The 219,965-nt window shown below is 43.0% G+C and overlaps 9 protein-coding genes and 1 non-coding gene across 21 annotated transcripts; 4 read left to right on the forward strand and 6 right to left on the reverse strand.

Moving 5' to 3' along the window:
- Positions 1–547: 547 nt before the first annotated feature.
- egf (epidermal growth factor) lies at positions 548–18,144 on the reverse strand. 6 transcript variants are annotated; one of them, XM_028959814.1, is made up of 25 exons: positions 17,899–18,144; positions 17,261–17,484; positions 15,594–15,793; positions 15,280–15,461; positions 14,145–14,372; positions 13,585–13,790; positions 13,172–13,285; positions 12,956–13,078; positions 11,577–11,699; positions 11,341–11,466; positions 11,067–11,203; positions 10,263–10,411; positions 10,051–10,155; positions 8,812–9,035; positions 8,202–8,369; positions 7,801–7,950; positions 6,457–6,585; positions 6,171–6,287; positions 5,740–5,865; positions 5,193–5,315; positions 4,884–5,049; positions 4,022–4,186; positions 2,082–2,184; positions 1,756–1,858; positions 548–1,566 (listed from the first exon to the last, which is right to left on the reverse strand). In XM_028959814.1, exons 2-25 carry the CDS (start codon positions 17,382–17,384, stop codon positions 1,421–1,423), a joined length of 3,537 nt encoding a protein of 1,178 aa, XP_028815647.1. In that variant the 5' UTR covers positions 17,385–17,484; positions 17,899–18,144; the 3' UTR covers positions 548–1,420. The 6 variants fall into 6 exon arrangements, with proteins under 6 accessions (XP_028815647.1, XP_028815645.1, XP_028815648.1 ...); XM_028959812.1 differs by having other exon boundaries at positions 17,261–17,612; XM_028959815.1 differs by lacking the exon at positions 17,899–18,144 and having other exon boundaries at positions 8,202–8,340; positions 8,816–9,035; positions 17,261–17,850.
- A 1,261-nt stretch (positions 18,145–19,405) lies between these two features.
- On the reverse strand, positions 19,406–24,695 carry lrit3a (info leucine-rich repeat, immunoglobulin-like and transmembrane domains 3a). Its single transcript, XM_028959819.1, has 4 exons — positions 24,323–24,695; positions 23,344–23,810; positions 21,552–21,857; positions 19,406–20,919 (listed from the first exon to the last, which is right to left on the reverse strand). Exons 1-4 carry the CDS (start codon positions 24,436–24,438, stop codon positions 19,877–19,879), a joined length of 1,932 nt encoding a protein of 643 aa, XP_028815652.1. The 5' UTR covers positions 24,439–24,695; the 3' UTR covers positions 19,406–19,876.
- Positions 24,696–28,085: 3,390 nt separating this feature from the next.
- gpm6aa (glycoprotein M6Aa) lies at positions 28,086–40,205 on the reverse strand. The gene is made up of 7 exons (XM_028960638.1): positions 39,875–40,205; positions 31,338–31,530; positions 30,992–31,148; positions 30,753–30,906; positions 30,585–30,661; positions 30,257–30,322; positions 28,086–29,254 (listed from the first exon to the last, which is right to left on the reverse strand). Exons 1-7 carry the CDS (start codon positions 39,909–39,911, stop codon positions 29,102–29,104), a joined length of 837 nt encoding a protein of 278 aa, XP_028816471.1. The 5' UTR covers positions 39,912–40,205; the 3' UTR covers positions 28,086–29,101.
- Positions 40,206–45,484: 5,279 nt separating this feature from the next.
- spata4 (spermatogenesis associated 4) lies at positions 45,485–48,127 on the reverse strand. Its single transcript, XM_028960664.1, has 6 exons — positions 47,985–48,127; positions 46,787–46,916; positions 46,564–46,682; positions 46,124–46,344; positions 45,866–45,970; positions 45,485–45,588 (listed from the first exon to the last, which is right to left on the reverse strand). Exons 1-6 carry the CDS (start codon positions 48,095–48,097, stop codon positions 45,530–45,532), a joined length of 747 nt encoding a protein of 248 aa, XP_028816497.1. The 5' UTR covers positions 48,098–48,127; the 3' UTR covers positions 45,485–45,529.
- A 6,677-nt stretch (positions 48,128–54,804) lies between these two features.
- Positions 54,805–64,491, forward strand: neil3 (nei-like DNA glycosylase 3). Its single transcript, XM_028960313.1, has 10 exons — positions 54,805–54,951; positions 55,496–55,602; positions 56,025–56,150; positions 56,365–56,578; positions 57,347–57,421; positions 59,096–59,262; positions 61,172–61,341; positions 63,007–63,376; positions 63,689–63,863; positions 64,021–64,491. Exons 1-10 carry the CDS (start codon positions 54,847–54,849, stop codon positions 64,201–64,203), a joined length of 1,692 nt encoding a protein of 563 aa, XP_028816146.1. The 5' UTR covers positions 54,805–54,846; the 3' UTR covers positions 64,204–64,491.
- On the reverse strand, positions 64,250–71,296 carry aga (aspartylglucosaminidase). Its single transcript, XM_028960314.1, has 9 exons — positions 71,128–71,296; positions 69,853–70,006; positions 69,128–69,240; positions 68,446–68,558; positions 66,077–66,191; positions 65,821–65,896; positions 65,585–65,692; positions 65,368–65,501; positions 64,250–64,695 (listed from the first exon to the last, which is right to left on the reverse strand). The coding sequence occupies exons 1-9, from the start codon at positions 71,243–71,245 to the stop codon at positions 64,595–64,597; spliced, it is 1,032 nt and encodes a 343-aa protein (XP_028816147.1). The 5' UTR covers positions 71,246–71,296; the 3' UTR covers positions 64,250–64,594.
- A 20,760-nt stretch (positions 71,297–92,056) lies between these two features.
- On the forward strand, positions 92,057–188,356 carry LOC114767867 (teneurin-3). 7 transcript variants are annotated; one of them, XM_028959704.1, is made up of 32 exons: positions 92,057–92,115; positions 92,931–93,111; positions 104,503–104,836; positions 105,277–105,543; positions 140,610–140,787; positions 146,528–146,766; positions 147,575–147,697; positions 149,517–149,731; positions 154,697–154,907; positions 156,599–156,700; positions 157,542–157,736; positions 157,945–158,145; positions 160,579–160,764; positions 160,974–161,000; positions 162,208–162,228; positions 162,807–162,953; positions 163,071–163,281; positions 166,054–166,173; positions 169,187–169,448; positions 171,324–171,591; positions 172,718–172,861; positions 178,013–178,262; positions 178,542–178,562; positions 179,188–179,420; positions 182,005–182,159; positions 182,612–183,492; positions 183,778–183,953; positions 184,102–184,337; positions 184,634–184,930; positions 185,083–186,694; positions 186,843–186,985; positions 187,083–188,356. In XM_028959704.1, the coding sequence occupies exons 3-32, from the start codon at positions 104,563–104,565 to the stop codon at positions 187,833–187,835; spliced, it is 8,148 nt and encodes a 2,715-aa protein (XP_028815537.1). In that variant the 5' UTR covers positions 92,057–92,115; positions 92,931–93,111; positions 104,503–104,562; the 3' UTR covers positions 187,836–188,356. The 7 variants fall into 7 exon arrangements, with proteins under 7 accessions (XP_028815537.1, XP_028815542.1, XP_028815541.1 ...); XM_028959707.1 differs by having other exon boundaries at positions 92,058–92,115; positions 186,843–186,973; XM_028959709.1 differs by lacking the exon at positions 178,542–178,562.
- Positions 188,357–188,801: 445 nt separating this feature from the next.
- tdo2a (tryptophan 2,3-dioxygenase a) lies at positions 188,802–194,531 on the forward strand. Its single transcript, XM_028960888.1, has 12 exons — positions 188,802–190,456; positions 190,553–190,661; positions 190,753–190,843; positions 190,935–191,005; positions 191,085–191,212; positions 191,395–191,581; positions 191,671–191,778; positions 192,186–192,297; positions 192,528–192,585; positions 192,670–192,749; positions 193,598–193,688; positions 193,860–194,531. Exons 1-12 carry the CDS (start codon positions 190,422–190,424, stop codon positions 194,011–194,013), a joined length of 1,224 nt encoding a protein of 407 aa, XP_028816721.1. The 5' UTR covers positions 188,802–190,421; the 3' UTR covers positions 194,014–194,531.
- Positions 194,292–200,556, reverse strand: ctso (cathepsin O). The gene is made up of 8 exons (XM_028960889.1): positions 200,324–200,556; positions 199,998–200,109; positions 197,162–197,301; positions 196,862–197,029; positions 196,493–196,614; positions 195,362–195,525; positions 194,958–195,050; positions 194,292–194,765 (listed from the first exon to the last, which is right to left on the reverse strand). Exons 1-8 carry the CDS (start codon positions 200,459–200,461, stop codon positions 194,731–194,733), a joined length of 972 nt encoding a protein of 323 aa, XP_028816722.1. The 5' UTR covers positions 200,462–200,556; the 3' UTR covers positions 194,292–194,730.
- trnag-ucc (transfer RNA glycine (anticodon UCC)) lies at positions 198,404–198,475 on the forward strand. Its single transcript has one exon. It is a non-coding gene; the product is annotated as a tRNA-Gly (tRNA).
- Positions 200,557–219,965: the final 19,409 nt, after the last annotated feature.

Genomic DNA, 219,965 nt, shown 5'->3' on the forward strand with positions numbered 1-219,965 from the left:
TCAATTCGTCCATGTTTGGAGTGCAGCCGCGCCTCAATTGTCGGCTATAATGGAAGGCAATATATAGATAAGTGTGCCTCCTCCAGGGAGAAAAAAATCAATATCGATGTGTGTGTGTGTGTGTGTGTGTGTGTGTGTATGAGGGAGAGGTATATTGATGTCGGCCTCGGTGATGGTCTGGAAATCGATGGCCCCTATAGTTTCCCCCTCTTCATTCGAGCTGAGGGGCGGAATTTGGGACGTTGACGCCGCTGCGTGCTGTAGCGGCTGCTGGCTCATCACGGGGACGGGGGCGCAGGCCTGGAGCGAGGATCCGGCCTACGGCCCACCTGCGCCCGCTCCTCCTACCGCCGCAGGCCGCGCAGCGTGGCGGGCGTCGCCTCTCTGAGCCGATCGGATGGGATCAGGCTAATCTCGCGCCCCCGGGGCTCGCGGCCCGCTCCCGCTCAACAGGCAGATCACTCACTCCCTGCTGCCGCTTTGGCAAAACTTTTTTTAAAGTTAAATTTGACTTTGCACGCATCCTCAACCAAAGATGCCTTGAGGCTTTTAAAATAAACAGATGGTTTTTAATTATCTGCATAAAGACAAGCGCTGATTCAAATGTGAAGTTTTAACACTGCTAATCTGTGAAAGCAAATGAACAAAACAGATAAATGAAGCAGAAGTCAGTAGCATTGCATCTCCTGGGTCTGGTACAAAACATTTTCTAACATTTCTTACGTCTACGCTGCTCTTTTAACATTTCATTTACAAGAAAACACTAGAAATACAATTTTTACTGACTGATGATATAACAACAGACACATTTTGAAGCATGCAGAGTCGAACGTATTTAAACGCACACCAGGCACATTCGATAACAACCAGTACTCTAATCCTTCACTGATAAATAATGTATCAGTACAGACTGTAGCGTATTGAAAATCGGTTGCATTTAAGTATTTTTAATGATGTCTTGTACTAACATTTAGAAAAAAGCAGCGTTTTTTTGTTTTTCGATCAGAGGGCAGTATGAAAAATATGATTTCACCATATTCTAACCTGCATTTTTACAGTTAGCGCAATTTCTGGCTTTTAGTGATGGCGTATTTCAGAGTAAAAATTTTTTTGTTCTATGGTTCTACTTCTTATGCATTTTTAATAGAAAAAAAAACAAACAACAGAACTTGCTGCCCCCCCTCCGCCGTTTCTCTATGTCACCATTGCATTATACCAGGGCAGAGCAGCATGTGCACTCACAGCAATGACAAGGACCATAAAGAAATGTACAACCTACACACACCTTGGGCAAACCTAAAATCCAAGTCCATTTGGAACCCAGAAAAGTGGGATCTGTATTTGACAAATTTGTTCAAATAAATGTTCCTTTTTGCCATTATTCTTTTCAACTTTGTTCCTGATTTGAGACACAGGAGCTTCACATGATTTGGGGAGCGGACGGTCGAGGCTCGTCCAGGAATATTAGGTTGTCTGGAGGGTTCAGGACGCCTGCCCTGCTCTCGCCCTCAAACCCTCGATTGGTCCTTGGCAGCGTTCCGATCTCTTCAGACACCACACTTTCACCTAGAGATCAGTACAAGCAGGATTAATACTTCATTCTTACTCACTACATAGCTGTCAGGTTTTGACAAACACAAATCTGAAATGTTGGAGACTTTGGACCAAAGTACAGAAATAACAGCAGAAAAAAAAACGATCCATCGGAGTGATCAACGAAGTGCAGCGTGTAATAATAATGTGATGGGCCTTGACCTGTTTCAGAAGAGAAGGATGGACAAACTTGTCTTTTCTGACAGCCCAAGACGTGGAGGACCTTCTTGTCTGCACAGCCGCCATGTTCCAGAACTACATAAAACTACAGGAAACACTGTCACCAAACATCTTCCTCTTCCGGATTTTGAAATTAAATAATTAGCATAATGAAATGAGATGGATATTGCCCCGGAACAAGCATTTGGTTGTATTTCTATACTACTATGCTTCAGTAATTCCAGAAGAGGTTACTTTTCCATGTTTTGTGAATGCTGAAGAGTTCCACAAATTCTAACTGCAAATGGGGCGCCATTGTGACGTGTTACCTGTTGTGTGCTGGTGATGATGGTCTCTGTGATGCTGTCCTCGACCACACTTGTGTCACTCACGTTGTCTGCTGGAGGCTCCTTGCTTTTGAATCTCCTTGACCTGCAGCACAGCAAAGATTTATAGAGAGTGCTTGTGAGCAGTCACTTTTAATGAATCTAAATTGCGAATGAAAATTATATATGACTTGGCCTACAGTCATATCTCAACACTTATAGGAGTGACTGCATCTCTACCATGACCCACACCAAATGCAGAATATATTATCAGGTAATGGTGTCCAATCCTCCAGCAGTTGAAATAAAACTGGAGAATTTGTTATCAGCAACACCACAGTAGCTCTGAGCAACTTTATTCCGTTTTTTACTTTGTACCATTTCGACCATAAAATCGGACAACCCCTCTTTTGCAAGTCACAGACAAAATAATTTTTTTTTTAGATAATGATCAGGTAAATCAGTTTCATTCATTTTATATAAATTTTCACATTACAATTGATTAACATACATGAATGCATTTTATTTATACTGATAAGAAGCACAACGAATAAACATATCCACCATCTATTAACATTACCTTTATTCTAGACCCCAAATGTAAGATGACACCCATATTTCAGACGTATGAAATGAAAAGCAAAAGAAAAATCTCACGTGTGGAATTTGGTATTCGATATGTGCCATGATGCACATTCTGAAAAGATCTGCATGTTATGAGGTCACTACTCGACATCACTGATTTCAGGACAGGATATAATTCCATGAATATTTGTTCCGGTAACGCGCAATATTTGTACACAGCTGTGTCACTAGGACGGCCAATATGGACTCTCAGACGTATGCTGTGCTGTAAAATACAGGCCTTCATATCTATGTAAATGAAGCTATGACCCCTCTGGATTCCCGCTGGAATTTCATTTAGGCTGTCACTCGTAGGGCGGCAGATCCCATATTTGCCGCCTGTTCTCCTGACACGGTGCTGCATTTGGTTTAACACAGCCACAGCATAAGTGGCTTCATTATTCCTGTGTGTTAGAAATGATATGGCCTGACCTTCAACCCGTGGCCGGTTCAGTACACATAAGTATATAGATATATATACTTATGCAATAAACCTAAAGGCAATTGCCCAAACTGGGCAGGACTGTGACCGTGTGTGTGTATGTGTTGGACCAAGTGCGGATGGCAATTTGAGACCGAAATATTGCCGCCCGTGTAGCGTTTAAATAAGGTTATAGATCAGTGGGTCCACTTTGGGGCACAGAAATGACCTATTTTGCTGTGTAATTGCTGTAGTACAAGACAAGCCAAGCATGTAATTGAAAGCGTGCTGAAAGCATGGTGAGGCTCAGGGGCCTTAAGAGTAAAAAAAAAAAAAGGAGAACAAAAGAAAAAAAGCCCGAGCTGGAACTGTTTTGTGAGTCAAAACAGACGCAACACGTGCGGGGCGTGTCACCGATCCACCCACAAACAGCCGTGAAGACAATAAGCCACGCAAGGGCATGATGGGAGATAACAAGGAAATAGATGGTCTTGACCCCTGAACATATCACTACATCAGACGGGGTGCACGCAGGGTCCGACTCTTGCCGCTGCCCATGGCTCGTGTTTTCATGCTGCGTTCACCTTTCGGACCGTGGTAATGAAGCCTGACAAATTGTTCCGTGTTGCAAATGGCGTGAGGGGAGCATGAAGAGTTTGTTTGTGTGGTTTTTGTCAAGTCTCTGGGTGTTCTTGCCTATACAAGCACTAAGGCAAAGCACTAAGCTTGGTGTCTGTCTCAATGAAAAGTGGGTATCGTTGTCTGGTAGAATAAAGTAAACAATAAAGCACAATATTGGAACAATATGAACATTACAATCAAGTTAACAAAATAGCAAAACACAGTTTTTATGCTTCTAATGCAAGCCTGACCACAATTTTTTTTTTCTCTTTCTCACCCATAGCAGTATGTGAGGCAGGCGGCGATGGAGAGCAGTGCGATGAGTAGCACCAGGCACACAGCGATGGCCACGTTTCTCCTCTTCTGCTGCTCGGCCTGCTGGAGCTCCCACCATTCCAGATCACTGAACTGGCATCGCTCCCCCATGTAGCCAGGAACGCAGCTACACAGTGAACACACACAGTGAAATGAATACTCCACGCAACACCATGCGTGCATGCTTTATTCATCATGTGCATGTACAATTAAGTAATGAACATGCTCATTAGCACACACACACACACAAACAGACACGCACACACAAAAAGTTATACTTGTGACAAGTGAATCCATGAAGCAACACTGCCATCTACAGTTCACAAGGCGATACAGCAAATCAAAGCAGCCAGAATCAGATTTGTGCCAATATTTTGAAGAAAAATTTTGGTGAGATTTGGCCGCACGATAAACAGCACAATCGTAAGTATCGATAAAATGTTGATTATGCTGATCTATATCCGGTCGCTAATTTCTGTTGCTGCTGTGCACATGCATCGCGCAGTGATGGAGTTCCAGGGAACGGACTTGTCACTCAAATGCTTGCTGGCAAATGAGGCGAAGCCCCACCCATTTTGTGAGAGATTTGTGCCAGAAGTGCAGCCAAATCCTGTGTAAACGCATGTGAATAGTCAGCAGGGACACTGAAAAAATAGTCTCACACTTGAGAATGGTTTGGTTTCAAATTGCTGGCTCAAATCTGATTCCATATCAGACAACCAACAGTTCAGAAAATTAAATGATATTACATGCATTCTCAGAATAGAAATGTGAGGGTAAGAGTGTGAAGAGCCTGGGCTCTTTGGAAGGCTCCGGGTACTTGCTTGCACGCATAAGACTCCATTTCGGTGAAGTAAAAGCACATGCTGCCATGAAGACAGTAGGATTCGTGGGAGGACGGGCAGCTCTCCACACTGTTCCTGTTCCTCCAAGCTGTGGTTTGCCTAGGAGGCCTGGCAGTGCTCCACCCGGGGGGACCAGTATTCAGTTCTGTAGCGAAATAAGCATTGAAGACATCACCGTTGCAAGTTGAAGTGCTTGTCCTGGCGCCATGTATATTTGTTTTTGGTGCCTGTTCGTGCTGATGCAATTACAAGGATGTGTACACACACACACAAACACAAACAGCCAACCTTGGCATGTGAATCCATTGCCAGTATATCCTACAGGGCAACGACATTGGTACGACCCCTCTATGTTCAAACACTGAGCCATTCGATCGCAGTCATGCAGAGACAATCTGCACTCATCTATATCTGCACACACACAAACACACAAAATCAACCAAACAAACAAATATCTACCCTTGTATCTCTGGCGACTTACATTTACATTTACAGCATTTATCAGACGCCCTTATCCTGAGTTACTTACAATCAGTGTTACAGGGACAGTCCCCCCCCCGGAGACACTCAGGGTTGTGTCTTGCTCAGGGACATAATGGTAGTAAGTGGGATTTGAACCTGGGTCTTCTGGTTTATAGGCGAGTGTGTTACCCACTAGGCTACTAATACCCACCTGTGCAAATCTGAAATTGTAAACTACAATGTGGGTATGAGGACATATTCAGGTCTTACTGCATCTATCCATGTTAACGGTTTCAACAAAAAGCTGTGCATGTATGAATTTGTGTGTGTGTGTGTGTGTGTGTGTGTGTGTGTGAGATTGTGCTCCCCTCACCAGAGCAATGCTGGCTGTCTCCACTGAAGCCCGGTCTACACTGACAGAAGTAGCCTCCGGCTGTGTTCATACACTCCGAGCCTGGGTTCACACAGTCCGCCAGGCCTGCAGTGCACTCGTCAATATCTACACACACCCAAGCCAGACAAGATACATCGATATCTATATTTATCTTTACTCACACAAATAAAAGACATCGATATCTACTGTACACACACACACACTAACTAAACAAGATAAACCAATATCAACTGTATATGTGTACACACACCAAATAAGATGAATCAATATCCACTCCACACATCACTGTTAACATGTGGCACATAATGTCCACTTCTAAAACATAAGCAGTTATTATTATACACATGCAAGCAGGCATTGTCCAGTTTCCGTTCATTTTTTTTTTTTTTTTTCACACAGGACACACTGACCGACGCAGAGCTCTCCATCCCCACGGAAGCCCTGCAGGCACCGGCAGGCTACGTCCCCCTGCTCCACAAGACACTGGGCATTCACGTCACACCTCAGTGAGTAGCAGTCATCCTGATCTGAGAGAAACAGAAATGTTTCATATGGCTGACTCATGGTGATTTAGTTCAATATTTATTCAGAAATGTGTGACGTTCCGTTTGGTCTCAACCCATTTGTTTCATGAACAAAGGTAAAATTATTGTGGCCTAAATCTACTATCCACAAGACTTGGCTGTCAGGATGTACCTGAGACCATTTTTTCGGTGAAGAGGGTGTGATCCTCTGCCGACTGAGGCGTTTCTCGTACACTCTCAGGGGAACTGTGATTGCTCAGAGTTTTCTCCAGCCGATCGTCAGACTCCCCACCTCCTGATTCTGTAACAGAGAGATGTCTTAATAAATCACATGCAGCATGAAAAAGTCTAACGTTCCTTTCTGCAGTGCATCCCATGCACACTCACACACACCCTTCTCTTGGGCATGACTCAGGGTTAAGTGTCTTGCTCAGGGCCACAATGCTAATGAGTGGGGTTTGAACCCGGGTCTGAATGTTATATGTGGTTATGGAGAAATGTTAGTTCATTTCATCATTTCTAACCTGTACGCAGCTGAAATGACAATAAAGCTGGCATGAACTTGAACTTGAGTTCACTAGAGCTTTATAGGTGGCCACTGGAATTCCCTTCCACTCTTTCATGACAGCATCATGGAGCTGGTGGCTGTTAGAAACCTTGCGCTCCTCCACCTTACATTTGAGGAAGCTGGCCCAAAGACGCTTCATACGGACGAGGTCTATAGACATGCTTGGCCAGTCCAGCACCTTGACCCTCAGTTTCTTTAGCAAGGCTGTGGTTGTCTGGGTTGTGTCGTGTTTGGGGTCATTGCCATTTTGGAGTACTACCCCGTGGCTCTTCTTCAGAGCTACCTCATGCTCTTCTTCAGTATGTCACACGATGTTGACATTCACATGCAGCCCCAACCATGACTATTACCATGATTGACTGTAGGAGTGAAGTTTGTTCTCCTCACCTGGTTGTCTGAACCAATTAAGTTTATCTTGGTCTCATCAGACCAGTCTCGGCCTTTTATACATGGTCTTTAGAAGAGGCTTCCTTCTGGGATGACGGCCATGTTGACCAATTTGGTGCAGTGTCAAGTAAACCTTCAAATCTAAACCTGACAAATGACACCAGGAAGGGAAAATTGCTAATTGGTCACAATTTGGACATTTTCACTTTGGGGTGTACAGTTGTCACCAGTAGTTTAGACACCAATGGAGTTATTTTGAGGGGACAGCCAATTTACAGCAAAAAGCCTTACAGAGACAACTTAAAATTGTATCAAAGTGTTATAAACTTTTGAAAACTTTTGAAAACTTTTGTTTTTATTTGTTTTATTGATTATAAAATCTAATGTTTTTTCATCTGCAACTGCATCCTATTCCATTGTGCAACATCACGGTATTATACATCTACTGTGCATTTATTATCCTTCACTAACAATACATTGAAGGGACTCTACAAAATTAGAAAAGGTTTAAGGTTGTAGCTTATCTTTGTATGTTTGCAGTAGCATCTGGGTAACACTAACCTGTCTTTGGCATGGATGCATTGGCGGAAATACATTCTCTGTCGTCAGCTGACAGGACGTAGTGAGCGTAACAGGAGCAGCGAGCCGATCCGTACCGGCTCTCACACACCTGGGCGCAGCCTCCGTTCTTATAGAGACACAGATCAGCACCTGGGTGGGGCACATGGTGGTTTATTTTTTTACACTTGACATTTTTCTGTAGGGCTAAACACTGTCAACACAGAAAGTGCATTTGTTTCTGGCAGATTGAGGGCATTATGGGTATTGTAGTATTGTGAACATGTGACTTTCTGGATCTTCCTTAAAGTAAATTATTTGTTTCACGTCAACATATGTTTGACACACTTTCTCTGTAAACTGCAACAGACAACAGACAGGGAAAAAAAAGAACTAGTTTTTACCTGGCTTTGAAAGTGGATGAACAACAGCCAGGCCTGCTGGTTGGAATGAATTGGTATGGAGAAGTTGTGGTGTTTGTCCAGATGTCTTGTGGAGCTTGAACAGCAGGTGCCCCTCCATATCAGACACCCATAGCAGGTCCTCAAAAACAGTCAGATCAAACGGGTGACCTGCAGACCACAACAAAATACAATGTATTGCAGAGCAGGCACTTGAATACCTTAACCTTTGAAGTTTAATTGACATTAAACTGTAATTTCCATTGCCTGGAAGAAAAATATCCAACTAGTACCTCTGACCCCTGATCTAACTAGCAATCCATTACAAACTCCAAAAATTAGAAACAAGGTACATTTACAGTCACACACATATTACAATACATTACATTATAAATTACCTTTATGTTAGTATTACCACTTTAAAAGGGTAATTTGGTAAAAAAATATATATATATATTCCACGTCAGAATTAGTTATTAGTCAGAATTTACTGATATCAGACTGAAAACATTTTTTTGCTATTCATTATGTGGGGGAGTATAATATAATTAAACAAATTTGTTTGGTGAATAAGGATATATGTGTCTTGGTCATTAGGATACAGAAGCCTCACCTACTTGGTTCTCAGTCAATTTGCGGCGGTCAGTTCCGTCAAGGTTGGTGGACTCCAGCGTCCCACGCCGCTGATCACACCAGTACACCCTTCCGGGGCTGTAATCAAGAGCCAGGCCACTAGGGGCCAGCAGTCCATCACGGGCCAGCACCCTACGATGACCTCCAGCCAGGTCTGCACTCGCCACCACAGGACTACCACCCATGTCTGTCCAGAACAGCTTCCTCAAACACAATGGAAGGGAAATGAAAAAAGCTTCTAAATATCACATATACATAGATTCATCTGATTTCTATTTTTTAATTTTTTACAATTATTGAGGTAATAAAAAGGATTAAAATCCAAGCCTTGATTTTACTAAAAAATGTGACTCATTATCCATTACTGCACATTGATTCCTCACTGCAATATGTGCAGTGAGGAGAGTACAAAGAGTGCAAAAGTGAGAAAGAGTACAAAAATACATATTCATAAGAGTAGTCAAGTACTGAGTAACTTTTTGATTTTAATATATCATTTATTTATTGGAAGCAATGTATTCAGACAGAACAAATATCAGTGTGATAATTCTGGTATTTTCTAATAATAATAATAATAACAACAATTTGTAGCAAATAAGCTTACAAATGATCATATATATGCTAACTTTATGTGTTAGCATTGCTATATTAAATAAAACAGCAAAACAATAATTCCTTTAAATGAACATGTATAGTGGTCTAGTTAGCTTATGGCACCATTTAAAGGGTCAATATGGAAGACTGGGATTCAGTATTCTTGCTGGTTTTAGAACCGGAGACTGTCGCATCTGCCGTTTTTCATTCTGTGTCGGCACCATGTGTGACGAGTTTGTGCCGCTATACCGCCACGGTTTGTGTGTGGTCATATGACTGCATGGCTACATCTGATTGGTGAAAGGTTGGTATGTGATTATTGTTGCTACGTCTGAACGGTGAAACATAGTCATGGGTTAGATCTACTAGAGGCATCTGTCAGGCAAAAACAAAGCATATCTAAGTAATGAGTCGAGTTTTGCCCAATGTAGCAAACTAAGAGTAGAGTTTCTAATATACAAATGTACTCAAATGTAATCAAGTATGGCATTGTAAACCTATTCTTAGAAGTCAAGTAAATGTGCCTGATTTTTACCCACCACTGGTTATATGTTCACATTATTTATTACCTGATGTGTTAATCGCAGTATGAAGTGTAGTGCTGGAACTACTGCACCAGACATACTGTGCCTGAGGGTGGATGACAATTCCTCTTGGCTTCCGAATATCCTTATTCATGATGACTTCTCGGTTCTGACCATTTAAGCTGCTGCGTTCAATGGTGGACAGCCTAAAAGAACAAGTAACTTACAGCATTTTATGAAAGCCGCATAACACAATATAGCCCAAAGACCTTGCTTGTTAGTAATTGCCCATTTGATGCAAGTGAAGGCTGACCCTCTGTCTGTCCAGTACAGTTTTCGGCTGACCCAGTCCACAGCCAGTCCTTCGGGAGATTCCAGGCCTGCTGAGACCAAGAGCTCTCTAGATCCACCATCTAAATCAACCCTTTCAACCCGCCCAGGTGCTGTACTGGAAAAATAAACCTGTGGAAATACACAAACACATGCACTGTACATCAGTCATCTATCAACCCACTGTATTCTCACCTGTCACCACCAGATGGCAGCAGACCAGCTCCAATCTGGGGATCAGGGTTGTGACGTGAATAAATGGATAGGTGTGCAAAGCCCATCTAGAACCTCTGGTAACCTGTCTCACAAAAATAAGTGTTAATACAAATCTGGACCAAAATGAAAAATTCAAGCCTGACTTTCAGTCCTCAAGTAATCTCACCAATATTTACAGAAGCTGGAAAAACAGCATCATTCAGACCGTAATTCAAGACCTTGAGAACTGTAATTTGATGAATCCCTGTTAAAATGATTAGAATAAATGTATTTATTCTTTATAATTACATTTTCTTTCAAATTTTCCTAATCCATGCTTTCCTAAGCAAGTGTAGGTTCACTGCTTTCAGTAGCTTATGATGTCCAAAAAAATGATAATGCAGGATAATAAACTAACAAGCCATCATAAACAACAATTCTCACTAATTCTTAAAAAGGTTCCACTAATTTCTTTTATCCCCATTTGTTTTCTTTCTTCCCCATGTATATCATAAATTAGCAGATTGTGAATATGTTTTTATGTTTTTGTATTTGGGTTTGTGTATAAAGCATCCCAGTGAGAACTGTTTACTTTGTTTTCTACAGGATCATAGTCCAGGGCTACGATCTTTCCTCTTGACTCCTCCAGCAGCTTCCTGCTTCCTGTCCCATCTGTGTTCATAAGTCTGATGTCCACGACATTTGCAAGCAGCAGGTATGCAGGAGGCCCTGAAACAGTTATTAAAACCATACTACAAGAAATGACTAGTTGCATGCAAACACAGGGGCCTGAATTATGTGTGACAACGATGCATTTGAGTGTCCGCGAGTGTGTGTGTGTATGGGTGTGGGTATATGTATGTTACCTGTGGCAGTGCAGTTTTTCCCATCAGGCTGAAGCTGGTATCCAGAGCTACACTCACATTCCCATTTGCCAGGCCCAAGCGTTATACACTTATGACTGCAGCCCCCCCTGTCTGCAGAGGAGCATCCTGAAGAAAAAAAATCAGAAACATAAGCACCAGCGCGTCAAACATGGACCAACAGCCTGCAAACACACAGGAGTGATATGTGTAAAAGTTGAATGCCGATGCATACTGACCGATACACAAGCGTTCATCTGAGTGCAGGACGGACCCTTCTGGACATAAACACACATCTCCCTGTTGAGTGTGGACACACGTGTGCTCACACAGCGTCCCGTTCTCTATGCAAGGCCTTGCCTCTGCCACAGGGAGACAGAACAAACCTCGGCATTCATTTTCTGACCTATGCGGAATTATCTTTTTTTGTCTTTCTAATGATATATATATATGCATTTCAAAGTAAACATCACCATTGCAACAATTGACATTACTTCTGCCAGCCTCTCTCTTCATTATCCAAATGGACCTGATAGCACACGGACAAGATTGAGGCCTTCCCTAGACTGAACTTTCTATCCTCGACCCAGACTTAGGGGAATTACACTGCGTCCAGATCAGATGAGTCCAATTCGTAATTCTGTGATTGACTTTAACCGTTTTCCTCCTATGAACCCAACAATGCGCTTTGGTGCTGCGTTCTTATAGCACTTAGCACTTAATACCATACACATCATGGAAACATAAAAAAAATAGAATTGTTACGATAATACATGTTCAAATATATGTACTTCATTGAACAAGTTCAAAAGTGTGTCAGATGACCTTTATAGTGTTGTGCATGTTCCTCGTGTTCAAGCTGTTAATCAAACAAAGCCCTGTTCTACCAAAGGCCTAATTACCAGAATATTGTTTGTCAAAATTGTACGATTTTTGTCATCAAACTTTGATATTACTGTCTTAGGTTCATGACTTTGACAAAGCCAGATGGTTGGAGGAAAACAAGCTTCTTATGCTGAACCTGGGCGAAATCCCTTTATGATGTCAGGCTTTAATCCGCTGGAGAGAGGTGAAAGTGTAATGGTGAGTGAGGAAGAGATGGATGATGTGATGGCCTTTTGTTGTCCATGGAACGCTCAGAGGCCCTCAAATATAACCAATCTTTATATGATATTGACATAGTTAATCATAATCATAGTTATGATCTGTGAGTTGATATGAGAGAAATAAATGTTTGAAAAAATGTCTCTGTTGTCATGGTAACTGCTCATAGTGCTGCATCGGTGCATGCGAAATGCATTGCCATGTATTAATATGTTGGCCCTTGGCGTTTTACCTGCAGTTAAACCAGCTTACTGCTGCAAAGCTGCTGACTAAATATGTTCCCAGTTATTAGTGTCACTTCATCATCTAATCTCACTGCCCCGCCCTTCTCTGTTTGCATTTCATAAAGTAGCTGTTGGTTAGTTATAAATAGGTATGACAACCTCATCCACGTACATGCCATTGAACAACAAAACAACAGTTTTTTTTTAGACACATTTGATTGTTAAGTAATTATATAAATGTAAAATGTAAATGTACAATCACTTTTGAACATTTTGTGGTTCACTATTACCTTGGCAGGTCTTCATGTCAGGCATCAGCAGGTAGCCATGTGGGCAGGTGCAGAAGTAGGAACCGGGGATGTTCTCACACCCCAGAGAGCAGCCGTGGTTCCACAGAGCACACTCGTTGACATCTGAAATACATGGAGGCATTTGGACTTAAAAATCCCCAGTGATAGGTATCATAGGACACGCACGTGGCGAAAGTGGCACATGTCGAGTTCTACCTTCACAGATGTTGCCATGTTTACTGAGGGTAAAGCCATCTCTGCACTGACATTGTCCCTTCACGTTATGGTCAGAACACACCCTCACACACCCACCAGAACTCTGATTACAGCCTGTGTAGAGACACACTGTTAAACAATAGAACTTGAATTCTATATAACTGATAACACTAAAGAGATGAACATGATGCAGATAGGGAATCTGTTTATTCTTATTATTATTCAAATTTATTGCACTGCAGGAGTTCTGAAAGGAACAATGAAGGAAAAGTAGGCACAGTTCACCAGAATGCATTCATTCGCACCCAGCTCAGTCACAATCATACCGATTGCATCTTGGTGACATTTAGGTATGCAGACGTCAGGAAAACTCAAGGCAAGCACATTACACTGACGGAGCAGAGGTCAATGACCTGCAGAAGATGGGACTGAGATTTTAACCACGGGCTGATTGAAGGGATGCACCACTCGGATTTCTCTGGGGCGTCGTGACATGGGATTGTGGTTCATCTTCTCTGCAGGACCCCCTGTGTACTTGTTTACCCGTACTATGCCTCGTGGTGCAGTTTCCGTTATGTACACAAAGTCCAAGAACACTGACATCTTTAGAGTTTGAGATCTATGGGGAAAGAGAACACCAAAACTGTATGAAATAAGGATAAGATATTATTATTTCAAAATGACATTTTAAAAGAACCAATTATGGACAACACAAGTAGCTGATAAGTCCTCCCTTTAAACTTCCACCTGAGGAAAAGTACAAACGTTTTTGCCTCGAAAAGTGCTTCAAAAACTGTACTGTCTCTCTCTCTCTCTCTTGTCCATAATTTATTCTAAAGATTTATTCTAAACTATAACTGACATTCAGTAATAGGTTTTATAATAATTTAACAGATATTTAACATTTCTTCAGTACTGTGCCTGTTGTACCATGGTCATGACATATATGCAGGTAGATTTTCATCGTGGTTACCGCAGTGGCTGACTGAAGACGTTGATGACGTTGCCGTTGTAGTCACACGATCCTACTGCCGTGTGCTGATCAGCAGCCCGCTGAATCCAGAACAGTCTCTTATCAGAGAAGTCAATGGACAGTGTCTCCAGCCTGTCTGGAACCTTCAGCAACGTGGTGGTCATCTCACCGTTCTCATCCGAGCGTTGTATACTCGGGGTTATCCCATCCGAGAGCCAAAAAAGAAATCTAATATCAAAAGAGGATAATGTGGTACTCCATACTACATTTTTATCCAGCCATGTACATTTGAATACAATTTTTGCGCATTCTTCAGAATCTCCTAGACAACATTTTAAATTAATTTAACCTACATCTGTTAGCTGGCCACCCACACCAGTATATGAATATTATTTCTAATAATAGTATATCAATATCAAATTTCAATGTCAGAACTGACACAGTGACACCCCACAATTTCCCCCTCATGATTTTCTTGAATTAAAAACAAAAATTCTTTATTTATCTGTAGAATCTAATCGTTGTGAAGTTTTGTTTTTACAGTAAAGCCTTGATAAGATAACATTGGTAAAAAGCATTGGGGTGGTGATTAGCCATGATTAAAGTTGGCATGTTAGCTTGAAACAATAGCATGACACATGCTAGCTATTCATCTTAGCAGCTAGGAAAACACTGATTAAAATGACTTTTTGAATTAGCTTTTTGTCCCCCTTTTATTGCATGAAGAATTGTCCCATGTGGTAGTTTTCTTCCAAGAAGGAAGAGGAACTAATCAAGTACATGTAATATTAATATCATCACTGTTGCTAGTTACTAGATTCAAAAGAATAAGCCATATTGCAACTGACCCTTGTTTCTTACATTACTAACATTTACTTGTGTGAATAAAGAGCGCTGTTACGATTATCAGGTGAAAACACATTGTTTGGCACGACACCAAAAATGGATAAATGGAAAGCTTGTGATTTCAGATGCTGTTCTGCTGTAGCGTATGTTATACGTTGTGAGTCAAGCAGCACTTATGTACCATCCACTTTTGAAAGAATGTGACCCGTCCCAATGAGCCAACATTTGTCGTAATGGGCAAACAAGAGAGCAAAAAAAAAAAAACGAAAGGGATAAAAGTGACATTTACCGATGATTCGGATCTATCGTTATGCAGCTTGGCTTCGACAACTGCTTCGAAATTATCCTCTCGTTTTTGCCAGTAATATCAATCCTGTAGATTGTTCCCTTTTCCCGATTTGTCCAGTAGAGTGCATTGTGAGTCCAGTCCACGGCCAAACCTGAGATACCTTTCTCTGATGACAGAAGCTTCTAGAAATTTTGACAGAAGAGAATATCTCTGTCAAACCTGCCAAACCTTACCAATTTTTATCTGAAAACAGCTCCAAGATTTATGAATGGAATGCTACATTGCAATTTTCATGTGAAGGAAGCAAACAGCACCTGTCTCTGGGTTCCGTTCATGGACACTTTGCTTATGAGGCCCGTGTGGCCCTCAGCCCAGTAGATGCTTCCATCCTTGAAGTGAAAGTCCAGCAGTATTGAGGTTCCTGTTCCAGTCACAACTCTTCTTGGGTTTTTCCCATCCATGTCCATCCGGAATATTGCATTACCATATCCAACGATAAAAAATGGGTCTGGAGCTTAAGAAAATTAAATACGTTTAGAAAATGTTCACACTCTGTATAAAAAGTTCTGCACTGACTAACAACCTTTGTCATACAACCTTTGAACACATGACCCCGCATAATGAATAAAAATGTAAAACCGAAAAAGAACATTAGGTTTGGCAAAGCAAAAGAGGATGTGCAGCATTGTGTCTTCGTAATACTCTGACACTTTCACACACTGAAATCCACAATGCCCTTTGGCTGCTTTGTTCATGGTTGTAAAGTGCCCAAGCTGGTAAATTAATGATGTTCTAGCTGCTCCATTTATCCCATTACCAAGACCTTGGAGATCAATTTTAGGGTATCTTAGCAACATCAGCAATAATGAAAGCCCTTCTGGTACGGACAAAGAATGGTCTGTGTGAGAATGCAGCATGATTTTGAAATGTTGCTGGGATATGTGACGAGAGGGCTGAAGAAATGCTGCGAGGGAACCTAACTGAAAACAAATGACCAAAATGATTATAAAAAGAGTGATAATCACAGCTTGGTTTTATAGGTTGAGCCAGAAGGATCCATGTCATGGGCTGAAACAGAACAATAACCAAGTAGCATAATAGGTAACTCACTGACTGATTCATTCCTCTCGGGTTCATAACCAGTGAAACCAAATCAAATGATGTGCAGGGCAATGAATCACCTGAGCGTCTATCACTAATAAGTAAATTAAGAAGAATGATATAAATTGCCTTTCCTTGGTTCTTGCGGTGAAATCTAATATGACTGAATCCAACTTGGACGCTAAAACAGGGCCGCTCTGTTCTCTGTGCCATGGGTACAGCTGGCCTTCAAGATATCACACACACACTCTCACAACAGCATGGTGTCCAATGCAACACTTCCGAGAGAGTGATTAAAAATTCTAAATAAAGGGATTCATGAGCATGCACATGTAATACTGAAACAAACGTCTTTCTAAAAGCGAGCTACACACCATGTGTTATTAAAGCATCTGAGGGCATTGACAATTTGTATTAATTTAACTGAAGGATGTAAATTAAATGCACCTAGCTGCAGCGTCCAGTGCAAAATTCTAGAATGCATGTTTTTGCCATACAGCATTGCATTGTAATATATCCATTCAATATATACATGCAATAAATCTAAATTTATACTGAACTAAATCTAAGCGAATATAATAAGTAAATATACTGGATTTCCTGAAGTAATGTGTGTGCAAATCATTATGCATGAAATATATGTGTTTGCATTTAGTATTTGGGGACCATATGAACAGTGTCACTGTCACTCCTGTGTCCCCTAAATACACATACACAAACACACACCTGCCCAGAGGGATAATGAGAAAGAATGTGTTTTTGTGGGCTTTCACTGCAACTGATAATGGAACAGACCTCCTGAAAACCTGACATGCTCACAAATGAGCCAATGGTAATCCCAAAAGGCCTTCTCTACCCTGGTCTAAATATGTCTACTCACCCACGCAGCTCCAGTTGCCTGTTGCCCACAGGTGTCCACCCCAGCATGACTTCTGTTGGGCCGGGCCTCCCTGTGCCCCCGCAAAACATGCCAGCAGTGCCACTGCAAACGTCCCCAAGATCATAATCCTGCCCTCCGTCTGGCTCCCTACAGGCAGTGCTCATGCATCCCTGCTCCTCTGCCACCGCGTTTGCCTGCAGATGGCCCTCATCGTCCCCGAGGCCCTGTAGACCGAGACAGAGCTCAAGTCGTCCCGGCACAGTTTACATCCCAGAGGGGGTGAGAGTAGACGAGTCCTCTTCAGTCAGAGCAGGTGAAAAGTGAGCAAGGCAGCCTAGACCTGTTCAAAGTCCTGGAATGCACACACACACCCACACACACACAGTCTGAGCAGGGCTTTCTCTGGTCCCTTAGTTGTTTTGGAAGCAAAGTATGAAATTCCTGACACTCCCCTGGTAAATTTAACACATCCCAGTGTGTGGGCTAGCCCAGGCCCAACAAGAGTTTTCCTAGCGGTGCAATCACGGAGCCACAGACGCAGAATGCTGAAAATGCAGTCTGGGAGACAGGAGCACTTGCTGCAGCTGCACACGCACACACATACACACACAGAATCACAGGAGCCACCCTGTACCTACCCACGCCCCTCCAGCTCCACTACATTCGTGGTTTCTGAGGGAGGAGTCGTCAGACTGGACCTGTGCCTTTTCTGTGCTCCCACATTGGTGACCGGCCTACTGAAAATTTTGCCTTGACTTCAGTTGTCTTCACTTGCATCTGCTCGTCTAACATTAGAGTCCGAATCGAAACGGCTACCAGAGAGACACAGTGTGTCTGACGGGCTTGAGCGCAGAGCGTTGCAGAAGTCATCTCACGTCTGTGCCTTCTTTGTCCGGTCAACTGTTTAGAAAAGACTATTCATGCCGTCTCTGTGACTACGGCATTGTTACCGTCTGCCCTGCTGGCTCATTAGGGAGCAACTGGAGCAGGTTTATGAGGACCAGAACGTTATCTTTGTCTCCGTCCGTGAGGCAGGAACTTTACCACAATACTTTTATTTTCTGACCACGTCAACTTTGGAGCACGCAGACTCGACTCTAATGACGTCATGTGCAGATGAATATGACTGAGCTGCCTGCTGGTCACACAAAAATGCTTACAAATACTGCACAGGAACGTGGAGATAGATAGACAGATAGATGGATAGATAGATAGTGGGTAACACACTCGCCTATGAACCAGAAGACCCAGGTTCAAATCCCGCTTACTACCATTGTGTCCCTGAGCAAGACACTTAACCCTAAAATTGCTCCAGGGGGGACTGTCCCTGTAACTACTGATTGTAAGTCGCTCTGGATAAGGGCATCTGATAAATGCCTTAAATGTAAATGTGACAGATAGATATAGATAGTGTCCACATAAGTGCAGCTGTATTTGTGTTTTATGTGTGTGTGTGTGTGTGTGTGTGTGTGTGTTCATGGGAATGTTCTCACTTCCTGCGATTATCACCAGAATGCTGTGACATCAATTATATGGAAACGATATCTCTTTCCCAGAGCCGAGCCATATGCACCTGGCACAAAAACACACCTGCTACCATAGCCTGTTCACCTCTGTGTTGTGAGCAGAGCCAAGATGGTTTCAACAACTGGCACGCTCTCAGTTGCTATTCATGTTCACGTCCAGTGAACACGTATAATAAAATTCTCTCTGTTTAAGGTCGTAGTCACGCTTCTGAGGTGCTTCTGAGAAAGCCAGAGAAAAATGCAGCTGGACTTGCGGCCGTAAAACACTCTACAAATTTTACCTTTACTGTCCCAAACAAAGCAGCTATGTTTATGTCTTCCCAGAATCCTCACTGTACAATGTATAGCTTGTCTCCAATGATGGAACTGCATGCAAATGGTTCCTATGTGTGTGCACGTGTGCTTTTCCATCCAGGCTCATGGTAAAATAATTGTAAAATAAAAATACAGAAAAAAAATGATAGTGACAGTTGCTAAAAAGAAGACAACATTTTATTGCATGTGAACTGACTGTGAAGTGCATTTCCAAATTTGACACAGCTGCCCGTTTTTTTTCCAGTCCCAGCCCTGAACTGACTGACACCAGCTCCACAATTTAGAAAACAAATAAGAAACATCCTTGAAATAGAAACACATTTAATGAAAAGTCTTGACACATGAAAATTATTGCTACGTTTCTGCCATGGCTAATTATGTTACACTCTTACGTTCGTCACCTACACATGAACTGTACAAATACGTATGTCCCTCATTCGGGGGATTAGTGTACCAGATCAAAATACAAACGTATCAAATAAGGCAACAATTCTTTGAGAATTACCCAAAATGTTTGCAATCCTTAATATTCTGTCTACAGTTTGCAGAGGCTTAGAAGTGAAGTTGGAATTGCAAACACAAATAAATCTGCTGGCCTGCTGAATGCAATGTTGAGATACAATCAAATCCCAGATCCTGGGGGGGTGGGTTACAAATGCGTGTCACATGACAACACATATTAAGGCTTCGACATGTGTAATGTGGAACAAGTGTAGCTCTTTCCCTTAGAGTCTTCTCTTTTCTCTAAAGTCTGACTTTGAGCAGCTCGAGGACATCAGCAGAGGTACTCGGATCTGGAACTGTCACTCTTATATGTCAGCTGAGAGTCGATGCTGGACCGAGAGCATAACAGCATCCTCTCCGATTCATGGGTCTGCCTGCGGGCCCATAGGTCATTGCCCTGGCCGTTCATTGTCCTCTGCTTCATTGTCAGCGTCTCGAACTTCACGTAGGTCTCCTTGGAGAGCTCCTCGTCATTCGCATCTCCACTGGAACTGGGCCTTCTGCAGTAGAGCGAGAGAATCTTGTAAATTAGCAGGACGATGAGGGGCACGGCCAGAACGCAGGCAATGGCGCTGGCGATCACCAGCACTTTGGTTTGTCTGTCTGTGTTTGCAGAGTTCAGGGTGGCAAACTCGGTGCACTGCTCCTTCCCTAAAGCAATGGCCTTTGTGGCCAGACAGACCTTGTAGACCTGGTTTGGCTTTAAATCGTCCAGAAGCAACTTCCCTTTGCCAGCTTCCGTCTTCAGGGTCACCTTAGCGTCCTCTTCCTCTGCCGGGAATAAGACAACAGATAGCGGGGCACCGCTGGCCAACCCCTCAGCTTTCCAGATCAGCACTGCACTGTCCGTCATCTCCTCTACCACCTGAAGGTCCTTCAGAGATGGCTTGGATGCCTTCTTCCTGCTTTTATCATCCACAGCATTGTTGTCTGCTGCGCCCTGTTGCATTTTCGAGTCGGGCGGAGACCTTTGAATGCCCTCCCCTGGACCAAGGTCCTTTTGCGTGGGGAAGGTTGTAGTGGTGGTCAGCGGTGCCCTGGTGGTAAATGTGGAAGCAATGGGTGTAGAGACAGACGAGACCCTTGTCAAAGGAATCGGGGATCCTTCCCCGGTGTCTCCCTCAGGCCTCTTGGCAACGTTGTTCGGGGCGGCAGTGGTGGGGTCCACCCCGTCCACGGAGAGAGTGATGGATGCCTCTGCATTGCCAGCCACGTTCTTGGCCTTGCAACGATACTCGCCGGCATCCTTGTAGAGAATCCCATTCAAACTGAGGATGGACCAGCGAATTCCTTCACTCGGTGACTCCTGAACAACTAGGGGCAGAAACAACAGCAAAACAAGATTTGTAGACAAGTTTGATGATACTGAAGAAGTTGAAAGGCTAAGTCATTGCAACAAGCATATTTGTATAATTCCAAAAGCAGTGTCATGATTATGCAGGATGGATGCTAAAATCATTAAAAAAAAAAAAGATTTATTAGAGACAACAAAAGTATGTGATTATCACACCAAAAGGTTTAATTTTTGATTTTTTTAAAAGAGAAAATTAAATAAATATCAAAGCAAATAATAATTTAATTATGGTGGTTTACAAGTTCAGGTGAATTAAACATTAATTTAATGTGTATATTATGTAAAAAAAAAAAAAGGAAAAACAAAATTAATAGTTTATGATACAGCAGGAATTTGAATCTCTGTGTCACAGGACACACCAATTGTAATGTTTTTTAATTAGTCTATGTTTTGGTAATAGTTTTTATAATTAATTTTTTGTAATTTAGTCATTATTTAATTAAAATTTAGCCTAAACATTTTTTTTTACAACAAACACAAACTAATTCAAAAGATTTTTTAAAAAATGCAAATTTTTCCACTTTTGATGCAAACTATCAAGGTTTAGGTTATGGATTTGAAGAATGTGAAATTAATCAGAGAATCAGCACACCTGTATTGTTGACCTGAGTGCCGTCCGATCTGGTCCAGAACAAGTTGGGTGTTGGATGTCCGGTGGCGTCACAGCGCAGCAACACATTGCTGCCCAGAGGAGACGTGATCTTCGTGGCAGAGGTCATGACAGAGGGCTTGAGGCACTGGTCGAGCTCAGCCCGCTGAAACAGCACCCCCGACAGGTTCTCCGGTCCATTGCATGACAGGAAATAATCCATCATGATCACAGGGGTGTCGGCCATTTTAGAAAGCTCAATGAGTTTGGAAATTTTGCAGTCACAGAACCAAGGATTGTCCTGAAGACCTGTAGCACATCGGGGAAAGCCATTGTTAAAACAGTTCCTATACCGGCCTCTAGAATTACAGAGTTGCTGTCAGCACACAGAGCAAAAAATGCCTGTGATAGGGCCGGACAGCTGGTGCGAACCTTGCTGTCAATGGGCAGAAGTGTCAGAGAAGGGGAAATATGGCTTGGTGGTGTGAACATCTTCACTGCGTCCTGTGGGAATTCCTAGATCTGGAATAACACGTTCCAGGATCTTTTTTTGTTGTTTTTTTTTAACTCTTACTCTTTACGTCAGGGTGCACACAGAGGATGGCATAAAGAGTTCAAATTGATAATAGTGACATTTTTCTGCACGCACGTTATGTGTGTGCTGTTGCACGTTTGAGCACGGAGGATACACACACTCAACAGACATGCACTCACATTCACGAACTGTTTACGGAAACACCATTAACAGATTAGCCAGTACTTATGCGAGGGAAGCCTGGTCTATACTGTACTTAATTTGGTCCAGGCACCGGTTCAAAGTGTTATCATGTTGGGCTTTCTGGGATACCCTACGCAGGTTAATGTTCAGTCAAACTATGCCATATTACAAATATTCAATTGGTACTGGTAAATATGATGGATTTCACCAAGTGTGTTTTCAGAATATTTTAGAATCCTGCCAAATCTTGCATTATATATATTTTTTAGATCATATGCAAATTACTTGCCAATGTTTAAAAAACATCAATATTTTTCTTCTTTTTTTAAACTTTTATCTATTTTCCTAAACAGGTGTTCAGTACTTTCATAAACAATAAAGTGGAAATCATAATTATCATCAAAAGCCAGTTTCTGCAGTTCTAATCAGGCTTTGCCTTGAACTGCAGCAGCGTACCTAACTAGTTCTTTCTACCAGGATTAGTGAGTCGACCTCGGACACGCCATCATCATCGCCTTACTGGCGTCCAACATGTGCCAACAGCACGGATGTTCTGAATCATGTTCTGTTACTGGCCATAGCACCAGATCAGCCCAAAGTGACTCAGAAGAAAACTATTTTGGCATGCTTCAAAAGATAAAATAATATAACATAATAAATGTTTAATGAGCAACTATATTTTAAAATGTGTTATACCATTTTAAAAGAAAACAATTATTAATGTGCTTTGCAGTGATTTAATTGTTAAAATATAGAGAAAATAATTAAGAAATAAGGTAAAATAATTTTACATTTATCTTGTTTTAGCAATTTTATCAATTCTGTCACAATTTCATTTGAAAAGCAGGTCAATTGTATTATGCATGTTATGTTTTTAATGCATTTTCAGAGAAAATTATTTAATAGTGCAAGAGTGTAAATTGACTCATTTCCAGTAATTACTGGAGTAGGGGCTAAATAATGGGCCTGTGGCCATTCATTACAGACCCGGACGTGACTTTGAGAACCATTGATCTAGATATTGATCTTTTAATGAAATGTCTGTTGTTGATTAATTAGTAAAAAAAAGCGACTTACCCAGAATCACTTTCTGCGAGCTGTTGGCACTGAGTGGCACGCCTGAGAAGGGAGGCCAGATGTCCATCAGGTCAGAGGGTAGGGAGGTCAGTTTGTTGCTGGAAATGTCCAGGTATGTGATGTTGACCAGGTAGGGCACTGCTTCTGTGGGTAAACTGGTTATTCGGTTGTTGTGCAGGTCCAGGGTGCGAAGGCTGGGCATCTCCCTGAGAGACTCCCAGGGGAACGTAGCGATCATGTTTCCATCCAGACGCAGCTCATGGAGCGCCTTCAGGTTGTAGAAACTTCCGGCGTCCACGGAAGTGATGGCATTGTACGTGACCCACAGGTAGCGCAGATCAGTCAGGTAGTAGAAGGCCTCGGTGGGGATGCGCCGCACAGCGGTCTTCTCCACGCGCAGCTTCACTGTGTCCACAGGCACATTAACAGGAATGTTGGACATGTCGGGGTCATTGCAGAGCACCGATCTGAGGAAAGAAATACGTTTTACTATTCAAACAATTCAATTCACTTCATCATACTACAGAACAAATCTACCAAGATGATTTATTCAGAGGAACATTCAGAAAACTGAATCAATGCATGAACATAACCAAAGCCACTTGGATCCATGCGCCATGATGAAAATGCACAGGTCACCTCAAAGTCCCAGACGTGATTTTGGCAGAGGTGCGTCTGACTTTAATTGGGTCATCAGACTGTTTTCAGGCTGGTCAAAAGACTCATTACCAAATAGGGTTAGCCCACTCGTTATCATTGGCTAATCCAGAGGTCATAGATGGGATTATAAAGTTTGCCCTTCAGCAATAATACAATGTAAATACACAAGGAAAGTAGTTTTCACTTGTAGATGGATTTCATGGAGACAGGAAACTTATATTTACTGTGAAATTGTATCGAACTGGCATGATTTATTCAGAATCCTTGTTCGTCATCACATAAAATCCTTTAAAAGAAACAAAAAAAGAAATCATTTTACCTGGTGCCTGTGCCATCGCTGCGTCCGTGGTACACACAGGTGCACTGGGAAGGGCAGAAAGGTTGGACCACTCCAGCAAGGCAAAGGAAGACATGGGCGACGAAGAGAAAACGCATCGTTCACTCCGCCAGGCGCAGCCAGTCACGCCAGAAGGTCTTCAGATTGGATGAAGCAGGCGAGGGAGCATTCGAATTCATCAGCCTACAAGTTGTCCACCTCAATTTCGAAAGAGCAACTGAAAGAAAATGGGAAGAAATGGGGCGTCGAATAATAGACGTGGACCTCCAGGCCGGACTTCACGGTGCTGAAGTCTCACAGGTGAGCGGTGGACTGGTGCCGGATTACCGGACGGATTTCCCAGCAGTGAGTAGCGGGGTCACAGCAGCCGGGCGGGGAGGGATGAGCCTGTTAATCAGCTAGCACACCTCTGGCACAGAAGGTCTGTGGTCACATGACCAGCCCTGCCTCTCTCTCTCTCTCTCTCTCTCTCTCTCTTCCTCCCTCACCTGCTCAAGCTCAGAGTGACACACGACAGTGCATCCATACGCTGAAAAAAGCGAATGCCGGCTAAACTGTCTACGTTACATTACGTCAATGCCAAAATATCAGATGTGACAGATTACTTCAGTTTTTTGCCAGTGTTTGCTTTTTAAAGTGTATGGATGCACTAAAAAAATCTGTTGTTTGCTTAATGTGTTTTTTCCTCATTCTGGTAGTTAAAAAATATTAGTTTGCTCTTTTTTTTTTTTAAACTAAGCTATATATAAACAAGAAATATATTAAATCACCGCGAAATGCATCCATCTGTCCTTAAAACCTCCAGGTTAATTAAGGATTGATTTAAGACCAGAGTTGCTCGGACGTGGCAGCCACGTTCATAGGGGACCTTGCTGAACTTCCGTTTGACTGGACTACAGCGGATGTCTGTCCCCGTCTCACTGGCTGACACAGATCGTGTGATAGTCGGCCCAATGATTGAGATGTGACCGCAGACACTCTGGATGAGCTTCTTTTTTTTTTTCTTCAGAGAGCTAATATGGTCGTCTAGGTCAGTCTAAGGAAAATTTCTTAAGCAACTCCTCAATTGCTTCGGTTTGAAAAGCTGTGAACTGTTCAGAAAGGTTCTTGAATCTTCATTTTCACTATATTTTTAGGCAACCAGGTACATTTGCACTTAAAATATTTATCAGACGGCCTTATCCACAGTGACCACAGTGACAGGGCCACTGAAGACACTCAGGGTTAAGTGTCTTGCTCAGGGACACAATGGTAAGTAAGTTTTTGAACCTGTGACTTTGTGGTTTAAAGACTACTACCAACCTTAATTTTATTTTTGTGTATGTTTATCTCAAGCTTTATGATTTCAGACAGATATAATTACACAGGTATTGAAAAACAAACTTACTGCAAAAAATTATTTAAAATGTTATTAGATTTGTTTTAATTTAGAAAATAAAAAATATGTCTTTGCATGTGAAAACATTAAAGGTAAACCTAAACCTATAACACGAAAAGCTAAATATGTTTGACTGATTATTAAGGTCGGATGATGAGTAATATCATAATATTACTTATATTAAGTAATTTACAGTTCTTTTGTTTAGCATTCTTTAATAAAAAACACATTTTAACTCACAACTGACATCATTATTTCATTATTTTGCTCTGGTCTTGGCTTCATCTCTTGGAGATTTGGTGGAATCCAACTCTTTCTGTCACTGCTTTGCTTGTGCATAGTTTGATCAAGTTTCTCAAGTTCCTCTGCAGGGAAGGGGTGTTATTCTGCTAGTCTCTCTTGGAAACGCACCATTTCCCAGCCATAGACATCATTCCAGCTCACAGTGCCACTGAAAAGTCCTTTGTTTTAAGTGAAAAGTGGAAGTGAAGTGATTGTCATTGTGAAGCACAGCAAGCACAGCAGATTTAGAGTTTTTAAAGGTTTAGGGGACAAATAATATTCCACTGTGTATTGAATACAAAGTGTATATAATACAGATGCTCTTGTTTTATGTTGGTCTCACTATCTTTATCAAAGGCACAAATTGGCTGTAGGTAGTGTAGAGATGATGCAATGAAGCCCAATGATACAGCAATGTCATTCTCCTTTCTCTGAAAGACTGCTGCTGCGTGTGACCCATCCCTCATCTGTCAGGCGGTCATGCTTCCTTTGTGTTTCATGTGCTCTTACACGTTGAGCAACAATTGTGTCTCCCAGCAGGCTCCTTACACAATAGAAGGCACCTCACTCAGCACCTCACCCTCCGCAAGCTCCGTATAACAGTTCCCGTCCAGTTTATACACTACTGGTAATGTCCATTTATATGCTCTGTGGTGTTTGTGGTGATGCTTGTGGCGATTTCCTGAGAGCTGTTACAAGCAATATGGAACTGTGCAGTTGTATAGCGATTTCTTAAAATTAGATACATTTTTAATTCCACAACATTTTCAGTAGAGTTTAATAAAAAAATACTATACAACATTGTTTCTATTAATAGTGATATTTATTATTACATCATATTTTTGGTTGTGCTAAATTTGTCTCTGAACTGCCCTCTACTGGATGGAATTTTCATTGTTCATGAAAACTGCAGTGACGTTATAAATATAATTACTAAGGGAATGGAATTTAACTTTTACATGGGTCAGTTCTTTAAATGTGCAATTAAACAAGAAACAACTTTAATGCAACACTAAGTAATAAAAAAAAAACACACACACACACAACCATGTTTTTTTTTTTAAACAAGTACACCAGTGTATTTATTTACGCAAGCAATTTGATCCTACAGTTCAGAAAAGCCACTGTCAAGCGGTTGGCACATGTATGTACAAAACAGACTGCTACTAAGCATTCTTGGTGAAAGTACAAAAGACTACTATGTGGAAGGAGCGGAAAGCATTGTCAGGGTCATTACTGAAAAAAAAAGGAAAAGCAACAGTATTACAGTAGTCAGATCAGGACATGGTTCAGAGCTCACCACGAAACTAAACATACACAAATCAAACACTACAGTCTAACAGCAGGAGGAGACTTTTAGCGTAATGCAGTCAGCATAGGAGTTGAATTACTGCACATATGACAAAATAAAAAGGGTTTGACCCGAGCAAGACAGTCAACCTGGAAATAAAATATATATATATATATATATATATATATATATATATATATATATATATATATATATATATATATATATATAGATATATATATATATATAATATATATATATATATATATATATATATATATATATATATATATATATATATATATATATATATATATATATATATATATATAAAGAAACAAACTGTTTAAAGTGAAATGAAAATTATTATTAATTTTTTTATTATTATAATTTTTGTTTCCAGTAAAACAATTACCATTGAATGCATGACCATGCCACAAATAACACCTAGATTCACAGTCGTTACCTAACAGTGTGGTGACTCAACCTGGGGCTGAATACCACTGCACTTATACCTAGAAAGAGCTCACAAATGGTCAAATAAGTGCACAAAACTAGCTCTTTGAAACACTGACAAAACATGACTTGCCAGGCAGTAAGAGAATGATGAGACACCTCACGCCTCTGTAGTCCAATAGACAACCAGTGAGTTTTACTGTCATCAAGAAAATTATCTCACCCAGTTTTTAGATTTCAGCCATATATGATCTTTTCTGATCTCTTTTTATTTTCTCCCCCAGCAATACGCGACATACCGCATCGCAATATAATTTCCATTTTGGACTCACTGGAGCATCTCCCACTTTTAACCACACGTGGAATGTGTTTTTTTTTTTTTTCTTTTCTTTTTGTTCTCGTAAGAATCGTTACATGAAACCGAAGTGCTTCCATACATGTATACATTTACACATGACTATTTACAATAGCAGAAACCTGCAAAGTTCTGTCTACTTACCTGTATCTTTTAAACTGTAAGAAAATAAAAGGTGGGGCTCTTAAATGGCTGGGGTGCGAATGGCCCCCACAGATTCAAAATGCGGTGCGACCTCTCTAACAGTGCCAAGGCATTGTCACTAGTGTCCACCTTGTAACCGTGGTTGTGATGCCACCCCATACTGATGTTAAAGTCAACTGCCTGCGGTAACTGGCTTGGCACAACAAGCAAAGAATAGCCTTTTCTTTTGTTTTTTTTTTCTTTTCTTCTTTTTTTTTATAGAATTTTGGCTAGACTCTTGAAAAGTAACTGTAAAAAAACATATTATGGTACATTTGTAACTACTTTGACAAAAAAATAATACAGAATTTGCAAGCAATCTGCTGGTACGGATCTCAGAAGAGTTTCCTCTCATCGCCGCTGATTAAAAAAAAGAAACTTTTGGTCTTCTGAAGTGGCAGCCCACTCATGTGTGATGTTCTTTAAGATTAATTTTTTTTTCTTTTAAAGACGCAGTCACACATGAGAAATGTGCTTTAAACTCTTTATAGCCCAGAACTTACCCCCCCCAAAAAATAGAAATGCCTGAATGAATTTGACATTTAGAACAAGAATGGAAAAGAAAAGAAAATGCTTTTTTTTTTTAAATCATGATAAACGAAAAAAAGAAAATATTATTAATTTTAAATCAGCACGGAAAAAATAGTAACTCTAACCATGCATGGTACTACTAATAATAAAAATGTATGAGAGGTAATGGGTTGGTAATGGGGCTGTATAGTGACACCAGTGAGATCATCTCAGCGCAGACACCTCCGCTGTAACAGGAAGTGAGAACGCTGGACGTCCTCCCCCTCCTCCCTGGAACTCTGTGTCTTATGTGTAGGCATTGAGCCGCTCCTTGGAGCGTGTGGAGTGGATGTCGTGCAGCTCCTGCTCCTCCTTAGACTTGATGTCCTCGTATTTCTGCAGCTTACAGGCATCCTTCACGTAGGCCCAGTTCGCCGAGAGGACCATAAGGTAGTGAATCTGCACAAACACAGCACAGCGTGTGTACAGAATGTTAAAACAACGGAAATGCACCATGCTCTTCACTGTCCCACCACCAGGTGGCAGGCTCGATAAGACTAGAGCTACTGTCCTTGTTTCCATGGCAGCCAAATCCTAATCCAAACATTCTACCGCTGAAAAGACAAGAATCACTGACCACGTGTTTAAAATATGTTAACACATTTTTTAATAGAATACTGTTTATATTAGACATTTTTACATACGAAATAGAATTAGTATGTAGCTGTCTTCACAAAATGTATTGCATTCATTATGCATATACAATCTGACCACTTTAAACCGCAAAGTTTAAGACATAGAAAGCCCAGAATTATTTGACGAATGGGACACCGCTTGAGCCAAATGGAGATCTAATGTGTGTGTTTCATGCACGTTTTCATCCAAACGTGACGTGCGGCGCTACACTCTATCAGCGTGGACTAATGATGGCATTCTCTTTCTAGAAAATGGCTCCTCACAAATTACTGAGCGATGTTTGCAACAAGCTCCAGGCCCTTTTCTTCCCCCAGTTTCCATGGCAACCATATGACATGCCCAGCGTCTCTCTGAGAGGGAAAAAAAACTCTGTCTCTCCAGTGCGCCACAATGCCTCCTCCCCAGACACACCATTAACACTCACTGACTCAACGCACAAAGCAAAAAAAAAAAGGAAAAGAAAACGCCGATTGTTTCTATTCCTATACAAAGACACACTTAAGACATGTGACAGAGAATATGCACTCCTCAAACTGACTCATTTACCGCCCAGGAGGGAAGCGGTGACTGTACTCGCTCATACGTGTGTTCATTCTTGACGACATGATTCTGAAATCATGTTGGGGCTTTTTATAAAACATAGATGACTAAGCTGACCGCCAAAGGTGCCAGTGTGGTGAAAAAAATGAGCGATGATGGAAATAAAAAAATTAGTACAAGATAATTAATGCATGCAAATGTCTACATAAAAAAAGGGGGTCCCACCATCGCAATGACTGCAGCTCCAGCTCCGGCCAGCGCGCATACGAACAGATGGAAAGTCATGTCCAGCTGTATTAAACACAGAAGAGAGACTTGTAGAAAGTAAAGTAGGAGGGGGAAAAAGTTCTGCTTATGATTTTTAGTGGTTTGTCTAAGATATATCTATCATATCTACCATGCACGTTTTATGTTTATGTCATTACTATGCTAGATATTCAGGGTATTAAGACATCAGGTGATATGTGCTTTTTTTTGGAAATGAGAACAAGCACTAGGTTCATCTAAATGTCTAGGTTCATCTAAGATGTCTAAGTGTTTAATACCAGCTCACCTCATTTGATTCACACATCTTGAAGAACTTCTCAGATCCTGCGCACAGTGTCCTCTCCTCACCAATAGGCACGATACCTGAAACCATGACGCAGCGCCAGTTAAGCCACATCAGCACTGAACAACACGTTGCTCGTGGCTGAGCTCCTTCTGGGATTTTCCTCCTTACCAAACTGGCGCGGGTCCAGGCATAAACTGGCTCCCTCCAGGAGAGTGGCATTTTGGCAGATGGTCCAGATGTTGAAGTACATGAAGACGGGCAGGGAGGTGAAGGCCGTCACACCCAGCCAGGCCAACATGAATATATAGGTCAGCATGATGAACTGCGAAACGTCAAAAGCGGAGAGAGGAGTAAACCGACTGAGCCAAACCCACCCCATCAAATACGAGTAGTTTTCCTGCAGTTACCCAGGCACTGACGCAGCGGCCACAGGTGGTGATCTTGAAGTCTCCATACAGGTCCCTAATGGCCCCGCTGGTGAAGAAACCCTCCACCATCAGCAGAATGCCATACACGAAGAACGCAGAGGCGATGCCATAGATGACGTACTTGATGATATCAATCCTGGATGAGTGAAACAATAATTTTTTCAAAAAAACTAAATACACTGAACGCTAAAAAAGCATGCAGTATCAAATGCTTGAACATCTGTGATCCATTTATAAATGCCTCTAAGGAGCATCAAATTTGAATGCAGCTTTTGTGTTTGACTCCTCACAGAAGCCAAAAGTACTGAATGACCGGTTCACTCACATGTTGAAGACGTCCAGGCCGTCCCCGGGGCCCCTCACCACCTCAAAGTAGTTCTGCAGGATGGTGACAGTGCCCGAGAGAGCTTCGTGACCACAGCCACAGAACAGCGCCACCCCGGCGTACAGCAGGATGGTGGCAATGAGAGACGGGTATGGGATGCCACGCAAGCATTTCAGACAGCACTCCATACATCCTGTTGAGAGAAAGAGAGAAAGAATCTGTATTTTTTTTTACAGAAGATTCCACTGGACCATCATCACGTGAGCATAATTAACATCCACAGAAATTCTTCTGAGCATTTGTAGAACATTAATCTTCCTTATTCTGTGTGCTGTCACATCCAGTGGTACATATCTTGGTTCAAAATATTGAGAATGAAATGCAAAGTAGTTTGTAATGTGAGTTCCGCCTGGACACCAAACGCTCTCTGTCCACATCTTGGCACAATCCGTTTCCCCCGCCGCCCGTTGCCCGACTGGAATTACAAACGTCCGATCAGAGGGCCGAAAAGCACCATGTGGCCCCATCCAATGCCAGCCAAGCATCACCCACCCAGGGCCAGCAGCAGGGTCATTCCTCCGCGTGTCACTTCCTCCGCTGATTTTGAGAAATAACACCGGCACATCTTTTTAAAAGCTCCCTGGTGACTCATGCGCTTTTTTTTTTTTTGAGAATGCAGGCGATGAACAAATCAAGGGGCCAAGGCTCACTCCGCTGCACCTGCGTCTTTCTTCAGGACCGAGGACAATTCCTTCTCTCTGCTGCACTACGCACACGCTGCAAGCTGTAGATTGTGATCTCATTTAAACGTTTATTGATTTTGTGCGATCAACTGGGTCTCATAAACTGTAAATTACGGCCCATGTATCTAATAAGCGCGACTGTGAAACAGATGCGGTTTCAGAACAGCAATGGCACATAAAATCCACAGAACCCAGAGTGATACAATTACTACACTTAACTGTGTATTCAAATGAAATATGAGAATTGAAAAAGTATATATGCTTCCCCACGCTATCAGCAGTGGAGCACCAAAGACATTACAGACATTACAGACCAGGCACCACATGGTTCATAGGATTCTCTCCCACTGGAATATTATTGTTTGTCTCAAATGATTGTCAATCTTTTTTTTTTTTTCTTTGTATCATTTGTAGTCTTTGTAAATCCAGTTAATGGGTGCTTTAATGGGTGCGGTTTGGGTGCTGTTTGCTGTCTCCGGCAAGCCTTGTGACACTTTAAGAACCACTGAAGTAACTGACTGGTCCGTGCAACACTACCCAGCAACACTACCTATGTAGTTTTGACCAAAAGTTCAAAAACAAAGCATACTGAAAACTGGCTATTGTTACGTCCCTAGTCCTAGGGCTGTAGTGGTTTGTGTTCTCTGCTGTGTACTTGACAGGCTGGGTGATTGGAGACTCTGCCCATGGCAGCAGGTGACGTCCACAAGATGCATTTAAGGACTCCTCCTTGATAAAGATAGCGGCCTAGTGCTCGTGGAGGAGTGGAGATTATTGTGATGTTGTGGAGAGGTTTGGAGTGGTTTGGAGTTCTGTTCTGTGCGGTATTATTTTGTTGCCTATACGTTGTGTGTTGTTTGTGTAGCGTTCCTCCTGTTAGCTGTTGTTTAGTACTGGTCTTGTTTGTTGGTTTGCTTCACTTGCCTGCATTGCAATTAAACACACTATTATTGCACTTTGGTTGTGTTTGCGTGTGTTCCAGCCACCTATTCCCATTTCTCTACCCTTAGAGGGGGACGTGACAAGTGGGGGCTCGTCTGGGATTTCGTTCGGAAGTACTTCGTTATGTGTGCTCTAGCTTGGACTCGCCTCTCGGACTGCTGCCTATCCAGAGGGCTTGCCACTGGGAGATGTGGGCAAGACTTCCCCCTGCTCCTCTGAGTTCACCGCATCTGGCGCCCTGTGTGACTGTTCCTCAGGAACAGGGTTTTGATGTCGGTCGACGTATTCGGATGCTTCTGCCTTTCAACGGAAGGGAGGTGGAAAAATATTTTTGCCAAAACACGTTGCGTTCACAATTAATTGGCCGGCAGAAACGGAAGAAAACGAAAGAGCAACAACAAGAGTTCATTTTGTTTTATAATTTCATCACCACCTACTTAAATAACCACATTTTGACCACTTTAGCTCAAGCTGCTGTTTGTACCGATGAATATGTGCTCACGCATAAGAATGTGTTTGCTTCAGGTCACAGTGACCCAGCAACCACTGATAACACCAAGAAAAAGCTCCACCCACGACCCACAGTCGTCACTGAATGAAGCACTGTTGCGGTTCTTTACAACGCTTGGACCGCCAAAGGGGAACACATTTCATGTCCTGTTAATTTAAACAGGTATTGGATCAGTTGGGGATTAAGCCTGTGGTGTCAGGCACGGATCACCCTGAGTCACAAGATGCTCTGGAGAGGTTTCACCAGATGTTAAAATCCAAAATGTTCCAAAGGTACGGTCAGGATCCAGCAAAGGGTTAGGATGAGGGTCTCCACCCTTTTACTGTTTGCAGCTTGAGAAATTACTAAGGAATCCTTAGGATTTAGTGTTCGGGACACACTGTTTGCAGGCCTTTGAGGGTGCTGCATGAGCAGTGGGATTCAGGACATTCAATCTGTGAGTTCATTTCACCAGCACTTGCACCAAGTATGCAGTGTGGCTAAAGATGCTCTCAGACTTGATGCCAAGACGCCAACGGACTTGATCAACCGCGACGCTCGATTTACGCGCAATGAGTGGGCGTGTCCCCACCGGTCAACCAACCCTGCCACTCTTGTTATTAGCACTACAACATTTTGAAGTGTGTATGCGTTTTTTTCCCTTTTAGGTACTTGACAGGCTTGGTGATTGGAGACTGCGCCCATGCTTTTTTTCTTTGTTGGTTTGTTTCACTTGCCTGGATTGTAATTAAACACACTATTATTCTCTACCCCTAGACCGGGACGTGACACTATGCACTGAAATCGTAGTCTTGTTACCTGCTATGAATAGGGAAGAAACATATTCAATTTGAGGGATGATCCAGAGAGATTAATATTTACTCTTTAGTATAGTCCTGAGCTGACTGAATTTCACGGTAATAAAGTCTCATTTTAAGGAGTGTGTTAATGTCAACGTGACATAATTTTGTTTCTCATATTCATCTGGTGGCAAAAAAAATCTTGAACTGAGTGAAAGGAGGTTAATGTATAATTCATCACATGACCATTGCACCCCTGGCTGGGGTCATGCATTATTAAATCAAGTGGTTAAATTACGTGTGATGACAGAGTCTTTAACCATGTTTTAAGGAGCAAATAACATATTTTAAATTCTTCACCGCTGACCTTTGGGTCACCGCTGTGAAGCAGAACTAAATTTCGTTTCACCTCCTGGGTGAGCTATGTTACTTCAGTTGATGCAAAGCAGGTGTGTCTCTTAATATTCCATTTATTCCACTTATTCTTTCTAATCGTATCCTAACCCAAATCTTCAAGCATCAGACACTCCCCCCCACCCTTAACACATAAATACCCCTCCAGTCAGACTGACAGCTCCCAAACCCTCTCCCATCTGTCAGTCTGACGGCCACGGGGAACTCTCCTCCCCTCCCCCAGCTTCCCCCTCCCAAATCCCCACCACCCAGCAGTCCCCCGTTCCACAGGGGCACGCCCACCGTGGCCTAGAGAGCAGGGCAAAGACAAAGGGTCCCCCCCACTTGCTGTATTTAAAGCTCCGAGCTCCTGTAAGGTTCACCAGCGAGCCGGGGGTGGGCGGGGGAGGGGCATGCAGGGACAGATGGAAAAAGGGAAGAGTGAAGGAGGAGGGGAAGGCTGAGCTGCACGGCTGAGGCCAGATGGAGAGAGTATGAGAGGGAAAGACTGCAAAAGAGAGTGAGGAGGGAAGCGGCAGTATAGTGCAAAGGATGCCGAGAGATGGTCAAAACAGACAAATACCAGTACATGGCACCAGTAGATGGCACCAAATAAGATCCATTTTTATCAGGTGTTTAATTAGATTTGAAAGTTGGTTATATGGGGTGCAGGGGATATAAATGAAGCAGCTGTCTGAAAAGCTCTGCATGAATAATGAAACTAATTCTCTGCGGCAGAGCTGGAATGGGAACAGCGACATTTTGGAAGGTGTGAGGTGAGCGTCGGCCGCGGTCAGCGTCCCTCCCCATCGACGAGCAGGTTTGCAGCTCCGCACGCCTCCCGACTCCTCTGCGCATGTTTAATCAACCAGCATGGTTGCCATGCCAACCGTGGCACACGTTCTGAGAATAGACGGGGCACTTTCAGAGCTGTGACCCACTTACAGCGCTGTATGTCAACAAATTCAGCAGGAAAAACTGGTGAATGCGCCGCATTACAGAGATTACGCTCTGGGCTAAACCAAAGCGCGGGCCAGCGCTGAAAGCTCCGGAAAACACAGGCCTCTACGTCTCCACGCAGGGCAAAGGATTTCCTCTCAACGACTCGAGGGCGCAGTCCAAACGACACCCCGGCCACACATTCTGATGATATTCTATTGCTCGTTCTCTGTCGGTGTGCCAGTGAGGTCAAAAACAATGAAGTGCTAATATGCACTCGAGGCTCAATAATAAAAGTGACCTGTAACTGAGGAACAATGATGGAAAGGAACTAACGGATCTTTCTGGGATGTAGATTAGAACAGGAGAACAACAGAGTCTTTCAACCATGTCAGACTGTAAGAAGAAAAGAAAAATGGGAGTGTCAGTGTAAGCAGTATGCCCTGGATGGAGACAGATGTATTAAAACACATCTGTAAAGGAGTTTTTCTTACATTCATGGCCAAATACAGTGCTTAGAATTGAGTTTTAAATACTTTTTGAAAACTGAAAAATTAAAGTCAGTCTGAGAAAGTCATGCTGTGCTCATAATAATTTGGCTATATATTTGCCACATCACTGTGGTCACTTGAACTGCCATTGGCCTGTTCAGCTACCACTGCAGACTGTTTCACTCTGTTTTAGTTCTGATTATGGCACCCGTTCTGGCAGCTTTATATGAATGAGAGTGTGTGTATATGTGCGTGTGTGTGTGTGTGTGTGTGTGTGTGTGTGTGTGTGTGTGTGTGTGTGTGTGTGTCTTTATGCTTCTCGGGCTCCCTCAAATGTCCCTGCATTTTGCAAAAAGGTGCATTGTGCAGATTCAATGCACTTTAAAATGTACTAAAATGGTCTTGAATGTTTTTTTTACTCTCACAACACTATTATACAGTTGAAGATTTTATTATCAATATTAATTTTGGAGATAAAAATAAACAAAGTCCAGTCTATGTTAAAGTGACTGTTGTTAATTTCCACATTTGTGTCATTATGCCAAATCCACAATGAAAGTCTCACTGTCACAGTAGGAGCTCCAAGTTCTAAAGACAAAAAGGAAGACAGACTGGCTTAGTGGGATAATGAAAAGGGAGCATATTGATGCTGGCGTCATCTTACGATCATCTGTTGTGATATTGATTGATAAATGGCACACATGACCTCTTCCAATTATGTTGTTCTAAAACGTCATTACGTATGCTGACATTCGAAGGCTAATTAAGAGCCAGTCAGATTAAATGGAGTATTAGTGTCGTTCTGATAGATCAGATAGCTGCGCAGACCTAGTGCATCCAAACATATAGAAATGATAGAACAATCCAAAAGTAATTACATAAAGCTGATTTTTTGCTCCTGTATAGCATCCATAGCATTTTGGTATTGGCCCAAGCTATTGAATGTTTTTAAGATATTGCTTCATCCATTGCCTCACTATAAATAATGAAGTGCTTGCACATTTTACAATCAATCTTCTTAATGCATGGCACTGGTGGGGATTTGTTTTTGAATATCCTAAAAAAAAAAAAATTTTTACTAATTACCCAATTAAACACCTTTCTGAAATCAGGCCACGCACAAGCCCAGCTGCTGTATTATAATATCCCATTATGAATGACACTTCAAGACACCAGAATGCTAATGATTATTTCACTCGCTTTGCCATCGAGACCCATAACCAACACATCAAACATAATTTCATAAACTCTGATACGTGTCATGTGGCTGAAGCCAGTGTCCAAACAGCCCACAAGTCCCAAGAGCCTCTTTATCCACACACACACAGGGAGGGAGAGATGAAGGTTTTTGACTTCTGACACTGTGGAAATTACTGGCGGAAATGTTTTCGCGCTGCATAGAGCAAGCCCTTTGTTTTAGAGTGGTAAGTGTCCATTACGAAAGAGTCCCGTGACCGTATTTAAACCATACATAGGCCTACAGCAATATGAATAGAAAATAGAAAAAATCACAAATATATGTGTCCCTGTCACAGTTGAATACTGGATTCATGCAGTATTAAGCCCCGCCCTAATATTTCTGTGCACATCAACAGTTGACCATTGTAAGCTAACTAAACTACATAATAAAAAAAATCTATTTTCAAGAGTCAATAATCAACACAGATCAAACGTAGGCTTAAAGATGTACTGCCAGGGCTTCTGGACCTTTCAAAAACAGTTGTCAGTCACTCCACCCCTTCACCCTCTAGGAATCAGAACCACAACCAGCTCCCACTTACTATTCAGTAACTACATGCTAGTAAGGCAGTAATTACATGGAATTGATGGCTCCTGTGAGTCATATTATGCAGGCCCCCTTTGATATAGCTTCCAATCCAATGAAAATGTCTCAAAATGTCAAATCGCGACCTAGAAAATGACATCTGACCCACTGACTTCAAATCAGCTTACTGATCTACACACTCAGACCACATGCAGAGGGATATGCAGTGAGACACTGCTTGTTTCTTTCCACAAAATATTGATGCAATTTCTGTTGAAAATGAACACAGATTCATGCAACGTTAAATATTTAGACATAAAATATTGATTTGGTCTAACAGAGTTGACTCTCGGAGACTTGAGCAGCGCTATTTCTGCTGCGAATGCACACAAGTGTAGTGTATTGTGGACTTTTCTGCTGTTTGCTTGCCAGTCTGAGGGGAGTCAGGTGGTTTTGCTCTGAAACTGAGCGCCGGCGGGTTTGAAGAGCCTCTTTCTTCGCGCTAGCCCTGAGCCGTGATGTAACCGGGACTGTCTCACACGCAGCATGCGACCATACCAACGACGGATTAAATGCAGGCGGCACTGTTTATCCATAGTGAAAACAGCATATTACATGAGCATATGCAAAGCAATAAAGATTATGGGCACGGGCAATATATATATATATATATATATATATATATTTTTTTTTTTTTGTGAATCAACCAATGTGAGCATTCCAGCAGTGAGCCGTCACACACTCGAAGATCAGAGCCATTGTGCCGCTGCCTAGTGCTCTGTGCATGACATTTTCCTCAACACATTTCATAAAGCCATAGGCACGCAATCTGGCATATGTGCGTCTGACACAGAAGCCTCCCGAAAAAATCTATGCTGCCTATTTCCTCGGAAGCACAAAAACATAAAAAAAAAAAAAAAAAAAAAAAAAAAAAAAAAAAAACGGCATTTATAGGAATAAGTTTGATAAGGGAATGTTGTGAAAGCAGAGCAGTGGAGAGCTGACACGTACACTGCCATGGTAACCACTCTGGCGCATGCCTGTCAAGGACTGCCTTTAAATGAAAGGGAAAGGGGGAAGAGAGAGAGAGAGAGAGAAAAAAAAACAGAACATACATGAAGCAAGGGACGGGGGGGGGCGGCTGAAAAGGGAGGGACGTCTGATGAAGCCAAGCATCGCCTCACTTATCTTTCATTCGCCCTGCATTTTTTATGCATCAAAAATCTCCACACACACACACACACACACACACATGTATATATTTCAAGTCTTTTACATTCTGTGCTTATTGCCCTCTAGTGAAGACAGAAAAAAAAGCCTCTACATATGGAGTGCTTATAAATAGAAATCCCCTTCTTCACACAAAAGCAGTCGCCCACATCACAATCACTCCCCTGAACAACAAGACGCAAACCCCCCTTCCACACCATTTAATAAAAAAAAGGGAGAATGCTCCATTTTGGAAACAATGGGTGCGTTGGGCGTACAATTCGGGCATCCCGCTCTCCCATACACTTTACAGAAAGCAGACAAAGACAACCGCTCCGCTCACAACACCATCTCCTCACCCAGCACACACCCCTCTGTTTGTGTGCGGTGTGTGCCTGTGCATCGACCATCCCCGTGCAAAATTAATAAATAAATAAGCGAACAAATGCCTTGTACACGATCTCAATCTCATTCATAATCTCACATTTCATTTTCAAATAAGCATTTTCTGAAGATGCATCTGGAAAAAAACGGAAGATGCTTGTGTGGAGCACAGAAAGGGAGGGAAAACATGTCTACGTGTATATATGTGATTTAAATATACATGTATATATTTTTTTTTGAACATGACCTATTTTCTCACAACTGTAATCCACTTGATCTCAGACAAAAGAAAAGGGATTATGCACAGACGTACATAAGACAAAGGCAGGACATTTTTAAAAACGGGGAGAAAACCAAACACACACACACAGATATCTTTACCTTTCTGGGTCTGTCCCTCATCCATGTCTTCCTCCATGATGTTTTGCTGGTATGGGGCTACTCTACAGAAAAACCCAGTGTCGTCTCGCTGAATCGGACTCCAAAAGGTTTCTTATCTGTGTTCCCCCCCTGCCTAGCACTGACAATAGAGTCTGGGGCTGCTCCTCTGAGCACAGCTCTCTCTCTCCCTCTCTCCCTCTCTCGCTCTCTCACTCCTCCTCCTCCTCCCTACTCGGCTACTAACCCTATTCCGCGCGGAGATCACCCGTCAACACAGATTTGGTCCAGCTGACTTCTCTTCAGCATGAGTGGGATTGGGGTGTCGTCTTGGCGATGCCCACCGCGAATCAATGTGTGTGTGTGTGTGTGTGTGTATGTGTGTGTTTGGCGACAAATCCAGCACAGGTGCTGAAACGCACACAGGCGCGTAACTGTGCTTCAAGCACAGGCGCCGTAAAGGGGGATGCTTCTTTTTTTTTTCATAAAGAACACACATACACACAGACACACAGACACACACACTTCTCCTCCTAGGCACAATAAGCTTAGATATCTGTTGTCATTCTTATTACAGTGACAGTATTTTATGAGGTACTTCTGCCTGAGGGTGCATGGCGAATGAAATATGAATGCATATGATGAATAGAACATGCAGAAGTGTGTGTGTGTGTGTCTGCTTTTTCCTTGTATAATGTGTCCATACATAAGATATAAGGGAAACGCTGAAACCCGGGTAGTTCTTATTATTAGGTAGCGCTGAGCAGGACAATGTACACTGGGACCAAATGGTAACAAATGGGATGCGTAATGGTCCGAGCACTGGCTTTAAAAACTGTTTACCTCTACTTACTTTTGAAATACTTGCAATGCCTCAATATTTAGTTCAGTACAGAATTATTATTATTTTTTAAATAATTTTTTTAGGATGGGTGAGTGGAATCCATGCATGAGACCTTGACTTTTTGTGGTGCTCTGGTGGATTGATGGATTTGGTGGTCATTCAGTAAATTCTGGAAGTCCACAGACCTTATTACCACTCAATGTTGGTGATCTCAGACCTGACAAATTGAAACAAATTGAAACAAATTGTGAATAGCTTGTAAATATATATATTTTCTTGACCATTGACATTGGTAGATGACTGTGGAGACCTGGCCTCCACAGTCACCGGACCTGAACCCAATCAAGATGGTTTGGTGTGAGCTGGACCGCAGAGTGAAGACAAAGGGGCCAACAAGTGCTAAACACCTCTGGGAACTCCTTGAAGACTGTTGGAAAAGCATTTCAGGTGACGACCTCTTGAAGCTCTTTCTTCACCTCTTTTTGTTAAGTACATAACTCCACATGTGTTCATTCATAGTTTTGATTCCTTTCAGTCAGAATCTACCAACGTAAATGGTCATGAAAATAAAGAAAACACATTGAATGAGAAGGTGTGTCCAAAAGTTTGGCCTGTACTGTATATGAAAAGAATGTTTTGTTCTCAGATCCTTAAGGCTGGTTGTTTGCAGTAAAGTTTGCTATGTAGATTATTTGGAGGTCAGCCAGTTGAAATGTAGACCAATTGTTGGTCAGCCAGTGGAAAGTGTATACTCTGCTTTTAACCATCACCCTTGGTGAGCGGTTTGCAGCCATGCAGACACTCAGGGAGTAGTGTGTGGGAAAGGGTGCTTTGGGATTTGAACCAGCAACCTTCTGATTACGGGTCCACTTCTTTACCCGCTAGGCCTCCACTGCCCCACCACTGGACCTAGTAGAACAATTTATTCCATAATGAAAAGAATAAACTCACTGTTTCACTCAGGCTCATTCCATTACACAGGCGGTTGTACATCTGAAACCAGTCAATGAGATAATCTGATCAACATTGTCAGTCCCTCAATGCCTGTAGGTCTGGAATAAGCCTCCCTCTATGAAGCTAATGGTTACAAGATCTGAAAACCAAGTCATTTGATGACCATATAGCCATATAGCATTGCGATTGTGACAGATGCAATCATCGGTAATGTGTTAATCTGTGAATAAAAGTAAAAGTGAAGTGATTGTCACATGTAATACACAGCAGCACAGCACACGGTGCACACAGTGAAATTTGTCCTCTGCATTTAACCCATCACCCTGAGTGAGAAGTGGGCAGCCATGACCAGCGCCCGGGGAGCAGTGTGTGGGGACGGTGCTTTGCTCAGTGGCACCTCAGTGGTACCTTGGCGGATCGGGATTCGAACCGGCAACCTTCTGATTACGGGGCCGCTTCCTTAACCGCTAGGCCACCACTGCCCCACTGAATAGCATGTCTCAAAATGTATATGGTTCTAAATTGACTCCTTTGTTTGCCCTCCTTGGCTTCTAGGGTGTTAAAAGTTCTCCTATTGGCTGAGAAATCGATCCTGTGTGGTGCCTTAATGAGAACCATAATGGTGCAGAATGTGTGATGTGGTACTCTGAGGAGCACTTATATGAATCTAGAGGGATAGGGTGGTCATTATAAAGTGTCCTATCAACTGTTCTTACAAAATTAGGCTCCGGGTGGATGCAGTATACTGTACAGTACACTGAATGGGATACAGTGCCATTTAGGCTTCTCTCATGCCCGGATGTATCTATCCACTTCCATATGTCACTCCACGTTAACATACAGAGCTGTGTGGTATTCATTCATTTGTAGAATCAGGAGGCGGTCTACAGTAATTCGATTTTTTTTCCGGGTGAATCCCCACAATGTTTTTTTTTGCTAAAGCATAAACCACAGGCAGCGCTATATTTTTGCTAATTTAAAATGGGCCGTTTGTTGGCCAATTAAACTAAAATATGCAAACACCAGGTCATTAGCAGTATTTGAAATCTCCCATATTATAATGAAGGTCACGAGGACTGATAGTTCTATACTAGTTGCAATGGTTTAACTGGATAATGATCTTGTGTCAGAAAAGCTCTGTGTCACCAAAACCTTGGTTTTAATTTAAGAATCCACCAATTTAACCCAAAAATTCAAATATAACATGAATCGTAGCTCTACAGATCTCATTAGCTGCCTGACTTAGGCGTCAAATTAGTCAAATTAGATTTTAGTCGGCCTGCTATAAATGGCTTTGACGACTTTTAAAATGATCATGGCGGATTTAGCCAAGGACGCTGCGTACAAGGTCCACATGCCCCACCTCTGATGAGACACACTCAGTGTTTTCTGTGAGGATACACCCCCCTCGGGTCAGCACCATGGGCGCAGACAAAAAAAACCTCACAGCAGATGGCTGGGCAGCCTCTACAATGGCATCGACGTGCCGATAGCAGTGGGCATCGGAAAATATTACACGGGGTACAGCGGACACCGAAAGTGTGTGTTAGTGGGGGTTTTTTTTAGGGGGGGGGGGGGGGGTAAAAGCTTTGTTTTACAATATAAAACATACCAAAATAGAACATGTACCAAAAGCAGCCAAATTAAGCAAAAATGATATTTCTTTACAGGAACAGCAGCGGCCTGGTTGAGTAGGTGAGCACGCAGCGTGAAGCACATCCACCGTGTGACTACATGTGCCAAGCTCATCCTGGGCAGTTACAGCATTTTTAGTAGGTTCTGGATTGGACTGTGCCTTTAAAACGTACAGGTTCTAGATGCCTAGATGAAGTCTGAATGCTTTACGTCCTTAATTAAGCAGAGAGATTATTTAAAAAAAAAAAAGGTTCGAATCATACTGTGTTTCAGCTCAGGGTTAAATTACTGTTAAATGAGAAAAACCTTGATTCCTGCTGCTCAAAAGCTACGCACAGAACAAAGCAGCGCACAGAAAGGCTCGCAGTATGTTTCTCACAGGAGGCCTGTGGTATGGGCTCCCGTGGTTGCCATGGCAACGGGCTGCCGATGCTACCTAGCGGAGACTGGAAATAAAAAGCTAATCATCTCATGCCACACCCATCTCTTCCCCGTTTCCAAAGCCAAACGGGAGGCACAGCGCTCCTTCCATTCCTCAATTGCTCTGATATCTGAGGATTTACGAAACCTCCTTTAATTCTGTTGTTTTATTCAAATCCACATAACATATAAAATATATTTTACTGGATTTGTAATACAACGTGGCACACAACAGGACCAGCAAAAATGGCCACAGGTCTAATCCAATAAACCCACTTTAGAAAAATAGTAGCTATAAAACAGTAGGTTGTGGGATACACCACAGATTTACGGTCTCTGCTTAATAAAGGCTGAAGGGGGTTCTGTTCTGAGAATCTCCAGAGGTTCTAAATGTCCTCACTTCGTCCCTGATCATTTCTCATAGGGTAAAATGTCATCACCTCTCCTGGGTTGTGCAGTCCTCACGGTTTATCACTCTGACATGGTTTGCTTTGGAGGCGGCGTAACAGATGGAGTTACAGTAGAATGGTGTGGGTCCATCATGACTGAGGCTGGTGAGTCCCTGCACCGTGTTGAGAGGACGAAATCAACAAACTATGGGCGAGGTCAATTTTTTAAGACCTGCTGGTAGTCTCCCTTTGCATGATGTAGTAATCGATAGATGGTAACAAGGCACACAGTAGTGTGAATTTATGACAAATTATCTAAAAATATTAAATTAGACATATGAATATTAATATGAAAATACATTTCAAATAGTATTCATATAAAAATTAAGCAAAGGAAACAGTAGAAGTCGTAATAACTTCTTAGATCAAAGCTGAATTAAGTTATGGCTTGGTTTTTTGTCTCTGAGAGGCCTGAGACCCTTACGTCATTTTATGCAAATTCAGATCCATAAACATAACAAGATGTACGTTACATCCTTTTGAATTAATTATGGGAGAAACAAAGAGCACAATGTGCTCTTACTGCCCCCCTTTAGTGGCATGCACTAAATACAAGAACTAAATAATTGCAGCCACATGATCATTAACATAATCGGGGGCTCACGTTTAGTAAATAAAAGACCACCATTAATGACTCTGCAGCCCTCTGCCAGAACACTGTAATAAAAAGCCTCGTAAAAGTCTCTATTATCCTTTCTCTACTCTGCAAGACGTAGTTCTGGGGTTCAACCTAAATATCTTCAAAATAAAATTCCCCTCCCCCACCAGAATACAATGCATGCAAGTCTATGGATACTGTGACACTGGGTTCTACCACAGCATCTATAAAAATATTTCTAGGGCAAATAATACACAGACAATATGTTTGTTTATAAATGATTAATTTAAATTAGGGTTATAGTGGCAATGTTAATAATGTGCTTTTTTTTTCTTGTAAAACGCACTGCTCGGACTGCTTGCAACCAAGACACAGTTTAATAGGTTCACTTGCAGCTAAAATATTACGATCCGATTTGCTGAAGGGAGAATGATAGGTGGGAAGTTCGAGACTGAAAAGGTGCAAAAATGAAACAGATGGCATTTCAGTCACCGCCCTTCCTGACACAGAAGATCGAAGTTCTGACACCTGCTGGTTAAAAGGAGGATCTGCAATTTTGTTTGTTCTGACATGTTTGTTTGAATACATTGAAACAAAAAAAAACATTGAAAGAAAAAAATAACATAAGAACAGATTAATGTAATTACTTATATATAGTGAACAGAAATATGACAAGTGTCCACTGTAAATCATATTTTAATCAAGTAAATCCCCCAAATAACAAACTGACGATTAGCACACAGGCCTTCATCCGGTCCTTAATATAATACCACTGTCCTGCGGTCTGGCTGACAAGCATCATTCTCTTCTGCTGATTCTGGGCAAAGCAAAATGAAGGAAATACAACCACAGAAAACTAATAAGACAGCCATTCTAATATCACTGTCAACATCAACACAATACGACACTTGGCCATGTGCCTGTTATTAAAAAACACATTAACATTTAAATATAACTGTTTATCGCAAACTCAAAATCTGACCAGAATAATGATTGAAATGATTTATAATATAATCATACTTAATAATAACAATAACATATTATATTATTATATTATATATTACTATTATTAATATTAATATATAAGTGCTTACTAGTAGGCATGAGTGGATCTGTGTGTGGATTCTGCTCTGTCAGGAAGGAGGAGGGCAGATGTCTGATGGCCAGTTCTCCAATGGTGGGCTTCACGTTAAAACGCTCTGTTGAACACAACCAACCAGATACAATTTTTTAAAGACATACAGCGCATGATTTTACTTTTTTTTTAATCAGTGTGTGTTCCACACTGCAGTGGTAAACTGTACCACTGCAAAATGGCCATATGAAAATTTGTGTGCATGGACATTGCTCACTGGGATCCTGGACGCGCTCCTCACGCCGGTGCTGCAGGTGGCGCTGGATGATGCCCAGCACTTTCTGCTGGTTGGCCTCTATGTTGGGCTCCGCCAACACCTCGGTCAGACGCAGGTTGTTCTTGATGGCAACTGAGGCCGTGGAGCGTGCCACCATGGGCAGCCGTTGCTGGTAATCGCGGTCGGTAAAGTCCACATCCTGCGTAAAAGTGCTTTTGATCCTGTGGGTGTAATGCCACAAATGCCATATGAAGGCTAATGTTATATGTGTTGGAAAAGACTGTGGTATTAAGAAGGACCTAAGAAGAAGCTTATGGATCCATATCATAATTCCACTATGTCTGCCCGTGCGTCCCCGAACTCGGCTGCTGACAGCTAGGCTACTTAATTGGTTAATTGCTATGTCATGGTTCATGTCAGAAAATTAGGATGCGACCCACCTCCTGTGAGTTAAGGTGGTGTATATCTCCTCCACTAGTAACTCGGCAGCTCCTGGCTTGCAGTGCATGGTTCCATCGATCGCTTCCTTCAGCAAATGAACGTTGTGCCTCAAAAGGAACTGTAAGGTTGCATTACCAAGACCAGTCTTTCCCCCCCGTTGACATGATCTAGACTGTCGACGTCATACTGACAGAACGTCGTAGAAATTTGAAAGCTCCTCACCGTCTTTATTTGAACCCAGTTGCTCTGCTTGGTTGCCAGTGAGGTCCCATTGCCATAAGAGTGCATGCTGAAACATTCTGGATAGTACCAGGAAAATATCTCCGCCACAAGGTAACCATTGGAGAAATCTCTAAAAATATAAATACATATTTTACAGGTGTATGACCAGTGTCAAAGTACTTGTTTGATTAATACTTTAGCTCCCCCTTGTGGTACTGGCCAGGAGTCTCTGAGGTCATTGTTGAAATTACCAGCTGCTAATATGCAGTGTAATTATTCCTGTCAGTTTCCTCAGTGTTGAACAATTAATGCAGTAATGACAGATATTGACAGTCAATAATAAATAATATTGCCTCCCGTATTAACTTTTGTTTTAATCGCAGCCATAATTGCAGCACTTGGAGAGCAAATATATTTTGAGGTGGTACTCAGTCAAAAATTTGATAAGCACTGTTCTAGTGAATTATACCTGAAAGTATTTAGAATTTTGCTGGCTAATGTAAATATGAACTTATGTATATGTACAATACAGACCAAAAGTTTGAACACATCTTCTCATTCAATGTGTTTTCTTTATTTTCATGACCATTTACGTTGGTAGATTCTCACTGAAGGCATCAGAACTATGAATGAACACATGTGGAGTTATGTACTGAAAACATGTTTTATATTCTAGTTTCTTCAAAATAGCCACCCTTTGCTCTGATTACTGCTTTGAACACTTGGCATTCTCTCGATGAGCTTCAAGAGGTCGTCACCTGAAATGCTTTTCCAACAGTCTTGAAGGAGTTCCCAGAGGTGTTTAGCACTTGTTGGCCCCTTTGCCTTCACTCTGCGGTCCAGCTCACCCCAAACATCTCAATTGGGTTCAGGTCCGGTGACTGTGGAGGCCAGGTCTCCACTTTTTGTTAAGTACATAACTCCACATGTGTTCATTCATAGTTTTGATGCCTTCAGTGAGAATCTACCAACGTAAATGGTCATGAAAATAAAGGAAACACATTGAATGAGAAGGTGTGTCCAAACTTTTGGCCTGTACTGTATATGTAATATAAATATGAACTTATGTTTTGTGCTTATTGTATATTATTATTAAAAACTGCCTCAGCTAGTTAGTGAGATAGCTATCTGTTCCCCTGCACTAGCTTCATAGCTAACAATCTATTTAACAATTTATTTGTGTGGTCGTGCAACTCACCGGCGGACGTTCTTTGGAAAAAAAGACAAATCAAGGCTTTGTAGCCATTTCAAAACCTCTCGAGCCAGTCCTGTCTGTTTGGGAGGTGGAGAATAAGACTTTTTTTTTTCCATGTTGTCATTAAGCGTTACGCCTCCATGCTGGTCTCCTGCTAGCGTTTCCGTCTCCATGGCAGCCGCTGCGGGGTTTCTGCTGCCCCCTACTGCCCGGCTGCGGCGTTGCTCCTGCACTTGACTGATAAAGAAAATATATCTGCACCCGTTTGCCTTTTGGCATGGAGTCATGGACGGAACAAATGAAATACATTTGTAAAATTGTTTTTAAAAACAGAAACAATTATTAAAACTATGACATATGTATCAACATTCGAAATCTTAATCTACGTCTGTTGCTGTGTACGGTTGCTCTCTGTGCAACATAGAGCACAGCAATTATCTAAATTGCAGGAAGTTCTTCACATCTTCAGGAAGTTCCAAGAAGGTGGGGGCTGGGACAGATGAGGCCGTCTCTGATTCGCTGGTGGCACAAGTGAGTGAACGATCCCGACCACATAGTGCAGCAAAGGCAAATGAAAGATTGAACTTTTCAATTATACATGAGCAATGAGGACAGAATAAGAACAAAACAAAATGAGAAAATAAACTCATAATTAATACACAAACATAAACTGAGATTCAATATTTAAGATTTTTATTTGTCACATGCACGGTAATACCAGTGCAACATGCAGTGTATATGAAGTTTATTATGAAATAAATACAATAGGGAACAAGGCTAGTGAAGGTAATACACAAGCTAAAAATACAAGGAAATATAGCATAAGCCACAGACATCACTGGTAGTGGCTGTGGATACTGCACTGACACAGTATGAAGCAGAATGTGGATGTTAAGTAAAAATCTAATAAAATGCAGAGTTGCATTTGCATTTGCATTGATTGTGCAGTGACCAGACAAAAGACATTGAACATTCAGGTGGTCGGGTGTAAGGTGTGGTAACGTGTCCAGGTTCAGCATCCTCTCTCAGACCAGGCCATGATGAGTCTTGTTGCCTTATTTTGGATGTTGTTTGGTTAGTCATTTTGGTCATTAATAAATGACCCGTATGACTTAATAATAACTAAAGCTTGGTGAATCATGAGCGAACCTTTGTAGACTAAGCTGAATCCTTTGCTCCGGCTCCCCCCGGCCACCTGTACTGCAGGGCTCTGGCATTCCTGTCTGCCTGAACCCCACCAGCAGCTTTACAATCTTGGTGCGGTCCCTCTCGTCCACGTTGTGCACGGGGTGCTGAAAGACGATCTTTTCAGCAAGTTCGTTCCTGGAAAGCGCTGACTTAATCGAGACTCATTATCATGCCAGAGCACTGATCTCGTGCTGCACTGAGATGGACGTTTTTGGACAAAAGCCCTACAAATTCGTCTGAAATCAATGTGCATGGGGTTTTTGGGGTAGGGGTTGGCCTAGCTGGTAAGGAAACAAACCTGTAATTGCAATGTTGCTGGTTCAAATCCCGAAACGCAAAGGTGCCACTGAGCAAGGTAGCATCCCCACACACTGCTCCCCGGGCGCATGTCATGGCGGCCCACTGCTCACCAAGGGTGATGGGTAAAAAGCAGAAGACACATTTTGCTGTGTCACCGTGTGCTGTGCTGCAGTGTTAGTTAGTTAACATTTTAATGATTAGTAGGAAAGTGGTGTGGCCCTGAGGCCTTATTATTAAAGAACGGGTGAACCAGGCCGCATTGTGGGTATTTCTTTAAAACAAACACAGCCACGTGGTGGCGCTGTTTCCTCGTTTTCGTTCTTTCGTACGCCGCAGCTCTGCACTGCACCTTTTTGTCTCATCTGGCAAGAGGAGGGAATTCTGGGACAGACTGCACCTTTGTCCAGGAGCTTCCTGGCACAGGAAGCGCAGGGGGGCGTCCCGACGTGAGGGGATGCTGAAGGCCGCATCTGCTCCCCACGTGACCAGCGCTTCCACACGCTTGCTGTGACCTGCGGCGAGGCGCCACCGTCATTAAGCAGAGCGACATCAGCTTATCGATCTCGGCGTAGCACAGAGGCCTAATCAAGCTCTGCTTAAAGCAGCATGCGCACGGCAAGAACCAGTAAAACACCACGTCAGGGTTAGCGGAAGGTTTATGCTCGCTATTACGCTTGTAATTACTCAATTAATCATTATTACTGCCTTTCAGCTGCTAATTATTTAGCAGATTGAGTGCCTGAATGTGTCTTGAACCAGAAAGCATGAACACCTTATTGCCCATGCTCGACTAAATGAACATTTTACTGAATGTTTCATTGCATCGGGGGTTAGACGCTGGTAAATGCCAGTGGCTATCTTAGCTCAAATGATGTGAGATTGGCCTCTGTCTCTCCATTTGTGTTAATGAACGTCTCGAGTGGTGCTTTCAAGATAAGTACTTTTTTATTATTCTTTTATCTAACCTTTCTTTCAAATTACGTCTTGGTTAAAGTTCTTTTTTTTATAAAGCTGGAGAGATGCATGTATTTACAGTGCCTAGAGAACTGGAAAAGTTGTTAATTTTGTTGCTGAAAGTGCCTCTGAAACAGCAGAATAGTTTTTCTTCAACTCAACAAGGAGCCTCGTGGACTGAAGAATGCCAGCGGGGGACATGTTTACCTGCACAAAAAATGTTCCATGACCAATCAATTGTACCCTGCAAGTAATTATTTGATTATAAGCAGAGAAAAAATGACATTTGATGAATCACATAACTATAATTTAAGAAATAATGAGTTTAAGAATAACAATTTGCATATTGTGCCTTGATGTTTGGGTCTAGCTGTTCACCTTTGAAAAACATTAAAACACCTGAATATTGATCATCATCATCATCACGTCATCATCGTCATCCTCCTTTCATGTCGAAAAACCACAGAAGCAGCCTTCTTATAAAGCAGAGAGGTGACTTTCTTTTAGAAAGCCATCCTAATGTCTCTGGATCTGACTGGTGCATCAGTCATCATTAGCGGCCGAGCACGACCCGGTTGTTCATCAAAAGTCTTATAAACAAAGAGATTAATAGCTGGGCCTGTAAAAGAGGTCACACTCCTTAATATGACAATTAGGACAAAATGACAGTGATGCACAATGCTGAACCTTAAATCCCCACCATGACACATGAGCCTTTAGATCTGGTTCCAGGATTTAAGGGTTTTCCTCTTGCATTAGGCAAGACTCCCATATAGAGAACAGATGGAGGAGCAATCTAGCCAGTGTGTAAGTCTGTAATTGAAATTGGTCCCAAACCTTGTACGAATGAAAAGGATTGAACAAAGAACAAACAGGAAACATGACATCCATTAAATCAGATAGACGAACCACAGACTTCTCTTTGGCCGGGAAGACCCTTGCAGCCCTGTTAAGGATCCTTCTGGGGATCTTTCTGGGTCACTGTTTGCATGGCTGCAGATGTGTCATTGCTTCCTGTCATGCTTCTAGTGCCACTTTATAAGAAGCGAAACTGTTGAACCACAAAATGGAGACAGAAGCTGCGATTGGCCAGAGCTGACCTTGCGTGATGCAGTCTTTTTAGTCTAAAAGAACAAGACAAAATGCTGCTGGGTGATGCACCTGAATTGCCAGTTCCTGTCTGGTGCTGTAGAGAGCTCGACTGCTGGCTGAAGACAACATTCACATCAATAGACGGATGCGACTGGACCACCGTACGTCAGACGATTAAAATCAAGCCAATAAAACTTATCTGTTCAGGGTGTAAGCTAATGAAAAGAGGGGTGGTAGTAGCCTTGTGGGTTAGACAATCGCCTATGAACCAGAAGACCCAGGTTCAAATCCCACTTAATACCAAGACACTTAACCCTAAGTTGCTCCAGGGGTGGACTGTCCCTGTAACTACTGACTGTAAGTCGCTCTGGATAAGGCCGTCTGATAAATTCTGTAAATGTAAAAGAGCCAGAATTGAACCAGCTCGAGTGGTTGTGGCCATCACAGTCTTCAGGATTTCTGTCTGCTGAAACCCCTCAAACATTATTTCCACCTACACCCATCTGGAGCTGTTTTGCTAAAGGCAATGTGCTAATAATGGCTCTGGAATTAGGTACGAAAGTACTTCTGTATCAAAACCCCAACCTTGACTCGTTAAGTACCCCAGCAAGACTCCCGCTTTGATGGAAATAAAGCGAGTCTCTGCTACAAAGTCGTCCCTTTTCTCCTCAGTTTCCTCCTTTCTTCTTGACTCTGCAGCTGACAGGCATCAGACTTGCTCGCTGTTTTTCGCCGGAATCTCTCTTGTTGTGTGGCGTCTCCTCGTGTGCGAAGGCGTGTCGTGGGGCCCTGCACGGCTCTCTGCTCCCTTCACCCGGCGGGCCCCAGATTGGGCTGCGTGCTGCGGAAGCTTCGTTTGGCTCCGGTCTATTAATATCACTCTGCCGTGACCCACCTGGCATCATGAATTCTTTCTTCATGCCAATTTTCCCTGCAAACTGGCAGCAACCATGAGCTTCATGTCCCATGTTTAGGTGTGTCATGGGGGGGGGTCTTGTTTAATATGAGACACATACCTCACATATAGCTTTACATAAATAAACCGATTCATTTTTTTACTGGAAAGCAGACTGTCGGCGCTATATTTAACACGGAGAGGAAAATGCACCGTCTGGCATTACCTTACTGCTTGCTCAACAGCTTCTTCAGCACAACCTTCTCTGAAAAATTTACATCAGAGGTGTGCTCATGTATATTGAGAAAGTAGAAAAGAAGCCCAGCGTACTCACTCTGTCCTTGACCACAGTCGCAGACTGTCGCAGTCGCAGAACTCCGGAGATGATGTCCCCTGATGATGTAGACTCGTGTGTAAGAAGATGGCGAGGGTGATCTTGACAGAGAGCTTGAAGCAGAACAAGGCCAGCATGGCGAGGTAAACATTGGACATCTGCGCCGCGAAGGGGTGATACTCAACGCTCTCAGTCATGGTTCTGTGAATATCACTCTGGGAAGGTTGCAGGATGGGGGAGGAAGGTCAAGTGGCATCACTGCACCTCACTGTCAACACTGGGTTTACGTGGAGGAGTAAAATGATTTGTGCATCTTAGCCTCTGGACTGTGAGCGGCCATGTCAAATAAAGTGAATTTCTTGTGCATAATGCACTTGAATTATACACCAAAAGGAAAAGCAGTTTTGGTACACGGATGGCCAAACATGAATATGCAACTGTGCAATCGATTTTAAAACAAAAATTCTAAATGTAAAAAATATATATATATATTTGTGCTGACCAGCTATTCTTGGTCTGGTCTGTGATGGGTACACGACACAACTTTGTAAAGGAGTGTGCCATAAAACTGTTTACATAACATCAACATATACGTGAGATCGAAAACGAAAATTTCTGTTCCACTTATCTGCCTTTATTCACCCTGCTTTAGGTGTATTTAATATGCTAAAAAGGCTTAAGTTATAAAATTGAAGATATGGAATGCCTGTTCATTGAATTAACTTCATAATCATAGCTGAATATACAGCAAATACGATTGGGGGGGGGGGGGGGGGGGGGGGGGGGGTCAGAGTGGCATAGTGTCTGGTTAAATACAGAACTAATCCACTGATTAAATTACACAACTATTGTTCGGTGTCAAATATTTATTGAGTTGAGAAAAAGTATCAAAATCCCCCGTACAGCTCTTTCTAATGCCAAGTGATTTAAAGCATCCGATTCTCATCCCAGAATCCTTAAATAGGTGCAAGTATCCTTTTAATGCATTACATTGACAGCAGAGGACAGTATTTGGCTAAAATAATAACCATCAGGCCGCAGGCCTGACGAGACAAGTTTATTTATTCCACCCCGCACGTTTCACGTGCTGTGACGGTTCACAGAGCTTCACTAATATGTGAAATTCTCACAAATTGCAGCATTGTTCATTGCTTGTCATGCGCAATTATTGATGCTTCGAGCCCGGTTCCAAACACTGCGTCACCATGTTTAGTCCAAGTTCGGGGCACAATTAGCAAGCTGCTCCCCTCAGACCTCAGAGATGCATGGTGTGAACACCCCCTCGAGGTTCTGCAGTCATATTCCATTTCTAGATTCATAAGCCAGCATCAACACCTTAAATCAATTCCATAACTGACTGCAAGCTAATTGTGTTCCCGGTTCTTTTAGAACCCCGGCAAAAATTCGAGCTTTTATCTGTCTTAGTGAGCCCTGAAAGAACATTGGTGAAGCACGATTCTTCATCTCTTTTCTTCTGTTTTCTTTTTCCTTTTTTGTATACTCTTATACAATCGAAATTTAAATTTTAGGTCCCACATTCGCAAAAGAGCGATAAGAACCAATGCTTCTTTACAAGAATTTAAGCGCAGGAAACTGTACTGCTTAAATGCACTGCTCTTTCAAGACATTATTACAAGAAAGGCTCAGAAATATTAAAAAAAAAATGTTACTGACAGGTTGTGGAAGAGTAAAATACAACTGATGCAGCTGAAATAACCAATTCTTGCCTTTGTCACAGCGGCACAGATTCACTGGCTCCTATTCAGACAGACTTTTGGAAATCATTTCATGCAGCGTACCAAACACACACCTGAAATGTCTTGATGTGAATATTATATTATATTATATTAAATTATATTATATTGCAGTCTGTTACATTTGTTTTATGTATTTCTAAAACTCTTTCGTAACAAAATGTGTAAAGACACGCGTCAGTCAGACATGAAGGTAGCAAGTCCTGCAAAATAGTAGCAACTTACTTCATGAAGGCGCGCGCGTTCAACGGCGGACGCGCATGCGCGAGTTCGAATCCGAGCGCCGTGGCGCGTTTTTCACTTCCTGGTGTGAACAGGGTGCGACGCCGCGCTCCGGGTCTCCTGAAAATGGTCGAGGGTCCGGGCTGCGCGCTGAACGGAGAGAAGCTGCGAGCCAGGGTTCGGAAAGGACAAACTGTCGTAGATGTACGAGAGGCGGGACCGGCGACTCCTGTAAGTGGAAGAAAGAAAGTGAAGGGATTGTCGTTGTGAAACGCTGCAGCACACCACACTGTGACACAACGTAATGTTTCCTCTGCTTTAACTATAACACCTGGTTGAGCAGTGGGCAACCATGACAGGCGCCCGGGGAGCTTTACTCAGTGGCACCTCGGCTGATCGGGATTCGAACCCACAACCTTCTGATTACGGGGCCGCTTCATTAACCGCTAGGCCACCACTGCACCAAAGGGGTGTTTCTGCCCGGTTTTCGTCACGAGCTATGAAGCAAAAGTCTAAAAAGGTTTTTTTTTCTTCCAGATTTCTAGATTCATATCTTGCACCCAAACCACGAAATTTGACCAAGAAATTTCCATAAGCAAAGATCGACAAAGATCGATGCCGCCCGAATGGTCAATATTGTCTCTGATACTGAGTCATCATATCTGTGTTCACATCTGTGGCACATTCTGTGTTTGTTTATATATATATATATATATATATATATATATATATATATATATATATATTTTTTTTTATTCTCATATTGCATGTCCAGACTAATAACAACAGAGGGTCCTTCCAGATCTTCAGTGGGTGCAGCTTCACAGGAGTGGAGACTCTGGGAAAAGAGCTGTTCTTGTACTTTGGGCAGAGAGCACTGAGGTAAGTTTGTGGGTCCAAAATATCGATGCCAAGTTGGTATTAGTATCAGATTGATACTAACACGATGGTATCTATATTTTTGCTATTCTACTTTCAGTACCACGTTTCAGTACCTCACACATTATTGTGACCCAGCGGTATCACAGAAAGGGGCATCCCCAGCCTGTTTGGTGCTCCGTTCTAGATCAATATCGCCGATATCTCGCTGGTATCTCACATCGCTAGTTGTGGGTTCATGGACCTCTCGGGCCATGGGCAGCCATGGAGGTGCCCAGGGAGCAGTGTGTGGGGATGGTGCTTTTGCTAAGTGGCACCTCAGTGGCACCTTGGATCAGAATTCGCCACACCCCCCACGCTGCGTGTGGCCGTTATGCGCTTCAGCATCTCACCCCTTCAGTAAGTTTGAACTTGTTCTTCGACAGGATTCACTTCGGAATGAACGGGTCCATGCGGATCAACCCCACAGACCAGACGGGCAGTCCGCCATCGCTCGTGGTCCAGCTCGCTGACGACACTGTCTACTTTTATGACTCCACTGTGGAAATCAGGTTAGAAGCACATTACAGATTCGGCACCCATTCATTTGTGCTTTTAATAATCGTAGATGGAGGCAATTTGCAGCCGAAGGCGCGGTGCGGGAGCGAGTCCCGAGCCTCGCCTGTAATCATTGCACATAAAAGGCACACGTCCATTTAGCTCGCAAGGCGGGAAGGGGGGGGGTGCGTCTTGTTGAATGTCACGCCGCGCTGTGTCAAACCGCAGGGTGACGGAGGACTGCGAGCAGAGAGCGAGAGAAATGCGGGGCCTTGATGTTTGCTCTGCCAAGTTCAGCTTCCCCCGAGCAGAGGAGGCGGTGAGCAGGCAGGGCGGACGTATGCTGTGTGATGTGCTGCTGGACCAGGCCGTGCTCCCCGGCGTCGGCAACATCATCAAGAACGAGGCTCTCTTCGACAGCGGCCTGCATCCAGCCGTCAAAGTAATGGCCACCGTCTTCTCGTAATTTTATTTTATTTTTTATCATTTTGCACTAAAAAAAGGAGGCTGATACACACAGAATTCCATAATAAGCATATTTACAGATTCTGCTTACAAAGAGCTTTTAAACATTAGAACCTAAACACAAGAAAAACATGAGATTCTGGGGCTTTATGGCCTAGTAATATAGCAAAAAAAAATTCACCATATGTCCGTGCAGCTATAGAACATTCATTCACTGTCAATTACTTCATCATAAAGCTGCGAGGCAGTTGTGAATACTCACTCTCACTCACTGTCCTTAACCCTTTAGTACTGTAACTCAGGGTCGGAGTCTGTGCGGGGGTGGGGGGGGGGCACACACACACACCATTCTTTCACACACTCACACCTACAGACAATTCAGAGTTTCCAAACTACTTGGTGTTCATGCCTTTGGATGGTGGGAGGAGACCTGAGGACGGGAAAGAGCATCGATCTCGGATGCGTGAGGCCACGGCACCAACCAGCTCGCCACCCGACTGGCCCCCTGCGGTGAATAATGTCGGTCTTCATCGTACGGCTTATAGTTGATAGAATCGGACACGATTAATCCACAATATATTTCCTCGAACTAAAAGAGGCTCCGTGCTACAGCGCAGGCGGCGCCACAATTTAGGGACAGCGTGGCTTCTCGGTGGACGTTTACCTGACAGCGTACTTCTGCATCAGTGCCTGACTAGGCTGATATCTAAAAAAAAAAAATCTGCTCTGAATTTGTTCCCCGCAGGTTGAATGGCTCACCGCAGAACAGGTCCGCCATCTGGTAAAAATGACACGGGATTTCACGCTGCTGTTTTATAAGGTACGGGCTTTACTTCCCCAAATCCGTCGCAGCAGAATTCCTGCCGGAGACGGGAGGCAGATGGAGGTCCCATTTGCACCTGCTGTTGAAGTCTGTGCTCGATCGGTTGTCAGACAGGTGTAGAACACGCATTAAAACCTGGTCGCGAGCGGGCATTAAGGCGCACAAACCGACGGAGACTGTTTGCATCCTCTGAGGCCGTTTTCCTTTTCCTTGAACAATAATCCAGGAACAAACTCTTTAAAAATTGGAGAGAGTTGATACGTGCCGAAAAAAAAAAAGCCAAACCTTGTATTGTGATATATTAACACTGTCAAAAATACATTTGCATTTGAAGGCACGTGATAGACCTAATTTCTAATGTGATGAATATCACTTGAATAATAATTTTAGGGATCTTCAGTGAAAAGTTTGCAAATGTTTCTTAATTCTGCAAGTAAATTATATGTGGTATAGCTCCACATATACTGGATCAATAGAAAGAAAGGTATGACACACACATCCGTGAAGGGGCAGTGGTGGCCCAGCGTATAAGGAAGCGGACCCGTAATCGGTGGGTTGCGGGTTCGAATCCTCTACCGCCAAGGCGCCACTGATGGGTTAAAAGAAAGGGACACATTTCGCTGCGTGCACTGTATGCTGTGTATCACAATGACAATCGTTTCACTTTTTAAAGTATTATGATTGGCAAAATCTCATTGATCTAAAATATGAATATCATGCTTGAACCGACCCTTGCTGTCTTTCATTTATTATGGTGTGTGTAATAGACTTACCTGGGACCTGAAATCAAGTAACTTTTACTTTATACAGTACAGGCCAATAGTTTGGACACACCTTCTCTTTCAGTGTACTTTCTTTATTTTCATGACCATTTACGTTGGTAGATTCTCACTGAAGGCATCAAAACTATGAATGAACACATGTGGAGTTATGTACTTAACAAAAAGTGGAGACCTGGCCTCCACAGTCACTGGACCTGAACCCAATCCAGATGGTTTGGGGTGAGCTGGACCGCAGAGTGAAGAAAAACGGGCCAACAAGTGCTAAACACCTCTGGGAACTCCTTCAAGACTGTTGGAAAAGCATTTCAGGTGACGACCTCTTGAAGCTCATTGAGAGAATGCCAAGAGTGTGCAAAGCAGCAATCAGAGCAAAGGAACTAGAATATAAAACATGTTTTCAGTTATTTCACCTTTTTTTTGTTAAGTACATAACTCCACATGTGTTCATTCATAGTTTTGATGCCTTCAGTGAGAATCTACCAACGTAAATGGTCATAAAAATAAAGAAAACACATTGAATGAGAAGGTGTGTCTAAACTTTTGGCCTGAACTATATGTACTGTATTACCTTGCTAAATTACCAATAACCTTATGAGTTACTGTCATTACGCTGACTCAGTAAGTTATTATGAGTATGAATGAGTTGAGGACAGGCAGGCTGCTGCTGCTGGAATCGCTTCAGGCTTTAATGGCAGATGCGAACATGTGGGCAGAGCAGGGCTTACTGTCTCTTCAGATGGGGAGAAAGGCTCTCTGCGGCAGCAGCAAATGGGATCTCCCTGCTTCAGAGCAGGAGGGCGGCCTGAACCGGCCTGTTGCAGTAGGCTTAGTGAGGATGATTCCGAACGTCCTGACGCCCTCCCCGGCTTTTTTCTGTTTCGTTCCGCAGTGCCGTAAAAGCGGCGCCGCCTTGCACAAACATTATAAGGTCTACAGGCGTCCTCGGTGCGGGCAATGTGGCGGGAACATCACAGCGTGCCGCCTCGGAGTCAACAGCCGGATGACGTACTTCTGCCGGCACTGCCAGAGCGGGGACCCGAGCCAGGTCAACATCGGGTAACGGAAGCGCACACAAGCCGACGCGCGTTTCCTTTCCCCCGGTTTATTAACCAGTGAATCCACCAGATTCAGAAGTATAAAACAATTAAAAATACACCATATACGAAGAAAAGCAAATAGTACATTGTTAGATAATAACGTGTCTCGGCGGGTGAGGAAGCAGACTTGTAACTGAAGGGCTGCGGGGTCAAATCCCGAACCGCCAAGGTGCCACTGTGTCGCAGTAGTAGCCTAGTGGGTAAACGCACTTGCCTGTGAACCACAAGTCACCGGTTCAAACCCCACTTACTACCATTGCGTCCCTGAGCAAGACACCTGTCCCCCGGGCGCCTTTCATGGCTGCCCACCGCTGACTAAGGGTGACGGTTAAACGGGTTGTGCGCACACGATGACAAAAACAATCACTTTCACGTATGGCAGCCGCAACGTGTGCGCATACGTTTATTTTATTTCTGTACATGTCGTCTTTTGAGAATGACTTGGTTCCTGTGCCAGGATCAGTGGAACCCGCGACGTCGGACTGGCCCGCGCCCCGCTGCTGCACGCGGCTTGCTCGGCGCTGCCAGCAGAAATGGGTCATTGCGTGTTTTCGGAAGCATCGCTTGCAGGTTCGAGGTTTAGAAGCTGGATTGCACCGTATGGCAAGCGTTGTGTGAAAGCCATCGACGTTGCCAGCGTGGGTGAGGCGGCACCGGTGAGCTTTCTCCACCCTAACCCTAACCCCTCGCGTCTGACTGCCAGTGCATTCAAATCCCCACATGTAAAAGAAGGCGAAAAAGTCAAGTTCCAAAGACTGTATATTTTGCCCATCTGCATCGGCAGATACTCAAAGTTAAGTGACTAGGGAGGACAAGACACCCCTGCTGATCAGTTTGGGCTTTGGTGTAAAACCGACTGAAGATGAGCGTTCACCTCGGTCGTGGTTGACAGTGGACTCTGCTCTGAAAGCGAGATGCTGTCTGGTAAAGAAGAGAGAGCTCATCACGAGGAGGTCTTGTTCCTGTCAGAGGCTGAAGTGTCTGGCAGTGAGAAGTGTGATTTTTCTACTAATGATCTCCACCGCGACCTGGTTGTCTGGTTTTAGGCACTTGTGTCCATGTTTGTGCAGTGTTTGTGGACTCTGTTGTGTGTTGTGTTGTTCTGACTGTCGTGGCTCGGATTCGTGTTTATGTGGACAGGTGGGTGCACACACTCTGCTACATTTATGCCCGACGCACACAGTGGTGGGTAAACACACTACATTCACATACAGTACAGGCCAAAAGTGGAGACAAAAAGTGGAGACCTGACCTCCAGTCACTGGACCTGAACCCAATCGAGATGGTTTGGGGTGAGCTGGACCGCAGAGTGAAGGCAAAGGGGCCAACAAGTGCTAAACATCTCTGGGAACTCCTTCAAGACTGTTGGAAAAGCATTTCAGGTGACGACCTCTTGAAGCTCATCGAGAGAATGCCAAGAGTGTACAAAGCAGTAATCAGAGCAAAGAAACTAGAATATAAAACATGTTTTCAGTTATTTCACCTTTTTTGGTTAAGTACATAACTCCACATGTGTTCATTCATAGTTTTGATGCCTTCAGTGAGAATCTACCAACGTAAATGGTCATGAAAATAAAGAAAACTCATTGAATGAGAAGGTGTGTCCAAACTTTTGGCCTGTACTGTACATCGGTCACTTTATTTTTTAGAAACAAGCAGAAGTACATGTCATTCTGTCATCCATGGTAAATGTCCAGTCATTAACACCAGTTGGTGTTAAAATTGTACTTTTAACAGCTGAACTACAGTGATGGTATTTCTAATAAAGTGGTCAATAATGTGAGAGTAACTTTATTGACATTTCAGGACTACTAAATGCAATTATTTCAATGTACTCGAATCAGCATTCATTTGATCTCCCTGTACAGCAAACTCCCAAGCAGAAACAGTCTGATCAGCTGGGCTTACCATGGAGATACATCAAACAGCGATCTGGTGGCAAAAAGGGAGGAGGAGGAGTGGGCCTGTAACCTCTGCACTCTGATCAATCGACCAATCAGCAAGTCCTGTGAGGCATGTCTTACCCCCAGACCAAAAGGTGAGTTTCAGATGTTCTTCTGAACACTTAATCATACTGTATAGTGAAATGCTGTCAAGTGATTGTCATTGTGATACGCTGCAGCACAGCACACAGTGACACATCGAAATGTGTCCATTGATTTTAACCCGTCACCCTTGGTGAGCAGTGGGCAGCCGTGACAGGCGCCTGGGGAGCAGTGTGGGGGGATGGTACCTGTGGCACCTTGAACCGGCAACGTTTTGACAGGTCCATTTCCTTACTCGCTTGGCCAACCACTGCTTTGGCCTCCTTTAGGCCACATCCTTTCTTTTATGTAAAAAAGTGAGTATAGAGTAGGGCTGCACGATTTGGGGAAAAAGACATATTATTGAGATCAATATTGCGATAGCGATATGATAAAGGGCACTTGCTTGTATATCAATGAAAAGTCGCATACAAATTACTAATAGTGAAATGTTTAATTTCAAAGTGAAACATACAAACTACTTATAACAACTTGAAATGCTCAGTGCTTTCAAAATACAATATTCTACAAAATGAAATAATCACAAAAAACTCTTTACCTTACTGTCGAACGACAAACCCTGGTAAGGCTAAACAACTGTTTTGATTATATTTGGCCATTATAAAATCCCGTATTATAGTTCTTACGTTTAACCAAAACGTTGTTTGGAGGCTGACTTAAACACAGGGATGCATAGCTTTGCTGGCTTAGCTAAGGTTAAGATTTGTAAACTGAGGTGAATTTCTTTAGGAAACCTTCAAAGTTTCAGAAAAGTTAACTAAACAGCTAAGAACAGTCTAAATAGTTAATGCCTACGTTTAGCCAAAACGTTGTTTGGAGGCTGACTTGAACACAGGAATGCATAGCTTCGCTAGCTTAGCCTAGCTTAGCTAAGGTTAAGACTTATAAAACGGGATTTTATAATAGCCAAATATATTCAAAACAATTGTCCAGCCTTACCTATGAAATGTAATCCCCCGGGATCTGGTTTGGAGCGTACAGCGGTTTGTACAGCCCCAAGCAGCACAAGAGTGAGGCATTTTTATGCACTTCTCTCCATAGACATGTATATGCGTCACTCCACAGCAGGGCCTATCGCAATATGGCCGCGACGTTGACGTACGATGCAGTTCGTCATGCCGTGTCTACCAATATGTCTCCGAATTAAGTCATGTGACCAAACACATCACATCCGACTCGCAAACTTTGAGAGAATGAGTGATATGTTGTCGATCCAATCCATGTACTAATCATTTAAATCGCACAGACTGACATCGCGATTGCGATTAGATTAATCATGCATTGTATACATTACTACCAGGCCGCACAGTGGCCGCAAGATTCGGAGTTTGAATCCCAGCTTGGACCCTTGTGTGTGGAGTTTGCATTCTCTCCCTGTTGGTACGGGTTTCCTCCGGCCTTCCAAAGGCACGGCCGCTGGGTGAATTGGCAACTCTGAATTGTCTGTAGGTGTGTGAGTGAAATGGTGTGTGCGTCCAGTGTCAGGTCGGGTGCCGGCAGAATTGTATTCATGATGATTTTGTGGACATTTTGCTCAGTAGATGGGTGGCCAGTTCATTTCATTACACTGGCCAATGACTCCACTGCTGGGTGGGGGTGGGGTATCAAACAAGATATCTTGACTCCACTGTGCCACTTTCTCCAATTTCCTACCCCAGTCGCCACCGAGCCCGACCCCGCACCCCCGTCCAGCAGCCTCATCAGGTATCCCTGCCAGTCCTTCTCCAGGCCCCAACGTGAGCTGAAATTGAACCGCAGGGCTGCGTTTGGCGCCGCCACCCTGGTCATCACAGACCTGAGCACCAAGCCCGCCGACATGAGCTCACCGCCGTCCTCCGCCGGCTGCCATCTGAATTCTCTGGCTGTGGACAACAGGCGCCACGGCAGCCAGGAGAAAAAGGGCCGCAACGACTCGACCAAAGAGGGCCGAGCGGCGTCCAAACGAGACCCGCCGGACTCCTGCGACCGGCCGCACAAGAAAATGAGGCTGGATCGCGGCGGCGTGTTTGGGAGCCCCGCCCGCGCAGAGTGAGTGAAATGAGCGAAGTGTTAACGAGACAGAAAGCCTCCTGACGTCACCACATTAGGCTCTGAAGAGCAAGCTTGATCTTTTTTTCTCTTCCTCCGACCAGCACTCCGCAAATGACTTCGTATAAATGTTTTTTTTTTTTTTTATAGTAGTATTATTATTTCAGAATGAGCAGCTTGATTAAGAGTCTCGACACAGAGAAGGCAAACGGCAATCGGTGCTGCAGGGAAAAAGAAGTGGGCTTAATTAAATTAAAATGTGCAAAACATCATCTGACACTCAGATTATTTTTTTTTTTATTATTTTATTAGCGCTGTTCCGCCCACAGCGGCTCAGGGTACCGCCGCCTCTTCTCCGTCGGTCCCACGGTGCGCGTCTCACCGTCGCCCCTGTCTGCTCCGGGTGGTAAACAAGGACGGCGAAAACAGAGGCAGACAATTCTACGCTTGCTCCCTTCCGCGGGAGAAACAGTGCAAGTTCTTTCAGGTGAGAGAAGCAGCCACAAGACACTGACAACGGCGCCGCAAATTAATACGTTCATTGAAAAAAAAAAAAAAAAAACGTTGTGCGGGTCACGATGACCAACCTGACACATTTACAGAGCTGATGCACCAAACACCCTCTCTCTCTCTCTGCTACACAGTGGGCTGATCTGCACTTTCCTGCCTGTAACCATGGGAGACGCTGCCTGATGAGAACGGTGCTGAAATTGGGACCCAACAACGGGCGCAATTTCTACGTTTGCCCTTTAAAACAGGGCAAGCAGTGCGGCTTCTTCCTGTGGGCGGAGCACGGGCCGGGACTAGGCATCCTGCCCGGCTGCTGAAGCAGTCCCCACCACTGGCGTTTCGAGGCCGCCGTGGTTTATCTGGCACGACTTTTGTTTTTACTCCAGTGCACACTTTACTTAACCCCAAAATAACTGGTGCTGTGGCTGCGCTACAGCGGCATCACTGAAGACGAACACGGCAACTGTATTACAGTCATGATACAGCACATGTCTTCAAATATTATTTAAACTGCTATGTTTGTATCGCTCTATCAATAACAAAGTGGGATATTATTTTAATTAATGTGTCTTTCAAAAATACAATAATAAAATTGCTTATTTTTTTAAAAAATCTGGTCTGTGTTGCACAGCAATTTAATTAAAATATATTCCAAAAAATAAAACTGAACCTGACGTTCAGCAGCCTCTAATTTTATTTTCCAAGTGATTAAAAACAGTCCACTTTCTTCTGGATCGGGCTCTCTGTGTGGGGGTTGGACACCATGAACGAGAACTGGCTGAGTCCGGGAACCTTGTTGCATGCAGCACCTGAGGAACAGGTTGATGTTCTTTTGGGTTTGTAAATTACAGCAATTTTAATCACTTCAGCCTTGCCCTCTTATAAAGCGATTAAACAGTGAAATATCCCAGAGATGCATAATTAATAACAATTCTAATGTATTAATGTAGTATAATATAACCTTGAAGCTGGTAGCATAGCTCTGGAAACTATCAAAGCTCAGCCAATTAGATTGCAGAACTGGAAGATACAGCATTTTGCGTCATAGTTCTAGTTCTAAGCAGTCACCACAGGAAGCGATAAAAAAGCAATGATGTGCACAAAATGGACATTGTATTAAAAATTACCTTTGTGGCTGGTGTATTTTAAAAAACACATTAAAAAATCATTGTGAACCCGTTTCTCTATGAGACCCAGCCTGGATATCGGTCAACCCACAATGAGTTTTTTTTTTTTTCTCAAGCCCACCCTGAGTGAAAATGAGGTGCGATTAATCTCTTCACTCGTATCACTCTCTTCATTATTATTACGACCTTCACTAACCAGTCAATTATTTTGCTCATCAATATTAAGAAGAAATGAATAGTGTCTCTGCAGATAGATTTTTTTTTGTGAATCCTGTAGCATGACTACAGCGATCAAACTACACATATATTCCACGTCCTCTCAAGGTTGCTTGTGCACCTTAACTCCATGCTTACCATACATCCCCGTTGTGTTGGCACAGATGATTGCCCCAAAGAATCCTGGGTAGTGCTTCTTGATCCTGGAGAGCGCAGTCTTGCAGGCGCTAGATGGATCCATTCCCGTCCTCATCAGCTCCACAGCCAGGTAACTGCAGGACAGGAGGAAGGCTGCGGCTCACACCCGGCACCGCCGGTGTACCCTGACTTCGTTACGAAATGAATGTCGGCTCACCTGGGGAGGAACCGCATCATGACGTCCCCGTCACCCGTGGCGGCCGCCCCCCCGACCGCGCTGTCTGCATAAGCCCCCGCTCCAGCGATGGGCGAGTCTCCCACACGACTGCAAAATAAGATGGAGGAACCTGGAGTTACTGCAATTGCGGATTTTGAGCCAAACTAAAATTGCGTGCATAATCTGAATTTATACCAATAATGTAATATCATGAAGTTGTTATAATGAACACAGACCCTGGGACTTTGTGATTAGCTCCATTGGTTGATGTCCCAGCAACCACTTGTGCAGAAGGGCCAATCACAATCATTCCTATAGAATAACAGAGATTCATAGGTATTGTATTTCTACAGTTCAAGTACCTCTAATGTTTTTAGAATATTATTTCGAAAAAAAAATTGTATAGTAATTACGAGAGCATAACTAGAAGTCACTCCAGAAAGCCTTTGATTGAATTAGCCAACAAAACTGAAGCCAGGACTTCTTTCGTACCAATGGTGTCATGCGAGCGGATGTCTTTTCTCTCTTGCTGATGCCAGCGTCCTCTCTGCACTTTACTGCCTGGTTTGTATGGGCCACAAGATTTGGTGGGATCTGGAAATACGTTCTGTAAAGCAGAGATCTCATTAAACAGCTTTTCACATCTGTGAGATCTTACACCAATAAACACAGACATATGGTCCGGACAGGAAAAGTTTAGACACTCTTGAAGAGTGCTCCAGGCTGTGGCCCATCTGCTGCTGTACCAGTTTATCAGACACCCACTACTGTGTCCATCAGTGGTCAGTCTCTGGCCAAAGCGCCATAGCTGTGAATAGAGCGAGGGGCCGTTTACACCGCAGGGATGATGGCCATGGGTATGGAGTGGTCTATCACCTAAACATGTCCATACAGCAGCTGTCCTCTGATCAGTGACTGATCACTAAAGAAGGGCTATAAAGTGTGCACATAAGCTATTTCTAATTTGCTGATGTGCACAGATGGTCCTTTGTAGGTTCTAGACCATTGGCCACCATTCCATTATGGAAACTACTTCATTTCGCTCATTTGTTTTTGATGTAGTACCTTTTTTGGCCACAAGGAGTTTTAGAGCGCTATTTAGACCCATGTTCATTTACACCATTTATCAGATGAACTCATCCAGAGCGACTTAGAATCAGTTGTTGCTGGGACAGTCCCCCTGGAGACACTCAGGGTTAAGTGTCTTGCTCAGGGACACAATGGTAGTAAGTGGGGTTTTAACAAATTACTAAAAGGCAAGTGTGTTACATTCTAGGCTAACTGGAACTCTGACCTGAACTCAAGACTTTTGAGGTGTGAGACCATGTCACTTACCACATTTAAATAAATTTTGTTCACACAGCACAGTTCTCATCAGGCTTTAGAAGTGTAATCATGGTTTTTAAAGTGCAAAGGCGCTTATTGCGATACTGAAGTTAAAGCTCCAGGATATGCTTTTCTAATAAAGTTGCCAGGGGTGGTATTTGCTGGAATTGCAGGTTTTAGCATTGAAATCAGAATGTAAATGAAATGTAAATTAGATTTTTAAAGCTATCCTCAAATGGAGAGTGGATAATCATTTTTATATCATGTTGCAAATTCATTTTTTTTCAAGGATTGTTAACAACATCTTTCTCTTTCTTGAGGAGATTTCATGATACACTTGGACAAGTACCCAGACATTTTAATCTTGCTTGGGTATGAATACCACAAGAAATAAATAATGCATTCAGTGTGTTTTGCATCATTTTCCATAGGGCTTTGATTGTGCCAATAGTAACAGCATGTTAGGATCAGCAATCATCCCCCTCATAATGCATGTGATGCATAATTCATATTGGCTTCAAATCATCATGCATATTTTTGGTTGGAGATTAAGTTGATATCTTTCCAAATGTTCTGAGGAATGTTCATGTGAATGGCCATCTAAATCTGGGGTTCCTACGCAGTATGGGCTGGTATGGAATTTCAGTCCTTTCCAGGCGTGGATAAGTATGGAGGGGGAAAAAAATAAAAAAAAGAACTGAAAATGTGGAAAAATATCTCTGCCTCAAGACTACCGGGCCATTCAAACTTGCCTGAACATTTATGAGTTATGCAGAAAATGTATTTGCATAGAAAACTATTTACCATTTTGGTGGCGGGGCAGTACTTAGCGACTGAATTTTGATCTGAATAGGAGAAATAGAAAATTATTACTGATGCATGATGCATTTTGCTGGGCAGTGGTTGCCTAGTGGCTAAGGAACTCGTAACCGGAAGGTTGTGGGTCCAAATCCCAAACAGTAAAGGTTCCGCTGAGGTTCCCCAGGTGCTTCCATGGCTGCCCGCTGCTCACTAAGGCTGTGTATCACAATGACAAAAAATTTACTTTCACTGTAGAAGTGAGACCAGAGTAGGTAGCCAACAAAATGTCTGTTACTGCAAATAGCTAGGTGAGCAGGTGACCTGATCAGCAGAAGGTATAAAAGCATTAAAGGCAACTTAAAGATGAAGTTTCTTTGTAACACTTACGGAGGTTAAAAAGTAAAACAAAGGCCCTGCAAAAGTTTGGACACCCCAGCATTCGGAAATTCTCACAAAACGGGAGGAGGCTGCAGGAAGAAACATTTTCAGGTGATCCTTTCCATAGTTCATAACCTTGGCAGTCTGTAGTTCATAACCTTGGCAGTCTGAAACACCTGAACTAAACTCTCTGAAAGAACTACTAGTGGGCAAAAGAAGCAAGACAGATCAGACTACGGAGTGGTGGTGCACTGTCAGCAGAACCCTTGCCACAAATGTTTGCAGCTGAAGAACATTTTGTAAGCGAGTCTCGAGGACTAAATAAAAACCTGATCTGAAATTAATTATATTCTCACCTTTCTATAATTAGGCTGGCAGTTCTGTCTCAGCCATTCAGCAAACATAGTCATAGATGTGTTGGTTGTGAGGTCTTCAGCAGGGAAACCCATGTTCTCAGCAAATTCAGAGGCTGCAGAACAAAGCAGAAAATACGTTCCATGACAAATTGCAAATAGAAGTGCTGTTTATTTCCTAATCTTCCTTTTTTCATGTATAGTTAAGGAACAGGTTGCCAGGTTTGCTACATCTTGTTTGCTGTGTAAGAACGGTTCTTCTGGTTCGGAGATGGATTTTTGCCTCTTTTTCATGAACCAATCATACCAGACCAGAATGGAATGCTTTAATTAAACCTGTCAGGGTCCCTTATCGTAAGCGGATGAGAAAACAAATAGAACAGCAGCACAAGACATTATTATTAATTATTATTATACTGATAGTTGCTAAGCTATTAAAAAGCACTCACAAATTGAAATTGCACTTACATAAGAACACAAGTCACCACAGGTCACAGGTTCAAACCCCACTTACTACCATCGTGTCCCTGAGCAAGACACTTAACACTGAGGAGGACTGGCCTGTGTAACTACGGATTGTAAGGAACTCTGGATAAGGGCGTCTGGTAAACTGTTTTTAATTGGCCAAAGTAGTACCTGGGTAAGGCAATATGCTTAAGCGCATGTCAGAATCTCTAAACTGTACCTGATTCGCCAACCAGCAGCGTATGAGCAGTGTGCTCCATCACGGCCCGCGCCACACTGATGGCGCTCTTGATCCGCCGCAGGTTTCCCACTGCACCGACCTCCATTGTATCCCTGAACGGATGTACAATGCGGAAGTGTGATGGAAAATTCTTATATTCCTCAAGTTGTGTACCCTTTTGTTTGAGTGTGAATGTGCATCCAGTCGTCTCTTATCGGGGATGTGGATGGAGGCTTGGACAGATCTTAACCTCAACCTTGAGAAAGCAGCTCTGAGCAGTACATCATAGTCATACCCACTTGTTAGGACTTCAGAGGGACCTCTCTTGTCCTTCTGTTTGCCTCAGACCCTTTTTTTGTTGATTAAAGAAAGTCCAGACATCAATCACGTTTTCCCTATGATCTCCTCACAATTTTTTACATCAATATTTGACACAGAAAAAACTACAGTGTCTCTTATATATATATACACTATTATTTTACGAGAACCCAATTTGACCTTAGCAATCTCCATGTAATTTTAGACCTAGAGAAAAGATCATGAAAAAGGCACAATAAAGACAACAATAAATAAGAAATGCTGCGAATCTTCAAAAAGGTAACCGTTAGCTGGACAATAAAAGGTTACCCCACCAAAAATGTATCACAGGGCTCAACTGACATCAGCTACAACTGAACAAAATGATTCTGAATAATTTTGTTACTCTGGTGAAAGCGTTAACTCACCCATTCATGATCATAGCATCAAGGGTGGTCTCTCCTGTCTCATCTGGATGACTCCCATAGCCAACACTCCCATCACACATATCCTGCTCACACCGTGAGCATCCCTTCTCCACGGCATCCAGCGCCGAGCCGCCATCCTTCAGAGCGTTCCATGCTGTGGAGACAATAACAGGACCCTGATTATTACATTTAGGGCATTAATCAGACGTCCTTACCTAGAGCGCATTACCAGTGGGGCAGTGGTGGCCTAGCGTTTAAGGAAGCGGCCCCGTAATCAGAAGGTTGCCGGATCGAATCCCAAGCTGCCAAGGTGCCACTGAGTACAGCACCGTCCCCATACACTGCTTGTGTCACCATGTCCTGTGCTGCAGTGTTTCACAATGACAATCACTTACAATCAGTAGTTACAGTGTCTTGCTCAGGGACGCAATGGTAGTAAGTGGGATTTGAACCTGGGTCTTCTGGTTCATAGGCCACCCATATTACCGCCTATTACCATTTACTTCACCTAGTTATACACCCCTGTGTGACCAGTTGTTGGTCAGACTTTTCCCATGGTATATATAGGCCCTTACTAGACTATAAACCTTGAGTCAAATAGTCCTCATACTTAAATCTTGCCAGTGTGTGACCAATCACAGCAACTTGTATTTTTGTATATTTGTGCAATTTGTATTTTTAGTACTTATTTTTTCCCCAGTGTAATTTGTATATTATGTTAACGACTATTTTATTTATTTGTTATTTAAGTCTGTCTTATTTCCTGTCTTAACTATATGCTTCGCACTGAGTCGACTGCACCTTAAATTGCACTGATCCTTGAGAAGTGACAATGACAGTAAAGGTTTATCTTATCTAACTTATCTAACCAGGCACACAGGTAGTATCAGTCATGTGCTCATTGAAAACATTAACCCACTGGGCAGTGGTGGTAAAGGAAGCGGCCCTGTAATAAGAAGGTTCGAATCCCGATCCGCCAAGGTGCCACTGAGCAAAGCACAGTCACACACTGCACCCTGTGTGCCTTTCATGGCTGCCCACTGCTCACCAAGAGTATTGTGTGTTGCTTTTTTTTTTTTTTTATACCATGCTGAAGCATAAAACTCAAATGTCTACTACATGGGCAAAATCAAGACAGACATACAAATGTAAAGCAATAATATATTAAGAAACTTAGGGTTGTGTGTGCGAGGTCTAATATGCATCCCGAGTACAAATACTAAACCACGCAACGCCACGCATTCACAATTTACATACGTCCAAACCACACAATACCTGCATCAGTGGCACTTTGAAACGGCCAAGTGTTGATTACCAGGGGCAGCACGGCCCTCCCAGGCTGGAGCAAGGGCAGGAAAACAAGGAGGAGAGGCAGGAGAGGCAGGCGTCGCATCTCGGCCGGAGTTACGTGCGAAGCGCCAGTTCCTCTGAAACTTCCTGGTTCCGTCACATGACCGCGCGTGACGCAGAAAAGGGGCGGAGTCGCGGAATTCTGTACCCTGACCTTGTGGGCGGGGCGACAGCGGAACGCATTCCGTCAATCCATGCGTTCGAAAATTATTAAAATAGCAGCTCTGTATAAAACGGCAGTTTTATAGCAGTCAGAGAAGGAAAATCACTTCCTTATTATAAAAAGCTTTCTAGAAAAAGTCACCAAGGCATTTCAAGATAGCTCAATTATGTTCAAAGGCTCAGTTTTTGCTTGCTTTTGTATAATGTTTTTAGTTTTATTGAATTAAGTTTTTATTTCTATCTTACGTACTATTTACACTACAAATTTAAATATTATTCCTTTTGCTGCTTATCCTATTTTTATATTTTATATAAAAATATTTTATATTGCTGTTTATACACTTTTACATAGGCGTGTTGCACTGCTATTTGCATGAAAGGTGCAAATCTAATTGAATTAATTGATTGGTTTAAGTGAAGTGATAAGTGAAGTGATTGTCACTTGTGATACACAGCAGCACAGCACACGGTGCACACAGTGAAATTTGTCCTCTGCATTTAACCCATCATCCTTAGTGAGCAGTGGGCAGCCATGACAGGTGCCCAGGGAGCAGTGTGTGGGGACCTCAGTGGCACCTTGGCGGATCGGTATTCGAACCGGCAACCTTCTGATTACGGGGCCGCTAGGCCACCACTGCCCCTTAAGGACAAAACTATGACTTTTTTTGGGGAAAATTGCACACCTCACATGAACAAATGCATAAGCATAAGCAACATTACCGGCCACTTTTCAATGTTTGATCAACGCTTTGTTGCCGCTTTCATTGTTCCAGTGCAGTGAAGTGAAGAGAATGTCCCAGCATGTCCCAAATGCCATAATGTTGGGGTGTGGAACCTGGGATTTATTTAGCCCCAACTAAACCTGCGCCCAGAAACATGCTGAATCTGGGAACCTCAGTAGGTTGGGTTTTTCCAGCTGCCTATTCAGTCCTTTGCTACTTATCTTACCTTCTAAATAAATCCAAGGATCCACACCCCAACATTGTGGCACTTGGGACATGCTGGGACATTCTCTTCACTTCACTGCACTGGAAAAATGAAAGCGGCAACAAAGTGTTGATCAAACATTGAAAAGTGGCCAAGAATGTTGCTTACGCTTATGCATTTGTTCATATGAGGTGTGCAATTTTCAAAAAAAAAGTCATAGTTTTGTCCTTAAACATTGACATAAAGTGCATGAAATGACAGAGCTGAGAGATCAGAAGAAAAATAGGGAGAGTTTGAGGGTAAATGAGCGACAGATAGAGAGAGGCTGCAATTGGTATTTCACCAGTGGCAGAGTGCTATTACTGCTTTGGTTTTATTGATCGGGGGTTACGAACACTAACTCATGAGATCGCCCCTTTCAACTGGAGTTTCATCAATCATGTCTTTTCTGATGCAGCGACAGCCTGAATATCTGTCTGTCTTTGAGAAGTCAATCTCTTTTTTTTTATTTATAAAGTGTGCATCAGAGCATATCACAAACTGAAGTAAAAATATGATTATTGTATTTTTTTATTTTCAGTCAAATTCAGCTTGGAAAGGAATACTGTCACGGTGGGCTGGACATTGCGAGGAAGGAGGACGCATACTCACGACTTCAGACGACAGGGGTTTAATACAGACTGCACACGACAAGGGAACATCAACACACAATGACCCGACGACGAACAGACACGAACAGCTTTATACAATTATATAAATATACAACAGGTGAGCACGATCAGGGAACATTACACAAGACTAACATGAAACTCCGGAGTAACCCCTGCCAGTACGGATCATGACAAATACATTTGACACCAAAAAGACATTTAGTTGTAATCTTAATCTTAGTCTTTAAGGGACTTTGGATGACCTAGCGGTTAAGGAAGCGGCCCCATAATCAGAAGGTTGCCGAAGATTCGAAGGTTCGAATCCCGAGCTAAGCAAAAGCACCATCCCCACACACTGCTCCCCGGACGACTTTCATGCCTGCCCACTGCTCACCAAGGGTGATGGTTAAATGCAGAGGGCACATTTTGTTGTGTCACCATGTACTTTGCTGCAGTGTATCACTTCACTTTCACTTATAGTATTATACTAAATTTATGCAGTACACTAAAGTAACTCAAAATAATCTGCGAATATGTGGACACATTTTGTCTGCTGTGTTGAATATAACTTATGAAAGAGCAAATAGGTACTTAGGGGATTAAATACGATTCTGACAAAAAATAAAATTATAGCTTGTTTAATTTCTGACTGTTTACGTAGCATCATTACGTTGTTCACCAAAACAGTTCTTGCCCCATATATTGATTTAAGGTAACATTGTTGAATCTTAGCAGATGGTGCAAAAGTTTCACAGGGGAATTAAAAGGAAGAACCAGGGCAAGGCTAAAGCCAAGGTAGGGCGAACTGGCAAAAATTTCAGCATAGCAAACCAACTAAGTACGATCCAACTAAAGCAAATGGCAATATAGATCAACTGTCTTCTATTGTGTTTGAATACAACAACAAGCGGAACAGATGAAAGGTTTGCTGAGTGAAGTGTCCACACTTGTCGCTAGATGTGACGATCAAAACATTGAGAGATGTTAGCTAGGCGACTTTCCAGACTTTTGCCTCTAAATTAATGCCAGTTCAATTCTAAGAGCGGTGTTAATTGCTGAAGTTGTTAATTTAGCTGCATTTTCTCTCCTTTCCTTTTGAAGCTTGGTTGCCAATTAAACTAAAACTCCAAAGTGAGAGATCGAAGCGTAAACACAGTAAAATGGCAGCTGCGCCGCGATTTTTCAAGCCCCAGGAGTCTTTAACCTGAGACTGATGCTTCATTTAACTGACAGCATCCAGATTTGGCAACTTTTGTTCATACATTTAGAGGGATTTTGTTAAGTACTACATTTGGAGTTAAAAAATTTCTTTTTCCATCACTATATATTGTGTTATACACATAAAAATGCTGGGATATCAAATTTAACTGTAAATACTAAAAAATCCATTTGACCAAAATTTTTACTTTTAGAGAAATCACTCAAAAGTTAGATATCACTAGCTGATCACTAGGTCACTAGGTTTACCCTGTTTAAAAAAAAAGCTGAATATATTGAATTCGCTGTCAGTTCTTTTATCATTACCAGACATGGCCCATTCTTTTCAAATGTTATGCCAAGTCATCACTGTTGGCATAGCAACTTGACAAAGGTCAACATGACACCGTAAACTGGCATCTGGTCTCAAAACATTTTAAATGACACTTGCTGTGACTTGATACCATAGTGGTCTTGTAAAGTAAATTGAATTGCGTGTTCTATTGTGAAGTCAAATGCTTTTCTCTGTCACTGTATTATGCTATTTCATCTGCTCACCACATATGATAACTTCCATTCCTCTAAGTGATGCGTCATCATATCTACCAGATAATATCTACCAGATAATTGATGTGAGATTAAACCAATGTGCTTTATACTGAGGGGTAACGTGATGTTTGTCATCACCCAAGATGCATTGCCACTTTTTATGTTTTGATGTACTGGTCCCCATTAAAATGTAAAATGTAAGTTCTCCAACAATGGTGAGTTTTTTTTCTTAGTCACATAACTATTTTCAGCATTCAGAAAGATATAATCAATGCCTTACTTTGTGTTAGTCATTTTACTGACTTACTTTGCATTGACTAAAATCTGCATTCACAAGACTGTTTAATGTCTTCAAATCAAGGTCACAGTGTGCCCAATGTGTGAAATATCCTTACACTCATCAGCAAAATGATGCAATGATGTACAGATAAACAACAACATTGACCATATAGATCCAGTATTGGCAGAATGAACAGAAACTCTTTGAAAATGGCTTAGAAGGTTTCAGAGGTCCTCAGAAATACAGGAATGACTTGCCTGGCACATTATCTGGGGCTTATTAAATTACACAAAGGCTGAAGAGTCATTATTTAAATCTATTTTTCCAATGGCAACAACAATAAAAGTTAATGCCATAAACCTGTAAATTAGGTTTAACTCATACAATTATGTAACTCCTAAAATACTTTCTTTAACAAACAGACTGTTGCTGTCAGTTTGACAGTTGAATTGCAGATATCCTTTTTTGCATAGGCAAACTGCCCAAGAAAAAGCAATTCTCCCAAATTACTTTGGCTCAGAACGTTCAGTGGATGCATTCAAATTGTGGGCAATATGTTGGCATGCAACCTTTTTGAATTTAATGGGATCATCACTTCTAGGGATTGGAAATGGAAATTAATGCTCAGTGATAGCAAAATACATTTTTCCATCCCATTTGTTATTCCATAAATTGCTCTGTGGCCATATATACACAGACACAAACCCTGGTCAGCCGCAATATTAAAATCCCAGGCCTAATTTTATATAGATTCTCCTCACTCTGACCCAGGGATAAACTCAACATTGCACATTACAGCCCTTCAAGTCCTGTGGTGAGTTGGAGCGTCCATGGATTGGACTTTCCATAGATGCTCTAGCAGCCTGAGATCTGTGGAATTTGGAAGCCTAGTCAACATTGTTCACTCCTTTGCTAGTTCCTCAAAGCATTAACTTTTTTTTGCAGGCCTGATTGTGCCAGGGGCATCATATCGTCTACTCCAGCTTTTCTTCTTCCCATAGTGCATCCTGCTGCCACGTCTTCCCCGGGCAAGCAATTCGCACACACCCTGCTGTGATTTGTCAGACCAGGGCACCTTCTTCCACCGCTTCCATGATTCAGTACCGACATCCAAACTTTTGGCATTTTTGGGGCTGCCCTGGGGTTTGCACTGTCTCTATTTATGTATATGCAGCCCCAAACAAAGCAAGCCATGATGCAACGTGTGTTCAGACACCTTTCAGTCATGACCAGAATAAAATATTCAGCAATCTGCGCAATTGTAGCTGCTCTGTGCAATCGTACCAGAATAACTCCATATGAGTTATCTCAATGAACCTTTGGCAAACATTACCCTTTCTTTCTCTGCATCTCTGGTTTGTCTTCCTTGGAACACTTTTGTACTTTTTTGCATGCCACTGTGGGACCTAATGTTCAGCATTCTTTGCTTATCAGATTTGCCATGTAGTTTTACAGTTACAGATAAAATACAAAAATGAAAAAATTATAATGTAACAGTGGTTCCGTTATTAATCTGCCCAATAATGCTGCCCAATTGGGGATTACTGTGGTTCAGTAAATGAAATTACATATTGTGTCATGCCAAATCAATACATGGAGATAATTTATTCTCCTTTCTACTGTAACTACAGGAATTCTGAGCTCATGAAAATTGCATTTTTGTTAAAGCAGCTATTATAGTGAAGAGTATGGTTTCAATTGAGTATCCAACAAAAAATGTCAATTGTCAGAAAAAAATGGGAACAACCCATCTTATCAAAAAGGTGCTGAGGGTGCATTTGTGTGTGACAGCTATGGCCTCTGACTGCCTCCTTCTTCCCCGTTTCTCTTCCTCTCCCCATCTGAACGTGGCAGATAAGCCCGAGATACTGTAAAGGGGTGATAATACACCGCTGCCGAGCCTGGGAAATATCTGCATTGATGCCGTAATTGCAGTAGCGTTTACTCCACCCTGGACGGACACCAGGTGCGCCCAGCAAGACTTGCGTGCAAGATGGCTGATACGATCGAGCCGGATCAGCCTGTTGTCACGAGTTCACAGTAATTAACACTCCAGATGGCTTTTATAAATTCATATGCTCCCGGGTGACAGTAAATGTTGAAGGTTTGTGACGTCACTGGTGAATCTATTCATGCTAATTGGTGTGATTCACTGAGCAGATGTTCCTGCTTCTTATATGTAAATACAGGTAGACGGTCCTCTAAAAAATTAACAATGCACATTGTAGTGCACAGTTTTCTAAAGCTAGATTGTTATTAAATGCACAATATATATTTTTTGGAGGCTTGTCACTGATGGCTCATATTTTCTGTCATACAGCAATAGAGGAAAGGCTGGCTTAATTATCTCTGTTTGTTCGTCCACCCCAAGAAGCAAACCCCCAGATATTGCAAATGCTTTAGGTGAATGCGTTCCATACGCACGCTATACTAATTGCACTGAGAGCAGGGAAGTGCCATTGTTGAGGCAGAATTAGATGGATGATTGTGGGCCGAGCGAGCCAATCTCGGGCTGGTTTGTTTATTGGGTAAGTACAATCGCCGAGTTCCTCCTGGGCTCTGTCTGGAATGAGAACACGGTGGTGTGTCTGCATCATATAGATAGAAAAATCAATGTAAGAGCACTGATTTCCGAAATTCAATTAAATGACAGACTTCTTCTCCAAGTAAAGGGAAAAATTACACAGGCTTCAATCCAATCAGAAGGTAATATTTTTGCTGATTGCTTAAGTCTTTAGAAGTCACGCAATAAATATTCATATTGGCATAGCATTTCAGGATACAAAGTTGAAATTAAATGGCATTGCACAAAAGTACATTCTTCATTTAACATATTGTATATGTGTTGAGCTTAGTTATTGCATTAATAAAACAAAATAGAATTTCGATAGTGCTAGTAATAATAGGGCATATAAGATATTATTGTATTATTTACATACATGCATATTTATCTAAATAAAGCATTATATAACATAAAACTATTTGTTTTTATGAATACAGAAAAATGTAAAAAGTCAAACACACTTTTTGCAATGAATTACTTGTGACAGTGTGTGAACTGTGAACCTTGTCACATGGTAATTTGCTAAAAAAAAAATTTCAAATTCAAATTTTATTTGTCACATACACAGTCATACACAATATGATATGCAGTGAAATGCTTTTAAAAGAATACATGGTTTTAATAGCCACAATAAATAAAAAGCCATTTTTTGTTTTAATGTAGACTTTATTTAGCTGTACTTCTTCACTTCTGTTTATTATGAGTGAATGTGCCACCAGGACTGCTACTCAATTGTGTTGTAGTCTGGGCAAAGACAATAAAGGAATCTATCAATCTATAACCAGCTACGTGGAGTGAGAGCTAACATGTGAACAGTTCCCCCTGTGGGCCCACGGGTCAATATCTAATTTTATTCTCAGCTAAGCCTTCAGTCAGAGCACCGAAAGCTGGGGAGAGAAGGATCTCGGCTCATTGTGGGTCGTAAGCATTCCTAAATCCCCCTTTCCCAAATGCATCATCTGTTCATGTCAAAATTAATATATATATATATATATATGTAAACTTTTTTTTTTTGTAGCGCATTCATGACAGTTTGAGTAAAGACGTTGGGCTCCGAAAAAAAAAAAAAAAAGCAGAGAGTTCGCAGAGCCTGTAATACAAATCATCATGCTGCCAGTGTCGGAAAAACTTTCACCTCAAACGCCGGAGTCCGTCTGGCCCGGGGCCTTTTTTGCATTCTGGCTGCGTGTGCTTGCGGTCGCGGAATAACTCTTGTATACAAGCTGTCGACGGCTCACAGAGACAGTGGGCCTTTGATAACCGGCACAGCCTTTGTTAAATGAATATGACGCTTCCCTACGCGCACCGAGACAGTGCAGATTAGCTGAGCTGCGCAGACACAGAGAGATTTCTCATTTGGGGCGCAGGCAGCGGGGGGCCTTTGAGATGCCCGCCGTCTTTGAGCGGGACGGCCTTTGAAAGTTCCTCCTCCTTTTCAAACACGGCGGAGAATGTGCCCCTGCGAAGGTGAAAACAGACGCGTCTTCATCGCCATTCTGGTTCAGTTCACTCGCACGACGCGACATTGATAATACTGGTGGCTTTTTTTTTTTTTTTTTGGGGGGGGTCCCATGTAGATAAATAAATAACACTGGGTGAGGGTGAAAACGTGTGCACCGTCTCCTAAATTATCAGTGATATGCTGTCAATGGAAATTTGTTGCCAATGACAACAGTGCATTGTGAGAGGGGAGAGAGAGAGAGAGTGAGACCGAGAGAAAACTCTTCCACCCCCTGTTGAGAGGCAAAGATGTTTCCTCGTCCTGTTATATTCTCAAGGTAACCAATTAACTGTGGTTTACACCATGACAATCGTATGGTGCATAGAGAACCAGTCGAACGAAATGAGGCAAAAGAAGAAAATATAATGACGGTAAAATGAATACAAGGATACAAGGTGCAGTTGCAGGCGCAGGCAAACATGACACACAAGGGCTACGGACCAAATAAGTGACCACTCTTAGTTATGAAGATAATTCACTCAATTCCGGCAATTAAATTACAAACCAGGCAAAAAGATGTCTTGCAGCGTGAGGGTTTTAATCAAGCGCCACTAAACTGTACCCAGCATGGTGTCTGAACCATTACAGTGCATTAAATAATGAAAGGAGCTGGATGGATGATTAGAAAGTGGGCTGCTGTGGAAGCGTATGACGCTGACATTGTGGAATGTCACATAAGATGCCAGGACGTGGAGGACAGGGGGACAGCAGTTTCATTGGAGGCTTCTGTAGCTTTTTTTTTTTTTTTTTACCAGCACGCTTGTATTCAGGATTAACCCACCACTGCTGCACAATACTGTAGTCATGATGAATAGATTCTGATCGGCTGTATGTTCTTTCATATTGATTTCAAATAAGGCACTGCTGTTCTCAGACTTTTTACAATGATTACCACCCTCGAAAATAACATTTGGCTCTTCAAGTAGCACTGTTATGAGATGAGATGATCCTTTATAAGTCCCACATGTGGGAAATTTACATTGTCACAGCAAATCAAATAGCATAAAGACTTTGACCTGAAAAAAATCAAAAATGATATTTTAGTTTACACAGAGGTCATTTTAAACCCAGCCTCTCGAGTACCACTGTCTGAGAACATGCTGAGGATTCAGCATATTAAAAAAAAAAAATATATATATATATATATATATATATATATATATATATATATATATATAATTTCAACATAAAATCTCTTTTTTCCCCTAAAAAAAAATAAATATATATATATATATATAATGTGTGTGTGTGTGTGTGTGTGTGTGTGTGTATATATATATATATATATATATATATACACACACACACACACACACACACATATATATATATATATTTTTTTTTTTTTAGGGGAAAAAAGAGATTTTATGTTGAAATTATTTTGATTTAGTACATATTTCATATTTCCTGTCTGTGGAAAAGCTTAATAAATTATCTTACTTATGTATTAACAAAGCCTTTTTCAGTGACCACAGTATCAGTAGCTTTTGCATGCCTCTATACTACACTTTATAACAGGACAGGCAAATTGTCAAGAGCCACTATCAGAATTTGTGTCTTTGCTAGTGTTGGTAGATAATGGACCATCTACAAACTAGCACAAGCTACACAACATACAGTGCAACATACAAGCTAAAGTACATACAGATATGCTGAAATGTTAATTTTGTCTTTTTCTCATATGCATTCTCATGCATTGTCCTTGCACATTTGTTATAATGGGTAATGAATAAGGTGGTGTCAAACCAACTATAGCATCTCTGTTATGCCTGAAAGTGCATGTGCCACTTTCCAAAAGTATAAAAAGTTTCTTCCTGAGACGTCCCAGGCCATTGGGCAATCACAGCCAGTGCAGAGACACCTAACTAAGGGGTCCTGAGTAATGTCTGCTGAAGCCAGTTCGGCAGCACCAACTAGGTTCTTTTGTGTTTAAAATAAAACCCTTTTTGCCCCGATGTACTGCTTAAGAGTCTTTTCCCCCCTTAGGCCCGTGACACTCCACTTATGTGCTGGTGAAAGAAGCCAGTCAGAAAGTATCAAGTATCCTTAACATAATATCGTGCACTTGTGAGCAGATGCAAATTATTTTTATTTAAATTGTCATTGAATTTTTTGGCTAGCGTGCCAGTATGTCAGGGCTGTGCGATACTCACCATGAAGTGGCTCGTATGAGGAATTGAAAAGAAGCAGGACAGGAAATTTCAGAAAAGAACAATGACATCTGCTGATGAAAGCTCAGACACAAGAGAATTAAAAAAAAAACCTGAAAGTATCCCGTGTTGTGCCCCTGTCGTCGATTCTGTTAACGAGTGAAAGGCAATATGATTTTTATAATTTTTTTTTTAGCCCCCTCCCCAAACCTGACTCAGATAATCACTACTAAACCAATTTGCTCCTGGTCCTGGAAAATTATTGGCAGGCTAAAATGCATAATTGCACGATGAATTCAGAATTTCACTTAGGTGATGAAACGTGGGCAGGTTATTGATCTGCGAGGTTATGCTGCCCAGGAGCACCCAGCGCTACATTAAAGTGATGAGTTTATAATTTGCCAACTGTTTGCTTCTCTCCCCGAGAACAGGCATCTCAAGAGTAGTCAACAATTTGCATGCATTATGCAAACGGGCTATGGGATAAACGGTGTAAATGATGCAAAATAAAAAAAAGGTAATTAATACTAGGAGGAACACAAACGGTTACTCGGGCACACGCTTGTGTGTTTACTTGAGGAAACTGGGGATTTGCAAAGGTTCCATGCGCCTGCCGGCCTTGGCACTTAATCCGTTTTTTGAACCCGAGAAAACTCTTGACGGTTTGTCTGTCAGTACTGTCGGGGCGTGAAACGCGAGGGGAACTAATGACGCCGTCTCGGGAAACTCGCCCACAAATTTCCCCATTTTGTGCCCAATTAGAGTTCAATTACGGGTTGAGCCCACTTTTCAGAAGCAAATTTGCCGTAACCCTGGACATTGTTTTTACTGACTTATGCACTTGCAGTGGCTGAAGTTCTCTCTCTCTCTCTCTCTCTCGTTTGATGTACCCTTCCTCGAAGAAAGAACGGGATCGCAACGAGGCATTCTGGTGAGATGAAAGTGTAATTATCTGCGAAAAGGGAGAAAGGATCAGCGTTAATTAGGCCCCGGCCAAATCTGTGCAGGAAGAATTCGCGCATTGTGAGGGATGGCACCCGTATCTCTTCGGTGACTGCAGCAAGAGTAATGATGGCGGCAAGTGTGGCAGATGCACGTTACCGTGATTCATTGGGGCCAGGTCAAAATGCTGTGTGGGAGTGAGCGAGAAAAAAAAAAGAGAGAGAGCGAGAGAGAGAGAAAGAGTGAGCCCGGGGGCAGCTCCTCATTTTAAAGAACCCGCTTCTCGCTCCCCGTACTGCTGAGTGACTTTTATTAAGCTTACCACCGCAGCAGGGGGTCTTGGGAGAACAGGCCTTTCATGTTGCCCAGCCCCCCTGCTGCAAAGGAAATATGTCCGCAGCGGAATTAAAACCTAATCACAAAGAGCCACTGTCCGGAAGCACTGTTTGTGATTCGAACCCCTTCTCTGAACATTCACCCACGTGGCAGAAATGGCCTGAGAGTTTTAAGAGACACTTAGATCAGGATCTGTCATAAAACACACCTCAAGATGAGGAATGGCTCATTATATTTCATATAAACATTTTTCTTATTAAATACAAGTGTTGGCCGTGTGCTGATCGCGGAACTAAAATAAACTGGGGACAAGTGACATTCAGGACATATAGTAAGTTTATGTGGTAGTAGCCTAGTGGGTAACACACTCGCCTATGAACCGGAAGACCCAGGTTCAAATCCCGCGTACTACCATTGTGTCCCTGAGCAAGACACTTAACCCTAAGTTGCTCCAGGGGGACTGTCCCCTGAAACTACTGATTGTAAGTCGCTCTGGATAAGGGCGTCTGATAAATGCCGTAAATGTAAATGTTATGTTTTATTTTGGTCTGACTAATACACATATATACATATACATATACATATACATATATATACATATATATATATATATATATATATATATATAATTTTTTTTATTTTTTTTTTAGGCAGGCTCTGATGCTAATTGCATTTAACAGTCATGCACTAATAGCTAATGACCTTGGCAGACAGCCTTCAAAAGAAAATACGTTGCAGACAGTTCGCACCACAGCAAAACATTAACTGCCGGGAACAAAGATTCACTTCCATGGGAGACCAATAGCGACTCAATTAAATCAACTCCCTGCTGCTCAGGTTCTCTGTGGCGTTCGACCGAATAGCCCTGCTAAGCTCCTCTCATCTTAAAAAAGATATAGAGATAATTATGCCCTTAATTGCAAACTTCAGTTAAGCCCTGACTCGAGCCCGCCATCTTGGAGACATCTTTAAGCATCCTGGCTGTTAGTTCTCTCCACAGGGGCATAATGGACTCATAATCCACCACTGGGGACATGTAGACACACTCTTAACAGTTAGAGAAAGGACATCATCCTTCACTCTTTCTTCCCCATGTCTGGGAATAGCAGATCTGCATGAGGCGTGGGCGTGTGGCCGGCACGCGAGGACACGTGCATTTGGCCGGCCGCCGTTTTTTTTGTTGCACACAGGCACTAAGTAAACCAGGAGACATACTCTGCAGGAAGGGTGAGACAGACACATGCCCAATTCCAAGAGCCGCTGGAGCGCCAGCCACTTTGGTCGATGTGTGATTTATTGCAAGGGGACTCTATTAAGTATTGATTAAGCTGCATTTTGGCAAAGAAGTGTCACAGTGCAGCGAGTGTCACTTAATGGCAGTAAATTGTTACCTGTGCAGATGGAGTCTAGCCAAAGTGACTCGATATCTATACACCTTTAAAAGCAACTAAACACAGTCGGCCTACATTACTATCGGAGTTTGGCAAAAAAGTGGTACACCAATTTATAAAGGTATTCAGATTACATACAAAATACATGTTTAAAATACTATAGTTAAATTTCTACTTTGTACTCTCATTCCTTAACCGTTTTAATCATTATTAGGGTCATGTGTGCCGGAGGTCATCTTAGGGTGGGGTCTCACCCTGGACTGGGTGACAGCCAATCACAGGCATATCAGCATCAATATGAATAAAATTTATTTTTATGAACATTTATAATGTCAGTTATTACTGATTGTCATGCACATTCACATTTGAGAATGCAAAGTGGCCTGGCCTGTGGTTTTTTGGACTAATTAAATATAATAGTCAAAATATTATTGTTTATTGACTTCCATATCCACATTAAAGCTTGCAAACAAATTTAATGATCAAGTAATAAAAAGTAAGTATTCTTATTTATTTTTTAAGTAACTGTATTCTAAATACTGGTCTGAATACTTCACTTTTTTGTGTTCTGTGTTTGTTTTCTGCTACAACTGTGCTTAGAACTGTCATAATTCTTTTGAAACTTTGTAGTTCTTAGTCAGAATCCGGAAAACATCATTTAGATTCATATTGTAGCAGTAATGATCAAACATGCTGGTTCATTTGAGATCTTTATGTCATAATATCTACTTAAATCTTTAATCTTGTTGTGGGTAAAGCAATGGCATTGGACTCTTATATAACATCCCTCTTTTGGGCCTTCTGAAAAAAAATAAAAAAAGAAGTTCGCTTTATCTGCTAGATAAACAGCCAAAGCGTGCGGGAAAATATGACTCTTTGAAGTGGCTGGTGGGTGTGTGTGGAAGGCAGACGCTGATGGAGTCCTTAATTGCGAACTTCACTCACGCCGTGAGCTGAACCCCGCCATCTTGGAGACATCGGTATCGCATCACGGCTGTTATCTCTCGACGCAGTGATATAATGGAGTCGTAATCCTGCACTGGGGACGCGTAGACCTACTTTTAATAAGCACAAGGAGGACGTCCTGCTTCACTCTCGTGCAAAGACGCCATTTCCTGTATGAGATGTGGTGAAGAACTGAGAAGTGATTTCGAGGTCACCGTCTAGCTAAATGGTATAATGAAGCTTATAATGAAAGGAAACTTGCCCAGATGTAGTTTTACGGTCTCATAAAACATATAATACCTCTGCATAGAATTATTCACTTTTCTCCTGTAGGTCTTTGTGAATTTGTACACTAGTATGAAGCAGATTGTGGTTGGGAAGAGGATACAATTTCCCCTTAAACTGTTCACTCGAGCTGGCGGGGATGGACTATTGAATTTTGGAAGCGCCTGCCACTTCGACATTGTTTCTGGTCATCCATGGCCAGGGTGGCCGAACCGTGTCATTCCGGTCTTCTTTTCGTTTTTTTTATTAGGGCTAATTTCCATATCGTTGCCCCTGTAAGAATGGACATCGCAGGAGCCTGTTTTTGCATTGCATAACAGATGTCTGCAGGGGGAAGTGTGACATTCCTGTGTCGATGGTTGAGGGTGAAGATTCGACACCCCGGTTTTTACATGTCTTTGTCCGACATCAACGTGCGAAGTATCAGCCGTCAGGACCGCCCACCCTCTTTGTCTTCACCAAATGGGAGGCACCGGGGGCGTGACATCAGAAACAACAGGTTCTGATTGGTCAGTGACAACTTCCTGTAGGCCAGTGACAACTTCCTGTAGGCCAGTGACAACTTCCTGTAGGCCAGGGGTATAAAAGTCTGCGCACATGTGGAAAAGGGACTCTGAGCTATCTTGCTCAGGGGGGTTTCCCTCGGAAGCCGGAAGGCTTCCGAGACTTTTATCTTCCCTTCTCTTTCTCTTCTCCCTCTTTACTCTTTCTTCTCATGTTTACTTTCTCTGTAACCTTGGTACCTTTTTACATTCAATATTCACATGTAACTACAATAATTATTTACCGGTGTTAATAAATTAGAAACTGTTGAATACAGTGCTTTGTGTGGAGGGAGAAAGAGTTTTTTCTACACACTCTATTCTCTTCTCCCACACCACATGGTCTTCATGGTCTTTTTTACACCCCCATTTTGGGGCAGCGGTGGCCTAGAGGTTAAGGAAGCGGCCGCGTAATCAGAAGGTTGCCGGTTCGAATCCCGGTCTGCCAAGGTGCCACTGAGGTGCTACTGAGCAAAGCACCGTCCCCACACACTGCTCCCCGGGCGCCTGTCATGGCTGCCCACTGCTCACTCAGGGTGATGGGTTAAATGCAGAGGACAAATTTCACTGTGTGCACCGTGTGCTGTGCTGCTGTGTATCACATGTGACAATCACTTCACTTTTCAGTGGCTCACCAGCACAAACCGGAATCCAGAGTGTCGGCTGGGATGCAATAAATCCTTTTTCTTTTTCCTCAGAAAAATCACAGCATGTACACGACCCTGTGGCATCAGGCACGTGCGTCGTTACCTTGACGAATCACTTTGGTCTTAACGATCGTGGAAATGGCCACTGACTGATCATCCGTCTCCACAGCATCCGCGCGCATGTTGCCGAGATCGCGACCCCTGTCGACTCTTGGCCCCGCCGGCGCGGGCCGCCTTGTCCGCGCCTTGTACTGTGGCGCATTGTGCAACGCCGCAGCTGTTCGGATTGTCCCCCGGTGCGGTGACAGCCCTGTCGAATCGCGGCCTCTTTGTGGAGGATCCCGGCAGCTTACGCTTCGGAGGCGCTCCAACATGCATTAACCGGCAGTGATTTGGCCCGAGACGCCGTCGCGCAGGGGCTGCGCAAACATCCATAACTCCTGCAGAATGGTGTTTGCCGTTCATCCCCATTTGCACCGAAGGCAAAAACTCACAAAGTGCCATTACGATAGCACTATTTGCGCAACGTCCATCATGACTCCACCAAAGCGTCTGTGTGTTGATGGTTTATGCACTGATGAACATCCAGACGAGATTCTGTAATGTATAATACATTACAGATACGATAGCCAAACCCAAAATGTCATTAGCAGCCAAGAGCACTCACGGACACTGGGAGCTAATGGGATCTCGGTACGATCCACCTCCACGGCAGGCATTTTGTGTGACGTGGTTAAAAAAAAATGTCACAAGCAAGCAAAATAGAACAAAATATAACAAGTTTACAGGTTCACGCTCTACAGAACAACAAGTAAGAGAATTATTAATGTGCAAAGACTACGATCGCTGTAGCACTGAAATGTGGAGATATACCTTTAGATTCATCATTTACATTTACAGCATTTATCAGACGCCCTTATCCAGAGCGACTTACAATCAGTAGTTACAGGGACAGTCCCCCCCCCTGGAGACACTCAGTGTCTTGCTCAGGGACACAATGGTAGTAAGTGTGATTTGAACCTGAGTCTTCTGGTTCATAGGCGAGTGTGTTACCTGGGTTTGGTTTGGTTCTGCAGGTCAATATTACACACTGGTAACTTGCTAATAATGGGAGAAAATAATGACCATTCTGTCACAGACTGAATAAACAGGTATTATTGCCTGGCAGGTAAAATTTTGAGCATATTTGGTTTTAAACATTCAATTCACACGATTGAAATATGAAAGTATTAGAGGGTGAAGTCTGGCCAGAGCTCTTCATTAAACCCTTGGTTTTATTTGGTCAGGATTTCATTTGCATTTCATTTTACATTTCACAAATATTTAACATCCACATGTTTGAGGTCTACAGTTAAACTCTGCACCAAGCCAGAATTTTAGGGAAACGTTATTGGCCGACATTTCCTAATTCCATATTACTATTGTATTTGGCTGTTGTCATGCTTTTTTCTTCGAAACCCTGTCCGGGAGCTATAAAACACTGAGCAGAGCACTCTCGGGCTGTTTTATTACCCAGTCCGTGGTGGGTTTTCTGGTGTTGTGGGCTATCAATTCTGAGCTGCAGCATCAGATTTCATTTTTTTATTATTTATTATGAATATTTACAGTCAGAAAAGCTGCAACCCACATCTGTGCCAATAGGGAAGGTGACTGATTTTGTTATTCTGAATTTTGTCTGGCTATGATGGGTGGGTGGTAGTGGCCTAGCCACTGGGTAACACACTGCAAAGTCACAGGTTCAAACCCCACTTACTACCATTGTGTCCCTCAGCAAGACCACTTGAGTGTCTCCAGGGGGACTGTCCCTGTAACTACTGACAGTAAATCGCTCTGGATAAGGGCATCCGATAAATGTCATTTCATTGTATTATTTTAGCATTTACACATACAATAATCTCTTTGCCTGAAACGTATTACATGATTAAAACGTATTATATGAAATAATTTATACTCAAGTGTTAGAGAACACTGTGAGTCAATATCAGGTAGGACGCTGGTGATGCTGGTTTCAGGCATCTTGGTGAAAGAGCTTCGAACGAACCAACCTATAATAAGGAAAGAAAGAAAAATCCACCATGAGATGATTTAGCAGAACCAAGGGCCAGCAGGAGATTTAAAACCCACAAATGTCACTGAGTGAGGGCAGCTGTGCGGCGAGAGGTTTGGACACAAATTGCTCTTGAGCTCTGTAATGACGGTCAGTAATCACTCGACGCTTACGGTGCCGGTCCTTACAGCCAAAGGTGACAATCAAGTAGTGACTCTGGTGGGAGGGTTATCTTTTTACCTGGGACAATTTACATAACCTCCTCTGACCCAGATCCACAGTCCTATTTTATACAAAATGATATAAACTAAGATGCGTCTTCAAGAATCCCAACTGAACCAAGGTGTTAGTGTCTGCTGGATTAATAAGAGATATTTACAATTTAGGTTTATGGTTTAAAGGCTTTATTGCACAATCCTACTTAGTACAACACTACAACAAGATTGTGCTACTGGCCACCACCCCTCATTGCAAAATGCCATAATCAAGAACAGAAATTTGTAAGGTAGTACAACAATAATAAAAAAATATAAATACACATGATGCGTAAAAAATCTGTTAAAGAGTGTGCAAAACCAGTTGAATAAGAGAGGTGGTGTACTGGTATGAATTCTAGTATTGTAGATGTAGTAGCAGCAGAGCAGATACAGTATGTCTATTTGCAGTTTGCGTGTTAATAAATGCTTATGAAAACTGTCACTCATTCTATTAGTTCTTGACCTCAGCACCCTGAATCTCCTGCCAGAGGGCAGCATCTGAAACACCCTATTTATATCATATTGTCATTTTCTATGTGTGTGTGTGTGTGTGTGTGTGTGTGTGTGTGTGTGTGTGTGTGTGTGTGTATATATATATATATATATATATATATAGACAGATAGATAGATAGACACACACACACACACACACCTAAGATAATAGGCATTATAAAAACATACACATGTATTTGATACAGGTTCCCTGGATGTGCAGGTGTATTTTGTTTCTGAGGGCATTGCATGATGCTCAAGGACGACTGGGTCAGGTCTGTTTGAGATGCAATATCTACCATGAGGATTAATGATGTTTTTTTTTTTCTTGGATGAAAGAACAGTCCTGAAGTTCTGAAACACATTGGCTGTTATTTATCTTCACCAAGCGAGACATTCACCGCATTTTCCAGACTGATATGAGCAATTGTGCACATTTAAACATGAACATTTGTCGTCCAGATAAATTTTAATAGAATGCTGACAGCATGAGAGACTGACTGTTAGAATAAACATTATGTTTTCAGTAATAATGTATTTTGCACACAAAACGTTCACGTAAACATAAAAAAAACATAATAGTAACAATTGTTAAGATTACAGAAGAACTCCATGCCCCTTTGTTTTATTCATTAAGATTCATCCATATAAATGTGGAGATGACTGGACGTCTATGGGACTCCGTGTATTCCTCAGGTAGAAGATGCTTTGGCCTGCAGCTTTAACTCAAGCTTCTTGTGTAAAAACCATGCTGACAGGCCCTTTGTCATCAGTAAAAGGAAACATGGCAATAGACAGCGTGAGGTTCCGTCTAATTCGGTTCCATACGCTGGCGCTCAAAACAATAACCACAAAAGGCGTCTGCGCTGCATGCTCTCACACATCTCCCAGATCCGTGGACGTGTTGTCGCTGCGATTCACAGAGAGCTGAGTGCTGTGGAATTATTTTTTTTTACTCGAATAATTTCCTCCCAATCTAAAACATTTTGCTAATAGATCATTGCGCTTACGCATGGTCGTGCACTGCATGTCGACGGAGGGATCTTCTGAAGATACGAACGAAGAGATTTTAGCAGTATATTGCCCAACACTGCGTGTATGCAGGTGCCATTAAAAGGGCAGATTTCATCCAGTAGAGGGCACAGCTGATGGTGCTGAAACAGGCGCTCGGCAGAAACACTTAGGGAAATAACTTTTATAGTGTTGCTCATTATAATTTTTTTTTCTTTTTTATGAATGCGTCATGTTCATTCAGTTGAAATGAGTCTTGGGTTTGGACAAACTTGCAGCTGTCGAGTTGTAAACAACTTTCCTAAAGGCAGTAAATACTGTAGTTAATTTACTCAGTTGCATCTGCCAAATCATTCCATAAAAAAATTTATTTCATGAGCATAAGAGAAATGCATTTTTTGATGACTGGGTTTAATAATGTACGATTTACATTTAATAAGAGGGAGAAGGAGGGGGCATCATCATCATCATCCTGCAACCCATTAGGATGGAAATGGTTCATCTTAGAATAAAAGCGATCACCCCCAATCACTTGTGCATTGATCTGCAGTGAATCTCCACCCTGCGGGGCCAGCGAACCCACATTTCTTGAAACAGAACATTCAAGCTCATTCTATACTGGTGTTTCTCTCTTTTTTTTCTTATGAAAATGTATTTATGGCAGATTCATATAAAAAAAATAAAAAGTTTTAAAAAATGACCTGATTGAGAGTTATTTGATTTATTGCTCGCAATTGTCATCCAGGCAAAAGCTGGTCATGTGACACTGACAATGTAAACAGTGTGCTGACATTGTCACTTCCAGCCTGTTTGGTGCAATCATTTATGAACTGGTTTAAATGTATTACCTGCCAATAATCAAGATTCAAAGCATTTGAAAGTATTTCAAAATATCAATCAATATCAATATCCTTTATCCCCTTTTCCTACCTGTAATGCTTGATAAGGATCCTCCATGGAACTCCATTGAGTTCACTCAACTCAATCCATTCACCGGGCAGCAGTCCATTACACTGTCTGTCAAGCGGCAAAGCGCTTTTCTGATAGATATTGCATGGCCCGTGTGACGGGGGGGAGGCTTTTCACGGTGCGCTCGGGATTTCGTGACAGCGCGCGGCTCTAAGCGACGCTTGCCTAGTGAGATTGCTCGGCCGCAGCAGGTGGCCCGAGAGGCTGCGCCCGTCTCCTGCTGAGCCCCAGCCTGCCAACTTTAGCTGATGGTTCAGATCTCTTCAGGTTCCCACAGTCACCACTCCGCTTTTTTTTTTTTTTTGCTTTCTTCCTCCTCCTCCGTTTTGACCCCGCCTTTAGGCCGGCTGAAGAGGGAGAGTGTGTCTTTTTTTTTTTCTTTTTTTTATGCCTTTGTAATTAATGCTGCTCCGTTCTGGCTGCTCCTTCGCCTTGTTAGCAGGGACAAATGAGGTCTGGATTCAGCCAAATATTCACAGAGAGCAAAATTATTCCTGGATGATACTATAGACGTGTATAGATGTGTGTAATGGTGTAAAAACACGGCTGCACAGTTATTAAGGTCAAGGGTCATGGGAAATATGCTAATTTCATTTACAGCATTTATCAGGCGGCCTTATCCAGAGCAACTTCCAATCAGTAGTGACAGGGACAGTCCCCCTGGAGACACTCACGGTTAAGTGTCTTCCTCAGGGACACGATGTTAGTAAGTGGTGCTCGAACCTGATTTGAACTTATTGCGGTTTCTTGTGGACAGATGAAGTCTGTATAAGTCACAACCCCTTTGTACTTTTTTAACATAATTAGTCATGTGAAGACCAATTAATAATAGTTCATTTCAGTAAGATGGATAACTGGATAATAAACAAGATGATGCAACAGTCACCACAGTGGAGTTGCAATTTCAATTAATAAAATATATATATATATATTCACCACATAACACCGCGTCTTATTCAACTATTTTTCTGGAGAAAGTTTTGACGCCCGTGAGGGACAAGAGAGAATGGAGGGATCATTTAATGAGAAGACTGTGCAACATTGAGAAATACTATTCAAGCTCCCTGAAAGTGAGTTGGATTGTTTTTTTTTAATCACACTGTCATGACAGCGATCGGCGACGTTATTTATGATCATACGGCTCTGAGTTATCAACATGTTAAGTTTGCAGAGCAGAAGAGTCGTAGGAAGAGGCGTGTAGCTGACCATATTTCTTCCACAGCTTCTGCATCTGAGGCGGTCACTCAGGATTATTAGCTTTTGTCCAAATGTTTTATTTTTGGCCTTTGCAGTTGAACATTTTCTATTAAAATGAACCATTTAATTGCTATTTTGTTATATACAGTTTAAATAAATAAATAAATCATGTTAAATAGCTGCATTTTTATTTGGTGTTAATACTGTAGTAGATACAGTAAAGTAAAAGGCACATTAAATTGAATATTGGTGATTGATCAGGACCAATTTGTGCAGCTGTGGCTCCGGTGCACGGCGCGTAACAGATGTCGCCACGGCGGGCGGGGCGGGGTGGGGGGAAGAAGCGTGGGGCAGCGTGGGAGGAAAAAAAAGGGGGGGGGTCCCGATCGGAGCCCGGAGCCCCGAGGGCGCACGACCGTCGCCGCGGCGGCGCGACGCACGTACGGCCGGTGCCGCGCGTGCGCGCGCGCGCAAAACCTCCCCGTTCCCGAGCCGAGAGACGGTCCACTCCACCCCTGCGGCGGCGCGCACCGGATCGGTACGACCGCCCCCCCCCCCACACACTTCATCCGACCCCCCCCCGCCGCCGCGCACGTGCGTCGGACGCAGACCGGCTGTCTGCGTTTCGGTGAGAGACTTTACGCATCGAACCCGGCGCTCCTGGGTTTTTTTTTTTTTTTTGGCGCAGGAATTTGCCCCCACGGAGAAAAATAAAAAAGACCGAGACCCACGCGACTGCGGGAAACGTCCGTCCGTCCACGCCGAGAGAGTTACGCGTGACCGGTGGCGACTCTCAAGTCGGTCGAAGTTCACCGGGTCACCGATGGGATCGTAAAGCCGGCCGTCGTGCGCCGTCCCGACCGGAGGAGGTAAGCGTTCCCGTTCACGCCACTTCCATCCATCACCCTTCCCGCTCAAACTTACTTACGATGCAGCTCGTGTCTGCGCGCAGGACGAACCGGGAGTTCGAGCCCGGCGACCAGGTGACCGGAGTCCGCGTCGCGCTGTCGGCGTCGGGAACAGCGACCTTGCGCGCGCTCGTGCGTCAGTGATAATAATAACGATAATAATAATAATAATGATACAAAATAAAAACGAATAAAAATCCAGCTCGTCGCGACACGAGGATTCTTGTCGCGATGCAGCGTGCGGGCGACGCGTCTCCGTCCCGCCGCGCCGCGACTTCCCCCTCCGACGGTGCAGGAAGAACCGAGAGAACCGAGAGAACCGAGAGAACCGAGGCGCAGGAACAGGTTGCTCGGCACGGATCGCGTCAAACGTTGTCGGGTGACACGGCGTGCGCGACAAATGGCGACAGATCCACGCGCGCCGCGCACACGTTGTTTCGTCGCCGCTACTTTTCACGGGGGGACGAGACGGTAAAATAAGAGAGGAAACCGGACTTCAGCGGCGCGATCCGGCAGGCTGCGTGGGGAGGCCGGGTGGGTCTCCGCGGAACAGTTGCAAAATAATCCACGCCGCCACGCAACTTGCTCAGACGTGTTTTTATACAGGACGGTAAAACGGGGCGAATGCATCTGGGGTACCACTTTAAGCTCTTTCGTTTCTGCTTGTGGATCTTAACGTGATCCGTGGAAAGTAATGATGATGAAGGTGATTTTTTATTTTTTTTTATGGCATCACACCTTATGAAATATAGCCAAAGGCGGGTCGTTATGTTTCATGACCGCCGGGCATCAGGGGACGGCCGCTGTCACCAAGGTCATCCGAAATGGGTGTCCCCTCGGTGAAATAACGTGTTCAGGGCTCATTACGCGTGCGGCCCATTAGGCACCGTCAGGTCCGTGGCGGACGCGTAATTGAGAGGATCGGTCCTGCCGAGGTGTGGCAGGGTCGTGTGACACATCAGGCCCCACGCCGCGTCCACCTGCTCGCTCGTCCTCTCCCACACCCACCTCCTCCGCTCCCTCGCCAGCGTGAGTGACGGCGAACACAGAAATGTGTTACATTTACGTTTACGGCATTTATCAGACGCCCTTATCCAGAGCGACCGACTTACAATCAGTAGTTACAGGGACAGTCCCCCCCTGGAGCAACTTGGGGTTAAGTGTCTTGCTCAGGGACACAATGGTAGTAAGTGGGGTTTGAACCTGGGTCTCCTGGTTCATAGGCGAGTGTGTTACCCACTAGGCTACAACCACCCTGTTCGTCTAGACGTTTTGCAGTAGGCCTTTTATTAAAACGTGCTCCTCGTGCTTTTATAAATCGGTATCGTTTTTTTAAAATCTTATATCTGATCTGACGTGAATGTTGGTGAATTAGTGGAGAGGATCGTACATGCGCCTCCGAGTCCCGAAATTGGGATCAGAGGTCAGGAATCCGCCACTGTTGTTGTTTTTATTTTTGATCCCCCCCCGCCACGTGCAGAGAGGGAATAGATAACCGCGCCGCTGCCTTTTGTGTTTCATCCTCGGCCTTGTGCGGTCTGTGGTGCGGATGTAGTAACCCGGGCGGATGAGGAGACGTTAATTGCCCTGGCGTCCTCCTTCCGGCCCCCAACCATCGGCCGGGTTCTCCGGACTGTCCAGGAGAAGAGCGGAGCTGAAAATACTGCACATACATCCATAACTAGTCATTTCAGGCAAGGTCTGCATGTCGTGGACAGATGTATCTAGTCGTCGTTGCATGCGGAGGGTCACGATTCATACATGGTGTCACCTGAATGTGAACTTTTATCATTTGAACAACGCAAAAACCTCATAGCCATCCTCGGCCTCGTATGCCCGCATGGCCCGCCACGTTCGTAACTGTTCATGCAGCGTGAAGGTTCATCTCCTTTGAGAACGTTATGCCGTACGCGCTTGACGCTTAACGATCCAATTTAGAGCTCACGTGGCCAAGCTGGGCCTTTGGACTGGCCGGCGACTTCAGTGGCACTTTTCTTTTGCCGTAATTGCGGCGAGCCGCCGGCGGGCGAGTGAAAGCGAGCGAGGCTCGTCAGCGTTGCCGGAGTGGACCGGCGCCGCAAGTTCCACCGTCTCTCCGACTCCATTAATTATTTATGAATATCCTTTAATTGCTTACTAATTATTGTTAGTGAAGTGTCAGGGCGGATAATTAATGACTCTAGTGAGTGTGTAATGTGCTGTCGATTACAGGCACAAAATTGGGGCCTCGAGCGGAGCGTCTCGAGCGATCGGGCAGGCGCTCTCCGGAGACGACTTTCTGCGTTTCTTCTGAAGCCCCCAAATGTAGCTTCTGTTTTCATGCTTTTTGAGTTGCAAATTATATTGTCATTACACAGATAACAATGCACTGGAGTTTCAATATTTCACATGTAAAGAGCAATTAAGTGGAAATTAAGTAAATATTCCAACTAGGAAATTAGCTAATGTTTGGATACTAGAGTAATAGCGCAGTAAGAAGTCTATATGAATCTATATGAGTCGTCTCTTTTGCTGCTTTGTTCACTATTGAGAAGCTGAGACTGTCTAAGACGCACCAAAGTAAGTACCAAACTTTGGTAGTGTGTAAATATAAATATATATATACACATCCCCACAATTATCCACGTGTGTGTATTGTCACAGGTTTTAACAGAAAAGGAGCGAAAAGCCATTTTTACTTGTTGCATTCAGAGAGTTAACCCTGTGTTGGGTTCTATCGTTCTATGGAAGGAAGCTTTGGAGCGGGGAAGCAGTCCTTTCGGTGTTTATTCAATGAGGTATAATTTACCACCTCAGAGATTAGATTGATAATCAATAGGAAACGCCCCCGTGTTGAACCCAGGGAACGCGATCGGGAATCGAGGACGTGTCGCGGACCAGCGAACATCCCTTTTCTTCCTCACCGCCAAACCCAGACAGAGACCAGAGGCACAGATGTCATTTATCTGGATGGTTTCCGCTCATCGGTTAACCTCACAACTTTCCAGTGACGTCCGAAGTTGCGTAAAAACAGTAGATCTCGTACACTGCGTCGTTACGTATTCATACCAAAAAAGCGTTATTTGTTATGCAGTGTGTTATTTCCCTCTGTAGACGTTCGTCATGTTACGCCGTACATCTTACGGCTTTGAAGTTGGCAGACCGCAGCGAGACGAGTCCTGCCCTAGTTTGCAGTTTATTTTTTAAAAGGCGGCGACTTCATCGCACCCAATCAGCACGTGAACGCGGCTTTGAAATTATTTATGCACAGCCACCGTTCTGCAGCCCTGTGCACTTAATTGGCCGTGGGCAGTGCGGTGGGGGTTTGGCGGACAATGGTGTGTATTTGGCACGATAAGTAGTTTATTTCAATCCTTGAACAAATTTCATACATTTTTTTTTTTTTGCGCCCTTATGTTGTTTGCCTGATAATAGTACAGGGAAGCAGGTGGAGGCGCCACTCACTTTATGGGCATCATTCGCATAATAATAATAATTATTATTATTATTATTTGAAGATTTGAGTTTCTGAGGTCTGGTTTTATGGTTAGTTACTGTAAAGGTACCTATAAATATTTCCCACAGTTGTTAAATGTGATAATCTCCAACATATAAATCTGAATGTATAAAAGTGAGTGTATGTGTCTTTGAGAGAGAGAGAGAGAGAGAGACTTAATTTATCAAGCTGCTGTGTGTGCACCGGCGAAAGAGAATCCATCTCTGAGTGTGCATGTATATATATTAATGTATATTTTTTTTCGGGGTGGACATGTGTTGCATAATTCATGCGGGTGGCAGCTTCGTGGACACATGCACGCGCAGCACGACAGTGAACAGAGTCACAGCTGGACACGTCACCGGCACGGCGGTCTAATGCATTCAAATGTGGTCAATAAAAAAGACCCTAAAGCGGACTTCGGTAATAAAGCGAGCATGTTTTTCCGTTCAGGGAATATTTCTACAGCCTAATTAGTGTTAGAGGCAGAATTAACCGTGAGGGTAACTTGCAAAGCGGGCCTTTAGTGGGTCTGTCGCGGTACCAACGCCTTTCTTCTTCTCTCCGCTCCCTTGCTCACGCTGTCCGGCACGGTGGGATGGGCGAGGGTCTTGCACCCCTGGCACCAGAGGCCCGCGATTCGCCACAGGCAGGCTGCGGGAGCCCGCTCGCTCCCACACAACAGCCCTGTGCCGCTGGAACCGGGGGATTTGCATTAATGTCCCGCGATGGGAAGCGCCAAAGGACACCGGCCTTGCCAGGATGGATGGTTTATGTTTTGGGGAAGTGGAGATGAAAAGTTTTTTTTTTTTTTTTTTTTTTAATTGTTCCAGCTCCATCGGCTATACGATGTCGCCATGACGACTGTTTATCGCCTCGATCGGCTTGTGAATCATTACGGAAACGTAGCGGGCGCTGTGCAAAGTGGTGCTTGTACACGAGAGGAGCGTCGTGAACAGAAGAGCACAACAGATGAAATTAGTATGCGGGCGCCAGGCTTTACTCTTTCCTCTGTCTAAGAGTTTCTGCCAGCGTGTCTTTGCAATTAGCCAGTTTTTCGGGACGCTGGCGGGAGCTTCGCAGGGCTTCTCCCCCTGCAGTTGTTTCTGCAGTTTCATGGGAGCGGGTGGGTTCGGGCACAGACCTGATTAAAACAGTGTCAGCAGAATGGGTTTGGTGTGTGTGTGTGTGTGTGTCGTTTGCTTAGGGTGAAATTTGAATCTTTCTCGCCACCAGAGGGGTAAAGAGCCCCCGGGATCAACGTCAGGGAGTTTTCGGTTTTATCTTTTTTTAATAAAGGCTCTGATCTCTCTGCATTGTGGTGCCGTGTTTTTGTGACCTACATTTTCCCATAAAAGGCAGATAGGAGTAGAATAAAAAGACCATTTAAAGCCCAAATTAGGTCAGCCCTCCCTCTTTTTTTATTTTTAATAATACACACATCCTGTTAAAAGTTAAATGTTATTGATAATGTGCATGTGGCAATGGTGAATCGAGTGCATGGCGCATGAATTGCGAAGGATCAAAGTGTGTTTTTGAAGCTATATGCTCTCATTGAAGACAACAGCCTGGAGACCATCTGAGAGTTGGAGCTTTTTATAAAGGCACAGAAGGTTACATCAGGTTCTTTGACGACTGACTTTTGGAAATGTTCTATTTTGCCCATTTATCCATTTTTTAAGCTTTTGGTCCAACTTAAATGCTGAACTGAAAAGAATTACGGTTTTTCTATTGCAGAACATGTATATCATATATTATTGGACAATTGTGCAGTTTTTAGTTTAATGTAATTTCTTTATCAACTATTCATAGTGACTTTTTGTAGTGGTCATATCTCAGGAAAAGAATTTCTCGGTTGTTCATTAAATCACAATTCTTTTTGCTTCGAATCCAGAACTGAGTGTCAAAAAATTGTCAAATTTCACAAAGAAGTCAGTTCTTTGATGGGATGAAAGCAGCGTAACACCAAGTATTGTTCTGATTAGACATACTTTCATCCGCTGCTGAGCGTGGTGCAAACCACGCCGTTTAACCATTTGCAAAATGCGAACAAGCCTTTTAACAGATGCTTTTGTTATGTTTAAAGTTTTATGAATGTTTTGTTCCATTTTCATTTCCCACTTCGACATAATGCAAATTGATCTAAATTTTTGATGCGATATTCATTAGAGGTTATTTAGGAAAGTGTACGAAAAAAAAAAAAAAAAAAACTTTTACAGGCATGGTGCCAGCACCCTTGTTGTAAAATTCACTCTGAGAATATCCTTTGGGGTTTAGCCATACTACCAAACACCATCAATCAAAACCCCTATAGTCCAGAGCCAGAATGCAGGGCACTAGAACAAAGGCAAGGGGACAGTGCCGTGACTTTGCGTCGGTGCCGCTGAGGTCAGTGGCAAGCCTGGACCCCCCGAACCCCAAATACAAGACAGACGAGAGACAAACAGAAAAGCCAACAGTGGTGGCAGTATCCCAGGGTGCACCGGTGTCAGGCGGAAACAGGCAGCGGCTAATGGAACCGTGGCCTTGTTTTCCGTCTCCGTCGCTCTCCCCCGACTCCCCGCTCTGAGAGGCGAACAGCGCGGGAAACCGAGCGCATGAATTATGCAACGCTGTCAAAGCGAGCTATTGTCGGAGGTGGCGGCCATGTTACCGCTCTCTCAGGGGCCACGTTTCTAGCTAGCGAGGCCTGAAAGCCAAGTTTGCCCACGCTAGGAGCTGAGTGGGGGGGGACCAGGCGGCCGGAGGTCCGTCAGACGCGTCGGGGAACGCCTGCGGCGTGGCCAAGAAGAGGGGTGTGGGAGGATATTCAGGAACAGGCCCCTCTGAAATGTAATTACAGCGACTTGCTGTGGTTCTGCCATTTCAGCAGGCGCCCTCTCCAGTGGCCGCTTTATTCTCTCTCCGAACCCCAACCCCCCGCTTCTCGCTCTCAAAGACGTCTCATGTGCTTAGGTAAGGAATATGGGTCACCCAGGTTGAAACCAATTTATTTTGCCTTAAATGACTTTATTGGTTCAAAGTCACGGTGGCGCTGTCGCTGTCTCTTGTATATTTGCTGGGGGATGCGAAATTTTGGAAAGTGTTTGTGAAAGAGTTGGGAGGTGAATTTTTTTTCTTTCTCCCGGAACGTCTTATCACCGAGACTTATTTGCGACTGAAAGTGTTCTGCAACAGTGGAGATACACAAGAACGTAATTTTCACTTCCAGCTGGACGTGGTAACGCTGCCGTTCTTCCAGATGAAGTCCATGTTAACGCTCGGCCCTTTTCTCCCCCTCGCCGCCCGGACAGTTGGCCTGGGTCGCCGTTGGTAACGCACGGTAGCTCAGTGACACATACATTATCATAAGTGTCACGAGGGTCGCGGATCATTTCCTCGCCTGGCTTCTCTTAGTGCTCGCTGGGCCTCTTCTCCTGCTGTGTCAGTGGATTCTGCTCGGCGTCCCGTGGGTCAGTGGGCGAGCGATCGACCCTCCTGAGCGCCGTTCTGTGCAGCGTGACTAGCCCGATGGCTGGGTTCCGGCTTTCCCATTACTTTGAATGATGTCCGCTGGAAGCTGCGGTATCTCCGTCACTTTGTAGGCCGGTGATGTATGTGCCCGTGTCACAGGGATGGTTTTTTTGGACGGCGGACGTGGCAGAGCAACGCTGGTGTTATGACAGCCGTTCTTTATGGGAAAATCAGTCGTCTGTAGTTCGGTCTGGTAAATTTCATTCAACAAGAGTAGACAAAAGAAACATTTAAAAGTCCTTAGTGAAGCTTGAACGCATGTAGACCGAAGATGAACATGTTGCAACAGCAAGAATGTCTGACAGGTATTCACCCCATGGGTTCATGGAATAAATATTGTTAATGCAAAAGTTTTGACTCGGTTTTTGTCACTGATGTATTGCGAAATCCTAATCCACATACAACATGAAAGCATTACACCATAAAAGTCCATTGTAAGAGAAGACAGTAGAGGTGAGGGGAAAATTGATACAGCATAATATTGCGATATTTAACATGGTGATATTGTATCGATAGAGGAACACGAAATATCGATATTTTTGTATAGATATTTAGTCCACCAGGTGGTGCTGTTGAGCGTTATATTTAACGAGGTTATCAGAGGTGAGGTGTGTGACTTCAGCCTCCAGTCCTGTGGATGGCGCTGTACTGACAGACATGGACTTGGATAAAAGGAAATGCAATTTGCAAGCCGTCACGCTTCTATGAAATATTCAGGGCACACAATTTATTCACAAGCTCAATTGAGCAGGCATGATCCATATACACTACAGCAACGGCCGAAACCCATCAACACAAAACGGAAACGTACACTGGACACCGCAAACAAACTAAAAAAATGACGGACTCAGTAGTGCATGTTATTTGTCAGGATTTGTGCCCCTGTAACGCGGGGGAGATAAACACCAGGCTCAGGGACGTGGTCAACACCGTGGAGCCGCGCTATTTCACCTGAACTCGTGAACACATTACATAGGATCTTTCTCTGCCGAAAGAGTGGCCCTCACATGCGATCGCTGGACGAGCCGGTGATTGAGGACTGACTGCCGATTTCCAGTGAGAGCCATACTGCCAGCTGTTGAAATGTAGGGGCAGTAGAGAAACGGGACCCTGCCATAGTGTACAGACAATGCGTCAAACGTGGCCATTGCACTGCAGCTTGCCGACATGCTCACACGTTCACACAGTGTGAAGCTAAAGCTACCATTAAAAGGAGCGACCGTATAATCGGAAGGTCGCCGGTAGGGCTGCACAGTTAATCGAATTTTAATCACGATTTTGGCTGCTGCGATTGTCGATGATATTTACATTTAAATAAACAACCACCAGGGGGCGAACAAAAGCATAGACTGAGTGGCGAAAGCTATGCAGCCTCTCAGCATGCGTCAAAACCACCGCCATATTTGGACGAGGGTCCACACTCATTCCATCATGTATGGAAATGCCAGACTTTTGTGTCACCTACGGCTGTAATAATGATTTAAAGAAGAATCAATGCATAACATTTCATAATGATGATTTTATGTTATCATCTTGTATGTTACGAAATGAAGTGTTCGACAAATAACGTTATTCATGTTACAGACCAGAACATTCGTCTTCCCACCCCACCCCATAGAAAAGGCACAGCTTCTGTTCTGACACCTCCATATATACTGCATAATTAGTTCATTGTCTATAGTTCTTGACAAAATTATACAAAATGCCTCTGTTTATGGACCTGCCCTGTCTATTGACAAAATTGATAAAAAAAATAATTGTCATTATCATTTTGGCCATAATCCTGAACCACTGAGGTGCCACTGAGCAAAGCACCGTCCCCACACACTGCCCCCCGGGCGCCTGTTATGGCTGCCCACTGCTCACCCAGGGTGATGGTTAAAAGCAGAAGACACATTTTGTTGTGTCACCGTGTGCTGTGCTGCAGTGGTTCACAATGACAATCACTTTCACTAAAATGCAGTACAACAGCCAATGACTGCGTGAAAAACAAAAGTTGCTGAGCTTCCCTCAACACAAATTGATCACTTATTTTGTATCCATCTTTATTTTAAGGTATAGTTCAGTTTATTAATATAATTCTGGCTCTTTTTGTATTTTCTTTAATTTACTCAGTGCTCAGTTTCTGTGTGCATACGAACTTTATTTTTTTAGATGTTTACATTTCAGCTCAGTCCTCTAGAAGCAGCACACAATCCTTAGATCACTGCACTTTAATTTTTTTATTTTCAGTCATATGCATTTCATCTTAAATGAAAATGAGCACAAATGTGTTTTTAGTTCCATCACGCGAGACGGTCTGAGAAAAAAATTACTTCCCGGTTGCACCAAACATTGTGGTTGGTGAATGGCGTGTGTGTGTGTGTGTGTATACATATATATCACTATATATGTACAACACAGTGAGGTCTAGAAGACAGTGCTTGGGATTTTGCGATGCGGTGTTGCCAGATATAGCTGTTCAGAAAATACAATGGATAATCAAACTGCTGTTATTTATTTGAATACTGCATTGAATACTTAAAAATGTTTTACATGATAATACATATCACTTTTGTGATAAATCATCGACAGACACGCATATAACTGACCTGCATGATACGTTTTTCTAATATTGCAAAGTCCAAAAATGCTATCAATTGATATTTGTCCAGTATCATGCAGCCCTGTTATCATCACAATGTTGGTAGATGGTAGACAGATCTGGGCCTGTTATAATGTCAGGCACGTCTTTTACAGACAGGCTTCTCAGCGTGGCCCCCATCTTGGGCTTGAGCTGTTTTTTCTTGCCCCGTCCCGTCCTTATCCATCCTGATATGGAGCAGAAAGATGCTATCCATGGATGCCCCAGCGAGCGCAGGTGTAGTCCCTAGACTGTGATAAAGAACATAGAGACACTTCTTCAATGTGCAAAGCACTCCTCGGGACCCTGGGGAGACCAAGTGAAGGATCTCAGAGTCAGTTGTGACTGTTGTGTTTGTATTTTCGGTGTTACTTAACTGTGGCCTGAGCATATCCAGCTATTCCCCCGTGTCCCATTACATTCTTATCTTCAAGGCATCAATGGCCCATCTTTAAGGGCAGTGCACCTGACGGGCATTTCCTCTAGACGGGCAACGCACAGCCAATTTCTCCATTTAGCTGCGTGTGAGTAATTAGTTAAATCAGGTTCTTTAGCGCTTCCCAGGAACAAATACCGGCAGGACACGCGGCCCCTGAGGACTGTGTTGAGTGTCCCTTGTCTAATCCTTCATTATATGATTCCGGCTGCTACCACGCTGTGACTGCCCTGGGTATTTAAATGAGACAAAAAGGAAAGTCTGCCACTGCATCTGAAATGTGCTGAATTTTCAAAAACTGAAACAACCAACACACACACACACACACACACCCCAAAAAAAAACATAGATATAACATACTTCCTGCAGTATCCATAATGAAGGATTGCTTGGGGTTGGAATCTCAAAAAGTGAAACAAAGGGCACTATTTTCAAACCGACGCTGGGTGCAACAACACGTGCTAAGCATGGGACTTGTTCCACTCGTCAGGAATGAGGGAGTAGTGTGTGCTCGAGAGATATCAATCATCAGGCCCCTCCCATTTTAAACTCTTTCAAACTTTTTGCGTTCCGAGTGACAGAAATAATGACACCCCCAAAAGGGTAGTTAGTTTCTTTTCAAGATACTGACAGCTACCCGTCTATTTATGTGAATCCCGAGGACACTTTGCACTAGCAAATAAGCCCCATGTTTAGTGTTCAGCGCTAGTTTGCAAATAGAGCCCATTATCTCTAATATGAACATGCATGATGAAGCATCATTTTTTTCTTCTAATTTGCCGTGATACAATAGCGCATTTGTAAAATCACACGCTTTAAAAGGTTCTGCATCTCAGAAAAGGCATTAGATGCAATGAAAGTGGGTCGGCATGCCGTTCTTTCCTCCTTTATGGATGTGCGTTTGTCTTGTTGAAAACCAAGGTTTCTCTGGGGGTCATTATTCCCGTATTCTGGTCCATTTGTTGTTTGTCTTTAATTCTTGCAGCCGGTCGGGTTGTGTTTTGCTATTGGTTTTTAAAGAGCCGGCGGGGGTCATTAGTGGTATGTTAAGAATGGATTAGCCAGAGTTACAGTGCGTATTCTAATACTCCGCGGGTCGAGACGGCAGTAGCACCCAGACTTAATCAGGTTTCATATGGGCATAGGTGGCGGGGTGGGGTCCTAACTGAAAAGCGGGGCCCTTAAGTGTCAGTGGGAAGGGGGATTTAGGAGGCTTGGGAGATTAGGGGTGTGGATTAATGGTGTTAGATGATCAGTGGTTGTTCTCCTTTCGCGCTGACTGTCTTCGTCTGTTTGCCTACGCAGGGAGAGACGCGGGGAGGAGCCCCGGCCGCGAGGAGTGACGAGGCGCAGCATGTAGGCAGCATGGAGGCGAAGGAGCGTCGGCCTTACTGCTCCCTCACCAGGAGCCGGAGAGACCAAGGACGGGACGGAAGGAGGGATGCCCAGAGGGAGGCGGAGCGGGAGAGGGAAGGCTACGGAGAGCGCCGGAACACCGCCTCCTCGGCCGTGCTCACGCAGAAGTCGTACAGCTCCAGCGAGACCCTCCGCGCCTTTGAGCACAACCCGGCACCGCCGTCGCTCTACGGGCACCGCATGCCTGACATGGTGCCCCGGGAGGCCGAGTGCAGAGGACAGGGTGAGTGTGGAGCGTCTCAGACTGCACTCTTCCCCCTAAAGTACAGAAAACCAACACTAATAAACATTATAAAAATGAAAAAATTTCCCCCAAAATATCTGTCGGTTACTTGCTTGCTAAACATAAAAAAATAATATATATATTAAAGTCCTTTGTAGTGCAAATATCTAGTTTATATAGCTTAAAAATTATATTTCCTTACCAGTACACTTACTCTGATGATGGAGGAAAGTAAAATAACGTTCCTTAACGTTTTTTAACGTTTTAGTACACGGCTTACGTTGAAAAAAGAAAGATTGTTTTATTTTTTTAACGGTAAAAATAATTTCTAACAATTACAAATATGAAGACATACGGTGCAATAGGAATACACATTGATGTTCCGTCAGTGGCGAGTTCCATGGACGTCTTTGAATTGACCCGCCGATCCCGGTTTACAGGACAGACCCTCTCCCTGAGGCAGCTGGGGATATGCAACCCCCCCCCACGCCGCGGGCTCAGCTTCTGCGCCGAAACCGGCCTGTCGCACGAGCGCGGCCGGGTGGACCACATCCAGATCCACGGCGGGCTGACGTCGGAGTGCGCCATGCACCTGTGGGGCAGGGGGCTCAAGGCTCACGGGCAGGTGTCTCACCTGTCCAGCCGCTCCAACTCGGCGCTCACGCTCACCGACACCGAGCAGGACAACAAGTCGGACGACGAGAGCGGTGAGTTCGGTTTTTTTTTTTTCCCCTCACCCTCGACTCGCGGCATGGGATCATTCGGAATGCTTGGATGCTCTTGTGCGTTTAATCAAAGGGTTTCCTCTGAGAGCCAAGAAGAGGCACAGATTCATCAAAGCAAAGTCACATTCAGACTTTTATAGGATAGGGCCCTGGCTAATTGGAGATCGCAGGCCGCTAATTGGGGGAAGCCTTTCTCCAGCGTTGGCCCGATGGAACGTAGCAGAACGTACAGCGAAATACCTGTCCTGCCCGACGGCGTGGGCAGGCGTGGGGCGGGAGCCGGTTCCCATCTAAGATAGCTTTGTTAGCCCTGCTCAGGAATGTTCTAGCGCGCTGGCACAATATGGCAACACTGCTCCAGTGAGCAATTACAATGGCGCAGAAAGAAGCTCCGGTGGGTTTGAAGTGCAAATTTGTTCTTGCAGTCGACTGGAATAAGAAGTGCGACTCTGAAAGCGGAAAGGTGTGAGTCTAAAAGAAGATAATGGCCACGCAGCCATGAAAGACGCTGATGCGCGAGTTGGCTCTGGTCCGTAATTTTAATTTTTTTTTTTCAGTGACTTTAAAATGTTTTTCAAATCTTTCATTACGTTTTTGATTTTAGAAATTTCTTTTTTTTTTTTTTTAACGAAATAATGAAATTTACACTGTGTGGTTTTGTGTGAATTTAATAATGAGCCTCCCATTTTCTTAGGTCTTTTCACAGAAAGCAAAAAGCAGAAATGAATATTTTTGTGTTTTAATTAGAGCACAGTTTTTAGGGAGAATCAAGGCAATTGCTTATTGTTTCCGAGTACCCAGCTTAATTGCATGTAATTAATTGGTAGATTTATTTTCTCAGCACTGTTGCTTCCAAGAAAACTCACAATTATGTAAACATGACGTAGCTATAAGAGAAATGGTATTACTAATAATAACTAGACTAGAAAAACATTTAAATAAATATGTAAAAAAAATGGTTCAATTAAAAACAGATAATAATAATAACTTAAACAAAATCTAATTGAGCTAAAAAATATATTTTGGCTTATAAAGTTTTCAGTGCTATAATAATTAAATCTTTTGTAAAGTTTAATTTGAGAGAGAAGTACAATATATTTTAATCATTATTATTACTTTTGTTCTGCTGCATGACTTTCATTATCTAATGAAGCAGCTGAGAGCATCATGCCTATCGAGGTTGGATCCCCAACCTATTCAGCTCATCACACACACACACACAGACACACACACACAAAATTTTTTTTAACATTTATGTTTGTTCTATTTAGTTTTTACCTTGCATGTGAAATATCTGAGAAAAAAATTCAATGATTTAAACATAATATTCTGTACACGGCATCATGCTGCTGATCTGATGCTGTGGCTCTCATAATGAGGGCAAATGGTGCTCTAACAATACACTGTAAAGCCAGAGGACACAGCTGGACTTTGTCACCTCTGTGTACAGTAAGATTTATGCCTCGGCACCAATTATGAACTGTTTAATTAACAACGCTCTGTTCCTCAGCGCCGTAAAAGGTGGAGGTTGGCGTGCCCTTTGGGAAGCTTTCTTAAATTACGCAGGAAGTGCGCATGGAAAACAATGGGGAGATTAATCTTGGGGGCGCATCAGCTGCCGTAAGTGGGTTAACCTATAAAATTGTGGTATGTGCAATGAGAATTTGTAAATCAAAAATAGTCTGAATAGACCAGCTGTGGTAGCATTTATATGTCAATCGATTCCTGCTTTGTATATTAAAGGCAACGTTGCCCAGCTCAGCTCTGCATCTTTATATGGCCGGAGGCTGAACTCTTTTTAAAAAATTATCTGGAGGCGTGATGTCTGGCTGTGCCATCATTTTTTTCACAAGCCCACATGACAATAGAATATATACACATTTATAGTCTATTAAAAAAACTGCATAAAAAAAATGACATTTACTACAGTCGTGAAATTGTATTTATACGTAAATACAAATGTCCCGCCCATTTTTTAACCTTCTGCTTGAGCACAGAGGGTAATATTCGTGTGGAATATGATAATACCAAGGTAAAAGTAAAGGGCGTGAAGAGTGTGGATACACAGCACCAGGCCATCGAACGTCTCTGAGTCGAAGCGGCTCTTGTTTGTAATCCTGGAAGGGGTGTTACGGCCCCCATTGTGTGCCGAAGAAGTTAAGACATCATCATTACGGGGAACAAAAGTAAAGCGCGGCCTTTCCCTTGTTCTCGAAATGGACCTGGAGTCCCAGCATGCCGCAGCCGTGCACCTGCCTTTTGTCTGTCTGGGCTCACATTATTGGTGCGCCGCTGACCTCCATTAGGGACCTGGTCGGCGCTCAGCCTCTTTGGCCAGAGTCTGGAAACGGGGCTTATGCCCATCTGTACCGTTCTTTTTTAATTGTCTGGCAGTGTGATTGCTGCTGTGTTGTCTATAATTTTGTGTTGAGGCATAATCACTGTAATGTGCAACCTTTTGGTATAGATGTGTGTGTGTGTGTGTGTGTGTGTGTATGTGAACGGATGTCTGTATGTACAGTAATTACATTGATGTGTGCAGTTCATGTAATTTAGAGAACTGGGTGTGTGTGAGTTTCATCTTATTTTGAGCCTGGTTGCAATTGATGATATTTCGGCTGCTTTCTGTGTTTTTTGTACATGCATGTGTGTGGCCTGCGTGACAGAGGTGATACCTGGTGTTGCCACAAGCGCCTGTTTGGTGTGTTAACGCTCCCACTGGGACAGAATGACATAGATGTGTGTGTTTGTGTGTGATGGGTGGGGGGGTCTAATACTCTTGTTCTTCAATTCATGGGATGTATTTCGGTTTTCCGTTATTTAGAGGACAAGTGCCTCCGTGTGTGTTCTAGCTTGTTTGTGTTCCGGAGCTCTGCCTGTGTGTGCTGCAGCTCGAAAAAAAGAAAGCCGAGAATTCCCACTCTTTCTGTGTGTGTGTGTGTGTGTGTGTGTGTGCGCTTGTCAGAAAGCTCCAAACACCTACTCTACAGTGGGGTGTTTAAACAGCCATCTGTTCCTGCCGCTGTCTGTAGCCCATTTCACTTTATCACACCCAGACTCCAGCCAGCCTCCGTCCTGACACCGGCGCGGCCCTCTTCGCGGCCTCCATATGTGCGTTACCCGGTAAAATCTCGCCATGGTCTGGGGCGGGGCCATCTGCGGGGCGTTGCGGAGGGAAAACATCCGGTCAACAGTCGGCATGCTTAAGGAGCTGGCAGCCAAACGTTGTTGCATATCAATTGCACATTTCTTTTTTCATCCTCCTTTTTAGATGGGGCGAAAAAAAGAATAAAACAGCCTTCAAACAGAAAGGCTGATGAGGCGTCTGTTTGATGTGTCCTCGAGGAGGGGGAGCTCTGTCTCCCGACTTTGTGACTGACCCGCTGTTGATACAGACCATGCTATGCAAAACACGGCCCCGCCCTGGTCATACAGAGTTTACCGGCCACTGACAGCAACCCTCCGCATGCCCTGCGCCGTCGGTGTGATGCTGACTGCATGACCCAATTCTCTTCATTTGGAAGCAGCCCTGACCGCAAGTGAGGCGTGAGATTTAAGAGGGATTGATCATGGAACGATATAATCAATTCTGACTATTAAACATGACATTATAGCTCTTTGCCGATATCTGTCGCAGAGGAAACTGGGGGTGAAGGCTGGAGCTGTAATCGAGCGTTAAGTTAGGCCTGACCCGGCCTGAGCCCAAGTCCAGCCATTTTCAACCCGACATTATTGTGGCAGCAAAGGCCGGGCAATCTGTCCGCGTTAAGAGCGCTACGTGTGGGAAATGTGCGTGCTGGATGTAAATAGTTGAATGTTACATAAAGGTACGCGGTAGATACGAGGTTAGGCACCATCTTCGTTGCGCGGTGTAAGCATAAAGTGGGTGTGTTGTACCTTTAGGGCCCTATAAAATCATTTTATTTCTTCCTAAATTCCGTTTTTTTCCATTTGAATTCTTCTGAATTCCTTGTTTTTTGTTACATACATATTTATTCACCTAAAAAATATTGTGGAGTGGGTGCAATCTGACAAATCACTGTTCAACAAAGTGCTTGGGCATTAACTCTTTGCTTTTCTTAACCATTTTCATGTAAAAAAAATATGTGCATTTCACCATAAAAAGAACATGTCAAATAAATAAACATTGGGGATACCTGGAATACAAAAATAAGTTGTGCCCACTTGCATAATGAACAAAATTTTGAATCAGCTGATTTGTTTGCTGGCCCTAGTTTGGGTATTGTTCCACTCTAAATTTAGCACTAAGAGTCAAATTCCGTAATTTTCTGAGGACATCAGCAAGCCAAGCCAAAACGTGTTGTATTCAGCACTGAGAGCCTCTTTGCCATTGATGACCATGCGTTTACATTGCGTTGGTGTCTGAAAGTCACGCCTGAAACGAAAACGTGTGCAGTGGGCTCCAGCGGCCAGAAACGCGTATACACAATTCCGCGTTTTTTAGCGGATTCTGTTTTATTTGTTGTATTCTGCAATTCCGCATCGTGGAAATCATAGGGCCCTATACTTTTGACTCCGCCTACCATCTTGTACAAATAAAAAGCTCTTATTCCAGCCGGTATGAATGTCGAGCGAAAGCTCATCACATTTTTGTAAAGCCCCGTTTGCCTTATGTCAAGAAGGAGTCATTTATACAGTTAATTTATTCGTGGTCCTCAGACTTGCCAGTGCAACCAAGACGTAATCGCCAGAGACTAACCTAGGTTTCATTTCCTCAGCATCCCTTTTCGCATACAGTGGAGGAAATAATTATTCCTAAGGTTTCACAAATCACTAAGGTTTCGAGGCTGTCTCTGTGCAACTTTGAGCTTCAGCTCCCTCCATAGGTTTTCTATTGGATTAAGGTCAGGAGACTGACTAGGCCACTCCATGACCTTAATGTGCTTCTTCTTGAGCCACTCCTTTGTTGCCTTTGCTGTATGTTTTGGGTCATTGTCGTGCTGGAACACCCATCCACGACCCATTTTCAATTTCCTGGCAGATTGAAGGAGGAGGATTTTACGATACATGGCTCTGTCCATTTTCCCGTTGACTGTGGTGAAGTTGTCCTGTGCCCTTAGCAGAAAAACACCCCCAAAGCAAAATGTTTCCACCTCCATGCTTGACAGTGGGGGTGGTGTTTTGGGGGTCATAGGCAGCATTTTTCTTCCTCCAAACACGGCGAGTTGAGTTAATGCCAAAGAGCTCAATTTTGGTCTCATCTGACCACAGCACCTTCTCCCAGTCACTCTCTGAATCATTCAGGTGTTCATTGGCAAACTTCAGACGGGCCTGCACATGTGCCTTCTTGAGCAGGGGGACCTTGCGAGCACTGCAGGATTTTAATCCATTGCGGTGTAATATTTTCCCAATGGTTTTCTTGGTGACTGTGGTCCCAGCTACTTTGAGGTCATTAACTAAGTCCTCCCGTGTAGTTCTAGGATGATTTCTCACCTTTCTCAGAATCATTGAGACCCCATGAGGTGAGATCTTGCGTGGAGCCCCAGACCGAGGTCGATTGATGGTCATTTTGTGCTCCTTCCATTTTCGAACAATTGCAGCAACAGTTGTCACCTTCTCTCCCAGCTTCTTGCTAATGGTTTTGTATCCCATTCCAGCCTTGTGCAGGTCTACAATTTTGTCTCTGACATCCTTGTGCAGCTCTTTGGTCTTTCCCATGTTGGAGAGTTTGGAGTCTGCCTGATTGATTGATTCTATGGACAGGTGTCTTTTATACAGGTGACTAGTTAAGACAGGTGTCATTAATGAGGGGGACTAATTGAGTAGGAGTGTCTAACCACTCTGTGGGAGCCAGAACTCTTAATGGTTGGTAGGGGTTCAAATACTTATTTCACTCAATGAAATGCAAATCAGTTTCAAATCATCTTTTATTTAAAGTTATTTAAATTTCCTTTTGATGTGCTATCTGTCATTATTAAAATAAACCTACAATTAAAATGATACTGTTCTGAGACTTTTCATTTCTTCGTCATTGGACAAACTGACAAAATCAGCGAGGGGTCAAATAATTATTTCCTCCACTGTATATCAAAACGCACCCCCTGACCACTCATCAGAATCATTTAGTGAAGTACAGCTTCCAGTTTCTTAAAACAAGGTGGAAGACTGACCACAGCGAAGCAAGACATGCCAACACATTTTTTTGTTTCTTGAAGTTGTTCAAGTTGTGTTACTTGTTCATGTTATGTATCATAATTAAATGAGAAATGGATTCCTCAATTTTTCCTTCCCTTGTGAAATGTCTGTGACTTTTTCAGAACATTTTGCAAAAGTACATTTTTTAACTACATTTCTTTTTGGGAAACATACCCTGCTTTGAGTGTATGATAATAAGCTCATCCCGTTCCCTACAATATATTATGACATGATCTGATACCACTTTATATGGGGTTTGCCAATACAAGTATGACTTTTATTGCACATTTTAGCCCCAAATTAGTGTCATTGCATTGCACCTAAACAACACTCACAGGTCTCTGTGACAGTACACTTTATTTCATGCTAACATAACTAACCTGTTATTACAGAGCATAGCAGAGCAAATATTCAAATAATACAAAGCCTGCAAGAAAAGAGCGTTGGGATATTGAGCCAAAATGAATGTTCTATAAATCTGAAAATGAAGCCATTTTTGTATTCATTTTGTTTTTGGGAATTGCACAATACAAGCAAGTGATTCACAAGATGACTATAATTTTCACATTTAATGTGTCAGGACAACTCAAAATATTTAATAAAAAAATATTTATTAAATATTTATTAAAAATATTTATTTTGGAAAATAAATGTAAAAATTCATTGAGAATGATACACTGCACCACTAAGATTGTCTGAATGTCGATTATTTGACGGTTTTATGATTCATTTATACATTGCTCAGCATAAATGTGACAGTGATCCAAGACACACATGCTATGGTCACTGATGCATTTCTGATCTGAACCCAGTTAAACACCTTTGGGGAATTCTGAGCATCACTCTCCATCTAGCATATGTCTCCAACTTTTTCATTCCATGTCTAGAAGAATTGATGTTGTCCTTAAAAAATACCAGTTTTTGTTGTTTGCATTACCAAATTTGCATAAACTGAACATTTTGAAGCTACATTATTAACCTTACATTTGTATTCATGAGTTATATAAAACCATACATTTTGGAGATTGTTCATTGAGATCTTGATTTAAATCTTACTTTTCAAAGTGGGTGTACTTATTTATGCTGAGCACTGTAAGTATTTGGGTTCCAGACTGTGCCAAAGGCTGTGTATTTTACACTAAAGTCAATACCGTAATATAGAAAAAATATACATTGATTTATAAAGGTACATAAACTTTATGGCCCTAAAATGAATCACGCTTTTATGACTCCTTCTCAGGGAGAGTTACAGGCTGTAAAATCTGCATCATTTCATTTGGAGAGGACATTTATCATGTAATAAATTTCATGTTCAGTTGCCGGTTTGGCTATAGTCTGCATGGAACGGGGAAATGGGTCATCCTACAAACGACTTGAACCGGTGTGGTTCTGCCATAGCCCAGGGTACAGGCTGGTAAAAGTCAGTTCATTACTATTCTTTAGTTTTACATTCTGCAAACAGGAGACCTGGAACATTACATGGCATGAAATAAGATAGTAGACAAAGCATTAGAATAACAGTGGTGATAACAGTGTAATAACAGTTGTGTACATTATCAGACGTGGCTGCACGTGTATTGTTGAGGTTCTATCACAGTTTCCTTGTTACCATTAACTCATGGCTGTTGTGACATCAGGTATCCTACGGAGAAATATTTCCATGCATGATCATCCGCTGGCCACATTGTTATAACATAAGGCGGAATGACATTTAAATTTGCAGTCAGTGTGCTAAAATTTAGTCAGGTTACATTTTAGCCCAAATCACAGTGTGCAACTAACTGTGTTGTAGGTTCTCATAATTGACCACATCTGTCTATTCGTGTGATACAGAATAGAAAATAGGATAAAATTCTAGTTCTGTTGAAAATCTATCATTCAACTGTGATTGGGGTTCAATGATCATGATTGAATTAGCATGATTACTCATCAGCATATTAGCATTTTGAGTGAAGTGATGTTATAAGAAATTGAGTGACACTGGTTACAAAAAATTTAGTGACATTGGTTACAAAAAATTGAGGAATAATATATATATATATATATATATATATATATATATACACACACACACACACACACACACACACACACACACACAAAGCAGTAATTTTTACACTCGCTCACTATCCATAACCATTTATTCCAAATCAGGGTCACGACTGCTGGAGCCCATACCAGGGCATTGGGTGCAGGGTGGGGACTCACCACTCACACACTCACACCTATGGACATTTGTTGAGTTGCCCTGCAGTCCACCTAGTGTGCATGCCAACATGGGGAGAGCATGTAATCACCGCAGCCACAAAGCCAGAGCTCGGACTCTTATCTTCGAGGTGTGAAGTCGTCGCCATGTGATTCCCGGTTTTCTGCCAATAAAATAATCTTGAGAATGTAGTGATACATGTCATAGTGACCATCTTTTTTTGTCTGTATATACTAGCTCTCAGTGTATGTTTGCTGTCATATATATGCTTTTTTGAATATTGTGGTCTGATGTGTAGGCCTGGGAGGATTATGTCTTGTTGCTTTGGATAAAAGGCATCTGCTGAATGTGTGGACCTTTTGAATTGCTGCATGTCTGTGCATCATTGCTGATATGACGTTTCATTTTTTTATGAGAATGTTGTATTTATCAGCTCTCTTTGTAGACATTTGTTGAATCTCTGATTTTCATTAATCTGTTCCCACTGTGTATACATTGTCCCTCAGTTTTTATGAGCTCCTCAAATGCATCAATATAAGTGGAGGTTTTAAGGGGATTTGCATCTATTGCTGTGCGATATAAGGCTGCATGTGAATGGGGGCGTCTATATTTCACTCTGTGATATATGACTGCCTGGGCATGTGTTAGCTCGGATCCGTTTCCACTCAGCGCCATCGATTCAGCCTGGCCGTAGTGTGCAGGGGTCACATTTGCCCTTGCCCACTCTAAAGGTCGGGCAGATAAATTGGTCAGGTTGCCACTCTGCAGGTATGAGGTCACTGCCCGTTCATCTTGTTACCTGGCTGTATCCTTTTAGTGGCCCTTCAATAGCCGGATTAGTTATTGAGGTCGTCTCGAGGTCGTCCCGTACCTGAATACCCGTCGCCTACCTTCTGATTTCCACTTTGGGATGGCCACCTCGAGTGAAGTTGGCGGGCCTTTGCCATTTACGCTGATCGTGCTGGGTGGGGGTAATTGACTGTTGGGCTGTGATTCAGTTTCAATTTCCTGACTCACTGGACAGATCTCATGATGATGATGATTAGATGATCGTTTCTGGTGAGCCTCCACACATACCTATTCTCCAAGAAATTCACACCCGTGTGCCAGTCAAGGGAACAAGCTCCATTATAATACAATTGATAAGACGTCATCCTGAGCAGAAATGAAATATCACGAGAGAATGTAGACCTCCAGTTTGAGTTCAATGCAGAACAAAACAAAACAAAAAAAGAGATGATTCTGCATGTCAGCTAAAAAAAAATAAAGAACGTAAGTAGAACCTGGGGTGGGATTAACCATAAATCCGAGATGTGCTTGGTCTGACAAAAATAAAGCCACCCTGGCGATCACCGCGGTGGTCTTAAGGATCCCTGCTGCTAATGAGACGGCCAGTCTCAGGTATGACCCACAAAGTTCCTGACGGGAATTCTGTTCTCTTGTGCACGTAGCAGTTCTTCAACAGACCACATGAATTCCAACGTTTCTTTTTCTTTCAGAATGTTCTTTCCGATTGTCTTCAAAACATTGTCCCCCCCCACCCCCACGATGGACTGTGTCATCAGTCTTTCAGAAATGGCTGTAGTTTACAACATTTTCCATGGTTTCTTGCATACATGACATTTATTTGTGCAGAATAAAAGCCTTAAAGCTGCTCCACCAACAAAAAAATCAGTTTTAACCTTTTGCTTTAAAAAATAAAAATAAATTAAAATTCTACTAGGTCGGCTTGCATGAAATAGAGCGAGAGATTCAAAGAGTGCACACTCCATCATGTAGACGTTAAGTCTGGAGTCGCTGAGCGATTGATTTCCCCCTTTTCATCTTAAGCTTGGAGGTCCACTGACTGCCTGGGGACAGAATATCGGTTTCATCTTCATTCATTAACTCTGAACTTAACGTCCTTCTGTTCTGAACATTAAGCTCCGCTCTGAGCTGATTGAGGGAGCGCACACTTCGACATTTAAAGGGTGGCGTTAAAAAACAAGAAGGGGGGGGGGTGCTTATCAGGATGAATGTTAACGAGGGTGGAGGAGAAGAACCGTCATCTCAAGGTTTCTTCCCGAAATCCATCCCCGGCAACAAGCGTGCCGTTACGGCGTGTTAAAGAAGTAATGATGCTGTCAAGGCCCTCAATGACCTGTGTTCCAGGCGAGAGTTTGTAATACAAATTGCGAGTGCAGAGAATTAGGAGGCAAGTATTTTTAACCTAACCCCTTTCTCGCAGGCCCACACACATCGGTGAAATTTGGAGGCCGGCGCGGTTTCACATCTCAGACTTTCTTGCTGCGGGACTCGCGGCGCCTCTTTTCTTAAAGAATTATTTATGGTGCCGATTTTTGGTGCAGCGGTGCAGCGATAGGACAAACAGTTTTCCTTCCAAAAAGCGTTTTTTTTATGAACGCTCTCTTTTCCGAATCCGTTCTCAACCCCACTTGGTCTGAGGACGGAGACGTGATGGTGTAGCTGGCTGGTTCTGGCCGACACGCCGGTGAATAATGCACCAAAAGGCAGGAAACTCCACAAGGGAGGACGAATCCACGGGCTCTACATTAATACAACAGTCCAGTCTTTCAGGGAGCCCTGCTGACATTTTGGCTCTGTCTGTAATAGAGCGCTAACCTTTAAGTGTTGCCTGGAACCGGCCATTTTTCACCCCCTTTACCGCCGCTGTAGGGGATTGTTCTTGCTCCCGACGTCTCCGGGTGTACACAATTAGTCAAAGGCGGGGCAGTGACCCCTGCATCACGTGGCAAGGTGTTTAAAATGCGTGTAGGTGCCGCTAGACTACGGCAAAATCATCTCAGGCGTTTCAGTACTGTCGGGCAAAATTGTAAATTGCACCAGCAAGCAAATGTAGCCTTTACTTTTATTTTTTGAGGAATTTTGCTCTAGAGAAAGTTCACAGAATTAGGAGCTACTTCAAGCCACATGCCATATGTTCCTCTTTGCCACATGTTCATCACTTTATGTTCATCGGTATGGCTTTACATTCATGAAGACCCCCAATTTTAATTGTATAATAGATGCGCCGATAATCTGTCTTCGTAACAGAGATGACGTTTGAGGGGTCTGCTGATGATTTCCACTGATGGAGTGAAGATGTGTTATTACCAGCAAATTCAGTGAAGGGTAATGCTGGAGGCAGGGAGGAGACAGGACCTTGTGCTCATTGTGTGGACTTGTATATAAAAATGTATATAAAATTGGTATAGGTATTTAGGAACCCACGTAGATCAAGTGTTTGTTGAGGTTAAATACGTAGCAGAGTTTCGAGTTTCAGCTTTTCTGTGTGTGTTTTGACGCATTCTTGTGGATGATTGTGGATGATTGTGAAGCCATCTTGTATCTGGGCAACACTGCAGCTTAAATGTGCACTTCTTTATATATATACTTCAAATTTAATGGATGTCGACCTGTTATTCTTGTTCTATTATTTAATGCAGCTTGCACGTAAATAACACGTGAGGCAGTACATCAAATACGGCGCATCCATCAGCTGACTGTCGGCTGTGAAATATGATGGTCCGGACCTGACTGGAACCATGTAATTTCAGTCCCCTCCGAAATGACTGAACTGAACAGATTTTCATGCCAATTTCATCAGGGGCAGTGGTGGCCTAGCGGTTATGGAAGCGGCCCCGTAAGGACAAGGTTGCCGGTTCGAATCCCGATCTGCCAAGGTGCAAAGCTGTGTGCTGTGTGCTGTGCACAATGACAATCACTTCACTTCACTTCATCTTGCATGTGACTCATATAACTCAGAAAAGTCTCAGTTGTCGCTTAGACAAGCCATCAAAATTAGATTCTAATCAACTTCCCATTTGTACTGTCAGCCATTTTTAAGACCCAGTGGTATTATGGGTGACTGGCAGTTGATGAGTGAATGCTTTTGGCATAATGACTTCCAAGTTTTCTTGCAAATTGAGCTGCTTGAGTTGACCACACTTGACTTTTAAAAGAGCCGCCAGGCACGACTGCTTCGGTGCCGGTGTTTGCCATTCAAAATCAAGCTAATCTGTTGCACATAGACAAAAAACCCCAAAACAACTCTAAAGCTACATGAACAGGAAAAAAATGGTCCAACACATCGGCATAGAAAGGGAGAAAATTCATAATCCATAACCCCATTTGAATCGATGCGGTTTTGGGAGAAATGAACCGGTTTAAATAATTTCCCATGTATTCATACTTTCCGCTCACAGTGTGTGTTTTTCATTTAATTAGGATCCTCGACCACCGATGGAGTCAGTTGAGCCTTCCCCTCAAAGCATATTGGATATTAATAAAATCTATCTTGGCGATGTGATCAGTTTTCAAAGCATTTGGCTTCCAGCACGCCCAACTTATTTAGTTACAAAGACCAATTTGACAGTCTGGTCCGATCACATCAGTGCAGAATCCGTGATGGTTTAACATCCGTACGACAAACATTGCATGGACCGATGAATAAACATTGATTATTTGGTTTAATCAAAAATCTGGAAAAAAAAACTCTAATAATTTGATGAATGAATGAATTTTACAATGAATTAATCATGATTAATCCTTGAGACTACATTTGCTGTAATGCAAACATGTTGCTCCTTGATGGCCATGTGTCTCCATTTGAAAGTAGGAAATGGTGTGTTAATGCGTGCATTTATTTTTTATAACATCTTCTTTAGTCCATCCATCCAGTTTCCTTTTTTAATAACAGTGTATAGGCTGGCTGTGATATTTTTATTCTCGCACAGTTTTGTATTATTCTCTCCGCTCTTGCCGGTAAATGCAACAGAGAGTCAGTAGGAAGGTACACGGCGTCCCACCGGCCGAACGGCGAATGCTTTCTGATGCTGCAGGCTATATTCTGTGGGTAAGACGTTATATTGTTTCATACCACCGCTTCCCTGTGAGCCTGTGCTGACTGAACTCGGGGTTCACGCTGTCCGAGGACACAGCCGGGTTCAGGTACGGGGTAGAAAATGCGCTTTTTTCCCCCTCCTCCGTTGTTCGACCGGCCGTCTGGCCTCTCCCATACGAGCTAATTAACAAATGTGTCGGGTTTGATCCTGAATCTCATAAACACCGTCTTATCTCTAAGCCCCCACGCGAAAAGCGGAGATCCCCGGTGTCCTTGGACGGCCCGTGCGACGGAAGGAAAGTCATTGTTTTAGCGGCAGCTTCTGATGATTAGCCGCAATCAGGATATCGAATTTGCATCAATCAGAGACGTGGCACGGCCTCAAAGGTAGCATGTCGGAGCGGCGGTGTTGCAAATGCGCCCGCGCACACACACAACCGGGACATTGATTTTGTCCTGTAGAGGTTTAGGCCCGATGCTTTGATGTGCTCGGGGCGGTGTAATCCAGATTGGACTCATTTTGCTTCAAATGCACAAACACTGAGTGAATAGGTTTTATATTTGCTCCTTCAGGCTCTCGTGCTAAAGCAAATATTTAGTCGGCGACACCCAAAGTCTGTTTGGCTGCTTACAGATGCCATTGTGACAGCTTTACAAATGTGGGGTAAAAAAGAACAGAAAACGTGTTGTGAAAATCTGTCAATTTCAGACGGTGAAGCTTTTATTGGTCCACACAAGACAATTTGGCCGAAAGTGTTCAGATGTGAAGCTTGATATTCCTACATATTCCTTTAACAATTAATATGATTGGTTGTCTGCACCATGTATATTAAGAATACTGTTTTCTTTTTAATATATCAGCGACCCTATTTTTCCTTGTTCTCTGGGGAAAGAAGAACATCATTATGGAAATGTTCCAATGGTTGCGTGGCACAACTGCAACGCTCGAAAGTATGCAGGAGGACAGGAAGCTGGTACTAATTGTAATACAGATCTTATTCAACTACTGCAACAGCTTTGGTCTTTTAATGAAAAGGTTAGATATGGTTAAAAATGGTTTAGTCATAATCAAAGCCATGTTAAAGTGCACAGTTTGCCCAGTTTACATATACATCCGAACAAATGGGAGATGACAACAAGTTCTAATTTGTGCGATGTTTGGATGTTTTGGAATTGGATGTAATTGTATGTTTTATTTTGACCCTCAAGAGAATGTTCACATTTGGTAGTTCATGTGTTCATGTAGCAAGAAATATTTTTATCTACTGTTGTGGAAAAAGTGAATCACTGATCCATCATGTCATTTAGACAGCAGCTGGTCACATGACATGGTACCTGTAAACAATCCCATAAGGCAGAATGATATATTATCATACTGCCCTCAGCCAATCAGAATGCAAGATTGAAAATACTGCAATATATTTGATAACCTCTTTTTTTTAAATAACGTTAAATAATAATTCTAATGCACCAAGGCTCTTTTTATGTTACTTGTTCTTATATTTTGCTAGGCAACTGTAGCCTGTTAGTGAACTACATTTATTTAACAGTTTTATTTAAGATCAGTTTTTTTCTACATTTCCTGACCACTAGCACCAGTGGTTTACCACAAGCTGTTTTATTCCGTCCTTGTAATGCATTTGCAATTTCACTGAATTTGCTTTCCTAAGAGAACAATGGGGCACTAAATCAAAGTGGCTGTAATAAAATGTCATTCACCGTTCATTAATATTTGATTAGAAGCAAGCTTGTTGCTGATGAAACTTGGGGGCCATTGGCCTGTTGTTTTCGCCAGTACAGCACACCAGCGGCTATCAGTGGCTCTTTCTGAATAATGCATCGGCGCAGACAGTCTGCAGTCGGCAATCGCCGTGGAGACTGGAGCTGGCGGTGATTGGCCTGTGGCAGAGGGCACTCAATAAGGAGATGGGAATTCACCTCCTTTGAATCAGAGGCTCTGGCGGTCAGTGCTCTGGCATCACGCTGCTCGCCTTCTGTTGTTGGGCTGCGGTGTAAACACAGATCGGGGCCGGGCCGAGGGACTGAAGGCCTCGTCCGTCACCATCAATATCTCATCTCATCATTATTTCCAAGGACATATTATTTCATTTCTAATCTGATCCAGGGTTAAAAATCCTCTCTATAGTTTTGGTTATTAACTCATACTTTTCCTCTTTCTTCTGGTGCTTTTCTTATCATTTCTCTCTCGCTCTACACCTTTGATTCGCTGTGGAGGCACGGGATGTAAACAGGCCCGGTGTTTGTGTCTCTGGGCTCCTGTGACGCCTCCTGCGTTGCTCACCACGGGGAGTCCGCCCCGGCGTCCCTGTCAGCGCCTCGCAATACTCATCATACCGAGCAGCTGGAGAGGAGGCGAGGAGTGGAGATCAACACCCCCCGTCCCCCAACACGCACACACGCACCCATACACACACACACACACACACACACACACTAACCATTTCAAATACAAGGTTCCCCTCATCCAGAAGCACACCGCCTGCCTATGATGTGAGAAGGCATCTAATAATTTCAAATATATATATATATGTGTGTGTGTGTGTGTGTGTGTGTGTGTGTGTGTGTGTGTGTGTGTGTGTGTAATGTATACACTTGCCAAGTGTTATTGGCTTTGTCTTACAAACAGTGAGAAATCTTAATCTTAAACCTCTCTGGCAACGTCATTACAGCACAAAGAGACTGAGATCGTATGCAGTGGAAAAGGTAGCCAAGGCTCGTTTCTTTAATTATTGTTCCACAGAACCCTACTGCACAAACACACACACACACACACACACACACACACACACACACACACACTCCTCCCCCTCACCGATTCAATTGAAAATGAGCATCCAGCACCATGCACTGGGTGGTGGGCTGTCATCAGCAGGATTTTTGAGGAAAGCCCAGCCTGCCTGGGAGAAGATCAACAGTGCCAAGCAGCCATGGAAGATGAGACACTTTATCTGATATTTATTCCCCAAGCGCCCTCCCGAGTCAAGCCCCTCTTCTGTAGCACCACAATTACTGGCTCCCCAACCAAACATTCGTATTCTGCAGCCTCTCCTTTCTGCACAACCATGAGCTGCAGAGCTGCTTATATTTGTGAGGCAATTATTAGCCATATTATTATCAGTGGGGCTTTGAGTGGATAAAGAAGCCCTGAACAGTTATTCTTTGCTTTGGCTTTACTGAAGCTGCTAATTTTACACCCCAACACACTCAGATGACCCAGGGAAGATGAACGGCTTTTGTGTGTAAAACATAATTACATACATATAGATCGATGCCATTATATTTTTCCTTTTTTTTTTTGTTTTTTTTTGCTTCTGCTCTTCATCTCCAGTGATCGAGTGCAGGAGAAGGTCTCATCTTACTCCTCATCTTTCATATGCATCTCTCATCTTGTCTTTCACAATTCAAAAACTATGAGACATACAATCAGTGCAGCTGAATCATGAATCATTTTCAAACTGGAACTAATTGTTACGCTTTAAGCATGAGGCTTGATCATGTGTTTAAGGTCAAAGGTGTTCTGAGGACTAAATAAGTAGATAAAACAAGAACTGCTTGGTAGTTAGCAGAATCTTGAAGACGAGAAACGAATGACACTTTTTGTTGTGTGCAATTGTTTCTGTCAATTGTATCTTATTTGTATTATTTATTTAGATAAATCTCAAAGATGCATTTTGTTTAGATGCATTATTACATTTTGCCTAGTGGACATATGACTTTTTAGGTTTTTATTACTAGTTACGTGGTAACAGAGCCAGAGACAAAATATGTGAGATACATTTACATTTACATTTACAGCATTTATCAGATGCCCTAATCCAGAGCGACTTACAATCAGTATTTACAGGGACAGTCTCCCTGATGGGAAATGGGAAATTCCAGTTAAAATCCAACAATTGGTAACTGGCATATCAACATCCACGCCAATAAAACTTATCAATACGAATATTATACATCTGCAGGCACCAGATGTATTTTAAACATGTTATCAAATTTTTCAGGTTGGGGGTCAAGAGGACACATGGGTGGAATTTGTAGGACTTATTGTCACAGAGTCGCAGAGAACAGTATAATGTCGTTTCTGCTTCTCTGAACTAACCAGTTCATCAAGGCGCAACATGGCGGGTTATGATTTTCGCGAACACTCTGAATGTCCCAGTCTTAAACATACACCCAGAACACTGTGACGTATCAGATACATAATGGACCTATTAAACAGATTGAGAAACAGCCAGATCTGCCTTGTAGCATGGACTGAACACAGATACGTCGCGTTTGTGTTCCATTTTGCGGTTCCGTGTGTTCATTTACATCCCAACTGGATGTACTGGACAGTCTAGTAGCCTAGGTGGTAGTAGCCTAGTGGGTAACACACTCGCCTATGAACCAGAAGACCCAGGTTCAAATCCCGCTTACTACCATTGTGTCCCTGAGCAAGACACTTAACCCTAAGTTGCTCCAGGGAGACTGTCCCCTGAAACTACTGATTGTAAGTCGCTCTGGATAAGGGCGTCTGATAAATGCCGTAAATGTAAATGTAATGAAATGTAAATGTCTAGCTTGGCAGTGAAATGTTACCCTTGATTTCTATTGGTTTTCCTGTCTTAGGAGACTTCAGAGACCGCTATGCATTAAGATAAGGGCCGTGGTGGGATGTTTTTGGGGGGGGTCACCTATTGCGTTGACATTATTATGCTTTCCGTAAATGTCACCGCAGTGTGATTAACATGAATTAAGTACACACATTATTTTATGGCTCAATCAGCATGGCCCTGAATAGAGTCTGAATACACTTTTTTTTTTGCCTGCTCCATATCTCACGTTACAGCGGTCTCTGTAACCCTTGCGACACTGAACACCTCGTTTGCGGCCGCCAGCGAGAACGTTCGTGCAAATAGATGTTTCACTTTAGTAACCCCGACTGAAGATTGCCACTTATACCTGCATAAATCTTTGGAACAAGGTGCTGACACAGAATGCAGATCAAACTCTGCTGAACCGGATCGAGGAAGCGTGCGGCATATTTCATCATACATTTGAATAATGGCCAGACCCTCACACGAGATGTAAATGTGTATATATATATATATATATATATGCGGACCGTTGGTGTGCGCTGAAAAAGAAAAAGTCCAAAAAACAAGGCAGGAAAAGGAAGGGAAGCCTTTCAAACATTTATAATATTTGGAATCTGACACATTTAGGTCATTCCGGTGTCAGGAACACTGCACAGACTGAGAGGCGACTGGCTTCTCGCGTGGTCCTGTGGGCTCTGGGAGCATCTCGCCGCTCGGAGAAACAGGGCGTGAGAACAGCGGTAATCCTGTCGAGCGAATAGAAGAAGAGACCAAAGGGGAGGGTGCAGGGGAGGGGGTTCCTTATTTGGCAAAAAGAGGAGAACGTGGTGAAACAGTGACATAAACAGCGAGGGGGCGCAGAGGTTTGTTGGCATTTATTGTTGGGAACAGCTTACAAGGGCCGACGTCTGAGGAGAATGGGATGGCCCCGCCGTTCGGCCACGTGCTGCGCGTTTGATTGAACGTCTCAGGCCGCATTAGGGCGGCCGTGGCAGTGACGGATTGGACTGCTTAGGGGAGCTCGAGCCGCTCCCGCGAAGAGTAATAGGCTGGTGCTGAGTGGCAACCGGAGAAAGCAGGAGAGATACATCAACCGGCAATGAACCGGCGTGTCGCGGCGGGTCACCCAGCTGTAGCGCACATACATTCACAGATGACAGGGCCACTCGCACGCAAACTCAATCTGCCGCACTTCCTGATCCGTCGTTGTTGTGTAAGGCGCCCTCCTCCTCGGGATTGGGTGCGGGATTTGATTTATGGTGTGGGTCGCGAGGTTGGATTTTTTTTTTCTTATGTCACTTCATTTTCGCCATTATGATGGCTACACGTGTGGAGTCAGTACTGTGTTCTTGGTATTTTTAGATGCATGTTTATTCATTTTTGTCTCATGCATAATTTGACTTTCCCCTGTGTTTATTTGGTCGTTCATCATTGGTGTCTGGTAATTACATTTGTATTTTGCATCATGCTCCGGGGGAAGGAAGAATTGTCCCTGTTTTGACACATGCAGGGGAATCCCTTGGATAATGGTGTCCAACATACCTGGGTGAACCACGGAGGGCCTTTATATTTTGAAGGAGTTTAAATATTCAGTCAATTAGATAACAGTCAAAGCAGTGAAAGAACCCAAACTGCAAATAGGATTAACCAAATACACACACACACACACACTAACTACCATTCAAAGGTATGCAGTCATTTAGAAATAATCATTGTTTCAAGAAAAAAAACTTCAAAAGGAAAAAGAATACAAAAAGAATAATCATCTATTAATCAATGAAATTAAAGTGAAACCCTCCATTTTTACACTGCTCAACAAAATAAAATCGTAGATCTGAATGAATGAAATATTCTTATTAAATACTTTGTTCTTTACATAGTTGAATGTGCTGACAACAAAATCACTCCTTCTTGTCCACATCTCCTGATGTACTGTCTCCTGGTAGCCACAGACACAGCAAACCTTCTTGCCACGGCTCGCATTGACGTGCCATCCTGGATGAGCTGCACTACCTGAGCCAACTGTGTGGGATGTAGACGCCGTCTCCTGCTTCCACTAGAGTGAAAGCACTGCCAGCATTCAAAAGTGACCAAAACACCAGCCAGAAAGCATAGGAAGTGAGATGAGCACGGACTAAACATAGACTGCTTTTCTAATCATTGGAGAAAATCTAAAGCCGCTTTGAGGCCGAACGTGCTGCGCGTGCCGCAGGGGAGTGGTGTGGTTTTCTAAACGGTAAGACGATGTCATGTTGTAGATCTCTGAACACTCAGAGACTGACAACATTTACATTTAAGGCATTTCACAGACAGCCTTATCCAGAGCGACTTACAACGTGCTTTCAAGTTACCATTGATGTAGTGATCAGTTCTGGTTCATTAGGACCCTCAACTATGAATACAATCTTTTTATTCACTCTTGTTGTAGATTCTGTACATAAGTAAGACAATAAGAAGGTTACAAGTTAATCTAAATATTCTCTAAAGAGGAAGGTCTTGAGCTGCCGTGTGAAGGTGCTCAGTGACTGAGCTGTTCTGACCTCGAGGGGAAGTTCATTCCACCACCGAGGGGCCAAGACGGAGAAGAGTCTAGATGAATGTTTTCCTTTTACCTTCAGAGATGGAGGGACCAGGCGAGCAGTACTGGAGGCTCGGAGTATACGAGGTGCAGTGTGGGGTGTAATAAGGGCTGAGAGGTAGGATGGTGCTGCTCCATGTTTGGCTTTGTAGGCCAGCATCAGAATTTTGAACCTGATGCGTGCAGCTACTGGGAGCCAGTGGAGGGAACGTAGCAGAAGGGCGGTGTGGGAGAACTTGGGAAGGTTGAAGATCAGTCGTGCTGCTGCATTTTGTATGAGTTGTAGAGGTCGGATGGTACATAGAGGTAGACCAGATAGGGAGATGCAGTAGTCCAGTATTGAGATTACTAAGGACTGAACCAGTAGTTCGGTGGCCTGTCTTGACAGATAAGGACGGATTCGTCTGATATTGTAGAGAAGGAAACTACATGAGCAGGAAAGGTTGCTGATGTGAGTCGAGAAGGAGAGTTGGTTGTCTATTGTTACTCCAAGGTTGCGGGCTGTTGTAGAATGACAAGATCAGCTTTTCCTCCATTCCCTCTTTTTGTGTGTGTTTTGAAGTGTCAGAAAGGACACTTGGATTCTATTGGTCGTGCGAAAATATGTCATGGAGCACAGCGGTCAAAGTTCAACAAACGACCTCGGTGTGAAGCGGTGCCAAGCCGCGCAGTGTGAAACTCCCACCTCCTAGCTGTACTCAGATCAGGGAGCCACAGTCACTACCGCCGCCAGAAAATCACCAAGAAATTTCATTATGACGTAATCGATGATGTTCGGCATTTCGATGCAATATCGTCCACGTCTGTGTCACGATGCATCGATTAATTTCAACAGCCCTAGTCACCACCCGCAGAACCACTCCTTTATTGGGGATGTCTTGGTAATTGCCTATAATTTCCTCTGCTTGCCTATTCAATTTGCCCAACATCATGTGAAATTGATTGTCAATCAGAGTTGACAGTTTGATTTCACAAAAGTGTGATTGACGTGGACTTACATTGTGCTGTTTAAGTGTTTTTTTTGCAGACACACACACACAGATTAGCCATACAATTGGTTACTAAAGCAAAAATACCTGTCACAATGGGTGGCGTATTTTATACAACAAGTTAATTTGTCCTTGATGTGATGGCAGCAGAAAAAAACAGACCGGCGTAAGGATTTGAGTGACTTTGTCGAGGACCAGATTCACAACTGAAGCTGTCTGCATTGGCCAAGACATGCCACAAGTGGTCCAAGGAATGAAAAACAGTGGCAGGGACATGGGTGGACAAGGCTTATAGAAGCACATGTGTTGTTGAAACACAGTTCATGCTCATTCTTACACAAAGGTGTCAGAACACACAGTGGATCATAATCCATGCATGGGGCAGCGTAGCTGCAGACCAACCACCGCAAGCTCCTATGTTGGGCATGCCAGCACCAGATCTGGACCATGGAGCAATGGAAGAAGGTTGTCTGTTCTGATGAACCATACAACATCTGGATGCTCATTGCTATCTGTGTGAAAAAAGTGGCACTGGGACAATTTGGGGAGAAGGAAAGCCAGTGTTGGCAGTGCCTTCAATTAGCTGCCATTAAATCATGGCTTCACTGTTAATAATTTTGCCATTGGGAACATTTTATACCTTCCAGACTACCTTAATAGACAGAAAAAAACTGTACGCATCATAAATAAAAAGTATTTTTACCTTATGCAATGCGATGATGAAACTTCCAGCAACTTCTTTGGCGCAAGCAGAAACATGCACAGAGAATGAGAAGGAAATTGGACAATTTTAGCGGACGCCCCCATTTATTGCTGTTTTAGACAGGCATTGTGTATCTTCCTCAGTTTATTGCGGTAATGAACCATCATCTGAAATCATCTGCCCGTGGTCGCCTCTCAGATATTTTTTTTCTAGGGTTAGAGGGTGTTTTCTGTGCACACCTGTGCATTTGGAGATCTGCACACATGGTGACAAAGAGTCAGCCAATTTCCACAAACATTACAAGCCTCATTGCTCAGTTCAGATTTTGCACAGATCTTCATGTTCCTAGTTACTAATGATCTGTATATGACTAATTGAAACCCATCTGTCTTCAAAAACGGTGTGAAAGTGACTGAAATCAGATTTGAAAAGATAAATTTTTGGTGTCTGCACAGTCGTCACCCTGGTTACTGTGAACATAGCCACAGAGTCTCTATTCACGTAGAAAGTTACAAGCATATCTGACTTTATTTATAAGATCAAACCACAATACTTTAACATATAATGTTTGAACATGAACATAAATCTTCACATTTGAGCTTTATGCTAAAATAATGTTGCCAATATATTTTTAAACAGATCATGCGAAAAGAACCATAATAGAAAAGACGCATTCTGAGTAATAATTGCTGTGGTAATGCTAATTATCCTATATTGTAAAGCCACAAGGAATGAGACAAGGTGAAGTGCAAGGTAACACATGATTTATTCAAAATGTAAAGGACCAAACGCAGAGAGAACAGTAAGACCAAACACTGGCTAGTGGGGAGTGTGAGGTCTAAATTGAGCCGTTGAGGTGGTGTTGTGTCGGGGGGGGCGTGGCCCGTTGATGATCTCTAGCCTTGTATACAGATGACTGTGATCTTTTCTGCAAATGGTTTGTTTCTCTAGTCACGGCACTAGGATAAACTTTCAGCTATTTTGGCGTAACTTTTCTGTCGGCCTGTCCAGTGAGCAGTGCCCTCAGAAGGTGCCCTAGTCACGCAGAGGCACACACACACTCACACACACACACACACACACGCAACCTCACACTCAGCTCTGTCATGAGCCGGACGAAATGAAGCGTGAATATCAGATGAGTGACTACGCAGATCCCCGGCATAATTAGCTGCTTGATACTGGGACTTTCTGAGATCTCCTTCCCCACGCCCCCGAGCCACACTCTGGGAATAAGACTCTTTGATTTCCTTAATGAAGAAGACTCTAAAGATTATATATGTTTTTTTTTTTTTTTTTTAGCCCACTCCCCCCACTTTCCTCGTCAGTTGGCCGGCGCCAACACGTACGAGGAACAGGCCAGAGCATTGAGAATAATTTGGCCGGCTTTCTCAACATCCCCCATTCGCTTTGGTGCCATCCATCAATTGCAGGCCAGACGTGTCATGGGGCATTACAGCACCTGCTTCGATTTTTGCCCTTGCACCGTTTGAACCCGCAGCTTGGGCCCCTGGCTTTTGATATCACTTTCAAGTATAAAGATGTAACAGAAAATGTAAGTAAAAAAAATCAGGGGGCTGATTCACTTTAGGGCATATCGAGGCATCGCAGTTACTGGGGCGAGAACGGCAGACAAGCTGCGATGCTGATTGGGTCTGCTGAAACGTCTTCCGTTTTGCGCTCCTTTCCCCCACCGGCTTCTGTCCGACTGTCGGTTTGGACACGGACGGCTCGTCTGGTGCTGCGCTGTGCTATTTCTGTTCTCCGCCGCTGGTGGATGTCTGAAAGAGGCGGAATATTCATTATTTACGATGCAGTGAGTGGTACACAGCGGCGCAGGCTGTGATTACCTCGCGCTGCTGCGACGCAACTTAAAAGTTGGGCTTCTGCAGTTTCATTTACCTCCGGATAGAAAAGAGTGAGGAGGGCGAAGGGAGATACTCGAGTCGGGTCCAAACCTGAACTAATCTGTTCTGAACAGCAATGCACGGAAATGACAGTTTTTGGCTGATCTGAGCAGATTGTAAGAATTTTTTTTAATTAAATGTCTGAAGGTTTGAATTGGGGCTTGGCAGCGGCAGCCAATGCAGAGTCACATCAATATATCAAGCTATTCATTTCTGTCCCCATAACGTGTAATTTGTTGAGGCTCTGGTCAGGTCATAACTCAGTCATATCTTTGGAGAACATGGGCCCTGATTTAATGGTCTGAAGTCGACATGTAGAGTCCAAATTATCTTTTATGGTAATGGTGGCCAGGCAAGGTTGTACATACCAGGGGTGGAACTGAATCCAAGTGTGTTATTTGGGACAGAGCAAATAGTGCACCGTTTTTTTTTTTTTTTTAGATCTTTTTTAATTATCTGTATTCGTGAGGCCCTGATTTCAATCTGAAAATGATGTGCATGGCCTACTTATTAAAACGGCCAAAACTAAGTAACTAACCATCCCATTATCACTAGCCACACCCACCTAATGCGGAGAACCCATGGACTAACCCTCCTCACCACATCAGGAAGACCTCTCTTCAGCTTTTTCATGCCAAACTCTGTCAAACTTGTTCAGTGATCATTCACTTAATAGGAAGGTAGACTGTTGTTTTTCGTTGATAAATTGGCTGTTCCTGCAGGTGGCTTCTTCACTTCCCTCATTCCCCTGGCATCACTTAAGTACTATACTTAAATGAGAGTTGTAGTTTTTGAATTTTTGTATTTACTCCTGATAGAACCGCAGTTTAGATTTCTCTGAACTTCTCTATTACATTCTCAGTTTATTAATTGTGGGTTTATGGGGTGTTCGGCAAGATTGGCCAGGTTGGGGAATGGAACAGAGAGGTGCAGTGCACATTCATTGTGTATACACAAATACGTTATACAGTATTAATGAAAAATTGCACTTTTTTGTTGTTTTTGGTGTGTGTCTGTTTGTGTGTGTGTGTGTGTGTGTGTGTGTGTATGTGTGTACAGGCCAAAAGTTTGGACACACCTTCTCATTCAATGAGTTTTCTTTATTTTCATGACCATTTACGTTGGTAGATTCTCACTGAAGGTATCAAAACTATTAATTTAACACATGTGGAGTTATGTACTTAACAAAAAGTGGAGACCTGACCTCCACAGTCACCGGACCTGAACCCAATCAAGATGGTTTGGGGTGAGCTGGACCAACAAGTGCTAAACACCTCTGGGAACTCCTTCAAGACTGTTGAAAAACCATTTCAGGTGACGACCACTTGAAGCTCATCGAGAGAATGGCAAGAGTGTGTAAAGCAGTAATCAGAGCAAAGAAACTAGAATATAAAACATGTTTTCAGTTATTTTTTCCTGTTTTTGTTAAGTACATAACTCCACATGTGTTCATTCATAGTTGTGATGGCTTCAGTGAGAATCTACCAACGTAAATGGTCATGAAAATAAAGAAAACACATTGAATGAGTGTCCAAACATATGCCTGTACTGTGTGTGTGTGTGTGTATGTGTATGTGTGTGTGTGTGTGTGTGTGTGTATATATATATATATATTTATTTTATTTTTTTTGCACCATTGACAACAGCATCGCAATTGGATTTTTTTGTGGCAAGCGCATGTGTGTAGAGAGATGATAAGGAATTTTCCCTGCTGAATTTTTTTGCTGCTTTGTCAGCTGATTTAAATGAGCCATAACACACAATAAGACAAGTGTGTGTGTGTGTGTGTGTGTGTGTGTGTGTGTGTGCCTATGTATGCAAGACCTCCTGCTCAGATTCTGATGAAATATGAGCATTCTCAAGAATGGAAGAAAAATGCAAGTTGAAATTAATCTTAAGCTAGCTAGAATGCACTTTTACTCCTGCATCATCCTCAACTGTAGCATCCCCCTCGGGTTTGGGATCGCCACCAAGAAGGACAGGCAAACTCTCCGGAGGTTTGCGTAATCAGCTGAGCACACTGATCTCAATGGCCTGCTGTCAGTCTAAACCAAGCAGAGCTGGATAGCGCTGGACGAAGGCCTGGTAGATAATGCAGGATCTCCAGTGTCTGAACAATGGAGCCTCCTGTAAGTTGCGGCCGGAAAAGTTCTTCCACTCCCTGAAGACCAAAACAGAGAGAATGAGGGAAAAACCATTCTGGGCTGCAACCAACAAATTTCGGTGCAAACCACTTGTCTAATTTTTCTCCGTGTGTGGAATCGAAAATGGTATGGAGTATTGAATACTTTCCTGGATATCGATATCAAGTTTGAAATTTTAGTATCATGAAAAACCTACTGCTAAGTACTGATTGTTAATTAGCGTTAATTTTCCCTGAATAATTAAATTAGAAATTTACCATTTGTTGAGCATGTTCTCTTTGGCGCAAATCTGTAGAATATGTTTGGCACCACTGGGGCAGTGGTGGCCTAGCGGTTAAGGAAGCGGCCCCGTAATCAGAAGGCTGCAGGTTCGAATCCCGAACCACAAAGGTGCCACTGAGGTGCCACTGAGCAGAGCACCGTCCCCACACACCTGTCATGGCTGCACACTGCTCACCAAGGGTGATGGGTTAAAAGAAGAGGACACATTTTGTTGTGTCACCGTGTGCTGTGCTGTGTTTCACAATGGGGACAATCGTTTTTCTTTTCCCTTCAAAATGTGTTAATATTTTTTTCATGCAGTTCTATGGCCATCTAAAGGATGGTTGAGTCTGATGATTCGAGGCTATTACAGGAAACCATGAGATTGTGCTAGCATTTTCCAGAAGGATACAGTTGATCTCATTGACATCGTGGCCGGCATGTATAAGTAGAAGTAATTCTGGTAATGGTCTGGTCTTGTTCGGGGTTTTATCTGCGTGTGTTAAATGATGATAACGTTAGAAGAACCATACCGGCCATTTGTCTTTGCCAAAGGCCAGCATGTATTCCTAACACCCCCTGTTGAATATTTAATGCCACAGTGGATGGGGGGGAAATACGTTCTCGGGTAACTTAAGTCACAATCCACTCTTTCAAGTGGGAGAATGTCACTGTAATTCAGAGTGACACATTGCTGCCCGAAAGAATTTAAGGTTAATGTATATCGGGGGCTGGAAGCGTTTAATAATCGTCTCTGAGATCAAAATGAATGTTGCTCGCGAAGAATGTACAAGTGTTTGTTATTTCCTCAGGACAAAAGTAGGTTTGTAAATGGCTGATGCAACATCTATTGAGGGAAGGGGGTGGGATGACAAGGCAGAGGAGCATTCAATTTCCCTTTCAGGATTTCCAAATGGTACAATTGATTTGCTTTGCGACTGCGTTTAACCCACAGCCGTAATCCCCCTTGTGAGATTTAGCATTTAAATTGGTTGATCCAAGCACACTTTATTCACCTTGTGGGGTGTTTTTTTTTTTGCTTTTCTTTAAAGCGTTACACTGATGAAAAACAGAAGGTAATCCCTCCGGGTGCATGACCTTCTCTGACTAAACATGTGACAAGGAGATTTTAGCCGCCCCCCCCCATCGGAACAACACTTGTGTGGCTTGTTGTTGCTCAATGCCGTGCCAGGCAATTGTCGGTCAAGTGTCAGGATGTGCACGGAACCTGATTGAAAGATAAGCTTGTAATTATGAATGTCCACAGCCACCTACTGAGCTGCTGGAGAAATAAACCTGGATGGGGAGGGGGGGGTAGTTGTTGTTTTGGCCCAGTGGATGGATGGAGGAGTTGATCTTGTCAGAATGCAAAAAGATGAAACCCTAAAACCCCATGCCAGGAATGTGACATGGTGTTGTCAGCACGAGCTTGATGAATCCTAACAATATTGACAGCGTCCACGGGACAGCTTGGCTCCGGTACAAGAAAACATTTGCAGGAACGTGGAACCCAGGAATATTTTGAGGTTCAAAAAAAAAAAAAAAAAAAGGTGTTTCGATCTGATGAAGCGCTGAGATGCAGTTGCAGTTCTCATTCAATTGATTTGTATCCTGGAACGTATCATTGTCTCTCTGTGTTATCTTGTGGTTGCTGGCTGGGCTATGTGCCACGAAAAAAGGATTGCTATGTTTGGAGTATATCCACTGGTTATGGTGCAAGACTGTTAAAATATTCCAACGGTAGATTCATTCATTCATTAGATTCATAGACAGAATATGTGACTTATATGTGAATAAAATAATCAAATAATAACTGTCAATTAATGGTTGGACTTATGGACTAACAATATGTTCATTATCTGTATTTAAACTGGGCAGTTAATTGATTTTTGGAACATTTGAAGTCGGTTTCAGACAAATACGGCGTGTGCACCCGAAGAGTGATTTTACCATCTTACCAGTACACTACGAGGAAGGCTGGAGAAAAATGTCAGATTCTGTAGGCCTGCCAGGTCAGTTTTGACAGTGAATGGGGCTTGTTTTTGGCAGTATATATGAAACAGAAACAGCATAATGATAACCAGTCATTTAATTTTCAGCTTGTTAGAATAATAATGTCCTCTGCTTTTAACCCATCACCCTTGGTGAGTAGTGGGCAGCCATGACAGGCACCCGGGGAGCAGTGTGTGGGGACGGTGCTTTTCTCAGTGGCACCTCCATGGTAGCTTGGCAGATCGGGATTTGAATCCGATTCCGGGTCCGCATCCTTCCCTCTAGGCCACCGTTATGAAGGTAGTGCACAGAGTCTGAAAGCAGGAGCGAAACCAGCTTTGATCAGTTCAGATGAAAATAACGTATACACATATACAGCATATATACATATGAACATGAATACATATTACGATATTTTGTAATGTCTCACTTACACATACTGGTCTTATATTTTTTCATTCCTCAGACATAAATGACTTTAACAGGAAATGCAATTACAGATTCCGGTTGCCTGTTAGACTGCAGAAGAGTGCCATTTCCACTCTGCCATTTTCTCAAGTGATTGGCAAAGTGCGTGGCCAAAGTCAATAGGGAGAGCGGCAGAGCGGGCTGTCAGCAAGTGCAGCAGGGACATGCACTAAACAAACATATCACACGTTTTGGGCTGCCTCAACAAAACGGGAGAAAGCAGAGTCTGTCTCACAATTCACTTTCAATTGTTTCCATTCATGTCGGTGCAGCAAATTGAAAGTGAGCGATTTGTGCTCAACCTAATTTTGTTACAATGTCAGAAAACAAGTGTGTGGTTGCATTGTAAACACCACAGCATCTAAAACAGAAAGATGTGACCTGCATTATCTGTAAGTGTTTGAGTATATTCGTACTTAGAGTTTAAGTGCATTGTTTGTTTTTACGCAAATGGAATAAAATGCAATTCATATAATAAAAATATTCTATATCTAATATAATTAATCATATTATGTTGAGACTCTGCATCTATATATATATTTTTTTCAATATAACAAGAAATCAGTTTGTTGTTAATGACTGCCATACTGTGAAAATAGAACAAAAAATTAAAATACCAAAAATTTATCTGTTTTACAAGTGTAGGTTAAGTTTGCGTCAATTATATTTAAATTACAAGATCCGCAAAAAAGCTAATGAGGTCAATGGGATATAGTGCACACTGCATAGCATTTTAATCTTAATTTGTATAGTGCAATGTCTGGTTACTGAGATTTCTGGTACTCAGCTGTACTCAGTTGGGTTGCCATTATTGCTTTAAACTCTAAATGTGACTAGAACCCAGTCTGTTGGACCGTCCCACCCCTCTCAACTATAATAGCTACCTACAGGTTGTTATGGCAACAGCACTTTCCCGCGACCACTACTGATTTCCTCCCACTACTGTTTCATCTCTTACGTTCCAAACTCTCTGTAGCTCACCACCTGGACAGGTGGCTCCTCTTCCTCAGGCTTCGGCCTAGGGTTCAACTTTTCAGTCTTTCCTTTTTTCATTGAAACATGATAAGGACAAAGATTCCATCCTTCTAATGCCTCCTTCACCGACTTCAAAGTCATAGTTGCAAGATTCTGTATTTCATTCATTAATCTTCAATCTATAAAAAACAATATTCCATTTAAATGAATGAGTTTTAAACACAAATGCATTGAAGGAATGTGTGTATAAGATAAAAATTGTGATTTCATGAATATGAAAATAGTGATCAGAGAGCACTGTTAAACAGCATAAGATATAAATATAAAATGAAAACGAATCAACCTCATTTGAATTTTTTTATATGTAGATTTTTACAGCGTTTAGCAGGCAGTGGTGGCCTAGCGGTTTTTGGTTACCTGTCTTAATTTTAGTTTTAGTCTAGTCTTTGCGTCAAGCTGTCATTTTTGTTTTTATTAGTCTTAGCCACATCCATGCTCATTTTGCGTTTAGTCAAGTTTCGGTTGACTAAAAGTCAGATAGTTTTATTTTAGTCAGAACAATCCATGACTATTTTAGTCTAGTTTTGTCATTTAAAACTTAAATAAATATTTTAGTAATGCAGTTCCCAGTTAACCCACTTAATATAGTACAAGTACTTATAGTACAAACTGAAGACTGAAGACTGAAGAACACATTACATCCATTACAGTGGCCGCATTTCTCACCACACTTTTCAACCACACATTCTTTTCCACTTCATTGTAAAGAAATTTTGTCCAAAGGTTGCCTCTTCCTTTTTTCCTAACCATCTGCTAACCACCACAAGTACTCTGTAATCTACAAGTAATCTAAATAATGCCAGTATTTACCTCCAGAGGACCTCCGTATATGGGCTCATTCTAGTCCAAACTAGGTTGTTCCCACCCTGCAGACACGTTGAGGTGACATCTTTTTCAGGTCATCGTTGCACATCTGCTGATGGTCCTCTGACGGCAGTGCAGACTATGATGCCAGGTGACGTGTGTTTTTTCACGTCTCCCGAATGTCAAGTATTAATGTCATGGCTGCCCACTGCTCACTCAGGGTGATGGTTAAAAGCAGAGGACACATTTCGTGGTGTCACCGTGTGCTGTGCTGCAGTGTTTCACAATGACAATCACAGGACATATGTATGAGGGCTCATTCTAGTCTAAGTGAGGTTGTTGTGAACGTCTTTTCTATGACCAAACATGGCAAGCACTGCGCTATGCTCTGAAAACCTCCATTTTGTACAGCATGCCCGAGCACACTGTGACCTATTGTCATGCCACTCAAGAGATGGACAATAAACTGGCTGCTGTCAAGTTGGTCAATTTGTGTTGTGTTGTAATATTGATATAGTAAATACAGATAATGAGACCAGTTGTTCCTTTGTGGTGACCCCTAATGGGATCTTTGCATTGAGAGATATTTAACAGACATAGTGAATCCATATTAGCAATAATATTAAAGCCAAAAAAGTTTACTTGTATTGGAATGTGTCCAATACAAGTATTGGCATCTGTAGTAATGGATTGGATCTGATTGGAAAAATTGTGGATTGGTCCATCTATACAATTAGCCATTGGAATTTGGTACTTGCTGGCATAAAACAGAAAGTCACATGATGGCATTTAATTTTTTTGCATAATTTGGACATTTGGGGAAATTGCGCACAGTCCCTAAGCCGACATTTGATAGATGGGTCTTAGTGGCAGTGCTAAGAGTGAAATGAGGATGTCGTCTCAACGATGCCATGCAATATTAATCAAAATGGGTCCTCTAAAGCATCGCCTGAACGCCCAGTATGACAACTTGACATTGAGGAATTTCGTTATGGTGTCATCTGTCTTGATCCGATTTCAAAGCTGGAGCCGATAAAACACACTGGCATTTTATCAGTCCCGGCATCTCGCTGCGGGTGTTTAAAGGGCAGAGAAAGCCTTAGAGCTTATTGGCATAAAAGAAGTCCAAATTTATCCCCATCACGGGCACCACACATAGCCCACATGCTAAGCTAAGCGGCACACATTGTAGCCCCATGATTTGTATTATCTGTACTACAGAAACAAGTTACCGTGGTGGTGTCTGAATGAAACGGTCCCCTCTCCTACCCTTCCCCTCTCAGGAGAACAAAAAAGAAAAGCCTGCAATATTTATGTCCTGAAAATCTCAGAGTTTTCCGCGAGTCTGGAGGCCAGACTGCGAGAGCGAGTCCCAGCGGCCCCGGGGATCAGCGCCGCTCTGATCTCGGCTGAACCGTCTGGGCTGGGGGTGCTGGGAGTCGAGCGGCTCCCATGTTAGCTTAGCAATGCTTGGCTTCATGCACTTTTCCGCGGAGCCGAGCAAAAGCTGCCGTCAATGCGGAATGGCACCTGTCATGCCGATTTCGGTGGCTCTTTGAGTTCTGGGCCTTTTTCCCCTCCGTTTGCACACGCAGAATGTAAGAGGAGGCGGCCCAGTGCAGCCTGCCATTCTGTGTCTAACAGTTTCACCACAATACGGCTGCGAGGGCCCATCTTTTCATCGGCTGGTTTGTTGATGGCTTTCAGAGACCGCAAGTCATGTGTGGACAAATCTACATTTTTATAAAGTGACTGTAATGTAGTCTGATATTACCTCATGTTGAATTACATCATGTTGTACAAATATTTATGGATAGCTAGTGTGATATGTATGAATGTTAAGAATTTTTTTTAAATATATGTTAAAATGATAAAAAATTATTTTATTTACCCAAATAATGTTGAAAGATATGTGGCTGTATATAATGTTGATATAGTGAAATAAGAGCTTGGGATGCATATATTTTGCTATCTATACAAGCTGTTATCTGAGGATAAATGTATAATATTGGCAGGTACTAAATTAATCGTGTTTACACTGACACGCACTTTAAGGATGCAAAAATTAGACATGCAAGAAAGATTAAGTGTAGTGGTGGTAGTAGCCTAGTGGGTAACACACTCGCCTGTGAACCAGAAGACCCGGGTTCAAATCCCACTTACTACCATTGTGTCCCTGAGCAAGACACTTAACCCTAAATTGCTCCAGGGGGGGGACTGTCCCCATAACTACTGATTGTAAGTTGCTCTGGATAAGGGCGTATGGTAAATACTGTAAATATAAATGTAATTAACACTACACAAAAAAAACTAATTCACAGACTGTCACATCCCTATATAAATACTTGAGAACTGCACATCCGTGACCATAGACCACTATTAAACATGCCAGTCGTTTGTGGTCATGCTTTTGCTATAATGTTACATATAGGCAATAACAACTTGTTCATCCAGTTGAAGTATTGATTTATTTCTATTATTAAAAGAAATGCTTTATCAAGGATCTGTTTCATGAGATCAAGAGTCCACTCAAGGCTCTTGGTTAGAGGTTTTGTAAAAAATAATACCTCTGCAGCCTACCGCCTGTTGCGGCCTGCTGCTTTGGAATACACATATGTTCTGTATGAATAATACATCCGCCTTATCCAGCAAGGGTGGGTTAAAAAAGCCACCGTTTACATGTCGTCGCTCTTTAGGGTGAGCCCTCTAAATGGATGTGAGTGACAAAGAGTCAGAAACCGGTAGCAGGACACAGTTGGCCACCACGGTCAGTTCCCAATAAAGAAATAATAACAAATGAATAAATGCATATGCATATTTGTTGGCTCTTTTAACCCAGCATTATGATACAGATATTGCAGTGTCCCCCCTGAGTGTCTGAATTTAATATCTGTGTCAGGGAGTACAGTACCATATAGGGCAGCGGCCATTTGGGACCCTCGTCGCGGGGAGAAATGTCAGCAGTAATGGCCGCAGAAAGCCGGGATGGATAGATAATGGCAATGTGTCATTCCGCGGGGCAATTACACAGCTTTGTGCGAGATTAGAAAAGCTGTTTTTTTTCTGCCGCCCTAATGGATGTTCCAATCATTAGTTATACGAGTCTTCTCAGGCTGTAATCAAATGTGAAGCATTTGGTTAAGCACCCATCAAGGAACATCTGCTTGCCTAAAATGACCAAGTGTCTAAGACTGGCAGCTCCTCAGGACTATGGACACCTGGCTTGACATGTTGTTTTTTATTATTGCCATTTTTTTTGCACGTTTTTCATACTTTGCTTGTTTGGTCAAATCTTTAAACTTGAGGGCATGTTGTTGTTGAGATTGAGATTCAGTGGTTCTTTTCCTCAAATTGCTTTTCCTCATTTATAAACCTGAACATATATGAAAAGTGGAAACATGGTACATGTAGGTCATCTTGACCCAAATTGAAACTGGGCTGCATAGCCAAAATGAAAATATGGCTGATGTGGTCCATTGTTGTTATTGCTGTTCAAGTTGAAGAGGACCTTATCCAATTTTCTTGCAGTCCTACGAAATACTTTGCCAGAGGTAGACGGATGGAAAAGACAAGACAGCAAAACTAGTACTGCTTGTGCAAAGTGCAGGGAATACATCTACAGGAAGCACACACTGACCTCCTGTCCATCATGTGGAAAAGATCTTGAACAAAAAGGCTGAAAATTACACTGAAAGTACCATACTGAACATACTTTTCTAAAAAAAAAAGGGTTTTCGTTGACGGGATTCAAACCAGAGGTCAGAATGCTGCAGCATAAAACCATTTAAATTCAGTATGTGTATTAACCCTTGCATGGTATTTTGTATTTTTGTGGCTCCAGTTGAAGGGGCAAGTGTGAAAATGGCTTTATTTAATTATGTGTGAAATTTATTTTCAGCAAAATATAAGGGTTAATGAGACATTAATGGCCTATAAAAATGTCTGACACCCCCTCATCTGTTGTGTGAGAATGCTCTGACCTTTGCCATGTCTTTATGGACACAGCTTTCGTCCATAGGCGATTGAAATTCGGAGACGTCTGTTTTTTTTTTGTGATTTCCATATCTGCTGAGCGCTGTGAAGCGAATTGGAATGCGGGTGTAGTTCGTGCCAGTGTCAGAGGATGAATGAGAAAAACCTTGTTTTCCTTGACCTCTATTCTCTATGTTGAGGTGCTGATACGGCGTTAAGGGTTTCCACAGTCGAAATCTAACTTTATATGGGAAGAAGAGCGGAGGGACCGAACTGACCCCAGATAATCCCATCTTCTGCTCTTAAATACTCGGGCCACACTGGAACACAGGGAGGATGTGGAAGTTCCTTTGGTTTTGTGCTCATGTGTTTTTCCCTTTTTGTTTCCCTGACAGAACGGCAGCAGAGCCCGCCCCCTGTGCCACCTGCGCCGCACTCTCACAAGCAGAACCCATCAATCACGTCGCTGAACAACGCACTGGCCAATCAGACGACAGAGCTGCAGAGTGCCTCTGAGTGTGTCCAGCTTCAGGAGAACTGGGTGCTGGGCAGCAATGTGGCTCTGGAGGGCAGGTCAGCGTGCGCGCGCGCGCGTGTGTGTGTGTGTGTCCAAGCACATTGTATATAATTTGTGTACTTTTTTGTGTGCGGTGTTTATAATGCAAATTATAGTTTGTACAAATGACATACGTGTGTGTGTGAGAGAGACGCCAACAGCTTCATGCACTCATTCACAGTCACTCTCCTGCTAAAGTGTGTTTTTAACTGTGATGCTCTTGGGCCCTGCATGTGATGCAGCTGTATGCTTCATTGTCGAAAAGAAAAAGAACAAAATTATTTTCCTCGATGTTAAATTCCTGTTATAAATGATTTAGCTCGTCATAATCCCTCTGGATGAATTAAGATTTTTTATTTTTTTTTGGGGGGGGGGTACTTTTCACTTATTTATGTCACTGTCGGCATCTCAATACCATGTTACCATGTTCATTTTCTAATTAATCACAAAGGAAATAGCAGCGGGTGAATCGTTTCCCTGCGGCCACTGCATCCTGATGATGGTTATAAAGTCGGAGGCGTCTGAGAGGCTCCCTGCTGCTTTTTATGTGATCAGTATCAGAGTTTTAAAACTTGTTAAATTGCAGTGTTTGCTGGTGAGAAGAAGAAACAGTCATTTCTTGTACAGCGGAGCTGTTCCTTAACCACCCCGACTCACTATTTTTAGGGCGCAATCACACGCATTCAGCGCCGCACAAAGGCAGGCAGTTTGTGGCCTAATTAGAAAATTAGGGGTCTGTGCAGTGAGAAACACGCAAAAAAAGCGAGTATTTCAGCTTCCTAAGCAGCTGAATGTCTAATGGAGCGGCATTACTCATTGCCTGGAGTTGGAATATTTTAAGATGTTACGGATCGTGTTGCACGCCCATAAATGAATTTATAGATCGCAGCGGGCTACCTGTCTTGTCACCGTCCTTTGGGCTGCTGTGCCAGAATTTATTTAAGCTCAAGAGCAACCGTAATGACACGAACAGGCAGCAGCTTAGACAGACGTGAACAAATCAGGGTTGACGGTCCTGTTCGAGTCTGGTGTTTGAAAAGGGGGCACAAGTTTTCCACGTACCCCTAATTTGCCTTAATGTCTCTGGCCTGGCGCTACTCGAAATGAACCGGCGATAAACAAGGAGCCCCGCCGCCTCTCGAGTGATATTTGTGATCCGGCTAAATGTCAGGACCTTCCGATTGAATGGGAAATTCAGCAAACCGACTCCTACTTATTAATTTAAACGGGGCAAGGTCCTCTCCTTCTGGGATCATAATGTGAAGTTCATGAATGCATAACTATCAATTGATTTACCTGGGCTATTGGGATGCTGGTCAGGCAGAGGAGAACATGTCTTCATTTCCACACGGATGCTGAGTGAAAATCCATTGTTATCAGCAGGCTGAGAGCCCACGATAGAGAGGTAACAATACAATGCGTATCATGATACAATCCTCATTACACAAATCACACTGTATTGAACAATACCGCTCCAATGTTTATACAGAAATTAGGGAAAATTTTAATAAAAAAAAAAACTGTAACTGTACTGTAGTGTATATCGTTACTTATTCCAAATGCACTCATACTTGCTAGGCATAAACACCAGTGTCGATACTGGTATGAAGAGTTTCACCATGGAGATGCGAGAACACGGTAAAATTCTATGTTCCAGTACCTATATACCGAACCTCGTCCTGCTGTATAAAAAGAATTTAAAATCTACCCCCTTTGCCAGTGTGTTCTTCAGATTCAAATCAATTTAATTAATGAGTGCATGAATACAGTAAACATCCTCGCATTTTAAAGTACCTACACTGATGGCCAGACTGCTTAATAATTTATTTTTAAATAATTTTATTATTTTAAATCCTCCAAGTACTGTGTCTAAGCATAAGAAAACTTTACCTTTTTATGTCGAGCCTTGCCAAGGTATTAGCACTTTTCTATGTGAAAGGATTTTAATTGGGACCTGGTGCGAGTTAAAGAAACCCACTTCAGACACAATCAGCCTTTGCAGCTCTGCTCCATTTCGTGGCAGGTACGCTGAGTGCTCCCGATATGTGTGTTGCTTATTGTTATTTCCTGAGGTATACAGTCACGGGTTTTCATGCGAGTCCACGGAGGGCACTTCTGAAGTTCTCAAGGCGACACTGAAGGTGTAAATGAAGTGACATTTCAGTGCAAGCCCTTGCATACATTTGTACACAAGGCTAGTATGGACGTGTCATCATTGTTACATGAGCTGATTCTTTTTTTTTGGGGTCAGCACCGTCATTATTCTTCGTGTGACCTTAAAAACACCGGGGACAGTGTGCAGTGCGAGACGTAAGAGCATAGCTAATTAAACCAAGTGAGGAATCAACCAGAAAAAAACGAGACATGCATGGCAACAGTTCCTCTGAACACAAGTGAACTTGGGAGAAGTCGCAGTTTCCGTCCTTGAAGACGAAAGGGACGGAAGACGAAAACGCTCGCTGACACTCTGGCACTCGCGCTGTCTCTCACATTGTCTCTCACATCGTAAGTCCCGCGCCGTCAATCAGCCTCATTTCCGTGTCCATCTCCGCCGGCGCCCTTCGACAAGTACACCCCCCCCACCCCACCCCCCCGCCGCGCCATCATTCCAGCTAAAAAAAAAAAAGTTTCCGCTTTCGAGCCTGCCGTGCAGATTTTGATCTTAACACATCAAGAGTAAGGAACTCTTAAAATGGCAACGTCCCCCCCACCTCTGGGGAGCGTCTTAAAATACCAGCCACTCAGGCGAGCGCTCGGCTGGCACCTGCTGCTCTGCCCGCCTGCTGGGAAGACAGCTGTTTCTGGCGGGGGGAGGAAAAGCTTTGCTCCCCGCTTTTTAAAGCGAGAGGAGTGGTTTCCAGTCACTCGTGCCCGAGTCGCCACTGTTGATGTGCTATTTGATACCGAAGCAGGTAGATTTTTTCGGCCTCGTTTCTGTCATCCAGTGAGGTTTAAAAGGGAAAATTCGCCGAGTGTCACGCTGCGAAAAGATTAGAATCCATGCGAGTGTCCTATTATGCGTTCCCATCTTTGAAAAAACAGCTTAACATTTCCTCACGACTACTCTTACACCATCGAACAGCTACTAAAAAAAAGTTGAAGTCTCGAAACTGGCTTAATCATACAGTTAAGGTAGTCAGCGGCTGACAGATTACATGAATAAAAAGACCCCCCCCCCTCTTTCTACCCTTTCTTTTCTTTCTTTTTCTTTTTTTTAAAAACACTTTCTTTCTCAGAATTCTCCACAGAGTCTGTCTAATGTTTCAAATGTCAAACCAATGACAATGAGTTTGCGACACAGCGAGGGGTGGCGGGGGGGGAACTTCCAGTCTGCCCGAGACTCTTTGAGTATGGGGCTCTTTTCAGACAGAACAACACCCCTCACATATTTGAAAAGCCCTGACGAGGATTAGTTTAGTCATTCTCTGCCCAACGTCACACTCTCTCTAATCAATTATGGAATGTTTGGCTTTGGAACGGCAGGCCGCCGCCATATTTGCTAATCGGCTGCGAAAGGTTCCTTAATGCGGCCCATTCATGGGCCGGCGGCCTGGAACAAATCTGTGCCGGTGTGAGGAAGCGTGTCGGAGGTACAGTACCGCCAGACAACGGCCAGGCAGATTAAAAGTTGCCCGAAGACGGCCACCTGAATGAGAACAGGGCTCGCTGGCTTTTTCCCGGGCACAAAGTGCCCTTTTTTCGGGATGAGTGGGCCTGCAAAAGGATTGGTGGGGGCGAATGAGTAATTAAGCCAGATATGATAGTCTGAGCAATTCACGGTCTCATCCCAAAATTTGCAAGAAAAAGAGAATACCCAGCTACTGTTACGGCCCGCGCTCCCGCTGCCTTCCAGGTCAAAGAAGGATTTAATGTACGTAGTTATTGATTTTGGAAAATTGCATATTTAGTCACGATGTGACATTTGACAGCGCTTTGACACATTTGCAACGATTTACAATTACAATCCGGTAGAAGTCTAGTTCCATTTAAATGTGAGGGAACAGATATGGCACACAGTTGGCTTATGACTAATTAGGCATCTGGTGATGGCTTAGCATAGATCTGAATATTAATGAACTCAGGACTTTCTTTATTTTAAACTTTAGTGACTGATGTAAGGCTCCTTGCTGATTTCTTTTTATACTGCGTTTAAAGAGTACTTCACATCTAATTCAGATGTAATCCTTAGTTTTTTTTATGTGTCCCATGAAGTCACAAGCATGATTTGACTGCTGACTAAAATAAAAGAAAAAAATTCATATCGTCCCAAAGCCTTATAATATGCAGTTTTGGCATCTTTTATAAATGCTTCTCATAAACGGCTTACAGTTTAAAAAACACTAAAAACACATTTAAACCACATCTATAATTTCCCTTATCTGAAAGGCATTCTTGGATTGAATAGAATATGGTTATTTATCAATAATGCCAACTTGCATTATTGACCATTAGTGACCATAGGTCACTCTAAAGTATATATTTCAATAGATCTAAATCTTAAATATCTCTCTAAGGCATTTTGCGTTGTCTACTACACTCAAAGTAGCAACCTTAGTCTTTAAATATTCATGCCTGTGACCACAGCACAGCAATGTGTCAATGTCATACGTTATGAACCTTGTACTATACTTTTGTATATTGTCTAAACCTTTGCCACAATGACTATGTTTAATAGTGGCATAAGAATCTCACATAGTTATAAAGTCTGGCTGTGTGAGTGTTCAATATGCAGGACACTATATTCACCCGTACAAATACTCTTATATATTAAAATGATATGAAACTATTTTAGAATGCATAATGCATTGGTGCAGCTCTTAAATTAAAAATGCATTCAGAACTCATAGTATTTATATCATGAACTTAATTAGTCCCCAGGAAAATGTAGGCCCTTCATATTTAATTCAACTTTGTTCTTTCCACTACACTGTTGGAGACGTTATATATGTTTAGAGATAGAGCAGTTATGGCTACAGGTCACAGATTATAAACCCAATTAACTCAGCAACTGTGGGTGATTTCTTATGGTATTTGTTGGAGGCATCTAACAACCTAATGGACGACTAACCACTAAATGATGGAGATATGATATAAACAGACGTAATGCATGAACCCACCAGGATGTTCTCACTTGGGTGAAAAAGCTAATCAAAGCTACCATGCTGAAACATTTGATTCATCTTATAGATGAATCAAATAGATTTAAACATGGATATAAAACTCAATTAGTCAGTAACTAAAACAAAGGCAAAGCTCAGGGATCACATAGCAGCATATTATAATGGGAAAAAGTCCTATTGTTCATATCTGTTCATATCTGATTTCCTCAAGGAAAGGCCAAAAGATTGATAGATCTTTTAATTGTACAGATATTTCAAAATAGCCACTGGTTTTAAACTCTGTGTGAACCCGGGGAAATGCTTTGAACCAAAATTGCAATCTTAAACAGAGCCTGAGCTGTGAGTTATGCTGTTATGTGCAGGAATCGCCATGCAATTGCCAACCTTAATAAATCATCCCTCTCAGGTGATTTGTAGTAGTTATAGAGGAAGAAATAGCACCTAGCATCACATATAAGGGTATCACATTTTATACTCCTTCTGTTTTAATAATATCTGAAAAGCCAATTCGAACCAATAATCACTTGTTCAGCCCAATTGTTTTATTAGTTTTGGTTTCATGTTTTTAATCCCTGATTAAAATGCAACATGCAATAATGAATTTCCCAGCCATTAAAGCACTTCCTGTTTTTTGCAGGCATTTCCTTTTTAAAACTGGTACAGGTGCCAGTTCTCTTTTTACTGCAGCGACCCCGGGCTACACCATGGCCTCAGGATCTGTCTACTCCCCTGCTGCCCGTCCGTTACCCAGAAACACCCTCTCCAGGGGTGCCTTCAAGTTCAAGAAATCCCCCAAACACTGCACGTGGAAGTGCACCGCTCTGAGTGCCGTGGCGGTCGCCGTGCTGCTGTCTGTCCTTCTCTCCTACTGCATAGGTGAGCCATGCTGCAACTTTTACTTTTCTGGACAGGTCACAGCTCGTTAGAGTAGACTCCACGACTGACCTAACACGGGGGAACCTTGTGGAGCTGCGAGAAAACTGGATGTGAGAAGCCTCCGGGTGTCTGACCTGAATGGAGACCTGTGCTCCTCTGCAGCCAAACACCTGACAGGTGTGAGTCCTTAAATAGCCGAAAGACTCTCTCTGCTTCTCGCGCCGACTCCGCCGCGGCTATTATTCATTGTCCACTTTCCCTGTCCAAGGTCTCAAACCCCCAATTTCTTATCCCATTTTCCCCATCCGTCTGATTTGTCTCGTCTATTGTTCCCCCTTCTGACATTTATTTGCTGCAGTTTGCTGCCTCTCTCTAACCTCCCCATGCAGAGGCACCAGCGCTTTTTGAAAACTCATTCCCTCAGATCAAAAGGCAGGAAGTCGGCAAGAACGAAGGCAAGTCTCCCCAGCACATTGCCTCCCTCTCAACTTTGAAGACGACTTTTCCCAAGTTGCGTATGTGCTGCGCACGGTCTCTGAGACAACTGAAATGTGTTTGCTAAGAAGTGCAGCGGAGGTGAGGAACAGAGTGCGAGCACTTTGTGATGTAACCCAACCAGAAGAGCTCAAGCGTCTCCAGTGCTTGGTCTGGCCCGTTTGATCTCGGGCTCATCCTGCATCAAGAGAACAGCAGAACAGCCCCTCTCTGCCTTTCCGACGCCGACCCTGCAATTTGCCCCGTGCTGTAGTAATGGCTGTCTCTTTCTAATGGCTCTCTCTTTTTCTCCCCCCCCCCCCCCTTCTCACAGCTATGCACCTCTTAGGCCTGAACTGGCAGCTGCGGATTGCGGAAACGCACGCCTTCGAGAACGGCCGGTCGAAGCCCGATCCGACCCAGAGCACTGCACTGAGCACCATAACAGCCGACAGTGGTACTGGCCGGCCTCAGCTCACCAATTTATCTGCAGTTATCCCATTATCCCATTTGTGCAACCGGTTCATGGGAAGGTCAAGACTGGGCGAAGAAGGGGGATACTCGCGTTGAGAATTGAAGTTTGATGGCATCATTTTTGCAGGAGATTTCTTAACATCTAATTCCCTTGGGCCAGTGGGGGATTCAGCAAAATCTGTGTGAAAACAAGGTTTAAGAACGTCACCATGTTTTTTTTTTTTCTGGAACAATATCAGTCTTGCCGGTGGCATCTCCCTAATGTTTTGTATCCCAGAAATTAGCATGCTATTTAGCATTTGCTGTTGTTGGCTAGTGGAGGTAGGAACAGGAATAACAGTTGCAGGGGTGCCAACTGTCATGTGTTGGATCATTGAGACTCGAGCAAATTAGATGCAATTAGATGAAATTTGCAAGTAGTCTCACTCTACTTTTGTTACGCTAATAATTCGACTGGGAAACAACTGTCCAAAAACACTGATGGCTACACACCATCGTTACAGACGTAGAGCAAACTAGCAGCTATAATTGTTGCACAATAGGACAGGTGCCAAGAGCAGTAGCAATGTGCAGCTAGTTAATTTCATAAAGCATCTATGCCACTTGTGGGAACCACCAATGGGTGTAAAATACACTAACAAAAGACATTTAAAATCCTGGCCGTGTATGGTGCTCCCGCCCTAGTGACATTTAATTAATCACATTGTTTCCTATGCCATAATTTTGTGTGAGATGATTTAATTGGCTAATGCATGTAATATGTTAGTTATATATTTTGCTGTCTCCAGAGTTAGAATATTGCTAGCAAAACCTTTTGATTTTTAACATTTTGTTAAATTTTGGCATATAGAAAATGACCCAAAAACTCAGTTGTGCAAAGAGGATGGGTAGTGACAGATTTGGATAAGATGCAATTGAATTGGATCTGGCTGGTAATACAGAAAGGAGAGCTTTCCCCCAACACACACACACTGACACACACACACACTGTTAACACCTTGTCCATATTGTTCATTCACAAGTGGACAATTCCAGGCCAGGTGTTAAAACATCCTAGATGCCCTGAGGATGCACTGAGATCCATTCATTCACACCACATTCAGAGGGGGTCTGGACTGCATATAATGCAGATTATGTGGAAGACGGGAAGGAAGGGCTTCTTTTAAACCAATGCGATTTTCTTTGTGTCATTATTAAATGACAGACTACAGATAGGATGCACTGTTGCTTTGAATTTTGTACATGGTTTTGTGTATAGACACTGGTCAAGTGATATAACTCATCAGATGATTCTAATGACTGGTCAGAGCTTATATAGATTTATGATTGATTGATTCACCAAGTCACCTGCCAATTCCAGGTGTGAACACACACACACTCACTCCGGCACACATACTCAGTGCATATATTGCATACTCACCGTGGCTGCTTTTCAAAGTTGTCGAACTGCTTCAGTCAGCCTTTACTCACCATGAAAGAGCATGCGTAATGGCGAACCGTTATGGTGTAATTTCTGTGTGTGCCGCAGTCATGAAAGGACTCACTCAAGATCGCTGGAGATAGTGAACCTCTCCAGGCTTGAGTGTTAAAGCCTTTCTGGAAATCCTTTTGATATTCAGGCAGCGTCGATGAAGCCCTTGACCTGTACAGATGCACTGACTCTCAACCTGACCACAAATTCATTAAATGTATTTAGGTCACAGTCGACCTAATCTCATTTAGCACCTGTGCTGTGATTATAAATACAAATATAGAGAAATGTGCAGCATGCATTGCTCATGCTGGTTGTTCTCACTCCACAGGAAGAGTGAATGTAATACAGCAGGAGAACGTGAGTCTGGACACGGGTCAGGTGGAGGTTGGGCAAAGGGAAGGGCAGGAGATCCCACCAGGAGTCTTCTGGAGGTCCCGACTAGCCATCACAGAGCCCCTTTTCCTCAAGTTTAACATCTCAATCCATAAGAACGCATTGATCGGGGTCTATGGAAGAAAAGGCCTTCCTCCTACCCACACACAGGTGAAAATTCAGCATATATCTATCTGTCTGTCTGTTTGTCTGTCTATCTATCTAGATACTTAATAATCTACATTCTGGAATCCTATTAATTAAAATGATGAATAATTCTTCATAACTCTCCATATTTAATTTTAATACAATCAATAACTTCAGGAGATTTTTCTTCCTTTTTTCAGGGCTTCCCATCTTATTATCGTTTCCCACAAAGCACACAAAGCTGAAATTTTCTGGGGATCTGGGGTTTTACAGTTTTTTAATTAGTGTTAAATTACTGAAAAAAAACACTGCCCAAGCTTTTTAAACATGATCAGATATATATAGTAAGCGTAATATTATGTGTTGGGAATCACAGCTCTTCTTTCCATGAAGGAATAAACAATCCCACAGTGAATACAGTTGCTGCTCTTTCTTGTTCAAAAGCCAATCCTGTTTTAACAGTCTACTATATAAATGAAATATTTTAATATCTCTATTCCCTTCCTTTTAGATCATTATTGTAGGGGAAACAGAGATGGTACCATTAACATCCCTCCAAAGATAACGCCACACCAGACCAGGGCAAAATGACCACTCTAAGCATTACAGAGTCCCTTTAGATCAAAGAAAAAGAAAGACCAGAGAGAGTCACAAAACTTAGAGAGCCTTTGCTGTTGAAGACTATGCAGCGTTCCCTCAAAAATCCCAGGAGAACAAAGGAAAACCCTTTCTTTAATTTTCCTGGACATTCTGAAACTCTTGGACTACTATCATTTGGTGGGACAATAGAATTTCATCTCCCATGTACCATATTCAAATGACATAGCTCGTTAACTAGTTAGGTTCTTCCTAGTTTGGTTTTCTAGTTATTGACAGGAAGAGCATAGCAGAACAGACCAAAAAAAACAGAACCAAGGGTACATCTTCCTGCAACTTCTTCAACCATCAGCCACAACGACACCCTGCCGTCACGAGCTGATCCACCAGAGCCAGTTTTATCACCGATAAAGTAGGATCCTTCAATGCCTTGTTGTGTAATCATCCGTCAGACACATTACGAACACATTACGGATCGTGCATAGTATATTAGCATCGACTGTTCAAGTCTGCCTCCATGAAGCTGACATGCTGTATCGCCCTTATCCAGAGCGACTTACAATCAGTAGTTACAGGGACAGTCCCCCCTGGAGCAACTTAGGGTTAAGTGTCTTGCTCAGGGACACAATTGTAGTAAGCAGGATTTGAACCTGGGTCTGCTGGTTCATAGGCGAGTGTATTACCCACTAGGCTACTACCACCCATCTGATAACGATCTGACTTGATCTAATTTGATCTAATTTATAATAATTGTGGATGACCTCTGGGATGCCCTTTTTGTCCATGCCTTGTCATAAGAACATTATTATTAAAATTCCTAGGAGACTTACTCAGCAGACGAGTTGTCAGACAAGGTGCCACTGAGCACTGAGCAAAGCACCGTCCCCACACACTGCTCCCCAGTCGCCTGTCAGTGGCTGCCCACTGCTCACTCAGGGTGATGGGTTAAATACAGAGGACAAATTTCACTGTGTGCACCGTGTGCTGTGCTTCTGTGTATCACAAGTATCACAAGTTGGGCTCAATTTATCCTACATTATGCAAAAATGTGAAATTATGTACAACTTACATTTTAAGTCCATTTGATTTACCTTATCTTCTGACAGAAGATGTACACTATATTACTATATATATTATTCTTATATTATTCTTCTATATATTATTCATTTTGGTCCTGTTTTCTTGGGTTGTCCAAGGCTGATAAAGTTTTTTTTTGTTTTGGTAGAGGTGACAGGGTTGACCCAAAACTAAACCTGTTAAAATCAAATGCTTCACAGCATAAGACAGTAGGCACTGAATTGTGAATTCTGAAATATGATTTCTTTGTTCTTTAGGTCTTCAGTTACACATTAAAAAGAATAACATGTCTTTATTCCCTATCTTTTGTTTCATATTGATGTTATTAATGATTCCTTATTTGATTTTGATGGTATAATTTAGTGCTTTGATGAATACTGTAGTCAAGGACATGATTTATATATGTGAGCTATATCATAATATTATCAATTATCTATTTATTATCTAATGCTTGTGATCACTGAACAGTGAAACTGCCTCCCTACTCTCCATATTCTGGCTGCTTCTGCTGTGAAACTGTTTTAAGGCAACTGCTTCTGCTGCAAGTTTTGAAAGACTATGATTAATTAATGTCCATCATGCATTATTAATAAATGTTACTTAAACTTACGTTCACAAATATTTTAATGCTAATGACTCATTTCTGACAAACTAACTTAATATCTAGTTTTTATTTATTTAAAATTCTTACCATTTTGTCTTCAGATGTTAGTTTAATAATTTTATTAATTTCCAGCAATGGAAATAAAAATATTTTATGGAATAATTTATAGATTCCTATAAGAGTTTATTTAAAGGCAGTCCTTTTTTCAGAGCCATGTAAAATACGTTTGTGCTGCCTGTTAATTAACTATATTACTAGGCAGAATAATTGTTTGTATTGATTATAATTGGAAGTTTATGTAGTCATGCTTATCAAAATGCTAAATAAAGCCCCTTAATGGGGATAGAATCAAGGTCACCCACTCTTGTTGTCTTATTGTTTTAATGTGTTAGGATTGTCACCATGCACTGTTGATGCTTTCTGCTAAGGCTCAGAAAAGCTGTTAATCTTTAACCCCAGTGACAGTTTCCTGTACGTTACATAGAGACTAGCAATTTGTTGTTATTGACAGAGCCCATATGCATACATATCTTGGTAAACAGGCTATCATTTTCAATGCGCCTGGATTATAGGTGCATTCATTTATTAAAAAAAAACATAATGGTGGGTGAAAAAACATTTAATAACAGGATAGAATGCGATGTGTCTCTATAGAGATAGCGGTAAACAGTATTTTTCTGGTACTTAATGTTCTATGTCTCTGTGTTAATGTTTGGTGCTTTATTAATTCATTTGCTATGAAGTTTGAGGAATCAGCACCATAGACAGCTCCTCTTTATTTCTTCATATGAAAAGGCCTGTTCATGCAGTTTCAGCAATATGCTGTTTGATACACTCAGACACGTCATAAGGGGTTGCAGTTTTGGGATTGTTTTTTTTATTCCTCGGTGGTTGGTAAAATGGTGCAGGGGAACTTAGGGTCTCAGTTTAGGGTCCCGGCCTCCTTCACATTGACAGGGAGGGTTGAGAAAGCACGGTGAATGCTGCCTTGTTTCGGCTTGCTTTGCTGTGAGCGAATGTCTGGTGGAGTCATCTCCACCGTCGCAGTGAACAACTCAATACAAAACGACAGCCTGGGGAAAAGAAATTGTCCTCTCAAGGTGAGACATGAAAAGAGCCGAACAAAATCACAAAACAAACAACGAGCTTAATGAAGACACATCCACTTTATGTCTGCGGCAGCGCTGCCAATAAACACAAGCTGGACTGCGGACAGAAAAAACTGTCTGCCACTGTTATTGTACTTGGCCAATCAATGGGCTTCCCTAAGCCAAATAAGCAGATTCGGAGGAATATGGAGAGCTGGGCACAGCACAGGGAGCAAACGGAAAAAAAAAGGTGATTCATTTGTGAATTGAATAGCTAGCATGAATAGCGTTCCACACTTCAAACCATGTGCAAACCAAGTTCTGGTAATAATAAAAATAACAATAATAATTCATTATATTTTAATTATTATATTTTGTATTATATCTTATGCTAGGTAAATTGGATCACGTGAACAAGGTCATGAAGTCACCTTTATTAGCCTCATTTCCACTCCCCCCCAACAGATTTGTTCTTGCTGTACTCCAGACCATGTCACAAAGGGGACTTTTTTTTTGTACCTTTATTTATTTTTCATTATATAGTAGAGAGCTTTATGTCAATACTTGAACCATATATACTTTCATATTTATGTAGAATGGCTTCAATGCAATCAGTACGTAAGTGACTAAAACATTAATGTGTTTTATTGATAATATAAGCCTTATAGATATTATCTGGTGGGCTGCATGATGGGATGGCGGACCTTGTGTTTGCATGCCCTCCCCGTGTTGACGGTTACCTCCCGCTGTCCAAAGGCATGTATACACTAGGTTGATTGGTTAAATGAACTTGACCATAGTTGTGATTGTGTAAGTGAAGGGTGTGTGTTTGTGCCACCCTGCACCCAGTGCCCCAGGATGGGCTTTGGCAGTCTGAGCCTGAGTAACAGGACTAAGTGGTTATGGAAAGTGATTGAGTGAGATATTCTCTATTAAGAATTATGGATGGGTTGTGTTCTTTGTCTAGTCTTAACTTATGTTCTTAAATACTTTTTTTTTTTTACTTGAGTGCTAGGATGAGGTGCTAGGATGAAGTGCTTGCCAGCTCCCTGACGGTGCTTTTCTGAAATAAACCATATAAAACTCACCCCCTTAGGTTATGTCTAGGCTCAGACAGGATCAGCAGGGTGCTTGTCAAAATTGCATTATGACTTTCTAGTTTTTTCCCCCCAGATGTACTGGTGTTTGGAAAAAAGACAGAATAAATATATTTAAAAGTCTTCCTGAATTCTAGCTTTGGTTTGGTGCGCTCTGATTATAGGCATCAAAGAAAACCCAATTAAGCTCTTTGTAACCATCTGGGAATTTGATGAAATGAATTTTCTACTTTCTACATAGCATTTACCTTGAACTGGATGCACAGTTTGGATGGCAATCAGTTTTCTCCACCTAGATATCAATTGATTGGTGGGCGGCAGTCATTTTTTGGCAGCTTGGGTTTTAGTTGTGTCTCTGTACACACAGAGTAAACACGTTGAAAGTTGTCTGAGGTCTGAGCATGGATTTTTAATGGACTATTGGTTACAATTGTTTGTGTTAGTTATTGCTTTTCTAAAATATATTTCACTTATTCAGTGTCTGATAGAATTCATAAGCATGCTTCTTTTCTCTGTTTGTCCTCAGTATGAGTTTGTGGAGCTGTTGGACGGCAGCAGACTCATTGCTCCAGAGGAGCGAACGCAGATGGAGTCAGACCTCAGGGATCGGATGGAGCGTCCGGTTGGCCTGTGCGAGGCCGGGTTTTTCCAGTACCTGGACTCGGGTGTTTGGCACCTAGCTTTTTATAATGACGGCCGCAGCACGGAGCAGGTGTCCTACAAGACGACCATTCTGGGTGAGCCAATGCATAACTGTGTGGGACTGTAGGAATGCAGGTGCATGAATTTTGGAATATATTACCTGTCCCCTACTCACCTAGCAAGTAGGAGGTTTAACCCCACTGATGATTTATCTCATCCAAAAACATATGAATGTATTGATGCCTTGGGTCACTGTGGTGAAGCCTCCCTTGTGGATAGAGCAAACTGCTAACAGGAGTGGAAGCAAGAACAGTGAGGTTTGCACTGGCTTAATGAAACCTGGTCAGGTGGGAATCACCTTCATCAGGTATGTTTGCTGTGGGGGTTCCTGAGAAGCCATGCAATTCATTTTGTTTTAGCTGGGGTCAAAACAGAATGTTAAATATATTAATATTATATTAATATTCCTGTTCATCCGACCCATGTAAAATCCTCCTTATGTTGAAATGAGGGCTTTAACTATGCCCCTGCTGTCCCGATTTGCCAAGGTGCCACTGAGCAAAGCACCGTCCCTACGCCTGTCATGGCTGCCCACTGCTCACTCAGGGTGATGGGATAAATGCAGAGGACAAATTTCACTGTGTGCATCTTTACATTTTAATAAAATGATATCCAAAAAGTGCAATTCAGAGCATTCAGAACAAATGACTCCGAACAGTGATGCAGCCCCAGACCACCATTCCATTACTATGATTCTACTGAAAAGCTGTATTTGCAGTGTACCAGACCTGATTCATTTATCAGGAGCACACGATTCCAAAAGACCTGTGTTCATTGTTCATTGGCAAACTGCTCTAATGAATTTTTTGGGAAGGACAGCAAATGTTCTGGCCCAGTCACCATTCAGGTAAAATCTGTCCAATGTCTTCATGGTTGTAGACATAGGCACTTTCACACCAACAGTTGCAGATGATAGGTGCAGATCATATGATAAGATTTTGGGGTTCTTGGAGACAGCGTCCATTAGCATCAAACTGTCTGCCCTCAGGCTGAATATGTTCGGCAGCCAGTCCTTAACAAATTGGCCGCCTGACGGTCTTCTGGATTTTTTTTCTGGATGCTGTGATTTATTTCAATGGGTTCGACATCCACGACCTCTGCAGAGACGACACCACATGTTTCAGCCTCTGGATTTCACTTTTGAAGAGAATTTTTTCACTTGTGTTGGAGAACTGTGGGCGAGTTTGCCATGGCAGCACCCTGAAGAGTCTCTAATCAAGAGCACCTCGGCTGCTGTTGAAAAAATCATGTCAATCATTAACAAAATGTGTTTTTTCATGTGTGTTGAAGGAAATCAACAGTTGCTGTGATGCATTTACTTTTTCCATGAGTGCATTTGAGCAAATTTTTTATACAGATAAGCAGATTAATATTTTTTTAAAGAATACCACCTGCAGCTGGCTGACATTATAGAACAGGGAATTTGCCTTTTTAGAGGGCAGTTTGACCTTTTTTCAGAGAGTATGACATATGAGTTGTAATTGAAATCTTGATTCATGGGATTATTGGGCTGTATTAACATAAAGCATGACAACTGCCTGTTTGATGAAGGCATAAATGGTCATTAGTATCATAAAGAGTCTGTAAACATTTATTTAATGATCTAAACCTAAAAGAAATATTAATTACAGCAGATGATATATATTTTTTTACATTTTCCAGTGCTATAGTGATTTGTCTTGTGTAACAGCGTAAGATGCCATGACTGATCTTTGTCTTTCTACAGAGACCATTATGGAATGTCCATTCAATTGCAATGGCAATGGAGAGTGTCTCTCTGGCACCTGCCAGTGTTTCCCAGGATTCCTTGGACCATACTGCTCAAGAGGTACAATATGATTATTGAAACAGGAGACAGAAATTATATATATATAAAAAACAAGAAAAACAAGAAAAATATAAAATTGCATAATTATATTGATCCCAGTAAATGTGAAGTATGTGATATATAAAGTGCAAAAGGATTTATGTTATGATTGGAACCCACTAAGCCTGAGTACTAGAAGCAGGGACTAATCACAAGAAACAATATACATAAAATATGTGACATGAATAGCTAAGTGCTTTAGGTGGATGCAGATCTTGTAATTGACTCTGTTGGCGGATATCAGGTTCATGAATAAATTATAATTTATTTTTGCTGAGTGCACTGTGCATGTGAAAACACACACATTGAGATTACATTTAATGAAATTAAATGACTTGAAGACAAATCACGACGTTTCAATATAATTGTTTATTGAGTCATTTTAATCAGCGGAATTATGTAAGTTTTGAGGATAAGCTTCTATCTGCTCCGGCCCATTCTTCATTGCTGACAGCTCAGATTTGGTTCATGAGTCGTTCACCGGTTAAGCCCTGTGGTTGGGAAAGTTGTCTTGCTGGAAGGTGAATTCAGTTCACTTTCTTGGCAGACTGACGCTGGCTCGTCTTTCTCAGCATTTCACCGCAAATCCAGCCTATTGGCGTGGTGTTGCATCCAGCAAAGCTCACTGGAGGGATGGACACACAACTCTTTTGGCTAATTTGGCAGAATTCTAAACATGTTCTGTTCTGAACAGAGAACCAGCCAAAGTTGAACAAAGGTCAAAGGTCAAAAGTCCCTCTAAATCCAATGAAATTTGTTAATACTTTCACCGTATTGACCGCACCTCTTTCATCTCTAATAGCGGCCTGTCCAGTGCTGTGCAGTGGCAATGGGCAGTACGCGAGAGGGCGCTGTGAATGCTACAGTGGATGGAAGGGTATGGAGTGTGACGTGCCTAGCAGCCAGTGTGTTGACCTGCAGTGCGGGGGTCATGGCGCATGTGTCCTGGGCTCCTGTGTTTGCAACACTGGTTACAAAGGCGACAACTGTGACCAAGGTAGACTGACCTCACAAACCTTTCACTGTCACATTTTAATGGCCCAAGTGGCAAAATCATTTGATTGCAGTAGTACTATATTCCATAATATGTCTTTATTCCATAAAATATTTTGTGTTACCCACTAGGCAACTACCACCCCATAACTTAGCAATCCTGTACACGCTCATGTGCAATAATTAAAAAACATTGCGCTCTGTCCCTGCAGTTGACTGTGTCGACCCGACCTGCTCAGGACGGGGTGTGTGCCTGCATGGACGCTGCCACTGTGGGCAGGGGTGGACCGGTTCCCTCTGTGAGACCAAGAGCAGCACCTGTCCTGGTGATTGTTCTGGCCACGGAATGTTCCAGACCAAGACGGGGACCTGTGTCTGTGAGGCCAACTGGACTGGCACTGACTGCTCTACTGGTGAGACCTGCTTGCACCTGACATTGTTTACTGGCATGGATTTTAAACCAGATGCAGGAATGATATTTGCGAGTATTCAATCCTAGGCCCACATGATCGGTCGTATTAAACCTTCAGTTTCCTTCTGTGTGCACCTTTTTTTCTAATACCCTTTTCCCTACCAGCTTAAAAAGCTAATCAATAAGCTAATAAATAATGTGCCCGGTACAGGATAATGAATAATAATCAAGCAAAATGACAAATCTCCATTAAAGGCTAGTAAAGTCATGAAGATCTCCAGTGATAATTGGTCATTTAAATTCTGTTCACTGAGCTCTTGTTGCTCTTGGTGTAGTTCCGCATTTCTTTGTATTCCTCTCTAACAGAAAAAGTATTATCTACTTCATTTTCACCTGTGGGGTTCCTCGGGGTTCTATTTAGGGCTGGGATATATTAGAGAACATTATACAATATTCCAATAATATTCTTTCAAAATGGAATGATCCAAGCTAAACTATTTCCTTTCTAGCTACAGTTTCACATTCACATATTTTCGTAGCTTTTCGCCACAAGTTTAATCATTATTTTATTATTTTAAATTATGAAATGCTCTTGCTATGGGTCCTTTAAGCATTCTGTTTACTTTCAATGAGCAGTAGTGTGAATAACATCTGGAGGAATGTTTTTGTGGTTTTCTCTGGTGCTACAGTGTTGAATACGCCACAGCACGTCTGCATCAGCCATTCCACCCTGACCGGAGCGTTTTCTCTCTTAATTATCTGCACAGTTCTACTTCAATTAAATAAACGTTAATTAACGAACCTGCTTTGCAGATCGACCCATTACCTGGAAGTGTTAAAAGTAGATAAACACCTTGGCACTAATGAAAAATTGATTCCATTGACTGACCGTGGTAAAGGGACCTTTTCAAAATTGGACTGCCCCTCCCCTGCCGTCTGGCTCACTCCCCATTTCCACTACCACCCAGACAACCGAACACCGTTTAATATTCCATGGAGCCCGGGATACTAAACAGACCTTCTAAGGTCTCCCAATCGAAGAGAAACTCCTCTCAGGATTGGGGTGAATGAGACCCAACAAAGTGGCAGTAGCGAGTGAGAGAAAGGTCAGTTTCATTGATTAGTTTCTTCACAGCCCTTTCTCCTCTTTTGTAGTTTTATAGAGCGAACCATTCAAGATTCTGTAGAAAAACAGCATTGCCATTTCAGTGTTTTTGCATATACTCTTTAATGCAACATGAGGGGGGAATGCATTTTGTTCACCTGTTTCTTTTTCTTCAATTTTCATATTGCATTTAGTCTGGTTTATTCAGTTTTTAGTTTTTTCATCTAGCTGTTGCTAATTTGTGAGTCAGTGGTTACCTCAGTTGTGATTTTTCTCTCATTTTCTTAAATTGCTAATGGAAAGTAATTGCTTGGACCTCTCTTGGTTGTGGAGTGGACCGTGTTGTGTGTGTGTGTGTCTGTGTGTGTGTTTGGTGTTTGAATGAAAAGAGAAAAAAAAAAGAAAATCACCACCTGTGGACTGAAAAATGGGATTTCTCCACCTGCTAAGGCGCTCCAACCTACAGGCATTTTTCTCTACATGGTTGAGCTAATGCTCTCTGCCAAATGCAAGGGCTGACCTTTATCCACTGTTTCTCAAGCCGCTGTTAGCTGTGTAAAAAGGGCTTTTACACTAGACTGTATCCAAGCTATGCTGCAAAAAAAATTATAACTGAGGGAACATAAAAAAGGATTATTTTTTTTTATTCATTTTCATATTCCTTTCTGTTTGATGAACAACAAATTTTGTGCAGGGGGGTGGCAAGGTGCATTGTGACTGTATGCAATTTTAATGCAGTAAAAGGACATGGTAATGATATTTAAGAGGCAATTTGACCAGAACACACCCATGAATAATTAGCACATGCAGGTCAACCTTTTGATTTCTCTACTGACAATTTGACTCCTTTTCTCCTTTTTGTGTCCTCTGTGGATCTGTTACACTGTTGAAATGTTTATGAATTGTGTGCATTATGAATCAAGTTGTGTTATTGATTGCATGTTGCTATTTCAATTCACCGTATTTTTGTCTGTAGCATGGAACAACCGATGAGCAGTGTCCAATAACGGGTTGTCATCTGGCAAATTTAATCTTCTGCAAATATTGAGTAAAAGTGGAAAAAATATATAAATTAAAGTCTGGAATTTCAACCTGGGTTAATATGGTTAAATCAAATGGCAATTATAAAAAATAAAAAAAAAAGAGTGTCGATAGCAATCTGTCCTTGTTGTTTCATGATTTATTAGAGATCGGTAGATTTATATGGATATCTGAGGCAGGGACCTCTGACGTGGGGTCGATGAGCTCAGTATCTGTATGGTAGCTGCATCCCTGCGCCCAGCAGCTGCAGGCAGTCAAATAAATGTTCGTTCCATTTGCTCCTTGCAGAAGTCTGCTCAGTGGACTGCGTCCCTCATGGCGCATGCATTGATGGAAGCTGCCGCTGCGAGGACGGCTGGAGGGGCTTGGACTGCGAGGAACGCGAGTGCCGGCCACGCTGCAGTGAGCACGGTGTCTGCCGTGATGGAAAGTGTGACTGCCACCAGGGCTGGACGGGCGAGCAGTGCAGCATTGGTTAGTTACAACGCGCCCGCAACCTCCCGCCTTGCACATGAGCCGCATCGCAACGATGTTTCCCTTCGTTTTATTGCCTCCTTATTGCTTACGCCGCCGGTGTTGTTGAAGGAGTTAATGTGGTGTGCAGAGGTTTTATAGGCCATGAAGCCCCGCACCCAACGATTCTCAACTGCACCTTCTTCCCTCTCTCTCCCTCATCTGTCAAGCTTACTATCTGGATAAGGTAGTCAAAGGTACTCCCCTCTTCCTCTTTTCACCTGTCACATTGCTGCTTGTCACTACTGTAGCTCTATAGATTAACTACTCTCCACATGATTCCTTTTGTTTGCTGAAATTGATTCCACCTTTCACACATGACGTATCGTCAGCAGGCAGGGTTTTACGGGACATGAAGCTTTTCAGGGCTTTCCTTCACTTTCAGGCCTGATATGCAGTAAAACCTGGATTATCACTGCATGCTCTTGATAATTAATAGTTGCTCAGAAATTATGTCATTATTACGAACTCATATTTGCACAGGATTGTCTCAAAAAAGCAATACAATTTGTTAACAGTATTTTATATTTAGGGCTGTCGAGGAATAAAAAATTAAGACATTTTGTAATGAAGTAATCACAATTCATTGTTAAAGCTTGCTATAATGCAGATTTAAAATTATAATAAAGTCAAGTGTGGGAAAAGAGATTCAGATTTGGAGCGTCCATGTGTCTTACCAGTTAGACCCCCACATCTAATGCATAAAATGAAGACGCATAATCTGAATAGGCTTTAAAATAACTTCACGGTCCAGGCCCATCTATATAGAGGAGTTTAATTTTGCCTGCAAGTCATAGGTCTGAGTCCATCCTGAACAAAAACAGCTGCCTTTATTGCCCTGGTTTACGTGTTTATTAATTAACACGTAATTAATTTTGACAGCCTTAATTATATTTTGATATGTTGCTCAGCTGTATTATAATTCCCAACGTGCACTGTTGGCAACAATTTGCCAAAATATAGATATTGAACAAAAAATAATTTTTAATTGAAGACAGTTAACACCCCATATTCCTACTCAGACACAATCTCTTGTGTGCCTCAAGCAGTGTTAATTCTGCTCCCTATATTATAAACTTCTTTATATAAATGTGTTAAATTTAGGGGCAGTTTTTTGGACACAGTTTAAACCCTACAGAGGTGGACTGCCAAAAATAAAAGAAATATGCGTAGCACAAAGTAGTACATACTTTTGGTTGAACTTTTTGGTTGAAGCTGACTAATGGCCAGTAATAACAGGCAGAGGCCAGTTGATCACAGATTTAATTTATTTTATTTTTTTTTGCCAGAATGTCCCTTTTAAGAAGGCGATTAAGTTCCTGATCAAGGTTAATCTGTTTCTGTGAAACTGACCCTTAGGGTCAAGATTTTTAATTTTCTCTCCTGAATGTTCCCTCATAATAGCAGACAAGATAGGATACAAAGGTAAAGCAACGGCAGTGTTCCTTCTGCACCTTGCGTTTGCGTCTGCAGCGTTTGTCCATTGTCTTTTGTAATTTTTTCATTTTTTTGTTTGGTCTGTCGTTTGTCCTGCCCTGTTTGTCCTGGTCGGCCAGACACGTGTTGCTACACTCCTCCCCTGTCTGTCTGATTCCCGTTATGATGTTTCTCTTTTCTGGAGACTGTAGAATTTTTATGTGAATCTTGCTCTGATACTCTGAGGCTCTGCCTTAAGTAACACAGTCACCGCCGAGATAGAAAAGCCCTCCCTGTGCCACGCTGTCTCTGTGCTGTAACTTCACATGGCCGAGGCGCTGTGATGCTAAGCAGCCATTTAAAACAGATGAAGGCATTTAAATGACAAAAATTTAACCTTGTTATTGATTAGAACGATTTTGTGCTCATGTGAAACTACAGTGCCCCACTTTCCCCGTAATCATGTCTGACGTCTTCATGTTGCTGATGATCATACCGGACTCTCCACTTATTCTCCGCTGGTCTAATTGGCAAATGTGTGTGTGTGTGTGTGTGTGCGTGCGTGTCTGACCTTTTGACCTTGGCAGACGGCTGCCCTGGGCTCTGTAACAATAACGGGAGGTGCACCCTTGACCAGAACGGGTGGCGCTGCCTCTGCCAACCAGGCTGGAGAGGAGCTGGGTGTGATGTCGCTATGGAAACCATCTGTTCAGATGGGAAGGACAATGAAGGAGGTGAGAATGAAAGGTGTGATTGACGGATGAAAGAAGAAAGAAAGGGAACCAGATTCATAAAATTCTTTGTCTTTTTCCCGAATCCTGTTCCATCTCATTGTCACCTTTGGCCTACAGACGGCTTGTTGGACTGTATGGACCCTGACTGCTGCCTGCAGCGATCGTGCCAGGGCCAGCCTTTCTGCCGCGGCTCTCCTGACCCAAGCAGCGTTGTGGCTAAGAGGAAGGGTCCGTCAATGCCCACCCAGGGCTTCTATGAACGGGTCGGCTTCCTGGCGGGGCCTGGCGGCAGCCACACCGTCTCTGGGGGAAACCCATTTAACAGCAGGTACTGTTACAGCCACAGACTCTCCGCTCCACAGGCTTCACACAGATTTTAAGCACGGCAAGCAGTTTCTTAAACTCCTTTTTATTGTTGTTGTTCTGTTAATGTTTCCTCTTTCATTGAGATGAGGTTTCATATACATAAAAAACACATTGAACGAATGCTATTAAGACAAAATGGAGTAGAAGAACAGAGATTTGAGGTGTTTACTTCTGGAGGATCTACTAAGGTCAATGAGATTTTTGTAGCAACTCAGGGCCCTCATGTTGAACCCTCTGAAATGCATCTAAATGCATCTTTAATGCATCTTTATTGCATTTAGAAAAAAAACGGTTGTGACCATATATTCAGGGATCAATGTCTTTATTATTTCTAAAATACTAAATTTTTTTACTCTTAAAGATGTGCAGGCAGCTCATTTCACGTATGTGCCTCTTTTAATGAATTATACACCAGGCTAAATCACGATTGTTAAGCAAGATCAAAACATCATCTGCTGCGTGAGTGAGTCTTCTCCCTTAAAACGCAGTTGCAAAGGAAAATCACTGCGCAATATCTTGGAATAGATTGGAGATTGATGTATATATAAATACTTGCGAAATATAAATGGTGAAAGGAAAAAAAATATAGATAATTTCCCAGATATTCATTATGTGGCTGCTGGAGAGTGATCTTTCTCCCGAGTATTTCTTTTTGATAGCCATCATCAGGTTCCTCGCTCTGTTTTGTCCTGCGCATAGTCTCTAGGAAAATCAATCCAGCATGATGATGACACCTACATATACAGGCTGCTGTCACCCACTATTCTCGAAATGTTTTGGAATCAAAATAAAATTTCTGTAATCGACCATGTTAAACCATGTGGTGGTTTGTGGTGTGTGTGTTTATTTAAACATTTTTTTTTAGTTTAAGGTGTGATCATGTCTGCCAAGATAAATAAAGTATTTATTGTTTGGCTGCACCTTTACCTGAAAGGCTACCAGTCGCAGATCAAGAGATCGCTGAAACCTTCTCTCTCATGAGAATTACTCCTTAGAAGAATCGTTTTGTTCACTTTCATAACACCATACAGAGGGATTGGAAGAACCCTGGCTGTTTTAAAGGCAGTTGGCACATGACCCTATAACCATTTATGATGTGAGAAAATAAGGGTCTAGAGCTATTGTTTGGAGCATTGTGGAGGGAGATTGTGTCCAGTGGATTGCATGAAGATATGACCTGCATAAATTCATCTGATGTAAGAAAATTCAATTCTAGTCTTGAGCATTTTGTCAGAGGTGGAGATTGTCTGACAAATTTGCTCTATCTTCACTGTGAACAAGTTGCCAAAATCTTCAGCAGCTAGGGATGGTAGGGGGGAGTTGGGGGTTGAGTAGACGTGTGTGGAGATATGTTGTGGAGTTTTTGAGGGTTGTGGGCAGAGGCTTCCAATTTTGCTTTGTAGATAGCAGTTTTAGCAGAGGTGAGTTTTGCATAGAATTTGTGTAGAAGATTGCAAAAGTGTATATATATACACACACACACACACATACACACACTGTGCTCATGTCTGTTCATTGTGAGATTTGTTGTGCAATGTATCAGATAGGCATGGGATGGGAAGATAGAGGACAGAGAAAATTCATAGAAAGTGAGGAGAGGGTTAGTTGATGTGAAAGGATATAGATATATATTATCTAGATATATAGATATATTGTCTCTAAATTGTCCATGTCCTAGAATGCAGGCATGGTGTGACAGGGGGACACATTAAGTCTTTTCTGACCGTGTGGTATGTCTGTGTGCCGACGCCATCTTCTAAGAAGCTTCTCATCAAATGCGGTTGAAAGCAGAGTGCGAGAAAGTAGACCATGTTTCATGTCTCGACTGTCATCTGCTCCTTTATGCAGAGACGAATGCTTTAAAGCGCGTTTACTAATTTATCTGCTCGACCAAAGAGCCTTTCAGAAGAAAAAACAATATATGAGAGCATATTATATGTAGACTGTGGTAGTTATTTATATGATGAGAAGGGATTGTGTGGGTTTTGATTTAGCGTCGGACCGAGCCCTTGAGATTAGATCAAATGTCAGCCATGACTTGTTGTAATGGGGTCTCTTTGACCTCCTTTTTTGTCTCCCCCTCGCAAGAGTCAATGAACCACATGTTCAAAACACCGGCCACACCAGATCTTTTTCATAAAACATAAAAACGTTTATGCGGGCCTGATGACAGAGCCTATCTGGCAACGTGCTGAAATTTGGGGAGGGGAAGCAGTCGAGTTTTCAGAGTAGGGAACAAATGAAAATAAATGCCCCTGAAAAAACAAAAAAGAAAAAGAAATCTCCTGCCTGTCGCTCTGCAAGTTCACAAATTACCGAACAATTAGTTGGAAATCCAAGATCGCGGGGCCGGGTCCAAAACGGCGCTACGTGGAATAATTTGCCGGGGTAATTATCCCTCACACAGAATGTCAATACAGCACTGAGAAGTTTTCAAATTAAAAGACTGGACGACCCGGCAGTTGCCCCGCCTGCATGAGTTATTGCCTCTTAATCAGGGTGGGGTGGGGTTGGGTGGGCTGGGGTGGGTGAGAGGAGAGTCACTACACGGTGATTTCATGAATAACAATAGCTGTGTGCGCACTCATTCTTCGTCGACAGCTTGTAAATCAGCCGAAGCGGATGGCCTTGGGAGGACAGCTGTTAATGGGGATGTTTGTTTACTCTGCATTTGATTGTGTGAATTTTTGATTTATTAAAAAAAATAAAATAAACAAATTACCTTTTGGAGCAGCCTGGTGTCCGTGATCCGGGGTCAAGTGCTGACGGGAGATGGGACGCCGCTGATCGGAGTGAACGTGTCCTTCCTGCATCACCCCGACAACGGGTACACCGTCACTCGGCAGGATGGAATGTGAGTTTTGCACATGTAATTAGCACGGGTCCATTACATAACTTATCAAGGTTTTTATTAATGTGCAAGGTTTGTAATTTTCTGGAAAGTAATTTGCTAATTTAGTAGATCTTTGCTTAATAAACTTGCAATCATTTCCATTTTAAATGTTAACCTGTTTTAAATGATGATTAACTATGCTTTCATCAACTGTTCATATTGGGAAAACAGTTTTATTTAGTTGAATTAGTACAAATTATTACAGGCCAAATATTGTAATGGCGTGCCTGCCTTCATTACAACCAGCACTCAGATCTACACCTATAGACTATAAGCAGCCTGGACTTTCAAAGAAAACCCACTTGAACTTAACCTGGCTTTAGAGGAATGTGCCCCTGAAGTTTTGGGAGAAAAGCCCAAGTGGTTGGTGCTTATTGGTCCAAATAATCTGAGAAGGTGGATGTGTGGATTAGTGTGTAAGTACCTGAACAACACAGATTAATAGCAAGCATTAGGCATTAGGCCAAAGGAAGTAGATCATCTTATTGATGGAGGTATATGATGGTGTAGCATCATCTCTGGGAAATAATAAAAAAAAAAATGAACATATTGCCCCAGTCAGTTGGATTAATCAAGGGTTAAATGCCTGTGTTGTTGTGAGCAAGAAACAGCAATTTGTTACCGCTTGTGTGTGATGTAATGAGAGTACAGTAAGCAAAACACAGCCGCATTATCAGCATCGATTCATTTCAATCACCATTTCAAATTAATCTCAGTGATTAATGCGCTCATTTTGACAGTTGTAATAACTCTAAACATGTACAAATGTAAGGCAGGATCCCTATCAACAGTTCCAGGTTGGAACCAACTGTGGTAAAATGCCCTTTTGACAAATCAAAGCTTTATATTGCTTCGTTGCTAGTAATTGAATAATAGTAAACCGGACCTGATAAATACACTCTGAATATCCCGCCACACCAACCCACATGCCTCGCACACATGTCTGCGCGCTTTGTGCTCTTATCCCATATGGGTGTTGCACGCACCATTCATTTCTGTCAACTTCCATTATTTTCTCATCCAAATCTCTCTTTCTTGTTGGCTGCTGCACACACACACACACACACACACACACACACTCAGCCAGATGAGCTCTGAGGATGGAGTTCTGCTCCATTACGTCACACGAGGTGTTTACAGCTGACTTGCTATGCTACTTATCCCAAATGAAGATGAGTCACATACATTTCCTAGCACTGGAGGCCAGAAGCGACGTCTTTATAAAATCAATCTCTGTACCAAGCAGCGCGCGCGTGTGTGTGTGTGTGTGTGTGAGTTAGCTGGGGACTGTTTGACCTTGTTGCGGTACCACACTACAACTCTGCTCATTATCTGACATAACCAAACATCAAACATAGCTAAACAGGAGCTGAGTCAGGTGACAATGGTGAGGTTTTTTTTTTCAGGTAGGGGAAGCAGTCAATTCTCCATCTGGTTTGGGAGGGATGAGGATGAGGCCGGTAGTCGAGGAGTTGGTCAGTGCAACCATTTGCATTCGGGCGGAGGGCAGAGATGGAGGCGGTGGGCGATAATCGCGCTTGGTTAGGAAGCATGTCCGTGACGTGTGTTTAGCAGCTTCAAAGCCTGGACGACTGCGACCATGTGGCATCCATGCCCAGACTGGACACAGAGCCAGAGGAAGCCAGAGGCCAGTCACACGGTTGGAGAACGTGTTATGCAAGTGTAAAAGTGTGTGTGTGTGTGTGTGTCTGCTGCTACCCACACACACATCCCCAGGGACAGGAATTCACTGTAGCGGAATATATGGAGCAGCACTTCAAAGCGCTGCCCTTCATTTCCGAATCAGTGGCTCCCCCTCACTATATACCATGTTAATTAGACCAGTGGCTGACAAAGAAGAAAAAGTTTCAAATAATAATAATAATGTTACATTTTAAATTTCCCAGATGAACTGGACCTAAAAAGGCACGATCCCTTAAAATACGAGACGAAACAGTGAAAGAATAAACAAGAATTAAATAAAATCCTCCAACTGAAAGACATGAATTTTCATCACTTGTGGTGTAAAAAGAAAATAATTGGAATATACACTACAGACCAAAAGTTTAAGAAAAGATATGGGGGTGGGGCTGAGGTAGCCTGGCGGTTAAGGAAGCGGCCCCGTAATCAGAAGGTTGCCGGTTCGAATCCCGGTCCGCCAAGGTGCCACTGAGCAAAGCACCGTCCCCACAAGCTGCTCCCCGGGCGCCTGTCATGGCTGCCCACTGCTCACCAAGGGGGACGGTTAAAAGCAGAGGACACCGTTTCATTGGGCACCGTTTGCCCAATGACAATCACTTTCACTATTTCAAAAATGTAGTTACTACATTTGAACACATTATTTAGCTGTAAAAGCTCATTTTATTGGTTGTTGAACAAGACACATCAGGTGTGTGTTTAGGACACTGACATTCTCTCTGTGTGCTTGGAAAGATGCTGGGAGGGTTTCGGATACAATTTATTTCCCAAAAAAACAATTGCTGCAAAGGATGCAGTGAATCTGTGCTGCTGTGACAAAAGCCAAGGAGTGGTAATTTTTATGAAACTCCTAAACTTTCACATTAATTAAAATAAATGTTTTTGTATTGGAAGAGTGTCAAATGACATAAAACATGTTTTAAATAGTAAATATAAACCAATTTATAACTCATTATTCCCTTCTGAAGACCAGGTTTGACTTGGTGGGCCAAGGCTATCTGGTTAGCATGCTAAGTGGATAGCATGCTAAGTAAATATATTCAATTTTAAATGTTTCAAATAGCATTTTTACATCTTTTAAGTTGGTTTGCATGTGACGACATATAATGGTTTATTGGCTGTATTGATGGTTTATTATTGATTGGTTTTATTATTGGTTTATTAATTACTGTAATTTGAGTTTAAATACCATATAAACCAAAATGTTTTCTGAATTTGTCATTTAATCACAAGGCATTAACAATAACAATTGACCAACTGTTAATGTCATCTTAAGGTTTGACCTGCTGGCCAATGGCGGAGCCTCGTTGGTTTTGAGTTTCGAGCGGGCACCGTTCGCCACCCTGCATCGGACGGTGTGGCTGCCCTGGAACGTGTTTTACGTGATGGACACGCTGGTCATGCAGCAGGACTACAAAGAGTCGCCACGCTGTGACCTTAGCGGGATGCCGAGGCCCAGTCCCAAAATCACCACGTCACCCCTGTCCACCTTTTACAGCTCCTCACCAGCAGCCAACCCCATGATCCCCGAAACTCAGGTAATCAATAAACTATGTAGAGATGTTAATAAAAAATGTAACTTCATTTATTCAATTGCACAATTTTAATTGTATCATTAGAGGATGTGGCACATTCACACAGTAGTTAAATAGGATGGAGGGATGGAAATGTTTTTCTGTACATATTGCATACATAAATAGAAGGTTCTTTTCTCGTAAAGGCTTCTGTGTCAACGTTTCATCACACAGTGTGTTTAGCACAGTGTTTACTTCACCTTCACCATTTCTCAGCTATTACCACCGAGCCGATGTTTTTTTACACTGAGACACGGAGGATGTGACTGGTTTCTGTGGGTTTCTGCTGGTTCTCAGTCCATCATCAGGAGACTCGGTTCATTATGGCAGCTGCAGATGACGAAGAGTGCCGCAACGCTCACGCTCTGAGCATTAAAATAGATTTCTTGCGATAAAGCGTTTTCCTTAGAAAATAACCAGAAAAAAAATAAAATTCTCTAATCATTTAAAGTAAAAATGCAAAAGATTTTCAGTCTTGAGAGGTTTTGGATTTGCATATTTCTGCTGAGCGAGACTGTTAAGTGAGCACAGGGGAGAAGGGCTGCCAGTCTTTGTGAATTTGAGCATAATTTCAATCGTTTATTGCAGTGATGTATTCCTGTTGCTCAGTTACAGGCTTACTGCAGTTAATAATAGAGTCGGCACACAGAATCAATAAGAAGCACTTAAAGTATTAAATGACATCACGACCAGAAGGACACTTTGTTTAAGACAGAATGAGATTTTTTTTTCTTTTTTGGGTAATGACACAAGCGAGAACCTCATGGCAATTAAGTTATGGGTCGTGTGATTGTTTTTGTCTTGATTAAACAGGCCATTTATGTGGCTGGTCCTGATAAACGCCAAAAGACAGTTATGTAGCGGATCGGATTTCAGGGCAAACAATCGTATTAATATATTACAAAAGTGGTGCAGATGTAATTAAAAGCCTTGTGTCGTTTGATACAACCATGCACTTAGAAACGACGAAATTTTTTATTTATTCTTACTAATCAAATCCAATTTTAGCTGCTAATTTTGCAATGCCGAGCAAAGTAGAGCAGCTTCCTCTCACATCATGCAGTAAACTGCACACTTAAGAGCAATCGCGGCTCTCACAATGCATCTGCCAAAGCTAGTTTGTTCTTAATGTCATTTGTTTAACATTAACACTGTAAAGCACTCTGTGACTTCTAAATGGTTTTAAATACTGATTACAATAACTGAAGTGAGCTTATGATTACTTTTCAGTCGGTTATTTATACCATTATGAATGCAGGCATTCTTTCAAATCATTGCTATGTGCACGTATATACATTCTATGTATGTCCGTTGGGAGTGTTATAATAATTTTAATTCTGTTTCATTTCCCCTGAGGTTACACTTGTAGGTTAAGATCATGTTTACTTGCATTTTACACATTTTCACACTCCATGTGAATTTGCTTTTGCCACTCTCGCCATGACGCAATGTGTCAAAAGCTGCTGATGTCCGTAATTCTGCCAAAGGACTCTTGACGACTTTTCTGACCAGTGTCCTTCTTGCATGGTTGCTCGTGGCCTGTTATAGGCTGAGTTATATCCGCTGCATTTCTTTATGGTGGGTCTCAACAGTGCACCAGGGGATATGCAGCATTGTACACTTTTCTTTTTATTTCATCACTCCTCTGGTTGGAATGTCAAGGACTTTCGCCCAGGTAAAATATTATTAGGAGTACAGAGATGGCAGGGCATGCTAGCATCGGTGTTGAGGAAACCTAATGCCGTAGACTGTAAATATACAAAGACTTGGACATGGGAGTAAAAATGTGTTCTTTAATGTGCCCTTGCCAGAGTGACATTAAGCCTCCATCTCCCACAGGTCCTTCACGAGCAGACGGCCATCCCTGGCAGTGACCTAAATCTTGTCTATCTCAGTTCTCGAGCATCCGGCTACAAGCCTGTTCTGAAGGTCATCATGACCCAGACAGGCGTTCCTTTTGGACTATCGAAAGTGCACCTTATCTTGGCTTTGGAGGGCAAACTGTTCCAGAAGTGGTTCCCAGCCTCACCAAACCTCTCCTACACCCTTGTCTGGGACAAGACCGATGCCTACGGACAGAAGGTCTATGGCTTAGCCAGGGCTGTAGGTGAGCACTCCTACAAAAAAAAATGTTGCACTTGCTTATTTTTCTAGTGTGGCTAGCCTTATTTTGTACATGCATACACCCCCTTGAAGTTGGGTAAAGATTTACTAACTGTAGATCACAGAGGAGATAGGGAGGGGTATCACTTTTTTATCCTTTAGGAACCTGTTTGTGTTTGATGTGAAGAAGAACCCTTTGGCGTTCAGAGGATCCATGTGGGATTCTATGAAAGAGAAAAAAATAATAATAAAAATAGGAAAGAAAAGAAATGAACAGAAAAATGATCGCATGGGAATTCTTGAAAAGTTTTGCTTGTTCTTTAATGCGCTCACATAACCTCGTATTTTAAAACTGACAAATTGGGGATTATAATACTAATTCGTTGACATAAGTGGAATGTTAGTTAACATTGTGAATTTCAACTTGCCACTTTTTAAAGTAGTAGAAAATGATATTATTTTAATGTAATAGTATATTCAGAATATCAAACTTTGGCATTATTTAAACTTATTTTAAAATTATAATCATATATAAATGGTATGACATTATACATACATATAAGGCCTATCTGTTAAGGAAGTGGCCGGTTCGAATTTGAACGGTTCGAATCTCCCCACACTGCCTATCATGGCTACCCACTGCTCAATAAAGGTGATGGCTAAAAGCAGAGGACACATTTTGTGTGCTGTGCTTCAGTGTATCACAATGACAATCACTTCACTTTCACACACATCACATCAGTGTTACATTTAGTAAATGTATTTATTTATTTATTTGACATATTTAATATATTTAATAATATTTTTATTTTAAGTATTAAGTTTGTTCAAAACAATATGAAGTTTATACACTATATACATTTAACGTATTATGTTTATTTAATCACTACTTTAGCATATAAAATTAGCTTAAAGCTGGATCCATAAAGCCTGATAAAATGATGCTATGAATGGGATCAGTATTTTAATAGTATGCTATATTTTATAGGATTCAAAAGCATAAAGACATCATAAGAGATTTACATTTTATTTGTGAAGAGTATAGACCTACAACAGAAACGACTGTATATTGTTGCATGATGTTATCTTAGAATTGGTGTAATATTTGCTGAATCCTTCTCGTTTTTCAGTGTCTGTGGGATTTGAATACGAATCATGCCTAAATTTGATTCTGTGGGAGAAAGAAACTGTTATACTACAAGGATATGAAATGGATGCATCCAACATGGGCGGCTGGATGCTGGACAAACATCACATTTTGGACATAGAGAATGGTAAGAATGCACATGTGTCTTTTTTTCTCATTTCATTCCTTTTAATCTGTGCCAATTCACCACTCGCCTCGAAACTCTGATTTGTATGTAACCTGAAATGTGATTCATTGTCCCATTGGCAGATAATGGAGCCTAGCCATGAAAGGGGTAATCACTCAAATTAATGAAGGAATAAATCGGCCCCATTAACACGGTATGCAGATTCACCGCTGCTTCGTCATATAGTGGACAGGGGTGAATTGTCAGAGGCCACGAAGAATAGAGTTTGCCTGAATGCACTTCCACTGGCTCGCTTTTAATTTGCGCAAAAACGTTGCAGATGGAAGTAAGTTCCGCGGGAAATTGATTTGACCGGGAAGCAAAAGGACAAAGCCAATAAACACAGGATTATACCTGCGGTTGTCAGGTGTAGTGTTCCACGGCCATTGTAGGACCGGCGGTTGCAGGGGCATGGGACGGGGCCGCCTCTCTTTCAGCCGGACGGATTCTGAATGACACTAAGCCCTCTTCAGCCATCTGGCTTAATGCCTGTTGGCTCTGGGAATTTTCAGGCCCTTTAATCTTGGGACCTGCCGAGAAGAGACGCTCACGGCTCTTTGCTCAGTGCCCTTTGTGTGGCTTTGGCCATTTTGCTCCATTGTAGCCATGCTAACTCAGAATTACCACTCAAATCTGATTCTCCCCTTGTCTGAACAGTTGCTTCCAGCACATTTCTTGTACAATATATGCAATGGACAAAATGTATTTGATACCAATAATTTGACAATCCTCTGTTTAGACACAGATAACTTCATGCAACTTGCACTATAAAATTATTGAATTAGAGTTGTATGTGTGTTAACATTGTTAGATGTTGTTTGTTCCATTTTGAAAATAAGATAAAAAAAAAAGCATGAAAGTCAGCATAAAAACAGTGTGGTGACATTAATGTAACATTAACGGATTAATGGAATTAAAAAAAAAAAAAAAAAAAAAAGTGAAGTGATTGTCACATGTGATACACAGCAGCACAGCACACGGTGCACGCAGTGAAATTTGTCCTCTGCATTTAACCCATTACCCTGAGTGAGCAGTGGGCATCCATGACAGGCGCCCGGGGAGCAGTGTGTGGGGACGGTGCTTTGCTCAGTGGCACCTCAGTGGCACCTTGGCGGATCGGGATTCGAACCGGCAACCTTCTGATTATGGGGCCGCTACCTTAACCGCTAGGCCACCACTGCCCATTTGTTGCATTTATATTAGGGTTATTGTGGCCCTCAAGGCTTTCTGTGCTAGAGACACCATTTTTCAGAAATTATGTTAAAAAAATAAAACGTAAATCCTCTTAATAGTTTATCATAACTGCACATGCATTCGTTTTAAATACTACCATATTAAATCATCATTAATCCTGGACCTGTTATTGTGGGGGTTTTTTTGGGTTTACACCACTTTTATGTTTAAACAACATTATTTGTTGAAAAATATTTATTTTTAAAATATATTTAAAAAATGTGTATATGACATTGGATTTGACACAGGGCTTTAAATTAATTACTGAATTACTGATATATCAATATGAATATGGTTTTGACACATTTCAGCCTATGACCTAAAGATATTCAGTGACCTGCGTGAATTCTCTAAATTATTATCAGTTTTTGTCCAAGTGATTTTGTTTAATAATTACTTACTTTGCGGGTAGCAGTCTACAGACAGTCAGAGGGTTTCCTGAAGCTGCATTTGCTGTGTCTGCCTCTTCATTAAACATTGAGCACAGGTGTTGTTTATATGAACCAAATCTGTCACAGCCAGGATCACGGTGAGGCACGTGAAAACTTTTGACATTTATGAGAAGCCGGTCTCTGTGTCGCTGTCTGGGCCTACGCACTTTTGTCAAACTTCTCCCTGCAGTGGCGACAACACTCCCGTTATGAGTGCCACTTGCTGTACTGTTTGCCACCTTTCGATAGAACTCCATACTGCAGATCCAGTTTGCACCGTATTACTTTTGTAATACCATTTACAACGGGAATACAAAGCTGCAGTAGAGAAAGTGCCATTTGGTTACCCCTGAGCCCAGACACACCTTTCACATGCGAGACAAAAATGTTCTGGCAAAAATGTGTTACCTGGCAAAATCGATTTGCCACTCGTGCGATCCCTTTTCAGGCCGTTTTTTTTTTTTTTTTTTGGTTTGCAGCTTTGGATTAGCTTTCCTGAACATTCACAGCCCGCATGCATGAGAGCTGCACTCTCCTGTGTGGGCATTTATCTCCAGGGCCTTCCTCTTTTCACCTCAACCCTTATCTCCTCCCTTCTCTCTGCACAGACCACGCTCAGTAAGCTCAGGTCCACTTTGGCCTTACATTCATATATAAATATGCCTTAGCAGCCGCTCTCCTCCTCCTAGAAACTCACGTCTAAGGTGCATAACCAGACATATCATGTTGTGGCTGAAAAGGGGGTTTTGCATATTACAGATCTAATGTCATGGATCCTTCATAGCTCAGGCTGTCCCTCCAAAAAATCTTCCCTTCACTATAACAGCTGCATTCTCATTTCATAGAAAAGAAATGAAAGGTCCCAGTCTTGCTGTCGTGCCCTATCAGGTTAATCTGTGCCTTTGCGACTGGGACCCAGGGAACATTGGTGGCATGGCTTGGATTGTTTAGCTCTCAAGGTCATGCGCTCAGTGGTGTCACAGTTAAAAGCAGCTTTCCAGACCCATTCATCTTTGTTAATGGAACATTTGTACATTTTACGAGTGGGGAGGAAAAAAAGAGGGATCGACTGCTCTGGCCCAGCATCTCCCCAGTCCATGTCTTCATTTGAGGCCTCTCTTCAATCAATTAATCAATGGCAGGAACTAATCAGGGAGGTACAAATTGCTATGCAGCGCGCTAGGTTTCACATGGGAAGGCTTTGGGAGTGACACTCACGCAATGCAGAAAACCCAGGGTCGTGCAGACGGAGCATTAAAATGCAAAAGAGGAAGTGGAATACAGACTGTTGCATGGTGGGCGTGAATGACACTTAGACAATCGGGTGGTGTGACACTGGCTGGAAGGAGCCAATGGCGCCTGCTGTACGCGCTCACGGATAACTCGAAATTAGCAATGCACCTCGGCCAATTGAGAGCCTGATTAAAGCACATAACGGCCGATACCTGACCAACCAGACACCTGGTCACAAGACAGCCATTGATCTGATTAATAGGCCAGAGCCCACTTTGGAATTCTAACATGTTGCTTGATGTGAATAATTCATTGCCGCAGGCATGCCACCATGCTTTGAAGTTCCCCTTTGAAGCCGGCCCCTAAAAAGAAACAAGTTGAATATGAGCAGGACTTGAAATACGTATCTTTGCTTACGAGGTGTGGACAGGCTGCTTGATCTGGCATTAGAATGGAATCAGATCATCACGGCCCGGGGTGATGCTGTGGAACAAGGCGGTGGGGAGGGTAGAAACACATGGCTGCATCCTGCGAGATGGATTTTTTTTTTTTTTTTACGCTCGCCATCAGGGCCCAGTGAGTGCAGCGGCAGCGCAAATACCACTGACCAATTCGCTCAGAGCGATCTGCACGAGGGCATTTCGTTATACCGTATGTGTCACTACACAGTGGTGATGCTACACTTATTGTTTTTTTTGTTTTTTTTTTTAACACTTGTCCATTTACGTTTAGGGCATTTAATAAGAATCAGTAGTTACAGCAGTGATGCCAGGGGGGGCTCGTCTGAGTCAGTGGAACATGATTAGTTTGACCTGAGTAAAGTTAGTAGTGAGTTCTGTATTTGACAGACATTAATAATGGATCTTCTCTTACTCATTACACAAAAGTGAAAGTGAAGTGATTGTGAATCGGTATCGAACCGGCAACCTTCTGATTACGGGGCCGCTTCCTTAACCAGCAGGCGACATCAACCACAATCTTTGGTGCAGTCAAGTCGTGTTGCCTCACTGATTAATTTGTGTCACATCTGGTCACCGAGCAACTGGAACGCTTCACACGTTTGAAAGCCATGACGGTCGATGGAGTTCCATTTTTAGGGGAGGGGTGGGGAATTCTCTGGCCGGACAAAGCATGAGAAACAGGAGGTAACCTTTCCCCTTAAGACGACAAAGCATGTTTTATACGTACCGCCATTTGTAGCCACTGCAGGACCACAAACAGGCAAGGGAACTCGTATTAATGTTAAATAATCTCACAAAGTCGTACCTTTCAGTTTGGGGTCATACTACAGGTGTAAATCCATGTAGTTTGGAGGGGACAACAGAAAATAATTGAGAAGCATTTGGTTACAGGGACAGTCCTCTTGGAGACACTCCTGGTTACACAATGGTACTAAGTAGAATTTGAACCTGTGACTTTATGGTCTTATGGTTCATAGGCATGTGCGTAACATAGTAGGTTACTGTGTGCACTTTACAACTATCTCTAAATATATTATTAATTTTAAAAAGTATAAAAATAATAAGCATAATAATAATTTTAATAGAAGTTTTTATTTTGTTGTGAGTATTTCTGAGTACTTAAGAACAAAGGGACACATTATTTTAATTTGTATTACATTTAGCAGAGACTTGCTCGCACTAATTAGTGCGAAAGACCTTTCAGAGCAGATTGGGGACAAATGTCGCATGCAAGGTAACAGCTGAATTTACCCTCTAGCGAAGTTGCGCAGACTTTTAAAAGATCTAAAAATAGGTGCGTCTTTAAGCAGCTCTTTAATTTATTCTCATTTTCATGACACACAGTCACAGGTTCAAATCCCACGCAGTGCCTTAATACTGATGAATTGATCTCAGTGTAGTGCTCCTTCAGTTCCTGAGTGTACGGCCCTTTTCACAAGGCCATCAATATAAAGAATGAGAAATAAATGCTTTGATCAAACACCGTTCATTGTGACAAAATAATACAGAGTAAGGTATGCGGTCCCTGTTGTCTTAAGAACTCCAGTCATAAATTAATAATTATTTTTTGTGTCTAAAAGTTTGGGTTTGTCAGAAAGTTGTCTTTCCTCACACTTGATCATCTTTTCCCAGAGGATATGACTAAACACCCCAGATGTGGAGTATAATGACAATTTATTTCAGTATTTTAGGACAGCCTGTGTGATTTAATAGCAGAAACAAGTGGCATCACATTGGTCCCATGTCTTTTACAGGCATTCTGTTCAAAGGAAGTGGAGAAAACCACTTCATCTCCCTCCTGCCCCCCGTGATCCGGACCGTCATGGGAAACGGGCGCCGCCGCAGCATCTCGTGCCCCAGTTGCAACGGACAAGCGGAGGGCAACAAGCTGCTGGCGCCTGTCGCCCTGGCGTGGGGCGTTGACGGCAGCCTCTACGTGGGCGACTTCAACTACATCAGGCGCATTTACCCATCAGGCAACGTTAGCAGCGTCATGGAGCTGAGGTCAGGACTGAAGACACCTACATAGACACGTTCCGCAAGACTTGATAAAATTCTGCTTCCTGGTGTCAGCATTTGTGTACCAAAAGTCATAATCATTCAGCCTTGAGATATTACTTATTATTTTGCAGGAGGCCACAGAATGTGTTCTTGATTCATTGCGGGTCTAGATGAAGCTGTCATCTGTAGGACAGTCCTGGGTTAATTACTTACAAATTTCAAATTTGTTTGTCCCGCATCCTTAATGTTGTTTTTTTCCCTCTGTGCATTCAACTCTTGCAGGAATAAGGATTTTCGGCACAGGTGAGCTTCTGCATGCAAATGCGGCGTAGCTTGTGACATTGTGTTCAGGGCCTTTTCGCTATGCACAGCGTCCCAGACCAGTTTCATTTCTTTTCTTGCTTTTGTTTCCCCGCTGACAGCATGCCGGGTAGGCGCTCTGCAAAGCGGCTGCCTGTAAGGCAGCTTTAATGAGTGTAAAAACTGGCACAGCCCCTTGAAACGCCATCAGCGAGTTGACAGACAGTAAAATATGCATATCGCTCCTTCCACTCTAAACGGCCTTTCTTTCTTCCTCACTTGGAAGAGTGATCAAGATTGAGATGATTTGGCACGCTCCGAGGTGTCATCTTCACCACAATCAGTACGTTCCAATCACATCTTATTTGGTTTTCCTCACCCACGGAGGCTGCTCCGTCGCTGAGATCTCTGCCCGTTGGGCAAGACTCACCGCTGAACCCGGAGTGCTCTAATGATATGAATATTCCAATCATCATTATGTTATTCCAGCTGTCAGCTCCAATTTCTTTGTCCAAAGTCAAAACATGTCCGTTTTGCCTGCCTCTCCTTCTTCTTCAAAGCGTCTGACAGCGTGACCCAATCTGAACCGCAGCTATCCATACGTCTCCGTCAATCTCTCCCCCCGCAGCAACAACCCGGCTCACCGATACTACCTGGCTACCGACCCCGTCACGGGGCAGCTGTACGTGTCGGACACCAACTCCCGCCGCATCTACCGGCCCAAGGTGCTGGCGGGCAGCAGGGAGCCGCAGCAGAACGTGGAGGTGGTGGTGGGGACGGGCGAGCACTGCCTTCCCTTCGACGAGTCCCAGTGTGGCGACGGAGGCCCGGCCACCGAGGCCTCACTCACTGGTCCCAAAGGTGAGACAGTTTGCTCTGCTGCCTAGAAGAAATGGCAAAGTTAAGTAGGGGGGTAGTAGCCTGGTGGGTAACACACTGTTACACGGACGCAGCAAAGGGGAGAGGAGCACACGCCAATGACGAGGAATGTGCAAGTGTTTTACCGATTCTATCACACAAAAAATATAAATAACGCAGGCGAAAAGAAACAAAACCTACAAGGTGGTTTGGAAGGCATGAATACCAACTGAAGTCCTCATCTTTTTTTTCGCCCTCCTCCTGTCAATGCAAAACGTGGCCATTTTAAATCTTCCAACTTGTTTCAGGCGGCCAATCACAACCAGGAGTGGGAGGAGTTGATCATGCAGACCACACACAGTCCTGCATGAAACATACACAGGGAGAGAGCATGGAAAACAGACACAACACCAAACCACAATGGGACGTCACAAACCTTTGCCTATGAACCAGTGGACTCAGGTTCAAACCCCACTTACTACCATTGTGTCCCTGAGCAAGACACTTAACACTGAGTGTCTCCAGGGGGGGACTGTCCCTGTAACTACTGCTTGTAAGTCGCGCTGGATAAATGCTATAAATATAAACTGTAAAATGTTGCATATTTATTACATATTTTCAGTCCTGATGTTTGTTTTCAAGTTTGCACCTTACATACTGTAGTTGGTCCCATTCAACTGCATGGTAAGCGTGCATTTAGATGTACCTGAGTATGCCTGTTATGATTAGGTTTTTGAACACACTTGAGCTCCTCTGAACTCCTTATTTTAGAAGTCTCAGTTTCTGAGCTGTGTTGTGTTAAGCCTGCTAAAAGCCAAAATGGCCACATTGCACAGGGATTTCAGGTGAACACCACACCCATCCAGAGTACAAACCTGAAAGCCTGGACCTACATACAGTACCACTGTACAGTGGGTATTTAAAGCAACTTGTTCTCCATTGCTAAGTGATCAGATATTCAAATAGTCCCCAATACTCAAATCAGTCCCCATTGTGGCACACAGCCCACTGGAGGAAATACTGGCCAATTGTGTTCCTGAGGCAGCCAGCCAGCCAGGCCAGCACAGCTGCAGTAGTGTCCTGTAATCCCCGCTGTGTGACACAAATCTGCACTAGAGTCAGTGCTCCTTCCATTAGTCACCAAGCAGTTGCTGCCTGGCACAGACAATTGAACTCTCATAGCGTATCTCTGTACTGATGGCAGGAGACCATCATCACCGATGGCACTGGATGTTACAAGATCCGAGGTCTGTATAAGGGAAAGGTTCAAGGTGGACAAAAAGTCTTTCAAGTTCACACCGCGTCCCATGCCACCCATTTTCTACGTGATATACGAGCATTAGCTGATGTGTGCATCACGAGAGAGGCTGTTTAAACCGGATCTGGTGTAAGGGACTGTTTAGCAGCCGCCGAGGCCTCTGTGCTACATGTTTCCAGTGTGTGCAGATTAATGACGTTTCTATTTCAGACAGAGGAAAACTTGTCACTCTTCAACAGTGTTACAAATTGAATGCCCCAGATTTCATTGTATCGAGCTGCCTAGGGTTGAGGACTGTCCTCTGAGATCCCGGAGCGGGAGGACAAAAATAAAACGCTTTCTTTATGTTCAGCCAGCACTGTATATTCTGTATTGCACTGTCCAAAGCAGGTATAAAATAATATGTTATAGATGCAGTATTATTTATTGTCAGCTGAGAGAGAGAGACAGAGGAAAAAATGTCCCAAATTGTATAAAAGCCAGGCATTGGCACACCAGGACCTCAGCAGTAGGATTTCACCAAACCTGAGTGTCACGCTGATGTACCACTCGACCAAATCACGTCTTATTGATTTTGTATGGGGAACTGCTTTTAAACTGGCTCACCGCGAGGAAATTTTCCTGCCAAAATTGGGCCACAGTCTGAAATGTAATGGTCCCCCCCTGATGAAAACAGCGTGCAAAATATGCAGCACCGACATCAGCAAACAACAAAGAGCAGAAAGTAACTGGGCACTAATGCATTTTCCTTGGGTGGGAACAAAAATACCCCTTCTTGTGACTTCCCTTCCCCTCACATCTGGGACTCGGTGTAGACCCCCAGACACCACTCAGTCGGGAAAAATTCGTCCGGCTGGCATTACCATGGAGACCGTCTGTCTTTTCCTCTGAGTAGTTTATAAAATGAGTTATAGCACTACCATTCGCCATCCCCCCGCCATTCCAACCAAGACATGACTTTTAATGTTCCCCATTACATTGATAACGCTGACGGTCCTGGTTACATTTTCTTTTGGGAAACGAGTGCAGGATGAAAGTGGAGAGCGGGAGAGGGAGAGAAGGGGCCGGGTAGGATGAGGGCTGTGCCTCTTCTACAGCCTCTCCCACTTTCCCCCTTAGAAATAATTCAATACTGGGAACCGGCATGTGAATAATTGAGTGTGATGCTTTCTGCAGTGACCTGAATAATCTGGAGCCAACTCAACACGTGCCCGCTTGCTTCTGTATACCAGATCATGTTTAGCTGGGGGGATATGGGAGGGGGAGTCATGTGTATTTTTATTTAAGTTGAAATTAGATTTCTGCCCGCCGTTTCTGATGTCTTAACAGGTATTGCAGTGGACAAGAATGGACTTATATACTTTGTGGATGGTACCGTGATTCGGAAGGTGGACCAGAATGGGATGATCACCACCGTGCTAGGTTCCAACGATCTTGCCTCAGCTCGACCCCTGAACTGTGACTCTTCCATGGACATCCATCAGGTGAATGACAGCTGAAATCATACAGAGTGAGAATATATTGCATTAATCTCTGTAAAATGCGCAAATCATTCTGTTCTCTTTTTGTCAAATGACTTTGGCCACTGGAGGACAATCAACAGAAGAATTCTTTATAGAAATATGTCTGACTGTCTCATTTGAGCTAGACTGCAAATTTAATGGGTGTCCTTTAGAGAATGAAGGCATTTTAAGGTTTAATCTAAGGTGGGGTTTTTTTTTTGGCCCAGACTCTCCCATCCTGAGGCGACAAGGAGCAATTAAGTATTAAGGAAACAATGGCAGGCAAAGTGAATTACCTCTGGGGAGTACGTGATGCGAACATGTCCCTGATAGCGTAGCCCCCGCTACATTAATCACTGTCAAAGGAAGCGAAGCAGCCTCCACCACAGAGGCGCCAGGGGTTGATGTGCTGATGAATGTCTGCTTTTCTTCAGGTCGTCTTCGAGTGGCCCACTGACCTGGCCATCAGCCCAATGGATAACTCCCTCTATGTGCTGGATGGAAATGTGGTGCTCCGGTTCACCGAGACCGGCCAGGCCAGTGTGGTGGCCGGCCGACCCCTCCACTGCCCCATGGCAGCTGGCGAGGTCAAGGTTACGGAAACTCTGAGGGCAACCGGGACGCACTTGGAGAGCGCCAATGCCATCACGGTCTCCTACACCGGAGTGCTGTACATTGCCGAGACAGATGAGAAGAAGATGAGCCGGATCAGACAGGTGTCCACAGACGGCGAGATCAACCACTTGGCTGGAGCGCCTTCGGAGTGTGACTGCAGAAACGACGTGAACTGTGACTGCTACCTGACTGGTGACGGCTACGCTAAAGATGCCCGGTTAAACGGGCCCTCATCTATTGTAGCAGCTGCTGATGGGACCTTGTACGTAGCCGATCTTGGGAACATTCGGATAAGAGCCATTGGGAAGAACGGGCCAGTTCTCAACGCGGCAAATCTATACGAATTAGCGTCCCCAGATTCAGAAGAAGTGTATATGTTTGACGTCAACGGCACACACCAGCACACAGTCAACCTAGTCACGGGTGACTACAAGTACAACTTCAGCTACAGCAATGAAGGGGACCTGACCGCCGTCACAGACAGCCATGGAAACACGTTGCGGATCAGACGGGATGCCAATCAATTACCAGTGCGTATAGTTTCCCCGGACAACCAGGTGATTTGGCTGACCATTGGCACCAATGGAGGCTTGAAGTCCCTTACAGCTCAGGGTCGCGACCTGGTGCTTTTCACCTACCATGGCAACAGCGGTCTCCTGGCAACCAAGAGCCTTACAAATGGGTGGACCACTTTCTATGAGTGAGTATAGAGAGGTATGATGAGCCACTTCCTTTCAGAATCCCTCATACTACAGAGAAATGGAAAAGTCCAAAGATAAGGTAGCTCCGTTTGGCCCCAGAAGTACAAATTGCACTCTCAGTACACACACACACACATTACTGTATGGTTTATTCAAATGAAGGTCTTGTAATTATTATTTTTTAAAACAAGTTACATCCCCGGAAGAGGACAGCAGAGTGTCACTCCTCATATGTTATCAAATGAAGCACCTTTACTTCAATCTGTCACCTGTCTCTGGTACAGTTATGACACCGAAGGGAAGCTGAACAACGTGACCTTCCCCACTGGAGTCGTGACCAACTTGCTTGATGACGTGGAGATGGATCTCACAGTGATTGTGAGGACTTCTTCACAAGAAGAGGACGTCAGTATTTCTGCCAATCACACATCTATTCAGACGGTTTACACAATGATGCAAGGTGTGGTATGAGCCCTGAAAAATCTAAATCTCTGTAGTAGTCAGCCATCTTAACCCATTAACACACCCAGGACCTGCAATCAGACATGTGTAATTACTGCTTTAGCATCTTGTAGTAGTTGGATTCTAAGAGAACTTTACCCTTTCAGATCAACTGCGGAACCACTACTTGGTGGGCTATGACAAATCACTGAGGGTAATCTATGCTCATGGAATGGATATCCACTACCAGACCGAACCACACATCCTTGCTGGTCCGTCATGTCCCATCGTGGCTCGCAGAAATATGACACTGTCAGATGAAAGTGGTCAGAATCTGGTGGAGTGGCGATTTCGCAAGGAGCAGACTCGGGCCAAGGTCACCGTTTTTGGACGGAAGCTGAGGGTGAGCTCCACATTTCTAGGTGCTTTACTGTGCCGATGATCCATGAGGCTGGCATTCACTTTATTCACTTTTTACGTTGCAGTTATAAAAATATATTTTTTTGCAGTCTTAAAGTGCATGATTTAAAAGTCTTAATTAATGCCAGTGTCATTCAGTTTGATGAAAGTCTGCAAAGTGCAGTTAATGTCTTTCAAGCACCGTCAGAGTCTGGCATTCACAGGAAATTGGGCATATATAAAGTGCAATGCCCATGACCCTGTGTCTTGATTATTGTAATTTTTTTCTCTTCACTTAAGGTGAATGGACGGAACATCCTGTCAGTCGATTACGACCGTACTTTGAGGACAGAGAAGATCTATGATGACCACCGCAAGTTCCTTTTAAAAATTGTATACGATACAGCCGGCCAACCGGTCTTGTGGATGCCCAGCAGCAAACTGCTGCCTGTAAATGTTACTTGGACCAGCAGTGGGCAGATCAGTGCCTTACAGTGGGGCTCGGCTGCTGAGCGGGTGGAGTACGACAGTCAAGGTCGCCTGGTGTCCAGAGAGTTTCCAGATGGCAAGACCTGGACGTACACTTACCTGGAGAGGGTGAGGGGCCTTGTGCAAATGCCTCATCCATAATGGACATTGACTTTCATTTGATATATTTGCACATTTGTTGGTGATAGTAGTATCATTCTTAATTTTTTTTAGTAGTTAGTACTTATTTTGAATTGATTGATTTTTTTGTGTTCTTCTAGTCTGTGGTGCTTCTCCTCGCTAGCCAGCGACAGTACATCTTTGACTATGACTCCCATGGCTGCCTCGCAGGGGTAACTATGCCAAGCCTCGCCCGGTATGCCACGCAGACGGTCCGGTCGGTGGGCTATTACCGCAACGTCTACCATCCGCCTGAGAGCAATGCGTCATTCGCCACCGATTACAGAGAAGATGGACTCCTTCTGAGCAAGACCCACTACGGGACTGGCCGACGGATTCTTTACCGGTACCGCTGGCAGAACAGATTGTCAGAGGTGCTTTTTGACAGCACAAAGGTCACGTTCACCTTCGACGAGACGGTCGGCGTCCTGAAAACGATCAATCTGCAGAGCGAGGGGTTCATCTGCACTATCCGCTACCGGCAGCTCGGGCCACTGGTGGACCGCCAGATCTACCGATTTAGCGAGGACGGCATGGTGAATGCCCGATTCGACTACGCCTATGACAGCAGCCTCCGGGTCACAAGTGTGCAGGGCGTCATCAACGAGACGCCTCTACCCATCGACCTCTACCAGTTTGATGACATCTCAGGGAAGATAGAGCAGTTTGGCAAGTTTGGCGTCATTTACTACGATATTAATCAGATCATCTCTACCTCTGTCATGACCTACACCAAGCATTTTGATGGCCACGGGCGGATTAAGGAGATCCAGTATGAAGTTTTTCGCACGCTCATGTACTGGACTGCTTACCAGTATGACAGCGTAGGACGGGTCACCAAGAAAGAGATGAAGTTCGGCCCGTTTGCAAACTCCACAAAGTACACTTATGAGTACGACGTGGACGGACAACTGCAGACGGTCTCTTTAAACGATAAGGCAACGTGGCGCTACAACTACGACCTAAACGGAAACTTGCACCTGATGAACCCTGGGAACAGCCCCCGCCTGACGCCGCTGCGCTACGACCTCAGGGACCGCATCACGCGTCTCGGAGACACGCAGTACCAGCTGGACGAGGACGGCTTCCTGCGGCAAAGGGGTGCCGAGATTTTCGAGTACAACTCCAAAGGGCGCCTGGAGAGGGTCTACAGCAAGGCCCTGGGCTGGACCATCCAGTATCGCTATGATGGCCTGGGCAGGCGCGTTTCGGTGAAGAGCAGCCTGGGCCAGCACCTTCAGTTCTTCTATGCAGACCTCAGCTACCCAACGCGCATTACGCATGTCTACAACCACTCCGGCTCAGAGATCACCTCGCTCTACTACGACCTGCAGGGTCACCTGTTTGCCATGGAGATCAGCAGTGGGAAGGAGTTCTACATTGCCTCTGACAACACAGGCACCCCACTGGCTGTTTTTAGCAACGAAGGCCTCCTCCTGAAGCAGGTTCAGTATACAGCTTACGGAGAGGTCTATTATGATTCCAACCCTGAGATGCAGCTCATACTGGGGTTCCACGGAGGTCTCTATGACCCCGTCACCAAGCTGATCCATTTTGGGGAGCAGGATTATGACATCATGGTGGGCCGGTGGACAACACCCTCAACAAACATTTGGAAAAGCCTAAGCAACAACCCAAAACCGTTTAATGTATATATGTTCAGGGGTAACGACCCCATTAGCAAAAGCTACACTGTTCAAGAATACATCTCAGGTAAGGTGATGAATCCTCACTATGACATTTTAAATAATTAAAGTATCACATTACATTATCAGCAGAGCATGAAAAGTTTGACACACATCACTGTATATTTTAAATCAACGAGTATCATTTTTTATTTTCCCGCCATCTGTTGTTTCAGACGTGAACAGCTGGTTAGTGACCTTTGGGTTTCACCTTCACAACACCATTCCTGGTTTACCTGTTCCGAAGTTCGATATGAATCAGCCATCATATGAACTGAAGAAGAGCCAACTTTGGGATGACCTCCCAGTTAGTATTCTGGTATATTACTGTCTCACAACCAACTTTTAATCTTTGGAAAATGCTGTTAGTCACAATGAAAGCTTAGTCCCTGATTATTCATGCACTTTCTTCACAGCCTGTTTCTGGGATGCAACAAGACATCTCACGGCAAGCTCTGGCCTTCCTGTCGTTCGAACGCCTCCCACAAGTGCAGTTTGGCCAGGCGCAGAAGGCAGATAAGCCGTGGCTTTGGTTCGCCCCCAGCGACCCGCTCATTGGCAAAGGAGTGATGTTGGCCATCAATCACGGCAAAGTGGTCACCAGCGCGCTCAACATGGCCAGCGAGGACTGCGTCAAGGTCGCCACGGTGCTCAACAGCGCCATCTACTTGGAGAACCTGCACTTCACCCTGGACGGCTGCGACACCCACTACTTCGTGAAAACGGGCCCGCCCGACGGCGACCTGTCGGCGCTGCGGCTCACCAGCGGACACAAGACGCTGGAGAACGGCGTCAACGTCAGCGTGTCCCAGTCCACGGCCGTCGTGGGCGGCCGGACGCGGCGCTTCGCCGACGTGGCGCTGCGCCGCGGCCCGCTCACGCTGCACGTCCGCTACGGCGCCACGCAGGACGAGGAGCGCCAGCACGTCCTGGAGCAGGCCCGCCAGAGGGCGCTAGCGGGCGCCTGGGCGCGGGAGCAGCGGCAGGTGCGGGACGGCGAGGCGGGCTCGCGTCTGTGGACGGAGGGCGAGAAGAAGCAGCTCCTGGGCGCCGGCAGGGTGCAGGGCTACGACGGCTACTACGCGCTCTCGGTCGAGCAGTACCCGGAGCTGGCCGACAGCGCCGCCAACATCCAGTTCCTGCGGCAGAGCGAGATCGGGAGGAGGTAGCGGGGAGACGCTCGGCGCCCCGCGGGTTCCGGGGTCCACGTCGCACAGCCACGATCCGTCCAGGCCTCTCGGTAGCACAACCCGAACAGACACCATTATAAAAAAAAAAATGATCAAAAAAGTCATTTTATCGGTTTTTTTTTTATTATTTCTGTTGTTTATTTTATTTATTTTTTTACCCGCACTGTATGCATTTAGAAGAAGGACCCGGGTGGAGATTTTTTTTAATAAATTATAAATCGTTGCTCTCTATGTATTTACTTACTGCGTGTCCTAAAATGGCTTGAACGGCCGGGAAGAGACGAGTTTTTCCTCTCGGAGATGGAGGGAACCTGCAACCTACAAAAAAAAAAAAAGGACGAGGTACAAACCAAAACGGCAGAGCACACGACTAAATATTCATGTGAAACGACGAGTCGAGATGAGACGTTTTCTATGAGATTATACGAGATTGTCCCAGTGGAGTCGGTTTATGTATTTATACTTTGCCAATAAAATAAAACATTATTGGTGGTTCTTTACTTTCCCACGTCATTAATGCACCGCTTTTCCCCCCAAGTCAACCCTGAGTAGCTTAAATAATTCGAGTGGAAATGATAAAACAGACGGTTCGAGCGTGGTAAAGACCACTCTTTGCGCAATAAAAGTATAACAATTTAACTTTTTTTTGCATCATTCAATGTAAAGTGGAGCGTTTGATCACATGTGACGAATAAGCATTTCAATAAGGGTTGGGCGAGATTATGATGGATACGCATCATAATCTAAAACAGATAAATAATATCAAGTCTCCCCTCAGAGACTGACACTCTTCCGCTTTGAAGTCCACACTAAAAGAGGCTGTGGGAATTAAAGCGTGTCGTGTCGCAGGAAGGCTCATCTGTCTTAATTCCGAAGAGGAAATTATATTAAAATTAAATTTTTTTTTTTTGCTTTTGGTCTGAGGCCAGCGCTGGTCCTGGAAGAAGAAAAAAAGCATCTGTGTTTAAACTTTTAATTAATTTCTATTGTTGTAAATGCTCTTCATGCTCCAGAATGCGATCAAAGCAGACGGGATCCTTGCAAGATGACAGTGAACCAAATCCCTTGTCGTTCCACTCGAGGCCACTCGCTCAGCAGTCACCGGGAGGACCGGGCCTGACTCAACTCGGTAATTAGTTTATTACCTTCTGCCCCGAAACGGAGCGGCGACGGGGCAACGGTGAACGATGGGCGCCCTCTCGCGGCGATCCGATGAACAGCATGGATGCCCAGAAGGGCCTTGGAACCCCACATTTTGGAGATTGCTGAGGTTTTTTAATCTGCGAACCGAGACTTTTCACCTCATTTTCCACATTGTTTTCACTCTCTCTCATGAAAATGAGCGTTGGATTTCATGACGCTACGATGCATTTGATTTTTTTAAGCGTCAGTTTATCTTTGCGCAGATAGTTACTGAGGATTTTTTAGTCGAATCAGTACTGGGAACGTGAATAAATCACCGGGTCCCATTCTGCACCCTACTTTTGATGGAACTTGAGTATTGCTGTTCCTGTCTCACAAACTCCAACATTTGACCTTTAAACGGGGCCAGTTAAAATCTGGGTGCTTTGCATCTTTGCGTTGTTGAAGATTGTAGCAGGTTTCCATTTTTTTTGCTTTTCTTTCTTCTACTTTTTCCAGGCCTTGTCACAGGGAAGCAGCGCTAAGACCTGATGCTGTGACAGCCGTGCTCCACAATGACGGTGACTTTATATACAGCGTTCAGTTCATGCCATACCTTTGGAACTATTTGCCAATTTGGATTTCTATTCGGATATATTCTCGTAGTTGGTGCCATTCTTAAATAATTTCTTAAAGCCCTTTAAAACATACTGTTTGCAAGTGTGGTCTATACTAGAAATAAACTGACTTGACTGCCGCGGTTGTTATTGACTTCAGATTAGTTTGGTCGACATGGCCTGACGTTTCCTTAGAAATGCAAATGAAAGAAGAAGCCAAAAAAAAGTGCGTGATGATGCAGCGTAATGAAACAGGAAATTATCACCACTGTTTGCATAGCGGTAAGTTGTTTCGACCATGACCCCAGGCTAATATATATATCAGATAAAAATATGTTGACAGATCTCAAGGTTATGGCGGCCCCCAATGTTTTTCTCAGAAACTACCCACCACCCAGAGTTACCACAGAGCAGATTACATATTATACCCCAAGCAAATATTAACATACCCATTCCTACAGTCAGAATGTGCTTCACCGGCTTCTCAACAACTCCCAGCTTATTTATCCCTCAAATAATGCAAAAGTAACAGGTTCACGTGGTGGGGGAAATATTACGTAAGATAGATGTTGCGGTAAGTTTAATTGTTTTAAGGCCCTGGCACTGCTGCAGTATTGATCGCTGCTTTTTATTTACTTATTTTTTTTATATCAGGCAAAGGTGATGGATTGGACCCCCGACGGCGCAAAGTACAGACTGTTTGTATATAGAAGACGCGACCTGATTGGCTATTGAGAAAACATGACATCCCTATAAATGCCAACGCATTCTCAGTGGATTCTAAAAAAAAAATTATAAGAGTAAAAAGACCCCGAAAGAAATAACCATGAGCGGATGCCCATATTTTCAGAAGAGGGATCTGTATGTATTTTCAGCTTTTCCTTTTTCTTCCCCAAATTGATTTAGTGAAATTCGGCGCTAAGGCTGGATATTTATTGTTTGACTTGTCTTTTCTAGACTGTTCAAGAGTAAGAATCATTTGAAAGAGGAGGATCAGGACGATGTGTCTCAGGAGGGGATAAACCGGGCCAGCAGAGGAGGCATCATCTACGGTGACTACCTCCAGGTAGATATCTGCCATGTTTGTACAGCATGCCTGTGTCCCCCAAAAGGGGGATTTTCCAGTAAACACCCCAAAAACGTGCTTCTGCCCGCAGCTGGACAGGATTGTGAATTCACAAGTGCTCCAGAGCGAGCTGAAGGGGAATAAGATCCACGACGAGCACCTCTTCATCGTCACCCATCAAGGTGCATTCAGAGTTCTACGTGGCACAAGATCCCTAGAAATATTAACCGGGATTTATTACAGACAACTCAAAGTTGTGTCTCTTCTGTGCAGCCTATGAGCTTTGGTTTAAGCAGGTCTTATGGGAACTCGATTCGGTGCGAAACATCTTCATCAGTGGACATGTGAGTTCAAAATGGACACAGTGTAGGTTAGTCCCATTCTGGAACATGTTGGAAACGCAACTTCGCCCCTGCCGTCCAGGTCCGCGACGAACGCAATATGCTCAAGGTCAACACGCGCATACACAGAATTGTCATGATCTTCCGCCTTCTGGTTGACCAGTTTGCAGTGTTGGAGACCATGACTGCACTGGACTTCTTTGATTTTAGGTAAGCAAATTTTACAGACCTTTCCAAAGTCACTTCAGATGGGACGTCTATGTGATGTTTTGTATATTTACTTGTCTTATGCTAATAGTATGCTCTTACATTAAATTAAATATATATATTCTTATGGTCTGTAGAAGTTGGCAATTAGGATATGTGGCTGAGGACCACGTTTGTGTTCGTAGGGAATACCTGTCCCCGGCGTCTGGATTTCAAAGCCTTCAGTTCCGTCTGCTGGAGAACAAAATTGGGGTTCCGCGAGACCAGCGGGTCCCCTACAACCGCCGTCACTACATGGACATCTTCCGTGGACAGGACAGTGAGACGCTGCGGACGTCTGAGCAGGAGCCGACCCTGCTCCAGCTGGTGGAGGTACACGCCACGGCTCCGCTTCACGCGTATTGCGCGAAGGCAATTAACAGCCAGGATGATAATTGTACCCCCGCTGGAACACTTTCTAGCAATGGCTGGAGCGGACCCCTGGCCTGGAGGAAGATGGCTTCAATTTCTGGGGGAAACTCGAGGGAAATATCCAACAAGGTTTACGGGAAGAGAAAGAGAAACTCGAGGTTGGTTTTGTTCCCCTCTCTCGCTCTCAGGTTGAAAAAGTGGACCGTGGATCCGGATGATCTCATTTCTGCCTGCCTGGGATGAATTCACTCGCCGTCTACTTAGTTTCACCATACCGTCATGAAAGAGCTGCGCTTGCATACTTGAACGCTCATTAGTTCAGTAGCTCATTTGTTATTAATAAGAAATACAAAGAGTTCTTCGGGCAAATAGCCGTAATCGCAGTTCATTGCCGGGTTAACCCAGTAACCTAGCAACAAGTCAAAAGCAGCACTCGTGTGGTTTTCAAGGAACCGCAGACCTTAAGTGGCTTCAAACTTTAACTCAAGAACTTTTGGAAGAACTTAGTACTTCACATGTAAAAAAAAAAAAAAAAAAAAGCAATTTTGTGTTTCCCTTTTCCCAGAAAAAGCCGGAGTCTGAGAACAAGGAGGAGCTGATGGCCGAGTTCGTGAAGCAGAGGGATATTCTCACCTCCCTCTTCGATGAGAAACGTCACGATCACCTCCTGAGCAAAGGTGTGAGACCCCGAAACCCAGAGAGCAGTAGTACCGCCTCAGAAAATATTAGCTTCCCTGAGTAAAAACTATTTAGGCCTATTTACACAAGAGATTTATTTCTAAAAGGAATATTCTAGATTATTTTGATTATATTTAGAATATTTAGTGCACATCATGTAAACACAGAGCTGCATATTACAGTTTGAGAACCATGGTGTTGTTCTAATGGAAATAACACATCTCTGCAGGCGAGAGGAGACTTTCCTACAAAGCTCTCCAAGGCGCTCTGATGATCTACTTCTACAGGTAGGAATCCGTTTCCCTTCCAAAGAACCTGACGTTTCGCACCACTTCTGCTCTTTTTTTCTCATCTCTCCTTTTCCATCCCAGGGAAGAGCCTCGCTTCCAAGTGCCCTTTCAGCTCCTCACCTCCCTCATGGACATCGATACGCTCATGACAAAGTGGAGATGTACGTCAAAATAACTGGATTAAAAATTGTCATTTCCTCCCCTTCAAGCTAACTAGTAATCAGATGTTATTAGTGTCTTATTATAATTAATAGGGGACTGTATTGACAAGGATCTCACGATATGATATGTGTCACAATACATGGGTCACAATACGATTATATCACAATATTTCGTTATACTGTACATGAGATATTCTATAGTTCACTGAAACAGAGCTGAAATACAAGATGCTGTGTACAATCTGTGTGGATCATATTACATTAATAATGTGACGTAATAATGTAAAACAACTCAGAACTGAATTTGAACTTAATTGTCTTTCGATTTTAACGCACCGAACTAACAGACATCAAAAACGTTAAGAAAAAATGCATAAGAATGAAAAGAAGATATTTAAGTGCCCGGTCCATTATCTAAGGCAGGTGTGGTGCTTGAAGAGGACTGAGCCAGCACCATATTTTTGTCAACATTCGATGTTCCTGTATCGATACAATATCATCACATATAAAAAGTGATATATTGCTCTATCGATATTTTCTAACACCCATAATTATTATTAGCACGCGTCTTTAACTTTAAAACGTGAAAGACTGCTATCAATCAGTGTTTGCTTGCATGGCAAGCGTGATTGAAGTTAGAAAATAGCTGAACCAGCATGACTGAAAGAAAGTAGGACGCTGTACCAGTCGGCAATTAGATGAAAGGTTAAAATTGAATTCTGCGATAAAAAGAAAGCAGATAAAAGGCAGGTGAGCAGAAGACGAGCAAAGAAAAAGAGGTCTGCGCAGCAAGCGGCTTTCTAGACGAGATGAAGAGCGGTAATGACCATGTTATTCCTGCCTCCCAGACAACCACGTGTGCATGGTGCACAGGATGATTGGCAGCAAGGCTGGCACCGGCGGGTCATCGGGGTACCAGTACCTGCGCTCCACCGTCAGGTAGGTGAAGCACTTCAAAACTGCCGTAAGAAGGATCGGGTGCAGATCCGCTCATCAGACCAGGACATTTCAGAGCACACAGATTCAAGCTAGGATTTTACTTTTTTTTTTTTTTATTGACACAGTATGCTTGAGGAGTGCAATGCATTCAATTTTCATCCTTCTCAACAGCGATCGCTACAAAGTCTTTGTGGATTTGTTCAACTTGGCGACATTCTTGATCCCCCGACACTGGGTGCCAAAGCTGAACCCCAATGTGCACACGTTCCTCTACATGGCCGAGTGCTGCGACAGCTCCTACTGCAGCAGCGAGGACTCCGACTAGATGGACTGACAGTAAAAATAGCTTTCAGAGGAAGACAGAAGGACGCCAGCTTAAGCATTGTCGTAGCGAAGCGCAATTAAATAAGATAAACCTTTATTAGTCCCACAAGTGGGAAATTGCATGAAATCAGGACTTTTTGTCAGAAGTGGGATGTTAGCACTTGGTCACAATAACAAAAAAAAAAGGCAAATAATAGTTTGCACCTTTATTTAGAAGATGCCACAGTTCACACTGATGTTAGAACTGTGCTCGGTACCAGCATCCATTCAACAGTAAGTGTGTGTACATATTGTTCATAAATGCATATTTGTACCATATTTAAATGCTGAACTAAATTAATGATTGTGTACATAGAAAAATATTAGTCTGCTTTGCTGCCGTGCAAGATGTGTTTTATATGTTGTTGTTATATATTAGCCAAGGTGCTGCTTTCTATACCAAGAGTCAAGGGCCGGCCTGAACTGTTCTTATTTGTTCATATATGTAAACAGAGACTGTAATAAAAATGCGTACATATACATCATTGGTTCCTTTATTTACACAGGACATGTATGAGAATTTTTTTCAATGATTTCCAGCTCAAGACAAAACAAAGTTACATAAAAAATTAAACAGTAAAGGTTTTTAAAATACATTCAATAGATGGCGGTAGTAAAAAAAAAAAAAAAAAAAGAAAACATTCAAGGCAGGTCCCCAGGTCCCTTTCTCTCCAATTCATCACAGAAACACGGCAGCCACTGAGTCAGCAATGCCTAAAACAGACAGATGGAAAACATAGAGGGAGTGAGAGGGGCATCTGGGAAAATTACTCAACTGATCGCACACCTTATTCACGCTGTCATTTGTTTCTGTTACGGCGATGTTTATGGCACTGTTCTCCTTTTTATGCTGACTCTGCAGATGTGTCACTTTGATGTATGCATGCACCTTTCACAAAAACCTACCACAAACATTGCTTCCTATTTTAATGTAAACATAGCCCTCGTTTCCAAATGACGTTCCCCAAGAATTGCGTACAATCCAGTAAGGGATGTCTCCTGCAAAACAAAATATAGAAATGCAAGTCATTTTTAATGCAATACTTGCATGACGTGCATGAACCAAATGTAATAAAAAAAAGGAGGAAGATGAACAAGAAACATCCATATTTTTGTTTCTGCAGCTTCTGTACATTAGTATTCAGAACGTAGACCGGTTCCCTGTGATTGGTTTAACAAGGCCTTGACTGGAATGCATTAAATTGTTCTACCACTGAAGAATACGCTGCAATCGCAGAACGTGGCATCACGTGACCCTGCTCAGCCTGGTTATTGCGCCGCCCGTGAGCGTGTGAGGACTATGCACGCACCAGTAGAGTCGTATCCGCTGATCGTCACTGCATGGTTGGCCTTTTGGCTGGAGCAGTGGTGCTGGATGATCCCTCCCAGATAATCCTTCCAGCTCAACGCATCCACGATCACCACCAGCGGGCCCCGCTCCACCAGCAGCTGCTTCATAAGGTCCTCCTGTCCACTGGCACACAACAGGAACGCAAGTCTCGCTCAGATGGAACAGCAATACATCATGACTGAATCACTACATCAACAGTATTATTACCAGTTTATTGCCTTTTATTTATGTAAAAAAAAAAGTGAAAACACTGTTTATCTTCAATGGATTACCAAAAAAAAAACCCTTTATGCCAAACACTGATCAATTATTCATTTACGGAAACCGTTTATCGCTGAATTTTCTGATTTTCATTTAACTGTGGCATTACGAGTATAGAGTTCTTCTAGCGCATCTCTCTATCTATCAACATTAATGCCACTTTTTAGTCATTATTATTTGTCCGTTTTATACTTTTTTTCCCTTCATCGACAATTTCAGAGTAACTGTTGAGAAGACAAAAACCTTTAACTGACTAAAATATTTACATATACAATACAGTATTGTATATTACAAACTGTCTAAATGTACAAATTTGTGAGTGAAATTTCATTTGTTTTGTATACTGTATTTAAAGAAAATTTTGATTTGAAGTAATAATTAAAGCTTCCGGACTGAATTTAAGATGTTCTGGTTCCCATGCGTTTGTGTTAACTGGAAATGACTGGAGTGTGATGTAAGCAGTTGGCAGTAGACGTTATGGCGGCGTTCATGCAACATCAAATGAACTTTTGACGACCTTGGGAGATAGGACTGTCAACGACCAGGCTTCCATTAACCGTCTCCCGCTGTTGACTGAGAGAACACTGAGCACTGGCTCGCCTCCCGTTTTAACGTGTGTACGTGTGGCACCTGAAAGGACAACGTGATCACATCACTCAGGTTTACCGAGTTCCAGGTTCCACGGTTGCATTTCAGATGCGCTCAGACATCACAGAGCCACATGACATAAGACCTCAACGAACTCAAGCGGCCCCGAGGGTGGACACAAGTTTCAACATATTATCAACAATAACACATGAATGTATAAATTAATACTAGATCCCTGTACCTCATGTCATAGGCAAGGAAGTCCTTCACAGAAACACCATCATGCTGTAGAGCGGAAAAATGGCACATCTTCTTGACGGCTTTGTATGGATATTCCGACTGCTGCACCAACTTAACTTTCGTCTTCAGGAAGATGATAAGAGAGAAATAACATATATACATACACACACATACATTATAACTTACTCAGAAACTCAGACAGGGCATATAAGACAAAAGTTGACTTGTCAATTATTCACATATTTTTAGCGTAACATTTTATCAAACTGCTACTATACAGAATCCTGCTAAATTGACAGTATTGTAATGTTATTATTACAGAAATCTATTGTATTGTGGGATCACGTATTTCCTGAAGAAAATGCCTTGCCTGGTTTAACCAGTCCAGGGCCATGACGATGGAGCCACCATTACAGCCGCCGTTGACGTAGCAGCAGTCGATGACCTGCTGAACGCTCAGCTCAACCAGTGGATGGCCCTGCATGGCGTTAACGGTCTCCATCGCTGCAACAACGCTGAAGGCCCAGCACCCTCCGCACTGTAGAAAACGCCGGAAATACAGGATGTTTGCTCTCAAAACGTGAGGAATCGATCACCAATTAATGCCTTAGAGATGGAGGTGGTGTTGAGAGGGCGTTTTTGGTTTTTATGCTGCTCATTGGCCACGTACTGAACCTTGGTCCTGCACTGGGTTAACTTTGCCCTGGTCCCTCCAGTCAAACCTAGCAGGCAGCTCCTTTCCCGTGAGGCCGAGGTGCTTGTCTGCAGGGTACCGAGGCACGGCCTCAGCCCTGGCCGTGAGATAGCGTTCTGTATAAAGAGAACGGTGCTCCCATAAAAAAAAAAAAAAATCATCCTCCATTTTATTTCATATTCATCTGGCTTCATGGTGGGTTATACTTACGTGACCTTTCACTCATAACATTCTCAAACAAAAGCAGCACAATAAGCATGAATTAACATAAAAAAATAAGTTAAAGCAAATAAGTCAAAAGCAAATAAGTTAAAGAAAATAGGGGTAGAAGTAGTGGATAACACACTCGCCTATGAACCAGAAGACCCAGGTTCAAATCCCACTTACCACCATTGTGTCCCTGAGCAAGACACTTAACCCTGAGTGTCTCCAGGGGGACTGTCCCTGTAACTACTGATTGTAAGTCACTCTGGATAAGGGCGTCTGATAAATGCCGTAAATGTTAATGTAAGTCCATTTAAACATTTAATGAGTTTTGAGCCGTGACTTAAATAAAGGAAGAGAATCTAAATTCCTTATGTCAGGATGACGTGAGTTCCAAAGTCAAGGAGCAGAGCGACTACAAACTCTGTTCTCCATGGCGATACGAGACGAAGGAACAATTGGAAGATTACCGTAGAGAGCCAGGAAAGAGTGGCAAAGATAAGGACAAGCAAGGTTATGGATGCACTTAAAGGTGAGGATTAAAGCTGTTGGGAGCTGAACTCGCCCAGGCAACCAAAAAGGCTGGGCACGGCCCTTTCTGAGATGTCACTGTCACCCAAAAATGGGTTCAAATGAATGCAACTGGACTACTTCTTTAGATCGTTGAAGACCTTACACTTCTCATCCAAGGAGCTTTGTCAACTCTAACTGGAATATGGGAAAGTCAAGCTTATAGCTGTTTGTTGTTTCTTAATGGGGCAGTGGTGGCCTAGCGGTTAAGGAAGTGGCCCAGTAATCAGGTTGCCGGTTCAAATCCCAAACCGCCATGGTGCCACTGAGGTGCCACTGAGCAAAGCACCGTCCCCACACAATGCTCCCCGGGCGCCTGTCATGGCTGCTCACTGCTCACCAAGGGTGATGGTCGAATTTCGTTTTTTTTTTTTTTTCAATTTTGTTGCATCACTGTGTGCTGGGCTGCACTTTCACTTTCCTCCCGTCAATGCTGGAGCCCGTGTGTTGGTGGTATAGTGGTGAGCATAGCTGCCTTCCAAGCAGTAGACCCGGGTTCGATCCCCGGCCAACGCAGTCCTCAGTCACCTGGCTCGTTGGTCAAGGGGTATGATTCTCGCTTTGGGTGCGAGAGGTCCCGGGTTCCCAGACGAGAATCCCAGACGAGCCCATTAAGAAGTTTTTAATGGGGCAGTGGTGGCCTAGCGGTTAAGAAGGTTGTGGGTTCGAATCCAAATCCGCCAAGGTGCCATTGAGGACAGCACCATCCCCACACACTAACTAAGGGTGATGGGTAAATGCAGAGGATACATTTTGTTGTGTCACCGTGTGCTGTGCTACAGTGTTTCACAATGACAATCACTTCACTTGTGAGTGGCTTTGATGCTGAAAGGGGTATATTAAGAATTTAGAGCTGCATTGTAAGTGCTGAAGCTGAAACCTGTTTAATGTAGGGGGCATTAAAAGCCTGACTTGCATATTCCAGATAGAATTGACAAAGCTCCTCGGATGAGAAGTGAAACATCTTCAAGCAACTAAAGAAATTTGAACCATTTTTTTGGATTACCAAAACCTGGAGGACTGAGAACCTTCACCACCATATTGTCACCAAGTCACATCGATGCGTGAGGAGCAGCATTTCTACAGACGTTCTACATTTACATTTTTTACATTTACGGCATTTATCAGACGCCCTTATCCAGAGAAACTTACAATCAGTAGTTACAGGGACAGTCCCCCTGGAGCAACTTAGGGTTAAGTGTCTTGCTCAGGGACACAATGGTAGTAAGTGGGATTTGAACCTGGGTCTTCTGGTTCATAGGTGAGTGTCTTACCCACTAGGCTACTACCACCACCGTTCTGCCGTTCTGACAGATCAGCATACTTTGTCAGAATAGCATACTGGTAGCGCTAACCCCGACCCCACACGTATAATTTCTTACCTTTATTCTGTGGGTTAATACCATTATGGACACATAATCTAGACCATGACACTGACTACATCCTGGACTCCTCCAACCCTACAACTGTAGGACTTATTATTATATCATTTACATTTACGGCATTTGGCAGACGCCCTTATCCAGAGCGACTTACAACGTGCTTTCAAGTTACCATCGATGAAGAGATCAATTCCAGTTCACTAGGACCCCAACTATGAATACATCTATTTTATTCACTCAATAAGCAGACATCCCCAACCCTGCACTGACACCATTTGCAGGCTCACTCTACCCTGGAAGGGGGTCCCTCTCTGTATCACTCCTTCCCAAGGTTTCTTCCTTTCTTTTTTTCTCTCTCCTAGAGTTTTTTTTGTGTGGAGTTTTTCCTTGTGTGCAGAAGGGTCAAGTGTGGGGAGTGTCAACTGTAGGGCCTGTCAAAGCCCATTGAGACATACTGTATGTGATTTTGGGCTATCTAAGAAATAAATGTTGTAAATGTTGTTAATAGAACGATTGACACCACGCATGCGCAATGGCCGCGCCATTCTGATAAGGTGAGCTGATCTGTCAAAACACACGACGACCTTGCACAGAAAACACAAAGGCCAAAATATCGACATCTACCGTCGTGCAGGCGTCGATCCGCACACCCGTACCTCGGAACTCCTGCGGTGATAAATCCGAGAACTGGTTCGCGCCATATTGGGCGGAGTCCTCGCTGGTTTCCCGCGGGCGCGAGTTGAAGAAAACGTGCCTCGTCGTGGCATTCTGGAAGAGGAAGAGGCCAATTCCTACATTTACATTTACGGCATTTTGCACCGAGGAAGCTGCTTTTATTCAGACTGCCCAACCTTAACATTCCCACAGTTCTTGAAATTTAATTCTGGTCAAGTTCAAGAAGAAAAACTTTTTAATTTTTAACTTTTATTTGACACATTTAGACAGACATGTCCTCGTTTTAATACCAGAGGACTTAACGTACTTCGAAATCGCCTTTTCGCTGCGACAACTTCTCGAGCTGAGGGGAAAAGTCGGAGACGTCGTACTTCGCTACCGCAGCGCAGCGAGTCGCGCAAAGCAGCAGCGCCCAGGCCGGGGCGAGGAGAGCGGGGGCCCCCATTTACAATAAAAAGGAACGAAGACAAGGAACGTCGGACATTCCGTCCGTCCTGCTCCGCAAGCCGCGTCTTTTATTTCCCCCCTCGCGTTTCTTCCGCCCTGCGCCGAGTTAAAACACGGCGGCGTGCCTACCGCCCCCTGGCGTTCGGGGGGCAGGATGTCAGCTCGTCACAATTAACTGCAGTTTGTAAAATAAATAAGTGATAATAACTGGCTGGATATGCTGTTGGTTGATCAGAAAATAAAAGTAATCCAATTACTGTTCGTTTACATGCGTGTGGCATAGTATCGTTTAAAAAATACTTAAAGATCTGGAAATTAACAGAGCATTTCTGTAATATGATTTCATTTTCTACCAGTAATAATGACTTTTAATCAAAATTGATAATTTACATGTGTGATTTATTGAAGAACATTATTTATATAAAATTGTTTTGTACTCAGACACCATGTATTGAAGAACTGAGAGAGTTTCTGTGGGTGCTAGTAATATGTATATTTAATTACATTTACAATACAGCAATATATAAAAAGAATAATCTAAAGCTGATTCACAACTAGCATCGAGCATCCTCTTTTGAGAGATGAAATGTGCTTGTCCACTGGATGGCACTGATGCTCTTCTCCATGCACTGGGATGGACTTCATGCATATTGTGAAATGAACCTTCTTTTGTCAGACGGTCTGAATTCTGTATTTGTAGTAAAAAAAAAAAAGCAATGAATAAAACAGTACAGAATTGCCTGTAATCGTCACCTCCTACGTGACCACTAGTGATGATTAATATGTTCATATCGCAAAGCCTTTCTCGCTTTGCACTGTAAGTCATGGCAGTTGCAGGGCAGTTCTGTTCATGAATAAAACATTTCTCAGTCCTCTCAGAACACACCCCGGGCCAACTGTTCATTAAAGGGTCTTTCTGTTATGATCATGCAGGGAAGGTGCCGCATGTTTCGAACTCAAATATTCTGGAAGTTTGTATCAAGCCCATTATAACAAAAATGCCCAGTGAACAAGAGTGCCTCCTTCTGAGTCAGCCGTTTTTTTTTTTTTAGTATAATAGAAAAACATGGCGCCCTCATTAATTTGCATTCCAGAGGCCAGAGGTTCCTCACTGGTCTCATATCTTTAATTGGTCCGAGATAAACTGTATCCCACTAATTCAGAGTTCCCCCGATCTTGCTCCTGTGGACACACCGCTCTGCACAGCTGCCGCGTTTTCGGGGTTTTAATGGGTTTTGCGCATCAGGTGTGTTTGGGGACAGTGAAAAACTGTGCAGGACAATGGGTCCCGATGAGCAGGACTGGAGAAACTGTCCTAATTAAACATCTGGCAGGTTGGAAACACGGAAGGCAGGAATATAAAAAAGAAATTCTGTTGGGCCCCAGAGAAATAGGAATGGGGACCACAGCATCGGGCAGATTAACTGCAGGTTATCTTGACTTACAAGAGACTGGGGTGTGGTCTGCATCCTTTCCTTTTTCCCCTTTTTACCTTCAACAGCAGTGTTATCTGCACGTTTGCCAATGTTATCTGCACGTTTGCATGCTACTACAGTAGCATGCTCTGGCAAAAAAAAATTACATTTTATCATTTATCAGACTCCCTTACCCACAATCAGTACTTACAGGGACAGTTCCCCTGGAGACACTCAGGGTTAAGCTTCTTGCTCAAGGACACAATCGTAGCAAGTGGGATTTTTTTTATGCTTATGATGCTCATGTAGCTAGCTGGTGTTTAGAAGTACTAAATGTCTTAAATATGTTTATTGAAGGTTAAATATATTGGGCAATGACATATTGATATGGGCATGCAAGGAATATAGAATGATTACATGATTATTTATTGTGTATAATCATGAGTCTATTTTTTTACTCCAGTAATAAAACTTGATATTATATTATCATCGTCATTTTTATGGTCCAGGGTTTAAGTGAAAGACCTGTTGAAGGCCGAAAAAAGTGAAGTTGAAAAATTAAATAGGAGTGTGTTTTGGTGAAAAGTGCTATTTGAAAAGCAGATGTGCATCCGAGTACTTCCTTCGGCTTAACTGTGCTTGCTAATTAGTTTAAATCTTAAGTGACAGGGAAGTGAGCCAGAAAGGTGCCTGTTTTCCGCCCGGTATGGAGCCACTACAACCACGGACACTTCAGCCTGCTTGTACAACTGATCAGCCGGGCCGCTGCGCGGACACAGCACAAACGGAGCGCTGTATTTCTCCATGTTCCGCCACTTCTTTACTGTCGCTGGCCGCAGATGGCCGGCCACGTGGAGAAGGAGAACGGCTGACAGGCTGGAGTGAGATGTCACGGCTCACTCACACCCCAGGTGTTCCCAGTAAAATGGGTCGCTATTTACCATCCCCGGCGTTACATAATTCGTAACACCACGCCTACCCACCAATAAATCAGGTCCCAGAGGTAATCTGCAGAAGCAGGGGCCTGTGGCGGGAAAAAAAAACCCCGAAAAAAAACAGTGCAATCGGCGTGCTGACAGAGTCAGTGGCCTGTGGTGGTGAGGAATCCTCGCGCGAGTTTTAACAGTGAGCCGACACAGATGCAAACCGCCGCGGCCCCTTAAACGTACTGGAAGGCGGGATGAACAGCGATAAATATAGTGTGTGTGTGTGGTGTGTCCACAGCAGCCGCCTGCGTGCGCTTCACTGCTCGGCGCATGGCAGCTTGATAAACGCTGAATTAGGTCCGCTGCTCTGTACGGAGGCCTGAATATAGCATACAGGAATGGAAGAGGGAATGACAGTCCTCTGCACGTAACGCATCGCCCTTAGTGAGCAGTGGTCAGCCGTCTAAAACGGTTCCGAACCCGCAACCCTTTAATTACCACTCTGTTTACTATTATAAATATCAATAAATATGATTGAATATGAAATAATGATTTAAAAAGCATGCCTTCTTGACACACACTGCCACAATGAATTAGTTTGACTTGGAATCACTTATTTAAATGAAAGTCTCGAAACATTCATCGCAAAGGACACTGTATTTATTGATAGATGTGTCTCTGTATATATTAGGCCTGAGTCTATTTCTCACAATTTAATTTTGCGGTTTTAAACATGCATTATGTCAAGCGTTAAAATGAAAACATTATTCATCGCGATTAATAATGTGCCATTCATTAATTTCAAATTTTAAAAATAGATTGACAGCCATACTTTGTATTTATATGTGTACATATTTAGACAATGGGTCTCCATATATCACAGAGGATGCTGCAGTTCACCATTTCAAGGCCATTGAAGGGTTCACAGCTGCCCATCAGGGGAATTGCACGACCTTCCCATTGCGCGTCCAGTGCACTAACCCCTGAGCTGCTGATCGAAATGACTAATACTGACTATCTGGTTACCATGACGCCCGTCAATGAAACGGAACAGTCAGTTCTTCGTGGTGAATTTGTGGCAATTGGGACAAGGACAACCTGTGGTCATGGGTGCCCAAGGCTCATTAATGTGTGTGGCGAGTGTGTGGCTTTGATCTTATTGAACACAAGACCTGCTTCACAGCCCAAAAAAATCAAAAACAATGATCAGGTATAATTTGAGGAACGACTCGCTTGAGAAGATACTGCAGAAGTCTATCAATCTAAACAATGACAAGGCAGATGCTTTCACCAGGTTCCGCTGTGGAGACTTTTGAAAAGGCTGCTGCTGTTCCAACGAGCTTCCTGATGGGCAAGCACAGGAGGAATGAGAGGAGGAGGCTAAAGATGACCCCAAAGCTGCTACCTGGGTAGCAAAGAATAAAGCTGCTGACCGCTGATTTGTACCTTATTTAGAACTGTATGTGTACTTTCTTAAATCACATTTATTATCAGTGTTAAAACAACGTTTATATGATGCTTAAGACACTGACTGGTTATAATTATGGATTATCAATTAAGGTCTCCCAGGGGCTTCAGGCACATTGACTAACGTGTAAAGTCCGGATCAGATTCTAGCTGATGAATGGGGTTGTTTTAAGACCGATCTATGAAGGTACAAGGTATTTTAGTAAAAGTACATGCTTGTAAATCCGTATAGAAACACTGAATCTGGGGGAAAAAAACAGGCGGCTTCACATGTGCAGGTGGCGGAGAGATCTGGCGAAGGCACAAAAGTGACAGTTGCGCTGCTGGTGTCAGGGCCTTAACGTGTTGCTATGCAACCGCAACTCCATAGCGGCTCCACAGACACAGGGAGAAAGAGTTCAGACAATGGCGTGGGCTTATGTAATTTTAAGCGTAGACGGACTCCAACCGGAAACACTATCGCCCTCGGCTGTAAAATGTCAAGCAAATAAAACAGAAACAATTTAACACAGCATGCAGGCAGAAAGTAAAGTAAAGCATTGTAGATTTCTGCTGCAATTATTAGAAGATTGAACGTTGACATTTTATAGAGACAGATGAAAGTAAAAGAAAAAAAAAATCAAGTATCACTATTTTTCATAATTAAGCACATTGAACTTATTATTTAGAGCATAGAGAGTAAAAATTCACAGGCACATAGTGCACAAATGTGCACACACACACACACACACACGGCTGCTACATGAATGTCCGAACTGTTGTCTGCCCTTCTTACTTTACAGAAAATAAAAGATGATAAGAGGTTATGCCTTTGGCCACCATACCCACCCACTTTTTAATACACGCTTACAGACACTAAAGTTTTTTTTTTTGTCTTGTCCATCCCTCTCTCTCTCTCTCTCTCTGTTTCCCTCACACTCATACACGTATACACACACACACACACACATACAATGGCCCTTTGAGGTAAGCTCTAATGGAAAGAGGTCACTCCAATCTCAGGCCTTAGAGAGCTATTAGCTGCACAATGGTCAGTGGAAATGTCGGTGGTCAGATTTACACGTCTGATTCTGAACACATCAAGCCTGGTTGTTGTGGTTTTCGGATATTGTTGGACTCTGAGCATGGACGACTGTGAGTGAGCTTAGGATAAGATGCATGAGCAAGGCCCCACCCTCGCTCTGATTATAATAGTAAAGTTGAGTTGTGATTATTAAACTAAGGGCAGATCGGGTCCTGGTGAACCTAATAAAGTATTATTAGTTCCACTCCTTTGCTCCGGGTGGCAGCGTTTCCCAACTTATGCAGCTCCTGGCTCGGAAGCTGATCTCACATTGTTCTCCCAGTCGCCGCTGGCAGCTTCAGAGGACCTCGTGGGGTGTGATGTCTCAAAGCAGCATCCGTCACAAGTCCCTGGAGTGTGTCTCCCGTCCAGACACTTTGAAACCCTGGCACAACCCACAGGAAGGAAAGCGCGCAGGACACCATGTAGAGCTGCCAACTGTACACAACGTCTGGGGAGGGGCAACTCACTGTTGTAAAGGTGACTGTGTGTGCAGTTGCTGCTTTCGTTGGGTAAAATAATTTAAGAGAGAGACAGAGGGGGGAAAAAAATCGTCATCATCACTATCATTCTGCGAATCAATTTTCGTGACAAGCAATAAATCCCACGCACGCCCTTCTGAGGTTTTTAATCAGGCGGATGCATGATCCCGCCTCCACGCGTAGCTCGGCCTAATTGTTTGCTGACACATCACCATCACAAGCCCGCAGATAGGAGCCGATGATGCCTGCGTCATCTGGGAAACGGGATGGCTGAAATATGAGCATCTGATGAGTAAAGGGACAGTGGACTCCAAAGGGGGGTTTCAACCGGCCATGCTGGACTGTGGGTCCAAGGGCTGCACAGAGATCAGCTTGGAAACCTGCAGAACAACCATGTTTTACTGTTGGGTCAATGTAAAACGCTTGTTTTTAAGGTTGTAGGGTGAAGGGGGGGTCATACTCTTGAAAATATATGTTTCAATCTTATGTTATTGTGAATACAGTCCTTTTCTGTTATAAGCTTGGATAAGTCACATTGGCTTCTACTTGAATGGATCTCTTTATCTGGACAAACAAGAAAAAGCAGACATCAAAATGTGCCAGAATGGCACCATATTGCAGAATAGTTGACCCCAATTCCGTCCAGCCAACAAATGAAATCCCTTCCTCTCTTCCTGCAGAGATTTCATATTTCCCAAGTGATGCTGAATTCCAAATTGTTATTATCTATTGTAATGGCCGAGGCGGTCCCGTTCATTTGTACAGTAGAGCGGTTGCTGAGTAAAGTGTGCTAGATAAAACGGCAGCTGCAGAGGTCATTAATGACCAAACATGGCGAATAAAAAAAATAATTTCAGCACATGTACCACTGATGAAGGGTGGCAGACCATGCCTGCTATAAACGCCTCGGTGACAAGAGACACGGACGAGAGCAAACCCCACCCCCTCCAATAGCTTGCACACACAAATCACACATTGATACACCTTCATGTGCAACGGGGGCCATTAGCGCAGAAATCAGGTGACCGCGATTCATTTTGATGCCACATTATTGATTTCCACATTTAATGGGGAGGAAGAAATCATTCATTTGCATTCTCCCGCAGAGCAGAATCTAGGATGCATCAGACAACACACTGGAATAAACTTGCCCTATATCCCCAGTGGAATATAGCGAGAGTAAATCTATTCGAGAGGAGCTTTTCGCCCCCCCCCCCCCCCCCCCCCCCCCCCACACACATACACACACACTGAACACTACACCCCCTCCCCCCACCTTATCCCGTTTTACAACAGAGAAGTGAAACTGGAGAATGTGGACGCCGGCACTATAATTAGATAATTGGTTGTGTGTGTGGCTCTCGGTGGATTCAGTCAACTTAAAAGTTTCATCATCCCGTCTGTCGAGCCAGGTGTTTTGGTTTGGTGGCCGGCCTTGCTGCAAAGGTGGATATGAAGACGTGGGCCCTAAATCGCACAGTCTGTCATTTGGCATGACTGTCCAGTGCTGTGGGTTTGAAGGTTGCGACTGTTGTATATCTTATTTAAAATGATTATTCTACATCTTCCATTTCAGAGAGTTCAGGTCCTGAACTGGATAGTTGCAGAAAGGTTTTTTAGAACCACCCATTACCATGGGTTTCAATAACTGCGTTTCCATAACAAAATGTTTTCTATTGCAGTTTTGTAAAATACACCTTAAAATGTTTATGACATGTTTCCATAATTTTTTTTAAAGACAGAATTTCAATTTACACGTTTTTTAATTGTAGTATATCACACATAGGTGTCATTATGCTGTGGCAGCACTGCAACCCAATATATACATTTCTTTGGACTCCTTAATTAAAAAAATAAGTGGTGGTTTTACTCAGTACTTCCAGTCAAAAGTAACAGAAAGTTGTTGAACCTCAGGCAAGGAAGATCTTATTTATTCTGTCTTTTCTTTTGCATCATGTTGTTCTGTGTTCAACTGTGTCGAAAAGTTTGCAGAACAGCTTTGGTCCGGTTATGTCACACAAGAGTGAACTCACAGTTTGTTGGGTCAGCTTTAGCTTCAAAGCATCATTAGAGCTGGGTACTTAAATAAACCAACCAAGACATCTGCTTGGTTGCCCTGATATGTTTACTATTGTGCGTGCATCTCTGATTTTGCTGCCCTGAATGCAATCCTCTAATCGTGGCCATTGTTCATGACACTGCAGAACATTAGCCGAATTCGCCGTGCAGTGAGCCGGGAACAGTTCAGCAGTGAGATTAAAAGATTTTAATTATTCACCGAGCAGGCGCTCTTTAACAAGGGATAAGAAATATCTGAAGTGACTCTAATGGCCTGGTTTCCCATGTATCGTAGTTTGAAAGGGGAAAAAAGAGGGGAAGAACTGAAGGTGGGGTGGGGTTGGAGATTGAATAGTGGAGAAACAAGAGAACCACTGCAAGCAATGCATATGAAATCAGCATTTTAATTATGAATAAGAAATGAGTTTAGGTTTGCATTAGTACATTGCTGGTGAGGAACAATCATTAATTATTCCCTTTTCTAATTAAATCAATAAAGTTGGAGCGCAAAGTCATTGTGGACCAATTGCTTTCTGCCACATATTTGCAAACGGATGCACATCCTTATCACAGGTACAACATTTAGAAATATGAATTTCAGTATTCAGATCTGAATTTACTCTCATGACATGGTGATGTTTTTTTATGCAAAATGGTTTAAATAGTGCAAATAAGTGAGTAATATCAGTAGTAACACTACTGGTAGTAATAACTAATTCAGACTTGAAATAATATAATTATGCACAATTACATATTGCAAATTACATATTGCAAAATATTGAATATTACTATTCAACAACATGGTGCTACAGTTAATATCCTCCACCTTTCTCCAGTTAAAGAATACTCTGCATTTAAGCGCATTAACAAAGATGATGTTACTTTGCGGTCATCGATTGGTCAGAGGCTGTAAAACTCTACACTGAAAGGTTGCCAGACAATGAGATGACCTCAGCAAGGAAAGCAATGTAAGTCTATTAAATGGAGATCTTTGATCAATCACTATTGGCCATTGCCATAGTGAGTGTTCAACGAATCCATAAATAACAGGGCACTATGATGAAGTTAAATAATGAGGTGCTGTTTCTTCAATACAAACATGTTAATGGGTTTCCTGCTCAGATTATATGCATTTACGTGTTGTGTTATATTTTTCGCTAAAAGTGAAAATGATGGTATATTTAACACACTTTGCTGATATGGTTGTTGTAGTGTGGTATAGTAACAATGGCCACAAAAGCACCTGAGCCCTTCAGCACTTGCTGGCATTCGGACAGGATTCCGATAAAGTCAAACGAAGGTCCTGGGAGCGAGTGCAATCACAGTTGACCTCATTTCCCCAGATATAACCTTTAAAAGTAATTAGACGCCACTGTAACGCAGGCGGAGCCAGCTCAGGTCTGTAGACATCATTAACTTGTCCAGCCGCTGCTGAAAGGAAGAAAAAAAGGAACATTAGGAGCGAAATGAACAGACCCGGCATGAGCGCTTTTACACCTCTGGGACAGGCAGTGAACTGTGAGTTACGGGTCATTTGGGTCAATGTTTCCTCAGAGATGCAATATCTGCCATTACATTTGAATATTGTAATGATTTAATGTTGAGAAATATGCATTGATTATTTTATTTGTAACATATAAATAAACCACCTGAAGTATTACATTACATTATAAGAATTTTGAATCCTAGTCTATAGCTTTGACCCTTTTCTGACATTTAACAGTTAAAACTAGTTCTATCTATGGTAATATTGATGCAATAACTGAAGTCAGTTATAATAACTTTTAATTATCATTAGACCTCATTTTTGACCCAGTCGTACCTCCGGTTCCATGTGCTCCATTTTGGCAAAGCATGTCAACATGCACCAACAGACTACATCAAGCCCTGCAAAATGCATGCAATAGTCCACATCACAATCCCAACTTCTGCCCTTGAGTCCCTTCCTATGCTCGCTCGCAGCTCCATCTTGCACAAATGTGCATCCTTGCCAGCAGCTCAGAGGGCGGTTGCCAGGCAACCTGCCTTATTGTTTCATACTGTCTTTTCGAGAGGTGAAGCCAGTACACTGAGACAAGTCCACCTGTGTACCGTTGACATGTGGACGTGCAACGCGCCTGCTGCCGCCGTGTTCCATGCCGGGCCCTTGTTTTTTTTGGCTTGCATACGTTCACCACAATATCTGTGAGGCAGCTCGCAGAGCTCTAAATTCACGTAATATTTGCAATATTGATGTAATGTGCCATGGCATGCAAAGCTCACGGCAGCAGCCTGCAGGTTTATCTCTGTCCTGCCATATATTAGCTTGGCGCTGTGTGGCTTCGCGCTGGCAATGGACGGGTGTGTGTGTGTGTGTGCGCGCGTGTGTTATACAAGAAGCTTTTGAATGCATGTAGAGCCTAACATTCTGCAAATCCATCTCAGTGTGTGCGGGGGAGGGGGGTTAACTGTGTGTGGGTGGCAGAGACAAGTTCCAAGGTGCATTAGACACTCCAGACTGCCTTAATGTGTCACCAGTGTACTTTCCTCAGATAACATGAGTGGGAGAGGAGTTTGCCCATTTTTGTTGTTACAAGCACAGATGCGGCGGATTCCTTGTAAAAGGAACTTTTATGCTCAGTGGACTGTGTTACAGGCAACTTTGGTTTTAGTTTCCAGACGGAACGATATCCCTCAGCGACCCCATCCCTCTCCACACATCCCCAGCCAGTGGGGGGCCGTATAATGACTTCAGGAGCACGTTCGTCCTGTTGCCGGATGAGCTACCTCAGCTCACCTCTGTTCCGGGAGCCTGTTGGCATGCATGCTGAAAGTGATAAAGGTGAAAGTGAAGTGATTGTCATTGCACACAGTGCACACAACAAAAATGTGTCCTCTGCTTTTAAGCATCACCCTTAGTGAGCAGGGATTTGAACTGGCATCCTTCCGATTACGAGTACGTTTCCTTACCCACTAGGCCTCCACTGACTCACTGCTGATGCTGCATTGTTGCATTGTTGAGTAGCACCAACAGCTTTAAATGAATGATGTTCAAAACTAAAAAGAAAGGATAAAAATGATAAACAATCCAATATATTTTTTTAAATTAATGATATTAGCTCTCCTGTTCAAAACATATTTAAAAAATGGACATGATCACCTTTCTCAGATCATACATTGCTGTGCTGCCAACGTCATTTGTATTGAAAAAAACATTGATCTTTTTTGGACAATATAAATATAGACAGAACAACTTAAAATTTATCTCTGGCACATGTATTTGGGACAGGGAAGAAATCATTACTGAGATTTATTCAGTATTCTTCTGGTGACCTGCAGAGGGTGTACCTGGCCTTGAATATAATCTTGGCCCTTTTGCAAGAATGTGTAGGTGGAAGTACGTGGCTAATGAGAGTCTCTTGAGAGGATCTGGGGGAAAATTAGACGTTGCCATTTCTTGATAGCACTCATTTTGACCACTTATCTGCACCTCTCTCGCTCAGACGATGTGACAGTGAGATCTTTCACAACTTTCACAAATGCAAGGACAATTGAAAATGGAACAGAAAAATGTACTAAGCGCTCAGTGTAGTGCAATACCAGCTTTCACAGACATCAGCTTGGTGTTTTACAAGGCAATAAGTGATGTTCCTGCAGTTGAGTTTCAGAAAAAAAGTAGGACAGTGACTCCTCAGCGACACCTCAGTGGTTTGGGATTTGAACCTGCAAGCTTTCAGTCAGGAATGCACTGCCATGGCTGCTAGGCCATCACTGACCCTTCGTGCTAAATCTCGGGACTTGGGCTACATCTGGGCCACGGTAGCTAGAGTGATTAATGTTTCTTTGACTTTACTTTACTTTACTTTACTTTACTTTATTTGGCAGACGCTTTTATCCAAAGCGACTTACAATGGGAAGACACCAGCAATTCTCGTTCGATTTCTATAGAATATCAAGTATACAAACTAAGAGCCCTGATAAGGCTTAGACTTAAATTTATCTGTAATATTTTTGGAATAAGAGGGTTTTCACCTTCTTCTTAAAAGTGGTGATAGTCTCGGCTAGTCGTGTGGAGGAGGGTAGGTTGTTCCACCAGCCAGGGACAACAACGGAGAACAGACATGATTGGAATCGGAGACCCCGTGAAGAAGGAATTTTTAGTCTGGAATTTTTGACATGAAACAAAAGCACAGAAATGTGAAAGAAAGAACAATTACTGATGCTCTTAAACCTGGCCACATGCCCTGACTGAAGCTAAGTACTTTATGGCAAATGCAACCTTTCAAAATGTAATAAAATGATTGTGTCAAAGACTTGATACATTCATTTCCGGTTGCTGATCCATCCCACACCTTTTTTTTTGAATGAGCTGTTTCTGCAAAATGAGATTTTTAGTCTGTGTAACATCAGCAGTATGCTTTCAAAGGCTCTTATTACCATAGCAACCAGGCAATTTAAGCAATACATTGCCAGGAAACAAAGAAGGAGAGTGAGCACAGGGTTTCTGAGTGAGTATGGAGCGCAATTATGCGATCAATAACACAAAGCATGAGCTGGGGGAAAAAATCTGTTTGATAATCGCCTCAGAATGCTGTTATAATTGTCACTGTCAGGATCTGGCTTGCTGAAAAGAACCGAATGCTTTGTAGTCTGGCTCAGTATGCAAAAGCAATCATTCAAATGCAATTCTTCACTGTGTTCTGTCACTCGAGTTCAAAATGATCACTTGTATGACAAATGAACACTTGTATTGCTGAAACAATTGCCACTCATGGTACAAAAAGTCCGAGCTTTTACATATGGCATATATCTATCAGCTAGTGATATAATGTTATAACAATTATTGAGCACCATGTTATTTTCTGGCACAGATGTAATAAAAATGATCCAACATTTGTTTTGGATTAATGGATCATACACTTTCATTTAACAGACCTTGTGATGTAGTTTAATTGTTTTCTTTCACATCCACATGGGGGCGATATAAAATATATAGACTGTTCAGTTTAAACTGTATAGGCCTTGTATACTTGTTACTTTGATCCCATTACAACTCATTTGCATGGTCTCAATCATGTAGTGCCATCTAGTGGCACTTCCATATATGGCATGGAATGCCAAAAATTCTTTGTAATTGAATTATACATTATTCTGATTTATATTAAACATTGTCATGGAAATCATGAAGTGGACACTACGTTCTGTTCTGGTGAGAACAGCGTGCCTTTGGACTTCATTCAGGGTACTCAGTGTGCTTTTTTGCTAAGGTACGCTCATTCAGAGATTTCCTCCCAAATATCCTCCTCTATCTCCATACCCATTCATCTTCCATGGTACAGAATTTGTGCCTGTCTGCCTCAGCAGGCTCGTCACACTTTAAAGTCTCACTGATTTCCTCAAGCGTGTCATGCTATAGACTTTCAAATGAAAGTTTTTTTTAGAATGCACAGATATTTTGAAAAACTGAAGCTGGTTTCCTTTTACATGCTATTGCTTTATTTCGTTGGGGTAAAAAAGTCAACCCTGATCTACTCATTTTATGAGCTTTGTAATCTTGTCAACTGTTCCATGCAGGACACTGACAAAGAAGGACAGTGCAGAGAAGGCTCCTGTTACAAAAAGATAGTTCTCCTCTGAACAGGTGGACGCACCATCACTGTCCACCATGAAAGTTTACTGCTGTGGAATGCATAAATCCTGATGGACCCAAAGTTCCCAAGTCTTTAAGTTTGATGCTGATTTATGTCATCGTGAAAAGTTATTGAGTGCGCACTAGATGTCATAAAATGCTCAGGGGCAGGCAAGCATTGTCACTGCCTTATTTTCCCAGAGTCCTTTATTATGCCTTTGCTGGCCAGATATTTCATCAAATAGTGACACTCTGTGCTTTTTAGATGATATGGTATGCTTTGTGTCAAGCATGTGTACCATGTGTCCTCAATTTCTACTACTGTCATTTGCAAGGAGCACAACAGAAACTGAAATTGAAAGTTTGCTTAACTTGAACAGCAAATGTGTAACCTTTACACAAAAATGCAAAGGGAAAATGGTCTAAAAATGATAATTCCATGTGGAGAAGGTGAGGGAGAAGATTTGGGGAAGTCCGCTTGCTCTCTGTGTGGCTGTCTCGAGGTGTTTCCTTGCCACTGCGGACCATGATGTTTTGACAGCTTTGATTAAATCGGCTGTCTAGACAATTGGAGGAGTGGGCGGCAATGATCCTGCCGGGAGTCGGTGCTGTGCTCCGCCAGCCGATAAAAACAGCCCCACTGCAGCAGGTTGAGCTGTCGGCTACGATGTTCCCGCGTAGGTTCCAGCAGTCAGGTCAGGTCAGGGCTTCCCATGTCCTCCCCTGCGCTGTGTGGAATGACTTTCCTCCCCCGAAACGACTGCGCTTCGCAGCTGGCTCACATATGAACAGCAATGCTCACTCCGCGCAGGCCAGAGGTGTGGCTTTGTCGGGGGATCGCCTGCCCGGCTTTGCTCGGATACGTCCCGTTTGGAAAGGCCTCTGAAGAATTGTTATGGTTTGTGTTACAGATGTTCTGTTTGGGCTGGGCCCTTTGATCTAAATGAAATGCATCAGGATGGAATGCGGACCAGAGCTTGGCTCTGTTGTATCATATTCAGAGGAACAGAGATGCATGCACTTGCACAAACACACTCACACACACACACACACGGTTCCTAGCACTCAGTACCTCTTGTGACCTGTGCGCAAGGACTACCAGGGCCTTTTCCTTTGATCCATCTCTGCCTTGGCACCAATAAGCACTGGCATTGCCGGTCAGGTAATGCCAGTTGTTGGCTGCCACCACGGCAACACGGTGCAATAAATATCTGCCCAAAAGTGGTCGCAGATGTCTGGAAAACAGAGTTTTCTGTCGAAAGGAAACCATAGCCTGGTAGCAGCTTAAAAAAAAAAGGGGGGGAGACATGTGACACATTTAATGGGGCTCTGCATCACGTACTGAAGTCACCTCAAATAAAGAAGAGAAAGTACATCCTGCCGATAACCGTCTCAGCAGACGGCTTTAAACAATGATCTGGAAAATGAAGATGTGCTCCTGGTTGACAAAGGCTCAACCTAAGCATTTTCCCAGGTCCAGCCCTGCTCCCTTCTGCCTCTTCTCAAGGCGTTTCTGGACCCCGGCAAGCCGCCGCGGGCAGCCGAGGAAGGACGACCCAATGTTTATACTTGGCTGAGCCAGGTCCATGTGGCGTCCCCATTTAGCAACCCACTGTGCGACTGCGTCCCTGCGGTCGCCGTCGCACGGTGGCTGTGGTCGATGGGACGAGGAGTGCGGGGGGAGGAAGTGGTGCCTGGACGCTTTCTTCTGCAGATGTTCCTGCCGTCCCTGATTGGTGCGCTCCCGCTGCCCTCTGTTCCTTTTCTCGTGGGGTTTGGCCTGCACTTGTTATCGTGCCTGATGCCTTTTTTCTTCCAGCAATTTTACTTTTATGGGTAGAGAGACGAAAAAAAAAAAAAGACCCAAAAAAGGAAATCCAGCATCAACATGTGGCTGTGCTACTGCCGCTTGTCTTTCATTGTACTTTTTTTTCTTTTAACCAGAAAAACCCAAATTAGTGAGCTTGTCAGTGTTAAGCCTTTGTTGCTGAAGGACTACAAATGAAAGATTATTCACCTGCCACAAGAAAAAAAATCTCTAGCTGTTTTCGGTCAGACAGTCAGACAGGCACGATGGGACTCACTAATCCATTCGCGTAACGTTAGCTTGTCCAATTCATTGATTTCTAGTGAGTTGCATGGCAGTTCAGTTATGGAGCGCTGTGCTCCTCTGGCTGCTCTCTTCTGGAGGTGTGACCCTTCATTGGTCTTATGATTCGATTTGATTATGATTATCAATGCATTATTGATTATTGATCTATCACAATGTATCACATTAGGTTTTCTACATCAACAACTTCAGTGTGTGAACCTGACATTTTTCTGGTGTTCGTTGCCTCAGGTGAGCATGGACTGAATGGCGGCCATTTTTATGCTCATTGGAGCAAATAAATGTCCACCAGCCTCTAGACTGCTGTGTGTTCGGCTGCATGCGACGTCTTTTTGGCGCCCATTTCCGCAGACACCTTACGAGCGCTAAACAGCGATGAGCGTTAAACAGCGTCAAGCAAACTCTAGTGAAACGGCAATCAAATGCAGTTACAAAGTGCAGCAAAAACCTGTACGGCATTCAGAGTGCATTAGTTTCAAATGTCCATGTGGACGAGGCCGAACTCATATCAGGCAGCCACGGTCACTACAAGCACAAATTTTTATGCCACCACCAGAAAATTACTAAGCAACGTCATAATGATATAACTGATCCATGCAGAATTGTCAATTGTGAGATAAATTTCAACACCCATTTACTCTGTTCTTCTACCATTCGACCAGCTAGGCCAAAACAGCCAGTCGCTGATCTTGGCTAGAGCTTGTCAGAACTCATATATGCATTCCAGTCTGAATTAACTTGACGGTTGCTATTGTCCATTTAAGGATGAGCTTCTTAAAGTCAACCTAATGTTTTTTTTATTGGCATCTCATCAGCTCTCTTGGCAAACTTTTTTTCTTCTTGTAGGATCTTCAGATATTTGTTATGGCCCCTCCTTAGCCTACAGACTAATTGCCCTAAAAGCTGCGATAAAGCACAATCTTGTGCCTTCCTCGCTTCCAGAGGCTGGCCAAACACTTGCCCCTTCCAGACTCTTACGAGGCGTTCGGCTCTGAGGTTTCTCTCAATCCAGTACAGACAGCGGTTTGACGTTGGTTGCATAACACCCCGAAGCCAACTGGCTCCTCTGTTCTCTAGCACCTGTACCATAGTTTCTACACAGATCTCTACTGCACATTTACAACTGTCACACTACGGTTGCATTGGATTCATTTAAAGTAATATTGCAAACAGTATTACATCTAAATTACTCAAATGGTTTAATTGAACAAATGACCGGATATTAAAGACGTCTGCCATTTGTTTAGTGCCTGTGTTTGTGAGATAAAAGTTTTTTTTCGCTTGCAAAAGTTCGCTTGCAACTTTAAGTGGCAGCTTTCCATGCCACCACACCATTTCCTGCCCCAACAGGTGGAAGATAAAAGGGCATCAAGGAAGATTTGCGATGCAGTGACAGGTATCATCTCTTCCGTTATAGACCCTCAGTTTTTCCCCACTGCCTTGGGAGCTTTGGAATGTGATTTATTTTATTTTATTTTTTCGAATATGATGGGAGCTGTCATTGTGAAATGAGACTGCTTTGCCTGGCTGTTCGAAATGTGTGCTATTTGAGTGGGTGACTGGCCGAAGGTGGCGTGAGATATTGCCTGTTTCTGCTCCCCCGTAACGGTTCTTGCCTCCGAAAGGCACTCCACAACTTTATAAAACAGGTCAAAGCAGAGAAACACCTTAATTCACAGGAAAGGACCCCATTTACCCCACCCCATTTTCTCTGATGGTCTTTTCTCCATTACCAAAAATGCCTCCGGCCAGGCTTCCAGTATTAAAATACGCTTATATATACAACAACCACTGAAAAAAAATCTCAAAGGGAATATGTTAACAAACCTTGCAAGGTTAGTGTTAATCACATCCCAGAATGGCAGACGAAAACAACCGAGATGTCAACAGTTAAAGAACACCAAGGCAGGAGATGGGGGAGATAAAGGCTCGTGGGCCCTCCGGAGATGCATTTTTAATACAGCATGGCCAACCCCGAACGCTGTTGTGTTGACAGGTTAATCCACCGGGGAATCTGGATGCAGGGAAACATAGGGGTCTCTCTTTATGAAGAGAACATGATCCCGCGCGGACGGCGGGGCGAGCTGAGGCGCGGCCCAGGTCAGGTTAGGCAAAAAGGGGAGGGAGGCGATGCAGATGGATAAACGTAACTTTCTTTCCACGGATATAAAACGAATGTTTTGTAATTCCGCTGTCCTTATTGGAGCGTTTGATGTGAACTTCAAAGACATAGTTAAGCAAGAGCCGGGATTTGATACGTTGTAAAAAGCCATGGAATATATGATGTATCACATCACCGCCCCGATATGCAGAACCTTTGATTGCACGCTGAATTCAGATGATTAAAAGTGTTGAAAATGCAACATATGGGACTTTTTCGCCTTACAAAAGGTAGATTTCAAAACTCAACATCAAACACGACCAAATAATAGAGTCTGTGAAATTGAAGAAAATCTTTTATTGTTGGCAAAAAAGGGGAAAAAAAATCTAATAAGTCCTGAGAATTGGAAGTGAAAGAATTGGTGAGCAGGTTTCAGATGGAGCCGCCACACTAATTCAAAGAAGAACTGTAAACCCTCGCAAATCTACGTGCACGGAGTGAGCGGACCGCCGATTTAGGTCAGCGACATCACAGCTTAGCTCCTCGCTCATGAGAATTCGGCCTGTTTTTCTTGGACGGCGCTCCTCAAGTCACGCCGGTCCCACCCAGTTTAATCTCCACACCCAGAAAGCCCCGTGGGCAACAAGCAGAGGTGCAGTCTTGCCCTCAGTCCAGACCAAAAACAAAACTGTTCTTATTTTGTTGGCAGATTTTTCAGCACCAAATGCTCATTCCGCTCACGGGACACATTTGTGTCTCAACTTGAGCAGCTTGTTTACTATAATCAGATAATGAATCAGATCTTTTGTATCATAGATTTTAGCCAAGATTACACGTCCAATCTCATTTAGAAACAATGCTGTGATTTTTGATTCATTTTCATATTATAATAAAAATATATGCTCAACCCATGACATGGTGCTTTAAATCTTTCTCTCATCAGGAAAGTGCAAAGATCTATAGCAGCTTTATAATGCATGTGACACACATGGGTTTATCACATGTCCACTCATCCTTACTGTATTTGGGGCAGTGGTGCGGGTAAGGAATCAGACCCGTAATCAGAAGACTGTGGGTTCGAATCCCGAACCGCCAAAGTGGCACTGAGCAAAGTACCGTCCCCACACACAGCTCCCTGGGCTCCTTTCATGGCTGCCCACTGCCCGCTATGAGCAGAGGGCACATTTCGTTGTGTGCACCGTCTGCTGTGCTTTCACATATATAAGGAAGTTTAGGATCATACCCATAATCACCAGTATAATAATAAAATAAATCAAATGAAATCTACCTATCAAATAAATATAATGTGTCTGTATCCTTACATGTATATGTTTGTCAGATGTCTGTATGAATGAAAGTGAAATCCCATTTCATTTCTGTGTTTGCCTGTTTGCCATATTCCTTTGGGGACAAGTAAAGTATTTGTACCAATTTGAATCTGTACATCTTCTACCCTCTTTTGGATTTTGATTTCACTCATATCTGCAAGCAAATACAGGTTGCTCTTCTACCAGGCCTCACACTCTCATGTTTTATGAAGCTCAATCAACTTATCTGTTTATTAGTTGACTAAAGTTAGCTCGTATTATAAGTTAGCTAAAAAAAAAAAAAAAAGTATTAAGCTCGTATTAAGAACCAATACCTCATCACTAATAAGCATTACTCAAACTGCAATTAGAAAACGTCTTATACTTCTCAGTTCTTGTAAATCGCACCAGTTGTCTTGATAAACAGAGACATTTACTGTCATGAACGGTTTGTGGTAGCTTTGTTTTAATGAATTGTTTTGAAGGTCCTCTGCCAGTGGCCTCACTAAAACCTAAGGCAAGTGCAGCACAAAAATGTTTTAATTTCATTAATCAATCAAGTTTATCTAGTTAAAAATCCTACCGGTTTGTCTATTGATAACCATTTTGGAAATTCCCTTGGATTTATTAAAACCAGGTTATGCAAACACTGTGGGACTGTTTACATCATACGAATAAAATTGGCTCCTCCAGCATGCACAGCTCATTAGTTCATATTTCGTTGAAGCAAGGTCGTCTGACACTGGTGTTAGATCTCCAGATGTATGACAGTATGAAAAATTAATGAGCAATGAGTGATGAAGCCTGCTGAAAACGTTTTAAATCTGTGTGCATTATGAAGCAACAGTTACTAACATTATCGAATCTTTCTGTACTTAAATTGTAATCGTTGAACCTGTTACGTTAACTTGGTTGATTTGCTCAGCTTGAACTGAGTCCACTATAGCAGCACCCACCCTGTGTAA

The sequence above is a fragment of the Denticeps clupeoides genome, chromosome 18 (genome assembly GCF_900700375.1).
Source record: "Denticeps clupeoides chromosome 18, fDenClu1.1, whole genome shotgun sequence".
NCBI lineage: Eukaryota > Metazoa > Chordata > Actinopteri > Clupeiformes > Denticipitidae > Denticeps > Denticeps clupeoides.

What these genes read in the sequence shown, in the direction of transcription:
- gpm6aa (XM_028960638.1), bottom strand. Translation starts at nt 39,911, where the DNA reads ATGGAGGAAGACATGGATGAGGGACAGACCCAGAAAG. An exon ending in GGCCTGGACGTCTTCAACAT is followed by an intron (nt 31,149 to 31,337) that starts GTGAGTGAACCG and finishes TCACTCATCCAG; the next exon opens with GATTGATATCATCAAGTACG. An exon ending in CCTGGACCCGCGCCAGTTTG is followed by an intron (nt 30,662 to 30,752) that starts GTAAGGAGGAAA and finishes TCATGGTTTCAG; the next exon opens with GTATCGTGCCTATTGGTGAG.
- aga (XM_028960314.1), bottom strand. Translation starts at nt 71,245, where the DNA reads ATGCGACGCCTGCCTCTCCTGCCTCTCCTCCTTGTTTTCCTGCCCTTG. An exon ending in GCTGCTGGTTGGCGAATCAG is followed by an intron (nt 68,559 to 69,127) that starts GTACAGTTTAGA and finishes TTTGTTCTGCAG; the next exon opens with CCTCTGAATTTGCTGAGAAC. An exon ending in ATGATGCGGTTCCTCCCCAG is followed by an intron (nt 65,502 to 65,584) that starts GTGAGCCGACAT and finishes CCTGTCCTGCAG; the next exon opens with TTACCTGGCTGTGGAGCTGA.
- spata4 (XM_028960664.1), bottom strand. Translation starts at nt 48,097, where the DNA reads ATGGAAAAAAAAAAGTCTTATTCTCCACCTCCCAAACAGACAGGACTG. An exon ending in ACCACCTTAACTCACAGGAG is followed by an intron (nt 46,345 to 46,563) that starts GTGGGTCGCATC and finishes TTACACCCACAG; the next exon opens with GATCAAAAGCACTTTTACGC. An exon ending in AGATCCACTCATGCCTACTA is followed by an intron (nt 45,589 to 45,865) that starts GTAAGCACTTAT and finishes TGCTTTGCCCAG; the next exon opens with AATCAGCAGAAGAGAATGAT.
- tdo2a (XM_028960888.1), top strand. Translation starts at nt 190,422, where the DNA reads ATGAGCGGATGCCCATATTTTCAGAAGAGGGATCT. An exon ending in CTGGACTTCTTTGATTTTAG is followed by an intron (nt 191,213 to 191,394) that starts GTAAGCAAATTT and finishes TTGTGTTCGTAG; the next exon opens with GGAATACCTGTCCCCGGCGT. An exon ending in TACCTGCGCTCCACCGTCAG is followed by an intron (nt 193,689 to 193,859) that starts GTAGGTGAAGCA and finishes CCTTCTCAACAG; the next exon opens with CGATCGCTACAAAGTCTTTG.
- neil3 (XM_028960313.1), top strand. Translation starts at nt 54,847, where the DNA reads ATGGTCGAGGGTCCGGGCTGCGCGCTGAACGGAGAGAAGCTGCGAGCC. An exon ending in GACTCCACTGTGGAAATCAG is followed by an intron (nt 56,151 to 56,364) that starts GTTAGAAGCACA and finishes GTCAAACCGCAG; the next exon opens with GGTGACGGAGGACTGCGAGC. An exon ending in GCCTGCATCCAGCCGTCAAA is followed by an intron (nt 56,579 to 57,346) that starts GTAATGGCCACC and finishes TGTTCCCCGCAG; the next exon opens with GTTGAATGGCTCACCGCAGA.
- lrit3a (XM_028959819.1), bottom strand. Translation starts at nt 24,438, where the DNA reads ATGCGTTTTCTCTTCGTCGCCCATGTCTTCCTTTGCCTTGCTGGAGTG. An exon ending in AGCGATGGCACAGGCACCAG is followed by an intron (nt 23,811 to 24,322) that starts GTAAAATGATTT and finishes TTCTTTCCTCAG; the next exon opens with ATCGGTGCTCTGCAATGACC. An exon ending in CTCGCAGAAAGTGATTCTGG is followed by an intron (nt 21,858 to 23,343) that starts GTAAGTCGCTTT and finishes GATGTGCTACAG; the next exon opens with GTCTTCAGGACAATCCTTGG.
- ctso (XM_028960889.1), bottom strand. Translation starts at nt 200,461, where the DNA reads ATGGGGGCCCCCGCTCTCCTCGCCCCGGCCTGGGCGCTGCTGCTTTGC. An exon ending in CAGTGCAGGACCAAGGTTCA is followed by an intron (nt 197,030 to 197,161) that starts GTACGTGGCCAA and finishes CGTTTTCTACAG; the next exon opens with TGCGGAGGGTGCTGGGCCTT. An exon ending in AATAGGAAGCAATGTTTGTG is followed by an intron (nt 194,766 to 194,957) that starts GTAGGTTTTTGT and finishes TGTCTGTTTTAG; the next exon opens with GCATTGCTGACTCAGTGGCT.
- egf (XM_028959814.1), bottom strand. Translation starts at nt 17,384, where the DNA reads ATGATCTTGGGGACGTTTGCAGTGGCACTGCTGGCATGTTTTGCGGGG. An exon ending in TGCCTCACATACTGCTATGG is followed by an intron (nt 2,185 to 4,021) that starts GTGAGAAAGAGA and finishes GCTGTGCTGCAG; the next exon opens with GTCAAGGAGATTCAAAAGCA. An exon ending in ATCCTTCTCTTCTGAAACAG is followed by an intron (nt 1,567 to 1,755) that starts GTCAAGGCCCAT and finishes ACTGATCTCTAG; the next exon opens with GTGAAAGTGTGGTGTCTGAA.
- LOC114767867 (XM_028959704.1), top strand. Translation starts at nt 104,563, where the DNA reads ATGGAGGCGAAGGAGCGTCGGCCTTACTGCTCCCTCACCAGGAGCCGG. An exon ending in GGGCGAGCAGTGCAGCATTG is followed by an intron (nt 160,765 to 160,973) that starts GTTAGTTACAAC and finishes TCATCTGTCAAG; the next exon opens with CTTACTATCTGGATAAGGTA. An exon ending in GGGTGGACCACTTTCTATGA is followed by an intron (nt 183,493 to 183,777) that starts GTGAGTATAGAG and finishes TCTCTGGTACAG; the next exon opens with TTATGACACCGAAGGGAAGC.